Raw genomic sequence first — 285055 nt, 5'->3', positions numbered from 1 at the left:
TAAAAATTAGTTTTTATATTCGTAGTATATAAATTATAATATTTAGTATTAGAAAGAAGATAAAAGAGGATTAGGCACCAGATTAATCAAATTCTCTCTAATAAATTTATTAGCACACATGTTTATATATTTCAATTTAAAAATATTTGAATCTCTTTGAATATTTGTTATCGCTAAAGCCAAAAACATTTTGAATAAACATATATAGACTTTGCTTATGTAATATATGGAAAGCGTATATTTAAAAATGTAAATTATACTTTTAGATAAAAATTTATTTGTAATTTATTTTATTATTATTTATCACCTACTTTTTTATATATACACCTTCTAAAAGTAATGTGAATTTTCAACTGTTGAAAATAGTGAATGTTTTCAAATTATCGAAAATAGCGAGGGTTTTTAAACCGTCTGGAATGCGGGGGTTTTTAAACCGCCGAAAATAGTGGGAGTTTTAAACTGTCGGGAATGTTTTCAAACTACCGGAGATAGTGGGGGTTTTCAAAACCGTCGGGAATAGCAGGGGTTTTCAGAACTGCCGGGAATAGCAACGTTGATCTTCCAGGGAAAAAACAAATAGCGGGTAACGCACTTAACAAGGGTTAAAATCGCCGGTAACGTCAAATATAACCCCTGTTAAATTTTATTTTTTTTTAGTGGACGACCCATGTTTCTAGGGATGGTAGTGCGGATATAAAATCTATGGCTGTAAATAGTAACTATTGGGCTATTGGTGTTCATATTGAAACAAGGGGAGGAAATAACATAAGTTCTGGGCCAGCCGAATGTGCCCAGGCCTTTTATCCAATTTGGTGCGTATATAAAATCGTTCATAATTCAAACTAAATAATAAATATATATTTTTATTTTTATTTATAATTTATTATATATAATATGATTAATTATGTTATTTATAATTATTATTTTTTATAATTTTGATTATAATTTTATATTTAAATTTTAATTATTCTATTTTAAATAAAAATAAAAATATTTTGACAGGGTCACTGAAATTTATATTAAAATTATTTTATAAAATATTTTCTTTAGTTTTGTATACACTCATGAACTAAGAAATAAAATTTGAACCAAATTTAATTACATAATATATTTTTTTTTTATTTTAAAAAGAAGTTTAAAATATTTCCTATTCAATTAACTTCCGAAGAAAAATAAAAAAATGTGTATTAACCAAATAATAACTATCTAATAAAAAATTGTTATTATTTTTTCTAGTTTATACCTTCTGCTTTCTACACTTTCTTGGTATCAATAAGAAAAAGTAAGTTAACGGCTTTTATTCTCATCTTACCTAACTTCTAACTTTATAATTATTTAAAAAAATAATTGTATATAATATAATAGCATTTTGAGTTTTGATTATTATTTTATAATTATTATTTTTTATAATTTTGATTATATTTTTATATTTAAATTGTAATTATTCTATTTTAAATTAAAATTAAAATATTTTGAGTTTTAAATAAAAAAATAATAAGTAAATTACAAATAATTAATTACATTTTTATATAGATCCTATTAGCCTTATTTTTTCCACTTAACAATATCATTATATATTGAATTTTATAAAATTATTATAAACAAAGAATATATTAACTATATAATTAAAAAAAATTAAGTTATTATGCTTTATTTTAATTAATTATTAACTCTCTAATAACTAATTTATATAATATTATAATTATGTTATGAATATATTGAACCTTATTAAAGTTGTGACCTTGTGGGATATTTACCTACAAAGTCCTAACCAATTAGTATAAAAGTCTAATAGGATTAGGGTTCACTAACAAAAAAAAAAAGAGTGAAGAAGCAATTCTTCTCTCTTCGACTTTCTTTTCAATCACATAGACTTGTTCGGTTGCATTTAATGTATTAAAAAAATAATATTTTTTTTAACCATCTAGATTTTTATCAACAAGAAAAAATAAATAAATAAGAACCACTATCCTTGTATACACTATGTTATTGTCATCTATGACACTTTGTTTCTTATAGTACTTTTCAACCTCTTCAACTTATCAAATGTGTAATTTATAAATGTCCTTGCATCTTCTTCATTTCTTCCTTCCGTCGTTCCCATATTCTGTGATCTCCCTGCATTAAATCACTTAATGATTTCATTTTCAATGTGGGTTTAAACATCAATCCGCATTCTCGCATAATATGCAGCATGCACAAGCCAACAACGGATGCATGGATGTGTGTACATGTTCTATATAAATATGTGTGTGCATATTCGTGCGTGCAGGTAAATAATAATAATAAAATATTAATTTATTATAACGAGAAATGTGTTTTTCAGTGTCCAATATCTTTCAACTTCTCCTCAGGACACTTATAAATATTTAATAAAAAATTACTTTTATATTAAATAAAATTATTATCTTTATCTTTATTTTTTTATAATTAATATAATTATTATATAATTTATTTCTTTATTATTAAAAAATATATTTATTGTTATTTATTTATATTTATAATTTATTATATATATAATATGATTAATTATGTTATTTTATAATTTTGATTATATTTTTATATTTAAATTGTAGTTATTCTATTTTAAATAAAAAATATATATATTTTTGAGTTTTAAATAAAAAGAATAACAAGTAATTTACAAATAATTAATTACATTTTTATATTTCTGAAAAGGAAAAAAATTGACTTGCTTAAGTATGAGGTGATTCAATATCAAGGGTATATTGACCTAACTTTTCAAAATTATAAACCTTCATAAAATTTCTAAAAACTATGTACTAATTGTGCCAAAATTTGAATTATTTCATCAAAGTATTGTTTCGAAACTATTGCTTTCAAAAACAATTACAATGTGTAATTTGTTTAATTTAATTTGTGCTATAATAATGAACACAAAACAATACAGGTAATGAATGTAAATATAATTAGATTAAGATATAGGTACAAATTAAGAAAAATTTGTGTAAATGTATAATTAAAAAATATTTAAATGTGAGTATTCTTCCTATTATAGAGATATTTTTTTATATGTTTTATTAGCCTTAATTTTTTTCACTTAACAATATCATTATATTGAATTTTATAAAATTATTATAAACAAAGAATATATTAACTATATAATTAAAAAAAATAAGTTATTATGCTTTATTTTAAATAATTATTAACTCTCTAATAACTAATTTGTATAATATTATATCTATCTTATGAATATATTGAAGAGTGAAGAAGCAATTCTTATCTGCCTCAGGCTTTCTTTTCAATCACATAGACTTGTTCGGTTGCATTTAATGTATTAAAAAAATAATGTTTTTTTTAACCAGGTAAGGGAGTTAGATTTTTATAAAAAAATAAAATAAGAAGCACTGTAGAGGTGATCTAACTCATGTATAAAATCGCACAAAAACGAAGCACTCTCCTTATAGACACTATGTCATTGTCATCTATGACACTTTGTTTCTTATAGTACTTTTCAACATTTTCAACTCATCTAATGTGTAATTTATAAGTGTCCTCACATCTTCTTCATTTCTTCCTTTCGTCGTCGTTCCCTTCTTCTGTGATCTCCCTGCATTAAATCACTTAATGCTTTCATTTTCAATGTGGATTTAAACACCAATCCGCATTCTCGCATAATATGGAGCATGCACAGGCCAACAACAGATGCATGAATGCGTGTACATGTTCTATATAAATATGTGTGCATATTCGTGCGTGCAAGTAAATAATAATAATAAAATATTAATTTATTATAACGAGAAGGGTGTGTTTTGAGTGCTAATATATCCAATACCTTTCAACTTCTCCTTAGAGCCATAATAAATATTTAATAAACAAATATTTTTATATTAAATAACATTATTATCTTTATCTTTATTTTTTATAATTAATATAATTATTATATAATTTATTTATTTATTATTAAAATATATATTTATTGTTATTTATTTATATTTATAATTTATTATATATATAATATGATTAATTATTTTTTTTATAATTATTATTTTTTATAATTTTGATTATATTTTTATATTTAAATTGTAATTATTCTATTTTTAAAAAAAATAAAAATATTTTGAGTTTTAAATAAAAAGAATAACAAGTAAATTACAAATAATTAATTACATTTTTATATTCCTGAAAAGGAAAAACATTGACTTGCTTAAGAATGGGGTGATTCAATATCAAGGGTATATGGACCTAACTTTTCAAAATCATAAACCTTCATAAATTTTTTACAAGAACTACGTACTAATTGTGTCAAAATTTGAATTATTTGATCAAAGTATTGTTGTGAAACTATTGTTTTCAAAAACAATTACAATGTGTAATTTGTTTGATTTAATTTGTGCTATAATAATGAACCTAAACCAATAAGTAATGAATGTACATATAATTTGTGTAAATATATAATTAAAAAATATTTAAATGTGAGTATTCTTCCTATTATAGAGATATTTTTTTATATGTTTTATTAGCCTTAATTTTTTTCACTTAACAATATCATTATATTGAATTTTATAAAATTATTATAAACAAAGAATATATTAACTATATAATTAAAAAAATAAGTTATTATGCTTTATTTTAAGTAATTATTAACTCTCAAATAACTAATTTATATAATATTATATCTATGTTATGAATATATTGAACCTTATTAAAGTTGTGACTTGTGGGCTATTTACCTACAAAGCCCTAACCAAATAGTATAAAAGTCTAGTAGGATTAGGGTTAACTAACCAAAAACAAGAAAGAGAGAAGAAGCAATTCTTCTTTGTCTCAAGCTTTCTTTTCAATCACATAGACTTGTTCGGTTGTATTTAATATATTAAAAAAATAATGTTTTTTTTATCTAGATTTTTATCAACAAGAAAAAATAAACAAATAAAAACCACTGTAGAGGTTATCTAACCCATGTACAAAATTGCACAAAAACAAACCACCCTCCTTATAGACATTATGTCATTGTGTTCTATGACACTTTGTTTCTTATAGTACTTTTCAACCTTTTCAACTCATCCAATGTGTAATTTATAAGTCTCCTCATATCTTCTTCATTTCTTCCTTCTGTCGTCGTTCCCTTCTTTTGTGATCTCCCTGCATTAAATCACTTATTGCCTTCAATTCCATTGTGGGTTTAAAAATCAATCCGCATTCTCGTATAATATGGAGCATGCACAAGCCAACAACGGATGCATGAATGCGTGTACGTGTTCTATATAAATATGTGTGCATATTCGTGCATGTAAGTAAATAATAATAATAAAATATTAATTTATTATAACGAGAAGTGTGTGTTTTGAGTGTTAATATATCCAATACCTTTCAACTTCTCCCGAGATTCATGATAAATATTTAATAAAAAATTATTTTTTATTAAATAACATTGCAAGAATTGGTCTATGTGTAATAACCAGGACTCAAAATCCGGATGTGTATATTTTCTTCTACAAGTGTGGGTGTCAAGAATCAAGAACCATATATAAAACTAAGGGCTCACTATTTTATTCACACATGCTAATCAGTGTTTAATATTTAAGAAAACATTAATATTCAATTTTTTCTAAAAAAATTCATTCTGTCATTAATCTACTGTAATTCATAATACGTAAAAAAAAATCTATTATTAATAGAATTAAATATGTTCTTCGTCTTTATATTTTTATATAAAATTGATTTTTTTTTAATTTAAACTTTAGAACTCCTACAGTGATTTATTACGTAAAAAAATACTTATAAAAAACAATTATATATATATATATATATTGTTTTAATGAACGTTGATTTCAATAGTGATATTTATAATATTTGGATGCAGAGTGAAGGGGAATATTTGGGGAAACTCTCTCATCCAAACCTAGTTAAACTAATTGGCTACTACTGGGAGGATAATCAATTCCTGCTGGTATACGAATACATGCAAAAGTAAGAAATAAGTCTAAAATATAAACTGTTTGTTTAAATTACTTACCGATTATGATGATGTTGTTGCAATGTTGCACTTGCAGGAGGTCCAAATCCACTTTCATGGGATATAAGGCATGAGGTATGTATCTCTCTCCTTATTCAATCAATAATCACACCTTTTTCCCTCTTTGTCACATCTAATTACTATTTATATTTTTTTATTCTCTTCTACACCAATGAGTTAGTTATAAGTGCATTATGTCATTTTTGGATGACAAAAAGAGACTGAAAAGGATAATGAAAAAGAGACTGAAAATGATATAATACTTTCAGCATGAAAGGTCCCATTATAAACTGAAGAGAAGATAAAATTAAGAGAAGATAAGAATTATAATATGAAGGTTTGTTGTTGATTTTAAGAAAACTTCAAGATTATTTATAGAGTGGGCTTTGTGTTTTCTCACCACCAAAAATTCCTTACACTTTTTTGGTGGCTCACTTCACTGAAATTTCCTACACGCATTCAACAAATCTTTTCTCATTCAACAACATCTTTTCTCATTCAAACACATACATACTACTATTTTTATTTTCTAATATTTTTACAATAAATATTAATTATAATTATAACTATAATTATATTTAAATTTATTTTGACAATTTAAATTAATAATGAGATTGTTATTATATTTAAATTGTTTATTTTTCATGGTGTGTCATACAATTTGAGTATCTTATTTTTTTTAAAAAAATCTATTATAAATTTATATTTATATTAAAATTATTTTATAAAATATTTTCTTTAGTTTTGTATACACTGATGAAAAAAGAAATAAAATTTGAACCAAATTTAATTACATAATATATTTTTTTATTTTAAGAAAAAGTTCAAAAAATTTCCTATTCAATTAACTTTAGAAGAAAAATAGAAAATGTTTATTAACCAAATAATAACTATCTAATAAAAAACACATTGTTATTATTTTTTCTACTTTATACCTTGTGCTTTCTACACTCTCTTGGTATCAATAAAAAAAAATTAACGGCTTTTATTCTCATCTTGCCTAACTTCTAACTTTATAATTATTTTAAAAAATAATTGTATATAGTATAATAACATAACTATTGGCTATTGTATATAATATAATATAATAATTTTATTTAGGGCTATAAATAGTAATTATTGGGCTATTGGTGTTGATATTGAAACAAGGGTGGGAAATAGCATAACTTTTGGGCCAGTTAGGCTAGGCGGACGACCCATGTTTCTAGGGATAGCAGTGCGGATATAAAATCTATGGCTGTAAACAGTGACTATTGGGCTATGGGTGTTCATATTAAAACAAGGGTGGGAAATAGCATAATTTCTGGGCCAGCCGAATGTGCCCAGGCTTTTTATCCAATTTGTTGCGTATATAAAATCGTTCATAATTCAAACTAAATAATAAATATATATTTTTATTGATATTTTTAATATTATATTAATATTATGTTAATATTTTTTAAAAATACGGATTTGGATTTAAGATATTTTTCTAAAAGAATTATGAATTTAAATTTAAAATCTAATCTAAATATTTATATTTATATTATACAACTATTTTCTATTTGTGGGCGAGTATATTTGTGATGAGTAATTAGTTTTTTGGGAACGGTTGCATCTTACGTGTTCATTAGGTGTGTATTAGTTGAGCAACGGCAGCATCTCCACCTCGTATACATTCCTTTTTTTTCATCTGTTTTTTGCTTCCTCTCACTTTCACAACCACAATTCAATTTCAGCTGCAAATTCAAGTTTTATTCAAACGTTTTTTGACTAAACATCAACCACTAATAAAATAACAAATGCTACCTTGTTCTTTTTTTTTACCTTAATCTTTACGTGTATATGGTTATGTACTGCATTCTTAATTGTCAAGACAAAAATTTAAGTTCTTACCTTCTTTGCTTCTTTATTAAGCAACATTGTACCCACAATGCTCCCTAGTAAACTTCCCTGATTAAACGTTCCAACCAAATTTAGAAAAAACCTTCAAATTCCTTCTTATAATCATTCAACCACACAAATTTAAGCATAATAATCAATGCTCACGTATACAATTTATGCTTAAAAAGTGTGTTGGTAGGTACTGATAGTTATACACTGTTCATGACAGTAAGATTATGCTGCAATTTTATTTATAGCTGTTGAGACTTGAGAGGAATCATCTTGGTTTTTGTTTCAAATTACATAACAAAATATAAATAACTATACTTACGCCAAACCAATTTCCTTGCTGGTTGAATTGCTTGAGTGTGTGTCCAAATGTGGAAGTTTGCCAAGTGTTGACACATAAAGCATGAAGAAGATCAAGTTTTTCGCACAAATCAGTGGACCCACATAAAACTAGATTAATATTCAATTCAATACAATATAAGATAAAATCAAACAACTAGGTAGTTATTGATAAAGTTCCTAATCAGAAAGTAACGTGTGACATTAAAAATGTGCTAACAGTTCTCACTTAGGTAATCAGCTACATCCACTTCCCATCCTCCTAGTCATAACACAAAAAGGTATTTTGACACTCAAACTTTCAGTGTTCAAACATTCTTCAATTCCTATAACAATTTCAACCAAGCAAGTATCCCAAAAGCCAACACAATTGCAAACATTTCAGCTCACCAAATCAAACTGATTATGCAAAACTAAGCACGCCAAGAAACACGAGGCATGCAGTGCAGCACTTCATATAACATACATGACCAACACCACCCCGCAATATTACACTTCAAAACATACCAATACCATGCATTCCCACACTCATTTTCACTCCAACACCATGACCAAACCAAGAGCCCTCAACCTCACCTTCCTCATGCAAGACATCCAAATTTTGGAGATTTTCCTTGCGGTTCTTGTCTTCATACTCATTCATTGTCTTAGACAAAAGAAGCATCATGGCCTGGTCGTTTGGCCTTTCCTTGGAATGGTTCCATCTTTGGTCACGGGACTCAGAACCAACTTGTATGAATGGATCACAGAAGTGCTCAAAAGGCAAAATGGGACATTCAGATTCAAAGGGCCTTGGTTTAGCAACCTCAACTGCATTGTCACATCTGATCCTCGCAACCTGGAGCACCTACTCAAAACCAAGTTCCCTCTCTACCCTAAGGGAGGATACTTCAGGAACACAGTTAGAGACCTACTGGGAGATGGTATATTCAATGCAGACGATGAGACCTGGCAGAAGCAAAGGAAAACAGCAAGCATTGAATTTCATTCAGCCAAGTTCAGACAATTAACAACAGAGTCCCTGTTTGAGCTTGTCCACTATCGGCTCTTGCCTGTGTTAGAGGCATCGGTTAAGAAATCGGTTGCAGTAGACCTACAAGACATTCTCTTAAGGCTAACTTTTGACAATGTTTGCATGATAGCCTTTGGTGTTGATCCAGGTTGTTTGCGCTTGGGTTTACCTGAGATACCATTTGCCAAAGCCTTTGAGGATGCAACAGAAGCCACAGTGTTTCGTTTTGTTACCCCAACGTGCGTTTGGAAGGCCATGAGGCTTCTCAACCTGGGGGTGGAAAGGAAGCTGAAGAAGTCCATAAAAGGGGTTGATGAGTTTGCTGAGACTGTCATTCGGACTAGAAAGAAGGAACTCTCTTTGCAATGTGAAGACACGAAGCATAGATCAGATTTATTAACTGTGTTCATGAGGCTGAAGGATGAGAATGGAAGACCCTATTCGGATAAGTTTTTAAGGGATATATGTGTGAACTTTATATTGGCAGGGAGGGACACCTCTTCGGTTGCTTTGAGTTGGTTTTTCTGGTTGCTTGAACAGAATCCTGAAGTGGAGGAGAATATTCTAGCAGAGATATGCAGGATAGTGAGACAAAGGAACGACATAAAGAGGGAAGAGTTTGATAATTCTTTAAGATTTAGACCGGAGGAGATCAAGAAGATGGATTATTTGCATGCTGCTTTATCAGAAGCTCTCAGGTTATACCCTTCTGTGCCAGTGGATCACAAGGAGGTATTTATTCAATTTTTTCATACTCATTCATTTCCATTCTAATTGCTATTAGAGTTACGAATAATTCCATTTTGGTTATTAATGTATAGCATATACATCACACAGAATATCTCTCAGCCTTTTGAGATGTAAAATTCATCTTAGCACTGCATGTTCATTGCCTAGTAAAGTCAGGACAGTTTATTTTTAGAGTTGCTGTTCAATTAGAATTGAAACTTAAATTTAAATAATACAATTTTTACATCAAAAGTCAACATAGATTATAAGAGATAATTTTCAATACAAAAAACAGTACCACAAACACATAAGAAATAGTATTGTTCTGATACATATATGTTGAATCTGTTCCTTCAAGCGACCATGAATTTTTATTAAATTTCACGAGCTGATCGAGAGCTCTGCCCCCTAAAAAAATTAGGCACGGGTCACAGCAATGACAAAATACTCATAAAAAGGTGGGAAATCCTAGAATAATTCAATGTCTTGTGAGTCAAATTTGTTTTAAGAGTCGGTCAAATTTTACTGGCAAAGCATGAACCTGACAAGTCAGTCAAAAACCCGCATGCGTAGTAAATACTGTAGTAAGAAAAATCACACAATTCAAAGTGATATTGAATGCACTGGGAGTGATGCTAGTGTGCAATTATGAAAATTTCAGGTTGTTAAAGATGACACATTCCCAGATGGAACGGTACTAAAGAAAGGGACAAAAATGATCTATGCAATCTATGCAATGGGAAGAATGGAAAGCATATGGGGGAAGGACTGGAAAGAGTTCAAGCCAGAAAGGTGGCTAAGAGATGGGAGGTTCATGAGTGAGTCTGCCTACAAATTCACTGCATTCAATGGTGGTCCTCGTTTGTGCTTAGGCAAAGATTTTGCATACTATCAGATGAAATATGCTGCGGCCAGCATCATATTCCGGTACCGTGTGAAGGTGGTGGAGAACCACCCTGTAGAGCCCAAGCTTGCCTTAACTATGTACATGAAGCATGGCTTAAAAGTTAACCTATACCAGAGGGATGTTGCACAGATTCACAGACACTTGGATGAAGGGTTCCAATAAACTAACGACAGTCGTGCATTAGTAACATAGTTTTCAGTTTGTTTCTTGTTTGGAATATCATTATTCAACATGTTTGTAAGCACAAAATGACAAAGAAACTGGATTGGATAGATATAATTCTAGAAAAAGGCTAAATAATGGAGTTCATGTTCTGTTGATTGGTTATTCCAGAACTGTATTTCCTAATGAATATATTTCTGGTCCGTGTGAACTAAATAGACAGTACTTTCATAAACATTTGCCTTTATGGTTTGTTATCTTTTGATGAATAAATGGCTCACAACCCCGCCACTTTTTGTTGCCGATACTTATTCATTTAGAGCTAATTCAATCTAGTTTGTGTAGCCTTATATTATCCATTTTTGCAGGCACGATTCATAACATATCCTAAAAATTTTAAACATGTTAATATCATCAGTCTAGAATATTCACCATATAAACCGGAACCGCAATCTTTTCTTTAACGAATTGGTTTAAGCTACAATCACATCAAGGTCAGTTGGTCTTTTGAATTACGTCCAAAAAGGATTCGTAGTTCATAAATTTTATTCTCTTCTCTCTATTCTTAATTCTTAATTCTTACTTCTTACAAGAGAAGTATTCTTGCTCTAGTATCAAACACCTCATTACTGGGGCTCCACAATAAACAAGTTTCTGTTTCTAAACATGAAATCCATCATCACCACTAGTGTACTTCAAGTGCAACCCAAAAAATACCATTGCACAATCACACAACAATTTTCATGAGTAGAAAGGATGTTGGACTGTCACTACTGATCCTATGGATTGTAATTTATCAGCAGACTGGTGTGCTTAAGCAGATGGTTCTGGGAAGAATTGTGCAACCAGTCACTATATGTAGCCTGTACTAATGATGAGGAAAAGAAATAACAGATAAGTTCACAATGTTTGTAACCAACAAACAAACTCGCAACATAGTCTAACATCCATAACCAACTAGGACATGGGGATCCGGAGAAGAAAACCATGCTGATAGATGAAACGCATATGTCATGGACTGTTAATAACAAGATTTGAACATTTCCCAGCATCTCGCTTGAGCTCCATTTGAAAGAAGAAGCTCTGAACCTATACTTGAAGGGAAGAAGCTATGAAAAATGTTTATCAGTTTAAGCCATTCCATTCATCATAGAACTCTTTCACAAACTCCTCCATGAACTTGTGCCTTCTTTCAGCCCTCCTTTTCCCAGCCTGAAATAAGTAGTTGATAGATATTCAATTTCCTCAACAAATTTAATACATATGCATGTATTTCTTTACAGACTTAATGCATTAGCATTTTCTTGACATACTTTACAAAAGAATGCACACTTTGACGCCTTTGACAAAATTTGGTGTTCAGCAAAATAGTTATATAGCCAATACCTTGGTTTTCATCATATCTTTGAGCTTGAGAAGCTTCTCATGAAAATGATTAATAGTAGTCTGTTCCTCTTTGTTCATGTATTGCTCCTTGGACAAATCAGAACGAGGCAGAATAGCGGGATCATGCAGCAACCTCTTCTTACTCCCGCCAAAGGTGAAACAACGTGCAATTCCTGATATTGAGGTAACAACAGACTCAGAGTAAGAGATTTCCCATTTATACTTTTCATAACTCGTTTTTAACACCCACTTTAAATCCCTCTCCTTCTCTCACTACTTCTCTCATTACATCGCTTATATCAGCTATCACTTTTTCCCCATATTCCTGTGTCTCTCTCTAAGGGTGTAGACAACCCAGTAGGGTTTCAAAAAAACATTTCGCTATGCTTTATTATCCTCTACTCCAGCTTTGGAATTTGAGGCTTTGAGCACTAATATTTAATTTAAGTACCTTTAGAGCACCCCATACCTGAAAGCTGAAAAACAGCTAATTTAACAAAATACCTATAGCACCAATGGCATCAAGTCGATCAGCATCTTGCACAACTCCAAATTCTGGAAACCAATCACTACTTCCATTTCCAGTCACCTCTTCTTTGAAACCTGAATATTGGAAGCAGCATCTTAATTGAGTATTTTAAAGTAATAGAGACGTAATTCGAAAAGTGGTAAAAACAAGATATTGTTAAGAGCACACATACAAGTGTAGAAATTTACCAACTCTTGTTAGAAATACACAAGAGATACAGAGAAGTGTAGGAAGTAGGAACAGTTATCCTAGGGAAAAATGCACATTTTCTTCTTAACATCTAGAACCCGTGAAAGATAGTTATAAATGTCCAAAAGCCTCGAAGCAGAGTTTCTTACTTTTTGGGATATAGATAATCAACAGAAACTATATATCTTTATGTGTCCTATATATTTCCCTATCCCAGTACCCATCAGAAAGCACCAACTAAAAAGAATTTCCGAGAAAGCGGTCATAATAAGCACATCAGAGCATTAAAAAAGAAAAAGAAGATACAAAAAAATTAAAAGATAACATCAAGAATAAAGAAGATGTCCGATTGATCACTCATGAGCTAAAACGTTTTCCACATTACAGCTTGAAACAACATCAATTTCAATCAAACAAAAACAAAAGGTAATAAATAACAATGTTGTGGAGACAAAACGATTTTATAATTTCCCTCAAAACTCACCCATTCCTCTGATGATCTTCAAAATTTTAAATTTCTTGTCCTCCTCAACTCCCTCTTGGTCAAGAAAATTCTCAACGATTTTTTCCTCAGATGGGTCCCTGGATGACAAAGCAGTTTCTCAAAAAACGAAAGAAAAGGAGTAAAAACGAGCAACAAGCAGATCCTTTTGCCACGAGGTGGAATTAATTGATGACAATAATGCATGGAAACTACAGCACTTTGTTGTATTGCAAGAAAGGAACAGAATAAAAGCATCGTGCTTGAACTGAAATGATCATACATTACAAACAGAAGAAACATAATCTACAAAATGGGAAAATTTTCTAACCTTAGGTATTTGTAGTCAGCTATGTCATGGAGCAGTGCAGCAAGCTCAACCTGGGAATAAGAATATGATGAAAAGCTGAAAAATAGGAGAAAAGAAAGAAGAGAAAAAGGGTATGAATGGAGAAAGGGGTGATGAGAAAAGGCACGATTTGCATGGAGTGAGGATCGGAAGAGAGGCCTTCCTCTTGAGCAAGAGAGAGAGCAAGATCGCGAACTCTCCAAACATGAGCTGCGTCATGGGAAGCATCGTTCCCTTTCATCGTCTTCTCCACCAGAGCCTCTGCATTTCTTCTTACACTCTCCATTTTCTTCATCTCCCTTCAATCCATGGTTAGGGTTTTATCCAAACCAGTTTAACTTCACACTTACTTTTTTACTTTCATCACATTTCAATGAAAAGTTATTAAAAACAAATATTATTTTTAATATATATATATATATATATATATATATATATATATATAATTAAAGATATCGTTGTCCTCACTTACCAATAAGAATAATTTATTTTTAATAAAATTTCATGATAAAGTTTGATAATGCGTTAGAGATCTTCTCAGTAAATTAACGTAGATAGTTTTTTTAACACAATTTCGATTTCGAATTAATTAAACATTATCAGTTTAATTATAAATTTAAATTAAAAAATATGTAATTTCAGTAATTTTAACTAAAAAGGCATTTAAGAACGCTTATAAAAAAAACTAATGAATGTGCTAGTAGAATTTTTAAGAGTTTAATTTTCATCCAAGCAAGTTAGATATCGTTTTAGCTCGAAATTTTCTTAAAATTTTATATGCTAATGTAAGAATAAAATGTATTTTATTTAACATTTTTGCGATTTGGCCTGTATTAAAAAAAATCTAAAATTATCTCTTTTAATATACTTTTTTTAAATTGTTTATTTTAAAATAATTCATGTAAATTATTTGTTTTGATCTTACGGTACAACTGTTAAGTTATGACATAAAATCTCACATGGTATGTTAACACATGGTTTATATAAAAATAGTAATATGTATGTGTTTGAATAAGAAAAGATTTGTTGAATGGTGTAGAAAATTTGAGTAATCCATAGTGAAATGAGCCACCGAAAAACGTGTAAGAATGGCAAAGCCCACTCTATAAATAATCTTGAAGTTTTCTTAAAATCAACAACAAAACTTCATATTATAATTCTTATCTTCTCTTAATTTTATCTTCTCTTCAGTTTATAATGAGACCTTTCATGCTGAAAGTATATATCATTTTCAGTCTCTTTTTCATTATCCTTTTCAGTCTCTTTTTGTCATCCAAAAATGACATAATGCACTTATAACTAACTCATTGGTGTAGAAGAGAATAAAAAAATATAAATAGTAATTAGATGTGACAAAGAGGGAAAAAGGTGTGATTATTGATTGAATAAGGAGAGAGATACATACCTCATGCCTTATATCCCATGAAAGTGGATTTGGACCTCCTGCAAGTGCAACATTGCAACAACATCATCATAATCGGTAAGTAATTTAAACAAACAGTTTATATTTTAGACTTATTTCTTACTTTTGCATGTATTCGTATACCAGCAGGAATTGATTATCCTCCCAGTAGTAGCCAATTAGTTTAACTAGGTTTGGAGGAGAGAGTTTCCCCAAATATTCCCCTTCACTCTGCATCCAAATATTATAAATATCACTATTGAAATCAACGTTCATTAAAACAATATATATATATATATATATATATATAATTGTTTTTTATAAGTATTTATAAGTACGTTTTTACGTAATAAATCACTGTAGGAGTTCTAAAGTTTAAATTAAAAAAAAATCAATTTTATTTTATATGCTTTCAATTCAAAACGTAAATTTCAACACCATTCCACTATAATAATCCTATATTTCACATATATGATACTGAAAACAAAAACTATATGACTTGCATATTTTATTTTATGCAAGGGATACACAAACCCACACAATTGTATATATTGGATCATGATCATATGTATGTGTACCTTCGGAAAGCTTATTGATGTTGGGAATCTTGTACTCAGTTTTGTTACGCAGTTTTCCATGAGTAAGACAAAGGGTTGATGCTAGAACTATGAGCAACCGAACAAGTTTATGTGATTGAAAAGAAAGCCGGAGGCAGAGAATAATTGTTTCTTCACTTTGTTTTTGTTAGTGAACCATCATCCTATTAGACTTTTATACTAATTGGTTGTAGGTAAATATCTCACAAGGTCACAACTTTAAGGTTCAATATATTCATAACATAATTATAATATTATATAAATTGGTTATTAAACCCTTAATAATAATTTAAAATAAAGTATAATAACTTAATTTTTTAATTATATGTTAATATATTATTTGTTTATAATAATTTTATAAAATTCAATATAATGATATTGTTAGTGAAAACAATAAGGCTAATAAAACATATATAAAAAGATTACTCACATTTAAATATTTTTTAATTATATATTTACACAAATTTTTCTTAATTTGTACATATATCTTAATCTAATTATATGTACATTCATTACTTGTATTGGTTTGGGTTCATTATTATAGCACAAATTAAATCAAACAAATTGCACATTCTAATTGTTTTTTACGGCAAATGTTTCCCAACAATACTTTTACCAAATAATTCAAATTTTGGCACAATTGGTACCTAGGACTTGTATAAATTTTATGAAGGTTTATGCTTTTGAAAAGTTAGGTAAATATACCCTTAATATTGAATCACTTCATCCTTAAGCAAGTTAATGTTTTTCCTTTTTAGGAATATAAAAATGTAATTAATTATTTGTAATTTACTTGTTATTCTTTTTATTTAAAATAGAATAACTACAATTTAAATATAAAAATATAATCAAAATTATAAAAAATAATAAATATAAAATAACATAATTAATCATATTATATATATAATAAATTATAAATATAAATAAATAACAATAAATATATTTTTTAATAATAAATAAATAAATTATATAATAATTATATTAATTATAAAAAAATAAAGATAAAGATAATAATATTATTTAATATAAAAGTAATTTTTTATTAAATATTTCTCATGACTCTAAGGAGAAATTGAAAGGTGTTAGATATATTAACACTGAAAATACACACTTCTCGTTATAATAAATTAATATTTTATTATTATTTTTTATTTAAAATTTGTTATTATATTATTATAGATCGTGTTAAGTATATATTTTTAGTATTGGTGTGAACAAAACTATTTGCGAACTTCTTCCTTCTTGACTTGACTTTTTATTTGTACTATTGTTGTCTGTAATATAATTTAATGGTTGATGAAGTTTGGAAGAAAAAGGTGAACAAGGTCAAATGAAAATGTTTGACCATGAGCCATGATGAAAGCTGAATGAAGATGATGAAACAAGGGAGAGTCACTTTCCCTATTATGAATGAGAAACTGTTTCTACGTTTTAAATCATAAACTGGATCAAAAAAGGCTCCAAAAACATATGCTTACTTGCTCCGACCGTTTCAAGCTTTGTCTGGTACTATGTGTTAATTGATCTTTTGTTTCAAACAAATTTAGCACCAATAATATTTACTATTTTATCTTTCATTTTTTTTCTTTACCATTACAAAACATCATTTTTTTAATGATTACATTATTCTTAAAACCATGTTTTGAGTTGTGAAAGATCATATTTTGGGATGAAAAACCAGATTTGATTAGGGCAGGAATAGGGCACCCCAGGTTTTGATTACCCAGAAAAGTAGGCAATAAAGAAAAAGTGTGGCCTACAAAGGCACATTCATCACAAGAACATAAATGATCCAACACTCCTCCACCACAACCCTACATACTCATTTCTTTTCCCTTACTAACTTCACTTTATTTTTTCCTTTTACCTTTTACCTCACATTCTCATGCTTTCTCTCTCCCTCCCAAACCATTTTAGTTAACCTCAGATTAGAATTCCATAATATCTTTTTTTTTTTTATCAGCATATATATCTTGATTTGTTTGAATCTGTGTGAAGAAAATCAAACTCTAGGTATAAAATTAGCATTTTTAATAAAATTAATTTTTATTTAATTGAAAATAGAAAAAATAATTTCAAATTGTGAAACTTAATTGCAAATTCTGAAACTCGGAAAAAATTAATTTTGAGTCTAAATATATTTTCATATACACTATACTATATAATTAATTAAAATAGTATAATTTAAAATATAAATTACAAATATTAATTACAGATTATATAAATTATAAATATTAATTACAGATTATTGTGGAAAATTAGACCTGTCCTAGAACTCTCTTTCTGGAAAAATACCAGTGGGAAGACATTTACAGACCTCTGAAGCCTCTAGTTTTGAAGGAAATATTGATCTTTGTGGTGAACAACTCAACAAAAGTTGTCCTGGAGACCATACAACTGCAAAGGAAGAAGAAGAAGCAGGAGGGGAGGAAGATGATTTTGTTTTCTATCAGGCATTATATATGAGCATGGGTGTAGATTCTTTGTTGGATTTCTAAATAATTATTACTTAAAATATGTTTTAAAATAATATATTGTCTAAATTATTATATTCTATACAATTATTTTTTTAAATAATTATAAAGTTAGAAGTTAGGCAAGATGAGAATAAAAGTCGTTAACTTTTTTTATTGATACCAAGTGCAGAAAACACAAGGTATAAAGTAGAAAAAATAATAACAATGTGTTTTTATTAGATAGTTATTATTTGGTTAATACATATTTTCTATTTTTCTACGAAAGTTAATAGAATAGGAAATTTTTTGAACTTTTTCTTAAAATAATAAAAAAATATTATGTAATTAAATTTGGTTGAAATTTTATTTTTTAGTTCATCCGTGTATACAAAACTAAAAAAATATTTTATAAAATAATTGTAATATAAATATAAATTTATAATAGATTTCTTAAAAAAAATAAGATACTCAAGTTGTATGACGCATCATACAAAATAAACAATTTAAATATAATAACAATTTCATTATTAATTTAAATTGTCAAAATAAATATAACTATAATTATAATTAATATTTATTGTAAAAATATTAGAAAATAAAAATAGTAATATGTATGTGTTTGAATGAGAAAAGATGTTGTTGAATGAGAAAATATGTTGTTGAATGCGTGTAGGAAATTTCAGTGACCCTGTGAAAACGTGTAGGAAATTTCAGTGAAGTGAGCCACCAAAAAACATGTAAGAATCGACAAAGAAAATACAAATAGTAATATGTATGTGTTTGAATGAGAAAAGATGTTGTTGAATGCGTGTAAGAAATTTCAGTGACCCTGTGAAAATGTGTAGAAATTTCAGTGAAGTGAGCCACCAAAAAACATGTAAGAATCGACAAAGAAAATAAAAATAGTAATATGTATGTGTTTGAATGAGAAAAGATGTTGTTGAATGAAAAAAGATGTTGAATGCATGTAGGAAATTTCAGTGACCTTGTGAAAATGTGTAGAAATTTCAGTGAAGTGAGCCACCAAAAAACTTGTAAGGAAATTTTGGTGGTGAGAAAACACAAAGCCCACTCTATAAATAATTTTGAAGTTTTCTTAAAATCAATAACAAAACTTCAGATTATAATTCTTATCTTCTCTTAATCTTATCTTCTCTTCAGTTTATAATGGACCTTTTACTGCATGCCTCGAGATTTGGTCTCAGATTCAAAAGCTCAATGAGAAATGCTGATGGAAAGTGCAGAGAGGAGGAGAGAAAAGTACTCCTCAACTTCAAACAAAGCGTCATAGATAGCTATGGCATGCTGTTTACGTAGAGTGACCATCCAAATAATACAGATTGCTGCAATTGGAATGACGTTCAATGCAACCATCAAACTGGTTGTGTACATGTACTTGATCTTCAAGCTCATGGTCCACAATATTTGAGAGTAGTGCAATCAATCTCACTTCCTCATTCCTCATTGGTGATATCCTTTTGAGTCTCTTTTTGTCATCCAAACATGACATACTGCACTTCTTGATCTCCTCCGGTCTAAATCTTAAAGAATTATCAAACTCTTCCCTCTTTATGTCGTTCCTTTGTCTCACTATCCTGCATATCTCTGCTAGAATATTCTCCTCCACTTCAGGATTCTGTTCAAGCAACCAGAAAAACCAACTCAAAGCAACCGAAGAGGTGTCCATCCCTGCCAATATAAAGTTCACACATATATCCCTTAAAAACTTATCCGAATAGGGTCTTCCATTCTCATCCTTCAGCCTCATGAACACAGTTAACAAATCTGACCTATGCTTCGTGTCTTCACATTGCAAAGAGAGTTCCAACATAATATGACATAAAGGCCTCAAGTTTAATTGGATGTTAAACAAAAAAATAAATAAATAAATTAAATAAATAAATAAATTAAATAAATATATATATATATATAACAAGAATTAGTGTTTAATGTAAAAAAAAATTCTTTTCTTTTTCTAGAATCCAAAGAAATGCAAGCATTTCTAACTGTAGCAAAAAATTGTGGCATAAGAACAACAGTCAAATTTGGTGAATATGATGATAATAAAACAAGTTGGAATATACTAAGGATGCATCTAGTTTTAATTGGGAAATGTTGAAATAATACAGTACTACACTTATATATGTTTCAAGTTTTTTTTAGTATAATTCCTAAAAGTTTGTTATATAATATATAATAACCTTAAACGAATGAAAAGAACATTCGAATAGACAATAGTTTTGTAAAAAAGATATTTGAACACCTAACAATACAAAAAAAATAAAAAAAATCCAATTAACTAGCCATCAAGATTTCAGTTGGCAATTCAACACTAACAAAATCACGAGTCTTTCTTCCTGCAACTCCATACCTTCTTCTCTCACCTCCATAAACTTTCAAATTTCCAAAAATGCCCCAATATAATATTTCGGATTACATAATCCGGAAATCTTATTTAGCTTCTAGATTATGTAATCCGAAAGTATTTTCGTATTACAAGAAGGATAAAAATGTATTTTCGTATTGTGAATGAAGATGGCAGAAGAAGATATGAAGGTGCAGGAAAGAAACAGTCCAAAATCACTCGTAATACTGAATGCATTAGTATTGGGCATGGTGCAATTGATGGTGTGGAAGTAGGAAGTATGGGTGAGAAAAGCCCAATAACATTATATGGCATAGTGATCTAACATAACAATATTATATCATTGTTTACAACAAAGTCTTCTCATAATTCAACACAAGTATAAAGAAATCGTAATGTATTTATCAGTTGTTCTATTAGTTTAGCATTTCACAAGTATAATAAATATGAAACTTCTTCACACCAAATTCTCTTTAATAGTAAGAATCATGTGATTATTTTTTTTGATATAAATAGAAATATAAAAGATAAGGATAATTTGTGTTGGGTAAACTTTTTAAAATTCAATCTATCATTGACACAAACTCAGTATTTTTCAAAAATCATCTTTGACCTTTATAATTATTTATTTTGTGAAAAACAGAAATATGTCGTGCTTCTTCCATTATCCCTACAGATACTATTTACCACCTATGAGTTTATATTCGCACTACCAACCCTTAAAAGGTTGTGCTACTCTGCCTAGCCCAGCATTTTTGCTATTCGTCACCCCGCTATATAATATCCCCACCACCTTTTCTAGAAAACTTTGTGCCAGTTCTATTGTAATCTGGTTGTGCATCTCCCTCGATAACCCTAACTCGTGGCCAATTTTAGTAAGTGAGAAAAAAACAAAACTTTATTAAAGTAATGGCTAAAACATGTTATGATGGAACAAAAATTCATTAAAAAAAAAGTGATAGTATGAGAAAATTAGCCAAAATGTTGATTAATGAGCACCTAAGAATAATGAAACTTAAATAAAGTTTCTACATGTAATAAAAGACGGTTATGGAAAAGTTTTCATTGTTATGAAAATTGTAACATATAATGTATGATAGAATAAAAATGCATTAAAGAAAAATGATAGTGTCAAAAAATCAACCATGTCATTGATTAATGACCACCTAAAAATAATAAAACCTAAATAAAGTTTCTACTATAATAAAAGACGGTTATGGGTAAGTTTAAAGGTATGTAATTTGATTATCTCATTATTTAATACTCTAATAGTCCACCTTACAATATTTATTTTTTAAGGATAATATTTTAAATATCTGTATCTTAATATTTTTATCCCTTAATTAAAAAAACTTGTTAGACCAGAAAATACACATGTGGAGAAAGAAGTTGGGTGAAAATATATAAATATTTTAAGGTTATTGTTAGACAAGAAAAATGCCCACTCAAAAAAAAAGGCCGTGCGACCAAAATAAATTATTATCGCCAAAATAAATTAATATCGTTCCGTGCGACTAAAATAAATTATTATCGTCCCGTGTGACCAAAATAAATTATTCAAAATAAATTATTATCGTTTCATACGACCAAAATAAATTATTATTGTCCCTTATGACCAAAATAAATTATTATTGTCCCTTACGACCAAAATAAATTATTATTGTCTCGTGCGACCAAAATAAATTATTATCGCTCTGTACGATTAGAATCAATTATTATCGTCTTGCTCAAAATTGTTATAGCTCGTGCGATCAAAATTGTTATTATTGCACCGTGCGATCAGAATCGTTATCTATCTGTGCGATCAAAAAATAAATTATTGTTGTCTCGTACCTCAGAACTTTTATTGTCCCGTACAATCATAATTATTATGATCGTCATGTGCGATCAGAAATGTTTTAGAAATATTATGTACATTTCAAAAATATTTCTTTAATGGATTCGTTACAAAATTTAGAACTTCTTATGAAAATATTTACATATAATATTTAATTTTAACACTTATTAAATATAAAAAATTACATAATCTCATTTTTTTTTATTTTAGCATAAAAAATTAATTATTTTTTTAAAGAGCATCCCATATTCTATCACCAAATCTTATTCTCTCCTTAAGCCCTTCCACAATTGCCTTTCACAAGTGCCGGTTGCTGTTACTTCTCTCCCTGACGTTCTTTCACAGTCCCGTACCAAAATAAATTATTATCGTGCGATCAAAATAAATTATTATCGCTCCGTGCGATCAAAATATTTTTTGTTCGGTTAACTAATTAAATTAACTAATCCAGTAATAATATTTCTGAAGCACTGTAATAAAAAAATGGAATGATCCAAGAAAGACAGTTTTGCCAATGATTCAGAAGCTCTTAGGTGCCTCTTTACGCATTTGGATGTATAGGTATATTAACTTACATAATTAAAGTATAGTACTTGAAAAAGTTTGAGAAAATTTTGTTTTGAATGTATTTTAATTGTAATATTTGTGCTTGCAGTGGAGACACTGATGGCAAAGTTCCACTATTATCAACAAGATACGGCTTAAGTGGAGAGCTTGGTTTGAAGGAAGACAAATAGGCGGGTGGGTGGAGGAGTATGAAGGTGGTCTTACTTTTGCCACCATTAGAGGTGCTCGCCACCAAGTTACTAATTTTGCACCACAACAAACTCTTTCTATCGTTTTCCATTTCCTCTCTTCTCAATCCCTTCCATCTTTTCCCTTCTAATTTACCCCATCTATAGGTAAACTTTATCATTTTAATTACACAATATTTATATTTATATGGTATGGTTGTAAGAAAAAATATATGAGTTTCTTATATAATATAGTAATTGAACTTTTGTGAACATTTATGTTTAAGAAATATTTTAAATTGAAAAATGATTTATTACTCGTTAGTATTTCAAAAATAATTAAAACTTATAATTATATATAACATATTTTCACAAATTTTTGGTAAAATAGTCATTTTAGACTTGATAGTCAAAAGTCTTTATCATCATTTAAATTTGTTGAATTTTATTCTGAAAACAACAAACATTGGACCAGAATTGTTATCGCTTGGGCGACCAAAATAAATTATTATGGTCGTCGTGCGACCAAAATAAATTATTATGGTCCCGTGCGACCAAAATAAATTATTATGGTCCCGTGCGACCAAAATAAATTATTATGGTCCCGTGCGACCAAAATAAATTATTATGGTCCGTGCGACCAAAATAAATTATTATTGTCCCATACGACCAAAATAAATTATTATTGTCCCCTACGACCAAAATAAATTATTATCGCCTTCTGAATTTTATTTTTTTCTGTGCTCATAAATATCATTGTAACTATCATAGTGGGAATTACGGGAATAAAATATTCCCATCAACAACCCGCAAATGATAGAGTGACAAACTTGTCGGGACAACCACCGGTTAATTTTAATCACTACCGATTATATTAAACTAAGAGCTGAAGAAGAAAAAAATAATCTTTTACTGATTTTTTTAAGCTGAAAATGCTTCATGGGATAAACCTCTCCTATTGTGACTCAATTGAGATATACATGGATCCATTGTAAATCACTTTTATTTCTTCATTTTAATTCATTTTCATATATTTGTAAAAAAATTGTTAGATATATTAATTTGTTGATATACTTGTATATTGTTTATTTGGTAGGACCTGGTTGTTCCTCTATTGTTTTTGGAGCAGTACGCTTGGTCCATTTCTTGTAGATGGCCATTAGCGTCTTAAGTTTAACCAATTTTCTTGGAATCAAGGTGTATAATTTTATTATTTTATTTTTAATTTTAAATATTATTTATTTAATTATTTGTATATAATTTTGACTGTGTTGTTTCAATTTTGCAGTTGCAAATATCATATTCTTGGAATTATCGGCTTTTCTTACACCAATAATTCCAAAGACTTAAGTAATGTTAATGATGAAGTTTTCTAAAAAAGGTGGTGTAGATATTATTTTATCACCACAGAGCTCTGTGTGATCAAAATAAAGTATTATCGCTTCGTGCGATCAAAATAAAGTATTATCGCTTCGTGCGATCAAAATAAATTATTATCGCTCCGTGGTATCAAAATAAATTATTATCACTCCGTGCGATCAAAATATTTTTTGTTCTGTATTTTAGGAACTTTGGAGTAAGCTGCCGTTATCGGATACGATCCATGTGGAGTTATTCACGTGGAAAAGTATTTCAATAATAAGGATGTGCAGAGGGTTATTCATGCCAATATAAGTAGTCAGACTTATCTTACACCCAGGTACTTATTCACTGCTATTTAACTAATTAAATTAACTAATCCAGTAATAATATTTTGGTGATGAAGTACTGTAATAAAAAAATGGAATGATCCAAGAAGCACAGTTTTGCGAGTGATTCAGAAGCTCTTAAGTGCCTATTTACGCATTTGGATGTATAGGTATATTAACTTACATAATTAAAGTATAGTACTTGAAAAAGTTTGAAATTTTTTTGTTTTGAATGTATTTTAATTGTAATATTTGTGCTTGCAGTACGGATGGCAAAGTTTCACTATTATCCACAAGATACGGCTTACAAGAGATAAAATTGAATGTAACGAAAGAGTGGAGAGCTTGGTTTGAAGGAAGACAAGTAGGAGGGTGGGTGGAGGAGTATGAAGGTGGTCTTACTTTTGCCACCATTAGGGGTGCTGGCTACCAAGTTCCTATTTTTACACCACAACAAGCTCTTTCTATCTATTCCCATTTCCTCTCCTCTAAATCTCTTCCTTCTTCTTCCTACTAATTTATCCTATTTATAGGTAAACTTTATCATTTTAATTAGACAATATTTATATTTATATGGTATGGTTTTAAGGAAAAATATATGAGTTTCTTATATAATATAATATTTGAATTTTTGTGAACATTTATGTTTAAGAAATATTTTAAATTGAAAAATGATTTATTACACGTTAGTATTTCAAAAATAATTAAAACTTATTTATAACATATTTTCACAAATTTTTGGTAAAATAGTCATTTTAGACAAAAGTCTTGATCATCATTTAAATTTGTTGAATTTTATTCTGAAAACAACAAACATTGGACCAGAATTGTTATCGCTCGGGCGACCAAAATAAATTATTATGGTCGTCGTACGACCAAAATAAATTATTATGGTCCCGTGCGACCAAAATAAATTATTATTGTCCCATACAACCAAAATAAATTATTATTGTCCCCTACTACCAAAATAAATTATTATCCCCTTCTGAATTTTATTTTTTTCTGTGCTCATAAACATCATTGTAACTGTCATAGTAGTGGGAATTACGGTAATAAAATATTCCCATCAACAACCGCAAATGATAGGGTGACAAACTTGTCGGGACAACCACTGGTTAATTTTAATCACTACTCCGACTATATTAAACTAAGAGCTGAAGAAGAAAAAAATAATCTTTTACTGGTTTTTTTAAGCTGAAAATGCTTCATGGGATAAACCTCTCGTATTGTGACTGAGATATTCATGGATCCACTGTAAATCACTTTTATTTTTTCATTTTAATTCATTTTCATATATTTGTAAAAAAATTGTTAGATATATTAATTTGTTGATATACTTGTATATTGTTTATTTGGTGGACCTGGTTGTTCCACTATTGTTTTTGGAGCAGTAGAAGAGCTTGGTCCATTTCTTGTAGATGGCCATCAGCGTCTTAAGTTTAACAAATTTTCTTGGAATCAAGGTGTATAATTTTATTATTTCATTTTTAATTTTAAATATTATTTATTTAATTATTTGTATATAATTTTGACTGTGTTGTTTCAATTTTGCAGTTGCAAATATCATATTCTTGGAATCACCTATTGGTATCGGCTTTTCTTACACCAATAATTCCAAAGACTTAAGTAATGTTAATGATGAAGTTTTCAAAAACCGGTGGTGTAGATATTATTCTATCACCAAAGCTTATTCTCTCCCTTAGGCCCTTCCACAATTGTCTTTCAAGTACCTGTTGCTTTACTTCTCTCTGACGATTGTCTTTCAAGTACCTGTTGCTTTACTTCTCTCTGACGCTCTTTCACAAGTCGTGTACCAAAATAAATTATTATCGCTCCGTGTGATCAAAATAAAGTATTATCGCTTCGTGCGATCAAAATAAAGTATTATCGCTTCGTGGGATCAAAATAAATTATTATATATCAAAATATTTTTTGTTTTGTATTTTAGGAACTTTGGAGTAAGCTGCCATTATCGGATACGATCCATGTGGAGTTATTCACGTGGAAAAGTATTTCAATAATAAGGATGTGCAGAGGGTTATTCATGCCAATATAAGTAGTCAGACTTATCTTAAACCCTTTGCAGGTACTTATTCTCATATATATATATATATATATATATATATATATATATATATATATATATATTCACTGCTATTTAACTAATTAAATTAACTAATCCAGTAATAATATTTTTGTGATGAAGTACTGTAATAAAAAAAATTTCAGAAGCTCTTAAGTGCATGTTTACGCATTTGGATGGATAGGTATATTAACTTACATAATTAAAGTATAGTACTTGAAAAAGTTTGAAATTTTTTTGTTTTTAATGTATTTTAATTGTAATATTTGTGCTTGCAGTGGAGACACTGATGGCAAAGTTTCACTATTATCAACAAGATACGGCTTACCAGAGATATAATTGAATGTAACGAAAGAGTGGAGAGCTTGGTTTGAAGGAAGACAAGGAGGAGGGTGGGTGGAGGAGTATGAAGGTGGTCTTACTTTTGCCGCTGGCTACCAAGTTCCTATTTTTGCACCACAACAAGCTCTTTCTATCTTTTCCCATTTCCTCTCTTCTAAATCCCTTCCATCTTCTCCCTTCTAATTTACCCTATCTATAGGTAAACTTTATCATTTTAATTAGACAATATTTATATTTATATGGTATGGTTTTAAGAAAAAATATATGAGTTTCTTATATAATATAGTAATTGAATTTTTGTGAACATTTATGTTTAAGAAATATTTTAAATTGAAAAATAATTTATTACTCGTTAGTATTTCAAAAATAATTAAAATTTATTTATAACATATTTTCACAAATTTTTGGTAAAATAGTCATTTTAGACTTGATAGTCAAAAGTCTGGATCATCATTCAAATTTGTTGAATTTTATTCTGAAAACAACAAACATTGGACCAGAATTGTTATCGCTCGGGCGATCAAAATAAATTATTATGGTCGTCGTGCGACCAAAATAAATTATTATGGTCGTCGTGCGACCAAAATAAATTATTATGGTCCTGTGCGACCAAAATAAATTATTATTGTCCCATACAACCAAAATAAATTATTATTGTCCCCTACGATCAAAATAAATTATTACCGCCTTCTGAATTTTATTTTTTTCTGTGCTCATAAACATCATTGTAACTATCATAGTGGGAATTTCGGCAATAAAATATTTCCATCAACAACCGCAAATGATAGGGTGACAAACCTGTCGGGACAAGCACCGGTTAATTGTAATCACTACTCCGACTATATTAAACTAAGAACTGAAGAAGAAAAAAATAATCTTTTACTGCTTTTTTAAAGCTGAAAATGCTTCATGGGATAAACCCCTCGTATTGTGACTCAATTGAGATATTCATGGATCCACTGTAAATCACTTATATTTCTCCATTTTAATTCATTTTCATATATTTGTAAAAAAATTGTTAGATATATTAATTTGTTGATATACTTGTATATTGTTTATTTGGTAGGACCTGGTTGTTCCACTATTGTTTTTAGAGCAGTATAAGAGTTTGGTCTTGTAGATGGCCATTAGCGTCTTAAGTTTAACAAAATTTCTTGGAATCAAGGTGTATAATTTTATTATTTCATTTTTAATTTTAAATATTATTTATTTAATTATTTGTATATAATTTTGACTGTGTTGTTTCAATTTTGCAGTTGCAAATATCATATTCTTGGAATCACCTATTGGTATCGGCTTTTCTTACACCAATAATTCCAAAGACTTACGTAATGTTAATGATGAAGTTTTCTAAAAAAGGTGGTGTAGATATTATTCTATCACCAAAGCTTATTCTCTCCCTTAGGCCCTTCCACAATTGTGCCTGTAGCATTACTACTCTCTGACGCTCTTTCACAAGTCGTGTACCAAAATAAATTATTATCGCTCCGTGTGATCAAAATAAAGTATTATCGCTTCGTGCGATCAAAATAAATTATTATCGTTCCGTGGGATCAAAATAAATTATTATCACTCCGTGCGATCAAAATATTTCTTTTTCTGTATCTTAGGAACTTTGGAGTAAGCTGCCATTATCGGGATACGGGATACGATCCATGTAGAGTTATTCACGTCGAAAAGTATTTCAATAATAAGGATGTGCAAAGGGTTATTCATGCCAATATAAGTTGTCAGACTTATCTTACACCCTTTGCAGATACTTATTCATATATATATATATATATATATATATATATATATATATATATATATATATTTCACTGCTATTTAACTAATTAAATTAACTAATAATATTTTGGTGATGAAGTACTGTAATAAAAAATGGAATGATCCAAGAAGCACAGTTTTGCCAGTGATTTAGAAGCTCTTAGGTGCCTGTTTACGCATTTGGATGTATAGGTATATTAACTTACATAATTAAAGTATAGTACTTGAAAAAGTTTGAAAAAATTTTGTTTTGAATGTATTTTAATTGTAATATTTGTGCTTGCAGTGGAGACACTTATGGCAAAGTTTCACTATTATCAACAAGATACGGCTTACAAGAGATAAAATTGAATATAACGAAAGAGTTGAGAGCTTGGTTTGAAGGAAGACAAGTAGGAGGGTGGGTGGAGGAGTATGAAGGTGGTCTTACTTTTGCCACCATTAGCGGTGCTGGCCACCAAGTTCCTATTTTTGCACCACAACAAGCTCTTTCTATCTATTCCCATTTCCTCTCTTCTAAATCCCTTCCATCTTCTCCCTTCTAATTTACCCTATCTATAGGTAAACTTTATCATTTTAATTAGACAATATTTATATTTATATGGTATGGTTTTAAGGAAAAATATATGAGTTTCTTATATAATATAGTAATTGAATTTTTGTGAACATTTATGTTTAAGAAATATTTTAAATTGAAAAATGATTTATTACTAGTTAGTATTTCAAAAATAATTAAAACTTGTTTATAACATATTTTCACAAATTTTTGGTAAAATAGTCATTTTAGACAAAAGTCTTGATCATCATTTAAATTTGTTGAATTTTATTCTGAAAACAACAAACATTGGACCAGAATTGTTATCGCTCGGGCGACCAAAATAAATTATTATGGTCGTCGTGCGACCAAAATAAATTATTATGGTCCCGTGCTACCAAAATAAATTATTATGGTCCCGTGCGACCAAAATAAATTATTATTGTCCCCTACGACCAAAATAAACTATTATCGCCTCCTGAATTTTATTTTTTTCTGTGCTCATAAACATCATTGTAACTATCATAGTGGGAATTACGGGAATAAAATATTCCCATCAACAACCGCAAATGATAGGGTGACAAACTTGTCGGGACAACCACCGGTTAATTTTAATCACTACTCCGACTATATTAAACTAAGAGCTGAAGAAGAAAAAAATAATCTTTTACTGGTTTTTTTAAGCTGAAAATGCTTCCTGGAATAAACCTCTCGTATTGTGACTCAATTGAGATATTCATGGATCCACGGTAAATCACTTATATTTTTTCATTTTAATTCATTTTCATATATTTGTAAAAAAATTGTTAGATATATTAATTTGTTGATATACTTGTATATTGTTTATTTGGTTTTGGAGCAGTAGAAGAGCTTGGTCCATTTCTTGTAGATGGCCATCAGCGTCTTAAGTTTAACAAATTTTCTTGGAATCAAGGTGTATAATTTTATTATTTCATTTTTAATTTTAAATATTATTTATTTAATTATTTGTATATAATTTTGACTGTGTTTCAATTTTGCAGTTGCAAATATCATATTCTTGGAATCACCTATTGGTATCGGCTTTTCTTACACCAATAATTCCAAAGACTTAAGTAAGGTTAATGATGAAGTTTTCTAAAAAAAGGTGGTGTAGATATTATTCTATCACCAAAGCTTATTCTCTCCCTTAGGCCCTTCCACAATTGTCTTTCAAGTGCCTGTTGCTTTACTTCTCTCTGACGCTCTTTATCAAGTCCTGTACCAAAATAAATTATTATGGCTCCGTGTGATCAAAATAAAGTATTATCGCTTCGTGCGATCAAAATAAAGTATTATCGCTTCGTGCGATCAAAATAAATTATTATCGCTCCGTGGGATCAAAATAAATTATTATCACTCCGTGCGATCAAAATATTTTTTTTTTTGTATTTTAGGAACTTTGGAGTAAGCTGCCATTATCGGGATACGATCCATGTGGAGTTATTCACGTGGAAAAATATTTCAATAATAAGGATGTGGAGAGGGTTATTCATGCCAATATAAGTAATCAGACTTATCTTACACCCTTTGCAGCTACTTATTCTCATATATATATATATATATATATATATATATATATATATATATATATATATATATTCACTGCTATTTAACTAATTAAATTAACTAATCCAGTAATAATATTTTTGTGATGAAGTACTGTATTAAAAAAATGGAATGATCCAAGAAGCACAGTTTTGCCAGTGATTCAGAAGCTCTTAGGTGCCTGTTTACGCATTTGGATGTATAGGTATATTAACTTACATAATTAAAGTATAGTACTTGAAAAAGTTTGAAATTTTTTTGTTTTTAATGTATTTTAATTGTAATATTTGTGCTTGCAGTGGAGACACTGATGGCAAAGTTTCACTATTATCCACAAGATACGGCTTACAAGAGATAAAATTGAATGTAACGAAAGAGTGGAGAGCTTGGTTTGAAGGAAGACAAGTATGAAGGTGGTCTTACTTTTGCCACCATTAGAGGTGCTCGCCACCAAGCTCCTATTTTTGCACCACAACAAGCTCTTTCTATCTTTTCCCATTTCTTCTCTTCTAAATCCCTTTCATCTTCTCCCTTCTTATGGTAAACTTTATCATTTTAATTAGACAATATTTATATTTATATGGTATGGTTTTAAGGAAAAATATATGAGTTTCTTATATAATATAGTAATTGAATTTTTGTGAACATTTATGTTTAAGAAATATTTTAAATTGAAAAATGATTTATTACTATATTTATAACCTATTTTCACAAGTTTTTGGTAAAATAGTCATTTTAGACTTGATAGTCAAAAGTCTTGATCATCATTTAAATTTGTTGAATTTTATTATGAAAACAACAAACATTCGACCAGAATTGTTATCGCCGGTGTGATAAAAATTGTTATCGCTCGGGTGACCAAAATAAATTATTATGGTCGTCGTGCGACCAAAATAAATGATTATGGTCCGTGCAACCAAAATAAATCATTATGATCTCGTGCGACCAAAATAAATTATTATGGTCCCGTGCGACCAAAATATATTATTATCGTCCCGTGCGACCAAAATAAATTATTATTGTCCCTTACGACCAAAATAAATTATTACCGCTTTGGTTAAAATTGTAAATATTTTTACCTTTTTTTAAAATTTCTATAATTGATTACTATAATTATTTTTTTGCTTTAAATTCTAAATTAATTTCAAGACAATAACAGGTTTGAGAGAATATGCAGTGCAATGCTGGGATACAGTGGGGGCGATAATTTATTTTGATCGCACGGAGCGATAATAATTTATTTTGATCGCACGGACAATGTTTGTTGTTTTTCAACAGATTTAAATGATAATCAAGGGTTTTGACTATCGAGTCTAAAATGGCTATTTTTATCATATGATTGTATAATAAAATTGTTGGCATTTCTTATTAAAAAAATGTAAAAATATTTACAATTTTAAGCAAAATGATAATAATTTATTTTGGTCGTATGGGACAATAATAATTTATTTTGGTCGTATGGAACGATAATAATTTATTTTGGTTGCACGACGACCATAATAATTTATTTTGGTCGCTCAAGCGGTCAAATATTTGTTGTTTTCAGAATAAAATTCAACAAATTTAAATGATGATCAAGACTTTTGACTATCAAGTCTAAAATGACTATTTTTATCTAGTCTTCAATTTTCGGTTTTCATATTCTGCTATGTTTTTTTAGATTCTAAAAATTCATAGAAATTCAAGGTAAGTAGGCTTTTTTTTGGCTTTGGTATTTTAGGTAGTCGGCCTTACAATGGTGAGATGTTGTTGGATTTTAGCCCCATGGATTCATCTTCTAAACACATTATTCTGTAAATTTCCTTGTCTTTTGCTTCTTCTCACTTTTCTATGTCTTTTCTCGTGCATGATTATTTTTTATGTATGCATTAATAAAAATGTAAATCAATATCATATTGTAACCCAAAAAGTATGATGCAAACAGAAAATGATAATAATATTATTAAATAAATAAATAATATATATATTTTTTAAAATTGTCATTATCTTTGTTTTTGAACGACCACATTTCGTTTCTAAAAAGAGAAAAAACATGGTAAGAGGTGAATTAGGAAGTTGTTAATATTTTAGTGAAAGAAAATAGATAATTGAAAATTATGGTTGAGTGGGAAAATGATCTGAAAAAATAAATAAATTAACATGTTCGAAAGAATGAGGTTGAATTTGAATTTGGAAACTTAGTCACACCAAATAGTTAGTTACCAAAATAATTAAGTAGTCTACAGATACGAGAAGCACTACAAATCTTATGCCTTGTACAAAATAAATAATTATAAACGTCCAAGATGATTTTTGTAAAAAGATAAATTTGTCCCAATGAAAAATGCACTAATCCAATGTTTTTATGTTATTTTTTATATTAGATTACATACGCGTATTCTCATACAAGTTTCTAAAATTTATTTAGGTATAATGTCAAAATGGGTGCTAAATACCAAAACCAATGAGTGAATTGAAAAGGCACACACGTTTGGACAAAAGGAAAGCTAGTGGTGTATAAATAAAATCTAGGGCTACAAATAGGAAAATCTTGCCCAGCCAAAAAAACCCAGGTTTTCTAGAAAAGATTGTGGAATAGTATAAAACGGGTGTGGAATAGCAAAAGAGTTGGGCTAGGCCGAGGAGCCCATGCCTTTTGGGAATTGTAGTGCCGACATAAAGTCAAAGGCTGTAAATAGTAACCATTGCGCTAGCCTATTGGCCCACGTATTCTATTGGCCCACGTATTTTTATCCGTAAGCAACGATCAGTTCCGGATATTTTTATCCGTAAGCAATGAGCAATTCCAGATATTTTTATCCGTAAATAAAGAAGACAAGGGCATTTTAGGATTTTTAAAAGTGTGTCGGGTGCCAGTCACAATTGATCGGGTGCAGGAAGCAATTGCCAATGGCATAACTGCTGGGAGCCGAATGTGCCTTTTTTAGCCAATTTGGTGCGGATATAAAACGTAATGTTAGCAAATAGAAAAACTGATATTTCAGTCCAATGGGCCCAACATTTTTTAGAACCGAGGGTATGGAAAAATGAAAAAAGGGGTTTCAAAAGTAAAATATTACATAAAAGTAATATTAATAAATTACTTAGCAATAAGAAAAATATTAATAAACCAAATTTACTTAGCAATAAGCAAATAAAAATAAACCAAATTTAAAGACTTAAAAAGTATAAATAAATCAATTATTTTTTTTTATTAGATTCGCAAATAATCAATTCTTATGTCAAGAGATAATAAATTATGAGGCTCAAAATTTTCAAGTTCTAAACTTATGGGAAGTTATTGAATATTTTGTCTAAATTTAATCTTATTATATGGTCAGGTTTATGAAGTTATAATACTCATATTATTGTTTATGCACAAGATATTTTTATTTTTATATTAGTTGAGTCTAGTTCTACTTGAGTTGCATCCTAATTGAGTTTTTGTTATGTAAATTTGTTTTAGAATTTGTTTAGCAAAAATAATTCATTGAACGAAACTAATTCATTGAACATTTCAAAATATAATTCCCATATTTATGATATTAAAATATATAAATAGGCATTTTAAAAATAAAAAACCATTTAAAAAAAAAGGAAATCGTGTGAAAAAATAAATGTTACGATTTATTAAATTAAAATTATGAATAATACACATACATTTCAGGAAAATAATCAATTTACAAGTATCTTAATTAGTTTTAATTATTTTACTACATAAAAGATAATGCTAAAAATTTAATAAAAAAAAGCAGATAAAACACATATATATATATATATATATTAATGAAATTATATATAATATAACACTAGATATTTCAAAATTAATGAACGATATATACACCTATGAATCACTTTTTCTGAGAGTCACACTTCATTTGTTAGTGTTACTGCTACGTGAATCACTTTTCCTGATAATCACACTTCATTTGTTATTGTTACTTCTACACCCGTGAATCACTTTTTTTTTAGAGTCACACTTCATTTGTTAGTGTTACTGCTACGTGAATCACTTTTCTTGGAAATCATACTTCATTTGCTAGTGCTACTGCTACATCCGTGAATCATTTTTCCTAAGAAGCACACTTAAATAATAATCTTATTATAACTATTTAATAAATAAATTACATCCTTATATTGATACTTAATTTATTTTTATAATTTATAATTTATTACATGTAAAATAAATATATTATATTACATATTAAATATTTAAATTGAACAATAATTTGTTATTTGGTGGTATTTACAAAATAATTATAATTATAAATAACATATGTTCTCATAAATTTTAGGAAATTGATATAATTTTGTATATACTAAATTATAAAATAATAATAATAAAAAAATAAGTATCAATATAATAACCACAAAATCATCAATAAAACAAAATGTTCTGAAGAAGATTTTTTGTACAAGTAATTACTTTTTTGTTTTATTCATTGTGTCATTCTAATGTCACAACTGTTATTTAAGTAATTGGATAAAATATTTATTTAAAAATTATTATATTAGTTTGTTTTAATAAAGCATTATTTTAACTAATTAACTTTTATATATAGAAATTTCCTCTAATGTAATCTGGTTTTTTATAATGTTAGAGAAAATTTATGGTTCTTCATTTACGGTAAAGATAAGGATTTTAGTTCTTTATAAAGTAAAAGTTAGGGTTTAACAGGCTTGCTTCAGCTGGTCCATCATATTTCTATTTGTCCTCCAATTTTTCATATCTGCACACCCCTTTTCGAAAAGTCAGGACCTATTCGATTGGCCCAGTTTTTCTTTTATTTCTATTTATACACCCACAATTTTTTATTTTTGAAAAAGTTTAGTCATATATTTCTGCTACTTCTCACCTATTCCTTTATATATACCATCACAAACCTCTTTTCGGTGAAAAAAAATAAAAATTGGCTCTAAATTTAGATATCCATGTGATTGCTACCTTATTGTGATTTATTAAAAATAATAATGGCTTGAATAGTTTTATGCATCACCTTCTAATCAATTTTTTTTAAAGTTCAAAAAATTATTTTTTTTCTGAATCTTATTTTTCTTAAACTACTTTTTTATAATATATTTATTTCAAATCATAGTCAATTTTAATTTATATATATAAACTATAGAAATAGCAACTGCAAATTTCATTTTATGAAGACGAAAATACTCCTCTCTTATAGGCATGTTGGGATTAAGAGGGTGAATATTAGATATTATAATTTTTTCAAAAAAATTCGAAAACAATTTCTGAAATATCTTCTAAAAATAAAATAAAAATTAATTAAAATAATGCTCAAATAAAATAAACAAATATGGGAAATTTTAAATAAACATTTACATAAACTATTTACCCAATTACTTAAATAAAATTTGTAACACTAAAGTGGCATGACAGAACCAATGAAAATAAGAACAAAATAAAATAGATCACCACCATGAAAAAAAATAAAAATTAAACAACAGAGAATCACTTGTAACAAATATCATATTTAGAAAATAATTATTGTTAAAATAATAGTTTAAGGTTGATTACTGCTTATCATATTTAGAAAACAATTATTGTAAAATAATAGTTTAAGGTTGATTAGTGCTTAAAATCATGAAGACTTTAACTAATCGCCACTCAACATCGCTTTAACTACATCGCCACTCAATATCGCTAAGTCTTTTTTCACGATTTTATACAATTTTAATATAATTGCTACTACGGAAATTTTGTTAATGATTGCTTATAGTTCAAACTTCTATCATTTTCTTCAATAAAATTCTTAATCAAATCATACATTTTGTTTTTCGTTGGCTTACAAAACATAGTAAAACAAATTATGCCAACACGTAGAAAATTGTAAACAAATTATGATGTTAATTTTTTCATTGTCACTCATAATAAAACAGAACACTCATGCATTAAAGTTCTTACAAAAGTATTAATATGGATCGGGATAATGGAATATGGTAGAATTAATTTGAAAAAAAAACAAAATTGAAAATATTGAAAAATAACAAGAGATATAAATTTTAAAAAAAATAGCATATATGAAAATATATTTTGAACTCAAAATTAATATTTGAGTTTCAGAAGAATTTGCAATTAAGTTTCACAATTTGAAATTAATTTTTCTGTTTTCAATTAAATAAAAAAATAATATTATTAAAAATGCTAATTTTATACTTAGAGTTTGATTTTCTTCAAAGGTCTCAAGCAAATCAAGATATATGAATATGCTGATAAAAAAATATATATAAATATAATAAATATAATAGTAGTAATGTGTCCGCATAAAAATTATGGGATTATAATGTGACGTTCATATTGGATCCATTGAACTAAAATGGTTGTTGGCTAACAAACAAATTTAATATTGTACTAACATGATGAAAGTAAAATATGAAAAATACTATTTATTCTAAATCGATGTATAAGTTTGAATTACATACATAAAACAATTGTTGCATGAATTTATTTAATTCTTATCAAAGCTTCATGGTTGACCGTGAGAACGAGTTTTTTTACCAAAAAACCTGTGAGAACGCTTACCAGAAGACCTGTGAGAACGCTTAACTTGACTGCAATAAGAAAATTTCGATGAGAAAACACAAACCAGTTGAATCCACATCTATAAATAATCTTGAAATGAAGTTTTCTTAAAATCACAACAAGAAAACTCCAGATTATAATTCTTTTGCATTGACATTATCTTCTCTTCAATTAAGATTTTTTCTTTCATCCAGTTATAATGGGACCTTACATGCTGAAAGTATTATATGTTCTTCTGCTTTTACTGCATGACTCGGGATTTGGTCTCGGATTCAAAAGCTCAATGAGAAATGCTTGATCAAAAGTTCTTTGGCATGCATATGCTTTCCTATTAGGAAACACTTATCGATCCATCAAATAAGTCATGGGATGAGGAAACCTGTAGAGCCCTCCGCTTAAAGGCTAACAAGTTGCCTTCCAATCCACGTCAGTCGTCACCGTTCCACTGGTCACACCATCTTAAAATCTTGACTTGACTACAAATGTTAATAAAAATTGTGACTTTACCACAAATTTCTATAAAAATCGTAACTTTAGCATAAATGTTGATAAAAAATTTAACTTGACTAAATTTTAATAAAAATCTTAATTTTACCACAAATTATATTTTTACATGAGTGTTGTTATATTGACAATTATCCACAAGATTATATATGGAAATAGAAACAACTTTTCTTTTACATGAAATAATTTAAGCAAATCGGTCATAACAATTTGTGTTCTTCCTTAACATATTTCTCTCAAATGGCATGTTTTGGAATAAAGTAACGTTAATCCACACTAATAATCCTATATTTCACATATTGAAAACAGAAAGTATATGACTTGTTTATGCGATAAATACACACAAATCCATAGAATTTGTGATGAGTTTTGTTACATCATCATCTGGCTTTCCAGAACAGTTTCCCATGAGTGAGACAAAGTGATAATGCTAAAACTGTGACAACAACGGAAGTCTATGTGATGTGATTGAAAAATGACATTGCTGAATAAGACTACTCCACAATACTTTATAATAATATTACTATAATATTTTAAATTAAAAATAAAAAGAATAAAAATATTAATTTAATTGTTTTTTAAGTATTTGTTTGTACTGTATGCACTCTTAACGTATCATGGGTCTGAGGAGAAGTTGAAAGGGTGTTGATATCAACACTGTGAAAACACACACTTCACGTTATAATAAACCGTGTTAAATATATGTTTTTAGTATTGGTGTCAACAAAACTTTTTCAAATTGGAAAGAAAGGACTTGAAGCAGAGAAATTTAATTAGCGAAAGAGAAAAAAAATGAATTGTAAAGTGAATATTGTCAAGTTTTTAAAAAGAATATAATTTCAGTCAAAACATCTGACACGAAACTACGTTTCAACCAAAGTTTTAATATAAATTGATGTTTGATGAAGTTTGGAAGAAAAAGGTGAATGAAGAGAAATGAAAGTGTTAGACCAGGAGCCATGATGAAAGCTGAATGAAGACAATGAAACAAGGGAGAGTCACTTTTCCAATTATGGATGAGAAATTGCTTGTACGTGTTAAATCAGAAACTGGGTCCAAAAAGGCTCCAAAAATATGCTTACTTGATGCGACCGTTTCAAGTTTTTTCACATTAGCCAATTCCCTTGTTTCAAATTGAAAAAGCAAAGTGTTGAGAAGAGTTGAACGATTAGTTATAGCAAAGGCATGGATGTGAGAAATTGTTGGCATTGATGCAAGAGAAACATCATCCAATCACGGATGGAGCTTGATACAATGTTCCCTGCTCCTACCGCATATTATTGAATAATTTTAATTCATTATTATTATTATTATTATTATATATAATTATGTTATGTTAAAACGTAACATAATTATCTTATACAAGGTAACATAATAGGTCAAAAAAATAACCAACTATACCATATTCATAATCGATCATATTTTTTTAATATTTTAATTTTTAAAATCGTTACACATATGTATTAACAGGACAAGAGTAGGGTCATTTTAGTTTATTCTCCCTAATTCTTAAATTTGATCATTGTTTTCAATTTTAAAATTAGCAGACAACTTTCACATGCTCCAGATTTGTGTACCATGCTTTTACTCTAGTCAAGTCACCATCATAGTTTCTTCATAACATTTTTTTGTCTTGTTATATCAACTTTTATAAGTAGAAATGGATACATAGGAATACATTTTGCTACACATACCTATAACTTTCTCATCGATCGATGCATTCGTTAATTATTCTTTAATATACCATTCTTTTAATGCATAATTTATTATTAGATGAATTTGACTGAAAGTTATAAATCGTACAAGTCTCAATATAATATATTTAATTATATGAGAAAATCTTATGTGAAAAAAATTACAATCTTATAAATCTTCATAATCAATTGTTAGTGTAAGCTTAAACTTTTTTTTACCTTACCTTGTATAAGATAATTATGTTACACTTTAAATAGGTTAAGTTTGAATTCTCATAATAGCATATGATGGCAACACTTATATTCTGTGTTAAGCAACAAGTCACATTTTGACAATGAAGGTGGTTAAAGTAGTGGAATTAGAAAAACAAAACATGTGAAAAAAAAGAGAGACATTTCATAAAGTTGTCCAACTAGAAGCTTACTATATATGCAAAAGGGATCCACATACTATTCGAATCTTTCAGAAGAAACATGCAACTAAAACTAAAAAAATTATCAGAACGCACCTTTCACCTTTCCCGAACGAAGTACTGTAAATGAAACTCAAATAATAGTGCAATATAATTTATGAAACATCCACCTTATCTTATTCTAATTATTCCACTTTTATTTTACTTAAAGTAGATAGTTAGTGTGTGGTCTATACAAAAGAGACGGAAAATGATCAAACAAGCTTTTTCTTCTCTCTGTGAAAATTTCACCACAGGAAGCTTGAATTAAAAACTTGAAAGGAAGAGAAATGAAGGTGCATGCATGTCCAATCACAAATATTTGTTTATTTCTTCACCATCCCTTTCCAATTTTGATGATTATAGAATACTCTTATTACTAACCAGTAACATTTACCTAACAATAAACTTTAACAATCAAATTAAAAAGATAAAAATAAAACTCAACTAACAAACCAAATTTTACCATCACATTAAAAAGATAAAAACATAAATATAGGTGAGGTTTACACCCACTTATATACAATGAAAGGTTATAATGGATGTGAGATCTCCAACAATATGTACTAGGATATATTATTTAAAAATTATAACTAAATAATATATTTATTTATTATTTCACATGTTAAAATATTTAATAAGGATATATTAATTATTAAACATTAATTAAAATTCAAAAGATTTAACGGGTGGGCCCCATTTGCAGAAACTCATGAGTAAAGAAAGCAATGGACCCCACCACCATGCTTGGTACGTGAATGCATGCTTACCTTTTTGCAAAAAGATTGGCACATAAAAAACATGTAAAATGAGCACACAATACAATGTGAGATAATTGTATTAAACTAAACCTGTTAATATCACCATCTTTTCTTTTCTGCCTCTGTCAAAATTATATCCGTTATCAAAATAAAAAGCTTTATTTATCAAAAATAAAATATTTACGGTGCTTTCAAAAAATACTGAAAGTATGCAAAGTTAATACATAAAAAAATCCTACATAAAAATTACTGATAGATAACCAATATAACAATTTTCTTTCTTTTCAAACAAAGTCAAGCTCTATTTGAAAGATAAACATGCCTATCAGTTTAACCTTGTTTGGTTGTTCTATATTATATTAGGCATTAGGGAGTATGATACCAACATTTATAGATACAGTTTCAAATTTATTTATTATTTAACATATTAAATATTTTATAGTTATAATAAATTTAAAGTAAAATTAATTAAATTAAATTATTTAGTATTTAAAGATTGACTCTATAATTTTATTTTATTTTTAATTTAAAACCAAATTTAGAATGAATCCTAAGAAGTACCATAACTAAACATAAAAATGATAATTATAAAATTCAGAAATTATTTTTAAAATATTCACGATTTTATTTTAATACTTTCTAAACATAAAAAAACTATATAATCTTAAACTTTTCTTTTAGCGGATTAGGCTTGCTTTGTTTTCATTGAGTTGGGGATAGAGAAAGTTTATCAATGTATTAAAGAATTATTTCCTAAGTACTTTTCATGTTTGTGCTTTCCATTTTCATTTGTTTTGATTCCTTTTTCTTGATTCCAGATAATAATAATTTGATTTTCATTTCCATGTCTACCATTCTTTTCATTGTCCTTTTGCATAGTGAGAATTATTCTTTCCATTTGAATGCATGGGTTCTTAATTAAAGAGAAAGATATGTGGATGCTCTTGTGAAAGATATTTGGTTAACATTTTATTTCATTTTACTCTTTTACCCAGAGTATACCCAACAGCTTTTGAAACAAAATATTAACGTTTTAGCAATGATGAAATTTAAGTAATAAGATATGAGTACACAACATGTGATATAGATCTTAAACACTGTGATTCAGTCAAGAAGGAAGCTGAAACTGTGTACATATTATGACTACGTACACTGGTGGCCAAGTTTCTGTTTCACATAAAAGAAGAACGGGAAAAAAAATTATTCACGGAAATACTAGCCTATTTATATAGACTTGTAAAAAAAACACAAAAACAGAAAGCAGAACAAACAATAGATAACAAAAATAATTGGTCAGTAATATAGTGCTGCCATGCAAACCAATGGAAAAGGTGGGGTGTAGGTGGTATTTCAATTGGGAATGTAATGTTTATGGACAGAAGCAGGGGAGTTTTTTTTGTGATGAAAAAATTGAAATCTGTAGTGGATTGTTCTAGGAATTGAGCTCAACTAATGTAGGAGTTATGTGATTATGAAGAATATATAAATTATAATATTTATATATAATATTTATACAGTTTCAAATTTATTTATTATTTAAGATAGTAAATATTTTATAGTTATAATAAATTTAAACTAAAATTAATTAAATTATGCTATCTAGTATTTAAAGATTGAAACTATAATTTTAATTTTAATTTTAAAAAGAAAAAGCAGGAAATCTAGAAATAGTAATAATAATAAGAATTATAATGATAAAAATGAATGGTAGTTTATGTGATGGTGAGAGGCACATAGAGGTATGATGGCATGGACTTAAGTGGAATGAGGGGTGGGTAATTATTATTTATAGATGAATAGCTGCATCTATATTTAGGGGTATGAGGAGGAACAGCACAGAGTGTTCCGGGAGCGGGACCGCCGCCGTCGCTGCCGCCAGCACCTGCTGTTCTGTATCCATCATATGGGTGAGTTGAGTTAGCTTTGTTCATTCAGTGGAGACACTAATAAATCATAATTAGATAGCACATTCATAGTCAAAAGGAACTGGTCCATGATGTTAATGGTGAAGTGCATGTGGACGCACTACATCTTACTGTCTGCATATGTTGCTCACTGCTCCTCACCAGTTATAGTAGGCATCAGTGTCAGCCTAAAAATCATATCGTAAATAAAGTACAAATGGCAAAAGGTTGCTCTGCCATCCACATAACGTTAATTATTTCTCCTTCTATTTTCCATAATCTCATCTCACTTCCTTAATGCTTAATCAACTGCATTTTCTTACCTCATTAATCATATGCTTTTATTATTTTTGGCCTCATCTTTCTGTAGTAAATCTGTGTATGTATAGTATCTCTGTTTGTAATAATTTTAAATTTGTAAATGCGAATTAAGCGTATGGAGACTTAATTACATACGTAGCATCATTGATATAGATAGTTACATACAACTACGTAATAGTAAAAGTGCTAGTGATAACAGCTAAGTATATATGTGACCCCTGACAGTGCGTATACGTGTATATATGTCTCTGTGGTCCTTCAACAATTAATTTAATTTATGATCTTGTACAAGATAAATCCCACAGTTTCGGTACTTTTGCATGTTCTCGATCATTGAGTCATTTTCACACCACCATGTACACTTCAGGGCTCTGAAATACTATAAATGTAAAAATTTAGCTTCAAGTTCAAAACTAGGCATGGAAAATTTTATAAAAGGTATAGAGATGCAGACTTTTTCTAGCTGGTACCTTTGACTAGAAAATGCTAATATTAACTTTAGATGCTTTACACTAAAGGAAAAGCTATTATACTCAACTATTGTGATTCTGAATGGGTTATTCAATTTGATGAGTTGCATATATACAGTGACAAATGATTACAGTTTCATTTCTTCAAAAAGAGTGAGTCATCAGCTTAACCTTAGCTTAGCTTATGAATTTTACTTGCTCCTATATTCATGCATGTATGCGAATATATTAATTACTGTACCACCTTTGTCATTCTCATTGACATACTTGAGATATTGACATTAAAGCTATTCCTTCTTTCTTACTTCTCTTTATATACTCCTTCCATGCAAGGACATTGCTATTTACGTCCAAGACTTGGCATAAAGCAACAACGTGATTGATGACTCAGAGCACATTGATTGAGATTTGAGAGGTGAGGCATAGAATTCAACACTACAATTCATGCTTGTAGGACCATATGACCTCTACCCGTGATTCTACCCGTGATTCAAGGAGAATGATTTAAACTTTCAATCTTGTGTTGTTCTGGAAGATATTTTCTCTCTATCTCTCTTCCCTCATATATGTCCCAACCCATCGACTTCCCGGGGTCCTTCGGCTCCTTCCGAAGCATTTCACGGTGCTGACACTCTCCCGCAACCGTCTCACCGGCAATATTCCGGCGACGCTGGCTAAGTTGGAACTGGCGATCGTGGACTTGTCTCAGAACATGCTGGAAGGAGATGCATCGGTACTGTTTGGGGCTAATAAGGTAAATTTGCAGAAGATAAACCTGGCGAAGAACTTACTGGCTTTTGATTTGGGTAAAATATTTTTTGGGTTAAGATCTTCAACTATCCATGTTGCAGATGATGTGTTCTCTTAAAAAGATCTTGTTGTTCCACCATATGTGGGTCTTCTCGGTTTAGTGGATCATCAGGTATGTTCTCTTTTGTTTCTTGTTTTATATCTCATTATTTTTTAATCTGTTATGAATTCTGTTAGTTTTACTAATATATATATTGATTTGCTATTTTTCCATCATTCCGAAGCATCTCAATACTTCTGGAAGAAGTTTAATGCATGAGTATTTTGTTTTATTATGATTGACAATATAAAAATTAACATCATAATTTCTTTTTGTTTTATTATGACTGACAAAGTTATAAATTGTTAACTTATAATGTAATGTTGTGAATTCCAGATTGTCTCGCCAAGCATAGAATGATGAAGCTGTAAATCATGCCCTCAGGAAACTATATTGCATTATTTAGAAGGTACAAAATAATTCCTAACTTAAATTATTTTTTTATTTTAAGGAAATTATTAGTTTGCTCTTAGAGAATTTGTTTTACTTTTTAATTTCTTAATTTATGTTTTTTAGTATTTAAAGATTGAAACTATAATTTTTATTTTTGTTTTAAATTTATAAATCAAAACTAGAATGAATCTTAATAGGAATATTATTACTAAACATATTATATGTTAAATAATAAATAAATTTAAAATCGTATAAATATTATAATATAATAATATAATTTTAAGTGTTAAATTTCTAAATTTAAAATAAAATAAAAAATTATAGTTTCAATCCTTAAATACTAAAGTTTAATTTAGTTAATTTTATTTAAAATTTATTAAAACTATAAGATATTTAATATGTTAAATAATAAATAAATAAATTGAAACTGTATGAATATTATAATTTTTAAGTGATAGATTTTGGGTAATTTTGTTTTTTATCCCATAAAATTAGGTAGTTTTGATTTTTGTCCATTACAATGTAGTATAGCATAAACGTCAAGTTAGGTAGTTTTTTTTCTTTTTCTTTTTCAGTTGCTAATATATATATATTTTTTAAGAAAAAACATTATTGCTTTAGGGGATTCATTGTTGTCATTATCTTTGTTTTTTAATGCTCATATTTTGTTTTAGGACTAATGTTTTAGTGACAGTGTTATACCTTTTGTCATGTTTTTCTTCATTTTATAAACATAAAGCGGACATGGAAAGATAAATATAATACCACCTAGCAATAAAGTAATAATGTTTTTTCTTAAAATAAAATATTAGTGAAGGAAAAAACAAAACTACCTAATTTTGTGTTTGACTAGAGAAAAAACAAAATTAACTAATTTTATATTTGATTGCATTGTAATGGAGAAAAAAATAAAACTAACTAATTTTATGTTTCACTACATTGTAACAAAAAAAAAACTAATTTTATATTTGATATGTTACTGAAATGACAAATTTAACACTTAAAACTATAATATTCATACGTTTCAAATTTATTTAGTATTTAACATATTAAATATTTTATAATTTTAATAAATTTAAAATAAAATTAATTAAATTATGTTCTTCAGTATTTAAAGATTGAAACTATAATTTTTATTTTTATTTTTAATTTAGAAATCAAACCTACGAATGAATCTTTGCTACCATTACCAAACATAAAATTGATACTTATATTAATAATAATTATAATTATATTATAAAAATATTAATAAAAAATATAAAAATAATTAATTTAACACTAAAAATTATTTTCAATATAAAGTATATTACCTAACACTAAAGAATCAAGTGATAGGAATACCGAATAAATAATATATATCATTTATTAGTAAATATTTTAATTTATATTAAAAAATTGTTTGACATGTAAAAATTTTAACAAATATCTATTTAATATTTTTCTTATAAATTAGAATAGGAGATGAAAATAAATTTAACTGAAATTAATAGGGAGAATAAAAATACTTAACCCTTTATAAAGATACTTAACTGAAAATAAAAATTATAGTTTCAATCTTCTTTAAAATACTGAAGAACATAAATTAATTAATTTTATTTTAAATTTATTAAAAATATAAAATATTTAATATGTTAAATAATAAATAAATTTGAAACGTATGAATATGATAAAATATTTATTAAAATTATATATTAGTTATTCAATATAGATGGACACTAGGAAGAGAAATAGAAGAAAAAAATTACTTTGTTTTATATCGATTTAATCGACACTAATTTTTGTGTGTGTTAGATTTGTGTCATATTAAATGATGCTAGTAGCGTTACTTTGTAATGTAACTTTAATATAGTAACGTTTTAATGTTCATTTATAATGAGACACTAAATTAACATTTTTAATCATTTAGTGTTTTTTTTTTTTTGGTGTGTTTTCGTTGAAACTATTGATGTTAATAGTGTTACAGTCATTGTAACTCTCCTGATAATGATTTTTTATATTACGTATAAGTAGTAGAAAAAAAAAATATTGACATGTTATTATTTTACAAAACTAGTAAAGTTGAAAGTTTGAAGGATATATTATTTGCCTAAGAACTGGCTATTTAACTTGTTTTCACGTTAATATACTTAGTTAGCTTAAAAACTATTGTTATTAATTTTACAATATTATTCTATAGACAATAAAACATATTATTTATAGAGTAGAAACTATTATTATTATTATTATTATTATTATATTATAATTATTGTTATTTTAATAAATGCCATGATTACATATTTGAAATGGAACGTAATTAAAATGTATTACAAGTTTATATATAATTGAAATTAGCATAAAGAGGTGCATAATAAAGTTATTTCAGAGAGATATTGAAGTGTTATGTATGGTTATGTCTACACCTTGTTTATGTATTTCCATTTCTTTGTCACTTCTATTCAGATTGGTGTTTCCATGGATCCCATGCAAGTAAGGCAAAAATTGAAGTTCAAGTTCAACAAAATTTGCATGCCATTATTGGTATTGAACCAATTACGGTAACAAACTTTATTTTTATCTCTTTCATATTGCATTATTGGTATTGAATCAGTTACGGTAACAAACCTTATTTTTATCTTTTCATATTGCATTATTAGTCTCCCAAAGATCTTTCTAAGCAAATGAACTTTTTTCTGTCTTTTTTTTTTTCTTTTTCAGTTACTAATATATTTTTTTTCTAAGAAAAAGCATTATTGCTTTAGGCGATTCATTGTTGTCATTATCTTTATTTTTTAATGCTCATATTTTATTTTTAAAATGGGAAAAACATGATAAGGGTGGAACTAAGACTAATGTTTCAACTTTTGTCATGTTTTTCTTCATTTTACAAACATAAAGATAAAGAGAATACCACCTAGCAATAAAGTAATAATGTTTTTTCTTAAAATAAAATATTAGTAAAGGAAAAAACAAAACAAAAAAACTACCTAATTTTGTGCTTGACTACATACTAAGAGAAAAAACAAAATTAACTAATTTTATATTTAACTGTGTTGTAATGGAGAAAAAATAAAACTAATTAATTTTATGATTCACTATACGTTGTAACAAAAAAAAACTAATATTATGTTTGATATGTTACTGAAAGGACAAATTTAACACTTAAAAGTATAATATTCATACGTTTCAAATTTATTTTGGTTGTGGACTTAAAAGAATATTGACAAATTTAATTCTTAATTTTATTGTCTTATTAAACAGTTATATATATGTGTTAAATTTTTTTGGTATTGTTAGGTAATCAAATATCTTTTTTATAAAGCTATTGTTTATTCATATTAAAGTTACAAATCTGATAAAAAAAATAAAAACATCCATAATTCTACTGTATTATTTCAATATTTATCAATTAAACCTACATGCATCTTTAATATATTTTGTATGTAATATACATGTGAGCTTTCCATTCTCATTTTCATACATAACTTTATTATTTATTATTCTAATTTTTTATTTTCATCTCTAGTCTTTTATCACACTATCTTTATTATTTCTATTTTTATTTTATTGCTTTTCAAAACTTTATTTATATAATAAAATGAAAGATGTATTAAAGTTGATTAGTGGTTTAGTTTTAAATAATTGATGTAGGTTATAAATTCAAACTTATTTATTATTATTGAGACACCTTCTAGTTCAATTCTAATTTTCATTCAACTAATTTAGAGTTATGTGACTATCATTTGTCTTTTTACTACGTCAATTTCTTTTCTTTAGAGTTTATTTGAAACATTGACATAGGTTTAGTTCATTATAAAATTAAGAAGTTATTTTTAAAATATTTACACTTGAGATTTAATAATAATACTTACTAAATATTAAAAAGAAAATCTTAAATTTTTATTTTAGCAAATTACATTAATATTTTGTAAAATTAATTTAAATTTAAAATATATTTTTTAATAATTAATAATGTAATTAAATAATATTAAATTAATTTTCATGTTTGTACTAAATGTTTGTTTTGTTTTCTTAGACAACAATTTAGTTTTTCTTGAACTTAAATATCTCCCTCTGCTTTCATTTTTGTGTCCAACATTCTTTTTATTGTTCTTTTTTATAGTAATAATTATTCTTTCTATTCTGATAACCGAAGGAAAAATATATGAAAATGGAAAATAAGAATCTTTGTTTTAATGTTGGGTACACAAAAGAAGAAGAGAGAATAATACATTCAATGAAAAGTGACTTTTTTATTCACCGAAATACTAAAAAAGAAAAAGCCTATTTATATAGACTTGTGAAAAAACACAAAAAGGGAAAGGACAACAAATAGTAGATAACAAAAAATATTGGAACAAGAATCTAAAAAATATCAGATGTTATATATTATGTGTCGTCCCATGTCATGTGTTTGGACATGCATGAACCTTCTTAATTAAGACCTTCTTCAAATAAAGGGGTGAGTTAGGTTTTGGGACAACCAAAAAAGCATGTCACTGTATTGCATGACATTATCTCCTTTTTATTTAAAGAGCCTAATTCCTCACTTACCAGCTCTATCCCCATTCCTCACTCACAAGCTCTCATTTTCAGCTTTGCCTCCATTGTTGCGGTTTTTATATTCATTGTTGTTGGCACAAGGTCTTTTTTATTATTCTTATCATTTCTATTCCTTTAAGAAACAAACTTTTGCTTTTTCTCTATTCAAGCTTAGCTTCTTTCTTTTTTTTTCATTCATATTTGCATTGCCTGTGTCTCTTCCTGTGGTTACCTCTTCTTTTCTGGTTCTTGTTTATCTAGATTAGTTTTTTTTTTTCTCTTTCAAGTTTTTTTTGTTGGTTTTAGTGAGCAGAAACAATCGAAAACATTAGAAGATGGTTACAATACTTAGTGAATATGATATTACAGTCCTAAATCATGCACGATATAGATTTCATATCTACATTTAAACGATTGGGCTTCTCCACTACACTTATAACAAACACCTATTTTCCTTTTCTCTTACACTTGTTTTGATTTGGAGAATAAATGAAGATGCGTAAGGTTGAAAAAGAAAAAAATAATTTTAAAAAATATACTATTTTTCATATATGTTTAAACTATTTTTCTATCTCTTTTCTCATTCTTTATTTCTCATTTTTTTTCATTTTTCTAATCTTCATCTTATTTCGAAACCGCTATCACTATCCTCGCCTTCTGGATTCTATTTTTTTCTATGCTCATAAGCATTATTATAACTATTATAACTATTATAGTGAAAGTTACGGAAATAAAATATTTTCATCAACAACTCGCAAATGATAGGATGAAAAACTTGCCGGGACAACCACCGGTTATTTTCATTCATTATTCTGACTATATTAAATTAAGAGAAGAACAAGATAAAACATTTTTCTACTGTTTTTTTGAAACTGAAAATGCTTAATGGGATAATACATCTTTATAGTAATACTTAATTTATTATTATTTTAGCATTTACTACATACAAAATTAAATAAATTATGATAAAGATTAGTTTTAAAAAAGAACATTAAAAGAACATCGGCAGTTAAATAAAATTAATATTAAAATTTGAATGATTGACGTTTAAAGGATTGTATTGATATATTTTTTTTGTCTATACTGGTTAAGTAACATGGTTTGCAATTTGCCTCATTTTAAACTTTGGGTCATCCTCCATTTTTCCATTTTGCTTGGGTATATTGGTTTACATTGGAAATAGTTTAGGCCGAGTGTGGCTTTAACTAAGATAAATATAGTAATTTCTGACACCTTCATCAATTTTGGATCTTATTTACCTAAGATGAAATATTGCAATCATATCATTAATTTAAATTCATCAATAATATCAATAGAAAATATATTATATGTTTATAATAAAGTAAACAATCATTTAAAATCTGTTTTTTTTTTCAAGAAAATTTTAGAAAGTGAATTATAATTTATAATTTATAAATTTAGTTATAGTTCAATAACAAATAACTGATATAAAAAGTATTTATAAATAAGGATATTTTTAAATTATGTTTCACATTTTGTAAATTTATTACAATAATATCAAAATTAATGTAAAAAGATATTTTATTTTTAATTTATATAATTAATTTAAATCCTATAAAAGCTGTGATATAAAAAAAAAGTTATGAAGTATATAATTCTAATAACCATAAATTCTTTCACATTTTTTTAGTATTTTTTGTTTTCTTAACCTATCAGATATCAATTATTCATTTATATTTAATTCATCAAAATTATTTGACATATATTTAGTACCATAAAATGGCTATTCTTTACTCTAATTGTTTGTAATTTTATCATTTATAAAATTAATTATTGTTAACTTTTGATCTAACATTTTTAACAAATGTTACAATTTTTTTTTATTATTTACCTTAAATTTGTGAAAATATGTTATTTATAATTATAAATTTTAATTTTTTTAAAATATTAACGAGTAATAAATCACTTTTTAATTTAAAAATTGTTTTAACATAACTGTTTACAAAAGTTCAATTACTATATTATATTATATAAGAAACTTATATATATTTTTATGGAACAAATAAGAAATACATGTAAGAAATTTATATATAGATTTTGGTTAATATATATATTTTTCGTTGATTTACGTGTTCTTATATTAAATTTTTTTCCGTTAAACTAATATGTGTTAGTCATTTTTATCTCAAATCATAGTAAGTTTTAATTTATATTCAAAAAATTATATCTTTAATTATTTTTATAACAATAAAATTAAATAAATGAGTAGATATTCTTTTATGAGAATTAAATATTGTCTAATATATCATTTTATTTTAAATTCATATCATATTAATAATGCCTAATTAAAATGATATTTACATATAAATGGAGTCAATTAGAGATATGAGAGAGTTTAGTTGATTATACTTACATGATATGAGAGAACGGGCCCAACAATATGTTTCCTTCATATTGTTAATTCAGTGGTTAAGACAAAATGAGCATAGATATTGAATATATCAATATCAGATTAGGCTTTTAAAAACTTGGTCACACTCCAACTACCATCTTTTGTTTGTTTTTTTCTCTTAAAATCACAATTTTCCATTATTTCATTGTATATTTCATTTGAGATGATGCCATGACTTAATGCATAATCAAATATGCCTTTATATTTGTGTTATCATTAATAACAGCAATTTCCATATGAAAATTTATTGTTAATCACTATAATATTAAAATTAATACATACAAAAATTATAGTTATAGTGATTAATATTAATATTTTTGTATAAATTTTAATATTATACTTATAGTGATTAACAATGAATTTTTAGATGGGAAATGTTGTTATTAATGATAACACGGATATAAAGGACATATTTGATTATGCTTTGAGTCATTGCATTATCTCAAATGAAATATACAATGAAATAAGGGATAATTGTGATTTTAAGAGAAAAAAACAAACAAAAGATTGTAGTTAGAGTGTGACCAAATTTTTAAAGATATTGATATATTCCATATTTATGTTTCATCGTGTCTTAGCGATGGAATTAACAATCTCAAGGAAACATATTGTTAGGCACATTCTCTCATACCATGCAAGTGTAATGAATTAAACTCTTCCATATTTATAATTCACTCCATCTATATGTAAATATAATTTTAATTAAACAATATTAATATGATATAAATTAAAATTAAAATGATATATTAGACAATATTTAATTCTCATAAAAGAATATTTAATCATTTATTTAATTTTATTCTTATAAAATTAATTAAAGATATAACTTTTTGTATATAAATTAAAACTCACTATGATTTGAGAGATAAAAGATGACTAACACGTATTAATTTAAGAAAAAAAAAATAATATAAGAGCACATATTTTAATGAAAAATATATATTAGCCAAAATCTACATATAAAATTGTTACATATATTTTTTATTTATTTATAAAAATATATATGATTTTTTTATATAAGATAGTAATTAAACTTTTGTAAACAAATTATGTTAAAGAAATATTTTAAATTAAAAAATAATTTATTCCTTGTTAATATTTCAAAAATATTTAAAGCTTATAATTATAAATAACATATTTTCACAAATTTTAAGTAAATAACAATAAAATAATATTTTTTAACACTGTTCAAAAGTTAAAAATAATTAATTTTATAAATGATAAAAATACAAACAACTAGAATAAAGAGTTGACATTTTACTAAATATATATATGTCAAATAACTAAATATAAATGAAACTATTTGATATATGATCCAAGTTAAGAAAACAAAAACATCCTAGAAAATTTGTGAAAAGAGTTTATGGTAACTAGATTTATATACTTCATAACTTTTTTTTTCCTTTTTTTGTTATATCAAATTTTTTATAGAATTTAAATTAATTATATAATTTAAAAATGAAATAACTTTATACATTAATTTTGATATTATTATAATAATATAGTCGGAGTAATGATTGAAATTATCCGATGGTTGTTTCGACAACTTTTTCACCCTATCATTTGCGGGTTATTAATGAGAATATTTTATTCCCATAACTCCCACTATAATAGTTACAATGATGCTTATGAGCACAGAAACAAATTGAATCCAGAAGGCGATCGTCATTGGAAGGAAAATGATAGCTGTTTCAAGATGAGATGAAGATTAGAAAAATGAAAAAAAAAATGAGAAATAAAGAATGAGGAAAGAGATATAAAATTGAGTTTAAACATATATGAAAAATAGTATATTTTTAAAATTATTTCTTTTCTTTTTCATCCTCACGCATCTTCATTTATTCTCAAATCAAACTAGTGTAAGAGAAAAGGAAAACAGGTCTTTATTATAAGTGTAGTGGAGAAGCCCAGTCGTTTAAATGTAGATATAAAATTTATATGGCGCATGATTTAGGATTGTAATATCATATTCACTAGGTATTGTATTTTAAATGTTTTCTCTATTTTGTTATTCTTCACCGTCTGCTAATGTTTTCAATTGCTGCTACTTACTAAAACCATTAGAAAAATTGAAAGAAAAAAAAATAATCTTGATAAACATGAAGAAAAAAGAAGAGGCAACCACAATAAGAGACAATGCACATATGAATTATGAATGAGAAAAAAAGAAAGAGCGAAGCTTGAAAAGAGAACAAGCAAAAGCTTCTTCCTTAAAGGAAGAGAAAAGAAGGTTTTAACTAAGAAGGTGCATGCATGTCCAAAGAAGGTGCATGCATGTCCAAACACATGACATGGGGCAACACATATGATATATAACATCTAATATTTATGTACCACCCAACATTAAAGCAAAGATTCCCATTTTCTATTTTCATATATTTTTTCTTCTTTGATTATCACTAATAGAAAGAATAACTATCACTATGAAAAAAGACAATAAAAAAAAATGGTGGACACAAAAATGAAAGCAGAGAGATATTATTATGTGAGATCAAGAAAATATAAATTGTTGTCTAAGAATACAAAATAAACAAAAATGGAAAGTACAAATATTAAAATTAATTTAATATTATTTAATTACATTTATTAAGTATTAAGAAATACATTTTAAATTTAAATAATTTTATAAAATATTAATGTAATCTCCTAAAATAGAAATTTAAGATTATATAATTTTTTTAATATTTAATAAGTATTATTATTAAATCTCCGGTGGAAATATTTTAAAAATAACTTCTGAGTTTTATAATGAACTAAACCTATGCAAGTGTTTTAAATAAATTTTAAAGAAAAAAAATTGATCTAGTAAAAAGACAAATGATAGTTACATAATTAACTTTAAATTAATTAAATGAATGAAAATTAGAATTGAACTGGTGTGCCAATAATAATAAATAATTTTGAATTTATGACCCTACATCAATTATTTAAAGGTAAACCGCTAGATGAACTTTAATAGGTGTGATGAGAATGTTGATATATTGTTGGCAATTGGAAATACCAAAAAAGATAGAAATACAAATGGTTTATACTTGTCATCTTAAAATTAAAAATTGTAAATGTAAATTTTATTTCCTCTATCTAAATATTTTTTTTTAAAACTTCAAACTATAAAAAAAGTAAAATTTAAAGTTGAAAGAAGTAAAACTTCCAAAAAAATTATATTTATTTTTTAATCCGATATATTTTTTTTTCAAAATGGAATCAAGATAGAAGAAACAAATAAAGATGAAATACTAGTTATACAACGTTATACAAATAAAAACTGTTTTAATTATAATATATCTTCTGTGTAAGAGTGACTGTATCGCAAAAAGGAATTTATCACATAAAAGAAGTGTATCTTTATTCTCCCTATTAATTTCTAGTCAAAATTATAAAGCGTTAAGTATATTTATTCTCCCTATTAATTTCAGTTAACTTTGTTTTAATCTATTATCCCAATTTATAAGAAAAGTATTAAAATTGTTTTTTTTTTAATTTTTTTACATGTCAAACAATTTTTTAATATAAATTAAAATATTTACTAATAAATAATATATATTATTTTAAAATATAAATATTTAAAATTATAAAAAGTTATTTTATTAATGATTTAAAAACTATAGACAAATATTAATACAAAAAAAAAATATATACTCTCATGTTGTTGACTCATCTAGCCTCCTTGTTAGTGGCAATTTAATATAAGAACCCTTGCATACTCCAATTCATTTATTCATTTATTTTTAGCGTTGCTTCATCCACCTCAATTATCTTTAACGTTCCACTCCACCTTTGAAATGTCATTTCTACTATATTTAGGTATGTTCACCCGTACCATAACTTCTTCTCAACTCAAATTGGTATGCATTCACCACACCACACCTTGAAACTTCACAAACCCAAATATTTGGTTATTGACATTCACCTAATATAAAACACATTGTTATTATCTCTTCTGCTTTATTTCTTGTGCTTTCTATAATGTGCTCGTATCAATAATAAAAAAAGTTAACCCCTTTTATTTTCATAATAGTTTTGCCTAACTTTTAAATTTATAATTATTTAGAAAAATATGTAAATAAGAAAAAATTATTAAAAAAATAACATTTATAAAATTTAAAATATAAATATTTAAGTAATATTTAAAAATATAAAAACTGAATAAAAAATTATTTTATTAATGATTTGAAAATTGTGAACGAAAGTCGTTGGAATTTGAGATGGTTGTGAGAAATACAAAATTCAAATGATTGTTAGGTTAGGTATGATGTTGGAAGGAAGTGTGATAAGAGAGAATAATGATAGAGAGTGGGGAGTGACAATGAAAAAAAAATGCACGTAATAGAGTAGTAGAAATTGAATAAGATAAGCGAGTGACAAAGAAAAAGAAAGGACAAGAGTACATTTACTTTTTACTTTTATAATGAATAGTATTATTATATACAACACTCTCAAACTCTAATTCACCATTCCATGTATCCTCATTTTTAATACTTGAATTAAGATATTATATTAGACTTTTATATTATATGCTACACAACAACATGGATAATAGATGTTATATGACGAACATAGCAACAAATAAATAAAAATGAGAGACACAGAAAAAGAATAACAGAGAGTGACATGTAAGATTGTATCAACATTGATGTAGTTGGAAAAATAAAAGAAAAAGAAAAAGAATGACAAGAGTCACATGTAAGACTGTATCGAAATGGATGTAGTTGGAAGAATAAATTTCTATCTACTCTATTTGACTTTTCTTTTCATAATCATTATTCTATATTATCACACTTTCTTCGAACATCATACCTAACCTAACAATCATTAAAATGTTATATTTCTTAGTATCTCAAATTTCAAGCACTTTTGTTCACAATTTTGAAATCATTAATAAAATATTTTTTTATATTTTTAAATATTACTTAAATATTTATATTTTAAAGTTTTTAAATGATATTTTTTTTAACAATTTTTTCTTATTTACATATTTTCTAAACAATAGATGAGAAACTGCTTTGATGAGTGTGTTGTGACTGCTTCGTGTTGAATCAGAAAATGGACTCCAAAACATGTTATTATACTATGGAAGAGTCCCATGTTTACTCATGAAAAGAAAAAAAAAAGAATATAATTTCAGCCAAAACATCTGAACCTATGCTATACTACATTGAAACTGTATGAATGTTTAGTTTTAAATGTTAAATTTGTTCTTTGTGACATGTCAAGCATAAAATTAGTTTTTTTGTTACAATATAGTAAAACATAAAATTAGTTAATTTTATTTGTTCTCCGTTACAATGTAGCCAAAAATAAAATTAATTAATTTTGTATTTTTTTATGTTAGAATGTAGTCAAGCATAGAATTAGATAGGTTTTTTTTCAGTTGTTAATATTTTACTTTAAAGAAAATGACAATAATGAACCACCTAAAACAATAATTTTTTCTTAAAAAATATATATATCAGCAACTGAAAAAAAAATACGTAACTCAATTTCACAAAATTAATTTAATATTATTTATTTACATTTATTAAGTATTACGAAATATATTGTAAATTTAAATTAATTTTACAAAATAATTTTAACAAGACAAGGTGTATAATCATTTCTACATTATAATTTATAATGTCATCTACGAGAATACACTATAATTTTGTACTTACTTTATCTTTTCTTCTTAGTACAAGACTAAGACAGCATATCATCACGATAAAATATGTTATTCACTTATTATGTGATTATTATAACTTTTAGCTTTTCTTCTATAATATAACAGATGTCTCACTTACAACATGTTTATATGAAGTAAATATGTTATGCCAATAATAATTTATGGGGTTAATAATAGTTATCCTTATAATCTTTAGTAGATGCTAAAGTTTGAGTACGGTCTGTCATGAATCGGCTAAATCGTCCACATTATATGGCTGAAAGTTATTAAATTTTACATATTGGTCAAACAAATACAAAACTATTTAATAATATATTAAAAAAACTGGGGAAAAAAATTCTTTACATTTTTTTATAGTTATCCATCATCCATTATTATTAACAAAAATAAGTAAGATTGACAGGTCATATTATGTTAAATATATATGGTGCAAAAATAAGTAAGATTGACATTCTTTATTTTTTTAGTCTCGACCGATTATATTCAATTAAGAACTGTAAATGAAACTGAAATAATAGTGCAAGACTATATTTACTATAATTTATGAAACATCAACCTTATCTTATTCTAATTATTCCACTTTTATTTTACTTAAAGTAGATAGTTAGTGTGTGGTCTATATAAAAGAGACGCAAAATCATCAAACAAGCTTTTTCTTCTTTCTGTCAAAATTTCACCAAAGAAAGAGAAATGAAGGTGCATGCATGTCCAATGACAGATATTTGTTTATTTCTTCACCATCCCTTTCCAATTTTGATGATTATAGAATACTCTTATTACTAACAAGTAAAATTTACCTAACAATAAACTTTAACAATTAAATTAAAAAGATAAAAATAAAACTCAACTATCAATCAAAATTTTACAATTACATTATATATAGAAATTTCCTCTAATGTAATCTGGTTTTTTAAAATGTTAGAGAAAATTTATGGTTCTTCATTTACGGTAAAGATAAGGATTTTAGTTCTTTATAAAGTAAAAGTTAGGGTTTCACAGGCTTGCTTCAGCTGGTCCATCATATTTCTATTTGCACTGCAATTTTTCATATCTGCCACCCCTTTTCGAAAAGTCGGGACCTATTCGATTGACCCAGTTTTTCTTTTATTTCTATTTATACACCCACAATTTTTTATTTTTTAAAAAGTTTAGTCACATATTTCTGCTACTTCTCACCTATTCCTTTATATGTACCATCACAAACCTCTTTTCGGTGAAAAATAAAATAAAATTGGCTCTAAATTTAGATATCCATGTGATTGCTACCTTATTGTGATTTATTAAAAATAATAATTGCTTGAATAGTTTTATGCATCACCTTCTACTCAATATTTTTTTTTAAATGTTCAAAAAAATTATTTTTTTCTTCTGAATCTTATTTTTCTTACACTACTTTTTTATAATCATATTTATTTCAAATCATAGTCAATTTTAATTTATATATATATAAACTATAGAAATAGCAACCGCAAATTTCATTTTATGGAGACGAAAATACTCCTCTCTTAAAGGCATGTTGGGATTAAGAAGGTGAATATTAGATATTATAATTTTTTCAAAATTTTCGAAAACAATTTCTGAAACATCTTCTAAAAATAAAAATAAAAAATTAATTAAAATAATGCTCAAATAAAATAAACAAATATGGGAAATTTTAAATAAACATTTACATAAACTATTTACCCAATTACTTAAATAAAATTTGTAACACTAAAGTGGCATGACAACCAATGAAAATAAAAACAAAATAAACTAGATTACCACCATGGAAAAAAAAAATAATTAAGCAACAAAGGCAATCCCTTATAACAAATATCATATTTAGAAAATAATTATTATTAAAATAATAGTTTAAGGTTGATTACTGCTTAAAATCACGAAGACTTTAACTAATCGCCACTCAACATCGCTTTAACTACATTGCCACTCAATATCGCTAGGTTTGTTTTCACACTTTTATACAATTTTAATATAATTGCTACTACGTTAATTTTGTTAATATAATTATCTTCCTGCATCCCTACATTTTTCTTCCTGCACCCCCACAATTTTTTAAATTCCGAAACTGACCTTGACCTTTTATTTGAAAAAGGACACTGTGATTACTGAAAATCGGGATCTGGGAGTGTGCTACGGATCCATCAATTCAGAACTGAATCCTTTTTTTTTCGGATGATGGAGTGTTCCAGAAACAAATTTTGCATGAATTATTGATTTCCAGATTGCTGAATCTAGAAGCCTAATTCTGTTACGGATTGGTGGATTCAGAACGCTTTTTTTTTTAGTTATGGATTTTTAAATCCAGAATGCATATTTCTGTATGGATTGGTGGATTCATAATGTTTTTTTTGAATGATGGATTTTTTAATGTGAAATGTGTATTTTAAATTATGGATTGGTGGATCCAAAATTTTATCGGAAGTGGCAATTCAAAAAATTTCGGATTCCATAATCCAGAATGCAGAAAAATAAATACAGTTCAAGTGCATTTTAAGGTTTTAAAAAAATAATAGGGACAATTTGATCTTTGCATAACATCGTGGGGTGTAGGAAGAAAAGTGTAGGGTGATTTCGTACCCCCTTTTCTTTTCGTATTATTTTTTTACTATACTTGTTGTTGTAGCATTAAGTCAAGTTAAATCTAACCCCTAACCTGGATCCCGCCTAAATATAGGGGTGCAGGAAGAAACTGCCTTTTCTATTTGCTAATCTTACGACTTTATATCCGCACAAAATTGGAAAAAAGCCTGGGTACATTAGGCTGGCCCAGCATTTATGCTATTTTCCACACTTGTTTCAATATGTACACCACTATCACTAGAATACCTGGACCATTCAGCTAACCCAATAATTACTATTTACAGTCTTAGATTTTATGTCCGTACTACAATTCATGTTTGTCCTTTTTATTTTTACTTTTATTTTTAAAAATAATTATATCTTTAACTCCATACTTTTACAATAACATAGAGTAAGTAAGAATTATGCGTTGATCGCTTTTATTTTTTACATCAAATAAAATAATATAAATGTAAACTCTCTCTAATAATAATAATAATAATAATAATAATAATAATAATAATAATAATAATAATATTTCTATATTTTAATATCATAAATGTTACAAAACAAAACATGACACTAGTAGAAGCAGATGGCCAAAAAGATAGTCACCTCTTGGTGGTCTTGATGATGGTAGTGCATGTGTGTGTTTAGTTGTAAGAAAATGGCAAAATCTTTTTCATAGTTCTATATTGTGCCAGAAAAGCATCTTTTCAAATTTTGCATCATTCTACCTTTTTCACCCCACACAAAACCCTAATTTTTGCATGCTACTACTCTTTTTAGGCCACACAAAACCCTAACGCATGCTATATATTTTACCTTTAATACTTTTAATTACTTTCAAATATATGAATAATTAAAATGAGAACTTATGATAATTTTTTGTATTAAATATCTACTCATTTTTAAATATAAAATAATTAACCATTATAATGGATTAAATTAGATATTATTTATAAAATATTTTCTAGAATTAGTAATACTTTATAACATAATTAAATATTATATTTTTAGTAATTAATAATTATAAAATTATTTTCTTAGTTTTTTAAAATTTATTTTAGAGATTAACTTTTGAAATGACATTTTGTAGTGTGTTAATATGTAAAAGAGATATATTAATTGGTAATATGTGAATGCACATGTAGTTGCCGAAAGAAGAGGTGTGCAGTAAATAAATGTGCATGCAGTTGCCCAGCCCAAATTGTGAAAAATAAAAAAGTTTTTGCAGAAAGTATTGACGGGTACAGTGTAATGTTTCTTCTTGTTGACTACGTTTCAACAATTAAAAAATATGACTTCTCATATTCCTTATCCCAAAACATTTGCTCAGTCTTAAAACCCTAACTTTTCATAAACTCTTTCATCCTCCACTTATGGCTTCATCTCCTTCCGACTCTGCTCTTTTTCTACGTTTCGGTTGCTGTTTCTGTTTCTGACTCCACTAGAACCATTTTTAGCTATTGTTATAAATTATTATCGCTCTGTGTGATCAAAATAAATTATTATCGTTTTGTGCGATCAAAACATTCCAGCAGTGGTGCACTGCATATTCTATGCATATTCTATCAAACCTGTTATTATTTTGAAATTAATTTAGAATTTAAAGCAAATAAATAATTATAGTGTAAATATTTATTTTTTAATAATTTATTATTGTTTTGAATGAGCATAATTTTCTTCCCATGACCCTCATGGGATTATATTTCTTTTCTCCTAGTTAGGCAAAGTAATAATAACTCTGTTTCAAATTTATCAAAATAAATTATTATCGTCCTGTGCGATTAAAATAAATTATTATTTTTTCATATGATCAAAATAAATTATTATTATTTCGTGCGACCATAATAAATTAATATCGCTCTGTGCGATTAAAATAAATTATTATCGTTCCATCGATCAAAATAAATTATTATCTCTCTATACAATCAAAATAAATTATTATCGCCTTACTTAAAATTATAAATATTTTTATATTATTTTTAGTGACACTATATCATATAGTGTCACTCTGCCAAAATTATGCTATTGACATAATTGAAAAGTTGAACCAAAACTAGTAGAGCTCATAGGTCAGGCCCATTCTCGAACTGCAATTAAAAATAGATACATCTTACACCAGTAATATATTTTGCTACTCAAACCTTCTAAATTTTTTCCACCAATGCATTTCCTAAATACCATTTTTTTAATACATTATCTATTTTTGGATCAATTTGAGTGAAAGTTATAAACCGCTCAAGTCTCATAATAATATATTTAATTACATGAGAAATCTTACGTGAAAAAAGGTAAAATCTTATAAAATCAAAACCAATTCCAATGGGTAAATTATCATTATCTCGTGAGATCAAAATAAATTATTATCGCTTCGATCAAAATAAATTATTATCGTTTTGTGCGATTAAAATAAATTATTATCACTATGTGCGATCAAAATAAATTATTATCGCCTTACTCAAAATTGTAAATATTTTTACATTTTAATAAGAAAGACCAACAATTTCATTATACAATTATAAGATAAAAGTAGTCATTTTAGACTCGATAGTCTAAAGCTTGATAAAAATAGATTGACATAATTTCTACGTAAACTTCCCTGTAAAGAGTTCTCTCTCTCATTCTAAACAAGGCTTTACTTACGCAGTCATAGCCATATCAATCCAACATCTTGGCATGCAAGATTTTTGTTTCCACTACTACCATAATAATTCAACTAATCCACGAAGCACACTTATTCTCTCTATTTTATTATAACCAAGAAGACTGTGAAACTCCTAGAGCTTAGAGAAACATTATACATTTCAAGCAACCAAAATAGGAATGTTACTCAGACTTTACCACACAAACCAAATTAAAATTTGTTACAGCTCTCTGCCGTTCCTCTTCCTCATTTTCTGCCTTTCGAAAACAAATGTACACACAGTTTCTCCCTCTTCCTTCACCCAAAAATAAGGTGTATGTTAAACATTTTTCCATTTCAATTCGAGCATAGAAGAAAGGGAATTAAGTACCTTGCTGAAGAACAGAGGATTTAGGCTATGTTTGGATCCGCAAATCTACTGTTGCTGAAGAAGGAATTGCGGGATGAAGCAAGTTTGGTTCTACAAATGTGTGAGGAAATGCGAGCGGAGATATGTGTGATCTGTGAGCTGCGAAGAAAGCAAGAAGAGAGGAAGGAAGTGAAGTTCAGAGTGTTTAGTGAACGCTCCGCTCCCTCCCACACATTCTTTAAAAAATATATTGCTCCTCCAAATCCAATTTTTGTCCAAAAAAAACAAATGGGCAGCAAGCCCAATTAAAAAAACAGACTTCATTCTACAGCAGCCCAATAAAAAAACACACAACCTTAATCCCTTCCCTACCCTAATTTCACACCACCCCTCTCTAACCTTAAATGATAAGCAGCAACCTAAGACCACTGCGACGCCACCACCCGCAACCCGCGACGCGACCACCTGCAACTCGCAACCACTGAACGCTCCGCTCAATCTACCACCGCACTCCGCAGAAGAATACGAAGAAGACGCAGTTCATACGCAAACACAAACGACACCGTTTTGGGCTTAAAAAAAACCAGTTGGAGTCGCCAACTCGGACCAGAGTCGCGAGTCCACTGCGATTTCACCGAGTCTGCGCCGAGTCCACCGAGTTTACCCAAAAAACGAGTTTACCGACTTAACAAGTCAACGAGTTGACTCGCGAATTTGATAACCATGATTATAAGTTTTAATTATTTTTGAAATACTAACGAGTAATAAATCATTTTTTCAATTTAAAATATTTCTTAAACATAAATGTTCACAAAAGTTCAATTACTATATTATATAAGAAACTCATATATTTTTCCTTAAAACCATACCATATAAATATAAATATTGTCTAATTAAAATGATAAAGTTTACATGGGGTAAATTAGAAGGGAGAAGATGGAAGGGATTGAGAAGGGAGGAAATGGGAAAAGATAGAAAGAGCTTGTTGTGGTGCAAAAATAGGAACTTGGTGGCAGAACCTCTAATGGTGACAAAAGTAAGACCACCTTCATACTCCTCCACCCAACCTCCTACTTGTCTTCCTCTTCCACCCTTTCGTGACAAAATATTATTTCGCACGAGACCATAATAATTTATTTTGGTCATATGGGACGATAATAATTTATTTTGGTCGCGCCCGAAAGATAACAATTTTAATCACACAGGCAATAACAATGGTTTTTTTTTTTATCAGCAATGAATAAATTGAATTAAAAGAGATACTTCAGGAGTATTCCAACCCATATACAAGAAACAAATCCAAAAAAATACATAATTCCATGAGCACCATCATAACCTTCACCCCATCTGCAAAACAACCTAGAGCAGGAAAAAACATATAGCTAGAACTACATAGATCAGCATCCAAAAAATCCAAAAATCAGCTTCGCATAATTGATATGTATATGGCAGCAAGCATACCAAGCCATAACATCCGCAAATTATGCAGCAGAAATCAGAATTAATTTGCAAACATAGACTGATAACCCTTCTATTATGCAGCAAACCAATTGAACCACCTGCAGGATCATTTATCTAAAGCAAATGGTCGTGCCAGACATTGTTGCAACAATGGTGATCCACAATGTTCGTTGTTTTTCAACCTATTTAAATGATAATCAAGGTTTTTGACTATTGAGTCTAAAATGACTATTTTTATCATATGATTGTATAATAAAATTGTTGGTCTTTCTTATTAAAAAAATTTAAAGATATTTATAATTTTAAGTAAGGCGATAATAATTTATTTTGATCACACGAAGTGATAATAATTTATTTTGATCGCACGGAGTGATAATAATTTATTTGATCGCACAAAGCGATAATAATTTATTTTGATTGCACATAGATAATAATTAATTTTGGTACAGGAATTGTGAAAAAAGGTCAGGGAGAACACTTGTGAAAGGCAATTGTGTGGAAATTGTATGGAAGGGACTAATGGAGAGAATAAGCTTTGGAGAAAGAATATGAAATTCTCTTAAAAAAAATAATTAATTTTCTATGCTAAAATAAAAAAAATGAAATTATGTAATTTTTTTATATTTAATAAGTGTTAAAATTAAATATTATATGTAAATATTTTCATAAGAAATTTTAAATTTTCTAACGAATTAATTAAAGAAATATTTTTGAAATGTACATAATATTTCTAAAATATTTCTGATCGCACATGACGATAACAATTTTGATCAGAACGATAATAATTATGATCGGGACAATAAATGTCTAATTGTACAGGACGACAATAATAACGATTTTGATCGCACGGTGCCATAATAATCGCACGAGCGATAATAATTTTGAGTAAGGCCTTAATAATTGATTCTGATCGCACTGAACGATAATAATTTATTTTAATCGCACGAGACAATAATAATTTATTTTGGTCGTATGGAACAATAATAATTTATTTTGGTCGCACGGGACCATAATAATTTATTTTGGTCGCACGACGACCATAATAATTTATTTTGGTCGCTCTAGCGATAGCAATTTTGATCGCACTGGCGATAACAATTCTGGTCCAATGTTTGTTGTTTTCAGAATAAAATTCAACAAATTTAAATGATGATCATGACGTTTGACTATCAAGTCTAAAATGACTATTTTACCGAAAATTTGTAAAAAATATGTTATATATAATTATAAGTTTTAATTATTTTTAAAATACTAACGAGTAATAAATCATTGTTCAATTTAAAATATTTCTTAAACATAAATGTTCACAAAAGTTCAATTACTATATTATATAAGAAACTCATATATTTTTCCTTAAAACCATACCAAATAAATATAAATATTGTTTAAGAAAAATAATAAATTTTACCTATAGACGGGGTAAATTAGAAGGGAGAAGATGGAAGGAATTGAGAAGAGAGGAAATAAGAAAAGATAGAAAGAGCTTGTGGTGCAAAAATAGGAACTTGGTGGCCAGCACCTCTAATGGTGGCAAAAGTAAGACCACCTTCGTACTCCTCCACCCACCCTCCTACTTGTCTTCCTTCAAACCGAGCTCTCCACTCTTTCCTTACATTCAATTTTATCTCTTGTAAGCCGTATCTTGTTGATAACGGTGGAATTTTCAGTGTCTCCACTGCAAGCACAAATATTATAATTAAAATACATTTAAAACAAAATTTTCTCAAACTTTTTAAAGTACTATACTTTAATTATGTAAGTAAATATACCTATACATCCAAACAGGCTCCTAAGAGCTTTTGAATCACTGGCAAAACTGTGTTTCTTGGATCATTCCATTTTTTAATTACAGTGCTTCATCACACAAATATTATTATTACTGGATTAGTTAATTTAATTAGTTAAATAGTAGTGATATATATATATATATATATATATATATATATATATATATATATATATATGAGAATAAGTACCTGCAAAGGTGTAAGGATAAGTATGACTACTCATATTGGCATGAATAGCCCTCTGCACATCCTTATTATTGAAATACTTTACACGTGAATAACTCCACATGGATCGTATCCCGATAATGCCAGCTTACTTCAAAGTTCCTAAAATACAGAAGAAAAAAATATTTTGATCGCAAGGAGTGATAATAATTTATTTTGATCGCACGAAGCAATAATAATTTATTTTGATCGCACGGAGCGATAATAATTTATTTTGATCGTACGAAGCAATAATAATTTATTTTGGTACAAGACTTGTGAAAGGCAATTGTGGAATGGCATAAGGGAGAGAATAAGCTTTGGTGATAGAATATGAAATTTTCTTAAAAAATAATTAATTTTCTATGCTAAAATAAAAAAAAATGAGATTATGTAATTTTTTATATTTAATAAGTGTTAAAATTAAATATTATATGTAAATATTTTCATAAAAACTCCTAAATTTTGTAACGAATCAATTAAAGAATTATTTTTGAAATGTACATCATATTTCTAAAACATTTCTGATCGCACATGACGATAACAATTTTTATCGGAACGATAATAATTATGATCGTACGGGACAATAAAAGTTCTGATGGTATAGGACAACAATAATTTATTTTTTGATCGCAGAGAGATAAGATTCTGATCGCGCACTGTGCCATAATAACAATTTTGATCGCACGGTGCCATAATAACAATTTTGATCGCATGAGCGAGAAAAATTTTGAGCAAGGCGATAATAAGCGATAATAATTTATTTTGGTCGCACGGTACCATAATAATTTATTTCGGTCGCACGACGAGCATAATAAGTTATTTTGGTCGCTCGAGTGATACCAATTTTGATCGCACTGACGATAACAATTTTGGTCCAATGTTTGTTGTTTTCAGAATAAAATTCAACAAATTTAAATGATGAGAAGACTTTTGACTATCAAGTCTAAAATGACTATTTTACCGAAAATTTGTGAAAATATGTTATATATAATTATAAGTTTAATTATTTTTGAAATACTAACGAGTAATAAATCATTTTTCAATTTAAAATATTTTTAAAACAGGGTAAATTAGAAGGGAGAAGATGGAAGGGATTGAGAAGAGAGAAAATGGGAAAAGATAGAAAGAGCTTCTTGTGGTGCAAAGATAGGAACTTGGTGGCCAGCATCTCTAATGGTGTCAAAAGTAAGACCACCTTCATACTCCTGCGCCCACCCTCCTACTTGTCTTCCTTCAAACCAAGCTCTCCATTCTTTCGTTACATTCAATTTTATCTCTTGTAAGCCGTATCTTGTTGATAACAGTGGAACCTTACTCGGTGTCTCCACTGTAAGCATAAATATTATAATTAAAATACATTCAAAACAAAATTTTCTCAAACTTTTTCAAGTACTATACTTTAATTATGTAATTAAATACACTTATACATCCAAATGTTGTGCACCTAAGAGCTTCTGAATCACTTGCAAAATTGTGCTTCTTGTATCATTCCATTTTTTAATTACAGTGCTTCATCACACAAATATTATTACTGGATTAGTTAATTTAACTAGTTAAATAGTAGTGAAATATATATATATATATATATATAAAAGAATAAATACCTGCAAAGGGTGTAAGGATAAGTATGACTACTGATATTGGCATGAATAGCCCTCTGCACATTCTTATTATTGAAATACTTCTCCACCTGAATAACTCCACATGGATCGTATCCCGATAATGACAGCTTACTCCAAAGTTTCTAAAATACATAACAACAAAATATTTTGATCGCACAGAGAGTGATAATAATTTATTTTTATTGCACGCAACGCTAATAATTTATTTTGATCGCACGAACGATAATAATTTATTTTGGTACGAGACTTGTGAAAGAATGTCAGGAAGAGAAGTAACAGCAACAATCACCTTTGAAAGGCAATTGTGGAAGGGCAAGCAATTGTGGAAGGCCTTAGGGAGAGAATAAGCTTTGGTGATAGAATATGAAATTCTCTTAAAAAAATAATTAAAATTAAATATAAGAACTTCTAAATTTTGTAACTAATCAATTAAATAAATATTTTTGAAATGTACATAATATTCCTATAATACTAAAACATTTCTTATCGTACATGACGATAACAATTTTTATCGGAACGATAATAATTATGATCGTACGGAGTACAGGTAATAATTATGATCGTACGGAGTACAGGACAACAATAATTTATTCTTTGATCGCACAGAGAGATAACGATTCTGATCGCACGGTACCATAATAACAATTTTGATCGCACGAGCGATAACAATTTTGAACAAGGTGATAATAATTGATTTTGGTCGATAATAATTTATTTTGGTCGCACAGGACCATAATAATTATTTTGGTCGCACGACGACCATAATAATTTATTTTGGTCGCCCGAGCTATAACAATTTTGATCGCATTGACGATAACAATTTTAGTCAAATGTTTGTTGTTTTCAGAATAAAATTCCACAAATTTAAATGATGATCATGACTTTTGACTATCAAGTCTAAAATGACTATTTTTATCTAGTCTTCAATTTTTGATTTTCATATTCTGTAAGTTTTTTTAGATTCTAAAAAATTCATATAAATTCAAGTTAAGCCTACCCTAAGACAGAGATTGGGATTGGTGGCAGAGAAATGGCGTAACCAGTGCAAAGACACAGTCAAGTGGCGGGCAAAATCTTATATAAAACTTTAGTATGGGAGTTGGCCTTTTTCTTTCCTTGATATTTTAGGTAAGTAGGCTTTTTTTTTGCTTTGGTATTTTAGGTAGTCGGCCTTACGATGGTGAGATGTTGTTGGATTTTAGCCTCGTGGATTCATCTTCTAAACACATTATTCTGTAAATTTCCTTGTCTTTTGCTTCTTCTCACTTTTCTATGTCTTTTCTCATGTGCATGATTATTTTTTAGTGTATGCATTATTAATAAAAATGTAAATCAATATCATATTGTAACACAAAAAGTATGATGCAAACAAAAAATATAATAATATTATTAAATAAATAAATAAAAAATATATATATTTTTTAAAATGTCATGGTGAATTAGGGAGTTGTTAATATTTTAGTGAAAGAAAATAGATAATTGAAAATTAAGGTTGAGTGAGAAAATGATCTGAAAAATAAAATAAATTAACGTGTTCCAAAGAATGAGGTTGAATTTGAATTTGGGAACTTAGTCACACCAAATAGTTAGTTACCAAAATAATTAAGTAATCTACAAATACGAGAAGCACTACAAATCTTATGCCTTGCACAAAATAAATAATTATAAACGTCAAAGATGATTTTTGTAAAACGATAAATTTGTCCCAATGAAAGATGCACTTATCCAATGTTTTTATGTTATTTTTTATATTAGATTACATACGCGTATTCTCATACAAGTTTCTAAAATTTATTCAGGTATAATGTCAAAATGGGTGCTAAATACCAAAACCAATGGGTGAATTGAAAAGGCACACACGTTAAGAGAAAAGGAAAGCTAGTGGTGTATAAATAAAATCGAGGGCTAGAAATAGGAAACTCTTGCCCAGCCAAAAAACCCAGGTTTTCTATAAAAGATTGTGGGATAGTATAAAACGGGTGTGAAATAGCAAAATAGTTGGGCTAGGCCGAGGAGCCCATGCCTTTTAGGGTTTATAGTGCCGACATAAAGTCAAAGGCTGTAAATAGTAACCATTGGGCTAGCATAATTGCCCACGTATTCTAGTGAAAGTGGTGTGCATATTAAAACAGGGTGGAAAATAGCATAACTGTTGGGAGCCGAATATGCCTAAGCTTTTTAGCCAATTTGGTGCCAATTTAGCCAATTATTCTGTAAATTTCCTTGTCTTTTGCTTCTTCTCACTTTTCTATGTCTTTTCTCATGTGCATGTTATTGACATAATAGAGATTACATGGAGTAGTGTCACTATGCCAAAATTATGCTATTGACATAATTGAAAAGTTGAACCAAAACTAGTAGAGCTCATAATTTATAAATTCTTTTACAAAATATCAAAATTTAAATAAATTTATAAATATTACTACATAGATAGATAATAAAACACTAACATTATAGTCCAACATATATTTATATTATAAGAATGTTTACCAACATTTTATTTTGAGAATGTTAATTGTTATTTAGATTTTACTTTCAGCTAATCAATCTCTAGAACAATTTCACTCATCTCATTTAGTTTGCTTATAAAATATATATTCAATAAAAAAATATTTCTTTTGCATGATTATTTTTTAGTGTATGCATGTAAATCAATATCATATTCTAACACAAAAAGTGTGATGCAAACAGAAAATGATAATAATATTATTAAATAAATAAATAAAATATTTTAAAAAAAATTGTCATTATCTTTGTTTTTGAACGACCATATTTTGTTTCTAAAAAGAGAAAAACTTGGTAAGAGATGAATTAGGAAGTTGTTAATATAATAGATAATTGAAAATTATGGTTGAGTGGGAAAATGATCTGAAAAATATCTACACCACCTTTTCTAAAAAACTTTGGGCCAGTTCGACTGTAATCTGATTGTGCATAATCTAACCCCTAAATTCTTCACCAGTCATCTTTACGTCCAATTTTAACAAGTGAGAAAAAAACAAAAGTAATGACTAAAACATGTTATGATGGAATAAAAAAAAGTGATAGTGTAAAAAAATCAAAACATTGATTAATGAGCACCTAACAATAATGAAACCTAAATAAAATTACTGCATGTAATAAAAAAACGGTTATGTGAAAGGATGAGAAAGTTTCCAGTGCAATGAAAATTGTAAATTATTACATGTGAATGTGTGTTAGAATAAAAATTTATTAAAGAAAAGTGATTATTGTCAGTCACCATCCGTTTTCATAAAATCTTTTCTTCTCATATTTGGATTCTGGAAAAACTTGATTGAATTTTTTCTCATTTTTTGAGTCTGCAAAAAGTTCACTCATCCCATGCTCAAAAAGCATAATAGAATAATTTAACCAATAAGAATTTTTTAAATAAGTTTGTTTCTCTTTTAATTATTTATGAAGGATGTGGACATAATAGGTTAGGTAAAGTAAAAGTTAGGTTTAGGTCATTCTCTCACTAAAGTACGTTTACTTTGATCATATTGCATTGCCAAACTCTATTTCACAATTCTACATATTTCCATTTTTAGTATTTATGAGTGTCATGTGTCTAACAAATAACTTCTCACGGGTTCCCACACTATGCACTATTTATTGTTCCAATCCAACTACATCCATACATTTATATTGTTGTCTTTGCCATTCAATATAAATATGTAGTACGTCACACTTCACAATCAAAGCAAAAAGCAAACTCACTACTTTAATAAGTTTTTTTTTTTTCAATTCCTAGATTAAAAAGATGGAAAGAAATATTAGCGACACTACTAAAATTATGTTATGTTAGAACGTAACATAATTATCTTATACAAGTTAACATAATAGGTAAAAAAATTAAACAATTATACCATATTCATAATCCATCATATATTTTTAATATTGTGTTTTTTTATAATTTATATAAAAATATTGTCTTTTTTCAAATGTTAAAATTAGAGGTAGATTCAACAACGTGAATGCTTTACATAAAAAAAAATACAATGATGAAGATGAAAAAGAAATAAAGAATGAAGGGGAGAGAAGAATAAATGATAAAAGGGGAAATAAGAAATTTTGTACATTTTACTTAAGTTTAAAGAAGGTAGGGGAAGAAGAAAATAAGTGTATTTTACTAAAATTTGAAAAGGGATAAAAATTACAATTTTTTTTTAAGAAGAACATTAAGAAGATGAATAAGTAAGAAGAAAGTAAAAAAAAAAAAAAAGTAGAAGATTTGGGGTAGCTAACTTAAATATAAAAAAGAGCAACAATGGAGCAAAGCTGAAAATGAGAACTATGAAAATTAGAATTGAAGTAGAAGGTGTGCCAATAATAATAAAGAAGTTTGAATTTATAATTCTACATCAACTATTTAAAGGTAAACAACTAGATCAACTTTAATAGGTGTGATATTGGTATGTTGTTGACAATTGGAAATGCTTTTAAAAACTTCAAATTATAAAAAAAAAGTAAAAATTTAAAGTTGAAAGAAGTAAAACTTCTAAAAAAAATTCTTAATGATTTAAAAATTGTGAACGAAAGTGCTTCGAATTTGAGGAGTGTTAATGTTTTATTATCTATCTATATTTATAATTTATTTAAATTTTGATATTTTGTAAATTAGTTTATAAAGTTAAAAGTTAGGAAGGTAGAAGAACAATGGTTAGGTAAAGAAAGACATAGAGAAAATATTTGAAATATGAAGATGGAGTCTTTGATTGATTAGTTTCATGTATGTTGCAAAGATGTACATGGGTCCACAAAATTGATATCTATTGTTTTCTTATATATTCAGTGATAAGGTGGAAAAAAGTTATCATGACATTTTTTTAGTTTCATGTTTCTTCTGAAAGATTCCAATTATTCTTCCAAATTTAATACCAACATTTCATTGGAAATCTTTAACACCCCTACCCCAATTTCTTTGCCATTTGAAAATGATAATTTTTCTCATTTTTCTTACCAAAAAACAGAGAGATACGGAAGAATAGAAGGAAAAGAAAAGATCCAAAAATGAATAATGCAATGAAATGGGAGGTTAATGCTTGTTCACAGAAGACAGTAAGATACTAAGTGTGAGACTTTCTTTTTATTCTCATAAACTTTGTCTAACCTTAATCTTATAATTATTTAGAAAAATAACTTTATAGGATGTAATAATTTAGAAAAATGAGTATTTACAAAAACATATTTTAAGTAATAGTTGTTTAAAAAATATGCAAATATTTTTTTTTAACAAAATGAACATTTATAAATTTTTAAATATAAATATTTGAATAATATTTGAAATATAAAAATTTGCCTTGATAAATAAAAATATATATTAATAATTTAAAATTTGTGAATGAAAGGGCTTGGAAATTTAGATATTCTTTTCACATGTTTCTTTGTCTAACAAGTTTTTTCATTGGAAGATCAAAATATTAAAATTAAAATTTTCTAATGAATGATGACAACACTTATACTCTTTTTGACTCACATGAGAAGCTAGTAGCAACACTTAACATGACTACATTTGTTTACTATAATTGATCAAACATTAACATCAACCTTAGAATTATTGTGCACAATGTCTAACCATTGTAACAATGTGTGCGCTGTCAACCAATATGTTGAAAACCAGCTTCATGTGATATATGAGAAAAGTAGATGCTTTTGTTTTTACGGTCAAAGCAAAACAAAAATGAGATAATTACTTTACTAAATATTTATTTTTTACTCACTTGCTAAAATTAAAAGATGAGTTCTAGATTTCTTTATTAAAGATTTTTTTTTGTGTGAAGAACTTTCATATTTATTATTATTTTTATTTTATTATTTATATTAAATGAGATGACGTCGTTCCATCATACAAATGTTTAAAATTTATTTAGGCATAATGTCAAAATGGGTGCCAAATAGCAAAAACAACGGATCAATCGAAAGGTCTCATAATTGTTAAAGAAAATAAAAGTTGGTGGTGTATAAATAAAATGGGGAGTGGCAAGTAGAAAATTCAATGTTCGGCAGGCCTAACTAGCTCAGGACTTAATAGGTTGTGGAGATGTTATAAAGACGAATAACAAAACTTCTGGGCTAGGCGGAGACGCACATGCTTTTAACGGTTGGTAGTGCGGTTATAAATCTCTATAAATTTTATCTGGTTCATTTCAGAAAAAAGAGAATATTTGTTAACACTTGAAAAAAGGACAAAATATTTATCTAACTTAATAAAACATTTACCTAACTAAAAACACATTTACCTAACAAAATATATGTAATTTTTGGAAGAACTATAACAAAATACGAATATAATTAATGGAGAATAAAAAGACAATTGTAGAAGAAAATGTTATTGAGAAACAAAAAAATTAAAATTGATGAAGAAGAATCTAGACAAGAACAACCATTACACATGGCCCTCATTTCTCTGACTAAGCTTCCAAATTTAAACAAACAACCATTAGGCCTACTTGGAAAACAACAAAGCCTATAAACATCCCTATTCTTTAATTATTTCAATTATTATTATATGCATCCTTCTTTCTTTCATCAATCAATATCTATGCCTATATATAATCCCTTCATCTCATCTCCAAACACATTCATCTCATCTCAAAACTCAATTTTGTGAATTTCTTGTTTCCGTTCTCCGTTCAAGTTTTAAATCTTCATCCCATCTCCAAACAGATGCATCTCCTCTCAAGTGAATTTCTTCCTTCCAATGACTAACCTTTTTTTTCTATTCCTCCTGAGCATTATTGTGAGAGTTACTAGAACCGAATATTTCATCTGACAACCGAAAAAGGATAGAGTGAAAAATTTACCAGGACAACCACCAATTAGTTTTACACACTACTCTAGATATATTAAATTAGGATTAGAGGAGGAGAAATCATTATTTTACTGGTTTTTATGCTTCATGGATATATTAAATAGAGTAGGTTTATTCCATGAAACATAAAAACCAGTAAAATAATGATTTCTCCTCCTCTAATCCTAATTTAATATATCCAGAGTAGTGTGTAAAACTAATTGACGGTTGTCCTAGTAAATTTTTCACTCTATCCTTTTCAGGTTGCCGGATGGAATATTCGGTTCCAACAACTCCCACAATAATGCTCAGGAGGAATAGAAAAAAAAAAGGTTAGTCATTGGAATGAAGAAATTCACTTGAGAGGAGATGAATCTGTTTAGAGATGAACTGGAGATTTAAAACTTGAACAGAGAATGGAAGCAATAAATTCACAAAATTGAGTTTTGAATTGAGATGAATGTGTTTGGAGATGGGATGAAGATTATATATAAGCATAAATATTGATTGATGAAGGAAAGAATGATGCATATAATAATAATTGAAATAATTAGAGAATAGAGATGTTTATAGGATTTGTTGTTTTCCAAATAGACTTAATGGTTGTCGGTTTAAATTTGGAAGCTTAGTCACAAATATGAGGGTCATGTGTAATGGTTGTTCTTTTATAGATTCTTCTTCATCAATTTTAAATTTTTTGTTTCTCAATGACATTTTTTTTCTATAATTGTCTTTTTATTCTCCATTAATTTTATTCGTATTTTGTTATAATTCTCCCAAAAATTACATATATTTTGTTAGGTAAATGTGTTTTTTAGTTAGGTAAATGTTTTGTTGAGTTAGATAAATATTTTGTCTTTTTTTCAAGTGTTAACAGATATTCTCTTTTTTTCAAGACCATACCAATAGGTGATTCCAAGAATATGATATTTGCAACTGCAAAATTGAAACAACACAATCCAAATTATATACAAATAATTAAATAAATAATATTTAAAATTAAAAATGAAATAATAAAATTATACACCTTGATTCCAAGAAAATTTGTTAAACTTAAGACGTTGATGGTCATCTACAAGAAATGAACCAAGCTCTTGTGCTGCTCCAAAAGCAATAGAGAAACAACCAGGTCCTACAAATTAATATATTTAACAATTTTTTTAATAAAGAAATAAAAGTGATTTACAGTGCATTCATGCATATCTCCATTGAGTCACAATACGAGAGGTTTATCCCATGAAGCATTTTCAGCTTAAAAAAACAAAAAAAAAAAAAAGTAAAAGATTGTTTTTTCTTCTTCCGCTCTTAGTTTAATATAGTCGAAGTAGTGATTAAAATTAACCGGTGGTTGTCCGACAAGTTTGTTACCCTATCATTTGAGATGAGATGAAGATTAGATTCATGTATTTATTTATTTATTCTTATTTAATAACACATGAAGGAAGCAAATTTATTAGCGGAAGAAATGAATGTTTGCTCTGATGATGCAAAGAAACTAATATCCTGTAAGTAAAATATATTGCAAGAGAACAATGCTTCAAACAATGATTGGTATAACTTGTAAACCAGCATTGTTACAGATATTAAAACTTATCTTAAATTCAGATATATAGACAACTCCCCTATTCTAATTTTCGACAATAGAAGTAAAGCATTCCAAGAAGGAACTATTATTTTGACACAGCCAACATACTCTCTCTTCAGTTATTCTCACTCTGTACACACAATTTTTCTCTCTTCCTTCACTCAAAAATAAGGTGTATGTTAAACATTTTTCCATTTCAATTCGACATAGAAGAAAGGGAATTAAGTACCTTCAAGAAACGCCCCCTCCGATTCTCACCAATGTCGAAGTAGAAAACCTGAAAAAGAAAATTAAAAATGTAAAGAAAAAGTGAGGAAAAGAGTCAAGTAAGGAGGTCTTGGTGTCGAGCTGCAATTCCTTGCTGAAGAACAGAGGATTTCGTGAAGTTCAGAGTAGTGCTATAAGGGTGAAAGAGAACTCTAGGAAGTGGCGGTATTTAAAGAAAAGTTTTTCCTGGAGTTTAATTTTATTAGACTAAGATATTTGTGAGAGAACATGTGCTTCTTTAAAGGACAATATTGCATTTTAATATTAATCAAATGTAGATCTCTTAAAACAAATATGTGTATAAAACTAAAAATAAACATTAAAAATATTTCAAGAAAAATAAATACCGTAATTTTCAATTATGACAGATGTTGAGACAAAGATTTTGATAACTCTAGCAAGAGTTACCTCATTGTGCTATTCATCAAGTTAAAAAAAAAATTACAGGACAAATTTACAAACTTATAACTCTAACAAGAGTTACCTTAAAACACTTTTTTAGCACCCACCCAACAGAAATGTCATTCGGCACTTTCCATACAAAGGATGGCATTCCAGGAGGACCACCACCTTAACTATAATCCACACTAGAACAAACCAGAACATCAAAAGACCAATTTTTATTCCATCATACATAACAAGTAACAATTTTAATATCACTGACAACTTTCTCATACCACTCTTTTATCACATGTATAACTTTATTTACGTTTCACTATTTTTATCTGCATTCTTTTTATTAAACATTATCAGATATTAAACATATACATCATTCTACTCCAATTTCAGTATTTAAAAAATAAAAAATAAAACTACTTAACTTAAGCCAAATTATTATTAATCTTCTGCTATACTTTTTCTATATTATGCTTCTATCAATAAAAAAAATTAACAGATTCTATTTTATAACATTATCTTAATTTATTTTTTTTTATCTAGAGTTTTAGTGATAGAATATCAAATCTTGTTAAGAAATAATTAATGCGATCCGCTCAAATAAAAATTTGATATTATATAACTTCTTTTATATTTAGTAAATATTAAAATTAAATCACATGGTAAATATTTTAAAAATAACTTCTGAATTTGACAATGAATTAAAGTGAGACTTATGTTCTTGAGTACAAAAGAACAAAAATTGTCAACAACATATTTTTTTTTTAAAAATCACACATAATATTCTATTTTATTATTACTGATCATAAAAAGAAATTAACACTCCCATTTTTTTACCATACTAACTGTATTTACAATTCTTTTATAAAAAAATACAATTAATAAAATAAAAAATGAAAATATAGCTGTATTTTATAATTAAAAATGGTAAATCTTTTAAATTATTCTACTATATTATTTCAATATTCAATTAAACACACATGCATCCTTAACAACTTTGTAATTAACATATATCCGTCAACATTCCATTTTCATACATGCTTCTTTGTGTAACTTTATTATTCTAATCTTCTATTTTCATTTCCAGTCTTCTATCAAATTATATACAACAAAAAGTGACAACATAACAAATTTTCAATAAGTTCTTACCATCTAAAAGGGATCTAAATTCTTAGAAACTCCTCATATCATATTCTCCATGTATCAACAACAAAATTGGTGACAGTTAATGGTGGCGAGACTAGGAAGAAAAGAAAGAAGAAAAAGGTGTTGACTAAGACTCTGATTGCTAAAGGTAGTGCCTATTGCAAAGACTCCGTGCCTCTTACAATTTGGTATTTTTAAAGAAAAATAAATAATTTATTTATTTCACCTAAACCATCTTTTCAATATAACTTTATCAATTCCAAAATCCTTTCAACCATATATCTTATATGTTGGGCACGTGCTAGAAAAAAAAAAAAAGCATCTACTTTTCTCGTGTATCACATGAAGCTGGTTTTCAAAATATTGGTTGAAAGCACACATTGTTACAATGGTTAGACATTGTGCACAATAATTCTAAGGTTGATGTTAATGTTTGATCAATTATAATAAACAAATGTAATCATGTTAAGTGTTGCTAGTAGCTTCTCATGTGAGTCAAAGAGAGTATAAGTGTTGTCGTCATTCATTAGTAAATTTTAGTTTTAATATTTTGACCTTACAAAAAAAAACTTGTTAGACAAAAAAACATGTGAAAAGAGATGGTTGCGGGAGAGTGTCAGCACCGTGAAATGCTTCGGGAAGGAGACGAAGGATCCCGGGATGGTGCCGGAGATGCGGTTGCCGTCGAGGGAGATTCCGAGGAGGTTGGGGAGAGAAGAGAAAACGGAGTTTGGTGAGTTAAAATTGAGGTAGGGGAGGTTGGCGACGGAGGAAGGGATAGGGTAGGGTTTGGAGTGTGTGTGCTTATGCCAAGTTAAGAAAATGGTATATTTATTGATTGCAGGTGTTGTGGTGATGCATTGCAGGTGAGGCTCAATAAATAGCACTCTCACTCTCTCTCAAATTAAGACCATGTGGTTGCTTATGCCAAGTTTCCTTTCACCTATGTAAGCTACTGCACAGCTGCCAATCATGTATGGCTTTTTCAGGAAAATGGTCTATTTATTGAGCCTCACCTACAACACTACAGTTGCAGTTGCACCTCACACATCGTCTCTCTTCTTTATCTCACTACATTTTAACATGCTATGGGAAAACTGGAACAGGCTAATGGGCCTACATTTTTTAGAACTGAGCGTTTAGATAAATGAAAACAAGGGCTGAAAAATAGCAAAAGTAATAATAAAAAATAGAGGCTTAAGAACTTGTTCACCTAAAAACATTTCAAATATAATTTTATTTATTTGTTAGTATTTCCAATTTCATTAGCTTTTTATATTTTTTCAAATTAATTCTACTGTATTATTTTAATATTTCTCAATTAAACTTAGATGCATCTTAGTATACTTTGTAAAAAATATATATATGAGCTTCCCATTTTTATACATGCACATATATATAACTTTATTATTTTAAAATAAATTTTCTATTCATTTATCCTTTGTAAGAGACTTTTTATTGTTTTATAAAACTTTATTCATATAATACAATGAAGGACGATTATTACCAATTTTTCCATTATCATTATACTTGCCAAATTTAACTGTTGTTCTTATGTCACAATTTTTTTTATAAGAAAGTTTTGACATCAAATATTAATTCTCGTTATATATATATATAATTAAGCTATACAAATATTAAAATACAAGTATGTTGCCTAACATACTTTTGATAGAAAATCCACACTTAATATTCTGTTTTATTATTGCTAACGATAAAAAAAAAAATTACACTCCCATTTTCTTTACCAAGTATATATACAGTTTTTTTATAAAAAAATTCAATTAATATAGGTTGATGTTAATGGTTTTAAAGGTTTTATGTGTATACCTTTTCACAATAAAAAACATTCTTTATATCAATATTTGGCCCGTTTAAACCAATAAATAAATATTAACATCAACTTCTTGCTATATCCACACATACTCTAGCAGCAATGCCTCGGGAGGAGCTAGAGCTTGCGGTGCTTCTTATCATCTTCAACCAACTATATATGAATTCTATGTCAATTTGTTAATGAAAGCAAGATTTAGAATTTTTGTCAATTAAGACAATTTTGAAAACTCAAAAGTGGACTAGATACTCATAAAAAATTGTTTTTTACTCACTTGTTACTATATTTCTTTATTATTTTATAATAATAAACATTATTATTTTCAACTTCCACTTCTACTAACCTTTTTATATTTATTTTTTAACATTTCTAAGAGTAACTCTTACTCATAATTTTATTTTGTTTCTTACTGACTAAAACTTGTTAGTTTTAAAATATTTTAAATTATTTATTTCTCATAATTTTTTCAAATAGTTCCACCATTTTCAAAATTTTGTTTGCCCAATAACATTTTCTTCTATAAGTGTCTAGTTCTTTCAGAAATTTGCTACTTAGCATAAAATTCACTTTAAATATATAGTGTATGTAAATTTATATATGCGCACATAAATAATAATAAAAAATCAATTTTTATGGTGAAAAAATATAAAACTCTTTATATGTGATTGATAAAAAAAAATCATTCAACACATGTAATGTTAATGGAATGTGATCCAAATGTAATTCTACAATTATAAAATAAAAAATTTAATAATTACATATATTTTGTTAGGTAAATGTATTTTGAGTTAGGTAAATGTTTTGTTGAGTTAGACAAAAATATTTTATCTTTTTTTTTCAAGTGTTAGCATATATTCTGTTTTTTACAAAGATTTGTAACCACCCAATGTCACCACTCATAAAATTTATTCTTTGTCTAAATACAACATTCTTCCACCTAACCTTTTCCAAATATGTATGCTCTTAAAAGGTTTATCATAAGGGACAAGACAATATACTATTTAGTATTTAAAGATTGAAACTATGATTTTTATAAATTTTTTAAATTTAGAAACCAAAGAATGAATCATAATAGAACTACCATTAATAAACATAAAAATGATAATTACATGATACTAATAATGATAACAATTTTGATCGCACGGAACAATAACTCTAATCACATGTAACGATAATAATAAATAATTAAATATTAAATTTAATTAAAATTATATTTCATAAAATTTGACTGAGTACTTTATTAGTATCATATTTCACTATATTTTTTATTTTTATTTAAAATTATATTTATTAATTATTTGCCACTCTTACGCTCTATGATAATGCATACATAGACTAACATATAAGATTTCATTCAACTATATAGGGATGTTTTTGGTCTATACATTCTCCATTCAAGTTTTATAATCTTCATCTCATCTCAAAACACAGTTTTGTCACTTACTTCCTCTCCATTACTGTCATTTTTTTTGGTATAAATCTCATCTTTATATTAAATCTCATCTCAAAACACAGTTTTATATTTTTTTAATCAAAATATTAAATAATAAAGAAATATAAATCTCATCTTTATATTTTAACAAGTGAGTAAAAAACAAATATTTTGTGTATCTATTCCACTTTTGAAATTAAAACTCTAAAATTAAAAAATATATTCTAGAAAAGAAAATCTATAATATTTTTTTTTGTTCTGGAAAAACAATTTCAGAATAAAACAAATTATCTAAAAAATAAAAATCCATAAATGTATTAAAAAAGGAATTCCTAAAAAGTATTTCTCAAATTTCATTAAAATTTGAATTAATAATTATCATTAATTAAAGTGTTATTGACTCATTCTAGTTAATGTTTTTTTACTATCAATATATAAATATATAAATCTTGATATAATAAAATAACCTTATTATCAAAATGAAGAGTCTGAACATTGAGTTGCTTAAGGATGAGGTCATAACCCCTGTTCTGTGGAATCTTTTTAGCTAGATTTACTATAAAGAAACACAAGTAAACTTTTTCTGGTCAATGACATCCCAGAAAAGACAGAATATCTATTAACACTTACTTGAAAAAAGATAAAATATTTTTCTAACTCAACAAAACATCTATCTAACTCAAAATACATTTACCTAACAAAATATGTAATTATTAAATTTTTTATTTTATAATTGTAGAATTAGATTTGGATCACATTCCACTGATATACGACACGTGTTGAATGAAAAACTTTTTTTTATCAATCACATATAAAGAGTTTTATATTTTGTCACCATAAAAATTGATTTTTTTATTATTCATGTGCGCATATATAAATTTACACACACTATACATGGAAAGTGAATTTTGTGTTAAGTAACTAATTTTTTAGAGAATTATAACAAAATATGAATAAAATTAATGGAGTATAAAAAGAAATTTATTGAAGAAAATGTTGTTGGACAAACAAAATTTTGAAAATGGTGTAACTATTTGAAAAAGTTATGACAAATATTTTAAAATTAACAACAATTTTTAGTTGGTAAGAAATAAAATAAAATTATAAGTAAGAGTTACACTTAGAAATGTTAAAAAATAAATATAAAAAGGTTAGTAGAAATGAAAGTTGGAAAAATAATATTGTTTATTATTATAAAAAATAATAAAGTATAGACCTCATCTTTATATTTTAGCAAGTGAGTAAAAAATAATTTTTTTTTATGAGTATCTACTTCACTTTTGAATTTTCAAAATTGTCTCTATTTTGAAATTAAAACTCTAAAATTAAAAAATATATATTTTAGAAAAGAAAATCTATAATAGATATTTTGTGTTCTGGAAAAAACAATTTCAGAATAAAACAAATTATCACGCAAGTTAATGGAATCTTTGCATAATACAAAATGTTCAAACAATATAAAGATAATCCAATGAGTTCAGTCCAAAAGCAAGTATATGGAGAAAGATTTTCCATGAAAGACCAAATATTTTTCTGCAACCAATTAAATGAGTCCAGTCCAAGCAAGTATATGGACATAGACACTCGTATTCTCTAATTATTTCAATTATTATTATATGCATCCTTCTTTCCTTCATCCATCAATATCTATGCCTATACATAATATTCATCTCATCTCAAAAACATAGTTTTGTGTTTAATTTTATTAATTGACATGTTCAATTTTTTAACATGAAAGAACTTTATTTTAATGAATTTTTGCATACAACTGTGATGAACACACAAGTACAGAAGTTTCGTTTCAAAATTGATGAAGAAATTGTTATAATTTACCTCATTTGCTATATAACTTTTTTATACCACTTTGTTATTAAAAAATCTTTGGAATGGCTTTTTAATTAATAACATATATCCATATATCCATACTTAAATTTATTATTATTTTTAATTTAATACATATAAAATGAAATAAATTATATTAGATATTTGTCATATATATAAATTAAAATTGATTTGAGATAAAAAAAAATATTACCAAATAATAATAATAGTAGTATAATGAATTTTTATATTTATATTCCATTTTTTGATATTTTAATTATTCATGAATAAACTTTGATTCAACTATATATATATATATATATATATATATATATTAAAATTTTTGAACTATATATATATTAAAATTTTTGAAACTTGAAGTTGTTGACCTCACCTACAAAGCTATAACTCAAAGTCACAACAAAAAGGAGTGGTCTAAATTAAATTGTATTTAAAAGGTGAAACATTCTTAGTGTGGTGCATGGGAGATAAGGAACTATGTAATGGTGATATTGATACAAAGATTCTTCACCTTTTTGTTAAAGTTTGTCCTATGTGACAACAAAATATAATGGTCCAGACTACATATGAAAAATGTACAAAAACTATATGTGGAACTTGTTCTTCTCCAATGTGGCCAACACAGCAAAAATATGAGAGACACAGAAAAAAGAAGAAAAAGAAAGGATTGTAGTAAAAGTGAGCACTAAAGGAAAGTATTATGCAGTTTGACAAGGTATCAGAAGCTATGCCTTATTACCTTCTTCTGCCAAAGCGTAAATAATGCATTCTCTCTTAAGTGGCTACTGCATAATTAGGCAGTGTGGTCTAACAGGTCTGTTATACAATGCAGCAGTACCCCCTGGTGTTTATAACAAGGCAGCTTTTATGTGGGGTGTGCTCTGTTTGTGTTAGGAATCATGTCATGGTCACCACTTTAACAAAATTTTGTTTTTTTTTTCATTTTCTAAAGTGAAAATATGAAAAGAAACATTAGAGTGAAAAGATGAAAAGAAACATTAGGGAGAGTACTAAAATTTAAATCAAGAAAGAGAATCATTCAAAGCATTATGTCTTGTATAAAGATAAAGGGGAAGACTTTTTAGTTTCCAAATTAGGAATGAGAAGCTGCTTTGATGAGTGTGTTATGTTGGTACGTGTTGAATCAGAAAATGGGCTCCAAAAACACATTATACTATGGAATTCTCCCATGTTTACTTGCTGAAAAGCGCACAAAAAAAAAAAAAAAAATCAGCCAAAAACATCTTTGTGGTGCATGGTGAAGTTTGGAAGAAAAAGGTGACAAATCAAAGTGGAAGCACTTAAAAAACATTTTACAATATTCCACAGCTTTTCAGAAACGGAACAACTTGTACCACAAAGTTGACAATCAGCTGTGCAGCACCGCGTTCTCTTAACATCTAAAGAACATTACGAGAGACATGTGGGGGCAGACATAGTAAGGGGCATTCCCGTCATTTACTTGTTTCCACAATACCACACTAACCTTTTTCCATAATACTGTTACTAACATATCACACCAATAGTATAGCCACTTCCATCATTTTTTTTAAAATTATTTCTCTTCTTTTTCATCCTCACGCATTTTTATTCATTTATTCTTCAAATCAATCTAAATCAGAAATACAACTAGTGATAATTCAAACTAAATAATAAATACTTTTTTAATTTATAATATAAAATTCTAATATAATATTTTAATGGTGGATTAGAGTTTGAGAGTGTAGTCTATATTAATACTATTCATAATAAAATTAAAAAATAAATGTACTTATGTCCTTTATTTTTATTTTCTTACTCAATTTCTACCTACTCTTACGTGCTTTTTTTTTTTCACTGTCACTCCTCATCCATTATCATTATTTTCTCTTATCACACTTCCTTCCAACATTTACCTAACCTAACAATCATTAAAATTTTGTATTTCTCACAAGCATCTCAAATTCCAACCTTATTCACAATTTTTAAACCATTAATAAAATAATTTTTTATTCCAGTTTATATTTTTAAATATTACTTATATATTTATAATTTATAAATGTTATTTTTTTAACTAATTTTTTCTTATTTACATATTTTTCTAAAAAGTTATTATTTAAAATATGTTTTAAAATAATATTTTTTCTAAATTATTATATTCTATACAATTATTTTCTAAATAATTATAAAGTTATAAGTTAGGCAAAACTATTATTATAAGAACAAAAATCGTTAACTTTTTTTATTGATACAAGCACAATGTAGAAAACACAAGGTATAAAGCAGAACAAATAATAACAATGTGTATTTACAGAGCAATTCCGTCTTCATCATATGCTTTGCGTAAAACCCTACGTAACTTTATTCAAATTTTACAATTCTTAGGTCAAAATTTTTTCCATAAACGTCTTTTATCATCATCACATGCTTTGCGTAAAATCCTACCTAACTTTATTCAAATTTTACAATTCTTAGGTTAAAATTTTTTCCATAAACGTCTTTTATCATATGTACTAACTTTATTTAAGTTTCACTATTCTTATGTATGTGCATCTCTTTATTAAAGATTATCATATATTAAACATATACTATTCTTATGTATGTGCATCTCTTTATTAAAGATTATCAGATATTAAACATATACATTATTCTTCTACAAGTTTAGTAATTTAGAAAATAAAATATAAAACTACTTAACTTAAACCACATTTTTATTATTCTAATAATCTTTTGCTATAATATTAAATCACATAAAATCAATTAAATTATGATATTTAGTATTTAAAGATTGAAACTATAAATTTGTAATTCTTTTAAAATTTAGAAACGAAAACTAGAATCCTATACTAAACATAAAAATAATACTTAATTAATGTAAATAAATAATATTAAATTAATTTGTATGTAGCTTGCTTTGCTTGCTTTCATTGAGTTGGGGGACAGAGAAGCTTTATGAGTGTATTCAATAATTATTTTCTAAGCACTCTCATGTCTGTACTTTCAATTTTCGTTTGTTTTTTTTCCTTAGATAACAATATAACTTTCCTTGATCCCACATAATAATAACTCTCTTCTCTGCTTTCATTTCCATGTCCACCATTCTTTCATTGTCGTTTTACATGGTGAGAATTATTATTTCCATTTGAATGAATGAGTTCTTAATCAAATAAAGAAAAAGATATGAATACTCTTATAAAAGATATCTTATTAACATTTTATTTCATTTTTCTCTAACACAAATTGAAATTTTAGATAATTCCAAACATCACATTGTATTAATTATGCGTTGATCACTGTTATTTTTTACATCAAATAAAAGAATGTAGATGTAAACTCTCATACAGTACTTTTCGAATATAGAATACTCTTATTACTAATAAGTAAAATTTACCTAACAATAAACTTTAACAATCAAATTAAAAAGATAAAAATAAAACTCAACTAACAAACAAAATCTTACAATCACATTAGAAAGATAAAAACATAAATATATGTACTAGGATATATTATTTAAAAGTTATAATTAAATAATTTATTTATTTATTATACCACATGTTAAGATATTTAATAAGGATATATTAATTATTAAATATTAATTAAAATATTTCAAAATATGATGATAAATATAGTTTAGTAGTTACTAGTTAAATATTATACCTGAAGAAGATACTAGTTAAATTATATATCTTTTATAACCATTTCGTTAAAATAACTTTTTTAATACCTTACGGTAATATATTATTTTTTTAATATTTCATATACGGATACATTTTTTTATTAGGGATTTTGAATTTTCTTCCACAAATTTAAAGATTACTGGATTCATCAATTTGGAATATTTACGATGCATCAATCTGAGAGTTTTGCAGGATTTAATATTTTGGAAAATTCAAAAACAAAATGTAGATTCTCTATTTTGTAAAACTAACAAATTGCACTGTTTTGAATCACAACATATGTATTCTAGAAACAAAAATTCACAATAAAAATTGAACTATAAATCTGAAAAAAAAATTACTTACCTTCTTCTCTGAACAGAAAATCGTCAAGAAAAAACTCTGCACAAAGAAAAATGTTTTCCTGTGTTAATAGATAGAGTAACACCACAGTTGAGAGAACAATGTAGTCTATCTATCTGCAGTTTATGTGCAGAGGAAGAAGAAAGAGCAGAGTGAGTATTGCGCATTTTAGGGTTTTCAAAAACTATGAGGGATAGATTTGTCTTTACATAACATTTGGGGTGCAGGAAGAAAAAATGGGAGTGCAGGAAGAAACTGCCCATTTTCACTAGCTAAAATCCAAAATCTTTAGCGGGTGGGCCCCATTTGCTCCAGTCATAAAAACTAATGAGTAAAGAAAGCAATGGACCCCACCACCATGCTTGGTACGTGAATGCATGCTTACTTTTTTGCAAAAATATTGGCACATAAAAAAACATGAAAAATGAGCACACAAAACAATGTGAGATAATTGTATTAAACTAAATCTGTTAATATCACCATCTTTTCTTTTCTGTCTCTGTCAAAATTATATCCGTTATCAAAATAAAAAGCTTTATTTATCAAAAATAAAATATTTACGGTGCTTTCAAAATAAATAAAAAATATTAAAAAAATTATAAATTTTAAGAGAAATAAAAATATAAAAAAATTGTTTAAATGTAATAATAACATTTCCACGTCAGTGGAACAATTCTTATTTTTTTTAGCACTAGATTGATTGATGACCAAACACATGGTCTGTTCTTTATGGAAAATTAATAATATTAAAATTTAGATTGAAAAGATATAAATTAAATAGAAAATAATAAATTCAAAATCAAAGCACTGTTTGTCAGTTAATGTTGGTGACTGTGGATTGCAAGTTTGAAGCCCGGCACAATGGATGCGTGTTTAATAAACTATGCTTCTTTTTCAATTACAAAACAAGTACTGCTACCCACCTCGCCATCATTTCTCCTTTGTCCTTCCCGTAATTCCCACCATGATAATTACAGTAATGTTTATGAGTACAGAAAAAAAATAAATTCAGAAGGTGATAATAATAATTTATTTTAGTCGTATGAGATAATAATAATTTATTTTAATCGCACGGGACCACAATAATTTATTTTAGTCGCACGGACCATAATAAATTATTTTTGTCGCCCGAGCGATAATAATTTTTATCGCATTGGCGATAACAATTCTGATCCAATGTTTGTTGTTTTCAAAATAAAATTCAACAAATTTGAACGATGATCAAGACTTTTGAATATTAGGTCTAAAATATTATTTTACCGAAAATTTGTGAAAATTTGTTATATATAATTATAAGTTTTAATTATTTTTGAAATACTAACGAGTAATAAATCATTTTTCAATTTAAAATATTTCTTAAACATTCACAAAAGTTCAATTACTATATTATATAAGAAACTCATATATTTTTCCTTAAAACCATACCATATAAATATAAATATTTTCTAATTAAAATGATAAAGTTTACCTATAGATGGGGTAAACTAGAAGGGAGAAGATGGAAGGGATTGAGAAGAGAGGAAATGGGAAAAGATAGAAAGAGCTTGTTGTGGTGCAAAAATAGGAACTTGGTGGCCAACACCTCTAATGGTGGCAAAAGTAAGACAACCTCATACTCCCCACCCACCCTCCTACTTGTCTTCCTTCAAACCAAGCTCTCCACTCTTTCGTTACATTCAAAATTTTATCTCTTGTAAGCCCTATCTGTTGATAAAAGTGGAACGTTGTCATCAGTGTCTCCACTGCAAGCACAAATATTACAATTAAAATACATTCAAAAAAAAAATTCTCAAACTTTTTCAAGTACTATACTTTAATTATGTAAGTTAATATACCTATACATCCAAATGCGTAAACAGGCACCTAAGAGCTTCTGAATCACTGGCAAAACTGTGATCATTCCATTTTTTAATTACAATGCTTCATAAAAAAATATTATTACTGGATTAATTAATTTAATTAGTTAAATAGCAGTGAAATATATATATATATATATATATATATATATATATTAAAAGTAACTCAAAAGTTCCTAAAATACAGAACAAAAAAATATTTTGATCGCACGAAGCAATAATAATTTATTTTGATCCCAAGGAGCGATAATAATTTATTTTGATCGCACGGAGCAATAATAATTTATTTTGATCCCAAGAGCGATAATAATTTATTTTGATCGCACGAAGCGATAATAATTTATTTTGATCGCACGAAGCGATAATAATTTATTTTGATAGCACGGAGCGATAGTAATTTATTTTGGTCGCACGAGACTATAATAATTTTTTTTGGTCGTATGGGACCACAATAATTTATTTTGATCGTATGGGACGATAATAATTTATTTTGGTCGCACGGGACCATAATAATTTATTGTGGTCGCACATAATAATTTATTTTGGTCGCCCGAGCAATAACAGTTTTTATCACACTGGCGATAACAATTCTGGTCCAATGTTTGTTGTTTTCATAATTAAAATTCAACAAATTTAAATGATGATCAAGATTTTTTACTATGAGTTTAAAATGACTATTTTACCGAAAATTTGTGAAAATATGTTATTGATCCGGTCGGTCATCGGTAGTTAATGACGTCAGCAGAAGATAATCACGTGGGCCACTCGTAGGGTGACACGTGGACCGGGTGACAGAGAGATCAGGGAGCAGATCACCTAGAACGGTGATCGGAGGTCATCCAAAGAGGTGATCGGTGGTCAGTAGCCAAGTGGCCACCGACAGATCAGTCAGCAGAGAAGTCAGGGGACAGATCACCCAGAACGGTGATCGGTGGTCAGTAACCAAGCGGTCACCGACAGATCAGTTCCTAGATGCTTGGTGAAGGGGAAATCGTTTGCGCAGAGAGCAATGCTTGGTGAGTGTGCCTAGACCAGCCACACCTGGCGTTCTCCTGAAAGTATGCGATTTACCCAGATAAAAGGAATGCGCTAAGTTACTCCGCAAGGGAATAACTTAGACACACGCTAGAGCCCTTCAAGTAGTGACACGTGTGTGGTTAGTTGCATGACTCTACGTGTCATCATCTGAGAGGGGCGCGGTCCAGACAAAGGTGCACTCCGTGCCGTTAAAGGTACAGACAAGCGCAGACACGCGCAGACACTCACGTTTTACTGATTCTGGAGGTACGTTGCCACAGAAAAGCGCAACAGGGTTCTGACACATGCCAGAGAGGCATAACAGAATTCTGTTAGGCGCATATACAGAAGGAGGCATAAAAGAGAATCAGAGTGAGATTCAACGGGAGTTTTTTTTACACACATTACTACACATTTTTTTCTATTTGGTGGTTTTGTGATCTAACTTGATCGTCGGAGTGCAAACGGCCGCTAGAGGCGCCGTATGTGTGTTTTGCAGGTCGCGTTTGGAGATCCTAAAGAAGGTTCTGAGGGTGATTTTGCAGATAACACAGTCGCGTAGACGGGTAGGGAGAGAGCTACGAAACGATTCCTCCACGCTCGAGTTGTCGGCAGGATCAGTTATATATACTTATAAGTTTTAATTATTTTTGAAATACTAATGAGTAATAAATCATTTTTCAATTTAAAATATTTCTTAAACATAAATGTTCACAAAAGGTCCATTACTATATTATATAAGAAACTCATATATTTTTCCTTAAAACCATACCATATAAATATAAATATTGTCTAATTAAAATGATAAAGTTGACCTATAGATGGGGTAAATTAGAAGGGAGAAAATGGAAGGGATTGAGAAGAGAGGAAATGAGAAAAGATAGAAAGAGCTTGTTGTGGTGCAAAAATAGGAACTTGGTGGCCAGCACCTCTAATGGTGGCAAAAGTAAGACCACTTTATACTCCTCCACCCACCCTCCTACTTGTCTTCCTTCAAATCAAACTCTCCTCTCTTTCGTTACATTCAATTTTATCTCTTGTAAGCAGTATCTTGTTGATAACAGTGGAACTTTGCCATCAGTGTCTCCACTGCAAGCACAAATATTACAATTAAAATATATTCAAAACAAAATTTTCTCAAACTTTTTCAAGTACTACACTTTAATTATGTAAGTAAATATACCTATACCTCCAAATGCGTAAACAGCACCTAAGAGCTTCTTAATCACTAGCAAAACTGTGCTAATGATTAGTTACTAGATTAGTTAAATAACAGTGAAATATATATATATATATATATATATATATATATATATATATATATGAGAATAAGTACCTGCAAAGGATGTAAGGATAAGTGTGACTACTGATATTGCCATGAATAACACTCTGCGCATCCTTATTTTTGAAATACTTTTCCACGTGAATGTATCCCGATAATGGCAGCTTATTCCAAAGTTCCTAAAATACACAACTAAAAAATATTTTGATCGCACGCAGCGATAATAATTTATTTTAATCACACGCAGTGATAATAATTTATTTTGATCGCACGCAGCGATAATAATTTATTTTGGTACGGACTTGTAAAAGAACGTCAGAGAGAGAAGTAACGGCAACAACAACAGACACTTGTGAAAGTCAATTGTGGAAGGACCTCCGGGAGAGAATAAGTTTGGGTGATAGGATATGAAATTCTCTTAAAAAAATAATTAATTTTATATGCTAAAATAAAAAAATGAGATTATGTAATTTTTTATATTTAATAAGTGTTAAAATTAAATATTATAGGTAAATATTTTCATAAGAACTTCTAAATTTTGTAACTAATCCATTAAAGAAATATTTTTGAAATGTACATAATATTTCTAAAACATTTCTTATCGCACGTGACGATAATAATTTTTATCAGGACCATAATAATTATGATTGTAAGGGACAATAAAAGTACTGATGTACAGGACAGCAATAATTTATTTTTTGATCGCACATATAGATAACGTTTATGATCGCACGATGCCATAATAACAATTTTGATCGCACAAGCGATAACAATTTTGAATAAGACGGTAATAATTTATTTTGGTCGCACGAGACAATAATAATTTATTTTGGTCGTAAGGGACAATAATAATTTATTTTGGTAGTATAGGACGATAATAATTTATTTTCGTAGCACGGAACGATAATAATTTATTTTGGTGGCACGGGACGATAATAATTTATTTTGGTGGCACCGATAATAATTTATTTTAGTCGCACGGAACGATAATAATTTATTTTGGTCGCACGAGACGATAATAATTTATTTTGGTCGCACGGAACGATAATAATTTATTTTGGTCCTACGAGATCATAATAATTTATTTTAGTGGCATGATGACCATAATAATAATATGGGAATGAGCTTTTTCTTTTTAGGTGAGTGGGGCTTTTTCTTGTCTAACAAGTAAACATAGCCTTAAAATATTTATATATTTTCACCCAACTTCTTTCTCCACATGTATATTTTCTTGTCTAACGTTTTTTTAATTAAGGGATAAAAATATTAAGATACAGATATTTAAAATATTATCCTTAAAAAATAAATATTGTAAGGTGGACGATTAGAGTAATCAAATTACATACCTTTATTTCAAAAGAATTTGTTAAAATTAAGGTGATATTGTTTGTCTTAAAAAAAAAAAGACTAACCTCCTCTGTTTGTGCTGCTCCAAAAACAACAGCGAAACAACCTTGTAGTAAACAAATAATATAGATATTAAAAAATTAATATATCACATATTACCAATTAATATATCTTTTTTACATATTAACAGGGAGAAGCACTACAAAATGTCATTTCAAAAGTTAATCTCTAAAATAAATTTTAAAAAACTAAACAAATAATTTTAAAAGTATTAATTACTAAAAAGATAATATTTAATTATGTTATAAAGTATTACTAATTCTAAAAAATAATTTATAAATAATATTTAATTTAATCCAAAATAATGGTTAATTATTTTATATTTATGAACGAGTTGATATTTAATACAAAAATTTATCATATACTACATAACACTATAAGGAGAAGAATGGTGTTTACTTAATTATTAGGGACACTACTCAAACAAAGACCTAAAACCTTATATAACAACAATTTATACAATTTGACATTTTCATAATTTATGCATTTCATCTAAACTATCCTTTCAGTATATTTTATCAATTCTAAAATTCTTTCAACCATCCTATGTTATTTATCATCCTATTTTAAATAAACAATTATAATATTATGTTCATATATACTCTCTACTTTTTCTTTAAAAGTCAATTGAATAGAAACTTTTTAGCTTTTGTTTAAAATAAAAATAAAAAAAACAAACTTATTTGTCTATATAAATTTGGTTCAAACTTTATTCTTTAGTTACCCTTTTTAGGCCACACAAAACCCTAACGCATGCCATATACTTTACATTTAATACTTTTAAGTACTTTCAAATACATATCTGTTTCAATAAAAAAAACAACTTTTTTTTCTTTTTTATTTATAAATTTTACTAATAAATAAATTTTTATGTAAATAACAGAGTGCATTCTTTAGTATTAGGTAAGATGTTCTATGTTAACAATGATTTTTAGTGTTAAGAATAATTATGCTTATATTTTTTATAATATAAATATTATTAGTATCATGTAATTATCATTTTTATGTTTATTAATGGTAGTTCTATTAGGATTCATTCTTGTTTAGTTTCTAAATTTAAAAAAATTATAAAAATCATAGTTTCAATCTTTAAATACTAAATAGTGTATTGACTTGTCCTTTTGGTTTGTAAACCTTTTAAGAAAAGGTTGGGTGGAAGAATGTTGTATTTAGACAAAGAATAAATTTTATGAGTGGTGACATTGGGTGGTTACAAATTTTTGTAAAAAACAGAATATATGCTAACACTTGAAAAAAAAAGATAAAATATTTTTGTCTAACTCAACAAAACATTTACCTAACTCAAAACACATTTACCTAACAAAATATATGTAATTATTAAATTTTTTATTTTATAATTGTAGAATTAAATTTGGATCACATTCCATTAACATTACTTGTGTTGAATGATTTTTTTTTTTATCAATCACATATAAAGAGTTTTATGTTTTGTCACCATAAAAATTGATTTTTTTTATTATTTATGTGCGCATATATAAATTTACACACACTATATATTTAAAGTGAATTTTATACTAAGTAGCTAATTTATGGAAGAACTATAACAAAATATGAATAAAATTAATGGATAATTTATTTTAGTCTTATGGGACTATGATAATTTATCAATTCTGATCCAATGTTTGTTGTTTCAAAATAACATTTCAACAGATTTAAATGATGATCAAGGCTTTAGATTATCGATAATAATTTATTTTGATCACACGGAGCAATAATAATTTATTTTGGTCGCACGAGATAATAATAATTTGTTTTGATTATATGGAACGATAATAATTTATTTTAATCGCACGAGACAATAATAATTGACTTTCACAAGTGTTTGTTGTTGCTGTTACTTCTCTCCCTGACGCGACATTCTTTTACAAGTCCGTACCAAAATAAATTATTATCGCTGCGTGCGATCAAAATAAATTATTATCGTGCTATCAAAATAAATTATTATTCCTGCATGCGATCACAATAAATGATTATCGCTGATCAAAATAAATTATTATCGCTGCGTGCGATCAAAATAAATTATTATCGCTCCGTGCGATCAAAATATTTTTTAGTTCTACATTTAAGGAACTTTGGAATAAGCTGTCATTATCGGATACATCCTGTGGAGTTATTTACGTGGAAAAGTATTTCAAAAATAAGGATGTGCAGAGGATTATTCATGCCAATATAATAGTCACACTTATCCTTACATCCTTTGCAGGTACTTATTCTCATATATATATATATATATATATATATATATATATATATATATCACTGCTATTTAACTAATTAAATTAACTAATCCAGTAATAATATTTTTTTGATGAAGCACTGTAATTAAAAAATGGAATGATTCAAGAAGCACAGTTTTGCCAGTGAGTCAGAAGCTCTTAGGTGCCTGTTTACGCATTTGGATGTATAGATATATTAACTTGTTTGGTTGTTTTAGGAGTATTAGGAATTATGAGTTGAACTTGTTATAGCAATAGTAGAAAATGGTTCCGTTGGAACCAGGTTGATGGTAATGGTGAGAGGTTGAAGAATTATTTTATAAGCTATGTTAGAGGCAGAAAAGAAAAAGTAGAGACAGAAAATGCAGTTCCAAAAGAATGGAGAAGAAAGAGAGAAATTGTTCTAAAAACACACACTTGGAGTAAAAAAAAAACATGCTAGTCACATTTTGTCAATAGATTCAAGTGGTAGAATCTACATAAGAAAAACATTTGATCAAGGTTTGAGAGAATATGCATACAGAGGGATAATTTATTTTGATTGCACGGAGCGATAATAATTTATTTTGATCGCACAGAGCGATAATAATTTATTTTGGTCGCACGAGACAATAATAATTTATTTTGGTCGTCCGAACGATAACAATTTTGATCACAGGGGCGATAACAATTGTGATCCACAATGTTTGTTGTTTTCCAACATATTTAAATGATAATAAGGCTTTTGACTATCCAGTCTAAAATGACTATTTTTATCATATGATTGTATAATAAAATTGTTGCCTTTCTTACTAAAAAATGTAAAAATATTTACAATTTTAAGCAATGCAATAATAATTTATTTTGATCGCACAGAGCAATAATAATTTATTTTGATCGCTCTTGGTCGCACGAGACAATAATAATTTATTTTGGTTATATGGGACGATAATAATTTATTTTGGTCGTCCGAACGATAACAATTTTGATCACAGGGGCGATAACAATTGTGATCCACAATGTTTGTTGTTTTCCAACAGATTTAAATGATAATAAGGCTTTTGACTATCGAGTATAAAATGACTATTTTTATCATATGATTGTATAATAAAATTGTTGGCCTTTCTTATTAAAAAAAATATAAAAATATTTACAATTTTAAGCAAGGCGATAATAAATTTATTTTGAGAGAGAAGTAACACCAATAGGCAATTGTAGAAGGGCCTAAGGGAGAGAATAGGTTTGGTGATAGAATATGGAATTCTCTTAACAAAATAATTAATTTTCTATGCTTAAATAAAAAAAACAAGATTATGTAATTTTTTATATTTAATAAGTGTTAAAATTAAATATTATATGTTATGATTTTCATAAGAACTTCTAAATTTTGTAACGAATCAATTAAAGAAATATTTTTGAAATGTACATAATATTTCTAAAACATTTATGTGTTCTGATCACACATGACGATAACAATTTTTATCAGAACGATAATAATTATGATCGTACGGGACAATAAAAGTTCTGATTGTACAGGACGACAATAATTTATTTTTTGATAGCATAGAGAGATAAAATTCTGATCGCACGGTGCCATAATAACAATTTTGATCGCACAAGCGATAACAATTTTGAGCAAGGCGATAATAATTGATTCTGATCGCACGGAGCGATAGTAATTTATTTTGGTTGCACGAGACAATAATAATTTATTTTGGTCGTATGGAACTATAATAATTTATTTTGGTCGTATGGAACAATAATAATTTATTTTGATCGGGACAATAATAATTTATTTTGGTCGTACGGGACGATAATAATTTATTTCGGTCGTATGGAACCATAATAATTTAGTTTGGTCGCACGAGACCATAATAATTTATTTTGGTTGCACGACGATCATAAAAATATTATTACTATTAATATCTTATTATTATTTTAATATTGTCAGATCACGTATTTTTACTGTCTTGTCATCAACTTTGATCAGAAATAGATACATCTTACACCACTAGTAAAATAGATACATCTTACACCATAATAATTTATTTTGGTTGTACAGGACCATAATAATTTATTTTGGTCCCACAAGCGATATTCACTCATCCCATGCTCAAAAGGCATAATAAAATAATTTAACCAATAAGAATTTTTTAAACAAGTTTGTTTCTCTTTTAATTATTTATGAAGGATGTGGACATAATAGGTTAGGTAAAGTAAAAGTTAGGTTTAGGTTATTCTCCCACTAAAGTAAGTTTACTTTGATCATATTGCATTGTCAAACTCTATTTCACAATTCTACATATTTCCATTTTTACTACATATATATGGTTGTCTTTGCCATTCAATATAAATATGTAGTACCTCACACTTCACAATCAAAGCAAAAAAGCAAAGTCACTACTAAAAGTGAGGATACATGGAATGGTGATTAGAGTTTGATCGTGTAGTATATAGTAATACTATTCATAATAAAAGTAAAAAGTAAATGTATTCATGAACTTTCTTTTTCTTTGTGACTCATTTATTTTACTCAATTTCTATCTCCTATACTATATGCCTCTTCTTTTCATTATCACTTCCCACTCACTATCATTGTTCTTTCTTATCACGGTTACTTCCAATAACCTAACAATCATTCAAATTTTGTATTTCTCAGAAGCATCTCAAATTCCAACCACTTTCATTTACAATTTTTAAATCATTAATAAAATACTTTTTTATTCAGTTTCTATATTTTTAAATATTACTCAAATATTTATATTTTAAAATTTATAAACATTAATTTTTTTAACAAATTTTTCTTATTTACATATTTTTTCTAAATAATTATTACTTAAGATATGTTTAAAATAATTAGTTTTCTAAATTATTATATTCTATACAATTATTTTTCTAAATAACCATAAAGTTAGAAGTTAGGCAAAAAGATATTATGAGAATAAAAGCCATTTTTATTGATACCAGTACAGTATAGAAAAGCACAATGTGTTTTAGATTAGGTAGTTATTACTTTGTTATGTGTAAAATTGTTCAATAATATGAGTATTTCAACAATTATGTTTAAGAAATATTTTAAATTGAAAAATGATTTATTATTCATTAGTATTTCAAAAATAATTAAAACTTATAATTATATATAACATATTTTCACAAATTTTTGGTAAAATGGTCATTTTAAACTTGATAGTCAAAATTCATGATCATCATTTAAATTTGTTGAATTTTATTCTGAAAACAACAAACATTGGACTAGAATTGTTATCGTCAGTGTGATAAAAAAATGTTATCGCTCGGGCGACCAAAATAAATTATTATGGTTCGTGCGACCAAAATAAATTATTATCGTCCCGTGCGACCAAAATAAATTATTATCGTCCCGTGCGACCAAAATAAATTATTATTATCGTCTTCTGGATTTTATTTTTTTCTGTGCTCATAAACATTACTGTAACTATCATAGTGGGAATTACGGAAATAAAATATTCCCATCAACAAGCCGCAAATGATAGGGTGACAAACTTGCCCGGACAACCACCGGTTAATTTTAATCACTACTCCGACTATATTAAACTAATAGCTGAAGAAGAAAAAATAATCTTTTACTGGTTGTTTGAAGCTGAAAATGCTTCATGGGATAAACCTCTCGTATTGTGACTCAATGGAGATATGCATGGATCCACGGTAAATCACTTTTATTTCTTCATTTTAATTTATTTTCATATATTTGTAAAAAAATTGTTAGATATATTAATTTGTTGATATACTTGTATATTGTTTATTTGGTAGGACCTGGTTGTTTCTCTATTGCTTTTGGAGCAGTACAAGAGCTTGGTCCATTTCTTGTAGATGATCTTCAGCGGCTTAAGTTTAACAAATCTTCTTGGAATCAAGGTGTATAATTTTATTATTTCATTTTTAATTTTAAATATTATTTATTTAATTATTTATATATAATTTGGATTGTGTTGTTTCAATTTTGCAGTTACAAATATCATATTCTTGGAATCACCTATTTCTTACACCAATAATTCCAAAGACTTAAGTAATGTTAATGATAAAGTTTTCTTAAAAAGATGGTGTAGATATTATAAAGCAGGGGTGACAAATTTTGGATTTTTGTTTTCTAGATATATTTTTTTTATTATGAAATATGTTTTTAGACACAGAAAATATATTATAGATTTCATTTTCTAGAGTGTATTTTTTTAATTCTAAAATTTTAATTTAAGAATAAAGTCAATTTTAAAAATTCAAAAATGGAATGCTTACTGTCAAAGCAAAACAAAAATGAGATAATTACTTTACTAAATTTTTGTTTTTTATTCACTTGCTAAAATTAAAAGATGAGTTCTAGATTTCTTTATTAATTTTTTTTTTTGTGAAGAACTTTCATATTTATTATTATTTTTATTTTATTATTTATATTAAATGAGATGACGTCGTTCCATCATACAAATGTTTAAAATTTATTTAGGCATAATGCCAAAATGGGTGTCAAATAGCAAAAACAATGGATCAATCAAAAGGTCCCACAATTGTTAAAGAAAATGAAAGCCAGTGGTGTATAAATAAAATGAGAAGTGGCAAGTAGAAAATTCAATGTTCGGCCAGCCTAACTAGCTCAGGACTTGAATAGGTTGTGGAGATGTTATAAAGTGGGAGAGGAATAACAAAATTTCTGGGCTAGATGGAGATGCACATGCTTTTAACAGTTGGTAGTGCGGTTATAAATCTCTATGCATTTCAGAAAAAAGATAATATTTGTTAACACTTGAAAAAAAGACAAAATATTTATCTAACTCAACAAAACATTTACCAAACTAAAAACACATTTACCTAAGAAAATATATGTAAATTTTGGGAGAACTATAACAAAATACGAATAAAATTAATGGAAAATAAAAAGACAATTATAGAAGAAAATATTATTGAGAAACAAAAATTTTAAAATTGATGAAGAAGAATCTAGACAAGAACCACCATTACACATGACCCTCATTTCCCTGACTAAGCTTCCAAATTTAAACAGACAACCATTAGGCCTACTTGAAAAACAACAAAGCCTATAAACATCCTTATTCTCTAATTATTTCAATTATTATTATATGCATCATTCTTTTCTTCATCAATCAATATCTATGCCTATATATAATCTTCATCCCATCTCCAAACACATTCATCTCATCTCAAAACTCAATTTTGTAAATTTCTTGCTTTCATTCTCCGTTCAAGTTTTAAATCTTCATCCCATCTCCAAACAGATTCATCTCCTCTCAAGTGAATTTCTTCTTTCCAATGACTAACTTTTTTTTCTATTCCTCCTGAGCATTGTTGTGGGAGTTGCTGGAACCGAATATTCCATTAGGCAACCTGAAAAGGATAGAGTGAAAAATTTACCAGTACAAATATTAATTTATTTTGGTTGCACGAGACGATAATAATTTATTTTGGTTGTACGGAACAATAATAATTTATTTTGGTCGCACGGAACGATGATAATTTATCAATTCTAATCCAATGTTTGTTGTTCCAGAATAACATTTCAGCAGATTTAAATGATGATCAAGGCTTTAGACTATCGAATCTAAAATGACTATTTTTATCATATGATTGTATAATGAAATTGTTGGCCTTTCTTATTAAAAAAATGTAAAAATATTTACAATTTTGAGTAAGACGATAATAATTTATTTTGATCGCACGGAGCAATAATAATTTATTTTGGTCGCACGAGATAATAATAATTTATTTTGATCATATTGAACGATAATAATTTATTTTGATCGTCCGATATATAATAAATTTGAATCAGAGTTATTATTACTTTGCCTAACTAAGAGAACAGAAATATAATCCCAGATATGATATATGAGTGTCACGGGACGAAAATTCTCCTCATTCAAAACAATAATAAATTATTAAAAAAATAAATATTTGCACTGTAATTATTTATTTGCTTTAAATTCTAAATTAATTTCAAGACAATAACAGGTTTAAGAGAATATGCACGGCTGGGATACAGAGAGAGGGATAATTTATTTTGATTGCACTAAGCGATAATAATTTATTTTGATCGCACAACGATAATAATTTATTTTGATCGCACCGAGCGATAATAATTTATTTTGATCGCACAGAACGATAATAATTTATTTTGGTCGCACGAGACAATAATAATTTATTTTGGTGATATGGGACGATAATAATTTATTTTGGTCGTCCGAACGATAACAATTTTGATCACAGGGGCGATAACAATTGTGATCCACAATGTTTGTTGTTTTCCAACCTATTTAAATGATAATAAGGCTTTTGACTATCGAATATAAAATGACTATTTTTATCATATGATTGTATAATAAAATTGTTGGCCTTTCTTATTAAAAAAATGTAAAAATATTTACAATTTTAAGCAAGGCGATAATAATTTATTTTGATCAAGCGATAATAAATTTATTTTGGGAGAGAAGTAACACCAATAGGCAATTGTGGAAGGGCATAAGGGAGAGAATAAGTTTTGGTGATAGAATATGGAATTCTCTTAACAAAATAATTAATTTTCTATGTAATTTTTTATATTTAATAAGTGTTAAAATTAAATATTATATGTTAATATTTTCATAAGAACTTCTAAATTTTGTAACGAATCAATTAAAGAAATATTTTTGAAATGTACATAATATTTCTAAAACATTTATGTGTTCTGATCACACATGACGATAACAATTTTTATCAGAACGATAATAATTATGATCGTACGGGACAATAAAAGTTCTGATTATACAGGACGACAATAATTAATTTATTTTGGTTGCACGAGACAATAATAATTTATTTTGGTCGTATGGAACAATAATAATTTATTTTGGTTGGAACAATAATAATTTATTTTGATCGGGACAATAATAATTTATTTTGGTCGTACGGAACAATAATAATTTATTTCGATCGCATGGAACCATAATAATTTAGTTTGGTCACACGGGACCATAATAATTTATTTTGGTTGCACGACGATCATAGAAATATTATTACTATTAATATCTTATTATTATTTTAATATTGTCAGAATACGTATTTTTATTGTCTTGTCATCAACTTTGATCAGAAATAGATACATCTTACACCACTATTAAAATAGATACATCTTACACCATAATAATTTATTTTGATAGCGATAATAATTTATTTTGATTGCACGGAATGATAGTAATTTATTTTGGTCGCACGAGACAATAATAATTTTTTTTGGTCGTATGGGACCATAATAATTTATTTTGATCGCCCGAGCAATATTCACTCATCCCATGTTCAAAAGACATAATAAAATAATTTAATCAATAAGAATTTTTTAAAAGTTTGTTTCTCTTTTAATTATTTATGAAGGATGTGGACATAATAGGTTAGGTAAAGTAAAAGTTAGGTTGAGGTCATTCTCAAGTAAATTTACTTTGATCATATTGCATTGTCAAACTCTATTTCACAATTTTACATATTTCCATTTTTACTACATGTATATTGTTGTCTTTGCCATTCAATATAAATATGTAGTACCTCACACTTCACAATCAAAGCAAAAAAGCAAAGTCACTACTAAAAGTGAGGATACATGAAATGGTGATTAGAGTTTGATTGTGTAGTATATAGTAATACTATTCATACTAAAAGTAAAAAGTAAATGTACTCATGAACTTTTTTTTCTTTGTGACTCATTTATTTTACTCAATTTCTACCTCCTCTACTATATGCCTCTTCCTTTCATTATCACTTCCCACTCACTATCATTGTTCTTTCTTATCACGGTTACTTCCAATAACCTAACAATCATTCAAATTTTGTATTTCTCATAAGCATCTCAAATTCCAACCACCTTCATTCACAATTTTTAAATCATTAATAAAATACTTTTTTATTCAGTTTCTATATTTTTAAATATTACTCAAATATTTATATTTTAAAATTTATAAACATTAATTTTTTTAACAAATTTTTCTTATTTACATATTTTTTCTAAATAATTATTACTTAAGGTATGTTTAAAATAATTAGTTTTCTAAATTATTATATTCTATACAATTATTTTTCTAAATAACCATAAAGTTAGAAGTTAGGCAAAAAGATATTATGAGAATAAAAGCCATTTTGATTGATACCAGTACAGTATAGAAAAGCACAATGTGTTTTAGATTAGGTAGTTATTACTTTGTTAATACATATTTTCTACTCTGTTTTTATCCATCAACCTAATAAAGGTCAAAACTGTTTAATATAATAATTAAGAGTAATAATTCAGATTAATTGTCTTAAGCAATCTATTAATTATTCCACATGATTTATGCAGATTAATAGTCTGCTCAACCATAAAAGTAGGATATGTCCGAGGGAAAGTGTTGAGAACTTAAGTTTCCATTCTAAGATGCTGAAACGATTTATTTAGTTTTGCGAAAGTTGTCCTACATGACTAGAGCTATTGTTCTTCATAGATATTATATATTGTACAAACAAGATTAAAACTTCAATTAATTTTGTAAATAGTTTTTTACAAAAAATAATTCTAAAAAAAATACATAGATATCTTTTCGAAAAATATTTCACAATAAAAATTACAAGAAAAAGTTATCATGACATTTTTTTAGTTTCATGTTTCTTCTGAAATATTCCAATTATTCTTCCAAATTTAATACCAACATTTCATTGGAAATCTTGTTATCTTTGAGAAAAAGTTCTAACTATACACGAGTACGTGGGTCCTTTCTGTATATATTAGGCTTTAGTTGGGGAACTTCATTTCTCTCTTTTCTCACATGTTTTGTTTTTTTAATTTCACCAGTTTCACCACTTTCATTGTCAAAATGCAACTTGTTGTCTAACTTCTCGTCTTGTTACACTAACAATTGATTATATAAAATAATAATAATAATGAATTAAAATTATTCAATAATAAAATTGAGATTATATATATTTTTATATTTAAAAAGTATTAAAATTAAATGTTATGTGTAAATATCTTAAAAAATAATTTTTGAATTTTATAATGAATGAATTAAGGAGATGTTTATGTTATTGGTACGAGAGGAGAAAAATAGTTAACAATTATACTTTTGAAACGCACATAAGATTCTGAACATTTGAAATTTGAAAAGGAAATTAACAGAGATTAAAGGAAATTAACACCCCTACCCCAATTTCTTTACCATTTGAAAATGATAATTTTTCTCATTTTTCTTACCAAAAAACAGAGAGATATGGAAGAATAGAAGGAAAAGAAAAGATAAAAAATAATAATGCTCGAATGGGAGAAAAGTAACAAGACTATTTTGAGATTATATGAAATGAAATGAGAGGTTAATGCTTGTTCATAAAAGGCATTAAGAGGCTAAGCGTGAGACTTTCCTTTTATTCTCATAAACTTTGTCTAACTTTAATCTTATAATTATTTAGAAAAATAATTTTATATGATGTAATAATTTAGAAAAATGATTATTTACAAAAACATATTTTAAGTAATAGTTGTTTAAAAAATATGCAAATAATTTTTTTTAACAAAATTAACATTTATAAAATTTAAAATATAAATATTTAAATAATATTTGAAATATAAAAATTTGCCTTGATAAATAAAAATATATATTAATAATTTAAAATTTGTGAATGAAAGGGCTTGGAAATTTAGATATTGTGAGAAATACAGCAACACTAATGCATTCTTACACCCATCTCTTTTCACATGTTTCTTTGTCTAACAAGTTTTTTAATTGGAAGATCAAAATATTAAAATTAAAATTTACTAATGAATGATAACAACACTTATACTCTTTTTGACTCACATGAGAAGCTACTAGCAACACTTTAACATGACTACATTTGTTTACTATAATTGATCAAACATTAACATCAACCTTAGAATTATTGTGCACAATGTCTAACCATTGTAACAAGGTGTGCGCTGTCAACCAATATGTTGAAAACCAGCTTCATGTGATACCAAATTGTAAGAGGCACTGAGTCTTTGCAACAGGCATTACCTTTAGCAATCAGAGTCTCACTCAACACCTTTTTCTTCCTAGATGGTAAGAATTTAGGTCACTTTTAGATGGTAAGAACTCATTGAAAATTAACTTGTTAATTTTTTTAAGATAATGTCTTTAGAATTATAAAGAGGATTTCACTATAATATTATCTCTTCTTTTATTTTACGCCTCTTTTCCAGCATCTAAATTTTGATATGCATAAAAGTTTTATTTATTAGGTTATGAACGCTTGCATCTTCCTCATCTTCCACTTAAAGGTATTGTTCTGAATTTCAAAACTTCAATCATTGTATTTAAAGAAGGATCATCAATGCTACTTCTGATATAAATTATAGACAATCAACTGGCTTTGCTCGGATGAAAACTTTAAACATGGTAACCTGAATTTATAATATTATAATATATTATTTATTAGTAAATATTTTAATTTATATTAAAAATTTGTTTCACATGTAAAAAAATTAACAAGTATCTATTTTAATATTTTTCTTATAAATTGGGATAGGAGATGAAAACAAATTTAACTGAAAATAATAGGGAGAACAAAACACTTGTTAGATACACACTTGTTAGTATTTAGCTTTGTTAGGTTAGGTTCCAATGCTTTATTGAAGGGGTTATGGTGTTTGTACTAAGACTAAAGGAGAGTTTTATTAACTTCCCATAAGTTTAGAACTTGAAAAACATTTTGAGCCTCATAATTTATTATCTCTTGACATAAGAATTGATTATTTACGAATCTAATAAAAAAATAATAATTGATTTATTTATACTTTTAGGTTTATTTATATTTGCTTATTGCTAAGTAAATTTGGTTTATTAATATTTTTCTTATTGCTAAGTAATTTATTAATATTACTTTTATTTAATATTTTACTTTTGGAACCCCTTTTTTCATTTTTCCATACCCTCCGTTCTAAAAGATGTTGGGCCCATTGGACTGAAATATCAGTTTTTCTATTTGCTAACATTACGTTTTATATCCGCACCAAATTGGCTAAAAAGCTTTGGCACATTCGGCTCCCGGCAGTTATGCTATTTTCCACCCTGTTTTAATATGCACACCACTTTCAGTAGAATACGTGGGCAATTAGGCTAGCCCAATGGTTACTATTTACAGCCTTTCACTGACTGTTTATTCCTGCACCTCCATACCTTCTTCTCACACCTCCATAAATTTCTAAATTTCCAAAAATGCCCCTCTATAATATTCTGGATTACGTGAACTGGAAGTTATTTTTCAAATTTGTAATTAGCTTCCGGATTATAGAATTCGGAAGCCATTTTTCAGATCCATGATTACTCTCTGGATTACATAATCCGGAAGTCTTATTTAACATCCAAATTATGTAATCCAAAAGTCTTTTTTCAAATGAGTTTTCGGATTACATAATCCAAAAACTACTCTATGAGGGGTGACACAAGAAGGATAAAAATGTATTTTCAAGTTGTGTATGGAGGTGGCAAAAGAAGATATGGAGGTGCAGAAAGGAACAGTCCCTTTGACTTTATGTCGGCACTATAATTCCTAAAAGGCATGGGCTCCTCGGCCTAGCCCAACTGTTTTGCTATTCCACACCCGTTTTATACTATCCCACAATCTTTTCTAGAAAACCTGGGTCTTTTCGGCTGGGCAAGAGTTTCCTATTTCTAGCCCTCGATTTTATTTATACACCACAAGCTTTCCTTTTCTCTAAACGTGTGTGCCTTTTCAATTCACCCATTGGTTTTGGTATTTAGTACTCATTTTGACATTATACCTAAATAAATTTTAGAAACTTGTATGAGAATACGCGTATGTAATATAATATAAAAAATAACATCAAAACATTGGATAAGTGCATCTTTCATTGGGACAAATTTATCTTTTTACAAAAATCATCTTTGACGTTTATAATTAATTATTTTGTGAAAGGCATAAGATTTGTATTGCTTCTCGTATTTGTATTCTACTTAATTATTTTGGTAACTAACTATTTGGTGTGACTAAGTTCCCAAATTCAAATCCAACCTCATTCTTTGGAGCACGTTAATTATTTTTTTTTCAGATCATTTTCCCACTCAACCATAATTTTCAATTATCTATTTTCTTTCACTAAAATATTAACATCTCCCTAATTCACCTCTTACCATGTTTTTCTCTTTTTAGAAACAAAATGTGGTCGTTCAAAAACAAAGATAATGACAATTTAAAAAAAAAAACTTATTTATTTATTTAATAATATTATTATCATTTTCTGTTTGCATCATACTTTTTGTGTTACAATATGATATTGATTTACATTTTTATTAATGCATACACTAAAAAATAATCATACACATGAGAAAAGACATAGAAAAGTGAAAAGAAGCAAAAGACAAGGAAATATACAGAATAATGTGTTTAGAAGATGAATCCATGAGGCTAAAATCCAACAACATCTCACCATTGTAAGGCCGACTACCTAAAATACCAAAGAAAAAAAAAAAGCCTACATACCTAAAATATCAAGGAAAGAAAAAGGCCCACTCACCTAACAGAAAAAGGCCCATTCCCATGCCCGCCACTTCACTGTGTCTTTGCACTGGTTACGCAATTTCTCTGCCACCAATCCCAATCTCTGTCTTACGCGTAAGGTTAACTTGAATTTATATGAATTTTTTAGAATTAAAAAAACTTATCAGAATATGAAAACCGAAAATTGAAGACTAGATAAAAATAGTCATTTTAGACTTAATAGTCAAAAGTCTTGATCATCATAATTTTATTCTGAAAATAATAGACATTGGACTAAAATTGTTATCGTTCAAGCGATCAAAATAAATTATTATGGTTTCATATGATCAAAATAAATTATTCTTATCTCGTGAGACCAAAATAAATTATTATCGCTCCGTGCGATCAGAATCAATTATTATTGTCTTGCTTAAAATTGTTATCGCTCGTGCGATCAAAAAAGACAATATTTTTATATAAATTATAAAAAAACACAATATTAAAAATATATGATGGATTATGAATATGGCATAATTGTTTAATTTTTTTACCTATTATGTTAACTTGTATAAGATAATTATGTTACGTTCTAACATAACATAATTTTAGTAGTGTCGTTTCTTTCCATCTTTTTAATCTAGGAATTGAAAAAAAAAAACTTATTAAAGTAGTGACTTTGCTTTTTGCTTTGATTGTAAAGTGTGAGGTACTACATATTTATATTGAATGACAAAGACAACAATATAAATGTACGTGAGGAATAAATGTTATTCACGTGATTTTGTACCATCATTTTGTCAAGGCAAACTTGCATTGTTATATTTGTCAGCTTGGTGCTTCTTAAAGCGGTTGATTTTGCTGCATAAGTTTGTTTATGACATCGTTTATTAAACAAGAGTAGTTTAATTTTACAAGGTTATGGATATTATTAAAGTGTTTTTTATTATATGCTACACAACAATCTATTTATGTTTTAAATTAAATTTCTGATAAATTTATTAACATAAATTTAAATGGATATAAATTTAAATAATTATAAATTAAATTAAATACTAAAACTGGAAGATACAATTATGATTAACAGTGACTAATGGATCAGGACAATACTAAAAAGAAATTAAATGTCATGGTACACTTTTTGGAATGCAATTAAACTGTATTACAAGTTTATAAATAATTGAAATTAGCATAAACAGGTGCATAATAAAGTTATTTAAGAGAGGAAAGAAATGATATGGTATTCTTTAATATATATACCTGATAAATTTTTTATTTTTTTATTTTTTATTTTTATTTCTATTTTTATAAAAGTTTTCATGTTAGGCATCACTATGCAACTTGACATCTCAGCGAGGCTGACACCTCAAGTAACAACAATCATCCGCCATCACATGAAAAAAGTATTATTATTTAAAAAAAATACAAAAATATGGGGGGACTAGACCAAAACCCACATGTTAACAAAAACGATACATAGGTAGACTATACATATTCATAAATAATTCTAAGAACAGACTAGATGGAAGTCTATTATACCAATGAAATGATTATCTATGAATGAACCCTAAATTAGCCAACTTATCAGCACATGCATTCCCCTCACGAAAAATATGAGTAACCCTAAACCTGATTGTCCCACAGTAATTAAGACAAGTATTCCATTGATTACGAAGCATCCACGGAACATTAGTCCTATCAGTAAACGCAGCACAAACCAAGACAGAATCACATTCAAGCCAAACATTAGTAAGTCCCATCTTTTGAGTTTCCTCCATATAATGTATAACTCCATAAAACTCAGCAATCAAAACAGTCTGAACTTCAAGAAACCCTGAAAAAGCACCAATAAATTCTCCCATACTCCCACGAAAAATACCTCCACAAGTAGCAAGACCAGGATACCCCTAGCAGCCCCATCCGTGTTAATTTTAACCCAACCTAGTGAAGGAAATTCCCATCTAACAGGAAGAGCACGAAGAACTTTTCCACTACGAGTCTTAATACCAAAAAACTTAATCACATTGAAATCCAACATATCATTCTTCATTGAAGCTTTAGACGAATTTCCCACTAGACAAGTTAAATCTTTAATTACCGAAATAGCCTTAGAAACCTCAATCTTATGCTGAAATCTAGCATAATTCCTCATACGCCATATCATTCATATAGAAAGGGTTGTCACAACAAGCTTAATCAATTTAACCAAAGGACTACCATCACTCTTAATAAAAGAAAGAAGATCATCCTTATTAGAGAAATGAGAAGTAAGAAAAATCTGTCAAACCCAACTCCAAATATGTAATGCATTAGAACATTCAAAAAATAGATGTTGAATAGATTCTTCATGCTTTTCACAAAGCGTACACATAGAACATATATGCAAACCCTTATTATGAATATGTTGATCTGTAGGAAGTCGCCCATGAAAATTTTTCCAGAGTACTAAAGTTTTGGAAGGCAGAATAGATGAAGACCAAATGAACTTACCCCAATCACATGGAACTCCGGGTTCCTAGAAAAAAGTCCTAGCCGGTTTAAGAGTGAAACGACCAGACTCATCTAGAGTCCAATTAGGAATATCTTGTTCCTCTCTAACCATGATATGATTAAAAAACTGCGGCATCTGCTGTAAAGATAAGGGAATATTCCAATCATAACCTGACCAAAATTGAGAGACTGTATCCGGAATGCTAGCCCTATCAGATAACCCTGCAATATTGCTAAAGAAGTAGTAGAGCACCATTTATCATTCCAGAAATTAATAAAAGAACTTGTACCAACAGTCCAAGAAGTATAATCAAGTATGATAGAATAAAATATTAACAACTCCCTAATTCACCTTTTGGACTGGCGATAACAATTCTGGTCCAATGTTTATTGTTTTCAGAATAAAATTCAAAAAATTTAAATGATGATCAAGACTTTTGACTATCTAAGTCTAAAATTACTATTTTACCGAAAATTTGTGAAAATATGTTATATATAATTATAAGCAAGGTTGTCAAACTCATGAGTCTATGTAGACTCGTGGGAGCTCCGTAGACTCGACTCGTAGACTAGACTCGTAAGAGTCTACTTTCATATTAAAAAAAAAAAAATAGTTTCCTAGAGCATTTTTACTTTTATTAGAAAATGCAGTTCTATTAACCTCACTTGAATTTGATCCACTCCCTCCCACACATTCTTTAAAAAATATACTGCTCCTCCAAATCCAATTTTTGTCCAAAAAACAAAATGTGCAGCAAGCCCAATTAAAAAAACAGACTTCATTCTACAGCAGCCCAATAAAAAAATACACAACCCTAATCCCTTCCCTACCCTAATTTCACACCACCCTCTTTAACCTTAAATGATAAGCAGCAACCTAAGACCACTGCGACAGCACCACCTGCAACCCGCGAAATCTACCACCGCACTCCGCAGAAGAATACGAAGAAGACGCAGTTCATACGAAAACACAAACAACACCGTTTTGGGGCTTAAAAAAAACCAGTTGGACTCGCCAACTCGGACCAGAGTCGCGAGTCCACTGCGATTTCACCGAGTCCACCGAGTTTACCCAAAAAACGAGTTAACTCACTATCGAGTTAACTCGGTAAGGCAAAGTGAGAACGTAAACTCGGACGAGTCAACGAGTTGACTCGCGAATTTGATAACCATGATTATAAATTTTAATTATTTTTGAAATACTAACGAGTAATAAATCATTTTTCAATTTAAAATATTTCTTAAACATAAATGTTCACAAAAGTTCAATTACTATATTTTATAAGAAACTCATATTTTTCCTTAAAACCATACCATATAAATATAAATATTGTCTAATTAAAATGATAAAGTTTACCTATAGATGGGGTAAATTAGAAGGCAGAAGATGGAAGGGATTGAGAAGGGGTAAATTAGAAGGGAGAAGATGGAAGGGATTGAGAAGAAAGGAAATGGGAAAAGATAGAAGGAGCTTGTTGTGGTGCAAAGATAGGAACTTGGTGGCCAGCACCTCTAATGGTGACAAAAGTAAGACCGCCTTCATACTCCCCCACCCACCCTCTTACTTGTCTTCCTTCAAACCAAGCTCTCCACCCTTTCGTGACATTCAATTTTATCTCTTGTAAGCTGGATCTTGTTGATAACAGTGGAACTTTGCCATCAGTGTCTCCACTGTAAGCACAAATATTATAATTAAAACATTCAAAACAAAATTTTCTCAAACTTTTTCAAGTACTATACTTTAATTATGTAAGTAAATATACTATACATCCAAATGCGTAAACAGGCACCTAAGAGCCTGTGCTTCTTGGATCATTCCATTTTTTAATTACAGTGCTTCATCACAAAACAAAAAATATTTTGATCGCACGGAGCGATAATAATTTATTTTGATCGCACGCAGCGATAATAATTTATTTTGATTGCTATTTTGGTACGGGACTTACTTGTGGAAGAACGTCAGGAGAGAAGTAACAGCAACAAGTCACTTGTGAAAGGCAACTGTGGAAGGGCCTAAGGGAGAGAATAAGCTTTGGTGATAGTATATGAAATTCTCTTAAAAAAATAATTAATTTTCTATGCTAAAATAAAAAAAATGAGATTATGTAATTTTTTTATATTTAATAAGTGTTAAAATTAAATATTATATGTAAATATTTTGATAAGAACTTCTAAATTTTGTAACTAATCAATTAAAGAAATATTTTTGAAATGTACATAATATTTCTAAAATATTTCTAATCGCACATGACGATAACAATTTTTATCAGAACGATAATAATTATGATCGTACCGGACAATAAAAGTTCTGATTGTACCGGACAACAATAATTTATTTGTGTTTGCACATAGAGATAACGATTCAGATCGCACAGTACCATAATAACAATTTTGATCGCACAAGCGATAACAATTTTGAGCAAGACACTAATAATTGATTTTGATCGCACGGGACCATAATAATTTATTTTGGTCGCACGGGACCATAATAATTTATTTTGGTCGCACGACGACCATAATAATTTATTTTGGTTGCCCGAACGGTAACAATTTTGATCGCACGGGTGATAACAATTCTAATCCATAGTTTATTGTTTTCAAAATAAAATTCAACAAATTTAAATGATGATAACAACTTTTGACTATCATAAATCTTATAATGTGATATAAAACTTTAGTATGGGAGTGGGCCTTTTTCTGTTAGGTGAGTGGGCCTTTTTCTTTCCTTGGTATTTTAGGTAAGTAGGGTTTAGGGAGTTGTTAATATTTTAGTGAAAGAAAATAGATAATTGAAAATTATGGTTGAGTGGGGAAATGATCTGAAAAATATCTACACCACCTTTTAATAATTTTAAAATTATTATTATTATTATTGAATAACTTTATCTATTTTATTACTAAATAATTTTAATTTATTATTATTATAAATATTATTATTTTTAAAATTTTATTATTATTATCTTTTATTAATATCTTATTATTATTTTAATATTGTCAGAACACGTATTTTTACTGTCTTGTCATCAACTTTGATCAGAAAAATAGATACATCTTACACCACCACAGTAATATATTTTGCTACTCAAACCTTCTAAAAATTTTCCACCAATGCATTTCCTAAATACCATTTTTTGAATATATTCTCATACAAGTTTCTAAAATTTATTTAGGTATAATTTCAAAATGGGTGCTAAATACCAAAACCAATGGGTGAATGGAAAAGGCACACACGTTTAGAGAAAAGGAAAGCTAGTGGTGTATAAATAAAATCGAGGGCTACAAATAGGAAACTCTTGCCCAGCCAAAAAGACCCAGGTTTTCTAGAAAAGATTGTGGGATAGTATAAAACGGGTGTGGTATAGCAAAACGGTTGGGCTGGGCCGAGGAGCTCATGCCTTTTAGGAATTGTAGTGCCGACATAAAGTGAAAGGCTGTAAATAGTAACGATTGGCCCACGTATTCTAGTGAAAGTGGTGTGCATATTAAAACAGGGTGGAAAATGTCATAACTGCTGGGAGCCGAATGTGCCCAAGCTTTTTAGCCAATTTGGTGCGGATATAAAACGTAATGTTAGCAAATAGAAAAACTGATATTTCAGTCCAATGGGCTCAACATTTTTTAGAACCGAGGGTATGGAAAAATGAAAAAAGGGGTTTCAAAAGTAAAATATTAAATAAAAGTAATATTAATAAATTACTTAGCAATAAGAAAAATATTAATAAACCAAATTTACTTAGCAATAAGCAAATATAAATAAACCAAATTTCAAGACTTAAAAAGTATAAATAAATCAATTATTATTTTTTATTTGATTCGTAAATAACCAATTTTTATGTCAAGAGATAATAAATTATGAGGCTCAAAATTTTCAAGTTCTAAACTTATGGGAAGTTATTGAATATTTTGTCTAAATTTAATCTTATTATATGGTCAGGTTTATGAAGTTGTAATACTCATATTATTGTTTATGCACAAGATATTTTTATTTTTATATTAGTTGAGTCTAGTTCTACTTGAGTTGCATCCTATGAGTTTTTGTTATGTAAATTTGTTTAGCAAAAATAATTCATTGAACGAAACTAATTCATTGAACATTTCAAAATATAGTTCCCATATTTATGATATTAAAATATATAAATAGGCATTTTAAAAATAAAAAACCATTTTGAAAAAAAGGAAATCGTGTGAAAAAAAAAATGTTACGATTTATTAAATTAAAATTATGAATAATACACATACATTTCAGGAAAATAATAAACTTTACAAGTATCTTAATTAATTTTAATTATTTTACTACATAAAAGATAATGCTAAAAATTTAATAAAAATAAACAGATAAAACATATATATATATATATATATATATATTAATGAAATTATATATAATATAATGCTAGATATTTCAAAATTAATGAACGATACATACACCTATGAATCACTTTTCCTGAGAGTCTCACTTCATTTGTTAGTGTTACTGCTACGTGAATCACTTTTCCTGAGAATCACACTTCATTTGTTATTGTTACTTCTACACCCGTGAATCACTTCTTTTGAGAGTCACACTTCATTTGTTAGTGCTACTGCTACGTGAATCACTTTTCCTGAAAATCATACTACATTTGCTAGTGCTACTGCTACATTCGTGAATCATTTTTCCTAAGAAGCACACTTCATTTGCTAGTGTTACCTTCTACACCCATGAATAATTTTTCCTAAGAGTCAAACTTCGTTTCTTAGTGCTACTTCTACACCTGTGAATCACTTTTCCTAAGAGTGTAGTATATAGTAATATTATTCATAATAAAAATAAAAAGTAAATGTACTCATGTCCTTTTTTTTTTCTTTGTCACTCATACCTACTCTACGTGTCTTTTTTTTTTCATTGTCACTCCTCACTCATTACCATTATTCTCTCTTATCACACTTCCTTCCATTATAAAACCCAACCTAAAAGACATTACAATTTTGTATTTCTCACAAGCATATCAAATTTCAAGTACTTTGGTTCACACATTTTAAGTCATTAACTTTTTATTCAATTTTTATATTTTTTAATATTACTTAAATAATTATAAATTATTATATTTTATTCAATTATTTTTCTAAATAATTATAAAGTTAGAAGTTAGGCAAAACTATTATGAGAATAAAAGTCGTTAACCTTTTATGTTGATATCAGCACAATGTAGAAAACACAAGGTATAAAGCACAAGAAATAATAACAATGTATACTTACGTACCATGCGTTCTTCTCATCCACTTTCTAATCTTATTTCATTGACTTATTTATATCTAGCTACATAATGACACTTCTCTAAACTAATCCTCACTCGACAACAAAACGAATTATATTATTCAAAATAAGTAGGTAAATTTGTTTTTGCTTTTCACAGCAAAAACTTAATACAATAAATATAACCCCATCTTTGTTACCACTTGGTTAAAGATTTCATTGATAATATATTTTCTTTAGAATTTGGCAGAGAGGGTGTTTAATGTTACTATAGAAAGTAGGAAAACCAAAAGATAAAAATACAGGGTTCAGAAACTTTCTTCCATAAATTTTTTGTCCAATGTTTAGGTATATAAAAACAAATTGTCGATAGTCATACAACAATTATAATGTCATTTAAGTTTTCATACATTCATTAGTTCTATATTAAAATGATGTTGTAAATGTTTAAATTTCTTCTTATTTAAATATACACTTATATTAGTATAGGATATTTAAATGATTTGATGTATATAAGTGTTTGTATGAAATTTTTTATGATTTTTATGAATGAAAATTATTATATTGATATTGTGAAAGTGAATATTTAATACATATCTTGATTTAGATGACATTCCTTTTCACTTGCAACCTATGTAATAAACTATTTTATCAAGTATCAAACATTAGGTTCAATAATAATTCTTTTTAGAATTTATTATTTTGTGATATTTGTTTTTTTTAAAGAAATTAATATTAAAAATCATAACATTTAATAAATATTTTGGATGTCACACATTGTATTACATTCTCATAATAACTATCATCTCACGCCAAACATACATTAAACACATTACATTTTAGAATGAATGTTACTTCATCACATGTCAAACTATTTGATAAATAATATAATAACATAATATAAATAAATTCAATGTTCATGTTCGAAATATGAAATATAACATTAACTATGGCTATACTACATTTTGAAGTATTGAAATACAATCAAAATGGTCTCTCATTTCTTCCAAGCTTGTTGATTTTGGGAATGTTATCTGTTACTTTGGTTCTACCTTCAATTAATTAATATATAGAACAATTTCACTTTTCTCATCTAGCTTGCTTAAGACATATCACTAAGATGAAAACAAATATTTATTTTGTATTATTTTTCTAGTGTATGCATTAATTAAAAATGTAAATCACTATGATAGTAGTTCAGCGTATTCATTCACTGTCAAAATTATAAAAAAAATATTTGTCTAAAAGTTGTGATCTTTTTTCTTTTCAAAAGATAAATAAATGTAGAATCACTTACTGCATAACTAATAAGAGTGCAAAGCGAGCACTAGAAAAAATATACTTTTGTCCACCACCACACTAAAACCACCTCCTCTGCAACTCAAACCACCACCAAAGAGGAAAAGCAAGTTTCTCTGCACCCTACACTGTTTTTCAAAATAATGAAGACAAGGGTATAATGAGATTTTAAAAAGTTCGTCGGGTGCAGGAAGTAATTGTCTTTACTTTTTCATACCCTCGGGTCTAAAAAATGTTGGACCCATTGAGCTGAAGTATCAGTTTTTCTGTTGGCTTCTTCTTCCTGCACCCCTACATTTTTCTTCCTGCACCCCCACAATTTTCTAAATCCCGAAACTGACCTTGACCTTTTATTTGAAAAAGGACACCGTGATTACCAAAAATCGGGATCTGGGAGTGTGCTACGGATTCATCAATCCAGAACTGAATCCTTTTTTTTTTCAGATGATGGAGTGTTCCAGATTGTTGAATCCAGAAGCCTAATTCTGTTATGGATTGGTGGATTCGAACGCTTTTTTTTTAGTTATGGATTTTTAAATCCAGAATGCATATTTCTGTAATGGATTGGTGGATTCGGAATTTTTTTTTGAATGATGGATTTTTTAATGTGAAATGTGTATTTTAAATTATGGATTGGTGGATCCGAAATTTTATCGGAAGTGTCAATTTAAAATTTTCCGAATTCCATAATCCAGAATGCAGAAAAATAAATACAGTTCAAGTGCATTTTAAGGTTTTTAAAAAATAATAGGGACAATTTGATCTTTGCATAACATCGTGGGGTGTAGGAAGAAAAGTGTAGGGTGATTTCGTACCCCCTTTTCTTTTCGTATTATTTTTTTACTATACTTGTTGTAGCATTATAAACATTAGGTCAAGATAAATCTAACCCCTAACCTGGATCCGCCTAAATGTAGGGGTGCAGGAAGAAACTGCCTTTTCTATTTGCTAATCTTAAGATTTTATATCCACACCAAATTGGAAAAAAGCATGGGCACATTAGACTGCCCAGCATTTATGCTATTTTCCACACTTGTTTCAATATGTACACCACTATCACTAGAATACCTGGACCATTCAGCTAACCCAATAATTACTATTTACAGCCTTAGATTTTATGTCCGTACTACAATTCATGTTTGTCCTTTTTATTTTTACTTTTATTTTTAAAAATAATTATATTTCTCTAACTCCATACTTTTACAATAACATAGGGTAAGTAAGAATTATGCGTTGACCGCTTTTATTTTTTACATCAAATAAAATAATGTAAATGTAAACTCTCTCTATTTTTCAAATATAGAATATTGTTATTACTGACAAGTAAAATTTACCTAAAAATAAACTTTAACAATCAAATTAAAAAGATAATCAACTAACAAACAAAATTTTACAATCACATTAAAAAGATAAAAACTTAAAAATATGTACTAGGATATATTATTTAAAAGTTATAATTAAATAATATATTTCTATCTTCTTCGCATGTGGATTAATAGATAAAAATAATCTTATTATAATTACTAGTAAAAGTAGAGAAATTTGACCCATCCATGTGACCCAACCTCTTTTTTTTCACTACCGTTGTACAAATATTTGCAAAATTCACTGCAGATTTCTTTATCACTGTTCATAATAAGTTATAGTTACAATAATTTTCTAAAATATTTGCAATAATTATTAGAGACACTGGTACACCATATTTAGAATACTTTCAATATTAGTGTGGTTTATTATTCATGTAAAAGATGACACACACTTGTTGTTGGGAAGCATTAAGTATAAATTAATAGGAGAAGAAAGAGATTGTAGAACAAAATACATACTGGATAAAATAAATATTGAAAACAGTGAAAATTAGGAAAAATTATCACAAGTAAATAATTTATAATTTTAAAATCAACAACAATTTTTAGTTGTTAAGAAAAAAAATTATAATTATAAGTTACAGTTACTCTCAGAAATGTTAGAAAAAATATAAAAATAATTAGTAGATAGAAATAGAAGCTAGAAAATTAATAATAATTTAAAATAAATAATTATTTTACCATGTATTACGAAACATGACCATGCATTATGGAATATATATAATAATTTAAAATAAAATAATTATTTTAAAAGTAATTAATATCGATCTCATGATAAATAAAAAAGTTATTATTATTAATTATATTGTACATATCAGTTTAATAAACTCACTAAAAATTTTCATCACTGCACTTTTGGTTTATTCATCACTGCTCTTGTTTTGTTATTGAACACGTCTTTCTTTTTTTTACACATGGTTTTAAATTTAAAAAAGGTACCAGGTACCTGCTTGCCTAACCCTGCCAATTGAATTTGAGAGTGGGATCACTGACCTGATTTATTAGTGTAGCAGTAGCACTATCCAGAAAAAGTGATTCACGGACTAGTGATTCCTTTTTTTCTAAATGTTTTTTTATTTTCAAAATGCCTATTTATATATTTTAATATCATAAATGAGTATTGATTATTTCACACTAGTCAATGCACCAAATCACATCATCTGCCTTATATGCATAGAAAGAGAAAATGTGCAGAATTCCAAAACAATTAAGCATAAACCTACTCCAACTCCTACTTTCTAATAAAAGCTTATACAAAAGAATTGTCACTTACCTCAGATGTACTGTGGTTTCAAGAAATTTAAATTAAAGCATTGAAAGCAAAGTTATAAATTTCAATTCAGGAAATAGATTACTTTCTGTGTTGGGTTTGGGTTATTAACCTGGTTGCCTTAAAAAATAATTCAAAGATTAAAGCAAATAAATGTGTTTTTAAATCTAATTGTTAAATGAAGTTCTTCAAGTGAAGGATTGAAAATTAATTGAAGCTTGAAATGATAAACAAAGAATAAGAGTAAAAGAGTGAGTGACAATCAATGTATTAAATAATTATTTCCTAAGTACTTTTCATGTTTGTACTTTCCATTTTCATTTGTTTTGGTTCCTTTTTCTTGATCCCACATAATAATAATTCGGTTTTCATTTCCATGCTTACCATTCTTTTCATTGTCCTTTTGTATAGTGAGAATTATTCTTTCCATTTGAATACATGAGTTTTTAATTAAAAAAAAAGATATGTGGATGCTCTTGGGAAAGATATTTGGTTAACATTTTATTTCATTTTACTCTTTTAGCCAGAGTACACCCAACAGCTTTTGAAACATAATATTAACGTTTTAGCAATGATGAAATTTAAGTAATAAGATATGAGTACACAACATGTGATATAGATCTTAAACACTGTGATTCAGTCAAGAAGGAAGCTGAAACTGTGTACATATTATGACTACGTACACTGGTGGCCAAGTTTCTGTTTCACAAAAAAGAAGAACGGGAACAAAATTTATTCACGGAAATACTAGCCTATTTATATAGACTTGTAAAGAAAAAACACAAAAACAGAAAGTAGAACAAACAAAATTTGACAAGAATCTCAAAGTTGTCTCCAAATCCATATTATTTAAAATAGTATTTTATTTTTTGTACCGGTACGGGGGAGAGATCGGGACCCACCCGGCTGCCCGATGCCGTGTCAGCCTGATCGAGACCATGAGAACCTGGCCAACCGGCCGGGGCCGAAACCTTTGAAGACTTGGCCGAACGGCCGGAGCAGAAACCTTTGAAGACTTGGCCGAACGGCCGGAGCAGAAACCTTTGAAGACTTGGCCAACCGGCCGGGTCCGAGTCCTTTGAAGACTTGGCCGAACGGCCGTAGCAGAAACCTTTGAAGACTTGTGCCGAGAGGCCGAAGCCTTTGAAAACTTGCGCCGAGAGGCCGAAGCCTTTGAAGACTTATGCTGAGAGGCCGAGGCCTTAGAAGGCTTGGCCGAAACCGCCAACGACTACAGGGATTTGGCCGATGGCTGACCCGCACCGTGGGAATCTGGCCGATGGCCGAACCCCATTACAATTAACGCTCAGACCGAGATCAGTGAAGCTAATCCATCATCAAGAATTAGGTAATGCAACCCTAAGCGGTATCCACCTCGATAAACGGGCCCAACAAGGTAGGCCCACTACAATAATATAAATAGCACGCATTTCAAGGAGTAAGGTATGTCATTATTACTGTTCACCTACCTGAGAGCTAACCACCCGCTTTACTGACTTGAGCGTCGGAGTGCCTTCGCAGGTACCCCCACCATCCGGTGTTCACCCGACGACCGAGTGCCGAGTGCCGAAAGATAAGCAGGAGGAAGAGAAGGATCCCAGTTCATCCCTCAACCACCTGCCCGACCGAAGGAAGGAGAAGAAGACTTCAACAGTTCTCTAGGTCCCATCTCCCTAGCAGGAACATTTTTTAATATAATAATTAATTTTTTTCTTAAAAATTAGTTTTTATTTAATGATTTTTTTAGTGATTGTCAAAATTTATTTTGATGTTTACCATTTTTTATCATCACAATTATTCTTTCTAATCTAGTGTACGAGTTCTTAATCAAAGAAAAAGATTTATAATATTAAATTTATCTTATTTTTTATGTTTTTTATTTTATTTTTCACACTTTTAAATTGTATTTATTCGATATCTTTATAAACAAACACCACATTATTGAAATTATTATAAACTCAGTATGTACATTTCTTGTTTCAAAAGTTATTGTACATCTTTTCACATACAATTTTTTCATCTAATTATAAAATTTTCTCATATATCACATGTCATGTCTTTGTATTTGTATTGTTATGTCTCATATATTATTTAATTATTAATTTAAATAATATATTCTAGTACATATTAATAAAAGAGCTCGGCTAAGAGGGTCGAGGACTACCTAATTGAGTGTATTATTGAGAGACCAAACCCTAGACCCTACGCTTTGTTTCTCCAGCAGACATTATTATGTATAAATATTTTATTTTTGATAAATAAAGCTGAGAAATTAAAGGCCTGAATATAGTGAGTTTAGCATTTGGTTATTAATTATTTATACATAATAATGTGATTGTGTTTGGAATAATGGTACGTAATAATTGGGAAGAGTAGAAGAATGAAAAGTTTTGCCTTGTGGTAAAAGGTTTTCTATACCTGCAGTCCATTATTAATTTCCCATAGCATGCTAAAATGTAGTGAGATAAAGAAGAGAGACGATGTGTGAGGTGCAACTGCAACTGTAGTGTTGTAGGTGAGTTCAATAAATAGACCATTTTCCTGAAAAAGCCATACATGATTGGCAACTGTGCAGTACCTTAAATACGTGAAAGGAAACTTGGCATAAGCAACCACATGGTCTTAATTTGAGAGAGAGAGTGAGAGTGCTATTTATTGAGCCTCACCTGCAATGCATCACCACAAAACCTGCAATTAATGCATCACCACTACGGCATTTGTTCTTGTCTTGCCTGCATGCATCCGTCATAAACAAAATAGGGTGCTCTTTCATGCACAGGATTAGATCCCACCCTCAAATTTTACTTTTCTGCCTTCTCTTTCCACTACCAGTTTATATAAAGCAGTGCTATGACATCCCCTCAAACACTCTGCAGTGCAACTCAAACCCCCTCTCCTTCATACCAACACTCACCTCTTCGCCTCTTCTATTTTCATTTCTTCATTTTAATTCATTCTCAATCATCTATGCTCACTTTAACTCTAACTCTTTAACCCTTTTCCCTCATCTCATCACTATCCGCTTTCATCGCTGAACCACAAACCACTTTTTCTTATTCTACTTCTGGTGCTGATATTTTTTGGGTTAAGATCTTCAACGATCCATGTTGCAGAAGATGTGTTCTGGTAAAAAAAAAGTGCAATTGTGAAACTTACTGTGATACTCAACTTGAAACTTGATTTATTTGGATAGGTAGTGATATTTATAGTACCGAAAGTTTTCTTTAGTGCCCTTTATTCCATGGTATATGACCTTGTAGTAAAAAAAATAAAGGGAAGGCATAGAACAGAAAGAACATGATCTTTCATGCACAGGATTGGATCCCACTCTCAAATTCAATTCGCCGGATCAGGGAACCAGGTACCTGCTACCTTTTTTAAATTTAATAATTCTTATATAGAGCTTGTGAGTGAGCGATGGGCTCGTAAGTGAAGAATGAGACTCTTTAAATAAGAAGGAGAAAGCATGTGTAATTTTAGAAACCTAGTTTGATTGGTCTTTGATCCTTTGGAGTGTATTACAGCCTGATGCAAGAAGTTCAAGTCAATGTTTAAAGCTACTATAGGCTTTCTCACTAGGAGGTGTTTGAGGAAATGTCACTCTGCAGCAGTGCAGGTATAATAATCTGCTTATTTTCTTTGCATTATTTAAGTTTATTTTCTCCTTTCAGATCTTCCTTCATTTACTTGTATATAATATGGGTTGTGTTGTTTTAATTTTGCAGTGCAAATATCATATTCTTGTAATCACCTGTGGGCTACATGTAACTATATTTAATTTTATTAAGATAATAAGTTTACTTTATAAATAGTATTTAACTATAATTAAATATTATAAAAATATTTCTTTTAAGAACTCAAGTTTTTGAGGATAATATATACTTTAATATAATTTAATTATTATGTAAATTTTATATATTGATGTATTTTTTTAATGTATTTTAAATGATAGAATATTATGTTCTACAACTTACTGGAGTTATATACGAAAGAAATAAAAAAAGTCTTTACATAAATCTTAATGAAATTATGATAACTATGATTTCATATTTTATAACCTTTTCATTTTTTTTTTTGTTATATCACAATTTTTGCAAGATTTAAACTAATTAGATAGATTACAAAATATATAATTTGTTTTGCATTAATTTTAACAATATGGTAATAGTTATTAATAATAAATTTTCAGATGAAAAATGTTGTCATTAACGATGTCGTAGATTTAAAAGTCATATTTGATTATGTTTTGAGTCATAAACATCATTTCAAATCAAGTATATGATGGAATATGAGAGAATTGTGATCTTAGGAAAAAGAAGCAAATTAAGAATTGTAGTTGGATTGTGGTCAAATTTTTAAAAGTCTATTTTAATATTGATATATTTAATATCTATACTTCATTGTGACTTAATGATACTGAAATACCTAATTCAAGTAAACATGTTGCACTTCTCTCAGATCAAGTGAAAATAACATGTTTCCTTGAAATTGGTCTTTCAGTGTCGTTAAGACACAATGGAGCATAAATATTGAATATATCAATATCAGAATAGGTTTTTAAAAACTTGCCCATACTCAAACCACAGTATCTTGTTTGAGTCTTTTTCTTAAAATCACAATTATCTTTTATTCCATTGTATATTTGTTTTTGAAATTAAGAAAAATCACAATTATCTTTTATTCCATTGTATATTTGTTTTTGAAATTATGCCATAACTTAAAGCATAATCAAATATGCCCTTTAAACATGTGTCATTGCTGATCACAAGATTTTCCTTCTGAAAATTAATTGTTAATCATTATTACTATAGCGTTAAAATTAATGCGGAAAAAAATTCTATATTTTTAGTTTATCTAATTATTTAAACCTTGGAAAAGTTGTGATATAATAGAAAGAGGAATGAAAATGTTATAAAACATGTAATATAGTTACCATAATTCCCTTAAGATTTATGTAAGGGTCTCTTTTATTTCTTTTGTTTATAATTTCAAGCAATTGTGAAACATAATGTCCTATCATTTCAAACACATAAAAAAGTGCATCACAACATGTAATATTGTCATAATAATTAAATAATGTTAAAGTATACCATGCTGGTATCCTCAAACTTGAATTCTTAAAAGATAAATTCTTATAATTTTTAATTATAGTTAAATACTATTTATAATTTGCAGACTTATTATCTTAATAATTTTACTCTTAAGAATGAAGTACAAAAGAGACATGCCAAGTTGTTGGAATATTTTTATCTTTTTTACACACTTGAGAAGACAGAGCAATACCTTTTTTCCAGACTATGCTTATGGCTAGAGCTCTGAGGGAGAGGACACTAATATGGTACTCCAAAAGTGTAATTGTTTCTCTTTATATCATTTAGTTTCAGTATCTCTATGTTTTCCATTGAAATATGTCGAATTGTGATATAAAAAAATCAAGAAAGAAATTGTTGTTAGTTGGAATAAAAAAAGCATGCTGGTCACAATTTTGGCAATAAAGGTTGGTTAAAGTAGTGGAATCTACAAAAGAAAAATATCTAACAAAAGGAGATCTAAGTGTTTATCTTTTTTATTATGTGATTTGAAGAAGGTGCATATCTCTTAGTTATTTTTTTGTTTTGTTTCAGTTAATCATCTATAAAGTTGTGCAAGTAGAAGTTTAAGATATCTATAAAGTTGTGCAAGTAGAAGTTTAAGATATGTAGAAGGGATTCACATGTATTTGGAACACTAAGTCAAAATCTTACTTTTTATTCAAATATATTGATGATTATAATGTGTATGTTAATTATCTTATAATCCTGAAAAAATGAATCCACATGAATAGATATTCTAACAAGAGCACAATCTGATAAGAAAAAACATATATTTTTAGATAAAGTAATCAAAATCAAACTTACTTCTAAAAAATCCATTTATATGTATCAGAAAAAGACATTTATTTTCATTATAGTGTTATTACTACATATTACTGCTAAACTCTGATCCACCATTCTATATATATCTCCTCCATTTCTAGTACTTTGAGTAAAAAATAAAACATTACATTAGACTATTTTATTACATTATGTGTTACTTTGCGTAACTCTTAATCAACTTCTTTCATTATCATCATATTTCAAAACTTGTAGAAAGTCTCTGACAAAAAAATTTGAATGAATACTTGTCATATATAGTAGAACAACGGAGGACAGTAACATGCATGCCAAGTTAATGGTCCTTTTACGTAGTGAAAACAATTATTACTTTATTATTTCTAAATTAATTAACTTCTTTTTATGATAATGTATTTAATATTATAATAAGGATTTGACTATTACCTACTATACTCTACTATATTAATTGTTTTTAAGCATTTAATTATCAGGTATATTAAAGTAGACCTATTCCTTTTTATTCTCTCTTAATTAACTTTATTATGAACATTTTAATTACATTCCATTTCAAATATGTAATCATGATATTTATTAAAATTATTATTAATACCTAACGTCATGCTTGACTACATTGTAACGGAAAAAAAAACAAAATTACTTCATGCTTCACTACATTGTAACGGAGAAAAAACATAACTACCAATTTTAAAACTATAATATTTATACGGTTTCAAATTTATTTATTATTTAACATACTAACTATTTTATAGCTAGTTATAACAAATTTAAAGTGAAAATAATTAAATTTTACTATTTAGTATTTGGAGATTGAAACTATAATTTTATTTTTATTTTAAATTTAAAAACCAAAACTAGAATGAATTCTAATAGAACTACGATATTAAACATAAAAATATTAATAAAAAATATAAATTATTATTAACACTGAAAATTATTATTAATATTACCTAACATTAAAGGATGACATGGGTGAGACATGTTTTACCGAATTTTTTTTTAATGAAATGAATTTTCTTCCCATTCAGTGGCACTCATTATTAGGTTCATATTCTTTTCTCCTAATCATTCACTGTTGTCAAAGTTAATAGCAATATTGCAGAATTATTATATTCCAAATTATTTCCAGAAGAGCTTTGAACTCAATATTTTTATGATCATTTGATACAAAATTAATATTAGTTAAAATTTTAAAAATAATTAAAATAACAAAAAGAGTGTTATTACTTTAATAAAATTTTGTATTTTTTTGCTAAAACTGGATAATTGACACTGCCTAATGGATCAGGACAATACTAAAAGAAATTAAATGTCATGATACACTTTTTGAAATGGAATGCAATTAAAATGTATTACAAGTTTATAAATAATTGAAATTAGCATAAACAGTTGCATAATAAAGTTATTTAAGAGAGAAAAGAAATGATCTGGTATTCTTTAATTAATATATATACCTGACAATTAAATGCTTAAAAATAATTAATATCTGACTTATTAACAATTCTATGTAAAAGTTTTCTATCACGTACACTTATATCTAACTTTATTATTTTAATTTTACATTTTCATTTCTAGTTTTCTATCACACTATGCATATAAAGGTGAGTGTTAGAGTTGCAGGCTAAGATGCACTACAAAATGTATTGATCACACTCATTGGATTGGAACAATAAATAGTGTGAGAAATGACCGGTTTGGCACATCACACTCATTAAGTACTCAAAATGGAGAATCACCTAAACCTAACTTTTACTTTACCTAACCTATTATGTCCGTATCACTCATAAATAATTGAAAGAGAAACAAACTTATTTAAAAAATTATTATTGGTTAAAATTTTAAATTCCGATTCTTCTATTATGCTTTTTGAGCATGGGATGATTGAAGTTTTTGCAGACTCTAAAGATGAAGAGAAAAAAATTCTATGAAGTTTTTGCAGAGTTCAAATATGAGAAGAAATATTCTATGAATGGGTGGTGACTAACACTAGTCACTTTTCTTTGATCACTTTTCTTTAATAAATTTCTATTCTATTATATCTTATGGGTTACAATTTTTATAGCACTGAAAACTTTCCCATAACCGTCTTTTATTACATGTAGGAACTTTATTTAGGTTTCACTATTTTTAGGTGGTCATTAATCAATGACATGGTTGATTTTCTTATACTATCACTTTTCTTTAATGCATTTTTATTGTACCATACATCACATGTTACAATTTTCATAGTCATGAAAACTTTTCCATTACCGTCTTTTATTACATGTAGAAACTTTATTTAGGTTTCATTATTCTTGGTGGTCATTAATCAAGGTGGTGGAGATATTATAAAGCGGGGTGACGAATAGCAAAACTGCTGGGCTAGGCGGAGTAGCACAAGCTTTTAAGGGTTGATAGTGCGAAATAAACTCATAGGTGGTAAATAGTATCTGTAGGGATAGTCAAATGGAAGAAGCACGACAAATTTCTGCCTTTCACAAAATAAATAATTATAAAGGTCAAAGATGATTTTTGAAAAATGCTGAGTTTGTGTCAATGAGAGATTAAATTTTAAAAAAATGTACCAACAAAGATTATCCTTATCTTATATATTTTCGTTTAGGGTATTTTTTTTTTCCGCTGTTGATTGGGTTTCTAATCAAAGTTCTCAACTTTGATCTTTTCCGAAGAACATGGTCATTATTTTAGCATTTTTTTTAATCACTTGGTGCATCCATATTATACCTCTTCGTATTTCTTCTCAACAGAAGTCCCAAAAACGCAAATAAAAATTCCCCAATGAAACACAAATATATGACGGAGAAAGGTGGCTACAGCGACGAGGAAGACACAACAGAAAGCAAACAAAAACCTTCCCAAGCATGACATTAACAAGACCATAACATAAGAGAAACACAAAACATACAAAAATTAATGGTGAAGAAGAAGAGAGGAAGACAATGCTTACCAATGGCACGAAGACAATGCAGAGAAGAGAGGAAGAAAAGAGGAAGCATAGTTAATGGAAGAAGCACATAAGAGAAACAAAACGCTAGAGAAAGGAGAGTATCTAAATGTAAGTGGCGCTTTTCTGAATTAGGGTTAAAAAGGTTTTAAAAAGGCGACTATTTGTAAAGCCGCATTCGTAAATCAAACGTTTTGATTTACAAGGGCGTCTGTACAAATAGTCGCTCTTGTAAATCCAAACGCTTGATTTACAAGTGCGGCTTTACTAATAGGCGCACTTGTAAATGAACTTAATTATAAAAATGTCACCACGTTTTTTACGAAAGCGTTTAAGCGCAAAGCCGCATTAAATAAATCGCACTTGTTTATACATTTTGCACTAGTGTGTATTAACTTTGCATACTTTAAGTATTTTTTTAGAGAACCCTAAATATTTTATTTTTGATAAATAAAACTATTTATTTTGATAGCGGATATAATTTTGACAGAGGCAGAAAAAAAAAGACGGTGATATTAACAAATTTAGTTTGATACAATTATCTTATGTTTTCATTGTGTGCTCATTTTACATGTTTTTTATGTGCCAATCTTTATGCAAAAAAGTAAGGAATAATGTTTTGTTAACACCTTTTGTCAAGTTACACACTCTTGATGCAACAAACGTGGAAATGGTGGGTGATGTGGTAAAAGCATTGTTGTAAATGCCATGAAGGTGATGTGGCTTTGGGAGAAAGAAAGGGGGGAAAACATAGGGTTTGAAACCGTTGTGAGAACTAGAACTTTCTCAACGCGGAGGAAGAATCGGGCGATTGTTAGTGGCGGCGGTGTTGGAGGTTGGTGGTGACACTGAGGTCAGTGGTGACGCCCTCCTCTCCATATCGTGGTTTCGCTGCTTCCTCGACGAGTTTCTCTGCTGCAATACCTAGTTGAAAGTTGTCATTCTCATGGACCGTGATCCCTCCCAGATCGCCAACGTTGTCTTTCTCGACCTTGATGTCGTCAAGAACCTCCAGCGCCTCACCGAGATCGTTGTTGCCACGCTCGATGTGACGGTGCACCGAGAACAACTCTGACACTAACAGCAAGGATCGCATGCGGTCACTGTCGTGGATGATGGTGCGAAACTGGTCGATGTCGAACAGATCCACACGACTCTCAGAACGTTGTTAGAAATGCCAGTGTAAGGCCCTTCGCCACGAGGATCGAAGGCGAAACACTCCAATCCAACACCACCGTCAATCAAAAGAACCTTCCACTTCTTCTGAATATGGGTCATATATTACATTGGTTATATGGTTTAACCGATGTAATATGTGTTATTCTGAGTAAAAAAATATATTACACCGTTGTTACTAAGAACCGACGTAATATAGTTCACACTTCTTATTGGCACACAATCTCACTCCGCTAAGTCATTACCACATCTGCAGCGTCAAATGTGTGTTACTGTAAGATGGTGTCAATATATCAGTACTCAAAAGTAAGCATGCATTCACGTACCAAATTTAGAAACTAAACAATTGGTAGTTAAAACTTTGGTTGCTAATTAGATACCAATTTAGAAACCATTTAACAATAATAGAAATTAATTTAGAAACCATTTTTATTTAGTTTCTAAAATAGTCTTTAATTTAGTTACTATAGCAACTAATTATTTTTTGTCTCTAAAATTGGTTTCTATTTCATGTTTTTCTCGTAGTGAATTTTTAAATTAATTTTTTATATTATTAAATAATTTTTAAATTGGTATCTAATTAGTTAACAAAGTTTTTTTATTAAATTTAGAATTTAAATAGTTTATGTTAAGAATCATGCCATGATCATCACTTTAGTAGATTTTTTTTTTCTTACTTTCTATATCGGAAAGATGGAAAGAAAGATTAAGGAGTGTGTTCTGTTGGTACGTGTTGAATGAGAAAATGGAGTTCAAAACACGTTATTATAATATGGAAGGGTTTCATGTTTATTTGGTAGAAAACACGAAAATATAATTTCAGTCACGCTCCAACCCTAATTTTAATATAATGTGGTGCATGGTGAAGTTTGGAAAAAAAAGAGTGAATGAAGACAAATGAAAGTATTGGCCATGGGGCAAAGATTCTCTTTCTCAATGATTCTCGATCACGTGACTTCACTTTCCCCCGATTTAGTTAATTATTAATCAACATTGTTAATCCCAATCTCGCGTTACTCCTATCACAATCCAAGTATTACTACACCTAACCTCGTAAAGTGTAAAGTGACTTTTAGCATAAACCCAGGTTTGGGAAATAAGACGTGAAAGTGGAAGCATGTAAAAGAAACATTTTAGAATAAACTCTGTTGTGCTGCACTGCGTTCTCTTAACGTGTAAATGAACATTACGGGAGACATGTGGGGGAGACAGAGTAAGGTGCCTTTCCTTTTCACTTTTCTTTCTTTTCTGTCACTCTCCACTCATTACCATTATTCTCTCTTATCACACTTCCTTCCAACATCTGCCTAATCTAACAATCATTGAAATTTTGTATTTCTCACAAGCATCTCAAATTCCAACAACTTTCGTTCCCAATTTTTAAATCATTACTAAAATAATTTTTTATTCAGTTTTATATTTTTAAATATTACTTAAATATTTATATTTTAAAATTTATAAATGTTAATTTTTTAAACAATTTTTTTTATTTAGATATTTTTCTAAATCACTATTATTTAAAATATATTTTAAAATAATAATTTTTCTAAATTATTATATTCTATACAATTATTTTTCTAAATAATTATAAAGTTATAAGTTAAGAAAAGCTATTATTACGAGAATAAAAGTCGTTAATTTTTTTTTATTGATAACAGCCAATGTAAAAAACACAAGTATAAAACAGAAGAAATAATAACAATGTGTATTTTATTACAGAACAATTCAGCGTTCATCACATGTTTTGCGTAAAACTCTGCATATAGTAACTTTATTCAGGTTTTACTATTCTTAAATGAGTGTCCATCTCTTTATTAAAAATTATCAGATATTAAAATTCTTTTCCAAGTTTAATAATTTAGAAAATAAAAAATAAAACTAATTAACTTAAACAACATTATTATTATTCTAATAATCTTTTGCTATAATATTAAACCACATAAAATCAATTAAATTAAGATATTTAGTATTTAAAGATTGAAACTATAAATTTATAAATCTTTTAAAATTTAGAAACGAAAACTAGAATCCTAGGACCAAAATCATTACTAAACATAAAAATAATACTTAATTAATGTAATTAAATCATATTAAATTTATTTGTATGTAGCTTGCTTTGCTTTCATTGAGGTGGGAGACAGAGAGCTTTATCAGTGTATTCAAAATTATTTTCTAAGCACTCTCATGTTTCTACTTTTCATTTTCGTTTGTTTTTGTTCCTTACATAACAATCTAGCTTTCATTTCCATGTTCACCATTATTTTCATTGTCATTTTGCATTGTGAGAATTATTCTTTCCATTTCAATGAATCGGTTCTTAATCAAATAAAAAAAATACGAGGATCCTCTTGTAAGAGATATAGTGAACATTTTATTTCATTTTACTCTTAACACAAATTGAAATTTCAGATAATTCCAACACTACATCATAGTTTCTTGTTGCCTAACTCCTCGCCATGATTATTACAAATTCTATTTTTCCCAATATTAGTGAAGTACTTATGGAACAAAGATATTATGAATATAGCACCCATTAAAAAGCAGAAATATATTAATTATTATAAATTTAATTCTAATTTTTACATTTACAAACAGAGTAAATTCCGGACTCTACACAAATTCCAGATTTATATCCCTCCCCATTACAACATATTACACAAAAACTAACCCCTAAACTACATCTCAACCCATTACACTCAGGTGGTGGATCTTGGCTTTCAACATTCTTCACCATCCTTGAAGAATAACAAACAGACAAAACATCAGTACCACCACATCAGTAAAAATTAATATATGAAGAATATTACTTTTAGATAAAACAGAATATTACCTAACAGGTTCGTCTCTGCCGGATTCTAATGCAGAGGTGCTCAAGAATAAAAAAGCTACAATCCAAATCATGAGTGCCATCTGGAGAAAAATGAAATGAGATGAGAGTTTGCTTTAATTTTGTTCACATCAACACATCAACACATGTATATGTATACGGTTAAGATACACATGGATACTGTTAAGATTGATGATTAGAAAACATGCACCAAGGTCATAATTATATAAGTCAGCAATCACACAGAAAATTACTTAAAAAGACGAACAGTGGAAATTGTGATGAGAAGGCACCTTTGACGAAGGAAGTGTGGTTTGCACAGGAGAAGTGGTTCGGTTGTGTAGCAGCAGAAGAGTAGCAACAGCAGCAACAAGGACTTGTGAAAGAGCGTAAGGGAGAAGAAGTAGCAGCACAGCAACAGCAGCAGGCACACTTCTGAAAGAGCGTAAGGCACTTAACAATGTTATGCAGCGTTTGTTTTTTGATTTGGTGTGTGGCTGTTTTATACTGCTGAGGCATTTGATGCAGCATAGTCTTCTAAGAAGGAGAGAAGAGCACGCAAGTCCTTTTGTTTTGTTTACTTTGTTACAAAAGGGTTATGGTGGGAATAAGTATAGTACTCTTTTGCCATGATTTACAAAGTGGTGGGGTAAGCTCCAGAATAGCCTGTCACTGTTTGGAAGTAGTAAGCATGTGAACCATTTCATTGATGCAACCTCTTTTCTCTCTCTAAAAAATCTAATATGTTAGATTTTTTAGAAAATATGGATTTTGATTTAAAATTCAATTTATTTATTTTTTAAATTATAGATTTGGATTTGTATATAATAAATATTTAAATTATTTTTTTAAAATAATATGAATTTGAATTTAAAAATCTGATATAAATATATTTAGATTTAGATTGGATTTGGATTGAAAATTCAACCACCCTAAATTAACTAAGAGTAAAAATACATAAAATAAATTATTTATAACATAATATTAAATTATTTATTATTTATAGGAAATTTAATAATATATCGTTTTATTTTCCTTGTGTTTAAAATTCAAGTTTATCTTTCATAGAATTTTTTTAACAAATTCCATCTTCTTGTCTCTGATAAACATTACAAATATAGTTTTTATTAATATTTCTGGAAAGGCTAACCAAATATTGAAAAACCTACCTTAAAACTTGTCGAAATTTTATTTACAATTTCATTACATTGTAGAGATAAGGTTAAAACCATTATGTCACTACCTTTTCTTTTCTTTATGCCTTTAACATAGCTCACAAAAGCATTATCTTTAGCCGACTCCACTAGAACCATTTTCAGCTATTAATATAAATGTTGATATTACTACTCTAAGTGATATTGGAAACAAAGTGCAGCAAAACCCAATAACCTTCAAACCACAACCACTGTGCCAAACAAACAAATTCTTGGATCATATTACTATTTTTATTATATTTATTATTATTAATATAATTTATACATATTATTATTAATATAATTTATACTTATTATTATTAATATAATTTATATAATTTATAATAATAATATAAATTATATTAATAATAATAATATAAATTATATTCATATTATTAATATTATATTTAATATTCATATTTTTAATATTATATTCATATTATTAACACTATTCATATTATTAATAATATTTTTAATGTTATTAATAATATTATTAATATTATATTCATATTATTAATATTATATTCATATTATTAATATTATATTTCATATTATTATTATATTCATATTATTAATATTATATTAATTTTATTAATATTATTAGTATTATTACTATTATTAATATTATTAGTATTATAAAATATTATTAATATTATTAGTATTATAAGTATTATTAGTATTATAAAATATTATTAGTATTATTAATATTATTAGTACTATTAATATTATTAGTATTATTAATATTATTAGTATTATTAGAGTAATTTGTAACACGTTATTTTATGAAAAATGTTAATTTTATATTTATATTTCATCTCTTTGAGATTTTAATTATTCTTTATATATATATATATATATTAAAATTAATTTTGTGTTAAAACTTAAATTTCTTGAGAGTCTAGTTGAAAACCACAACAAAAAGGAGTGATCTAAATTGTATTTAAAAGGTGAAGCACTCTTACTATAGTGCATGAGAGATAAAGAAGTATGTAAGAGTAATATTGGTACAAAGATTGTTTACCCTTTTGCTAAGGTTTGTCCTATGTCACAACAAAATATAATGATCCAGACTATATATAAAAAATGTAGAAAGAGTTGTTCTTCTCTAATATGGCAAACAGGACAAAAAAGATGAGAGACAGATGAAAAAGAATGATACGGATTCAAAAAGGAAAAGAAGAAATTCAACAAAGTCTTGTTTCCCGAACTTGTAAAAGAGAATCTCTGCCTCATAGCCAAACACTTAACTCTCCCAGTTACACTTCATTTGTCTTCATATTATTATAAGATATTAATAAAAGTTAATATTAATATAAAAATTTAAATAATAATATTAATAATAAAATGATATAATTATAATAATAAATTAAAATTATTCAATAATAAATAAAGAAAATTCAAAATAATAATAATATTAAAATTATTAAGAGTTTTTTTTCCTTTCGGTTCATATTAATAATAATGTTTCTTTTCATCTTTCCAATTTATAGGAAGTGAGAAAGAAAAAAGATGAGTTTGCTTTTGCTTTAATTGGAAAGTGTGGTACTAAATATATTTAAATATATTTAGTGGTGGAAAATTGATGGCACGTGAAGGGAAGCCGTAGGATTAGTGGTGGAAGCAACTTTTCACAACTCATAATTCATCCACTTTAATGTTATTTCACAACAAAAAAATAGGACACGTGAAAGGGAACTTCGCCACCATCTCTACTTTTATGTCAAACATATTTTTTTTTTAATTTATTACAAATAATAACATTTATTAATATTTATTTATATTTTTTTAATAGTAAATAACAATAAAATTAAATAGATCTAATATTATAAGTGTCTACAGCTATTCAGACAAGTTAACAGGTGAAATAAAATGTTAACCAAATCCACATATCTTTTTCTTTAATTAAGAACCCATGCATTCAAATGGAAAGAATAATTCTCACCATGCAAAAGGACAATGAAAATGGTTCCAGTGGGATCTCTTAAGATTGATGGTAATGGTTTTGTGAGGTATGTTAGAGGCAGAAAAGATAAGAAAGAAAGGTAGTGACATAATGCTATCTCTTTACAATACCAAATATCAGCAAGTGGGACAAAATAACTACCTAACCTTTATGCTTGACAACATTGTACCGGAGAAAAAACAAAACTACCTAATTTTATTCTTGACTACAGTGTTCTTGTCTCACTGAGGCTGTGTTTGTTTCGAAGGAGGGAGGGAGATGATGTTTTTTGTGTTTGTTTCAAGGGTTTTGAGTGTGGGGGAGTGGATGGGGGAGAGGGTGAATGATTTTTTTCACTCTTCACAAAATGAAGAGATTTGGAGGGATTGATGTGGATTATTATATTTTTACCAAAATATCATTCTGCATTCATTTTATTACAATATATAAAATTCAATATTATATAAATTTATTTATTATTTATAATTTCAAAAATATTTAATTATACTATTAATAACAACATATAATTATAAATAATAAAAATAAAAAAAATAAAAAAATAAAATTATAATATCAACAATATATATAGTTATATAAAGTAACAAATGAATATAATAATAAATATTATTTTCATAAATTTTATTGTATTTAATAAATTTATTTCAATTTAACACAAAAATATTTTCATTATATTTTTTAATTTTTTTATTAAAAAATATAAATAATTATGAATATTATATATTAAAAATATTTAATTAATTCAAACCTAAAAAAATCATAATTCATTATTCAAATATTTTTTAATATCAAGGATAAATTTGTAAATTTACAATAAACTATCCTCACAAATCCACCCTATCATCCCTCAATCCAAACAACCTCACACATCCTCTCCAATCCTCACAAATCCACTCCCTCCCATCCTCACAAATCCCCTCCTCAATTCAAACAAAGCCTGAAAGAAAAAAATGCAGTGAGATATTTTTACCGAACTTTTTCTGAAACATGTTTATGTTCTTCACTAATAAGTTTTTTAATTATATTGTAAACCATACAAATATTAAGATATAAATATGTAAAATATTATCTTTAAAAAATATTGTAAGATGGAACACGAAACAAAAGGTTTGTATAATTTCAATTCTTATAATTTGAGTTGAGATAATCTTAATACCGGAAATTTATGTTTTATAACATGTGGAAATTTATATACTCTATATTTTTATTTTATTTTAATGAAATTATATATAATGTAACTCTAGATATTTTAAAATTAACAAATAATATATACTTAATTTTAAATATATTAAAATATGAAAAGTTTAATTTAAATCAATAAGTGGATAGTGCTAATGCTACACCCGTAAATCACTTTCTGAAAATCACACTTCATTTCCTAAATTCCTAAAGGTGTGGTTCTGATTATAAATTCTGTGATACGTGATTTTAAGTAATTTCTTTTGATATTTTTTGTGTTTACATGTTATTTTTTTATAAAATGTCATCAATCAAATCCTTGCTTCAATTCGTAATGATCAAACTTTATCTATGATCAGTGTTACTCCTCAAAAGCATAACACTAGCATACAATATCTGATAGAAGTAAATATTATAAGTTATTTAAGCACTAAATACAGAGATATGAAACTGTGCATGAAAATGCATGTTGAACCTGCAAAGCCATTTATTTAAGTCGTATAAGAATACACTGGGTAAATATCATATGATGTACCTTCAGATATTAGTGTGATGAGGTGTAGAATGTAGAGTAATTCAGCAAAAGTAAGAGTAAGTGGTAACCTTAAAAAGGAAGTTGTTGAGTGCAACAAATTCTGAGAGAAATAAATTGTTTGAGTGTTAGAGACAGTGGAATGTTGGAATTAAAAGATAAAATAAAGAAAGGCAGGAGAGAGTATGAAATATGAAGATGGAGTCTTAGTGTGATTCCTTGATTGATCAGTTTAATGTATATGACAAAGATGACATATACATTGAACAAAGGATATGTACTTATCTATGTACGTAACTGAAGAAAAAAATTAAACGACATAAAAATAAATAAATAAATAAATAAATAAAACTAACATTATTAGATATAAATGTCATTGTGTTTTAATAAACAATGTTTAATAGTAAAAACGCCATGTCATAAATGGACTTTTTTTTTTACTAATATCTACATATATCAACAACAAATGTGAACAATTTATAATGCTGAAGAGGTGGTCAGGACTCAAGTTAATATACTTATACTTAATTTATGACCATCTGATGAATTAATTGATTTAACTTATATATTTAAATACCATAAACTATAACTTGCACAAGATCATTATACTGATACAAATAAACACTTGTACTGTTGTAAATAAATAGTGATGAAAAAATTATGTGGCTAGTTTGTTGTTCTGTCCATCTACCATTCCACCTTTCCCAAGTTTTTTTTTTCATCTTCATAGTTGTATTTTTTATATTTTCTTGAAATGTGATAGATTTTGTTTCTCGTCATTCTAACGTAATCCTAAAAATTAGTGTAATCTAATCTCTGTGAAAATTAAAAATAATTAAAATAAATTTCTAGGAGAGTAAGACGTCAAATAAGTTTCTAAACTTAAACTACTTCGTATCAATGTATTTTAAACGTATATTAATATTGTCATTTAAATTACACAACTTTTGAAATTTTGAACTATTATAACAATATGTTAAAAAAATGTCTACTTTAAGAACTAATACAACAGATCTATATATTCTGGAGAATAAATGATACTTTACTTTTTTTTTAAGTAAAAGTTAAAATAAACTTGAACTAAAACAAAATATAATTTTGATTATTTGACATATTTGAAGACTTTATAGCATGGAACACTACAAGACATAGAGGTTACGTACTCACTCTTTCTGTCTCCTCCGACCAAGGTAACATCTACCGTGACTGTACCAACAATATCTTTCTCTCCAGTACACACTTTCCTCTCTCTCCTCAAATCATGTCTATCTAATTAACCTCAACGACAATCATTTTTCTAAAATATTCTATATTTTATCAAGTTTAACACCTCTTTTTATTTCATTTCTATACAAAGTTTAACAGTTCAAATTCATATAAAACCAGAAACATTCACTACTTGTGGTATGATGATCGTGCAATGGCATGGTCACTTAGGAGAATTGGGAAACTAATTGAGTTAAAAGCATTTTACCTAATACTAAAGAATGCAGCAATGGCATGGCTAAAGTATTTTGAAGATATATAAATTAAATACATAATATTTAAAATAATTAAACATATAATGAAGTTATTGTTAGTTCAGAACGTTAATGGCTTAATTTATGTTTTCCCCCTAATTTTCAGTAGACAATTACGACCAAAAGTGACTGTTATGCCAATTACTTTATAAATAAATGATAGTTTCACTATAAAAGATTTTAAAAAAATAATTAATTGTTATATTGATTAAATTATATATTATTTTAAATATTAAATAAATTATTTTTATTTAAATTATTTTTATTATTGGTAAATATTTTTTAAATTTTTATTTAATTAATTATTTAAGGTTTGAGCTACATCATCTTTCAAGTGTTTTGGTTGTAATTGTATGTGATATTGATGATGAAAGTGTTTTAGGGTTAATTGTTTGTGAAATTGATCTTCAAAATGGTTATAGAAAGTTAGAAATAAGTAGTAATGAGAGGTGATGTACAACTACATATGTTGTCGTTGTCGGTGTCGGTGTTGGCGCCCAGATTTGAATAAAAGTGATCCTTGGTTTACGTGCATGGCTGCATGGTCCCTCCATTACTCTGCTTCTTTAATATTCAAGGTAATTTCTACCACTTTCCTCACTCCACACTTAAATGCTATCAACTATAACTAATAACAAAACAATATACAGGGAAACTTTCAAAATATTTATTACTATTTTACTCATCTATTTTTTTTATAATTTCAATGCCCATTTTTCTAAAATTATTACTATAGCCAGATCTTTATTTTATTAGTTTTTTTTTTTCATTTATATTCATTCTACCACTTTCCATGCGAAAACAACTTGTTCATTTATCTTCTTTACATATGTAAATTTGTATAGTTTTGTTGTCTTCTCACTTCTTTCCTCTGTATTCCTATAAGTTCTTTTGTGTTATTTTTTTCTTTTTTTTGACGCCAATATTGTGTATGGAATAAACTGATGATATAATCTTAAATTATAGTGCTCGAGTTAGGTTAATGTGTTTAATGTATTTCAAGTGTCTGAATTTATTTTTTTTACGAATTTTGTGTCCATTTTCTATGTATGTTAAGTTTGTACTTCTCTTTTTAGAAATATTTTCATTAAAGTTGAAGAAAATGTGAGATTTTATGGTTTATTTTTTTATTAATTAATGTCTTTGGTTGTAAGAAATTTGGCTTTTGAATTGTGTTTTTTTGAATTTGTTTATTCTGATATAAGTATTATATTTTCATTTTATAAAAAAAAAAAACAAAAGCAAGTATTCTTCATAGTTGCAAGTTGACAAATACAACAATCTTTCTTAACCAAATACTAGTTCACAAAATGAAGGGATAAAAAAAAGAGAATTGTGTTCTCATTAAATTTTGTTTGTGACAAAAAATTTATGAACCAATTATATTTGATGAAATAACAATATGCAATTTGTCGATTTTTCAGATTTGTTTGTAACTTTTACTTGCAACCTAAATGACCAGAAATTAACATATTTTTAAATGATTTATACATAACATGATAGATATAGTTTCTTTCTAAAACATTCAAAATTAAATTCGAACAATTATTAGAAGATTTAACTAGAAAGCAAGTGTTGGGTGAAAAAAAGATAACAAAAGGCTGTACCTACCATTTATTAATTTTTATATTGAAATTTTGTTGACTATATCATTTGAAAATGTTATGGATTTATACTACTGAGATGAAATGTATAATCCATTAATATACCAAATCTTAAAATATTTTCAACCAATATTAATTACAATAAGTGATAGTTTATACATGAATAAATAGTCCTTTTGTGATTATGTAACTATAACTACTATCAAATATAAAATCTATTTTTTTTACAAATTACAATATTCTTCATATAACAACAAAAATTATTGTTACACATTTTTTTCAATAACATGCATGTATTTTATTAAAATTTTCAAATTTTTTAAAAAATTATTATATAAAAAAATAGCTATTAAATTTGAATGATAAAAACTATTTCAAGTTCCTATTCAAATTCTGGTTTGTGAGAGCCATAATATCTGAAGTTAACTTATTTACCGTCATAACTTTTTAAGGTTCCCTCTTGATCATTGTTGTGTATTTAGACAATCGTTTTCATAATTAAGATCATGTTAATTTGGTAATTTGATTATGTTAGTTTGTTTTTGATAATACCTAATTTATGTTTTAATGTTTTATTTTAAAAGAAAAAATAGTAATTAAAACTCAAGAATAAAATCTTCAAGACAAAACTTATTAGAAATTGCATTGACATAAAATCAATTCTAGACCTATAATTACTTACATATAGTTCTTTTTAATAGAAAAATGATATATTTACATACCTTGAAAAATATATTCTTAACAATTCAATATATTAATATATTAATATTTTAATTATTTATATTTTATATTTTAATATAATTATTAATATATATAGATATATATATATATATATAATTATAAAAAGTTTAATTTGATAACTGTAAATTAAAATACACCAGTTTATACTTCAAGTGTAATTTAGACCATATAATTTTTAAATTGTTTCATTTTAGTAAAAAAAATATTTTTCTTTCTTACTGCTAAAAACTCAGAATCACTAAAAACTTATTTCCTCCACTACAAGAAAATTATTAAATAGTAACCAAATTTAGAAAAAAAAATAATTAGTCACTATATTAACTAAATTAAATGTTAATTTAGAGACTAAACAATTATTGATATCTAATGTGATTTCTATTATTAGTAAAATATTATAAATGATTTTTAAATTGGTATATAAATTAACTAATAAAGTTTTAACTACTAAAATTTTAGATTCTAAATTAGTCTCTAATAGAAACTAATTTAGAATATAAGTAGTTAATAGATAAAATTTTGGTAGCTAATAGTCAGATACTAATTTAAAAATTATTTTATAAATTTTTATTAATAATAAAATTTATTTTAAATATAAAAAAATTTTAATTTATAAAATGGTTTTTAATTTTATTATTAATTATTTTAGTATTTAAAATTAATTTTTATTTAATAATTTTCTCGTAATAATATATTGTAGATAAGTAAGTAATTATATTGTTGGAATAGATTATAAAGTGAATGTGTCTGTTATGCAAGTAAGTATTTTTCTAGAGTTATGAATATATGATCTTGCTTAGGGTGGCAAAAATGAGCATCCTGATGAATGAGAAATGCAGTTTGAGCAACATACAATGTTCTTGCCTGGTTCTACAGGCTCTGTCATTTGCCAGAGTTCAGTAGCTTTGGTTGGAGGGCAGGAGTTGTTGAAGAAAGAAACAATCATGTGCCACTTTCTTTTGCAAGTGCAATTGAGGACAGAGGTGGGTGGAGGACTTAAACTCTTGCATGTGCTTGATGTGACCTCGCACTACGCAAACCAAATGCTTCTCATCTTATCTTTACATCAAATTTATTAGTTTTCACTTTTCATTTCTCAGTGCCAACCTGACTTTAGAGAGGGGACCATGCATCTCTTTCTTACAAATAAACAACCTTTTCTCCTTCACAAGCCCTAGCTAGGGACGTATGAGCAAGAGTACCACTAACTCTTCTCACTGACCCATACTCAACTTTTTTGTCCCTGATTGCATATTAAGTAATTGCTGTTAGTTAGTGCACTTCCTAAAACCAATTTCCATTCATCAGACTCAACACACTAATATACATTTCAAAAAATAAGGTACGTCATTTATTATTGTGTATTTATCAAGTGTCGATCACCTGTTTTACTGATTTAAGCATCGAAATATCTGTTACAGGTACTTCCTCCATTTCGCATTTATTTAAAACTGAAAAACAAAAGAGAAACACGAAAAGGCGAAAAGGATTCCAGTAAAACTCTAACAACCTGCTAGAAAGAAGACGAAAACTTCCATATTTATTTAAATTCATCTCCTTATCAGGATCAACTTTAAATTTTAGTACAAATTAAAAATAATAAATGAGGATTCCCCGACATGTTTGAAGAGATTTCTTTGTGGCACACAGACACAGGTAGAAAGTAATAAAAGGTTGTCTGTCTATTTTTGGTTGGTATCGTACACATATGAGAATAAAAAAGAGAAGAGTAGTGGTGGAAGCACGGATTTGGTAGGGACATTTTATGACTTGATTCCAGTAACATCTGAAATTATTCCAAATGTTTCTATCGAAATTATTTAATTGACTATTCTGGAAATTTTACTATCTACGTATTAGATTTTATTTTATTTTAATGATAAATAATAAACTACACTAAAAGAAAAACACACTTAGATTTAGCATTCCAAGGAATTCAATATTTTGAAAGTTTTCTAATAGAAAAACACAAATCAATCAATATAATAATACACACTAAAATAAGAGAAACACTGGTGAAAATTTTTAATTAACGTGCGTTTGAATCTCTGGAGTATTGTATGTGAATGTGGACCTATTTGTATCAGTTGATCAATAAGGATCAATTTCATTATATTTTTCATTAATCTCACATTGTATTAAATTTTTACTTTCCAAACATAAAAATTCATATATTAACATAATTTTAATTTAATATAATAAATTTTATGACTCTTTATCAACTGACATATTCTTTTGATACTTTCAAAAATTACATAATAGGATAACTATTAAAATACTTAATTATTTATATTATCAATAATCTATACGTATCATTCAAATAAATATAAAAAACAAATATATTTGTTTACTCATCATTAATAATAATAAAAATAAATACTAAATTATGTTTATAGATTAAATTTTTATGTTGTTGTACAATTTAATTTTTTTTTTATTTTTTTTATTCTTAAAAGAATAATTTTTAAACTAAAAATTTTAAATTTTTTATTTTTATTTTATAAAAAAAAAGAGGCTTAAATTATTGAGGTGAAACTCCTAACAAAAACTAATTTATGTGTCATCAGACTAAAAAAAAAGACAAAAGGGAAGTTGATTGTCACCTATCATAGACCCGAAAGAAGAAGGGGCTAAGGGAAGACGTATAGATATTTTGTTTTGTTAAATGTGGATGGGAAAAGCACTCGTGTACTAGGTGCCTTCACATGGAAAACATTCATTTTCACTCACACACGGTCCCTTTCTATTCCAATTTAATATTATTACTTTTAAACTAAATGTAAATATGATTTATTATATAATTATATAATATCATGTATATTTTTATAATTTAAGTATGCGCTAGTCGAATGGGTCTTTTTTTTCTAAGATTCACCATGTTTTAAATTTAATACATACAAAATGAAATAAATTATATTATATATTTATTATATATAAATTAAAATTTACTATGATTTGAGATAAAAATATTATCTAATATTAGTTAAAAAAATAGTAAGAGAACATAAATAAATGAAATATATATTAGTCAAAACCTGTAATAATAATTATACAAACTTATAAGTAACATATATTCTCACAATCTTTACAAAAATAATAATATAAAAAAAAACAAATTTGTAACATTTCATTGGACTCCCAAATAATTAATAATGTCAACAGTTAATAAATTATGTGATTCAACATATAAGTTTTGAAGTTAATGTGAAGTTATAATTTATTATTTTTGTCTAAATATTGTTTTCACATATTTATGATAGAATCAATTATCTTAAAGTATAATTGACAACATTTTTTAAAAACTCAACTTTCATAAATAATCCCTTATAATTAAACATAACTAATTATATTATTTAAAATTAATTTCTAAGCTACTTAACAAGTAACACAATAAATATAAATCATTAAAAAAATGAATATAGTGGTAAGTAACTTCAATAACTTTCATTCCAGCTATGTCTAAACTTTTATCCTTTTACTTGTAGTCAAATAAAAACGAAATTCATTATCAGGATTAAATTTACAAATTATCTTTAATCAATCTATATATGATGTCTTTGTTTATATAATTAAAATAAACAATTATTAAACACTAAAAAAATCATGAAATAGAAACCAACTTTTAGATATAAAAAATAATTAGTTGTTATAGTTACTCGTTAGAGATGTTTTAAAAAAAAAATTAATTTTTAAATTAGTTTTTATTATTGTTAAATGATTTTTAAATTAATGTTTAATTAGAACCAATTTTTTTTTACCAAATTTAAATTTAAATAATTAGTAAAAAACAAACAAACTAGACACTAGATATTATTTACTTTTTATTAGAAATGTTAAAAAGTAAATATAAAAAGGTTAGTAGAAATGGAAGTTAGAAAAATAATAATGTTTTTTATTATAAATAATAAAGAAAAATAGACCTCGTCTTTATATTTTAGTAAATAAAAAATAAAGATTTTTTATGAATACCTTTCTTTTCAACTTCTTCTCCCTTTCATGGGGCCATGATATGTTAAGACTGCATAGATTTTGAAGACCTGAATTTGTCTCTGTGAAGGACCAAAGTCCACTTCAACAATAATTCAAAACCTAAATGTCTGCAAGTTTGCAACAATGGACACACGTGGAAAACAAACCTAGAGACAACAATAGTATAGACAAAGAAAAAGGTGAGGAAACAATAATTCTTCTTCCTTTGTCTCAGCCCTTTCTTTTCAAACTTCTCATTAACCATAGTCCTTACTTTTTATCATGATTCCACAACTTTGTTTTGTCAACTTTAAATCGTGCAAAGCCATTTATTTAAGTCGTGTAAGAACACACTGGGTAAATATCATAGGATGTACCTGCAGATATTAGTGTGATGAGGTGTAGAATGTAGAGTAATTCAGCAAAAGTAAGAGTAAGTGGTAACCTTAAAAAGGAAGTTGTTGAGTGCAACAAATTATGAGAGAAATAAATTGTTTGAGTGTTAGAGACAGTGGAATGTTGGAATTAAAAGATAAAATAAAGAAAGGCAGGAGAGAGTAAGAAAAAAGTGGAAAGTGGATAATAGGGTAGTGGAATACCATTTCTGTCGAAATTGTACATCCTATGAAACGGCATAGAATGGCACCAATAATGTCTTAGATTCTTTCTCTAAGTACTAATATCAAGAGTAATAAGAGTATTCTATATTCCAAAAGTACTGTATGAGAGTTTACATGATGACGGTGACTTAAAACACATAGAAGGTAAAAACGTAAGAAAAAAAACTGAGAAATTAAAGGCTTGAATATACTGACTAAAGAAAAAGGGGAGAATGCATGCATATATTGATTAGTGAATTTAGCATTTGGTTATTAATTATTTATACATGTACCGGTATGGCCGAGAGGCCGAGGGGCCGAGACCTTAGAAGGCTTGGCCGAGAGGCCGAGACCTTGGAAGGCTTGGCCGGGACGGCCGAGTGGCCGAGACCTGGGAAGACTTGGCCGAGAGGCCGAGACCTGGGAAGACTTGGCCGAGAGGCCGAGACCTGGGAAGACTTGGCCGAGAGGCCGAGACCTGAGAAGACTTGGCCGAGAGGCCGAGACCTTAGAAGACTTGGCCGAGACGGCCGAGACCACTGGAACATGGCCGATGGCCGACCCATGCCATGATGATTTGGCCGATGGCCGACCCCTATTACAGTTAACGCTCAAACCAAGATCAGTGAAGTTAATCTATCATTAAGAATTAGGTAATGCAAACCTAAGAGGTGTCCACCTCGATAAATGGGCCCAACAAGGTAGGCCCATTAGAATAATATAAATAGTACGCATCCCAAGGAGTAAGGTATGTCATTTATCACTCTGAGAGCTGACCACCCGCTTTACTGACTTGAGCGTCGGAGTGCCTTCGCAGGTACCCCCACCATCCGGTGTTCAGCCGAGGCCGAGGGCCGAAGGAGAAGCAGGAGGACGAAGAGAACCTCAGTTCACTACCCAGTCACCTGACCGACCGAAGGAAGGAGAAGAAGACTTCAACAGTTCTCTAGGTCCCATCTCCCTAGCAGAACAATACATAATAATGTGATTGTGTTTGGAATAATTGTAGTTAATAATTAAAGCGTAATAGTGGTTATTAATTATTTATACATAATAATGTGATTGTGTTTGCAAGAATGTATATGATAGCATTCTGAGTGATGAATGACGTTGTTGCTTTATGGCAAGTCTTGGACGTAAATAGCAATGTCCTTGCATGGCTGTCCAAGTCATTCTCCAATGGAAGCTTAGAGACAAAATGTGTAAAATGATACCCCTAAACCCTAAATATAAATGCAGCTATTCATCTATAAATAATAATTACTCACCCCTCATTCCACTTAAGTCTATGCTATCGTACCTCTCTCTCTGCCTCTCACCATCACATAAACTACCATTCATTTTTATCATTATAGATTTCCTGCGTTTTCTTTTTCCTATCCACCACTTTCCATATCATCATCATCAAAGCAGTCATCTATAAATAATAATTACCCACCCACCCCTCATTCCACTTAAGTTCATGCTATCAAACCTCTCTCTGCCTCTCACCATTCCGTTACATAAACTACCATTCATTCCATTACATAAACTTCCGCCACTTCACTTAGTTGCACCGATCCCCTCCTCCTTCTTCCGCCACTTCACTTAGTTGCACCGATCCCCTCCTCCTCCTTCTTCCGCCTTCACTTAGTGACTTTGTGACTTTGTGCACCGATCCCCACCTACTCCTTCTTCCTCTTCTTTCAAAACCCCAAAAAACTCTCCCACACAATATGAACTTCTCATCAATGGCATTTACCTTCTGTACCTTATTCATTTCCCTTATGGCAAACATGGTTGTCCAAGAGGAGACATGGCAAGAGAGAGATAGAGTAAAAAATTTGCCAGGACAACCACCAGTCAATTTCAATCACTATGCTGGTTATATTAAATTAAGACCAAACCAAGAAAAAGCCTTATTTTACTGGTTTTTTGAAGCTCAAGATGGTCCTTCACGTAAACCTGTTGTACTTTGGCTTAATGGAGGTTAGCATGGATCACACTTTTTTCTCATTTTAATTCATTATATTTGTAAAAAGAAATTGTATGCTCACCTCACTCTACCTCTCAAACCCTTTTTCCATTCAAAATTGTTTTTCGGGTGGTGTTGTTGTCTTTGTCCTATACCTTGGTTTTGTTCTTTTTGTTCATGTTACCAAGTTACTCTTTGTTGAGTAGGACCTGGTTGCTCCTCAATTGCCTTTGGAGCAGCACAAGAGATTGGTCCATTTTTGGTAGACCAGGAAGAGAATCTAAAATTTAACAAATTTTCTTGGAATAAAGGTATGTAATCTCATTGCTATTACTTTAAAGTACTTATTTATTTAATTAGTTGGAAGCATAATTTCGTTATTTTATCTTAATTTTCCAGTTGCAAACATCATATTTCTGGATTCACCAATTACTGTTGGTTTTTCTTATACAAACAATTCCAAGGACTTAAGTGAGCTTGGTGATCAAGTTTCCGCTTCTGATAACTATAACTTTTTGGTTGGTTGGTTCAAAAGATTTCCAAATTTTAGATCCAACGAATTTTATATTGTAGGAGAGAGTTATGGAGGTAAGATTCTCTAATTTTTTTTTTTTTAAATATTTAATTATGAATAACTTGTATTTTAATGAACATTTTATTTAAATCACAGGACATTATGCTCCACAACTTGCTGACCTTATATATAAAAGAAATAAAAGAGGTCCATACATCAATTTGAAGGGACTCATGGTAATTACCTATTATCTTTATAACTCTCTTTTTGCGACTTTATAAATTTTCTAAGTTATAAATTAAAAATGTTGGTATAAGTTTTTCATTAAATTGACATTATTTTGATCAAAATTCAGATGGGAAATGCTGTGATAAATACGGTCACAGATGCAAAAGGGATATATGATTATGCTTGGAGCCATGGAATAATCTCAACACAAGTCTTGGATGGAATAAAAAGGCACTGTAATTTCAGTGAAAAGGAACACACCAAAGAATGCAAAGCTTTTAGGATGAAGTTTTTAGAATGTTATTCGGATATTGACATTTTGAATATTTACTCACCGGTGTGTCTCAAAGACAAAGATTATAAAATACCAAATTCAACAAGACTTCCACATGTAAGTATTATATTATAGTTGGGTAGCCTGTAGGTATTATAAATTCCTTTCACCATGCATATAGATAAGTGTTTCTGTTCTGTTGCATTTCAGGCTCTTTGGAATACATTACCATCATCAGGATACGATTATTGTCCAAATGATCATGTAACAAAGTATTTCAACAAGAAGAATGTTCAGAGGGCAATCCATGCAAATATAACTAATTTGCCTTATCCATTTACAGTTTGCAGGTATTTATTCCCACATACTAATATTTTATTATTTTTTATATAACTAATTTGATAAACTATAGTAATATGATTTGTTTTATGATGAAGCAGTATAATTGAGAAATGGAATGACTCCCCAGAGACAATGCTACCACTAATTCAGAAACTATTAAGGGTTGGTTTACGTATTTGGATGTACAGGTATGCAATTAAATAAGTTTGGATTGTTTTCAATATATAGTTATGGTTATAATATTTTGACATGTAATTTTATGTGTATACAGTGGAGACACTGATGGTAGAGTTCCCATATTATCAACCAAATATAGCTTGGAAGAGTTGAAACTGAATATAACGAAAGAGTTGAGAACTTGGTTTGCAGGTGTAGAAGTGGGAGGGTGGGTGGAGGAGTATGAGGGTGGTCTTACTTTTGCCTCCGTTAGAGGTGCTGGCCACCAGGTTCCAGTTTCTGCACCACAACCAGCACTTACTCTCTTTTCCCATTTTCTATCTTCTCAACCTCTTCCATCTTCTCGCTTCTAGTTCATTCTACTTGTATGTATATTATTGTGTATGTTCTTTTGGCTTGTGCCTAGATCAATGAAAAACAATTATTAGTTTGGAAAAACCGTAGCTTAAGAATCTCTTAATTCTATGTGATTGATGACTTTTTTCCTAGGAGTAAATTTTTTTTTCTTTTGCATAATTAATTTTTTCTTAAGGTAAAATGTTTTAACACTTAATTTTTACATATTCCTCTTTTATTTAACGTCTGCAAATTATGATCATTAATAAGTGAATTTATATTAAGAAGAAAATAAATTATGAATGACAAAAAAAAAATATTCGTAACTTACAGAAGGAATCTATATCTAAATGTGTCTTTGTAAATAATTTTATAATGTACAATCATTATAAGTATAGTTTAAAGCTTAAAGAAACTGAAAAACAAAAATTCTAAATCTTGCTTTCATTAACAAATTGACATAGAATTCATATATAGTTGGTTGAAGATGATAAGAAGCACCGCAAGCTCTAGCTCCTCCCGAGGCATTGCTGCTAGAGTATGTGTGGATATAGCAAGAAGTTGATGTTAATATTTATTTATTGGTTTAGACGGGCCAAATATTGATATAAAGAATGTTTTTATTGTGAAAAGGTATACACATAAAACCTTTAAAACCATTAACATCAACCTATATTAATTGTATTTTTTTATAAAAAAACTGTATATATACTTGGTAAAGAAAATGGGAGTGTAATTTTTTTTTTATCGTTAGCAATAATAAAACAGAATATTAAGTGTGGATTTTCTATCAAAAGTATGTTAGGCAACATACTTGTATTATAACGAGAATATCTGATGTCAAAACTTTCTTATAAAAAAAATTAACGAGAATTAATATTTGATGTCAAAACTTTCTTATAAAAAAAATTGTGAGATAAGAACAACAGTTAAATTTGGCAAGTATAATGATAATGGAAAAATTGGTAATCATCGTCCTTCATTGTATTATATGAATAAAGTTTTATAAAACAATAAAAAGTCTCTTACAAACATTGTTGGATAAATGAATAGAAAATTATTTAAAATAATAAAGTTATATATATGTGCATGTATAAAAATGGGAAGCTCATATATATATTTTTTACAAAGTATACTAAGATGCATCTAAGTTTAATTGAGAAATATTAAAATAATACAGTAGAATTAATTTGAAAAAATATAAAAAGCTAACGAAATTGGAAATACTAACAAATAAATAAAATAGATATAAACAGTACTGGTAGGCTAAAATCGAGAGGTTCAGGCCGAGAACTACATATTGTGTTGGGAAAAACGGGTAATTTTCCCACTAAAACAAAACCCTAACAGAGCTACCCGACAAATAATATTGAATAAATAAAGCGGAATAATAAAAGAGATAAAGAGGAAAAAAACACACCCGAAAATTGTTAACGGAGTTCGGCCTGTTTAGCCTAATCTCCGAGCACAGCAAAAACAACTCACTTTTATTATTATGAGAGAAGATATTACAAATTGGGATATCTAACAGTGAAGGAGGAAAGTTTAATTTATAACCCTCAAACCTCTTTCCCAAACAATGAACCCACCGATGTGGGACTTGGGATTAAGCCAAAATCAACAAATCTCCACCTTGGCTTAATTTCAAGTCTCACCTAAAACAAATCTTCTCAAAACATAACAAAAAACAAACTTTACAGTGCTTCAAATTTGCGCCTCCGGACGCCAACTTCAAATGTGCAAGATATTAACCAAGTCTAAACAGTGTTCAAACTTGGTCCTTGTAACCACCTTGGTGAGCATATCTGCAGGATTCTCCGTAGTGTGAATCTTCTGGAGAACAATCTCATCTTCTTCGAGAATCTCACGCACAAAGTGATAGCGAACATCAATGTGCTTCGTCCGTGCATGAAAGACTTGATTCTTTGCTAAATGAATAGCACTCAGACTGTCAGAATATAACTCAAGTTGTTTCTGACCAACTCCCAAGTCTTTAAGCAACCCATGAAGCCAAATTGCTTCCTTCACAGCCTCTGTAATCGCCATATACTTTGCCTCTGTCGTAGACAAAGCCACCGTAGACTGCAAGGTAGACTTCCAACTGACTGGCGCTTTTGCTAAAGTGAACAAATAGCCAGTTGTTGACCGTCGCTTATCCAAATCACCTGCATAATCAGAATCACAATATCCAACTATGCATTGACCAAGTGATTCATCTTGCTCAAATGCCAATCCAACATCTAAGGTACTTTGGAGGTACCGTAGAATCCATCTCACAGCTTGCCAATGACCCTTGCCCGGATTATGCATGTACCTGCTAACAACACTCACAGCCTGTGAAATATCCGGTCTTGTACACACCATTGCATACATCAAGCTTCCAACTGCATTTGCATATGGGACTTTCGCCATGTATTCTCGTTCTTCATCAGTCGTCGGAGATAAACGGCTACTCAATTTCAAATGAGGAGCAAGTGGGGTACTTACAGGTTTTGTATCTTCGTGTATACCAAAACGTTGTAGTACCTTCTGCAAATACTGCTTCTGTGACAGCCAAAGTTTTCCCCTCTCTCTGTCCCTGTTTATCTCCATGCCGAGAATCTTCTTGGCTTCCCCCAAATCCTTCATCTCGAACTCTTTACTCAACTGAGCCTTTAGCCTATCAATCTCAACTTGGCTCTTTGCTACAATCAGCATATCATCAACATATAAGAGTAAGTAAATGTAGGAACCATCTTCAAGTTTGCGCAAATACACACAGTGATCATATTTGCTTCTCTTGTACTTCTGATCCTTCATGAACTTATCAAATCGTTTGTACCACTGTCTCGGAGATTGTTTCAGTCCGTACAACGATTTGCTAAGTTTACAAACCCAATCTTCTTTACCATCAACCTTGTATCCTTCTGGTTGAGTCATATAGATTTCCTCCTCCAAATCATCGTGTAGGAACGCGGTCTTTACATCAAGTTGAGCAAGCTCCAAATTCAACTGTGCTACCAAGGCCAACAAAATTCGAATGGAGGAATGTTTTACAACTGGAGAAAATACCTCATTATAATCAATTCCCTCCCTCTGAGCAAAGCCTTTAGCAACCAACCTTGCCTTGTAGCGAACATCTTCTTTATTAGGAAATCCTTCTTTCTTTGCAAATACCCATTTGCACCCAATTGCCTTTTTACCTTTTGGTAATTGTGCCAGCTTCCACGTCTTGTTCTTATTCAAAGATTGCATCTCCTCTTCCATCGCACCTGCCCAATTACCACTCTCTGAACTCAAAATGGCTTCTGGGTAAGTGGATGGAATGTCATCAACAACTGGAAGTGCATAGGCAACCATATCCATGAAACGAGCAGGCTTCTGAATATCTCGTCTCTGTCTTCTAACTGCAATTGGCGCTGATTGCTGTTGAGATTCTTGGGTAGGAACCTCTTCCTCATCTGACTCTTCTTCTGCCATAGGAGAGTCACTTGTGGTATTTCGTGTTGGGATCACCACTGTCGGCTCAAACTCCACCTGCTTCTGGGCACACTCCACCTGTTGCGGAGTACTATCAGCTCCTTCTGGATTTACCTTCTTTAACATGGCAGATTCATCAAAGGTAACATCCCTGCTGATAATCGTGTTCTTTGCCTCTAGACACCACAAACGGTATCCCTTCACTCCAGGACTAAAGCCCATGAAAAGAGCTTTCTTTGCCCGTGGATCCAACTTTGATTCAATCACATGATAATATGCAATAGAACCAAAAACATGCAAAGAATCATAATCAGTTGCAGGTTTTCCAGACCATACCTCTAACGGGGTTTTGCCATCTATAGCAGATGATGGCAAACGATTGACAAGATGTTAAGCGTATGTCACAGTCTCAGTCCAAAACTCTCTGCCTAACTCAGCATTAGACAACATACAACGAACTTTCTCCATAAGTGTCTTGTTCATACGCTCCGAAACCCCATTCTGTTGTGGTGTTTTTCTAACAGTGAAGTGCCGAACTATGCCACAATCTTGGCATACCTTCAGGAACGGATCACTCTTGTATTCTCCTCCATTGTCTGTTCGGAGAACCTTAATCTTCCTTCCTGTCTGGTTTTCAACTTGAGCTTTCCACTTAAGGAAAATTTCAAGCACATCATTTTTGTTCTTCATAGTAAACACCCAAACTCTCCTGGAAAAATCATCAACAAAAGTGACAAAATAATGCCTACCTCCGATTGATGGAGTCTTGGCAGGTCCCCACACATCTGAATGCACATAATCTAGAATACCCTTGGTATTGTGAATTGCAGTGCCAAACTTCACTCTTCGTTGTTTTCCCAGAACACAATGCTCACAAAATTCAAGTTTGCAAGCCTTCGTACCTTTCAACAGTCCCTGCTTGGTAAGAATTTGCAAGGATTTCTCTCCAGCATGTCCCAACCTCATATGCCACAACTTCGTTGCCTCAGCATCCTTCTTAGTGCTAGAAGTTGTTGCTGCTACTGTCCCCACCACTGTACTACCTTGGTAGTAATACAAATTGTTCTTCCTCACACCTTTCATCATCACCAGTGCTCCTGAAGTTGCTTTAAGAATTCCATCTCGCATCGTCACAACTAGGCCTTTAGATTCTAAAGCCCCCAATGAGATGAGATTTTTCTTCAACTTTGGCACGTACCGTACATCCCGCAAAATTCTGGTGGATCCATCATGATTCCGCAACTTGATTGAACCTATCCCGATTGTCTTACATGGATTATCATTACCCATGTAAACAACTCCGCCATCGAGTTCTTGAAAATCAAAGAACCATTCCCGAATGGGACACATATGATAGGTTCAACCTGAATCGAATATCCACTCATCTGGATGCAATGATGCTGAAAGCGAGACAATCAACACATCACTTTTGCTTTCTGCAACATTTGCATCTTGCAGAGCCTTCCCTTCTTGATCCGAATTTGCCATTACAGACTCACAATATAATATTCAATATTACAAATAATTTCAAACAACCCAAGGCGAACCTTCGGCTCTTGATACCACTTGTTGGGAAAAACGGGTAATTTTTCCACTAAAACAAAACCCTAACAGAGCTACCCGACAAATAATATTGAATAAATAAAGCGGAATAATAAAAGAGATAAAGAGGAAAAAAACACACCCGAAAATTGTTAACGGAGTTCGGCCTGTTTAGCCTAATCTCCGAGCACAGCAAAAACAACTCACTTTTATTATTATGAGAGAAGATATTACAAATTGGGATATCTAACAGTGAATGAGGAGAGTTTAATTTATAACCCTCAAACCTCCTTCCCAAACAATGAACCCACCGATGTGGGACTTGGGATTAAGCCAAAATCAACATATTGAACAACCAAGAGGTGTTAGGCTAAAACCGAGAGGTTTAGACCGACAGCGGAAAAGATGTACATAAAAGAATAAAACAAAATATAAATATTATTATAAAAATAAAGCTCAATTAAGATAAAAACTAGCATGAGGGGTGTGTAAATAATAAAAAGGTATAGAAAGAAAGTCCAAAAGTAAGGGGGAAAGCCCATTAAAGAAACCCTATAAATAGGAGTTCAAAGTAAGAAAAAGGTAAGAGTGATTTTATCTGATGAACACTGAACTATTTCTGACTTTGGCATTGGAGCGACTTGCAGGTCCCCCCCCCCATCTGTGAGGAGAAGCTGAGAACACCTGTTGTGAGGAGAAGTTGAGAACACCTGCTGTGTGGAGAAGCCGGGAACACCAACCGAGAAGAGAAGCCGAGAACACCAACCGAGAGGAGAAGCCGAGAACACCAGCCGAGAGGAGAAACCGAGAGTCCAGCCCAAGAGGAAACCGAGAGTCCAACCCGAGACCGGAAGATTTGTATAAGAGGTCATCTTGTCAACCTGGTTTCAGTGTTCTTGGTCCCTGTTGTAAGAACATTTTGGCGCCCACCGTGGAGCCGAGAAGTAGTTGAAAAGGGTTAAAGACAAGATGGATCAAAGAGGAGAACAAGGTGGAGAACAGGAAGACAATGTTAACATGCCAATGACAATGTTGGTACAACTAAAATGTTTGAACAAGACATTCCAATAGATGTTTTAAAAAAAACTCCTAAAATGTTTTTATTTAATGTATAAATTTAAATGAATGAAAAAGACATTCCAATAGACAATACTTAATAAAAAAAATATTTGAACACCTATCAAATTAAGGAGTCTACAATCAAAATTTAATAAATAATTACCAGTTTAAGTTTATTGCTCATTAAAATTATATCTAATAAATTACATCTATATTATGAAAATCATATACCACCATACTCCTTTAATAGTTTAATGATTATTCTATTAATACTTAATTTTTTTATTTATTTTATAATTTACTATATACAAAAATATATAAATTATATTTTAGGATTTTTTTTTAGAGTAAACACTTCAATATTATTTATGTGTTTCCTACTAATTAATATTAATTGACTTCAATATTAGTTTTTGGAAGCATAATTTCGTGTTATCTTTTCTTAATTTTTCAGTTGCAAACATCATATTTCTGGACTCACCCATTGGTGTTGGTTTTTCCTATACTAACAATTCCAAAGACTTAAGTGAGCTTGGTGATAAAGTGTTTGCTTCTGATAATATGAATTTTTGGTTGGATGATTTAAAAGATTTTCAAACTTCAGATCCAATGAATTTTATATTGTAGGAGAGAGTTATGGAGGTAAGAAATCTCTAATTAATTTTCATTAATATAATGCTTTTACAACTTATATCCAATGTTTTAATAATTAAAGTACAAGTTACTAATTAATCAATTACTGATATAATTAATCAATTAAATGACAAAATTCAACCATTTAATTCCTCCAACAACTTTTTTCGGTTTTTGGATATTTTTAGTTTGTTTTGGTTAAACTTACTATAATATTTTAAATACAATTATCCTTATCATTTAATGCTTTTAATACAGCTAACTCAAAATTAATAATTTTCAATTTGATAATAACATTTTACCAAAATAAGCAGTTACATCATTGTTAAGATTTTAGGAAAGTTTGGTTATAATTATATAAAATCATAAAATTGCAACTAAATTTAGAAATAAAAAATAATTATTTATTATATTGATTAAGTTAAATTTTTGTTTAAAGACTAAAATGCTTCATATTATTAATAAAAACTTATAAAGTAGTTTGTAAATTGGTATCTAATTAGATACCAACGTTTTAAATATCAACCTTAAAATCTAAATAATTGGTAGCTAAAACTTATGTGTGGTTAATTAGATACCAATTTAAAATCTATTTATCAATAATAAATAATAATTTAGATACCAATAATTTTTTAGCCTCTAAAATAATATCTAATTTTATCATTATAACAACTAATTATTTTTTATCTCTAAAATTGGTTTTTCTAGTGATTGATTATAAAAAAAAATATTGTTTTCTTAAGATCAATAGTCTTATTACCCTCGGCATGTTACACATACTCCAAAAACATGTTTTTTTATTTATTTATAAAATTTGGTCTTAAATTTAATATCCATGCTAAGATCACATACGAATTCTTACTACTAAATAATACAAAATTATTTTAGTTATATTGTCCTTTTTGATCTTTATAGTTACAAATAATACATATAATTTAAATTGGGAAAATATGTTTTTTTTTATAACATATATCATTTTTTTTTAATAGAAACAAATTGTGGATAGTCATGTAACAATTATAATGTCATTTAAGTTTTTGTACATCCATTAGTTCTATCTTAAAATGATGTTCTAAATGTTTAAATTTCTTCTTATTTAAAGATACACTTTTATTAGTATAGGATATTTCATTTTTGGATTGTATATTTAACACAAATGATTTGATGTACATAAGTGTTTGTATGAACTCTTTTAAGTTACTTCATCACATGTCAAACTATTTGATAAATAACATAATAACATAACAATATAAATGAATTCAATATTCATGTTCGAAACATGGAATATAACATTAAGTACTATGACCATACAATCAAAGTCAAAGTAAAATGCATTATAAAAATACGAGAATATAACTTGTGTTAGAACCCTCACTTAAATGATATTATTTAATTAAAAAAAACTTAGATGTCCCTTTCTTCAAGCAATAAAAAATCATTTAAGTGATAATTTATAGAGAAAAAAATCACTATTTTAAAAATATTACTCACTCTAAAACGAGATTGACTTGTTTAAATAACAAATTCATATACCTTTTTTTTTTAAGTAATTTCTTGAAGATAATAGTAACAAATTCTCTGGATTTTTTTAGATTACATTATATTTTCTATCTCATATTATCTATGAAATTGTAATTCTTTTTCTAATAATTCCTTACCTTGCAAATTTATTTATTTTTTACTAATTTTTCACATAAATGCTACCTAAACTTTTATTGTTATTGGAATAAGATAATAATTAAAAAAATATCAATTTTATTAAAATTTGATCATAAAACATGAACGAATACATTATAAGTTTAGTCCTGACATTGACAAAAATAATAATAGCCTTTTTTGGCACATGATCCACTCTTGTGGTTTTGTAAGGTGCAACAATCATCACAATCTTCTGGACCTATACTGCATTTTATTGTACTACAATCCCCTGGTGCATCACTTTGTGTTGTTAGTGGTGCTCAAAAACAAGTTCGCATATTTTCTAAATAAATTTATTTCATTTATTATCTTAGTTTTCAACATATAAAACAGATATAAAATCATTAACTACTTTATTTCATCTAAAACTTTAATAATAGAATATGTGAAATTAAAACTTTATAATAAAAATGTATAATTATATGGTGTAAATCCACTCATGAAAAATCGAGGTTAGGATTATAATATTTCTGGACCACATTTATTGTATGATATACTAATACTACAAATACAAATGACCTTCTAGAGATAGGTTTGTTTTTTATTAGTTAATAAAAAAATATATGTTCTTTTACTTATCATCAACCTTTATTAAAGGAAATGATATCATCTACCTAACCATAACAAATTTAAAAAAATATATTAATTATTTTTATAGTTAATATTTCTAAATTTAAAAATGTCACATTCTTCTAATATTGAGTCGATATTTTATTTTAATATTAAGCTATCTAATAATTTTATAACAAATATGACCGGATTTTCCTGTTTAGAGTATATTTCTTTTGTTCAAAATTATTTTTAAATATAACTTTTTTTTTCTATGTAATGGGATCTAATTAGTCCTTTAACTGTTTTTGTAATAATTTTGTTTAGTTTTTCAGTCTTATACATAATGCTCACTTTTTTTATCTCATGGAATAAATAAATAATATATATTAAATTAGGATATTATATTACATTTTTATATTATATGCTTAATCAACAACGTATTTATGTTTTTTTTATAATAAATTAAATTAAAATAAATAAATTAAATTTCTGATAAATTTAAAAGGATATAAATTTAAATAATTATAAATTAAATTTAAATATTTGTTTTTTTTTATTTAAACCGTTCACGCTGTTGAATGCTACCTCTAATTTTAACATTTGAAAAAAAGCCAATATTTTCAGATAAATTATAAAAATAACACAATATTTTCCTACCTCCACCTTCAGGTCTTGTTTTCCAAATAAGTTCATCTCAGATGTTTTAACTGAAATTATATTCCTTATTTTTTAATTTCAGAACCCTTTCATAGTATAAGTGTTTTATACAGTTAAGTTAGTTCCAACTCCTAATCTTATTTTTTACTGCCATGGATGAAATATTAGTTAAGTACTTTGTATAGAACAAAGATATTATGAAAATAGCACTTGACATTAAAAAGCATAAATATATTAATTATTACAAATTTAATTCTAATTTTTACATTTACAAACATAAGAAACTCCGGACTCTACACAAATTCCAGATTTATATCCCTCCCCATTACAACATATTACACAAAAACTAACTCCTAAACTGCACCTCAACCCATTACACTCAGGTGGTGGATCTTGGCTATCAACATTCTTCAACATCCTTGAAATCACAAACAGAAAACACATCAGTATCACCACAACAAACACCAATATTAGTTAACCAACCGTAAAGATTAATATATAAACCAGAATATTACCTAACAGTTTCATCTCTACCGGATTGTAGGCGAGCAGTGGCGCTCTTGGCAATCAAGAGGAATAGATAAAATAAAACCCAAATCATGCGTGCCATCTGAAAGAAATTAACGAGTCTGAAACTAAAAAGATACAACATTAATGTCTTCTCTCATTGTTTGTGTTTAATAAGGAAACACCTAACAGATTGCAATTATATAGAAAGGAATAAAGCAGAAGACTAACAAAAGTGTTGTGGTTTAGAATCAATGTTGTCAAGATCGCGAGTTAGATCGGAAATCTCGCGATCTTACGATCTTTTTAAGCAAAAACGAGCTGGATCAGAGGTGGGATCGGAGTGATCCGGCGATCGAAGGGCTGGATCGGACGATCCATGGGCCTCCGCAATCCATGACGCGGCCCAAAAACAAAAACAAAACCCTAAACGCAATAAAATCCTAATTTGAAAGCCAGAAACCTAACCTATACTTATGTCGCGCCGCTTGAGCTCGCCGTTTCGCCGCCGCTGCCCTTGCTAAGTATCGTCTCCGCTAGCGCTGCGTTTCGCCGCCGTCACTTGCGTAATTCGCTGCCTCCGTCACTGCGCACCACCGAACACGCTGCTCGCACTGCCTCCGCTTTCGCGCTACCTCTGTCACTGCACCCAGCTGCGGGAAATGAAGAAGGGACGGCGCATCAAAATATATGAAGATCCTACACCTAATTTTTGAAAAAACCTAATAAGTTTGGGCCTTTGGCCCAATAAAACCCTAAACCTCTAAAGCTTTTTATTCCTGCAGGGCACCGTGGTTACCGAAAATCCAAATTTCTATTTGCAGTAGAAAACAATGTCCATCATATTTCTATTTGCAGTCCCGTTTTTCAGATCTGCACACTCCTTTTCGAAAAGTCAGGGCCCATTCGACTGACCCAGTGTTTCTTGTATTTGTCTCACCTTTTCTATTTAGGCAATTTCTTCCTGCACCCAATCAATTGCTTCCTGCATTCGACGAACTTTTTAAAACTCAATTCTGCCATTGTCTTTTTTATTTTGAAAAAGGTATAAGATGCACACAAAAAACTTAGTTTTCCTCTTCTCTTTGCTTGGTGCTGCAGTGGATGTGCCGTTTTCAGTGTAATTCCGGATGTGGAACAAAAACCAAAAAAACCAATTCCAGATAAAATTATCTGCAACGCATAAAGGCATTCCGTTATATCGGGAAGGCAATGTCAATGAGAAAACTCACTCTTTTGCGTGTCGTCTCTCCCGATAGCTTCGTTCTCTCTTGTCGTCCAACTCCGTCACATTCGATGCCGCCTCACTGACCACCACCACCACAATTGACGTCGCCGTTCAGTTGGTCTTCGACACAAGTAAACGCTGCTACTGAACGGAAACGGCACAGAGAAGAAAGCGGGAGAAAGATTGAAAACGAAGAGGTTGCAATGTATTTGGTGCAGAGAAAACTAAGAGACTAAAAAAAATCATAATTTTCATTTCATTAAGGGTAGTTTAGTCTTTTCACAAAAGTATTTTTTATCGGGTTTAGGGAGAATCCGCCTTCTATTTAACACCCACCAGTTTTTACTTTTGAAAAAGTTTAGGCACACATTTCTGCTATTTCTCACCTATTCTTTTATATATACCATCACAAACCTCTTTTCGGTGAAAAGTAAAAATAAAATAAAATTGGCACTAAATATAAATATCCATATGACTAATAGCTTTCCACAATACTCTTTCACATATTTTCAAATTAAAAGTCAATGTAATGACCAAAATATCTTTCGCCACATGTATGTTTCTAGTAGTGTCAACCAAACGTTTCTCATATAAAATTTGTTATATAGTGGTTTTTATAGCACTGAAAGTTTTCTCTAATAGTATTTTCATAGCAAAAACAATGGATCAGTCGAAAGGCCCCACATTTTGTTCCAGAAAATGAAAGCTGGTGTTGTATAAATAAAATCGGGAGTAACAAATAGCAAAATGCTGGACAAGCCTAACTAGCCCAGGATTTCCTGACAAGGTGACAAATAACAAAACTTATGGGCTAGGCGGAGCAGCGCATGTTTTTAAGATTTAGTAGTGTAGATATAAATTCATAGGTGGTAAATAGTCACTGAACGACTAGTCAAATGGGAGAGGCACTACATATTTCTGCCTTTGCCAAAATAAATAATCAAAAAGGTCAAGATGATTTTTTAAAAATTCTGATTTTGGATCAATGAGATATTGAATTTTGAAAAAATATACCCAACAAAGATTATCCTATCTTATATATTTAGTTTATAACAAAAAATCATGATGATTCTTACTGTTAAATAGAATTTTGTGTGAAGTTCCATATTTATTATAATTTTTAATTTATTTTTTATATTAAATTACATGACGCGTGTCTAAAATTTAGTTAGACATAATGCCAAAATGGGTGCTAAATAGAAAAAACATTGCGTGAATGGAAAAGGCCCAGACCTTTTAAAGAAAATGAAAGCTAGTGGTATATAAATAAAATCCGGGACTACAAATAGAAAATTCTTGCCCAGCGAAAAGATCCAGGTTTTCTAGAAAAGGTGGTGGAGATAGTATAAAGCGGGTGAGGAATAACAAAAGAGTTAGGCTAGGCCGAGGAGCCCATGCTTTTTAGGGATGGTAGTGCGGATACAAAACCAATGGCTGTAAGTAGTAACTATCGGGATAGTCGAATGGCCCAGGTATTATAGTGAAACGGTTTATTCGAAAACGACATATTCGCTAACCAAAACCTAAAAGATTTAGTCGGTGGGCCCCACTCGCCTAAAAGATTTAACTGGTGGGCCCCACTCGCACCAAATAAATAAATAAAAATTGATAGATACTTTTTCTCTAATCTAATATAACATATTTCTTTTCGCCTCAGTCTTCAACACAAAGTCACTTCCGTGCTCTATTTGAAAGATAATTTTGTAACAGTATTGAAGAATGAGAAGAGAGCTAAATATCATGTAGAAAACAAAAGATTATTGGTTAACAATTCAAACTAAATAATAAATATATTTTTTTATTGATTTTATATTTTTTAATTTATATCTCTTGTTATTTTTTAATATTTTCAATTTTTTAGATTTTTTTTCAAATTAGTTCTACTATATTCCATTATCCCGATCCATATTTTGTAACAACTTTTAATGCATGAGTGTTCTGTTTTATTATGAGTGATAAAAAAAATTAACATTATAATTGTTTTTACCATTTTCTATGTGTTGGCATTATTCTACACAATTTCATATGAGTGATTTTAAGTGCTTGAATGCAATAGTGAATAATGAATTGTGGTTGTGACATTTACTCTTTGGGCACTTAAATTTGCAGAGTTTAGAAAATCTCTCAAAACGAAATTTAGTAAATGGTTTACCTCATATTCATCACTCTGGTCAATTGTGTGAGACTTGCATTTTTTGAAAGAATCACAAGATATCATTTATTAAGGAGCCTTGACATGCAAAATTTCCTTTGGAGTTTGTTTATACAAATGTTTGTGGCCCGACGAACATATCATCAGGTAATAAGTATTTTTTTAACCTTTATTGATGATTTTCCAAGGAAAACCTGGATTTATCTATTGAAAAGTAAGGATGAGGTATTCCACTGCTTTAAAATATTTAAATCATTTGTTGAAAGACAGAAAGACAGAGTGACAGACAAATTAAGATGGTGCGTAGTAATGGAGGAGGTGAGTACAAGTCTAATGAGTTCAAGAGGCATTGTGAAGAACTTGGTTGCAACATAACATAACTTGTCCTTACACGCCTCAACACAACGAAATTGTCGAGAAAAAGAATAGAACAATCATGGACATGGCGAGGAGCATGCTTAAAGTGAAAGGTATGCCAAATTATTTTTGGGTTGAGGCCTTAACATGTGCGGTATATTTGATAAACAAATCACCCACTCGGAGTGTTGCTAACACAACTCCGATTGAGGCATGAAGCGAATTCAAACTCAATGTGCAACACTTGAAGGTATTTGGGTCAATTACTTATGCTAATGTCCCCAAGGCAGCAAGATCAAAGTTGGATGATAAGGCAGTGAAGACCATTTTCATTGGATATAAGCATGGAGGATACAAACTTTACAATCCAATGACAAAAAAGGTGTTTGTGAGTCGTGATGTTACATTTGTTGAAGATGAGGAATGGTAATGGAATGCAGCAGTTGAAATGGATTAAAAAAAACAATATATTTATGTTTTGAACGATGATGTGGAAGATGGAGTCACTCTTGAAGCACCTGCAGTTCAACCTGAAGCTGTAATTCAGCCTGAAGTTGCAGCTCCAATTGCAACTATGATGGAGCAACCAAGAAGGCAGCAAATACAACCTGTACACCTTCAAGATTGCGCGAAGTAAATCTTGACGATGAAGTTGATGATAATGGAGATTTAGTTCACTTTGCTTTTCTTGTAGAATTAGAACCTGTGAGACTTGCAAAATCAGAACCCGTGAGACTTGCAGATGCCATTCAACACCCTAAATGGCAAAAGGCTATGAATGAAGAATTGATGACGATTGAGAAAAGCAATATCATGACTCACATTGGTTTTAATCTAGATGTTCCAATTAAGATTTATGTTGACAATGTCTGTGCAATTAATCTTGCAAAGAATTCAATTTTTCATCAAAGAAGTAAACACATTGATATTCCAAGTTGGGAAGAACATAATCAAATTGGGATGAGATCAGCTCAACAGTTTTGCAATCTTGTGCAATTACCTTCAATCAGTTTCTACAACCGTTTGTCTCCTCTTATTTTCTTTAATTAGTTCCTACAAAACGTACAACCAATTCTTTTATCACATTATTGCATTTTCTCTCTTGAGTAAAAGTTCGGTGTGTAAAATGAAAACAAGGAATTTCAAAGGTAAAATATAAAATAAAAGTAATAAATTAAATTCAACTTTATATAGCAATGAGTTAAAATATAACAATTTATGCCACTTCATCAATTTGGGTCCCTTTCTGCTTTTTGGGCTATTCATTTTGTTATAAGAGTGAGAGGTGAAGTGAGATGAGAGGTTATAAGAAGTAAGAGGAAAATAAAACTATATGCTAATCAGAGAAATTCTAACCCTCGGCTAAAAGCCTGATTAAACATGAGGAGACTTTGGAATATTGATAAAAAAGGGAACCACGAAAAAAATACAATGGGTACAAATTTAAAAATATTTATAAATTGTTTTTATAGTTAATATTACTAAATTATATTTATCATCATATTGTTGAATATTTTAATTAATGTTTGATAGTTAATATCCATATTAAATATCTTAACATGTGGTATAATATATTAATATATTATTCAATTATAACTTTTAAATAATATATCCTAGTACATATTTTTATGTTTTCATCTTTTTAATGTGATTGTAAAATTTTGTTTCTTAGTTAGGTTTTGTTTTTATCTTTTTAATTTGATTGTTAAATTTTATTGTTAGGTAAATTTTACTTTTTAATAATAACAGTATTTTATATTCCAAAAAGTATTGTATGAGGGAGTTTACATTTATATTCTTTTATTTGATATATAAAGCCAGGTTTTCTAGAAAAGGTGGTGGGGATAGTATAAAATCGGTGACGAATAACAAAATGGTTAGGCTAGAAGGAGGAACCCATACTTTTTAGGAACTGTAGTACGAATCTAAAATCAAAGGTTCTAAATAGTAACTATTGGACTAGTGGAATGGCCCAAGTATTCTACTGAAAGTGGTGTGCATATTGAAATAAGAGTGGAAAATAGTTGTTGGGCCTGCCGAATGTGCTCGGTCTTTTTAGCCAATTTGGTGCGGATATAAAACATTGGCAAATTCCCCCTGCAGCATATCAATTCTAACATCCAACAATCTGCTATTAAATTGACAAAAATATTCCTCTACAATGACGAAAATAACTTTAAACAAAAGGAGGGTGTGGATAAAAATTACTTATGGAACCCTTTTTCTAGAAATATTTGGGATTTAGATTTCTGGAACACATTTTTAAATTCCAAAAAAGAATTGGAAGTTTCAAAAAATATAGGGTGCATGTTAGAATTGATATGGTGCATGAAGAAATTGGCTAAAACATAAGGTTAGCAAATAGAAAAACTAAAACATAAGGTTAGCAAATAGAAAAACTGATGGATCAGCGTAATGGGCCCAACGTTTTTAGAACAAAAGGTATGAAAAAATGAAAACAAGGGGTTTCAAATGTAAAATGTAAAATATAAAATAAAAGTAATAATAAAGCTAGATGTCTTATTTCAAATTATTTATACTGTAATATTTCACTATTTCTTAGTTAAACCTAGATGCATCTTTGATATACTTTGTAAGAAATATACATATGGGTTTTCCATTTTCATACATGCAAGTATATTTAACTTTATTATTCTAATTTTCCACTTTCATCTTTAGTCTTTTATCACACATGCTTGTTAGAGACTTTGTATTTCTTTACAAAAATTTATTAATATATTAAAATGAAGGACGTATTATTACTCAACTTTTTTCATTATCATCATACTCACTAAATTTGACTATTGTTCTTATGCTAAAAATTTTTTTGCCATGAGAAATGCTTGCACTTTTTTTTTTGACTAAAAACTAAAATAAAAGACAAAATTTTGACATTAAACATTAATTCTTGTTATATATATATATTAACGTCCAATTAAAGTTGAGGCTTTTATATCATACTATAGTGAATTATTTAATCAATAATCTCATTGATGATCAAGTCTTTGGACTATCGAATCTAAAATGATTATTCTTTTACAATACAAAGAGATTAATTTTTATCATATGATTGTAAAATATGATAAATAATGACTACTGATGTGGAGACTGGATCTACAATTACCCGTATTGATAATGCTCATGAGGTAAGGTAGTAGATTTACTGCAATTACACATTTATAGTCATTTGGATGAGATAGTTGCAATATTGATCTTTTAGAGTACTGGGAAGGTCAGACTATTAGTATTTTCTCGATTACTTTCATTTAGATCTTCCTTGTTGTAGGTTTGGAATACCACAAAACGCTCTTGTTGCAATTCTTTTGACAACAAGGTAGCAAATTCAAGTAGTTCAACTGCCCCAAAATATCAATGGATATAGTCTAAATTCTTATTTTCCATAAATTTCCTTTTTGTTAGTGGAGATGGGACTCTGTCGGTTTGCAATCTTCAAAGAAATACAGTAAGTTGAATACATGTTTTCTGGTTCCTTTTAAAGCATAAATTATCTTTATTTATTTCATGAATTTTAACCACCCTTTCCTGATTTATTGAAAGGTGCAAACTCGATCTGAATTTTCTAAAGATGACTTGTTGTCTGTTGTTTTAATGAAGGTATCAAAGTCATGACCCATGAATTTACAGTGAATTTTTATGTTTTTATAGGACTTTTTTTAAATATTTCTGTCTTTCTTTGTACTGGAAGGTGTATTGTGTTTGACACTAACCTCTTAAATGATCACATGACCAATGTTTACATTTCAAAAATCATTCTATTGTATTCATGGGATGCTTCAAGAATTGTAGGTATATGACGTAGAATGTATCTGAATTAAATAAATGATCAAAATGTTGTTTCTGGAGGAGAGGCTGAGAGGCCTTAACTGAATGTTTTTCTTAGCATGTATGTATTTCTTGTTGTACTGATGTTCTAACTAATTGGTTTCAAATTCAGTGGTCGGTTTATTGATTTCTCTTCCAAATGTTGAAGGTGAATAAACAACATAACACATATTTTTCAGCCTTAGTAGATTTTTTATCATTCTTAGATGTTGTAATAAACTTTCTTTGTTGTTATTCTTAGGTTGATTAAGATAGAATTATTACCGGATCAGAGAATGGAATTATCAATCAAGTGAGTCTTTTCTTGTTGGAGAGCATTGTACCTCTTTTATGAATTGTACTTCAATCTTTTATTTCTTATATTCTCTGTTTCAATTATAATGGTGTTATTTTTTTCCAGCTTGGTCGGGATATTATCCAACAGAGTCATCCAGCCAATAGCTGAAGATTAGATTGTCCTATCCTATTGAGTGTCTTGGTAACATATTGTCTTTTCCACCCTTCCACTCTTATATTCTCTGTTTCAGTTATATTGGTAGCTTCACTTATAATTTCTTTGGTCTTGTAACATTCGTTCATGATAAGAAGTTTCTTGGAAGCATCACATGATAAAATGTTAAATGTACGTACTTCTCTGTTCTAATTCCTTAAGATCTAATGGAATTTTTCCTCTGTCACATTTATACTAGGCAGTCATTATTGTGATTGACATAAACCTGTCCTTTCTGATTTTACTCTGACTTCTTAACATTTGTATGAAGAAATGTTGTCTCAAATATAAAGGTCTAAGGTGTTTAGGATTTTTTAGTAAAATCAGTTTGCAAGCTTTTTCGAATAGTAGATTTTAGCAATATCTCTAGCAGTCTAGATTAATTGGGATTGTCACTAACAATTGAAAAGGGGACAATTCATGGTATGTGCGATCTAGTTGGAGGGCTTATAATGATGTTTTATACCATATGTTGATTATTTGTATTTGTATAATGGGTCTGTGAAAGTTATAGTTTATGGCATTTAAATATATAAGTTAAATCAGTTAATTCATCATATTGTCAGAGTATTAAAAAGAATACAGAACATATATGTATGTTAACATACTGGTTCCATGAGTTTGCAATGATTTGGCTTAAAATATAGTCTCCCAATCTGATGTATCTTTGTTAATAATAATATAAGGTGGGTAATTATAAAAAATGTAAACAATTGATTGTATGTGTGTCTTTATTTTACTGTAATTTTATAGCTTGTACTAAAGAAATTGTCGTTTGAACATCCTCGATTGTTCTTTTGTGGAGCTATAGGATTTGGATATCATACTACAAGATACATACAGGAAAAACACAAACAAATGAAAGTGCAGTGGTTGATAGTGATGAAGATGAAATGGAAGTAGATAAGAGATGATTTACGATGGATGTGAATGTTATAGATGTCCATCACTAAAGAGTAAAGTCACATTATGGTTTTGGAAGGGAATGTATATGTTGTGCTTCAATTTGTGTAGAAAACTTTGTTACAGGGAACAAGAGAAAGAATGCAAATAATGAGCAAGCCTTTGTTCGAACAACTTCTTTGCTGATAAGAGATTTGAATGGAATTTTGTTTAATGTGATGAGACGACCCACAAGAAGAAGAAGTACCAGAAGTCTCGCAAACACAGGAAATGGACTCTGCTGTGGTTTCAAGAAATTTAAATTAAAGCATTAAAAGTAAAGTTATAAATTTCAATTCAGGAAACTTTCTGCGTTGGGTTTGAGTTATTAACGATGTCACCTTACGAAAAGTTTAAAGATTAAAGCAAAGAAATGTGTTTTTAAGTGTGATTGACAAATGAAGTTCTTCAAGCGAAGGATTGTAAACTAATTAAAGCTTGAAATGATAAAATAAAGAATCAAAGAAAAAGTATAAATAAAAGATTTAAATTGTGAGATCTACAATAGAAAAAAATAATAATTAAAAACTAATTTTTATAAACCAAAATAATTAGTTAGAATATTGTCTAAGTCATTATTAGTAAAAAATTATAAAGTAGTCTTTATTATAATTTTTAAATTGATCTCTATTATTCTTTTTAAAGACTATTTTAGAATCTAAAATAGTAGTACATAAAATCTTGATGGTTAACTTAAATACCAATTTACAAACTATTTTATAAGTTTTTATTAATAATATGAAGCATTTTAGATACCAATAGTTTTTTAGTCTTTAAACAATAATTTAACTTAATCAATATAATAAATAATTATATTTTATTTTTAAATTTAGTTGCAATTTTATGATTTTATATAATTATAACCAAACTAGCATAAAATCTGAACAATGATGTAACATGCTTATTTTGGTAAAATGTTGTTATCAAGTTGAAAATTATTAATTTTGAGTTAGCTGTATTAAAAGCATTAAATGCTAAGGATAATTGTATTTAAAATATTATAGTAAGTTTAACCAAAACAAACTAAGAAATATCCAAAAAAGGAAAAAAGATGTTGTAGGAATTAAATGGTTGAATTTTGTCATTTATTTAATTTGTAACATAATACATTAACAAATTAAAACAACATTAAGTATATTAAGTAACGCAATTATGAAATTAAAATTTCATTGAAACTACAATCATCTAGAAATAACTATAAGAATTACTCTTTGCACTAAGATTTAGACACTCACACTAGTACATTTGAGAACTGTGATCAAGTATTTCTAAATCACACAGAGAAACACCTTTATTTCAAGAACACTCTTGCAATGGCTTTCCATTTCAATCAAACAATTTTCTTGGGAATTGTGATCGTTGCTATGGTTCTACCTCAAGGTAATTAGTAAAATGATTTCATATTTTAGTTTGATTATGGCATATAACTTTCATGATTTTTTTTAAAGGTACTTTCTAGTCAACATTAAAGGATAAGGCAAAATAAAGTAGTTAATGATTTTGTATCCATTTTATATGTTGAAAACTAAGATAATAAATGGAATAAATTTATTTACAAAACATGTGAACTTGTTTTTTTTTTTTTCTTTTTTGTGAAAGAAGTGATCGTTGCAGAGCCGGTTACTGGAGCACTACTAACAACACAAAGTGATGCACCACTAGATTGTAGTACAATAAAATGTGTTATAGGTCCAGAAGATTGTGATGATTGTTGCACCTTACAAAACCACAAGAGTGGATCATGTGCCAAAAAAGGCTATTATTATTTTTGTCAATGTCAGGACTAAACTTATATTGTATTCGTTCATGTTTTATGATCAAAGTTTAATAAAATTGATATTTTTTTAATTATTATCTTATTCCAATAACAATAAAGGTTTAGGCTAGCATTTATGTGAAAAATTAGTAAAAAATAAATAAATTTGCAAGGTAAGGAATTATTAGAAAAATAATTACAATTTCATATAAAATATGAGATAGAAAATATAATATAATCTAAAAAAGATCCAAGAGAATTTGTTACTTTTGTCTTCAAGAAATTACATTAAAAAAAAAGGTATATGAATTTGTTATTTAAACAAGTCAATCTCGTTTTAGAGTGAGTAATATTTTTAAAATAGTGATTTTTTTCTCTATAAATTATCACTTAAATGATTTTTTATTGCTTGAAGAAAGGGACATCTAAGTTTTTTTTTTTAATTAAATAAATTTAAGTGAGGGTTCTAACACAAGTTATATTCTCGTATTTTTACAATGCATTTTACTTTGACTTTGATTGTATGGTCATAGTACTTAATGTTATATTCCATGTTTCGAACATGAATATGGAATTCATTTATATTGTTATGTTATTATGTTATTTATCAAATAGTTTGACATGTGATGAAGTAACTTAAAAGAGTTCATACAAACACTTATGTACATCAAATCATTTGTGTTAAATATACAATCCAAAAATGAAATATCCTATACTAATAAAAGTGTATCTTTAAATAAGAAGAAATTTAAATATTTAGAACATCATCTTAAGGTAGAACTAAGGGATGTACAAAAACTTAAATGACATTATAATTGTTACATGACTATCCACAATTTGTTTCTATTAAAAAAAATGATATATGTTATAAAAAAACATATTTTCCCAATTTAAATTATATGTATTATTTGTAGCTATAAAGATAAAAAAGGACAATATAACTAAAATAATATTGTATCATTTAGTAGTAAGAATTTGTATGTGATCTTAGCAAGGATATTAAATTTAAGACCAAATTTTATAAATAAATAAAAAACATGTTTTTGGAGTATGTGTAACATGTCGAGGGTAATTAGACAATTGATCTTAAGAAAACAATATTTTTTTTTTATAATCAATCACTAAACAAAACCAATTTTAGAGATAAAAAATAATTAGTTGTTATAATGACAAAATTAGATATTATTTTAGAGGCTAAAAAATATTGGTATCTAAATTATTATTTATTATTGATAAATAGATTTTAAATTAGTATCTAATTAACCACACATAAGTTTTAGCTACCAATTATTTAGATTTTAAGGTTGATATCTAAAACGTTGGTATCTAATTAGATACCAATTTACAAACTACTTTATAAGTTTTTATTAATAATATGAAGCATTTTAGATACCAATAGTTTTTTAGTCTTTAAACAAAAATTTATCTTAATCAATATAATAAATAATTATTTTTTATTTCTAAATTTAGTTGCAATTTTATGATTTTAAATAATTATAACCAAACTTGCATAAAATCTTAACAATGATGTAACTACTTATTTTGGTAAAATGTTATTATCAAGTTGAAAATTATTAATTTTGAGTTAGCTGTATTAAAAGCATTAAATGATAAGGATAATTGCATTTAAAATATTATAGTAAGTTTAACCAAAACAAACCAAATATATCCAGAAACCGAAAACAGATGTTGTAGAAATTAAATGGTTGAATTTTGTCATTTATTTAATTTGTAACATAATAAATTAACAAATTAAAACACCATTAAGTATATTAAGTAACACAAATTTGAAATTAAAATTCCATTAAGTATAGTTTTTAAGTCTTTAAAAAATAATTTAACTTAATCAATATAATAAATAATTATTTTTTATTCTAAATTTAGTTGCAATTGTATGATTTTATATAATTATAACCAAACTTGCATAAAATCTTAACAATGATGTAACATGCTTATTTTGGTAAAATGTTGTTATCAAGTTGAAAATTATTAATTTTGAGTTAGATGTATTAAAATTATTAAATGCTGATGATAATTGTATTTAAAATATTATAGTAAGTTTAACCAAAACAAACTAAAAATATCCAAAAACCGAAAAAAGATGTTGTAGGAATTAAATGGTTGAATTTTGTCATTTATTTAATTTGTAACATAATACATTAACAAATTAAAACACCATTAAGTATATTAAGTAACGCAATTATGAAATTAAAATTCCATTAAGTTTAGTTTTTTAGTCCTTAAATAATAATTTAACTTAATCAATATAATAAATAACTATTTTTTTATTTCTAAATTTAGTTCCAATTTTATGATTTTATATAATTATAACCAAACTTGCATAAAATCTTAACAATGATGTAACGTGGTTACTTTGGTAAAATGTTGTTATCAAGTTGAAAATTATTAATTTTGAGTTAGCTGTATTAAAAGCATTAAATGCTAAGGATAAATGTATTTAAAATATTATAGTAAGTTTAACCAAAACAAACAAAAATATCCAAAAATGGAAAAAAGATGTTGTAGGAATTAAATGGTTGAATTTTGTCATTTATTTAATTTGTAACATAATACATTAACAAATTAAAACACCATTAAGTATATTAAGTAACACAATTATGAAATTAAAATTCCATTGAAACTACAATCATCTAAAAATAACTATAAGAATTACTCTTTGCACTAAGATTTAGACACTCACACTAGTACATTTGAGAACTGTGATCAAGTATTTCTAAATCACGCAGAGAAACATCTTTATTTCAAGAACATTCTTGCAATGGCTTTCCATTTCAATCAAACAATTTTCTTGGGAATTGTGATCGTTGCTATGGTTCTACCTCAAGGTAATTAGTAAAATGATTTCATATTTTAGTTTGATTATGGCATATAACTTTCATATTTTTTTTAAAGGTACTTTCTAGTCAACATTAAAGGATAAGGCAAAATAAAGTAGTTAATGATTTTGTATCAATTTTATATGTTGAAAACTAAATAATAAATGGAATAAATTTATTTACAAAACATGTGAACTTGTTTTTTTTTTTTCTTTTTTTGTGAAAGAAGTGATCGTTGCAGAGCCTGTTACTGGAGCACCACTAACAACACAAAGTGATGCACCAGTAGATTGTAGTACAATAAAATGCGTTATAGGTCCAGAAGATTGTCATGATTGTTGCACCTTACAACACCACAAGACTGGATCATGTGCCAAAAAAGGCTATTATTATTTTTGTCAATGTCAGGACTAAACTTATAATGTATTCATACATGTTTTATGATCAAAGTTTAATAAAATTGATAGTTTTTTAATTATTATCTTATTCCAATAACAATAAAAGTTTAGGCTAGTATTTATGTGAAAAATTAGTTAAAAGTAAATAAATTTGCAAGGTAAGGAATTATTAGAAAAAGAATTACAATTTCATAGATAATATGAGATAGAAAATATAATGTAATCTAAAAAAAATCCAGAGAATTTGTTACTATTATCTTCAAGAAATTACTTTAAAAAAAAGTATATGAATTTGTTATTTAAACAAGTCAATCTCGTTTTAGAGTGAGTAATATTTTTAAAATAGTGATTTTTTTCTCTATAAATTATCACTTAAATGATTTTTTATTGCTTGAAGAAAGGGACATCTAAGTTTTTTTTTAATTAAATAATATCATTTAAGTGAGGGTTCTAACACAAGTTATATTCTCGTATTTTTATAATGCATTTTACTTTGACTTTGATTGTATGGTCATAGTACTTAATGTTATATTCCATGTTTCGAACATGAATATTGAATTCATTTATATTGTTATGTTATTATGTTATATATCAAATAGTTTGACATGTGATGAAGTAACTTAAAAGAGTTCATACAAACACTTATGTACATCAAATCATTTGTGTTAAATATACAATCCAAAAATGAAATATCCTATAATAATAAAAGTGTATCTTTAAATAAGGAGAAATTTAAACATTTAGAACATCATTTTAAGGTAGAATTAATGGATGTACAAAAACTTAAATGACATTATAATTGTTACATGACTATCCACAATTTGTTTCTATTAAAAATAAAAATAAAAATATGATATATGTTATAAAAAAAAAACATATTTTCCCAATTTAAATTATATGTATTATTTGTAACTATAAAGATAAAAAAGAACAATATAACTAAAATAATTTTGTATCATTTTGTAGTAAGAATTTGTATGTGATATTAGCATGGATATTAAATTTAAGATCAAATTTTATAAATAAATAAAAAAAACATGTTTTTGGAGTATGTGTAACATGCCGAGGGTAATAAGACTATTGATCTTAAGAAAACAATATTTTTTTTTATAATCAATCACTAAAAAAACCAATTTTAGAGATAAAAAATAATTAGTTGTTATAATGACAAAATTAGATATTATTTTAGAGGCTAAAAAATTATTGGTATCTAAATTATTATTTATTATTGATAAATAGATTTTAAATTGGTATCTAATTAACCACACATAAGTTTTAGCTACTAATTATTTAGATTTTAAGGTTGATATCTAAAACGTTGTTATCTAATTAGATACCAATTTACAAACTACTTTATAAGTTTTTATTTATAATATGAAGCATTTTAGATACCAATAGTTTTTTAGTCTTTAAACTAAAATTTAACTTAATCAATATAATAAATAATTATTTTTTATTTCTAAATTTAGTTGCAATTTTATGATTTTATATAATTATAACCAAACTTGCATAAAATCTTAACAATGATGTAACTACTTATTTTGGTAAAATGTTATTATCAAGTTGAAAAATATTAATTTTGAGTTAGCTGTATTAAAAGCATTAAATGATAAGGATAATTGTATTTAAAATATTATAGTAAGTTTAACCAAAACAAACTAAAAATATCCAAAAACCGAAAAAAGATGTTGTAGAAATTAAATGGTTGAATTTTGTCATTTATTTAATTTGTAACATAATACATTACCAAATTAAAACACCATTAAGTATATTAAGTAACACAATTTTGAAATTAAAATTCCATTAAGTATAGCTTTTTAGTCTTTAAACAATAATTTAACTTAATCAATATAGTAAATAATTATTTTTTATTTCTAAATTTAGTTGCAATTTTATGATTTTATATAATTATAACCAAACTTGCATAAAATCTTAACAATGATGTAACATGCTTATTTTGGTAAAATGTTGTTATCAAGTTGAAAATTATTAATTTTGAGTTAGCTGTATTAAAATTATTAAATGCTGAGGATAATTGTATTTAAAATATTATAGTAAGTTTAACCAAAACAAACTAAAAATATCCAAAAATCGAAAAAAGATGTTGTAGGAATTAAATGGTTGAATTTTGTCATTTATTTAATTTGTAACATAATACATTAACAAATTAAAACACCATTAAGTATATTAAGTAACGCAATTATGAAATTAAAATTCCATTGAAACTACAATTATCTAGAAATAACTATAAGAATTACTCTTTGCACTAAGATTTAGACACTCACACTAGTACATTTGAGAACTGTGATCAAGTATTTCTAAATCACACAGAGAAACACCTTTATTTCAAGAACACTCTTGCAATGGCTTTCCATTTCAATCAAACAATTTTCTTGGGAATTGTGATCGTTGCTATGGTTCTACCTCAAGGTAATTAGTAAAATGATTTCATATTTTAGTTTGATTATGGCATATAACTTTCATGATTTTTTTTTAAAGGTACTTTCTAGTCAACATTAAAGGATAAGGCAAAATAAAGTAGTTAATGATTTTGTATCCATTTTATATGTTGAAAACTAAGATAATAAATGGAATAAATTTATTTACAAAACATGTGAACTTGTTTTTTTTTTCTTTTTTTGTGAAAGAAGTGATCGTTGCAGAGCCTGTTACTGGAGCACCACTAACAACACAAAGTGATGCACCAGTAGATTGTAGTACAATAAAATGCGTTATAGGTCCAGAAGATTGTCATGATTGTTGCACCTTACAACACCACAAGACTGGATCATGTGCCAAAAAAGGCTATTATTATTTTTGTCAATGTCAGGACTAAACTTATAATGTATTCGTTCATGTTTTATGATCAAAGTTTAATAAAATTGATAGTTTTTTAATTATTATCTTATTCCAATAACAATAAAAGTTTAGGCTAGCATTTATGTGAAAAATTAGTAAAAAATAAATAAATTTGCAAGGTAACGAATTATTAGAATAAAAATTACAATTTCATAGATAATGAGATAGAAAATATAATGTAATCTAAAAAAAATCCAGAGAATTTGTTACTATTATCTTCAAGAAATTACTTTAAAAAAAAGGTATATGAATTTTTTATTTAAACAAGTCAATCTCGTTTTAGAGTGTGTAATATTTTTAAAATAGTGATTTTTTTCTCTATAAATTATCAATTAAATGATTTTTTATTGCTTGAAGAAAGGGACATGTAAGTTTTTTTTTAATTAAATAATATCATTTAAGTGAGGGTTCTAACACAAGTTATATTCTCGTATTTTTATAATGCATTTTACTTTGACTTTGATTGTATGGTCATAGTACTTAATGTTATATTCCATGTTTCGAACATGAATATTGAAATCATTTATATTGTTATGTTATTATGTTATATATAAAATAGTTTGACATGTGATGAAGTAACTTAAAAGAGTTCATACAAACACTTATGTATATCAAATCATTTGTGTTAAATATACAATCCAAAAATGAAATATCCTATAATAATAAAAATGTATCTTTAAATAAGAAGAAATTTAAATATTTAGAACATCATTTTAAGGTAGAACTAATGGATGTACAAAAACTTAAATGACATTATAATTGTTAGATGACTATCCACAATTTGTTTCTATTAAAAATAAAAATAAAAATATGATATATGTTATAAAAAAAAACATATTTTCCCAATTTAAATTATATGTATTATTTGCAGCTATAAAGATAACAAAAAGGACAATATAACTAAAGTAATATTGTATCATTTAGTAGTAAGAATTCGTATGTGATCTTAGCATGGATATTAAATTTAAGACCAAATTTTATAAATAAATAAAAAAACATGTTTTTGGAGTATGTGTAACATGCCAGGGTAATAAGACAATTGATCTTAAGAAAACAATATTTTTTTTTATCAATCACTAAAAAAACCAATTTTAGAGATAAAAAATAATTAGTTGTTATAATGACAAAAATAGATATTATTTTAGAGGCTAAACAATTATTGGTATCTAAATTATTATTTATTATTGATAAATAGATTTTAAATTGGTATCTAATTAACCACACATAAGTTTTAGCTACTAATTATTTAGATTTTAAGGTTGATATCTAAAAAGTTGGTATCTAATTAGATACCAATTTACAAACTAATTTATAAGTTTTTATTAATAATATGAAGCATTTTAGATACCAATAGTTTTTTAGTCTTTAAACAAAAATTTAACTTAATCAATATAATAAATAATTATTTTTTATTTCTAAATTTAGTTGCAATTTTATGATTTTATATAATTATAACCAAACTTGCATAAAATCTTAACAATGATGTAACTACTTATTTTGGTAAAATGTTGTTATCAAGTTGAAAATTATTAATTTTGAGTTAGCTGTATTAAAAGCATTAAATGATAAGGATAGTTGTATTTAAAATATTATAGTAAGTTTAACCAAAACAAACCAAAATTATCCAAAAACAGAAAAAAGATGTTGTAGAAATTAAATGGTTGAATTTTGTCATTTATTTAATTTGTAACATAATAAATTAACAAATTAAAACACCATTAAGTATATTAAGTAACACAAATTTGAAATTAAAATTCCATTAAGTATAGTTTTTAAGTCTTTAAACAATATTTTAACTTAATCAATATAATAAATAACTATTTTTTATTTCTAAATTTAGTTCCAATTTTATGATTTTATATAATTATAACCAAACTTGCATAAAATCTTAACAATGATGTAACTGCTTATTTTGGTAAAATGTTATTATCAAGTTGAAAATTATTAATTTTGAGTTAACTGTATTAAAAACATTAAATGATAAGGATAATTGCATTTAAAATATTATAGTAAGTTTAACCAAAGCAAACCAAATATATCCAGAAGCCGAAAAAAGATATTGTAGAAATTAAATGGTTGAATTTTGTCATTTATTTAATTTGTAACATAATAAATTAACAAATTAAAACACCATTAAGTATATTAAGTAACACAAATTTGAAATTAAAATTCCATTAAGTATAGTTTTTAAGTCTTTAAACAATAATTTAACTTAATCAATATAATAAATAATTATTTTTTATTTCTAAATTTAGTTGCAATTTTATGATTTTATATAATTATAACCAAACTTGCATAAAATCTTAACAATGATGTAACATGCTTATTTTGGTAAAATGTTGTTATCAAGTTGAAAATTATTAATTTTGAGTTAGATGTATTAAAATTATTAAATGCTGAGGATAATTGTATTTAAAATATTATAGTAAGTTTATCCAAAACAAACTAAAAATATCCAAAAACCGAAAAAAGATGTTGTAGGAATTAAATGGTTGAATTTTGTTATTTATTTAATTTGTAACATAATACATTAACAAATTAAAACACCATTAAGTATATTAAGTAACGCAATTATAAAATTAAAATTCCATTAAGTATAGTTTTTTAGTCTTTAAATAATAATTTAACTTAATTAATATAATAAATAACTATTTTTTATTTCTAAATTTAGTTCCAATTTTATGATTTTATATAATTATAACCAAACTTGCATAAAATCTTAACAATGATGTAACGTGCTTACTTTGGTAAAATGTTGTTATCAAGTTGAAAATTATTAATTTTGAGTTAGCTGTATTAAAAGCATTAAATGCTAAGGATAATTGTATTTAAAATATTATAGTAAGTTTAACCAAAATAAACTAAAAATATCCAAAAATGGAAAAAAAGATGTTGTAGGAATTAAATGGTTGAATTTTGTCATTTATTTAATTTGTAACATAATACATTAACAAATTAAAACAACATTAAGTATATTAAGTAACGCAATTATGAAATTAAAATTCCATTGAAACTACAATCATCTAGAAATAACTATAAGAATTACACTTTGCACTAAGATTTAGACACTCACACTAGTACATTTGAGAACTGTGATCAAGTATTTCTAAATCACGCAGAGAAACACCTTTATTTCAAGAACACTCTTGCAATGGCTTTCCATTTCAATCAAACAATTTTCTTGGGAATTGTGATCGTTGCTATGGTTCTACCTCAAGGTAATTAGTAAAATGATTTCATATTAAAGTTTGATTATGGCATATAACTTTAATGATTTTTTTTAAAGGTACTTTCTAGTCAACATTAAAGGATAAGGCAAAATAAAGTAGTTAATGATTTTGTATCCATTTTATATGTTGAAAACTAAGATAATAAATGGAATAAACTTATTTACAAAACATGTGAACTTGTTTTTTTTTTCTTTTTTGTGAAAGAAGTGATCGTTGCAGAGCCTGTTACTGGAGCACCACTAACGACACAAAGTGATGCACCTGTAGATTGTAGTACAATAAAATGCGTTATAGGTCCAGAAGATTGTCATGATTGTTGCACCTTACAACACCACAAGACTGGATCATGTGCCAAAAAAGGCTATTATTATTTTTGTCAATGTCAGGACTAAACTTATAATGTATTCGTTCATGTTTTATGATCAAAGTTTAATAAAATTGATAGTTTTTTAATTATTATCTTATTCCAATAACAATAAAAGTTTAGGCTAGCATTTATGTGAAAAATTAGTAAAAAATAAATAAATTTGCAAGGTAAGGAATTATTAGAAAAAGAATTACAATTTCATAGAAAATATGAGATAGAAAATATAATGTAATCTAAAAAAAAATCCAGAGAATTTGTTACTATTATCTTCAAGAAATTACTTTAAAAAAAAGGTATATGAATTTGTTATTTAAACAAGTCAATCTCGTTTTAGAGTGAGTAATATTTTTAAAATAGTGATTTTTTTCTCTATAAATTATCACTTAAATGATTTTTGATTGCTTGAAGAAAGGGACATCTAAGTTTTTTTTAATTAAATAATATCATTTAAGTGAGGTTTCTAACACAAGTTATATTCTCGTATTTTTACAATGCATTTTACTTTGACTTTGATTGTATGGTGATAGTACTTAATGTTATATTTCATTTTTCGAACATGAATATTGAATTCATTTATATTGTTATGTTATTATGTTATTTATCAAATAGTTTGACATGTGATGAAGTAACTTAAAAGAGTTCATACAAACACTTATGTACATCAAATCATTTGTGTTAAATATACAATCCAAAAATGAAATATCCTATACTAATAAGAAGAAATTTAAATATTTAGAACATCATTTTAAGGTAGAACTAATGGATGTACAAAAATTTAAATGACATTATAATAATATGAAGCATTTTAGATACCAATAGTTTTTTAGTCTTTAAACAAAAATTTAACTTAATCAATGTAATAAATAATTATTTTTTATTTTTAAATTTAGTTGCAATTTTATGATTTTATATAATTATAACCAAACTTGCATAAAATCTTAACAATGATGTAAGTGCTTATTTTGGTAAAATGTTATTATCAAGTTGAAAATTATTAATTTTGAGTTAGCTGTATTAAAAGCATTAAATGATAAGGATAATTGTATTTAAAATATTATAGTAAGTTTAACCAAAACAAACTAAAAATATCCAAAAACCGAAAAAAGATGTTGTAGGAATTAAATGGTTGAATTTTGTCATTTAATTGATTAATTATATCAGTAATTGATTAATTAGTAACTTGTACCTTAATTATTAAAACATTGGAAATAAGTTGTAAAAGCATTATATGAATGAAAATTAATTAGAGATTTCTTACCTCCATAACTCTCTCCTACAATATAAAATTCATTGGATCTGAAGTTTGAAAATCTTTTAAACCATCCAACCAAAAATTCATAGTTGTCAGAAGCAGACACTTTATCACCAAGCTCACTTAAGTCTTTGGAATTGTTAGTATAGGAAAAACCAACACCAATGGGTGAGTCCAGAAATATGATGTTTGCAACTGAAAAATTAAGAAAAGATAACACGAAATTATGCTTCCAAAAACTAATATTGAAGTCAATTAATATTAATTAGTAGGAAACACGTAAATAATATTGAAGTGTTTACTCTAAAAAAAATCCTAAAATATAATTTATATAATTTTATATGTAGTAAATTATAAAATAAACAAAATAATTAAGTATTAATAGAATAATCATTAAACTATTAAAGGAGTATGGTGGTATATGATTTTCATAATATAGATGTAATTTATTAGATATAATTTTAATGAGCAATAAACTTAAACTGGTAATTATTTATTAAATTTTGATTGTAGACTCCTTAATTTGATAGGTGTTCAAATATTTTTTTTATTAAGTATTGTCTATTGGAATGTCTTTTTCATTCATTTAAATTTATACATTAAATAAAAACATTTTAGGAGTTTTTTTAAAAAATAAAAACATTTATAATTCACTTATGATGATAAATATAATGTAAACTATAAAAATAATTTATAAATATTTTTAAAATTGTGATGATTATGTCACTAGTATCATTCCTTTTGCTGTTGAATGCGAGAAATTGGTGGGTATAGTATAAAGCGGGTGAGGAATAGCAAAACGGTTGGGCTAGGCAGAAGAACCCATCATTTTTAGGGATAGTACTGGGGATATAAAATCTGAAGTTGTAAATAGTAACTATTGGGCCAGCTGAACGTGCCCAGGCTTTTTAGCCAATTTGGTGCGGATATAAAATCGTAATGTTAGCAGATAGAAAAACTGGAACAGGCTAATGGGCCTACATTTTTTAGAACTGAGCGTTTAGATAAATGAAAACAAGGGCTTCCAAAAGTAAAAGTAATAATAAAAAATAGAGGCTTAAGAACTTGTTCACCTAAAAACATTTCAAATATAATTTTTATTAATATTTATGGAAATGCTAATCAAATATTAAGAAACTTCAGAGTGATGAGTATACTAAAATTTTATTTTATGGTTCATAATTTCAAAATTCAGATTTAATTATTTTTTAAATTGTTATTTTGTTTAAAATATTAATATGCAAAAATAATTCTGGGTAGATGAATCAAACTAAATAATATTTTTTAGTGTATATCTATTTTATTTATTTGTTAGTATTTCCAATTTCGTTAGCTTTTTATATTTTTTTCAAATTAATTCTACTGTATTATTTTAATATTTCTCAATTAAACTTAGATGCATCTTAGTATACTTTGTAAAAAATATATATATGAGCTTCCCATTTTTATACATGCACATATATATAACTTTATTATTTTAAAATAAATTTTCTATTCATTTATCCAACAATGTTTGTAAGAGACTTTTTATTGTTTTATAAAATTTTATTCATATAATACAATGAAGGACGATTATTACCAATTTTTCCATTATCGTTATACTTACCAAATTTAACTGTTGTTCTTATGTCACAATATTTTTTATAAGAAAGTTTTGACATCAAATATTAATTATCGTTATATATATATATATATATATAATTAAGCTATACAAATATTAAAATACAAGTATGTTGCCTAACATACTTTTGATAGAAAATCCACACTTAATATTCTGTTTTATTATTGCTAACGATAAAAAAAATTACACTCCCATTTTCTTTACCAAGTATATTTACAGTTTTTTTATAAAAAAGATACAATTAATATAGGTTGATGTTAATGGTTTTAAAGGTTTTATGTGTATACCTTTTCACAATAAAAACATTATTTATATCAATATTTGACCCGTCTAAACCAATAAATAAATATTAACATCAACTTCTTGCTATATCCACACAGACTCTAGCAGCAATGCCTCGGGAGGAGTTAGAGCTTGCGGTGCTTCTTATCATCTTCAACCAACTATATATGAATTCTATGTCAATTTGTTAATGAAAGCAAGATTTAGAATTTTTGTTTTTCAGTTTCTTCTTTAAGCTTTAAACTATACTTATAATGATTGTACATTATCAAATTATTTACAAAGACACATTTAGATATAGATAGATTCCTTCTGTAAGTTACGAATATTTTTTTTTGTCATTCATAATTTATTTTCCTCTTAATATAAATTCACTTATTAATGATCATAATTTGCAGACGTTAAATAAAAGAGGAATATGTAAAAATTAAGTGTTAAAACATTTTACCTTAAGAAAAAATTAATTATGTAAAAGAAAAACAAAACTTACTCTAGGAAAAGAGTCATCAATCACATAGAATTAAAAGGTTCTTAAGCTACGGTTTTTCCAAACTAATAATTGTTTTTCATTGATCTAGGCACAAGCCAAAAGAACATACACAATAATATACATACAAGTAGAATGAACTAGAAGCGAGAGGATGGAAGAGATTGAGAAGATAGGAAATGGGAAAAGAGAGTAAGTGCTGGTTGTGGCGCAGAAACTGGAACTTGGTGGCCAGCACCTCTAACGGAGGCAAAAGTAAGACCACCCTCATACTCCTCCACCCACCCTCCCACTTCTACACCTGCAAACCAAGTTCTCCACTGTTTCGTTATATTCAGTTTCAACTCTTCCAAGCTATATTTGGTTGATAATATGGGAACTCTACCATCAGTGTCTCCACTGTATATACATAAAATTACATGTCAAAATATTATAACCATAACTATATATTGAAAACAATCCAAACTTATTTAATTGCATACCTGTAAAAGAAATAAAATAAAATTATGAGTAAGAGTTACTCTTAGAAATGTTAAAAAATAAATATAAAAAGGTTAGTAGAAGTGGAAGTTGAAAATAATAATGTTTATTATTATAAAATAATAAAGAAATATAGTAACAAGTGAGTAAAAAACAATTTTTTATGAGTATCTAGTCCACTTTTGAGTTTTCAAAATTGTCTTAATTGACAAAAATTCTAAATCTTGCTTTCATTAACAAATTGACATAGAATTCATATATAGTTGGTTGAAGATGATAAGAAGCACCGCAAGCTCTAGCTCCTCCCGAGGCATTGCTGCTAGAGTATGTGTGGATATAGCAAGAAGTTGATGTTAATATTTATTTAAAGAATGTTTTTATTGTGAAAAGGTATACACATAAAACCTTTAAAACCATTAACATCAACCTATATTAATTGTATTTTTTTATAAAAAAACTGTAAATATACTTGGTAAAGAAAATGGGAGTGTAATTTTTTTTATCGTTAGCAATAATAAAACAGAATATTAAGTGTGGATTTTCTATCAAAAGTATGTTAGGCAACATACTTGTATTTTAATATTTGTATAGCTTAATTATATATATATATATATATATATATATATATATATATATATATATATATATATATATATATATATATATATATATAACGAGAATTAATATTTGATGTCAAAACTTTCTTATAAAAAATATTGTGACATATGAACAACAGTTAAATTTGGCAAGTATAATGATAATGGAAAAATTGGTAATAATCGTCCTTCATTGTATTATATGAATAAAGTTTTATAAAACAATAAAAAGTCTCTTACAAAGGATAAATGAATAGAAAATTTATTTTAAAATAATAAATTTATATATATGTGCATGTATAAAAATGGGAAGCTCATATATATATATTTTTTACAAAGTATACTAAGATGCATCTAAGTTTAATTGAGAAATATTAAAATAATACAGTAGAATTAATTTGAAAAAATATAAAAAGCTAACGAAATTGGAAATACTAACAAATAAATAAAATAGATATAAACTAAAAAATATTATTTAGTTTGATTCATCTACCCACAATTATTTTTGCATATTAATATTTTAAACAAAATAACAATTTAAAAAATAATTAAATCTGAATTTTGAAATTATGAACCATAAAATAAAATTTTATACAAGAAATCCATGTCCGAGAATTTTTTAAAATAAAATCAAATTTATACAATAATATTTTTATCTTATTTTTTAATTATAATTAAAAAAAATCAACTGAAGATAAGGGATGGTGACTTTAGTATACTCATCACTCTGAAGTTTCTTAATATTTGATTAGCATTTCCATAAATATTAATAAAAATTATATTTGAAATGTTTTTAGGTGAGCAAGTTCTTAAGCCTCTATTTTTTATTATTACTTTTACTTTTGGAAGCCCTTGTTTTCATTTATCTAAACGCTCAGTTCTAAAAAATGTAGGCCCATTAGCCTGTTCCAGTTTTTCTATCTGCTAACGTCACGATTTTGACTGTTTCTTCCTGCACCTCCATATCTTCTTCTGACACCTCCATACACAAAATGAAAATACATTTTTGTCCTTCTTGTGCCACCCCCATAGAGTAACTTCCGGATTATGTAATCCGAAAACGCATTTGAAAAAATACTTCCGGATTACATAATCCGGAAGTTAAAAAAGACTTCCGGATTATGTAATCCGGAAAGTAATAATGCATCTGAAAAAAGACTTCTGGATTATATAATCTGGAAGCTAATTACAAATTTGAAAAATGACTTCCGGATTATGTAATCTAGAATATTATAGAGGGACATTTTTGGAAATACGAAAATCTATGGAGGTGAGAGAAGAAGGTATGGAGGTGCAGGAAGAAGCAGCCTACGATTTTATATCCGCACTAAATTGGCTAAAAAGCCTGGGCACATTCAGCTGGCCCAATAGTTACTATTTACAACTTCAGATTTTATATCCCCAGTACTATTCCTAAAAATGATGGGTTCTTCTGCCTAGTCCAACTGTTTTGCTATTCCTCACCCGCTTTATACTATACCCACCTATTTCTCGCATTCAACTGCCCTACAGTTACTAAAAGGAATGATACTAGTGACATAATCATCACAATTTTAAAAATATTTATAAATTATTTTTATAGTTTAAATTATATTTATCATCATAAGTGAATTATAAATGTTTTTATTTTTTAAAAAAACTCCTAAAATGTTTTTATTTAATGTATAAATTTAAATGAATGAAAAAGACATTCCAATAGACAATACTTAATAAAAAAATATATTTGAACACCTATCAAATTAAGGAATCTACAATCAAAATTTAATAAATAATTACCAGTTTAAGTTTATTGCTCATTAAAATTATATCTAATAAATTACATCTATATTATGAAAATCATATACCACCATACTCCTTTAATAGTTTAATGATTATTCTATTAATACTTAATTTTTTTTAGGAATCTACAATCAATTTTTTTTTAGGAATCTACAATCAAATTAAGGAATCTACAATCAATTTTTTTTTTTTTTATAATTTACTACATACAAGATTTTATAAATTATATTTTAGGATTTTTTTTTAGAGTAAACACTTTAATATTATTTATGTGTTTCCTACTAATTAATATTAATTGACTTCAATATTAGTTTTTGGAAGCATAATTTCGTGTTATCTTTTCTTAATTTTTCAGTTGCAAACATCATATTTCTGGACTCACCCATTGGTGTTGGTTTTTCCTATACTAACAATTCCAAAGACTTAAGTGAGCTTGGTGATAAAGTGTCTGCTTCTGATAACTATGAATTTTTGGTTGGATGGTTTAAAAGATTTTCAAACTTCAGATCCAATGAATTTTATATTGTAGGAGAGAGTTATGGAGGTAAGAAATCTCTAATTAATTTTTATTAATATAATGCTTTTACAACTTATATCCAATGTTTTAATAATTAAGGTACAAGTTACTAATTAATCAATTACTGATATAATTAATCAATTAAATGACAAAATTCAACCATTTAATTCCTACAACATCTTTTTTCTAATCATCTGCAAGTGATGATTCACTAAGCATTGTCCTTGCAAGCTCTTCAAGAGACCTGTTCTTCCTCTCTACAACTCCATTTTGCTGTGGTGTTCTTGGAGCAGAGAAATTGTGTAGAATCCCCAGCTTCTCACAAAACTTGACAAACTTCTCATTTTGAAATTCTCCTCCGTGGTCACTCCTTATGGAACCTATGTTGTTGTTCTTTGTGTTTTGAAGTCTTCTTGCTAGCTTTTTGAATGCAGCAAAGGCATCACTCTTTGATTCCAAGAACAAGGTCCAAGTGTACCTAGAGAAATCATCAACAATAACAAGAGCATAATAATTTCCACCAAGACTCATAGTTCTAGAGGGTCCAAAGAGATCCATGTGAAGGAGTTCAAGAGGTCTCAATGAAGAGACAACATTTTTGGTTTTAAAAGAACTTTTCACTTGTTTCCCTTATTGGCAAGCTTCACAAATGTGATCCCTCTCAAACTTGAGTTTTGGCAGCCCAATCACAAGATCTTTTGATATTAGCTTGTTCAAATGATTCATGTGAATATGAACAATTCTTCTATGCCAAAGCCAAGATTCATCTTGCTTGGATAGAAGACATCCAATTGAACATGGTGAAGAGATATCTAGAAGATACACATTATTAACTCTCTTACCTACCAACATTACCTCTTTGGTGTTGGGTAGACAGATTTCACATGTGTTTGTCTTGAACATCACTTGATACCCCTTGTCACATAGTTGGCTAATGCTCAGAAGATTATGCTTTAGGCCTTCAACAAAGAGCACATCATGAATCACCAAGATGCTCTCATCTCCTATGGATCCTCTCCCAAGAATTCTTCCTTTGTTGTTGTCTCCATAGGTGACGTGACCCTCTTGCTTGAAGGATATTCTCAGGAACTTTGATTTGTCCCCTGTCATATGCTTGGAGCATCCACTGTCCAAGTACCAAAGTTGCTTGTTCTCCTACAAGGTTTCCTATAAAAAAGATTTTCAAGTACATAGGTTTGGTCCCCTTATGAATGTGGGTCCATCTGGTTTATACTCATCAATACAAGCTTTATTTTTCTTGCGAATCCACTTCATAAGCCCTTTAGGAACAACATGTTTTCTGATTTTACAGAATCGCACAGAATGACCTCTTTTCATGCAATAGAAGCATGTAACAATCGGTTGTTTCGATGGTCCAATCGATTGTTTTTCTGGCATTTTCGAAAATGATTTTGAAAATCTATCTTGCTTGTTTTGTGGATTAAAACCCAATCCAAATTTTTCAAAAACACAATTTTGAGATGCTAGCACACTCTCAAAGTTTGATTGGCCTTTAGAAAACTTATCCACTGTTTTAACAAGATAGTAGACCTTCTTTTCAAGATTTTCACAATTTTCACAAACTAGAGTATCACACTTGCAAAAGGAATTTTTGTAAATGATTTCCAGATTTTCAAAATCCATTTTTGAATGTTCTAAATCCTCTTCCAGTGTCTTTACTCTATTTTCTAGCCACCAATAATTTTTTAGCCTCTAAAATAATATCTAATTTTGTCATTATAACAACTAATTATTTTTTATCTCTAAAATTGGTTTTTTTTAGTGATTGATTATAAAAAAAAAAAATTGTTTTCTTAAGATCAATTGTCTTATTACCCTCGGCATGTTACACATGCTCCAAAAACATGTTTTTTATTTATTTATAAAATTTGGTCTTAAATTTAATATCCATGCTAAGATCACATACGAATTCTTACTACTAAATGATACAATATTATTTTAGTTATATTGTCCTTTTTTATCTTTAAAGCTACAAATAATACATATAATTTAAATTGGGAAAATATGTTTTTTTTATAACATATATCATTTTTTATTTAATAGAAACAAATTTTGGATAGTCATGTAGCAATTATAATGTCATTTAAGTTTTTGTACATCCATTATTTCTACCTTAAAATGATGTTCTAAATATTTAAATTTCTTCTTATTTAAAGATACACTTTTATTAGTATAGGATATTTCATTTTTGGATTGTATATTTAACACAGATGATTTGATGTACATAAGTGTTTGTATGAACTCTTTTAAGTTACTTCATCACATGTCAAACTATTTGATAAATAACATAATAACATAACAATATAAATGAATTCAATATTCATGTTCGAAACATGGAATATAACATTAAGTACTATGACCATACAATCAAAGTCAAAGTAAAATGCATTGTAAAAATACGAGAATATAACTTGTGTTAGAACCCTCACTTAAATGATATTATTTAATTAAAAAAAAACTTAGATGTCCCTTTCTTCAAGCAATAAAAAATCATTTAGGTGATAATTTATAGAGAAAAAAATCACTATTTAAAAATATTACTCACTCTAACACGAGATTGACTTGTTTAAATAACAAACTCATATACCTTTTTTTTAAAGTAATTTCTTGAAGATAATAGTAACAAATTCTCTGGATTTTTTTTAGATTACATTATATTTTCTATCTCATATTATCTATGAAATTGTAATTCTTTTTCTAATAATTCCTTACCTTGCAAATTTATTTATTTTTTACTAATTTTTCACATAAATGCTAGCCTAAACTTTTATTGTTATTGGAATAAGATAATAATTAAAAAACTATAAATTTGATTAAACTTTGATCATAAAACATGAACGAATACATTATAAGTTTAGTCCTGACATTGACAAAAATAATAATAGCCTTTTTTTGCCACATGATCCACTCTTGTGGTGTTGTAAGGTGCAACAATCATGACAATCTTCTGGACCTACAACGCATTTTATTGTACTACAATCTACTGGTGCATCACTTTGTGTTGTTAGCGGTGCTCCAGTAACACAGGTTCGGCAACGATCACTTCTTTCACAAAAAAGAAAAAAAAAACAAGTTCACATGTTTTGTAAATAAATTTATTCCATTTATTATCTTAGTTTTCAACATATAAAATGGATACAAAATCATTAACTACTTTATTTTGCCTTATCCTTTAATGTTGACTAGAAAGTACCTTTAAAAAAAATCATGAAAGTTATATGCCATAATCAAACTATAATATGAAATCATTTTACTAATTACCTTGAGGTAGAACCATAGCAAAGATCACAATTCCCAAGAAAATTGTTTGATTGAAATGGAAAGCCATTGCAAGAGTGTTCTTGAAATAAAGGTGTTTCTCTGCGTGATTTAGAAATACTTGATCACAGTTCTCAAATGTACTAGTGTAAGTGTCTAAATCTTAGTGCAAAGTGTAATTCTTATAGTTATTTCTAGATGATTGTAGTTTCAATGGAATTTTAATTTCATAATTGCGTTACTTAATATACTTAATGTTGTTTTAATTTGTTAATGTATTATGTTACAAATTAAATAAATGACAAAATTCAACCATTTAATTCCTACAACATCTTTTTTCGGTTTTTGGATATTTTTAGTTTGTTTTGGTGAAATACAATTATCCTTAGCATTTAATGCTTTTAATACCGCTAACTCAAAATTAATAATTTTCAACTTGATAACATCATCTTACCAAAGTAAGCATGTTACATCATTGTTAAGATTTTATGCAAGTTTGGTTATAATTATATAAAATCATAAAATTGGAACTAAATTTAGAAATAAAAAATAGTTATTTATTATATTGATCAAGGTAAATTATTATTTAAAGACTAAAAAACTATACTTAATGGAATTTAAATTTCATAATTGCGTTACTTAATATACTTAATGGTGTTTTAATTTGTTAATGTATTATGTTACAAATTAAATAAATGACAAAATTCAACCATTTAATTTGTACAACATCTTTTTTCGGTTTTTCGATATTTTTAGTTTGTTTTAGGTAAACTTACTATAATATTTTAAATACAATTATCCTCAACATTTAATAATTTTAATACAGCTAACTCAAAATTAATAATTTTCAACTTGATAACAACATTTTACCAAAATAAGCATGTTACATCATTGTTAAGATTTTATGCAAGTTTGGTTATAATTATATAAAATCATAAAATTGCAACTAAATTTAGAAATAAAAAATAATTATTTATTATATTGATTAAGTTAAATTATTGTTTAAAGACTTAAAAACTATACTTAATGGAATTTTAATTTCAAATTTGTGTTACTTAATATACTTAATGGTTTTTTAATTTGTTAATTTATTATGTTACAAATTAAATAAATGACAAAATTCAACCATTTAATTTCTACAACATCTTTTTTCGGTTTTTGGATATTTTTTGTTTGTTTTGGTTAAACTTACTATAATATTTTAAATACAATTATCCTTATCATTTAATGCTTTTAATACAGCTAACTCAAAATTAATAATTTTCAACTTTATAATAACATTTTACCAAAATAAACAGTTACAACATTGTTAAGATTTTATGCAAGTTTGGTTATAATTATATAAAATCATAAAATTGCAACTAAATTTAGAAATAAAAATTAATTATTTATTATATTGATTAAGTTAAATTTTTGTTTAAAGACTAAAAATCTATTGGTATCTAAAATGCTTCATATTATTAATAAAAACTTATAAAGTAGTTTGTAAATTGGTATCTAATTACATACCAACGTTTTAGATATCAACCTTAAAATCTAAATAATTTGTAGCTAAAACTTATGTGTGGTTAATTAGATACGAATTTAAAATCTATTTACCAATTTAATACCTTTTTTTAAAGTAATTTCTTGAAGATAATAGTAGCAAATTCTCTGGATTTTTTTTAGATTACATTATATTTTCTATCTCATATTATCTATGAAATTATAATTCTTTTTCTAATGATTGCTTACCTTGCAAATTTATTTATATTTTACTAATTTTTCACATAAATGCTAGCCTAAACTTTTATTGTTATTGGAATAAGATAATAATTAAAAAACTATCAATTTTATTAAACTTTGATCATAAAACATGAACGAATACATTATAAGTTTAGTCCTGACATTGGCAAAAATAATAATAGCCTTTTTTGGCACATGATCCACTCTTGTGGTGTTGTAAGGTGCAACAATCATGACAATCTTCTGGACCTATAACGCATTTTATTGTACTACAATCTACTGGTGCATCACTTTGTGTTGTTAGTGGTGCTCCAACAGGTTCTGCAACGATCACTTCTTTCACAAAAAAAGAAAAAAAAACAATTTAATAAATTTATTCCATTTATTATCTTAGTTTTCAACATATAAAATGGATACAAAATCATTAACTACTTTATTTTGCCTTATCCTTTAATGTTGACTAGAAAGTACCTTTAAAAAAAATCATGAAAGTTATATGCCATAATCAAACTAAAATATGAAATCATTTTACTAATTACCTTGAGGTAGAACCATAGCAACGATCACAATTCCCAAGAAAATTGTTTGATTGAAATGGAAAGCCATTGCAAGAGTGTTCTTGAAATAAAGGTGTTTCTTTGCGTGATTTAGAAATACTTGATCACAGTTCTCAAATGTACTAGTGTGAATGTCTAAATCTTAGTGCAAAGAGTAATTCTTATAGTTATTTCTAGATGATTGTAGTTTCAATGGAATTTTAATTTCATAATTGCGTTACTTAATATACTTAATGGTGTTTTAATTTGTTAATGTATTATGTTACAAATTAAATAAATGACAAAATTCAACCATTTAATTCCTACAACATCTTTTTTCCATTTTTGGATATTTTTAGTTTGTTTTGGTTAAACTTACTATAATATTTTAAATACAATTATCCTCAGCATTTAATAATTTTAATACATCTAACTCAAAATTAATAATTTTCAACTTGATAACAACATTTTACCAAAATAAGCATGTTACATCATTGTTAAGATTTTATGCAAGTTTGGTTATAATGATATAAAATCATAAAATTGGAACTAAACTTAGAAATAAAAAATAATTATTTATGATATTGATTAAGTTAAATTATTGTTTAAAGACTTAAAAACTATACTTAATGGAATTTTAATTTTAAATTTGTGTTACTTAATATACTTAATGGTGTTTTAATTTGTTAATTTATTATGTTACAAATTAAATAAATGACAAAATTCAACCATTTAATTTCTACAATATCTTTTTTCGGTTTCTGGATATATTTGGTTTGTTTTGGTTAAACTTACTATAATATTTTAAATGCAATTATCCTTATCATTTAATGATTTTAATACAGCTAACTCAAAATTAATAATTTTCAACTTGATAATAACATTTTACCAAAATAAGCAGTTACATCATTGTTAAGATTTTATGCAAGTTTGGTTATAATTATATAAAATCATAAAATTGGAACTAAATTTAGAAATAAAAAATAGTTATTTATTATATTGATTAAGTTAAATTATTATTTAAAGACTTAAAAACTATACTTAATGGAATTTTAATTTCATAATTGCGTTACTTAATATACTTAATGGTGTTTTAATTTGTTAATGTATTATGTTACAAATTAAATAAATGACAAAATTCAACCATTTAATTTCTACAACATCTTTTTTCGGTTTCTGGATATATTTGGTTTGTTTTGGTTAAACTTACTATAATATTTTAAATGCAATTATCATTATCATTTAATGCTTTTAATACGGCTAACTCAAAATTAATAATTTTCAACTTGATAATAACATTTTACCAAAATAAGCAGTTACATCATTGTTAAGATTTTATGCAAGTTTGGTTATAATTATTTAAAATCATAAAATTGCAACTAAACTTAGAAATAAAAAATAATTATTTATTATATTGATTAAGATAAATTTTTGCTTAAAGACTAAAAAACTATTGGTATCTAAAATGCTTCATATTATTAATATAAACTTATAAAGTAGTTTGTAAATTGGTATCTAATTAGATACCAACGTTTTAGATATCAACCTTAAAATCTAAATATTTGGTAGCTAAAACTTATGTGTGGTTAATTAGATACCAATTTAAAATCTATTTATCAATAATAAATAATAATTTAGATACCAATAATTTTTTAGCCTCTAAAATAATATCTAATTTTGTCATTATAACAACTAATTATTTTTTGTCTCTAAAATTGGTTTTTTTAGTGATTGATTATAAAAAAAAAATATTGTTTTCTTAAGATCAATTGTCTTATTACCCTCGGCATGTTACACATACTCCAAAAACATGTTTTTTTATTTATTTATAAAATTTGGTCTTAAATTTAATATCCATGCTAAGATCACATACGAATTCTTACTACTAAATGATACAATATTATTTTAGTTATATTGTCCTCTTTTATCTTTATAGCTACAAATAATACATATAATTTAAATTGGGAAAATATGTTTTTTTTATAAGATATATCATTTTTTTTAATAGAAACAAATTGTGGATAGTCATGTAACAATTATAATGTCATTTAAGTTTTTGTACATCCATTAGTTCTACCTTAAAATGATGTTCTAAATATTTAAATTTCTTCTTACTTAAAGATACACTTTTATTAGTATAGGATATTTCATTTTTGGATTGTATATTTAACACAGATGATTTGATGTACATAAGTGTTTGTAGGAACTCTTTTAAGTTACTTCATCACATGTCAAACTATTTGATAAATAACATAATAACATAACAATATAAATGAATTCAATATTCATGTTCGAAACATGGAATATAACATTAAGTACTATGACCATACAATCAAAGTCAAAGTAAAATGCATTGTAAAAATACGAGAATATAACTTGTGTTAGAACCCTCACTTAAATTTATTTAATTAAAAGAAAAACTTAGATGTCCCTTTCTTCAAGCAATAAAAAATCATTTAAGTGATAATTTATAGAGAAAAAAATCATTATTTTTAAAATATTACTCACTCTAAAACGAGATTGACTTGTTTAAATAACAAATTCATATACCTTTTTTTTTTAAAGTAATTTCTTGAAGACAAAAGTAACAAATTCTCTTGGATCTTCTTTAGATTATATTATATTTTCTATCTCATATTATCTATGAAATTGTAATTCTTTTTCTAATAATTCCTTACCTTGCAAATTTACTTATATTTTACTAATTTTTCACATAAATGCTAGCCTAAACTTTTATTGTTATTGGAATAAGATAATAATTAAAAAAATATCAATTTTATTAAACTTTGATCATAAAACATGAACGAATACAATATAAGTTTAGTCCTGACATTGACAAAAATAATAATAGCCTTTTTTGGCACATGATCCACTCTTGTGGTTTTGTAAGGTGCAACAATCATCACAATCTTCTGGACCTATAACGCATTTTATTGTACTACAGTCTACTGGTGCATCACTTTGTGTTGTTAGTGGTGCTCCAGTAACAGGTTCTGCAACGATCACTTCTTTCACAAAAAAAAGAAAAAAAAAACAAGTTCACATGTTTTGTAAATAAATTTATTCCATTTATTATCTTAGTTTTCAACATATAAAATGGATACAAAATCATTAACTACTTTATTTTGCCTTATCCTTTACTGTTGACTAGAAAGTACCTTTAAAAAAAATCATGAAAGTTATATGCCATAATCAAACTATAATATGAAATCATTTTACTAATTACCTTGAGGTAGAACCATAGCAAAGATCACAATTCCCAAGAAAATTGTTTGATTGAAATGGAAAGCCATTGCAAGAGTGTTCTTGAAATAAAGGTGTTTCTCTGCGTGATTTAGAAATACTTGATCACAGTTCTCAAATGTACTAGTGTAAGTGTCTAAATCTTAGTGCAAAGTGTAATTCTTATAGTTATTTCTAGATGATTGTAGTTTCAATGGAATTTTAATTTCATAATTGCGTTACTTAATATACTTAATGTTGTTTTAATTTGTTAATGTATTATGTTACAAATTAAATAAATGACAAAATTCAACCATTTAATTCCTACAACATCTTTTTTCCATTTTTGGATATTTTTAGTTTGTTTTGGTTAAACTTACTATAATATTTTAAATACAATTATCCTTAGCATTTAATGCTTTTAATACAGCTAACTCAAAATTAATAATTTTCAACTTGATAACAACATTTTACCAAAGTAAGCACGTTACATCATTGTTAAGATTTTATGCAAGTTTGGTTATAATTATATAAAATCATAAAATTGGAACTAAATTTAGAAATAAAAAATAGTTATTTATTATATTAATTAAGTTAAATTATTATTTAAAGACTAAAAAACTATACTTAATGGAATTTTAATTTCATAATTGCGTTACTTAATATACTTAATGGTGTTTTAATTTGTTAATGTATTATGTTACAAATTAAATAAATAACAAAATTCAACCATTTAATTCCTACAACATCTTTTTTCGGTTTTTGGATATTTTTAGTTTGTTTTGGATAAACTTACTATAATATTTTAAATACAATTATCCTCAGCATTTAATAATTTTAATACATCTAACTCAAAATTAATAATTTTCAACTTGATAACAACATTTTACCAAAATAAGCATGTTACATCATTGTTAAGATTTTATGCAAGTTTGGTTATAATTATATAAAATCATAAAATTGCAACTAAATTTAGAAATAAAAAATAATTATTTATTATATTGATTAAGTTAAATTATTGTTTAAAGACTTAAAAGCTATACTTAATGGAATTTTAATTTCAAATTTGTGTTACTTAATATACTTAATGGTGTTTTAATTTGTTAATTTATTATGTTACAAATTAAATAAATGACAAAATTCAACCATTTAATTTCTACAATATCTTTTTTCGGTTTCTGGATATATTTGGTTTGTTTTGGTTAAACTTACTATAATATTTTAAATGCAATTATCCTTATCATTTAATGTTTTTAATACAGCTAACTCAAAATTAATAATTTTCAACTTGATAATAACATTTTACCAAAATAAGCAGTTACATCATTGTTAAGATTTTATGCAAGTTTGGTTATAATTATATAAAATCATAAAATTGGAACTAAATTTAGAAATAAAAAATAGTTATTTATTATATTGATTAAGTTAAATTATTATTTAAAGACTTAAAAACTATACTTAATGGAATTTTAATTTCATAATTGCGTTACTTAATATACTTAATGGTGTTTTAATTTGTTAATGTATTATGTTACAAATTAAATAAATGACAAAATTCAACCATTTAATTCCTACAACATATTTTTTCCATTTTTGGATATTTTTAGTTTGTTTTGGTTAAACTTACTATAATATTTTAAATACAATTATCCTTAGCATTTAATGCTTTTAATACAGCTAACTCAAAATTAATAATTTTCAACTTGATGACAACATTTTACCAAAGTAACCACGTTACATCATTGTTAAGATTTTATGCAAGTTTGGTTATAATTATATAAAATCATAAAATTGGAACTAAATTTAGAAATAAAAAATAGTTATTTATTATATTGATTAAGTTAAATTATTGTTTAAAGACTAAAAAACTATTGGTATCTAAAATGCTTCATATTATTAATAAAAACTTATAAAATAGTTTGTAAATTGGTATTTAAGTTAACCATCAAGATTTTATGTACTACTATTTTAGATTCTAAAATAGTCTTTAAAAAGAATAATAGAGATCAATTTAAAAATTGTAATAAAGACTACTTTATAATTTTTTACTAATAATGACTTAGACAATATTCTAACTAATTATTTTGGTTTATAAAAATTAGTTTTTAATTAGTAATTTTTTCTATTGTAGATCTCACAATTTAAATCTTTTATTTATACTTTTTCTTTGATTCTTTATTTTATCATTTCAAGCTTTAATTAGTTTACAATCCTTCGCTTGAAGAAATTCATTTGTCAATCACACTTAAAAACACATTTCTTTGCTTTAATCTTTAAACTTTTCGTAAGGTGACATCGTTAATAACTCAAACCCAACGCAGAAAGTTTCCTGAATTGAAATTTATAACTTTACTTTTAATGCTTTAATTTAAATTTCTTGAAACCACAGCAGAGTCCATTTCCTGTGTTTGCGAGACTTCTGGTACTTCTTCTTCTTGTGGGTCGTCTCATCACATTAAACAAAATTGCATTCAAATCTCTACTATTCGAAAAAGCTTGCAGACTGATTTTACTAAAAAATCCTAAACACCTTAGATACCTTTATATTTGAGACAACATTTCTTCATACAAATGTTAAGAAGTCAGAGTAAAATCAGAAAGGACAGGTTTATGTCAATCACAATAATGACTGCCTAGTATAAATGTGACAGAGGAAAAATTCCATTAGATCTTAAGGAATTAGAAAAGAGAAGTACGTACATTTAACATTTTATCATGTGATGCTTCCAAGAAACTTCTTATCATGAGCGAATGTTACAAGACCAAAGAAATTATAAGTGAAGCTACCAATATAACTGAAACAGAGAATATAAGAGTGGAAGGGTGGAAAAGACAATATGTTACCAAGACACTCAATAGGACAATCTGATGTTCAGCTATTGGCTTGATGACTCTGTTGGATAATATCCCGACCAAGCTAGAAAAAAATAACACCAATATAATTGAAACAGAGAATATAAGAAATAAAAGATTGAAGTACAGTTCATAAAAGAGGTACAATGCTCTCCAACAACAAAAGACTCACTTGATTGATAATTCCATTCTTTGTTCCGGTAATAATTCTATCTTAATCAACCTAAGAATAACAACAAAGAAAGTTTATTACAACATCTAAGAATGATAAAAAAAATCTACTAAACACAGAGATATGGACGAATAGAAGGAAAAGAAAATATCCAAAAATGAATAATGCTTGAATGGGAGGAAAGTAACAAGACTGTTTTGAGATTATATGAAATGAAATGTAAGGTTAATGCTTGTTCATAGAATACAATAAGAGGCTAAGTGTGATACTTTGTTTTTATTTTCATAAACTTTGCCTAACCTTCACCTTGTAATTATTTAGAAAAATAATTTTATAGGATGTAATAATTTGGAAAAATAATTATTTAAAAAAAAACATATTTTAAGTGATATTTATTTAGAAAAATATGTAAATAAAAAATTGTTAACAAAATTAACATTCATAAATTTTAAAATATAAATATTTAAAATATAAAACTTTGCCTTGATAAATAACAAATATTTTATTAATAATTTAAAAATTGTGAATGAAAGTGTTTGGAAATTTAGATACTTGTGAGAAATACAACAACATTAATGCATTCTTGCACCCATCTTTTTTCACATGTTTCTTTGTCTAACAAGTTTTTTCATCGTGAGAGATCAAAATATTAAAATTTACTAATGAATGATGGCAACACTTATACTCTTTTTGACTCACATGAGAAGGTACTAGCAACACTTGTACTATTATGTAACATTACTACATTTATTTACTATAATGTATCAAACATCAACATCAATCTTAGAATTATTGTGCACAATGTCTAACCCACTATAACAATGTGTGTGCAGTCAACCAATATGTTGAAAACCTTCATGTGATACACGAGCATTGATTGATTGTAATAAAAAAAAATTCACCATAAATATTGAGTTGAGCTCTCGCATAATCTTAACTCCTTTCGTAAGTGACTAGAAACTATCTTTGAGCTTATTTCAAACTTAATAGAGTTGAGGCTTTTGTTGTTCTCTTTCAAATACTCATATCAAAATTTTGTTCCATGCTCGTTCCAACTTTCAACTTCTTTTACTTTCCAACTTACTAAAACTTAATGAGATATATAATTTAACTAGTATCTTCTTCATGTATAATATTTAACTAGTAACTACCAAACTATATTTATCATCATATTTTTGAATATTTTAATTAATGTTCAATAATTAATATATCCTTATTAAATATTTTAACATGTGGTATAATAAATAAATATATTATTTAATTATAACTTTTAAATAATATATCCTAGTACATATATTTATGTTTTTATCTTTTTAATGTGATTGTAAAATTTGGTTTGTTAGTTGAGTTTTATTTTTATCTTTTTAATTTGATTGTTAAAGTTTATTGTTAGGTAAATTTTACTTGTTAGTAATAAGTGAATTCTATAATAATCAAAATTGGAAAGGGATGGTGAAGAAATAAACAAATCTCTGTCATTGGACATGCATGCACCTTCATTTCACTTCCTTTGGTGAGATTTTGACAGAGAGAAGAAAAAGCTTGTTTGATGATTTTCCGTCTCTTTTATATAGACCACACACTAACTATATGCTTTAAGTAAAATAAAAGTGGAATAATAGGAATAAGATAAGGTTGATGTTAGATAAATTATAGTAAATATAGTCTTGCACTATTATTTGAGTTTCATTTACAGTTCTTAATTGAATATAAAGCTTATTCACTTCGTTCGTGAAAGGTGAAAGGTGCGTTCTGATCACAATTTTCACTATTCCTGTTTTCAAGTAATTTTTCGCATTTTCACTATTCCTGTTCTGATCATTTTTTTAGTTTTAGTTGCATGTTTCTTCTGAAAGATTCGAATAGTATGTGGATCTTTTTGCATATATAGTAAGCTTCTAGTTGGACAACTTTATGAAATGTTCTATTTTTTTCTCACATGTTTTGTTTTCCTAATTCCACCACTTTAACTACTTCATTGTCAAAATGTGACTTGTTTCTTAACACAGAATATAAGTGTTGCCATCCTATGCTATTATGTAACATAATTATCTTATACTAGGTAAAATAAATAAATAGCTAATTTAGATATCAATTTATAAATTATTTTATAATTATTTATTAAATAATAAAAACAACTTTAGATACAAATAATTTTTTAATCTCTAAATTAATATTTAATTTAGTTAATATAGTGGTTAATTATTTTTTATCTCTAAGTTTAGTTTTTATTTAATGATTTTTTTTAGTGAAATAATTTTTTTAAGTTAAATATAATTGATTATATTGTTGTTTAAAACTGGGTTACTTAACAAAGAACATGATATTAGAATTTATTAAGAAAAAATAGTTATTTTGGTAAGTAATTTCAAATATCTTCATTTTATCTATATGTAAATTCTTATCCTTTTACTTGTAATCAAATAAAGGCAAACTTTATCATCGGGATTAAATTTAGAGATTATCTATATGATGTCTTTGTCTACTTCATAATATTTATTATATAATTAAAATAAACAATTATTTCATATTAAACTACTAAATATATATCTTACCGCAATTGTTAAAAGAATGTAATATAATTTTTTTGTTGTCTTTTAATTCTTAAATTTAATCATTTTAGTTTTAGTTTTATATATATATATATATATATATATATATATAAAAGAAAACTATTTGATAATGTAAGAATATATGAATGAAATTAAAAGATGTCCATAAATATCTAAAGAATTTATGCCAATTACAATTAAATAGTGAAATTGTTTTTTTATATCACAACTTTTCTATGATTTAAATTAGCTAGATCAATTAAAAAAGATTATTTTTTTTACATTAATTTTGATAGCATAGTAATATATTAGAAAAACATGAAACATGAAACGTATTGATTTAAAGATGTATATATAGGATTACTATGTAAGTGTTTATTATTGAATTATGATAATTTAAAGTATAGTTAACCTTCTAATAATTTATTTTCAATATATCAAAGAAAGAAAAAGATATGGGGATTCACTGGTGTGCAAAATGTTAAAAGATGATGACTATTTTTAATTTAAAACGATAACACACGTAATCGTAAATACAAGAGATAAGAAGGCGACTATTTAGCCGCATTCTTAAATGTCATTTATAAATGCGGATATGGTAAATAGCCGCATTTTTATTTTAAAAAAAATAAAAATTAAAACTCTAAACCCTAAACCCTAAACCCTGATAAGGCAACGGCGACAGAGCAGTGGTGACCTTTGCTAATACAAAAAAACAAACAAATAAGAGAAACGAAAAAAATATATAAACCAATGATAAAAAAGAAAGAGAGCTCGAAATGAACTTACAATGGCACGAAGAAGACAATGAAGGCTCGTAGAAGACGGGATGAAGCATGAGAGCAAAAACATAAGAGAAAACGAAGCGACAGAGAACCCTTCGCCAATGCAAGAAAACAAACAAATAAATGAAACTAGAAAAATTTATAAATCATGTGTGAAGAAGAAAGAGAGTTGATCGAAACAAACTTACAATGGCACGAGAACACAATGAAGCTCGCAAAAGAAGAGATGAAGACCAGAGCATAAACAGAGAGAAAACGTGAAGCGCCTAGAAGAAAGAAACTATGAAAGCGTTAGTGACGCACTTTAGAATTAGGGTAAAAAAAGATTTAAGAAGGCGACTATTTGTAATAGCCGCATTCTTAAATCAAGTTAATTTAAAAAATATCACCGTGTGTTGAAAGACAGCGTTTTACCCTAAAATCGCATTAAATAATGGGTCGTTGTTTTAAACTTTTGTACTAGTGATCCTCTTGTAAAAGATATATGGTTAACATTTTATTTCATTTTACTCATTGACACAAATTGAAATTTTAGATAATTGGAAGGTTTTTTTGACCATGATGGGGTTATTTTTTTTTGTTTTTACCAAAATGGGGTCCGTTTAAAAAAAATTACCAATTTAGGCAAGTCGTGCCAATTCGGTACGACTTCATATGCAGAAATCGTTCCAATTAGGCACGACTTCTGCCATGTCATACTAAAGTCGTGCCAATTTGGCACGACTTCTGCCCTGTCATATTGAAGTCGTGCCAACTTGGACAACTTCTGCCCCGTCATATTGAAGTCGTGTCAACTTGGCACGACTTCTGCCACGTCATATATATATATATATATATATATATATATATATATTATTTTAATTTTATTGTTTATATATTGGATAGTAAGTTATGTAATGTTAAAAATTAATTTGATACATAATTTTCTAAGAGTGTTAGTTTTAAGGAACAAAAAATTGGATAATCGTGTATGAATCATGTTTGACGGTAATGTAATACAATAACTTGATTATTTGATTAATTAAAAAATGAAGAAAATTGTTATTGAATTTGGAAATAAATAGATAAATGAAAAATTATTATATTTGGAAAATAAATAGAGAATTATTGTTGTGAATTTGCAAAATAAATAGCTTGAGAAGTAATGATTTTACAGAACACGTAATGATGAGAAGAAATTAATTTTTAACATTACATAACTTACTATCCAATATATAAACAATAAAATTAAAAATAAAACAAAAAATTATAACGTGGCAGAAGTCGTGCCAAGTTGGCACGACTTCAGTATGACAGGGCAGAAGTCGTACCAAGTTGGCACGACTTTAGTATGACATGGCAGAAGTCGTGCCTAATATGGACGACTTCTGCATATGAAGTCGTCCCAATTAGGCACGACTTGCCTAAATTTATAAATTTTTTTAAACGGACCCCATTTTGATAAAAACAAAATAAATCCCATCATGGTCAAAAAACCTAATTCCAAACACCACATCTTAGTTCCATGTCTATTCTGAAACTTAACTCCTCGCCCTCCCACTTCTACCTCTTCAAAACAAGCTTTCCATTCTTTGGTTACATTGAGTTTTAACTCTTTCAAACTATATCTGGTTGATAATATTGGAACTTTACCATCAGTGTCTCTATGTATACACATAAAATTACATGTCAAACTATTATTACCATAAATATATATTGAAAACAAAATTCTTCAACCTTATTTAAATGCATACCTGTACATCCAAATACGTAAACCAACACTTAAGAGCCTCTGAATTAGTGGCAACACTGTGTATGAGGAGTCATTCCATTTCTGAATTATATCGCTTCATCAAAAAACAAATGATATTACTATAATAGTTTATCAAACTAGTTATAAAAGGAATGATAAAATATTAATACGTAGAAATAAGTACCCGCAAAGGGTATATGATATGGCAAGTTAGTAATATTTGCATGAATGTCCTTCTGAATATTCTTGTTAAAATATTTTCTTACATGATCATCTAGACAAAAATAGTATCCTGATGATGACAGTGTATTCCAAAGATCCTGAAATGCAACAAAAGAGAAACACGTGCATTTCGATCTCATTTATGTTCCCTCACCACCTTTTTCATTGAAGCGTATTTATATGCATGGTAAAAGGAATTAATAATACCCACAAGTTACCCAAATATAATACTTACATGTTGGTTGAGATCATGAGGAGCTACAATAGGTTTTGTTGCATCTAGTCTTTCGAAATTTTTGAGACAAACCGGTGAGTAGATATTGAAAATGTTAATATCTGAATAAGATTTTAAAAATTTAGCGATATTGACTTTGAAATCTCTGGTTTGTCCCTCTTCACTCTCAGTGCCTTATTATTCCATTGAACACTTGTTTTGAGATTATTCCATGACTCAAAACATAATCCAATATCCCTTTTAAATCTGTAATATCATTTGTCACAACAATTTCATCTGAATATTGATTAAAATAGTACTTGTCAATGTTAATGAAGAACTTATACCAACTTGTTTAATGTATAACTTAGAATAATTTACATTAAATGAGATATAATTGGGTAACAAATATTTATTTTTCTCTAGGGATATCCATAATGCTCATGAGAAACAAACGAAATAATAAGAAAAAAAAGGTAACATTATAATATTAATCCTTTTAAAAAATATTATTTAATAATGAAAAAAAAATGTTGGATATAAAATAAAGAAAGAAATTAAAAAATTATAAAGTGGGCAAAAAGAGAGTTGTAAAGAAGATATAAATGGTAATTAACATGAATCTTTTCAAATTGATATAATGACCTTTTTCATTTCTTTCATATATAAGATCAGCAAGTTGTGGAGCAAAATGTCCTCTAATTTGGAAAAAATATTCATTAAAATAGAGGTTATTCATAATTACATGTTTAAAAACAAAAATAAATTATATCAGTAATTAACTAATTAGTAACTTGCACCTTAATTATTTAAACACTGGATATAGGTTGTAAAAACATTATACTAATAAAAAATAATTAAAAATTTCTTAATTAATTATAGAGATCAAAGTGATATCGCCATAACTCTCTCTTAGAATATAAAATTCGTTGGATATGAAGTTTGGAAATCTTTTAAACCAACTAACTAAAAAATTATAGTTATCAGAAGCAGAACTTGATTACCAAACTCACTTTAGTCCTTGGAATTGTTAGTATAAGAAAAGTCAACACCAATGGGTGAGTCCAGAAATATGATGTTTGCAACTGAAAATTTAAGATAAAATAAAGAAAATATGTATTCAACTAATTAAATAAGTAAATACTTTAAATTAATAATAATGAGATTACGTACCTCTATTCTAACAATTTTTTTTAAATTTAAGGTGTTATTCTTTGTCTAAAAAAATGGACTAATCTCTTGTGATGACAAGAATTTAACAAATTTTATTGGAATAAAGATAGGTAATCTCATTGTCGTTATTTTAAAGTATTTACTTATTTAATTAGTTACATACATTATTTCGTTATGTTATCTTAATTTTTCAGTTGCAAACATCAAATTTTTAGACTTACTAATTGGTGTTGACTTTTCTTATACTAACAATTGTAAGGACTTAGTGCTTGGTAGTCAAGTTTATGCTTATGATAACTATGATTTTTTTTGTTGGTTGGTTTAAAAGATTTCCAAACTTCAAATCCAATGAATTTTATATTTTAGGAGAGAGTTATGAAGATATCACATTGATCTCTATAATTAATTAAGAAATTTTTAATTAATTTTTATTAGTATAATGCTTTTACAACCTATATACAATATTTGAATAATTAAGGTGCAAGTTACTAATTAGTCAATTATTGATATAATTTGTTTTTATTTTTAAATGCTTAATTATGAATAACCTGTATTTTAATGAACATTTTGTTCAAATTACAATACATTATGCTCTACAACTTGTTTATCTTATATATAAAAGAAATGAAAGAAGTTCTTACATCAATTTGAAGGGATTCAGAGTAATTACCATTAAAATTTTCTTTATCACTCCCTTTTTGCCCACTTTATAATTTCTTTCTTTTATATCCAACTTGTTATTTTCATTATTAAATAATATTCTTTAACAAGATTTATATTACAATGTTATCCTTTTTTTTATTTCTCATGTGCATTATGGATATACAATTAAATGTGTTATCCAACTATATCTCATTTAATAAATAAATTATTCTAATATATAAATTAAAAAAGTTGGTATAAATTTTTCATTAACATTGACAAGTACTATTTTGATCAAAATTCATATAAGAAATGTTGAAATAAACGATATTAGAGATCTAAATGAGATATTTGATTATTCACTGAGTCACGCAATACTATTAAAATAAGTATTCGATGAAATAATAAAACATAGTGATTTCAATTAAGAGAGACAAATCAGAGATTGCAAAGTCAATATCGCCAAGTTTTTAAAATCTTATTCAGATATTAACATTTTGAACATACTCACCGATTTGTTTCGAAGATTCTAAAAGACTAGATTTAACAAAACCTATTGTTGCTTCCCATGCTCTCAGCCAACATCCAAGTATTATATTTGGATAACTTGTTAGTATTATTAATTCCTTTCATCATGCATATAGATACACTTCAATAAAAAAAAGGTGGTGGAGAATATAAATGTGATCGAAATTTATGTGTTTTTCTTCTGTTGTATTTCAGGATCTTTGGGATACACTGCTATTATTAAGATATCATTCTTGTTCAGATGATCATGTAAGAAAATATTTCAATAACAAGAATGTTCAGAGGGTCATCTATGCAAATATCATTAACTTGTCTTATCCATATATCTTTTGCAATACCTTATTCTCACATATTAATATTTTATTATTCATTATATAACTAATTTGATAAACTATTCTACTAATATAATTTGTTTTATGATGAAGCGGTATAATTAAAAAATAGAATGACTCTCTAACCACAGTGCTGCCACTAATTCAGAAGCTCTTAAATGTTGGTTTACGTATTTGGATGTACAGGTATGTATTTGAATAAGTTTGGAGAATTTTGTTTTCAATATATAGTTATGGTTATAATATTTTGACATGTAATTTTATCTGTATACATTGGATATATTGATGATAGAGTTTCAATATTATCAACAAGATATAGCTTGAAAGAGTTAAAACTGAATGTAACCTAAGAGTGAAGAGTTTGGTTTGAAGGGGTAGAAGTTGGAGGGTGGTATTACTTTTGCCTCTCTTAAAGGTGATGTCAACCTTTACCGATGGAGGAGAAATCATTGCTTCATCAAGAGGCATTAGACACTATGACACATGTTGATAAAAATCATTTTGTGCATTTTTTTAACCATGAGGATGAAATTGTGCTTGAGTTTCTAGGAGATTTTAACTTTTTCAATCCAATTGAATGTACAGAGGTTGAGATAGATGAATGCACTAACCTTTGTGATGCAGATATTGGTACAGAAGTTGTTAATGTTGCTATACTTTTAGAATCTATTGAAAAAGATTGCACACTAATAGATGGCGTTGACATGGTTTTGGAGGTAATACAAGAAGAGGATGAAGAGATGTTACCCATATTTCAGGTAGACGTTGCTAGTGGAGAAGAAGATGATATTATTCTTCCATCCCTTGAAGCTTCAAAGAGTACAACCTCCTCTATTTAAGGTGAAACCCATATCACTCATTCCATCATCTCCACTGGCTACACCCATGCCTTGGCCAGACCTTCCAACAATCATGATCTATCTGCTACACTATTCGAAGACCCTTGGCTTATATTGTGAAGGAGTTGGTTGAGGAGATTTGCTGCAGTTGCCACTTCCCTCAAGCTGAATGAGGGAGTATTTCTTCTCTCACTTTTATCATACACATTTATTTGTTGATTTTACATTGAGGACAATGTATGATTTAAGTGCGAGGGAGGAGAATTATAGTTTAGGATTTATTTTTGTCTTTCATTTTTGTTTGATTTGTTTGAGTTTATTTTTTTGTTCAAATAAAATAAATAAGCTTTTTAGGATCGTCTAATGGTTGACATGTTTCATAATTCTTGCAAATCTTGGTTTCTTGATATTTGTTGTTTGAATTTTCTTAAAAATTGATAAATAAGTTGGTTATGAGAAATTTTGGGTTGAATCTTTTGATAGATTGTCCCTAGTGAGTTTTTGAGCCTCAATTGATATACCATTTAATATTCTTTTTAGTGTGTTTTCGCTCATGTTTGCTTATACTCCATAACTTAGCTTGATTCTTTATTTTACAATTGTGATTTACATGCATAAATTGATATGATTGAGGCATTCTTTGTTTAAATCTACCCATTATCCATATTAGTCTACCTTCATGATAATTCATTTGTTAGCCGCTTGAGCTTATAGCCTTTTTTCTTAATTTTAACCCTCATTACAAGCCTTAAAACAGAAAAACCATGTTTGTCCCTACTTACCTTCGAAGATAAAGGAGTTTTTAAATTATTTGGGAATAGGTTCTTGAATAAGTGTGGGAGCGTACCTCATTTTCATAGTTTACCTCTTCAAATACAAAAAAAAAAGATAGAAAAAAAGGAATATAACAAGAAAAAGAAAAGCAAATAAAGAAAATAAGAGTGAATCCTCTAATACATTGGATTGACGGTCTACTATATGAAAAAAATGATGTCTTGAAATAAAAAGAGGAGTTAAATTGTTATAATACTTACACTTGTTTTTATACCTATCCTCCATTTCTCCTTTGTTTTTCTATGGTTTTTAAGCTTAATTTCCCACTTTTACCCACCTTTACCTATACCCCATTACATCCCTTATAAAGTCCTCTTGATCTTTGATTGCATGTTTTTCGATTGTTGCAAATATTAGAATCTTGCTAAGCATATGGTAGTGTTTGTCCGCATGAATGCTGAGTGTAAATACAAACCTTAAACACTTGAGAGTTGAAGAGTGTAGTGAATTCTGTCAATTTTGATTCAACCTTTGATTTCAATTATCTCCTTGTATATTAAAATATAAGAATTTTCATTCACATTTTTCTTGATTCCTTGATTTCTTGAAATTATATCATGTTTGTCATTATGCGTTCTTAGAATTTGCTATTTGTTATTTGCAAAATGATAAGTGTGGGGTATTTGATGAGGATAAATGTTATGATAAACTTTCTGTGATGTTATTCTTAAGTTAATGAAGATATAATTATTACTCGATTAGAGAATGTATTTATCAAGTGAGTCTTTTGCTCTTGGAGAGCATTTTACCTCTTTTATGAATTATACTATTTTATTTCTTGTGTTCTCTGTTTCAACTATATTGGTATTTTTTTTTTCCAGCTTGATCAGGATATAACCCAACAAAGTCATCCAGCCAATAGGTGAACAACAAAGTCATCCAACCAATAGGTGAACACTCATATTGTCCTATATAGTGTCTTGGTAACATACTGTCTCTTTCACTCTTACCATTTAATATGACTAGTTCAGCTTGCATGTGAAAACTATTGTTTTAAACTTCAATTTCTTGAGTAGTTTTTTTGTCCTTAGCATGAATTTGTAGTTTTCATTGTGTTGTGATTTTGGAACTTCATCCATGATTTTCGTGCTTTTAGTCTCATTATTAGGTTCTTGAACACACTAGTACAAAATTTGAAAACAACGACTATTTATTTAGTGCGGCTTTGCGTTTAAACGCATTTGTAAAAAACGCGGTGGCATTTTTGTAATTAAATTGATTTACAAATGCGGTCTTACCCTAGAACCGCATTTGTAAATCAATTTTACCCTAAAAATAGAAGCGCGCCACTGGTTTTCACTTTCACTTTCGTCTTCTCCGCTCTTCGTTTCAACGTTCTCAGCTGTCTCCGCTTTGCATTGTAAGTTTCAGCTCTCTCTGCTTCAACGTTTGTTTTCGTTTTCGTTTTTGTCATTGTCATTATTCACTTCCTTGGCATTGTCATTTCGTTTCCTTACTCGTTTTCTGCATATAGGTGGTTACTGTTTTATTGGTTCTCTGGTTTTTTCTGCTCCGCCACCGCCACTGCTTCCGTCACCGCCACTGCTTCCGCCACCGCCTTCGCCTACGTCTCCGATCACCATCAACCTAAAGGTTGGTGTTGTATTTATTTAATATTTTGAATTTATATTTAAAATTTTGAATTCATATTTAATATTTTGAATTTTTATTTTTCTGTATTATAATATATATTTAATTAATAACTAATATAACTTGGAATGTATATAACTAATAACTAATAATTTATATATTTGTGTGTATTTTGAATTTTTGTATTATATAATTTCTATTTTCTTAAATTTATATTATATATAAATTCTATTTTTGTAATTATTTTTATTTTTTGCACTTTCTCTTTGCATATCTTTCTTTTTTTCCCTGGCATCATTTATTTTTTATAATTGTCACTTTAAACTACTTTTACTTAAATAAAAATGAATATGATATTAATCTTTATGGAATTATAATTCTATAGTGTATTAAACTTTGTTCTAGAATTTTAATTTTAGAAGTGAAATATTTAGTTAGTTGTTAATTACATTTTAATAAAAGTTTTATGTTATGTTAGTTATTGTTACTTTTAGAATAGAAATATCGTGTTTGGATTGAGTCCGGGGGTGTTCGACCCTCGGCAAATGTGTGAGATTGAAGAGAATACTAATTATTAGAAAATCCTAACTATATTCCAGAATATATAATGGATCGAAGTTGGATTAATGTTGTTCGTATAAGTGATGAGTACGAAAGGGGAGTAGAGGAATTTATACAATTTGCACAGCGTAACGCGATTATTAGTGGTCATGATGGAGCAAAGATCAGGTGTCCGTGCGTTAACTGTTTGAATGGAAGGATACTGGATGTGAATATCATGAGGGAACACCTGCTATGTGATGGGTTTCTTCGATCTTATACAACTTGGACATGGCATGGTGAATTATTAAATTTACCACGTGTTTCCGTAACTGAAGAATATGTGGGTTCTACCATGGATGAAGCAGTACACGATGATGGAGATGATGATCGATTGGAGGACATGATTCGTGATGTGGGAGCTGAGTGTTTTGCAAAAGCGCATGGATATGAAAGTATGTCAAAAGATGCAGAGACTCCTTTGTATCCTGGATCAACTAACTTCACACGGTTGTCGGCGGTGTTAAGATTGATGAATTTGAAGGCAATAAACGGATGGACTGATAAAAGCTTCACGGAATTGCTCCAGCTGTTGAAGGATATGCTTCCAGAGGGAAATAGTCTACCTAATCGTAATTACGAGGCCAAAAAGATTCTTTGTCCAATGGGTATGGAGTACAAAAAGATACATGCATGTCCTAATGATTGTATATTATACCGGAAAGATTTTGAATTGTTGAAAAGTTGTCCGAGGTGTGGGTTATCACGTTATAAGTTGAAACAAAAAGATGATGATTCTATTGATGACATGGAAAAGCATGGACCCCCAATGAAGGTTATGTGGTATCTTCCCATCATTCCAAGGATGAAGCGTTTGTTTGCAAACCCAGACGATGCTAAGAATCTTAGATGGCATGCAGATGAGAGGAAATGCGATGGCATGTACCGACATCCAGCTGATTCTATTCAATGGAAGAAATTTGATGATGACTTTCCAGAATTTGGTAAAGAATCAAGAAATATCCGACTTGGTTTAGCTACAGACGGAATGAATCCGTTTGGTAATATGAGTACAAATCACAGTTCATGGCCTGTATTACTAGTTATTTACAACTTACCTCCTGGATTGTGCATGAAGCGAAAATACATGATGTTGTCTATGATGATATCCGGTCCGAAACAACCAGGGAATGATATTGATGTTTATCTAAGTCCCCTAATTGAAGATTTGAAGTTAATGTGGGACCAGGGTGTCGAAGTATTTGACGGATTTGCTAATGAAACTTTCAAGCTTCATGCCATGTTATTTTGCACCATCAATGACTTTCCGGCATATGGTAACTTATCAGGTTATAGTGTTAAGGGTCACAAAGCGTGTCCAATATGCGAAGAAGACACTGCTTCTCAACAATTGAAACATGGAAGGAAAACAGTATATCTTCGGCATCGGAGGTTTCTTAGAAGTCATCATCCTTACCGGAGGTTGAAAAAAGCCTTTAATGGACACCAAGAGGGTAGTGGTCCACCAACTCCATTAACCGGTGTTGAGGTTTACGAAAAGGTAAATAACATAGACCACACCTTCGGCAAGTCCAAAAAAAAGTCATCTGTGACAAATATTTGGAAGAAGAAATCAATCTTCTTTGATCTTCCGTACTGGTCGAGGTTAGAAGTCAGACATTGTATAGATGTAATGCATGTTGAGAAGAATGTGTGTGATAGCTTAATTGGTACACTTCTTAACATTAACGGGAAGACGAAGGATGGTCTAAATGCTCGTTTAGATTTGATTGAGATGAACATACGCGGCGAGTTGGCACCCATACAAATGGGTAAGCGTACATATTTGCCCCCAGCCTGTTACACAATGTCAAAAGATGAAAAAATTAGTTTTTGTCAATGTCTAAAGGGTGTGAAAGTGCCACAAGGACATTCCTCAAATGTGAAGAGTCTAGTGTCAATGCAAGATTTGAAGTTAATTGGGTTGAAGTCTCATGATTGTCACATCTTGATACAACAATTGTTGCCGGTAGCTATCCGTGGGATCTTACCAAAAAATGTTAGACACACCATAACCCGTTTGTGCTCATTCTTCTCTTCCATCTGCTGTAAAGTCATTGATCCCTCAAAACTAGATGAACTTCAAAATGAAATTGTTGTTATCTTGTGTGAATTGGAAATGTTTTTTCCTCCGTCTTTTTTTGACATCATGGTTCATCTAGTGGTGCATCTGGTAAGAGAGGTTAGATTGTGTGGACCAGTGTACTTAAGATGGATGTATCCTGTTGAGCGGTATATGAAAATTTTGAAAGGTTATGTGAAAAATCATTATCGTCCAGAGGCTTCAATGATTGAAAGGTACATAGCTGAAGAAAGTATTGAATTTTGTTCAGAGTACATGACAAAAGCAAATCCAATAGGTGTTCCAGCTAATTCATGGCACCACAGGCGTTCTACAAGTAAATGTTTACGTGGTGTGAATATTGTAAGCAAATCTCGATCAGAAGTCTTGCAAGCACATTTGTACATATTGAATAACACAGATGAAGTTGTACCTTACATAGAAGCTCATAAAGCCATTGTGAAGGCAAATAACCCAAGACAAGTAGAGAAATGGGTCTTGATGGAACATAATAGAACTTTCATGCCTTGGTTTAAAGATGAGGTGTTCAAGGATTCAACGGCATCAGAGACCTTGACTTGGTTGGCTGCTGGATTGAAGTTTGATGTCATTTCATGTACAGCGTACGAAGTGAATAATTGTATATTTTACACGAAGTCCCTGGATGAAAAGAGTACAATTCAAAATTCTGGTGTTACTCTTGAAGCCGAGTCAATGCAGTTTTCGACTTCGAAAGATACAAATCCAGTACTTGGATCAATGGCATACTATGGGTTTATAGAAGAGATATGGGAGATTGACTACACTAAGTTTTCCGTTCCAGTTTTCAAGTGTAAATGGGTTGATAATAAAAGTGGGGTTAAAATTGATGAATCAGGATTCACACTAGTGGACTTTCGAAAGATAGGGTATCGAGATGAGCCATTTATAATGGTTCAACAAGCATCTCAGGTTTTCTATGTGAAAGATCCTACGTCAGAACATTGGTATGTCGTTTTACACGGGAAAAAACAAGGGGAAGCCATAGATGATATTGAATATGGCGAAACTCGTTCATTCACACCAATGATAACTAATAAAGATGACGATGTACTTGATGATGTACATGCAACCCGTAAAGACCACAGTGAAGGAATTTACATATAAACATTCAACCCACATGCAACATGTAAATAAACATTTATAATTTTATGTATTATTTTTATATGATTTTAATTCGATGCACATTAACTAATGTTTGTTACCTAATTTTTTTAACAGAGACATGGATGACGACCAGACTCCAGTCAGACCTCGATCTGGGCGAGGTAGTAGAGGACCTACTAGATTGAAGCGTCTTGCATTGAGACGTGCTGCTGGTGAGAAGACACATGTTGACATTGACGTCAACACTGGAGTGGCTTTTGGTCCTAAGGCAGATGAGTTTATGAGCTATCTTGGAGTTGTTTCTCGTGAGAGGCTCTCCATTTTGATTAATTCATGGGATGAGGTTTCAGAGGTTGATCGGAACATGCTATGGGAGGATGTTCTGGTAAGCTTTACATTATTATTGTTATCATATAATGCTTTTTAATATTGATTAATTAATTTTAATTTGATGATGTTATTTTCCAGGCAAACTTTGACATTCCTGATGTGGAACCGCTTCGATCAAAGATATTATCCAATATCGCACTTAAATTTCGTACCTTTAAGTCAAGACTGACATCGAGATACATTTTTGGCGACCTTAAAGACGAAAATCCATGTTTAAAGTACCAACATATTGATGAAGAGACATGGCGTCTTTTTAGAGAAAGCCGTGAAAATGAGGCTTGGATGGTAAGTGAAGTAACTTTTTTGTTTATATAACATTAATAAGTTTATCTTATTTACTTCAGTTTGTTTATTTCAATTATGACAGGATCGTCGGAAGAAAGCTCAAGAGATAGCTTTGAAGAATCTTACCCCGCACGTTATGTCTCGTTCGGGGTATAGAAAACTTGAGCAAACACTGATGGTGGAAAAGGAGAAATCTCAACAGGGGACGTATTCTGATAATGTGGAAACAGGGGTCACTTCTCCTCCACCACCTTTTCGCCATGAAAAATGGAAGAGGGCCCGAATTAAAAAGTCCGGTGCACCAAGTTCTGAGCAATCCGGGGTTATAATCGAAAAAATTGTAAGTTATTTTTGTTATTTTCAATTTTTTTAAAGCATTAATTATATTAATGATTGAAAATATGATTTTTGTGTACTCTTGCAGGATTCCTTGGAATCCGACGGTACATTTGTTGCTGAAGGTCGTCACGATATCCTGGTTGAAGCAATTGGACGACCTGAACACTCTGGTCGTGTTCGTGCCGCTGGACAAGGGGTCGGAATTAAACTTTTTTTTGGAGTTTCAGAACGACAGCCATCCTCCTCCTCCAAGAAGGAAACTCAAATGAAGACTAAGTTACGTGAAGAAATAATGGAGGAGATGAGAAAGGAGACTGATTTGATGTGGCTGGAGATGAAAAAGGAGAATGATCGAATGCGACAAGAGTTTCTATCGCAACAAGTTTGTGCTGAGCCGATTGAACCCCTTGTTAGTCCCACTCCCAAGAGCACAAAGGGGAGTTGTGCGGCTCCTCCAACATCAGGGGATGATATCAATGGGCAGACAGAGGATTGTGAGCTACTGGTAGTGGGCGGCAAACTTCCTCGGGTGGTGGCACTTGGAAAAGTCTATAAAAACGCCACCACCTTACATAGCGTTCCTCTCTCCCCTGATGTGGCGAAGGTAACTGTTGAAAAAGTACGATTTCCTGATGCTCGTGTTCCACTACCTTCAGATGAGGTAACCACTGTGGCCGATGCATTTCAGACATTCGTTGCCTGGCCCAGAGAGCTCATTCGATCTATGCCCGAACCTCATGTAATAATTTCGTTTCATTATATTATTTTTTATTTATATTTATATATTACATATAATTTAATACAAATGTTGTTTATCTTGTAGGAACCTTTTCAGCCACCAACTCCGAAAAAGAAGCGTGAGGTTCCAGTTGACGATCCTATGGCTTCCCTACGTCTCATTGCTAGTCAGATTGGCAATGATCCTTTTCCAGTTCCGTGGGATAATACATTTTTTCAAATCAACACTGAACTGCCACTGATGATTTACAACACAGATTTATCAGAATTTATATCTGGGAACCAGGAGCTCAATATAAGTATAATTCAATTTTTTATGATGTAAGTATCTTTACCTATTATTCAATTTACTTTATGTTAAATTATTATTGATTATGCTTTAACTAAAAACTTGTAGGTTTTTGCATAGAGTCTGTATCACTGAGGGGAAGGAAAATATGTATGGGTTCGTAGATCCTGCATATACTAATCCCGTTGGACCAAACTCAACTGAGACTCAAGCATACATCACTAACATCCTGGAAAAAGAGGGAAAACAAATTTATTTATGCCCTTACATTAATGAGTAAGTTTAATTATATGTCATCAATTATTATTATTTCATGTTTTAAATATTTACTAACTCTTTTCAATGATCATATAGGCATCATTGGCAGTTACTTGTCTTATCAATGGTTGATAAGACTGCTGTGTGGTTCTGTTCCCTACACAAGAAGATGCCCACAAAATTTAAGGATATCATTGATACGTAAGTATAGTATAAACTTAACTTTGTATATGTTACTAATTAACCATCTACTAACGAGGTTTTTTGTATTAACCAGTTCATGGCGTGGATATAACATCCTAAAAGGTCGATCCAGTTCAAATAATTTGAACTACATAAGAGTAAAGGTTTGTAATTTTTTTCTTTCTCTATTATCATTGTTTATCAATATACTAACATATTACTTTTTATTGAATTATATAGTGTAATAAACAACCAGGAAGCTATGAGTGTGGCTATTACATTATGCAATGGATGATTACCATTATAAGACTAGGTGTTAAAACTGGTTGGAAGGAGGTATATGTTAAATCATTTTTATAATTCTTGAACATATATATATATATATCTAGAAACTAATTTATGTCAACTTTGCAATGCAGTTATTCACAGAAGAAACACCAATGAGTGAGGAAGGCATTTCATATGTTAGAGATTCTTGGTCCACATACTTCATTAATTTTTATAAGTCTAGCATAAGTAAACAACATTAGTGGTTTTATTATATGTAATTTGATCACTTGTAAATGTACATTTTGATGATTTCAATTGGTTACTACATTTTTGTATTTGTCTGGCTGGGTTTAATCATTATGCAGGTTATTTAAATATATGGTTTCTGCACAAAACAGGATGTACCAAAAAAAAAAAAACACTATTTACAAATGCGGTCATTTACCAAGACCGCATTTGTAAATAGTGAATTCGCATTTACAAATGCGGTCTTAGTAAATGACCGCATTTGTAAATAGTGATTTATGAATGCGGTTTTTACCAAGACCGCATTCATAAATCCTAAACCCCAAACCCACTCCCTAATTCAGAATAATATACAAATGCGGTTATCTAAAATGACCGCATTTGTAAATGTGATTTATGAATGCGGTCATAGGACCGCATTTGTAAATTCCAGATTTACAAATGCGTGTTGATCAAATGCGGTTCTATGACCGCATTTGTAAATTTAAAATAGCCGCATTTGTTTAACTTATCTGCACTAGTGAAGGTACTTCTCTCTGTTCTAATTCCTTTAAGATTTAACGAAATTTTTCATCTTTTACATTTACACTAGATACTCATTATCGTGATTGAGATAAAACCGTCCTTTAAAGAACATATATGTATTCATACTTGTTGGATGAGTTTGCAACGATTTCGCTTAAAACATGGCCTCCCAATTTGAGGCATCTTTGTTAATAATAATAGAAGGTGGATAATTATAAAAAAATGTAAACAATTGATTGTATGTGTGTCTGTAATTGACTATAATTTTATAGCTTATACTAAAGAAATTGTCGTTTAAACATCTTCGATTGTCTTTTTATATAGTTATGGGATTTGGATAGCATACTACAATATACCATAAACACACAAACAAATGAAATGGAATTTTGTTTAATGTGATGAGACGAACCACAAGAAGATGAAGTACGAGAAGTCTCGCAAACATAGGAAGCGATGGACTCCAATGTTGCGCCTGCTATCAAATGTGCTGTGGTTTCAAGAAATTTAAATTAAAGCATTAAAAGCTCTAAGTTATAAATTTCAATTCAGGAAATAGATTACTTTCTGTGTTGGGTTTGAGTTATTAATTGAAGCTTGAAATGATAAACAAAGAATCAAAGAAAAAGAGTAAGTGACAATTATAGTTGTGTTTTATTACTCAAAAACTAAGTTGTAATAGTATTTAGGATTTTCAACAGCATTCTATGTCAGAAAATTCACGATCTTTAAGCTTAAGGGGTAATTAATTACTCTTAGGTCTTTTATGAAAACTTCAGTAGTAGCAAATGAAGATATTTTAGTAGGATGCATTGTGTGTAAGATTTTTTTATAGTTTTGAAAATATGATAAAACATGTCTTTCGATTGTTATTCATTAGTGTGTATTATTTGTTCATGATGAAAAGTATTTAGTTAGCACTGGAAATCTCCAGCTCTGTTAATACCTTTTGTATCCAAATAATAAAAAAAAAGCAGCTAACACTGATATACTTTTTATTATTATTTAATGTGCATAAAATCTAAAAAGGAAAGGAAAAAGCGAGATACAAAAATGGGCGTCTAAGTTTAAATAAAATAAATTAATAGACATGGCATCAGATTTTAATTATATAGAGCAGTGGAAATAAAGGATCTAGTATTATGACGATAAAAAAAAGTTAATTTAATAAAAAATTAATAATAGTGCTGAATGTCCATATTTTTTATGGCAATAAAAAACTGAATATAATTTAAAAAATTGGTATAACGATTATTGTAGTGAAAAATAATTACCTAAATCTAAAAAGTAAAGTATAATAAAATATGTAAATAATAGTTATGAAAATAATTTATTTCTCTATTAACTGTTATAATTATATAATAAAAGTACTTTTCCATTTTTCATTACTGTTGATTATTAATTTTTCATTACTGTTTATTATAAATAGTTTAATATGGATTATAAAGATACAAAGTTGGTTAATTATGAAAGTTAAAATGGTAAAAGAAATATGTAAAATCACATTACCATCAACATATTAGTTTCCAGTTGGTGGACTAGAGAAAACTCTCAACATGAAAAAAAAAAAAAAAAAAAAAAAACATATTAGGTAAGATGTTTTAGGTAGAAACTCTTGTTCTGAATTAAGGTGATTGGTGCTTAACAAGTTATATATAATTTTGTTGGATTTGATTTGATTTGATATATAATTAAGGTGATTGGTGCTTAACAAGTTATTTATAATTTCCCTTCTTTTCTTTGTTTCTTTTTGTCTGCAAATTTATCAGCGGAAACAAATACATCCTAAAAAAATGAATGAATTTCAGGGGAAAGTATCCTAAGAAAAATGAATGAAATTTAATGAAAAGTATCCTAAGAAAAATAAATGAATTTTAGTGAAAAGTGTGGATAATATACCATTTTTTTACATTTTACATCTGCATTTGCCAACTTATTCTTTAATATACCATTTTTTTAATGCATTATCTATTATTATATCAATTTCAGTAAAAGTTATAACCAGTGCAATCTCAATATAATATATTTAATTAGACGAAAAAATTGTATGTGAAAAAATGTACAATAATATTTAAGATAATAAATTATATTTCATAATAATTTCAGTAATGTGGTGTTTATTTATAAAGATATACTATTCAGGTGAATTAATGTAATTTAAAAATGTAAAAAAAAAAACACAAAAAAAATTAAGATAAAATTAATATTAAAAATCTTTTTTTTCTTTTATTAAGATGCATTAGAAACGTGGTCATTCAGAAATAAAGATTCCTTTCCATCATTTTTTCTTGCTTTGATTTTACATTTTTTTTAGTACAGTTTGAATGAACCATTTATCATTAAAGTACAGTTTTGAAATATTAGTGTCCTCCGCCATATGCGTAGACTGAAAAACGTGTTGCAGGCATCTTCTTCACGTGGGTTAAGAGATAAAAATAATCTTAGAATTGTAATACCTCTTGTACTCCATTGATGAATGATGAATTTAGTTACAACTTTTGAAGTGTTTCAATTTGGTTTATTGAATGAGAAGATTCTACAATTTTATTACAAAAATAGTTCAATTTCTTTTATTTTATTACATACAGGTAGAATGAACTAGAAGGGAGAAGATGGAAGAGGTTGAGATAAGAGGAAATTGGAGAAGAGAGAAAGTGCTTGTTGTGGTGCAAAAACTGGAACTTGGTGGCCAGCACCTCTGACGGAGGCAAAAGTAAGACCACCCTCATACTCCTCCACCCACCCTCCCACTTCTACCCTTCAAACCAAGCTCTCCACTCTTTGGTTACATTCAGTTTTAACTCTTCCAAGCTATATCTCGTTGATAATATTGGAACTCTACCATCGGTGTCTCCACTGTATACACATCAAGTTACATGTCAAAATATTATAACCATAATTATATATTGAAAACAAAATTCTCCAAACTTATTCAGATGCATACCTATACATCCAAATACGTAAACCAACACTTAAGAGCTTCTGAATTAGTGGCAGCACTGTGGTTGGGGAGTCATTCCATTTCTGAATTATATCGCTTTATCATAAAACAAAATGATATTACTATAATAGTTTATCAAACTAGTTATAAAAGGAATTATAAGATATTGAGAATAAGTACCTGCAAAGAGTATATGGATAAGGCAAGTTTGTGATATTTGCATGGATGGTCCTCTGAACATTCTTGTCGCTGAAATATTTTCTAACATGATCATCTGAACAAGGATCGTATCCTGATGATGGCAGTGTACTCCAAAGATCCTGAAATGCAACAAAAGATAAACACATACATTTCGATCACATTTATTTATGTTCCCTCACCACCTTTTTCATTGGAGCGTATCTATATGCAGTTGAAAGAAATTGATAATACCTACAAGTTACCTAAATATACTTACATGTTGGGTGAGAGCATGAAGAGTTGAATTTGGTCTTTCAGAATCTTCGAGACAAACCGGTGAGTAGATATTGAAAATGTTAATATCTGAATACGATTTTAAAAAGTTGGCAATATTGACTTTGCAATCTTTGGTTTGTCTCTCTTTACTAAAATCACAGTTCCTTATTATTCCATCGAACACTTGTTTTGAGATTATTCCATGACTCAGAGCATAATCAAATACTCCTTTTAGATCTATAATATCATTTATCACGGCATTTCCCATCTGAATTTTGATCAAAATAGTACATGTCAAACATTTATTTCTCTCTATGGATATCCATAATGCTCCTAAGAAATAAACTAAATAAGAAAAAAGATAAAATCCTAATATTAATCCTTTTAAAATACTACTTAATAATGAAAATGAAAAAGTTGTATATAAAAGTAAATAAGAAATTATAAAATTATAAAGTGTCCAAAAACAAAGTTGTAAAGATAATATTAGTGGTAATTACCATGAATCCCTTCAAATTGATGTAAGAACTTTTCTCATTTCTTTCATGTATAAGATCATTTCTTTCATGTATAAGATCAGCAAGTTGTGGAGCATAATGTCCTGAACAAAATATTCATTGAAATGCAGGTTATTCATAATTAAATATTTAAAAACAAAAACAAATTTAACAAACTAATTAGAAACTTGCACCTTAATTATTCAAATGGGATATAGGTTATAAAAAAATTATATTAATGAAAATTAATTAGAGATTTATTAATTAATTATAGAGATCAAGGTGATACCTCCATAGCTCTCTGCTACAATATAGAATTCGTTGGACTTGAAATTTGGAAACCTTTTGAACCAACCAACCAAAAAAGCATAGTTATCAGAAGCAGAAACTTGATCACCAAGCTCACTTAAGTCCTTGAAATTGTTAGTATAAGAAAAGCCAACACCAATTGGTGAGTCCAAAAATATGATATTTGCAACTGAAAAATTAAGATAACATAATGAGATTATGCATCCAACTAATTAAATAAGTAAATACTTTAAGAATCATCAATAAAATTACATACCTTTATTCCAAGAAAATTTATTAAATTTAAGGTGTTCTTCCTTATCTACCAGAAATGGACCAATCTCTTGTGCTGCTCCAAAGGCAATAGAGGAACAACCAGGTCCTACTCAACAAACAACAACTAGGTAACAGGGAACAGAAAAAACAAAGCTAGGGCATATAGAACAAAAACAACAACAACACCCACAAGAACTACAACAACAAAAGGTGCTTTGTTGTTCACCGATCAAAACAGATTTAAATAAAAACAGTGATGATGGAAAAAGGATTTGAGGGGTAGAGTGATGTGAGCATACTAATTTTTTTTTAAATATATTGAAGATGAATTAAAATGAAGAAAGGGTAGTGATCAAGGGTGTGATCAATGTATACCTCCATTAAGCCAAAGTACAAGAGGTTTATGTGATGGATCATGTTGAGCTTCAAAAAACCAGTAAAATAATGCTTTCTCTTGTTCTGTTCTTAACTTAATATAACCTGCATAGTGATTGAAATTCACTGGTGGCTGACCCGGCAAACTTTTCACCCTGTCATTCTCCTGCTGCCATCTCTCGTCTCCGACAACCATGCTTATGAGGAAGGAAATGAATAGCATTTTGAGTGCCATTGATGAGAGGTTAATCTGGTTGATGAGATGTAAGAGTGAGAGATGAAGTGAGATAAGAAATTATGGGTATTTATAGAGGTGGTAGGAGTTTGGATACAACTTTAAAAATATTTATAAATTATTTTTATAGTTAATATTACTAAATTATATTTATCATCACATGTTTAAATATTTTAATTAAATCCACCAAAAGCAAACTGAGCCGGTTACGACAAATGAGCATGCATAACGTGAGAAAGGAAAAAAATTAGAAGAAAAAAAACGCAAACACATAGGCTAGCTCAAATCGCACACGGCACATGTTGAATTAAAAGAGAAAAAAAAAGTAAATGAGATAAACTGAAACAAGAAATCACCTCTTGGGATCGGTGGAGGTGTTAGAATTGGGATTGGATTCGGGGCAGAGAAACGACAGTGATCAGTGCGCAAAGACACTAAGTGAAGTGGCGGAAGAAGAAAACTGAAAATTCAAGTTTTTACTTGGTGAAGAAAAATTAGGGCTCGGAGTTGACGAATGGGTTAACTATAACGTCCCTTTTATATATATATATATATATATATATATATATATATATATATATATATATATATATATATATATATATATATATATATATATATATATATATATAAAGAAAATTGTAATTTTTAAGAATAATTTTAAAAAATATAGTTTGATAATTCTTAGAATTGAATACAACTCTTTATGTTTAATTTATAAATAAATATACATAATAAAAAGGAAATTTGTAATAAATAATATAAAAAAATATTAAAATAATAATATTACAAGTTGTAATATGGTTGTATAAAAAATAAAAAATTGAAGTTATCAATATATCATTACTCCATTTTTAATGCATGAGTTCTTAATTAAAAAAATATATATATTTATATTATTTTTTATATCTATATATAAAGAAATTTCTCACTATAACATAATTATTAAAATTATATAAAATTATAAAAAAAAATATTTTTATCTAATTTTTTCTTAATGATATTTTATATTTAAAAAATATAAATACACATACAATAATATACATATAATTTTAAATGACACATATAAAAATCATAAACTGTCATTCATTAACAATTATTTCGCGTCTATATTATTTATATTTTTTATTTTTATCATGTAATAAAATAAAATATTAATAAAAATAAAATATTAATAAATTTATGTACAAGAAATTTTATAAAGAGAAATCTCTTTATATATAAGTATACAAAATATAAATGTTATGAAATTATATACTTAAAAGAAATTAATATTATGTGTGCAAATAAACTTTACAAAGTTGAAGTAATAAATAAAACATAATTGTTTTAATAAGATAACATAGATAGACATATAGCAACAGATAGCACACAGTTATTATCTTAAATTTCATAAAACAACTTATACTTTTTAAAAAAAAATTAAAGAATAAAATAAAAGAATTAGGATGTACTATAATTAAAGTTATAATAAATTATTTTTTAAATTCAGTCAGACTTTATAAATTTTTCACATAAAATATTCAAAGGTTACTAAAAATGAAAATGTAATTTAAATTTTTTCTAAATTCGTAATCATCATTTATATTTATGATGTTTGTCAATAATCTGATTAAAAGATAAATTATATGTAAACTAATATTTTAAAATCAAATAAAATATTATTATTTGCATATATATGTTAAGAGTATAAATTTATAATTTATTTTAATGAATACGAATATATTATATCTATATCTATATATAATGGGAATTTTTTATTATAATTTAATTATTAAAATTGTACGTTGAAATTCATAGTTGATGAGAGAAAATATTTCAATCTTATTATTTTTTTAGTGATATTTGATATTTAAAAAATATGAATACGCACATATAATAATATACATATAATTTTAAACGAAGAATATAAAAAACATACATAATTAAGAGAAGTCACTACTAGGACTAATGTTTCGTTGATGTTTCGTTTTCGATGAAATACTTGTCTGAATTATTGTGTGAAAATCAGGTTTAGGGTTACTCATATGTTTTCGTAAATGGAATGTGTGTGTTGATAAATTGGCTAATTTAAATTTATTCATAGAGAATCATTTCATTTGTATAATATAGGCTTCCATCTATTTTGTTCTTAAATTTTTTTATGAATAAGTATAGTTTACCTATGTATCGTTTCTGTTAACGTATGAGTTTTGGTCTAGTCCCCCATATTTTTGTACTTTTTTTATAATACTTTTTTCGTGTGATGTCTAACATGAAAATTTTTATAAAAAAAAACTTACTAGCGGAAACACAGCGCTCTCGCGCATATGCGTATCTAGCCAAATTATGTCTTGTATTATTTTACTTGAAATTAACATGATTACATCATCAAAATAAATACTAATTTTTGTTTATGGATTCAACTTTTATGTTGTTGTAAGGTTTATATTTTTATTTTATTTTCTATCGTTTCCGTAATTCGTATCTAGTATTTCGAATAATGCAATTCGATAATTTTATGGAATTGAGAATTCACATTTATTTTTTTGCATTCTGGATTGAGAAATTCATAAATCTTCCAAAATGGGAAATCCTTAAATCTTCTAAATTGGGGAATCCATAAATCTTTCGGATTGGTGAGTCTGGTAAGCTTTCATATCCATCAATTCGTAACAAAAATTGAGCTTCCAGATTCAGCAATCCAGAAATTAACAATTTGCTTCTAGAACACTCCCTTCATATGGAAAACAACATGATTCACTTATGGATGCATGAATCCGTAGTACATTCCTAGATCCCAATTTTCGCTAACTCCAAAAACTCCATAACCACCAATGCTCATAAAAAAAAATTCTTACCTCTATAAGCCAAACAATACTTCGACAACGTAACTCACTCCTCCACCAGTGCCTAAGATGAATGAAGAAGATGAACAATGTCAAACAAACTCCACCAGGGTGTCCATTTTCAAATACATGGTCAAGGTCAATTTCGGGATTTTTTAAATTGTGGGGTTCAGGAGAAAAATCGTAGGGGTGCTGGAAGAAGAAGCCTTTTTATCATTACTTTTATTTTATATTTTACTTTTGGAACCCCATGTTTTCATTTTCCCATACCCTCAGTTCTAAAAATGTCGGTCCCATTAGGTTGATCCATCATGTTTTTCTATTTGTTAGTCTTACTATTTTATATCCGCACCAAATTGGCTAAAAAGCCTGGGCACATTCTGCTGGCCCAACAGTTACGTTTGTTTCAATATGCACACCAATTTCACTAGAATACCTGGGTCATTTGACTAGTCCAAATGTTACTATCTACAACCTCAGATTTTATATACGCCTAGCCCAACCGTGTTGCTATTCCTCACCCGCTTTATACTATACCCACCACTTTCTCCCATTCGACTAGGCCAACGGTTACTAAAAGAAATGATATTAGTGACCTAACCATCACATTTTTAAAAAATTTACAAATTATTTTTATAATTAATATTACTAAATCATATTTATCATCATAAGTGAATTATAAATGTTTTCAGTTTTTTTTTTTAAATTCCTAATAGTGTTTTTATTTGATGTATAATTTTAAACAGATGAAAAAGGCATTCGGTAGACAATACTTTTATACAAAAAAAAAGTATTTGAACACCTAACAATAAAAAAAAAAAAACAAATTAAAGAGACTACAATCAAAATTTTATAAATGATTAACAATCTAATTTATTGTTCATTAAAATTATATCCAATAAATTACATCTACATTATTCTATTAATACTTAAATTTATATTATTATTTTATAATTTACTACACACAAAATTATATAAATTATATTAGTAAATTCTTACAATTTTTCATTATAATAAAAAGTTCATTCAAATATTTATTTTATTCTAATTTTTGCAATAAATATTACACAATATAATTCTATATATAATTCTCATTTTAGAAACAAAATGTAGAGATTGAAAGACAAAGATAATGAGAGGAATGGAGCACCTAGCATTAAAGCAATAATGCTTTAACTATGTACAAAACCATTAATATTAGTGAGGATATTGCCGAAAGGATCCAATTCAAATTGTGCAGACACTACCTAAAAAGTATTCCCACTCCATATTGATCACACGCACCCATATCTACACCAGTATAATTAAATTTAAAACAACAAAAGAAAATAGAAAAAATGTAATATTTCAAAATTGTATTTTAATGCTAGGTGGTTCATTCAAACTGTACTAAAGAAATCTAAAATCAAAGGAAGAGAAAATGATGGAAAGACGTGGCTGGAGGTTACTTTTTTAAAAGTTTCCTGTCATTATCTATATTTCAATGCACCACAGCAAAATTGTTTCACCACAGTGGAAAGACGTGACAAGAAGGTTTTAGTGACAATAATCACGATAATTTTCATTGTCCAAACTTCATTTCGATGTCCACCATTGTTAAGTCATCACAATTATTCTTTCCACTCTAATGCATGAGTTCTTAATCAAAGAAAGAAAAATATTTCTAATAATAAATTTATCTTATTTTTTAAGTTTTTTTATTTTATTTTACACTTTTAAATTGCATTCTACTACACATGCTTTCTCCTTCTTATTTAAAGAGCCCCATCCCTCACTCACAAGCTCTCATTGTTGTTGCAGTGATACCCCTTCCTTTTCCATCTTCTTCCTTCAAACTTGTTGTGACTACATCATCCGGTACGTGTAATACTGGTTTCAGTGGTAAAACCCCACATAGATTCTGTTATGATTCAGCACTGCTATATGACGTGAAAATGATTTTGTTGCAGTGATAGCACACTATTTGAGAGGGATGGAGAGAACTAAGAGTTAAGAGTGCATGTGTTAATTATGTTCTAATGGTTACAGATAAGATACATGGCATGCACTTTCTTCTACATACACACGCTTGCATCTGCTCTGTGATGAACTTGCACTGTGCCTTTGGTATTGTTTGTGCATGTTTTCACATCACTACACCATTTTCTATCTATGGTAACATTTTTCTAGTAACATTTATTTAAAATGTTACAGTATATTAATTTTAATTATTATAGTAACACTTTTTTACATAAATGTTACTATAAATAAAATAAATATAAATTTTAATTATTTAGTAACAATTTTGATATAAATGTCATTATACACTAAACAAACAGTAACATTTTATAAATAAATATTATAATTTGTAAATTTAAACTACTATTATCTCTTAAATTTTTTAATTTAGTAAAGTTTTTAAATATTACACTTAATTAAATTTATACAAAATATACTTTCAATTTTTCACTTTCCTCTTCGTCACTCTCGCAGTCTCGTTCGTCACTCTCGCCGTTCCTCTTCACTCTCGTCGTTCCTCTTCGTCACTCTCCCAGTCTCGCCGTTCCTCTTCCTCAGGTTTCACTCGGTTCTCCGTGCTTCATCTTTTTCCTTCTCGTTCTTTTGGAGGTAAAGATTTTCTCGATTGTTCAAACGCTTCAATTTGTTATTGGTTTCATTACAGTTTTTATTTCTCACATTTCAACCTTGGATTAGTGTTTCTTTAGTAGGTGATTATTGCGGTTTCATTTTCGAATGATTAATTTGTGTTTAATTTCAGTATTAAAACGCTAATAATTAGTGATTCTCTCATTGATTTGGTACAAGACGTGTTGATTCTGATTTGGCAGTGTTATGATAATATTAATTATTTGATAGATCTTTTCTTCTAGTGGTAATTGGAGATTTTGTTGATTTGCTTTTTATTTATTTCTCGATGCAATTAACTCTGCTCCATTTCCAGCTTGTGCTCAAGTGATAATTGTGGATTTCTATTTAGGACTACAGCTGAAGGTATGTCTCGGAACATCACTGTTCCAGTTGCTATGTATAACCTCTTTTTCCATGTTTTCCCTGCCTTTTCAATGATTTTCACTATTAGGATGTCTTTGTGGGAAAACTGGAAATAATGTTGTTAATGAAAGGGAATATGTAACATGTTGGATTTAAGGATTGCATAGCAAATAAGAGAGTTATACATGTGAAATAATGAGCCTAGCTAGCTGGTATACATCAGGACTCAATTAATTTCTCGTTGCAGTGCCTATAATCAGTGTTGTGTTTAGCAAATTAAAGTCTACCCTAGATAGCTAGTACCGAAACCAGTGGCATGTCCAGTACTTATAGAAATAGTTTCTGAAACATTGGCAAAAACCACTCCATGGAATTCTAAGTAACATGCTTATTTAGATTCGGTGGATGGTGTAATCAAGAGAGGGGAACCTTTATTGTTGTGTGTACAATTTTGATAACATGGAACTGAATTTTAACTTTGTCAGAGAGCTCAACCAAACCACTATATTGGATACATATAATTCAGAATAGAAGCCACGAGACAAAAGATATAAAGAAGAGTGTAGGACCCTGCCACCCAAAATCTCCCTGGAGCTCATGGGTCCTAACCTTGTGCCTTTTGCCAGACTAGAATGACCAACTAATCAATTTTCAAAAGATTCCAATGTTTTTCCTCACATATCATCAACAACCCTTCCTTTTATTAATCTTATCCTTACAAGTCACTCACACTAATCAACCCACTAAACTAATGCATATTAGCTACCTAATACATATAAATAACAACGCTCCAACCATATTCAAATTCTTTATTTTTCCTTTCCTTAACCACCTTTCTATATCTCTACGTATTACCAGAGGAAAACCTGCAATTATTATTATTATCCAACAAAACAAATTGAAAGCCACAGTTACAAGACATGGCCTATTAACATATCTAATGTAAAACGCCTTTCATGAATCTCAAAACTTTACTTAATTCTCAAAAATAGATTGAATGGTTTAATTGGATTGAGTAAAACAGAGGCTAATTTTTATCTTCCTTATCCTCTACCGAGGCTACCATTTTGCCTACCTTCAATGCTTCATTGTTATTTCACATCATGTTGATTGTATCTTGTATTCTAGTTTTGATCTTTTTTTATTCTTAGAATTTAAATTGTTGAATAGTTACTCTCCTTTAATTTCTCAAGTTCATGGATAATTTTGTTATTAATAGATAATTTTTCATTTTTTATCAGGTATTTCATTTTTAGCTTCAAGACAACATAAGCATGGACAAGAATTGGGTGGTAGCACCTAGAACATCTACTAGGTATTTAAATGGTTTGGAATTTTTTCTAAATTTTGCATTTGAAAATGCTGCACAAGGAGATGAGATTTTATGTCCCTGCAAAAAGTGTAATAATTGTACTTGGGGTAACCGAAAGTATGTGCATGAGCATTTATTGTGTGACGGATTTGATAGAAATTATACTAGATGGGTTTTTCATGGAGAGGGTGGATCTTCAAAGAAGATATATGGTGCTGATAGAGAGAAATATTGTATGTCTAAGGTTTTGGATGGTTTGTTGGAGGAAACTTTTATGATGCCCACAGATCTTGAAGAAAATGAATTCAATGATATTATAGATGAAGATAATGAAGAGCTTGATACTGAAACAACTAGATTTACCAAATTGATACGTGATGCTCATCAAGAAGTATACCCAGGTTGTAAAAATTTCTCTAAGTTATCAGTCATTGTTCGATTGCTACATATTAAGAATCTCCATGGATGGAGTAATGTTTCATTTGATATGTTGCTGAAATTTTTAGAAGAGTTACTTCCTGAAAACTCTTGTTTGCCATCATCATGCCAGGATTGCAAGTTCATCATTAAGGACTTGGGTTTTAATTATGAAAAGATTGATGCATGTCCTAATGACTGTGTTTTATTTCGGAAGGAGTATGAGAATGAAGTTAGGTGTCCTAAATGTGGTTCTTCTAGATATAAAGAAAAGAAGCATAAAAATTCTAGAAGAAAAGTTTCCTGTAAGGTTGCTTCACGTCCAATTCCAGCCAAGGTTTTGAGGTACTTTCCTTTAAAACAAAGGATAAAAAGGTTATTTATGTCATCAAAAACTGCTATGTCAATGAAATGGCATGATGAAGGTCGTACTAAAGATGGAAAGCTAAGACATCCAGCTGATTCACTTGCTTGGAAAACCTTTGATTCTCTACATCCTAACTTTGCATCAGATCCTCGAAATGTGAGGCTTGGGTTAGCAAGTGATGGATTTACTCCATTTAAGATGATGGGCAAAGGACATAGTATTTGGCCCGTGGTTTTAATGACTTATAATTTAGCTCCATGGGATTGTATGAAACAACCTTACTTAATGTTGTCATCAGTAATTCCTGGTCCTTCTTCCCCTAAAAGTAGTATTGATATTTATTTAGAACCTCTTATTGATGAGTTGAAGGAGTTGTGGGAGAAAGGGTTTGAAACTTATGATGCTTCTAGCAAACAGTTTTTTCAGGCACATGTTGCATTACTTTGGACTATTAGTGACTTGCCTGCTTATACTATGTTATCAGGTTGGAGTACAAGTGGAAAATTGGCATGCCCGGTATGTAACTACCACACATGCTCTAGGTACTTAAACAATAGTAAAAAGATGTGTTATATGTGTCATCGAAGATGGTTAGACTCAAAACATAAGTGGCGAAAAGATAAGAAGTGTTTTGATGGTAACCAAGAATTGAGAGGAATACCTACTCCATTAACAGGGTCTAACATATTGGATATATTAGGTGATAGAAAAAATGTATTTGGAAATGCTCAGAAAAAGAAAAGAAAGAAACATGATCCATGGACCAAAAAGAGTATATTCTTTAACTTGCCATATTGGGAGACTAATTTGCTTCGTCACAATCTTGATGTCATGCATATTGAAAAGAATATATGTGAAAATGTAATAAGAACATTATTGAATATAGAGAGGAAACCAAAGGAGCATCTGAGAACCCGTCTTGACTTGGTAGAGATGGGTATAAGGAAAGACCTTCATCCCATAAATATAGGACCAAACAAGGTGTTCCTTCCACATGCAAGATTTTCACTTTCGGTAAAAGAAAAAGACATCTTTTGTCGTGTTCTAAAAGGAGTGAAAGTTCCAGAAAGTTATGGTTCCAATGTTTCTAGATGTGTTAATCTTGAACAACAAAATTTTCTTGGACTAAAAAGTCATGATTTCCATATATTGATGCAAGATTTGCTAAAAGTAGCAATTCGAAAAGTGTTGCCAAAAGAAGTTGCAAGAGTTTTAATGAAGTTAAGTTCTTTCTTCAAAATTTTATGCTCTAAAGTCATCATAATTGAGGAGTTTGATTCATTGGATGCAGAAATTGCCTTAATTCTATGTGAATTGGAGAGGATTTTTCCTCCATCTTTTTTTGTCATAATGGTTCATCTATCCATACATTTAGCGTATGAGGCTAAAATTGCTGGGCCTGTACATTACCGTTGGATGTATCCAATTGAAAGGTAATTCTTTTACTAACTCACTATTTTTTTTTTGTAGTTATGTTCTCCTCTTTTATTCCTAATCATAGTTTTATATTCTTATAGATTTCTCCATAGGTTAAAGGTCTACGTGCGTAATAGAAATTATCCGGAAGGTTCAATTGTAGAAGGGTATTTGGCGGATGAGTGTTTGACATTTTGCTCAAGATATTTGAATGATAATGTCCAAACAAAGTTCAACAAGCTGCCAAGGAATGTAGATGGTCCAATAGGGAATGGAGTGATGACTAGTTTGGAACCTCTAGAGTGGGAACAAGCTCACCGTTATGTGTTGTTTAATTGTGAGCTCATCAAGTCATTTGTCACGTAAGTATCCATATTTTTATCTTTTTGTATGAGATTTTAACTTTTGTGAGCTTATTAAAAAAAAATTATATTTTTGCAGAGAACATGAGGAATTTCTTTCTAGTAATGCTTGTGAAGATTCAACAAGAAATTGGAATACGACGAGATATCAATATCTTACATTTCACACATGGTTTGAAAATCATGTTAAAAATGTTGTTGTTAGTGAAGAGGTTAAATGGTTGGCTAAAGGGCCTAATAGTGTTGCTAGAAGATTTTTAGCTTATGTGATAAATGGGTACAAGTTTATTATTGAGGGTTGTGAGAGGCAGACACAAAACTTTGGAGTAATGGTTACTTCGTCTACTGTTAGGTTTAAAAATAAAGAAAATGAAAATCCTGAAGTAGAAAATGTTACCTACTATGGAGTTTTGAAAGATATAATAGAGTTAGATTATTATGGACACTCTAAGTTTGTGTTGTTTAGATGTGATTGGTTTGAGAGTAAGCAAGATCATTTTGGGTTAACACTAGTAAATTTTGGAAAGTTGATTTACAAAAGTGACCCTTTTGTATTTGCAACTCAAGTAAAGCAAGTATATTACACAGAAGATCCAACTGATAATTGGCACGTTGTCACTAAAACCACCCCTAGAGATTTGTTTGATGTAAATGGAGATTTAGAGAATGATGATATGGAAAACTACCTGGGAGATAAATTAGAAAGTCCTTTTTTTCATCAACCTATGATTGATGAAGATGAAGGTGAGCATGTTAGTTGGTTTAGGGATGATGTACCTGGAACAACAGTTGATACAAGTATAATGGATAATCATTGAACATGATATTAAATGATTCCAATATTTTCTAAATCAAATGCTATGTCACACTCAATCAAATGCTAAAACTATTTGTTCGAGGTGTTTGATTCCAATAAAGCAATTGTAAAGAAGAAATCAAATTGAAAGAAGAAACTATGAGAACAAATAGATGGAACCATCATCAACTATAATAAAGAATATAAAAAAAAATATGATTACCTAATCATGAACTTTAATTCGTCCCATCAAAATGAAGCTTTGGTTTCCGTTCTCTTTTTCCAATCTGTTTCTTTTGAACACCACTGATTTCAATACTTGTGTTAGATGGAGTTCATTAACAAAACAATAATGAAACAAAATAAACATATACAACTATGATCTTATAATAAATTACACTAATAACCTTTCTTCTACTGTACTGAAATGTAGTTTTCCTCTTAGTCTGGCTGCTCTATTGAAATAAATTTCTTTTTCCTGATTCAAATATCATAATTAAGTCAATCAATATTAAATTACTTAAAATAAAACAAAAAGACTTAGACTTACTTCATTTGTCATACACTTCCATGCTTTAAAAGCCTTTTTATGAACCTATTTTTTCAAAAGAAATGTTAATTACCAGTGACTTCAAATAATTAAAATATCAATTTTTTTAATTTCACTTACTCTTTCAACATTCTCTGAATCAACATTTATTTCTTTATAATTATTTTCAAATTCCTCCCTGTAATAATGATTGTTAGTAACCAATAAATCAAAGTACAAAATTAGAAACATATTTTAGATGACTATATTTACATGAAGAGTTCAATGGCAGTGGATGGATGTTGGAGTGTCTTAAGATCTTTTTCAAGTGTGACAACTCCAACTGTAAGGTCTTCTGATTTCCTGGATAATAAAATAGTAGAATGTATTCCAAAACAAGATTAACAAAATTAATTAATAATTAATATAAAAATAAAATAAAGAAAAAATGTTATACGAGTTCACCCCTTAGCTAATTTCGTGTTAGTTTTCTCTGTTTTTCTCTTTTTGCTTCTAGGAGTGGCCTGACTTTGTTTCTACATTAAAGTAAACAAAATGTAATGTGTAATATCTAATTCAATAATAAGTTTAATGCAAAATTTAAATTATATACCTCAACAACAATTTCTTCTTGTAGATCTTGGGTCATTACTCCTGGAATACAACTTTGCAATTGAGTGAAAGCAGATTTGATGTTGTTTAAAAGATCAATTTTCATTGCTTCTACTTGCTGTTTTAGCTTGGCTTCCATCTCCTCTTGCATTTTTTCTTGCATTTTTTCTTTTATCCTTTGAAGCTCAACTTGGGCATTTTTTTGAACTTCATCAACTAATTTTTGTATCTCAATTTGAGATTTTGATCCCCACAAGTCTGAAGGCACAACCCCTTTTCCATAGGTCCGTACATATCCATGTCGCTCTTTTCCAAAGACTTGGGAAAATACATCATCGGAAGTTTTATCTCGTTCTTCTGAACTAGAAGCAACTGCATCCTCAAGCTTTGACTGAATAATTATGAATAAAAGAGGTATAATTATGAATAAAAGTAGGGAAATGAAGTTACAAATTTTTCTGATATGCGTTAAAAAGAGAAGCAGAATTGAATTCACAAGACCAAAACACACAAAAACTGTAGAAAACACCATGACATTGCCTAAAAATAACCTCCCTATGTACCAATCAATATGGCCAATGAATTGAAACGTGAAAAAGGGGTTTTCAGACACTGGATCAACCTCTATCACTACTGCACCAGCAGCAAACAAGAGTTTTCAGAAGAAGCAGAATTGAAACGTGATACTCATAATGATTCAGATTACATACAATAATTTTTTTGGTTTCCTCACTCCTAGGCTTATGTGTCATGATAAACATTTCTGCACGAGATGGCTCTCTTCCATCAGTATTTTTCAGTGCCTATCACAGAAGAAAAAAAAATATTAGCACAAGAGAAATAAAATCATTAATACACTAATTATGCAATTGGCCTAACCTCTTCATATCGTATCTCAGCAAAAGTTTTAGTTCTCGTGGTATGAACAGTAATAAATTTTGCTCTACTTGCTTTGTTTTTCTCACTACAAACCTTTATAATAAAATCATGAGAAGAGTAAAGATAAAAATCAATCAAAGTATATAAGTACCTTGGCTATGTCAGATTTCCAAAATTTAACAAGAACTTTCCACTGGTCAACTGGAATACTCAAGGGACAATTCTTTAAGTGGTAATCCTCTGTCATATTGGGAAAAAAATATTTTGTCTTCAATCGACATTTGTGGTTCCTCCAACTTCAGGATATGCTTCCTAGAACCCACTTTCTAGCACGTTCTTCAATGTCAAATTTTGACTGCATCACATCAATTAATAAATATCAGAATTTAAGTATTATATATAATTAAAGATAAAAAGTTAGTGAAGTACCAAGACTATTTTCCACATGTCATCCCAGTGATCTTTTAGTCCTTTCCAAGTAGTGAAAGTCAGAGGAGCAAGATGTGCATTCCTAGCTAGTGTTCCCAGATAATTACTCAATGCAGCTCGATAAGTACCAACAGGTTGGCCAAGAGCATTGAGTTTAACTGGTAAACGCTCTTCATCTTTCAAGCCATGAGTCTTGAGACATCTGGTAGGGCCTCTTTTTCTTTTACTAGACCCTGTTAATAATGTATAAAATTAAAAAATCAGTACATTGCCAACTAGACATATACAATAACAAATTACTTATTTAAATAAGCATATATAAATAACTAACCAATGTGGTGGACTGGAGTTTGACTAAGTCTTGATGCGGTTTCTTCCAACCCGTCAAGTATTTCAATCATAGAACCACTTGGAAATTTCTTCGCCAGCAAAGGTGGTTTTTCTTTCTCACCACTAGCCATAAAATTATAAAAGTAATTCCACAAAAAGTTGTACACAGAAAAACACACAAAAACTACATTAAAAAAACATTAATATCATGTTCAATGATTATCCATTATACTTGTATCAACTGTTGTTCCAGGTACATCATCCCTAAACCAACTAACATGCTCACCTTCATCTTCATCAATCATAGGTTGATGAAAAAAAGGACTTTCTAATTTATCTCCCAGGTAGTTTTCCATATCATCATTCTCTAAATCTCCATTTACATCAAACAAATCTCTAGGGGTGGTTTTAGTGACAACGTGCCAATTATCAGTTGGATCTTCTGTGTAATATACTTTCTTTACTTGAGTTGCAAATACAAAAGGGTCACTTTTGTAAATCAACTTTCCAAAATTTACTAGTGTTAACCCAAAATGATCTTGCTTACTCTTAAACCAATCACATCTAAACAACACAAACTTAGAGTGTCCATAATAATCTAACTCTATTATATCTTTCAAAACTCCATAGTAGGTAACATTTTCTACTTCAGGATTTTCATCTTCTTTATTTTTAAACCTAACAGTAGACGAAGTAACCATTACTCCAAAGTTTTGTGTCTGCCTCTCACAACCCTCAATAATAAACTTGTACCCATTTATCACATAAGCTAAAAATCTTCTAGCAACACTATTAGGCCCTTTAGCCAACCATTTAACCTCTTCACTAACAACAACATTTTTAACATGATTTTCAAACCATGTGTGAAATGTAAGATATTGATATCTCGTCGTATTCCAATTTCTTGTTGAATCTTCACAAGCATTACTAGAAAGAAATTCCTCATGTTCTCTGCAAAAATATAATTTTTTTTTAATAAGCTCACAAAAGTTAAAATCTCATACAAAAAGATAAAAATATGGATACTTACGTGACAAATGACTTGATGAGCTCACAATTAAACAACACATAACGGTGAGCTTGTTCCCACTCTAGAGGTTCCAAACTAGTCATCACTCCATTCCCTATTGGACCATCTACATTCCTTGGCAGCTTGTTGAACTTTGTTTGGACATTATCATTCAAATATCTTGAGCAAAATGTCAAACACTCATCCGCCAAATACCCTTCTACAATTGAACCTTCCGGATAATTTCTATTACGCACGTAGACCTTTAACCTATGGAGAAATCTATAAGAATATAAAACTATGATTAGGAATAAAAGAGGAGAACATAACTACAAAAAAAAAATAGTGAGTTAGTAAAAGAATTACCTTTCAATTGGATACATCCAACGGTAATGTACAGGCCCAACAATTTTAGCCTCATACGCTAAATGTATGGATAGATGAACCATTATGACAAAAAAAGGTGGAGGAAAAATCCTCTCCAATTCACATAGAATTAAGGCAATTTCTGCATCCAATGAATCAAACTCCTCAATTATGATGACTTTAGAGCATAAAATTTTGAAGAAAGAACTTAACTTCATTAAAACTCTTGCAACTTCTTTTGGCAACACTTTTCGAATTGCTACTTTTAGCAAATCTTGCATCAATATATGGAAATCATGACTTTTTAGTCCAAGAAAATTTTGTTGTTCAAGATTAACACATCTAGAAACATTGGAACCATAACTTTCTGGAACTTTCACTCCTTTTAGAACACGACAAAAGATGTCTTTTTCTTTTACCGAAAGTGAAAATCTTGCATGTGGAAGGAACACCTTGTTTGGTCCTATATTTATGGGATGAAGGTCTTTCCTTATACCCATCTCTACCAAGTCAAGACGGGTTCTCAGATGCTCCTTTGGTTTCCTCTCTATATTCAATAATGTTCTTATTACATTTTCACATATATTCTTTTCAATATGCATGACATCAAGATTGTGACGAAGCAAATTAGTCTCCCAATATGGCAAGTTAAAGAATATACTCTTTTTGGTCCATGGATCATGTTTCTTTCTTTTCTTTTTCTGAGCATTTCCAAATACATTTTTTCTATCACCTAATATATCCAATATGTTAGACCCTGTTAATGGAGTAGGTATTCCTCTCAATTCTTGGTTACCATCAAAACACTTCTTATCTTTTCGCCACTTATGTTTTGAGTCTAACCATCTTCGATGACACATATAACACATCTTTTTACTATTGTTTAAGTACCTAGAGCATGTGTGGTAGTTACATACCGGGCATGCCAATTTTCCACTTGTACTCCAACCTGATAACATAGTATAAGCAGGCAAGTCACTAATAGTCCAAAGTAATGCAACATGTGCCTGAAAAAACTGTTTGCTAGAAGCATCATAAGTTTCAAACCCTTTCTCCCACAACTCCTTCAACTCATCAATAAGAGGTTCTAAATAAATATCAATACTACTTTTAGGGGAAGAAGGACCAGGAATTACTGATGACAACATTAAGTAAGGTTGTTTCATACAATCCCATGGAGCTAAATTATAAGTCATTAAAACCACGGGCCAAATACTATGTCCTTTGCCCATCATCTTAAATGGAGTAAATCCATCACTTGCTAACCCAAGCCTCACATTTCGAGGATCTGATGCAAAGTTAGGATGTAGAGAATCAAAGGTTTTCCAAGCAAGTGAATCAGCTGGATGTCTTAGCTTTCCATCTTTAGTACGACCTTCATCATGCCATTTCATTGACATAGCAGTTTTTGATGACATAAATAACCTTTTTATCCTTTGTTTTAAAGGAAAGTACCTCAAAACCTTGGCTGGAATTGGACGTGAAGCAACCTTACAGGAAACTTTTCTTCTAGAATTTTTATGCTTCTTTTCTTTATATCTAGAAGAACCACATTTAGGACACCTAACTTCATTCTCATACTCCTTCCGAAATAAAACACAGTCATTAGGACATGCATCAATCTTTTCATAATTAAAACCCAAGTCCTTAATGATGAACTTGCAATCCTGGCATGATGATGGCAAACAAGAGTTTTCAGGAAGTAACTCTTCTAAAAATTTCAGCAACATATCAAATGAAACATTACTCCATCCATGGAGATTCTTAATATGTAGCAATCGAACAATGACTGATAACTTAGAGAAATTTTTACAACCTGGGTATACTTCTTGATGAGCATCACGTATCAATTTGGTAAATCTAGTTGTTTCAGTATCAAGCTCTTCATTATCTTCATCTATAATATCATTGAATTCATTTTCTTCAAGATCTGTGGGCATCATAAAAGTTTCCTCCAACAAACCATCCAAAACCTTAGACATACAATATTTCTCTCTATCAGCACCATATATCTTCTTTGAAGATCCACCCTCTCCATGAAAAACCCATCTAGTATAATTTCTATCAAATCCGTCACACAATAAATGCTCATGCACATACTTTCGGTTACCCCAAGTACAATTATTACACTTTTTGCAGGGACATAAAATCTCATCTCCTTGTGCAGCATTTTCAAATGCAAAATTTAGAAAAAATTCCAAACCATTTAAATACCTAGTAGATGTTCTAGGTGCTACCACCCAATTCTTGTCCATGCTTATGTTGTCTTGAAGCTAAAAATGAAATACCTGATAAAAAATGAAAAATTATCTATTAATAACAAAATTATCCATGAACTTGAGAAATTAAAGGAGAGTAACTATTCAACAATTTAAATTCTAAGAATAAAAAAAGATCAAAACTAGAATACAAGATACAATCAACATGATGTGAAATAACAATGAAGCATTGAAGGTAGGCAAAATGGTAGCCTCGGTAGAGGATAAGGAAGATAAAAATTAGCCTCTGTTTTACTCAATCCAATTAAACCATTCAATCTATTTTTGAGAATTAAGTAAAGTTTTGAGATTCATGAAAGGCGTTTTACATTAGATATGTTAATAGGCCATGTCTTGTAACTGTGGCTTTCAATTTGTTTTGTTGGATAATAATAATAATTGCAGGTTTTCCTCTGGTAATACGTAGAGATATAGAAAGGTGGTTAAGGAAAGGAAAAATAAAGAATTTGAATATGGTTGGAGTGTTGTTATTTATATGTATTAGGTAGCTAATATGCATTAGTTTAGTGGGTTGATTAGTGTGAGTGACTTGTAAGGATAAGATTAATAAAAGGAAGGGTTGTTGATGATATGTGAGGAAAAATATTGGAATCTTTTGAAAATTGATTAGTTGGTCATTCTAGTCTGGCAAAAGGCACAAGGTTAGGACCCATGAGCTCCAGGGAGATTTTGGGTGGCAGGGTCCTACACTCTTCTTTATATCTTTTGTCTCGTGGCTTCTATTCTGAATTATATGTATCCAATATAGTGGTTTGGTTGAGCTCTCTGACAAAGTTAAAATTCAGTTCCATGTTATCAAAATTGTACACACAACAATAAAGGTTCCCCTCTCTTGATTACACCATCCACCGAATCTAAATAAGCATGTTACTTAGAATTCCATGGAGTGGTTTTTGCCAATGTTTCAGAAACTATTTCTATAAGTACTGGACATGCCACTGGTTTCGGTACTAGCTATCTAGGGTAGACTTTAATTTGCTAAACACAACACTGATTATAGGCACTGCAACGAGAAATTAATTGAGTCCTGATGTATACCAGCTAGCTAGGCTCATTATTTCACATGTATAACTCTCTTATTTGCTATGCAATCCTTAAATCCAACATGTTACATATTCCCTTTCATTAACAACATTATTTCCAGTTTTCCCACAAAGACATCCTAATAGTGAAAATCATTGAAAAGGCAGGGAAAACATGGAAAAAGAGGTTATACATAGCAACTGGAACAGTGATGTTCCGAGACATACCTTCAGCTGTAGTCCTAAATAGAAATCCACAATTATCACTTGAGCACAAGCTGGAAATGGAGCAGAGTTAATTGCATCGAGAAATAAATAAAAAGCAAATCAACAAAATCTCCAATTACCACTAGAAGAAAAGATCTATCAAATAATTAATATTATCATAACACTGCCAAATCAGAATCAACACGTCTTGTACCAAATCAATGAGAGAATCACTAATTATTAGCGTTTTAATACTGAAATTAAACACAAATTAATCATTCGAAAATGAAACCGCAATAATCACCTACTAAAGAAACACTAATCCAAGGTTGAAATGTGAGAAATAAAAACTGTAATGAAACCAATAACAAATTGAAGCGTTTGAACAATCGAGAAAATCTTTACCTCCAAAAGAACGAGAAGGAAAAAGATGAAGCACGGAGAACCGAGTGAAACCTGAGGAAGAGGAACGGCGAGACTGGGAGAGTGACGAAGAGGAACGACGAGAGTGAAGAGGAACGGCGAGAGTGACGAACGAGACTGCGAGAGTGACGAAGAGGAACGACGAGAGTGAAGAGGAACGGCGAGAGTGACGAACGAGACTGCGAGAGTGACGAAGAGGAAAGTGAAAAATTGAAAGTATATTTTGTATAAATTTAATTAAGTGTAATATTTAAAAACTTTACTAAATTAAAAAATTTAAGAGATAATAGTAGTTTAAATTTATAAATTATAATATTTATTTATAAAATGTTACTGTTTGTTTAGTGTATAGTGACATTTATATCAAAATTGTTACTAAATAATTGAAATTTATATTTATTTTATTTATAGTAACATTTATGTAAAAAAGTGTTACTATAATAATTAAAATTAATATACTGTAACATTTTAAATAAATGTTACTAGAAAAATGTTACCATAGATAGAAAATGGTGTAGTGAATCAAAGTTTATTAATGAATAATTAAAATCTCAAAAGATGAAATATAAATATTTTGTACAACGGAATGAATTAAAGACTAGATATTTGGTGCATATAGAAGAAGTTGTGTCACATGGATGTGTCAGATTTCCTAGTTTTACTAGTAATAACAAAAAGTGTATCATGAGCATAGTGTGATAGAAAAATGAAAAATTAAAATAATAGAGTTAGATATAAGTGTATCTATCAAAATGGAAAGTTCGTATAGGATGATTATTAAAATGATGAGTGTTTGAAAGTGGTGATAGAGTTATTGGAAATGGAGAGAAAAAAGTGTTGATGTTTGTTGTGGTAACACTTATGTTTTGTTTTGTTTGTGATTCTTCAGGTTGCTGAAAAATGTTGAAAACTAAGATGTTGTTGGCAATGGTGTTGGTAGCACTCCTCCAATCGGGTATCACATTTATCATTTATCTGTATATAAGAAATAAACCATTCATGAACATGAAATTAATAAATTTTTAAAATTTTAATTATAAATAGCATTTATTATTAAAATTTAATATAAGAAATAAAACTCATTCTAAAATTTCGTCTGCTATTGATGTGCAACATCCTATTTTTATAAATTATTATGAAACAATAAAACAAGTAGAGAAATGCAATTTGCTTTGACCAATCTAGGAATATTTTCCTATTAATGAATCAAAATGCCACCTTTTTCATATTAATTCAAAACAATAAGTTTTATTCTTAATTTAGATATAATTATTAGGACATTAATACAATATATACATTTTATTTTTAAAATAGAGAGTTATATTTTTTCGTATATAAATTACATCACAACTTCTGTTTTTATAGTATTTTTCATCAACATTTGTTTCAATATATAACAATCCAAAACATATATATATATATATATATATATATATTAATAATAATAATAATAACTCTGTTTCACCATATTCTTTCTATGTTGAATTTTTTTTTTTTTAAATATTTGTCTAAAAGTTCTCAACTTTTTTCTTTCATAGGATCATTAATCGTGGAAACGGTCACTGCACAACCAATAAAAGTGCAAAGCGAGTCTCTCCGAGATTGTAATAAATTGAAATGTAGCTTCGATCCCAAGTATTGTAGTATATGTTGCAATCTAGAAGGATATAAGGATGCTATATGTGTGAAAAAAGGTTATTATTATTTTTGTAAATGTCAAAAATAGAATTATATTGTGTAATATTTATTGCAAAAATTAGAATAAAATAAATATTTGAATGAACTTTTTATTACGATGAAAAATTGTAAAAATTTACTAATATAATTTTGTATTAGTAAATTATAAAATAATAATATAAATTTAAGTATTAATAGAATAACAACTAAACTATTAAAGAGTGCGGTGGTATATGATTTTAATAATATAGATGTAATTTATTAGATATAATTTTAATGAACAATAAACTTAGATTGATAATCATTTATTAAATTTTAAATTTAGTAATATTAACTATAAAAATAATTTATATATATGTTTAAAGTTGTGATGGTTAGATAGGTGATATCATTTCCTTTAATAAAGGTTGATAATATATATATATATATATATATATATATATATATATAGATTAACTAAAAAAACACACTTTCATTATGAGTATTCTAAGAGAAGAGGAAGAGAAAATATTATTTAATTGATGTTCTGAAGCTCAACATGCTTCATGGGATAAACCTCTCGGACTGTGGCTCAAAACATGTTTAAGAAAGATGGTGAGGGAAACATAAAGATGATGAGAGTGTAAAATGAACTTGGAGTAGAAGTTGGTGTTTTTTGTTTTCTTCTTATAATCACTGCAAAAATGTAATACCCATTGAAATGTGGCAAAGATTGTTATATCCTTACATATACTCCATTCATTGCTTCTACTTTAAATTTATATAGTTACAATAAATATTTTAATTATTTAATTATAACAAATAAAATTGAAAATAAATTATTTAATTATAACTTTTAAATATTATATTCTAATACATGTTTTTACTTTTTTTTTAATATGATTTTGTGTTACAAAACAAAACATGACACTAGTACAAGCACATGGCCAAACAGATAGTCACCTCTTGATGGTCTTGATGATGGTAGTGCATGTGTGTGTTTAGTTGTAAGAAAATGGCAAAATCTTTTTCATAGTTCTATATTATGCCAGCAAAAGTTAAGGAATTGTGAAGAATGATGCCAACACATAGAAAATGACAAACAAATTATGGTGTTAATTTTTTTATTGTGAGTCATAATAAAATAAAATATTCATGCATTAAAGTTCTTACAAAAATATTAAGATGTATCGGAATAATGGAAAAATAACGAATCAATATAGTAGTAAAACTAACCAAAGTTAACATATTAAAAAATAACGAGATATAAATTAAAAAATAGAAAATAAAGAAAAAATATTTATTATTTAGTTTGAATTATTACTTAGTTCCATTTCTCTTATATTTAGTTTGATTTGGAGAATAAATGAATAAAAATGCATGTGAGGATGAAAAAGAAGAGAAATAATTTTAAAAAATGGTGGAACTGGGAATACTATTTCTAACGTATGCTTTAAGGTATATTGGTGTGATATTGGAACTTTGCGGTACAAGTTGTTCGGTTTCTGATTCGGTTGGAGTTGAGTGAAAAACCATGTGGAATATTGTAAAATGTGTGAATGGAGAACATCCTTATATACTTTCTTGTGTTAAAGTCTTACTTTGCCTACTTCACTATTGTAATGGAGAAAAAACAAAATTACCTAAGATGCACGAAAGAAGAGATAGAGACATAAGAACCAAAATTTAGAATTTTAAATAAATATTTAATCTTTTAATAATTTATTATTGTTTTGAATAACCATAATTTTTGTTAACCTAATTTTTTATTTTATTTTTTTATATATTAAAAATATTTTTTTCATATAAAGATTGTTATTTGAGAATTCAATATAATAATAAAATTGTATAACAATATGTAACATGTGAATTTTTTTCTTCGCACTCATGGGACAATATACTTTTCTCCTTAACCACTCACTGTTGTCGGAGTTATCGGATAGGGAAAGTAGCAATATTATTGACGAAGCAGAATTATTATATTCTATTATTTCCTATATTGTAAAAACTAATAATATTAATAATACAATATTATTTTTTCACTTATATTCTATAATTATTAGTTTTTCATTTATATTCCTAACAAATGTTACTGATTTTTTATTTATTTTCTAATTTTTTTACAAAAAATATTACTTATTGTTCTTACAACAAGGACCAAGAACACTAAAATTAGGTTGACAAGATTAACTCTTATACAAATCTTCCGAACTTTGGGCTGGACTCTCTCGGTCTCTTCTCACATTGGGTGCTCTAGACTTCTCCTCAAGGTAGATGCTCTCGGCTTCTCTTTCGGCTAAGTGCTCTCGGCTTCTCCTTCGGCTAAGAGCTCTCGGCTTCTCCTTCAGCTAGGTGCTCTCGGCTTCTCCTTCACCTAGGTGCTCTCGGCTTTTCCTTCAGCTAGGTGATCTCGGCTTCTTCTCGGGTTGGGCTCTCGGCTTCTTCTCCTCACAGGTGGGTGTGTGTACCTGCAAGGCGCTCCGATGTCAAAGTCAGATATAGTTTTTTGCTTATCAGATCAATTGAAATTCTCCTTACCTTTTGAGTTGAACCTCTATTTATAAGGCTCTCTTATTGGGCTTAAGAGTTACTTAGGTCTTTTCTTTTTGCACCTAACATTTTGAAAACACACACCTGTATATTTGGGCCCATCTTATGGGCTTTGCTATAATCACTAATTTAATTTTACGCACAACCTTTCGGCGTCAGAGCCTCCCGGTCGGTCGAGACTTTCAGTTGACCTTTCGGCCTAGACAGTACACTTATAATTATACTTTTTTTTGAAATTTTTAATTAATAAAAAAAAATCTTTGAATTTAATTTTTTTATTTTCTTTGATGCTTCATACATAATTTGAGTATCTTAGTTTTTAATAAATCTATTATAAATTTATATTTATATTAAAATTGTTTTATAAAATATTTTCTTTAGTTTTGCAAATGCTGATAAACCAAGAATAATATTTGAACCAAATTTAAATACGGAAACAAGTTTTTTATTTCAAAAAAAATCGAAATTTGTGTTATTCAATTAACTTTTTGAAGTGGAGAATATGTATTCCCAGAGTAGTAACTACCTGATCTAAAAACATAATAATAATAATAATTATTATTATTATTATTATTATTTATTCTGCTTTATACTCGTGCTTGTGCTTTTTATATTGTGCTTGCATCAATAAGAAAAAGTTAGTTAACATATTCTATTATATGTTTGTATCGATTCGGTAAGCAAGTATAATCATAATATTTATATAGTTTCAAATAATACTAATATTTATCACATGGTAATAAAAATGAGAAAGACATTTTATAAGCTAATTAAGTATATCAATATAAAAACAAAGTTTTTGAATAATATGAACAAAGAAAAAAATTCTTAATAATTTTAATATTATTACTATTATTGACTAATTTTATTTATTTATTATTAAATAATTTTAATTTATTATTATCCAATTTTATTATTAGTATTATTTTGAAAATTTTATTAATATCAGACCTTCATCGTGTATGATTAGTTTGATGTAGCCATTAGGTTTAATAATTAAATATCTGCTTTAAAAAAACTACAAAAACTCCTACCACCTCTATAAATACCCATACCTTCTCATCTCACTTCACATAACCTCTCATCTCAATTCACCTCTCACTCTTACATCTCATCCTCACATTAAACTCTCATCAATGGCACTCATTTTCCAGATCCTATTCATTTCCTTCCTTATGATCACTGTCGGAGACAAGAAATGGCAGCAATTGACTTGTGTTGATGGTATAAAACACTTTTTTCTTGTTGTAGTTCTTGTGGGTGTTGTTATTGTTTTTAGTGTATGCATTAATTAAAAATGTAAATTAATATGACTCTAGTTTCCCATATTTCTTCTATGTTGAATTTTTTTTTTTAAATATTTGTCTAAAAATTCTCAATTTTTTTCTTTCACAGGATCAAGAATCGTGGAAACGGTCACTGTACAACCAATAAAAGTGCAAAACGAGTCTCTACCTGATTGTAATAAATTGAAATGTAGCTTCGATCCTGATCTTGAGTTTTGTAGTATATGTTGCAGTCTAGAAGGATATAAGGATGCTATATGTGTAAAAAAAGGTTATTATTATTTTTGTAAATGTCGAAAATAGAATTATATTGTGTAATATTTATTGCAAAAATTAGAATAAAATAAATATTTGAATGAAATTTTTATTACAATGAAAAATTGTAAGAATTTACTAATATAATTTATATAACTTTGTATTCAGTAAATTATAAAATAATAATATAAATTTAAGTATTAATAGAATAACCACTAAATTATTAAAGAGTATGGTGGTATATGATTTCCACAATATAGATGTAATTTATTAGATATAATTTTAATGAACAATAAACTTAGATTGATAATCATTTATTAAATTTTAATTGTAGTCTCTTTTATTGTTAGGCGTTCAAATACTTTTTTTTTTATAAAAGTATTGTCTATCGAATGCCTGTTTAAAGTTATACATCAAATAAAAACATTATTAGGAATTTTAAAAAAAAAACTGAAAACATCTATAATTCACTTATGATGATAAATATGATTTAGTAATATTAATTATAAAAATAATTCGTAATTTTTTAAAAAAATGTGATGGTTAGGTCACTTTTGTGTAATTTGTTGTAATGGTGAGGGATTCCAGATTGGGATGTGTGTAAAGTCTGGAGTTTCTGATGTTTGTAAATGCAAAAATTAGAATATATTTTTTAACATATATATTTAGTAATATAAATTAGAATATCCATTACTATCTCTTTTTTTTTCCTAAACTAATATTTAGTAATTATCTTTATCTCAAATGATAGTCAGTTTATATATATATATATATATATATATATATATATATATATATATATATAATATCTAATATAATTTATATAATTTTGTATGTAGTAAATTATAAAATAATAATAATAAATTTAAGTATTAATAGAATAACCACTAAACTATTAAACGGTGGTATATGATTTATATAAATAGATGTAATTTATTGGATACAATTTTAATGAACAATAAATTTAGATTGATAATCTTTTATTAAATTTTAATTTGTTAGGTGTTCAAATATTTTTTTTAAAGAATCCTTTTTCATTCGTTTAAATTTATACATTAAATAAAAGCACTTTTAGGAGTTTTTTTAAAAAATGAATCGCACTACCTTGCTTGGCACCTGAATGCATGCTTAGTTTTTTACATAAAGATTGGCACATAAAAAACATGTAAAATGGGCACACAATATTATTTTGATATTATGTTTTTTTTAATATGGATTTGAATTTAAGATAATTTTTTTAAAAAAATTATGAATTTGGATTTAACCTCTAATCCAAATATTTGGATTTATAAAAATAAAAATTAATTTTATAAAAAATAAAAAATTTAAATTTAAAATCTGATATAAGTACTTAGATATAGATTGTATTTGAATTGAAAATTCAATCAATTGACCACCCTTAATTAGCTAAAAGTAAAAATATATAAATAAATTAATGCATAGACTACGAAAATACAAAATAAATATTTGAATATATATATACATATATATATATATATTATTTAATAAGATAAAAGAATTAAGAATTAAATTTGTCAATATTCTTTTTAGTTCACAATCAAGTTTAATAAACAGTTACCAATCTAAATTAATTGTTCATTAAAATCATAACTTATAAATTATCACCATACCTGTTTATATATTATAATAATAATTAAAAATAAAATTTAATTAATACAAGATACATTCTGTTTTAATAAAACGGTATAGATATTACTACTACTTTGATAGATAATAATAAGACACTTGTAATATTATACTTTTAAATTATTATAGTCCAACATATTTTTACTATAGTAGTGATTACATGGCTTCTCATTTCTTCTAAGCTGGTTGATTTTGGGAAGGTAATTAATATATATAACAATTTCACTTTTCTCATCTAGCTTTGCTTATAACATATCACTTAAATGAGAACAAATATTTATTTTGCATTACTTTTTTGTGTATAGATTAATTAAAAATGTAAATATTATGATAGTAGTTCATCGTATTCATTTGTAGAAATTAAAAAAAAAAATTGTCTATTGCAGAATTAATAAGAGTGCAAAGCGAGTCTTCATGAGATTTTGTAATGGATTAAAATGTAACTTAAGCTCTAAGTTTAGTAATTTTTGTTGTCGTGGACAAGTATGTGTGAAATCAGGTTATTTTTAGTGCAAATGGGGTCCATCGGGTAAATCTTTTAGATTTTGGCTAGGGAATATGTCGTTTTTTAATATTAATATTATAAAAATAATATTAAAATAAGAAGATTTTATTATCATTCTGCGATCAAAATAATTATTAGTGTAATTAAAATAAAAAAAATTATTATCGTCCCGTGCGATCAAAATAAATTATTATCGCCCGTATAATTATTTTATGTAAAAATATTAATATATTACAAGTTTATATATAGTTGAAATTAGTTTAAACAGACACATAATAAAGTTAGTTAAGAGAGGATAAAGAGAAATTGGTTTACTTTAATATATACTTGAGAATTAAATGCTTCAAATTAACATAAAAAATATAAACATTAATTCACATTAAGAAAAAAATCACCTCAATGAGAAGCAATGCAATGGAAGCAAGTAAAGAGAGGAATCATGGAGCTCTTTAAATAAAAGGTAGATACTCTTTCATTATTTTTGCTTTTGTTTTTTTATGTTTTAGAAAATAAGAATTCATCAACTTTTAACATTGTTTCTGGCATAAAAAAAGACAAACATGTATGAAGGTCAAATATTTAGTTTTTTTTGGTTGTTTCACACAACTTTCTTTTCTGTTTGAGCTAGGTTTTAGTTTTTTTTCTTATATATACACTATTTATTTTATTTTCTAATACACATGTGAATAAGAATTTATTTTGTATTTTTTTCCCTTCTTTTCTCTCGTTTACGCTTGAGTTATTGTCTCTTTTTCATTTGCAATTAAGGTTCATCAGAACCTTACTTTCTCTATTATGATTACGTGTCATTGCATGTGTTGTACTGAAACACCACATCAGACAAAAAATATTTAGTTTTGTCTGTTTTAAGTTATTGGACTTTGCTTGTCTGACCCAACTTTCATTTCTGTTTTTTGTTAGGTCTTAGTCTTTTTCTTATATATACACTATGTATTTTACTCTTTAATACACATGCGAATAAGAATTTCCTTTGTATTTAATTTTTCTCTTTTACGCTTGAGTTATTGTCTATTTTTCATTTGCAATAAGGGTTCATCAGAACCTCCATTTTTTCATTACGATCACGTGCGCTCCATTAAAACACCACATCAAACAAGAAATTTTAAAAGAATGAATTCCTTAAATGCTAAATCTAAGTGTGTGTTTTTTTCTTCTAATGTACTTTATTCTTTATCATTAAAAATAAAAATCTAATACATAGATAGTAAATTTTTTAAAATAATCAATTAAATAATTTCGATAGAAACATTTAGAATAATTTCATATGTTACTGGAATCGAGTCATAAAATGTGTCTTCCAAAAGAGTGCATAAATAAAAAGGTATAATGACATACACTACAAAAAAAACACGAATTATATACGGATTATTACATACGGATTTATCCGTATGTAAAATCAACATTATATACGGATATTTACATACGGATTCTATTCCGTATGTAACTTTGCCACCACCATAAAACAAAAATCTGCAACGGATGGGATTCAAACACAAGTTCCCCCAATGACTAGGGAAAACTTGACCACTACAACAGTCAACTTCTTATGTATTATTACGATTTTTATTATACTTATTATTAACAATAATACTAATAATATTAATAATACTAATAATATTAATAATATTAATAATACTAATAATATTAATAATACTAATAATATTAGTAATACTAATAATACTAATAATATTAATAATACTAATAATACTAATAATATTAATAATACTAATAATATGAATATAATATTAATAATATTAATAAAATGAATATAATATTAATAATATGAATATAATAATAATATGAAATATAATATTAATAATATGAATATAATATTAACAATATTATTAATAACATTAAAAATATTATTAATATTATTAATAATATGAATAATGTTAATAATATGAATATAATATTAAGAATATGAATATTGAATATAATATTAATAATATGAATATAATTTATATTTTATTATTATTATAAATGGTATAAATTATATTAATAATAATATGTATAAATTATATTAGTAATAATAAGTTTAAATTATATTAATAATAATATGTATAAGTTATATTAATAATAATAAGTATAAATTATATTAATAATAATATGTATAAATTGTAATAATAATAATATGTATAAATTGTAATAATAATAATATGTATAATAAAAATGGTAATATGACCTAAGAACTTGTCAAGTCTAGTGGTTGATGCTTCCTTGATCTCTGGGTTTGATTCCTGCTTGTTGCAGTTTGCTTCCAATATTAATTTGGCATTTTTTCGTATGTACAAATATTTGCAAAACTCAATGCACATTTTTTTTTTCGCCGTTCATAATATAGTTATAGTTACAATAATTTTCTAGAATATTTGCAATAATTATAAGAGACAGTGGTACACCATATAACCTCATTACAAGAAAAGTATGAAATAAAAACCAATTTTTAGAGACTAAAATAATTACTTGCAATAATAACTAAATTAGAAATCATTTTAGAAACTAAAAAAAAATTAATTTCTAAATTAGTTTCTATTATTGTTAAATAGTTTCTAAATTGATAGAATACTTTCAATATTAACTTGGTTTATCCTTATTGATTCATGTAAAAGATGACACACTTGTTGTTGGAACCATTAAAGTGTGAATTAATGGGAGAAGAAAGAGATACCTGTGGAACAAAGTATATACTGGACAAAATAAATATTGAAAACAGTGAAACTATTAGGGAAGATTATCACAAGTAAATAATCTATAATTTTAAAATCAACAACAATTTTTAGTTGTTAAGAAATAAATTATAAATAGGTAACAGTTACTCTATGAAATGTTAGAAAAAATATAAAATAAATTAGTAGAAATAGAAACTAGAAAACTAATACTATTTACTATTATAAACAATAAAAAAAAAATTAAAATAAAAAATTATTTTACCATGCATTACGAAACATATGTGTTACTATGAATTGCGAAATATATAAAATAAGTTAAAATAAAATAATTATTTTAAAAGTAATATCTGTCTCATGATAAATAAAAGAGTTGTTATTAATTATATTGTACATACCGTTTAATAAACTCACTAAGCATTTAGATCCGGAATATAAGTGTCATTGATGAGGTTGATGTGGGATTAATTTTTTTGATGAGATGTAAGAGTGCATGGTGAATTGAGATGAAAAACTATGGGCATTTATAGAGGTGATAGGAGTTTTTTTTTTTTTTTTTTTAAAGCTTGAATGATGGAGGGAAACAAGTAAATTGAAATTTTTATGTTTGTATGTTTTTAATGTGATTGTAAAATTTTATTTGTTAGTTTTATTTTTATCTTTTTAATTTGATTGTTACTGTTAGGTAAATTTTACTTCTTAGTAATAACAGTATTTTATATTCCAAAATGACTGCATTAGAGAGTTTACATTTACATTCTTTTATTTGATATAAAAATAACAACGATCAACACATAACATTCTTTTATAAAGTTAAAAGTTAAGAAGTTAGATAAATATGGTTAGGTGAATGAAGGCACAGAAAATGTTTGAAATATGAAGATGGAATCTTGATTCATTGATCGATCAGTTTCATGTATATGGCAAAGATAGGAGAAAATTGATATCACTAATAAATCATACTCTTATAGCATTTTTTTATAGTAAAATTTGGAGACACAAAAATAATTATTTATAGATGGTGTGGTTGACCATTCTAAAATTTTTTCTCTAGATTGTTTCAAAGATATCGTGAATGAACTGATGACTGGTGTCTAAAACTCTTGATATGTATGTATTTGATTTACTGAACACATACCATGAATTGTCCTCTTTTCAATTGTTAATGACAATCCCAACTAACCAGATATAAATTAAAAAAAAAATTATTATTTAATTTGAATGATCACTTTTTTTTTTTTTATGGGCAGTTTGAATTATGACTAGTTCCATTTCTCATGTTAAAATTCTGATTCTGATTGTACAAAGGAAAATATCTGCCTCATGGCCCAACACTTAACTTCAGCATGCACCACATTATATTAAAACTAGGGTTGAAGCGTAGGTCCATGATGTTTTTGGCAGAAACATGACAGTATAATTGGAAACCTGACTCTTCCATTTATCTTTATACAAGACATAATGCTTTGAATTATTGTCTTTCTTTTTCTATTTTAATTTTAGTACTTTTCCTAATGTTTCTTTCCATATCTTTCCAATTTTGAGCACTGCTTAACTAATAAGCCATTCTTTTTTTTGTTCTGGCTTTCAACTAACTCTGTAGTAGGTAAGGTCAAGAATTTATTTACTGTTATATTATATATAATGTCATCAAAATAAAATAATGTCTTATCTCTTTTTTTATTAAATACTTAGCATTATCTTTATGCAATAAATTAGTTAAAATAAAATAATTAAAATTAATTAAGATACTTGTAAAGTTGATTATTTTCAAAATGAATGTGCATTATTTATAATAATGTTAAATTAATAAATCGTAACATTTATTTTGAAATGTAACTTAATCACCCTTATTCATAAATTTTTAGTTATATATATTATTTTATTAACTAATATAATTAATTATTGACAATAATAACCTCTAAATTCTCTCCTTAAATATAAATTCATCTACTATGAATTCACATATTTTGACCATTTCACTAAATACATTAGTTTCATTCAGTCAATTGTTTTTGCTAAACAAATTCTATAACAGAAAATTTAGTGTTTAAACTGCATTTTAATCCATTACAATCTCAAAGACTCATTTTACACTTTTATTGGTTATGTGGTGACTACTTCTATTTTATTGATCCTAAAAAAAAAGTTCACAACCTTTACATAGATTTTTTTTTTTTAATTTCAACATAGAATGAATATGGTGAACTAGTGTCATATCTAGCACCATTTCAAAAGTAATAAAATAATTAAATTAATAAATAAATAAAAAACTTATAATTTTAATTTTAAATGCATTAATATAATAAATATTTTTAATGTTTAAAATAGTTAGAAATATAATTAATGAATAAAAAAATAAATTTTTATAAAATAAAAATAAAAAATTAATAAATTAAATATGTTTAGTTTGAATTTTTTTAAGAATAAAGAAAATAAAAAATTAAACCTTACAACAATTTGAATCCATAAACAAAAATTAGTATTTATTTTGATGATGTAATCATGTTAATTTCAAGTAAAATAATACAAAACATAATTATTAAAAAATCTAAGTCAATTAATATTAATTAGTAGGAAACACATAAATAATATTGAAGTGTTTACTCTAAAAAAAATCCTAAAATATAATTTATATAATTTTGTATGTAGTAAATTATAAAATAAAAAAAATGAAGTATTAATAGAATAATCATTAAACTATTAAAGGAGTATGGTGGTATATGATTTTCATAATATAGATGTAATTTATTAGATATAATTTTAATGAGCAATAAACTTAAACTGGTAATTATTTATTAAATTTTGATTGTAGAGTCCTTAATTTGATAGGTGTTCAAATATTTTTTTTTATTAAGTATAGTCTATTGGAATGTCTTTTTCATTCATTTAAATTTATATATTAAATAAAAACATTTTAGGAGTTTTTTTAAAAAATAAAAACATTTATAATTCACTTATGATGATAAATATAATTTAAACTATAAAAATAATTTATAAATATTTTTAAAATTGTGATCATTATGTCACTAGTATCATTCCTTTTAGTAACTGTAGGGGCAGTTGAATGCGAGAAATTGGTGGGTATAGTATAAAGCGGGTGAGGAATAGCAAAACGATTGGGCTAGGCAGAAGAACCCATCATTTTTAGGGATAGTACTGGGGATATAAAATCTGAAGCTGTAAATAGTAACTATTGGGCCAGCTGAATGTGCCCAGGCTTTTTAGCCAATTTGGTGCGGATATAAAATCGTAACGTTAGCAGATAAAAAAACTGGAACAGGCTAATGGGCCCTACATTTTTTAGAACTGAGCGTTTAGATAAATGAAAACAAAGGCTTCCAAAAGTAAAAGTAATAATAAAAAATAGAGGCTTAAGAACTTGGTCACCTAAAAACATTTCAAATATAATTTTTATTAATATTTATGGAAATGCTAATCAAATATTAAGAAACTTCAGAGTGATGAGTATACTAAAGTCACCCTCCCTTATCTTCAGTTGATTTTTTTTAATTATAATTAAAAAATAAGATAAAAATATTATTGTATAAATTTGATTTTATTTTAAAAAATTCTCGGACATGGATTTCTTGTATAAAATTTTATTTTATGGTTCATAATTTCAAAATTCAGATTTAATTATTTTTTAAATTGTTATTTTGTTTAAAATATTAATATGCAAAAATAATTGCGGGTAGATGAATCAAACTAAATAATATTTTTTAGTTTATATCTATTTTATTTATTTGTTAGTATTTCCAATTTCGTTAGCTTTTTGTATTTTTTTCAAATTAATTCTACTGTATTATTTTAATATTTCTCAATTAAACTTAGATGCATCTTAGTATACTTTGTAATAAATATATATATATGAGCTTCCCATTTTTATACATGCACATATATATAACTTTATTATTTTAAAATAAATTTTCTATTCATTTATCCAACAATGTTTGTAAGAGACTTTTTATTGTTTTATAAAACTTTATTCATATAATACAATGAAGGACGATTATTACCAATTTTTCCATTATCATTATACTTGCCAAATTTAACTGTTGTTCTTATGTCACAATTTTTTTTATAAGAAAGTTTTGACATCAAATATTAATTCTCGTTATATATATATATATATATATATATATATATATAATTAAGCTATACAAATATTAAAATACAAGTATGTTGCCTAACATACTTTTGATAGAAAATCCACACTTAATATTCTGTTTTATTATTGCTAACGATAAAAAAAATTACACTCCCATTTTCTTTACCAAGTATATTTACAGTTTTTTTATAAAAAAATACAATTAATATAGGTTGATGTTAATGGTTTTATGTGTATACCTTTTCACAATAAAAACATTCTTTATATCAATATTTGACCCGTCTAAACCAATAAATAAATATTAACATCAACTTCTTGCTATATCCACACAGACTCTACAGCAATGTCTCGGGAGGAGCTAGAGCTTGCGGTGCTTCTTATCATCTTCAACCAACTATATATGAATTCTATGTAATTTACGAATGTTTACGAATATTTTTTTTTTGTCATTCATAATTTATTTTCTTCTTAATATAAATTCACTTATTAATGATCATAATTTGCAGACGTTAAATAAAAGAGGAATATGTAAAAATTAAGTGTTAAAACATTTTATCTTAAGAAAAAATTAATTATGTAAAATAAAAAAAAAAACTTACTCCTAGGAAAAGAGTCATCAATCACATAGAATTAAGAGGTTCTTAAGCTACGGTTTTTTCAAACTAATAATTGTTTTTCATTGATCTAGGCACAAGCCAAAAGAACATACACAATAATATACATACAAGTAGAATGAACTAGAAGCGAGAAGATGGAAGAGGTTGAGAAGATAGGAAATGGGAAAAGAGAGTAAGTGCTGGTTGTGGTGCAGAAACTGGAACTTGGTGGCCAGCACCTCTAACGGAGGCAAAAGTAAGACCACCCTCATACTCCTCCACCCACCCTCCCACTTCTACACCTGCAAACCAAGGTCTCCACTCTTTCGTTATATTCAATTTCAACTCTTCCAAGCTATATTTGGTTGATAATATGGGAACTCTACCATCAGTGTCTCCACTGTATACACATAAAATTACATGTCAAAATATTATAACCATAACTATATATTGAAAACAATCCAAACTTATTTAATTGCATACCTGTACATCCAAATACGTAAACCAACCCTTAATAGTTTCTGAATTAGTGGTAGCATTGTCTCTGGGGAGTCATTCCATTTCTCAATTATACTGCTTCATCATAAAACAAATCATATTACTATAGTTTATCAAATTAGTTATATAAAAAATAATAAAATATTAGTATGTGGGAATAAATACCTGCAAACTGTAAATGGATAAGGCAAATTAGTTATATTTGCATGGATTGCCCTCTGAACATTCTTCTTGTTGAAATACTTTGTTACATGATCATTTGGACAATAATCGTATCCTGATGATGGTAATGTATTCCAAAGAGCCTGAAATGCAACAGAACAGAAACACTTATCTATATGCATGGTGAAAGGAATTTATAATACCTACAGGCTACCCAACTATAATATAATACTTACATGTGGAAGTCTTGTTGAATTTGGTATTTTATAATCTTTGTCTTTGAGACACACCGGTGAGTAAATATTCAAAATGTCAATATCCGAATAACATTCTAAAAACTTCATCCTAAAAGCTTTGCATTCTTTGGTGTGTTCCTTTTCACTGAAATTACAGTGCCTTTTTATTCCATCCAAGACTTGTGTTGAGATTATTCCATGGCTCCAAGCATAATCATATATCCCTTTTGCATCTGTGACCGTATTTATCACAGCATTTCCCATCTGAATTTTGATCAAAATAATGTCAATTTAATGAAAAACTTATACCAACATTTTTAATTTATAACTTAGAAAATTTATAAAGTCGCAAAAAGAGAGTTATAAAGATAATAGGTAATTACCATGAGTCCCTTCAAATTGATGTATGGACCTCTTTTATTTCTTTTATATATAAGGTCAGCAAGTTGTGGAGCATAATGTCCTGTGATTTAAATAAAATGTTCATTAAAATACAAGTTATTCATAATTAAATATTTAAAAAAAAAAAAATTAGAGAATCTTACCTCCATAACTCTCTCCTACAATATAAAATTCGTTGGATCTAAAATTTGGAAATCTTTTGAACCAACCAACCAAAAAGTTATAGTTATCAGAAGCGGAAACTTGATCACCAAGCTCACTTAAGTCCTTGGAATTGTTTGTATAAGAAAAACCAACAGTAATTGGTGAATCCAGAAATATGATGTTTGCAACTGGAAAATTAAGATAAAATAACGAAATTATGCTTCCAACTAATTAAATAAATAAGTACTTTAAAGTAATAGCAATGAGATTACATACCTTTATTCCAAGAAAATTTGTTAAATTTTAGATTCTCTTCCTGGTCTACCAAAAATGGACCAATCTCTTGTGCTGCTCCAAAGGCAATTGAGGAGCAACCAGGTCCTACTCAACAAAGAGTAACTTGGTAACATGAACAAAAAGAACAAAACCAAGGTATAGGACAAAGACAACAACACCACCCGAAAAACAATTTTGAATGGAAAAAGGGTTTGAGAGGTAGAGTGAGGTGAGCATACAATTTCTTTTTACAAATATAATGAATTAAAATGAGAAAAAAGTGTGATCCATGCTAACCTCCATTAAGCCAAAGTACAACAGGTTTACGTGAAGGACCATCTTGAGCTTCAAAAAACCAGTAAAATAAGGCTTTTTCTTGGTTTGGTCTTAATTTAATATAACCAGCATAGTGATTGAAATTGACTGGTGGTTGTCCTGGCAAATTTTTTACTCTATCTCTCTCTTGCCATGTCTCCTCTTGGACAACCATGTTTGCCATAAGGGAAATGAATAAGGTACAGAAGGTAAATGCCATTGATGAGAAGTTCATATTGTGTGGGAGAGTTTTTTGGGGTTTTGAAAGAAGAGGAAGAAGGAGTAGGTGGGGATCGGTGCACAAAGTCACAAAGTCACTAAGTGAAGGCGGAAGAAGGAGGAGGAGGGGATCGGTGCAACTAAGTGAAGTGGCGGAAGAAGGAGGAGGGGATCGGTGCAACTAAGTGAAGTGGCGGAAGTTTATGTAATGGAATGAATGGTAGTTTATGTAACGGAATGGTGAGAGGCAGAGAGAGGTTTGATAGCATGAACTTAAGTGGAATGAGGGGTGGGTGGGTAATTATTATTTATAGATGACTGCTTTGATGATGATGATATGGAAAGTGGTGGATAGGAAAAAGAAAACGCAGGAAATCTATAATGATAAAAATGAATGGTAGTTTATGTGATGGTGAGAGGCAGAGAGAGAGGTACGATAGCATAGACTTAAGTGGAATGAGGGGTGAGTAATTATTATTTATAGATGAATAGCTGCATTTATATTTAGGGTTTAGGGGTATCATTTTACACATTTTGTCTCTAAGCTTCCATTGGAGAATGACTTGGACAGCCATGCAAGGACATTGCTATTTACGTCCAAGACTTGCCATAAAGCAACAACGTCATTCATCACTCAGAATGCTATCATATACATTCTTGCAAACACAATCACATTATTATGTATAAATAATTAATAACCACTATTACGCTTTAATTATTAACTACAATTATTCCAAACACAATCACATTATTATGTATTGTTCTGCTAGGGAGATGGGACCTAGAGAACTGTTGAAGTCTTCTTCTCCTTCCTTCGGTCGGTCAGGTGACTGGGTAGTGAACTGAGGTTCTCTTCGTCCTCCTGCTTCTCCTTCGGCCCTCGGCCTCGGCTGAACACCGGATGGTGGGGGTACCTGCGAAGGCACTCCGACGCTCAAGTCAGTAAAGCGGGTGGTCAGCTCTCAGAGTGATAAATGACATACCTTACTCCTTGGGATGCGTACTATTTATATTATTCTAATGGGCCTACCTTGTTGGGCCCATTTATCGAGGTGGACACCTCTTAGGTTTGCATTACCTAATTCTTAATGATAGATTAACTTCACTGATCTTGGTTTGAGCGTTAACTGTAATAGGGGTCGGCCATCGGCCAAATCATCATGGCATGGGTCGGCCATCGGCCATGTTCCAGTGGTCTCGGCCGTCTCGGCCAAGTCTTCTAAGGTCTCGGCCTCTCGGCCAAGTCTTCTCAGGTCTCGGCCTCTCGGCCAAGTCTTCCCAGGTCTCGGCCTCTCGGCCAAGTCTTCCCAGGTCTCGGCCTCTCGGCCAAGTCTTCCCAGGTCTCGGCCACTCGGCCGTCCCGGCCAAGCCTTCCAAGGTCTCGGCCTCTCGGCCAAGCCTTCTAAGGTCTCGGCCCCTCGGCCTCTCGGCCATACCGGTACATGTATAAATAATTAATAACCAAATGCTAAATTCACTAATCAATATATGCATGCATTCTCCCCTTTTTCTTTAGTCAGTATATTCAAGCCTTTAATTTCTCAGTTTTTTTTCTTACGTTTTTACCTTCTATGTGTTTTAAGTCACCGTCATCATGTAAACTCTCATACAGTACTTTTGGAATATAGAATACTCTTATTACTCTTGATATTAGTACTTAGAGAAAGAATCTAAGACATTATTGGTGCCATTCTATGCCGTTTCATAGGATGTACAATTTCGACAGAAATGGTATTCCACTACCCTATTATCCACTTTCCACTTTTTTCTTACTCTCTCCTGCCTTTCTTTATTTTATCTTTTAATTCCAACATTCCACTGTCTCTAACACTCAAACAATTTATTTCTCTCATAATTTGTTGCACTCAACAACTTCCTTTTTAAGGTTACCACTTACTCTTACTTTTGCTGAATTACTCTACATTCTACACCTCATCACACTAATATCTGCAGGTACATCCTATGATATTTACCCAGTGTGTTCTTACACGACTTAAATAAATGGCTTTGCACGATTTAAAGTTGACAAAACAAAGTTGTGGAATCATGATAAAAAGTAAGGACTATGGTTAATGAGAAGTTTGAAAAGAAAGGGCTGAGACAAAGGAAGAAGAATTATTGTTTCCTCACCTTTTTCTTTGTCTATACTATTGTTGTCTCTAGGTTTGTTTTCCACGTGTGTCCATTGTTGCAAACTTGCAGACATTTAGGTTTTGAATTATTGTTGAAGTGGACTTTGGTCCTTCACAGAGACAAATTCAGGTCTTCAAAATCTATGCAGTCTTAACATATCATGGCCCCATGAAAGGGAGAAGAAGTTGAAAAGAAAGGTATTCATAAAAAATCTTTATTTTTTATTTACTAAAATATAAAGACGAGGTCTATTTTTCTTTATTATTTATAATAAAAAACATTATTATTTTTCTAACTTCCATTTCTACTAACCTTTTTATATTTACTTTTTAACATTTCTAATAAAAAGTAAATAATATCTAGTGTCTAGTTTGTTTGTTTTTTACTAATTATTTAAATTTAAATTTGGTAAAAAAAAATTGGTTCTAATTAAACATTAATTTAAAAATCATTTAACAATAATAAAAACTAATTTAAAAATTAATTTTTTTTTTAAAACATCTCTAACGAGTAACTATAACAACTAATTATTTTTTATATCTAAAAGTTGGTTTCTATTTCATGATTTTTTTAGTGTTTAATAATTGTTTATTTTAATTATATAAACAAAGACATCATATATAGATTGATTAAAGATAATTTGTAAATTTAATCCTGATAATGAATTTCGTTTTTATTTGACTACAAGTAAAAGGATAAAAGTTTAGACATAGCTGGAATGAAAGTTATTGAAGTTACTTACCACTATATTCATTTTTTTAATGATTTATATTTATTGTGTTACTTGTTAAGTAGCTTAGAAATTAATTTTAAATAATATAATTAGTTATGTTTAATTATAAGGGATTATTTATGAAAGTTGAGTTTTTAAAAAATGTTGTCAATTATACTTTAAGATAATTGATTCTATCATAAATATGTGAAAACAATATTTAGACAAAAATAATAAATTATAACTTCACATTAACTTCAAAACTTATATGTTGAATCACATAATTTATTAACTGTTGACATTATTAATTATTTGGGAGTCCAATGAAATGTTACAAATTTGTTTTTTTTTATATTATTATTTTTGTAAAGATTGTGAGAATATATGTTACTTATAAGTTTGTATAATTATTATTACAGGTTTTGACTAATATATATTTCATTTATTTATGTTCTCTTACTATTTTTTTAACTAATATTAGATAATATTTTTATCTCAAATCATAGTAAATTTTAATTTATATATAATAAATATATAATATAATTTATTTCATTTTGTATGTATTAAATTTAAAACATGGTGAATCTTAGAAAAAAAAGACCCATTCGACTAGCGCATACTTAAATTATAAAAATATACATGATATTATATAATTATATAATAAATCATATTTACATTTAGTTTAAAAGTAATAATATTAAATTGGAATAGAAAGGGACCGTGTGTGAGTGAAAATGAATGTTTTCCATGTGAAGGCACCTAGTACACGAGTGCTTTTCCCATCCACATTTAACAAAACAAAATATCTATACGTCTTCCCTTAGCCCCTTCTTCTTTCGGGTCTATGATAGGTGACAATCAACTTCCCTTTTGTCTTTTTTTTTAGTCTGATGACACATAAATTAGTTTTTGTTAGGAGTTTCACCTCAATAATTTAAGCCTCTTTTTTTTTATAAAATAAAAATAAAAAATTTAAAATTTTTAGTTTAAAAATTATTCTTTTAAGAATAAAAAAAATAAAAAAAAAATTAAATTGTACAACAACATAAAAATTTAATCTATAAACATAATTTAGTATTTATTTTTATTATTATTAATGATGAGTAAACAAATATATTTGTTTTTTATATTTATTTGAATGATACGTATAGATTATTGATAATATAAATAATTAAGTATTTTAATAGTTATCCTATTATGTAATTTTTGAAAGTATCAAAAGAATATGTCAGTTGATAAAGAGTCATAAAATTTATTATATTAAATTAAAATTATGTTAATATATGAATTTTTATGTTTGGAAAGTAAAAATTTAATACAATGTGAGATTAATGAAAAATATAATGAAATTGATCCTTATTGATCAACTGATACAAATAGGTCCACATTCACATACAATACTCCAGAGATTCAAACGCACGTTAATTAAAAATTTTCACCAGTGTTTCTCTTATTTTAGTGTGTATTATTATATTGATTGATTTGTGTTTTTCTATTAGAAAACTTTCAAAATATTGAATTCCTTGGAATGCTAAATCTAAGTGTGTTTTTCTTTTAGTGTAGTTTATTATTTATCATTAAAATAAAATAAAATCTAATACGTAGATAGTAAAATTTCCAGAATAGTCAATTAAATAATTTCGATAGAAACATTTGGAATAATTTCAGATGTTACTGGAATCAAGTCATAAAATGTCCCTACCAAATCCGTGCTTCCACCACTACTCTTCTCTTTTTTATTCTCATATGTGTACGATACCAACCAAAAATAGACAGACAACCTTTTATTACTTTCTACCTGTGTCTGTGTGCCACAAAGAAATCTCTTCAAACATGTCGGGGAATCCTCATTTATTATTTTTAATTTGTACTAAAATTTAAAGTTGATCCTGATAAGGAGATGAATTTAAATAAATATGGAAGTTTTCGTCTTCTTTCTAGCAGGTTGTTAGAGTTTTACTGGAATCCTTTTCGCCTTTTCGTGTTTCTCTTTTGTTTTTCAGTTTTAAATAAATGCGAAATGGAGGAAGTACCTGTAACAGATATTTCGATGCTTAAATCAGTAAAACAGGTGATCGACACTTGATAAATACACAATAATAAATGACGTACCTTATTTTTTGAAATGTATATTAGTGTGTTGAGTCTGATGAATGGAAATTGGTTTTAGGAAGTGCACTAACTAACAGCAATTACTTAATATGCAATCAGGGACAAAAAAGTTGAGTATGGGTCAGTGAGAAGAGTTAGTGGTACTCTTGCTCATACGTCCCTAGCTAGGGCTTGTGAAGGAGAAAAGGTTGTTTATTTGTAAGAAAGAGATGCATGGTCCCCTCTCTAAAGTCAGGTTGGCACTGAGAAATGAAAAGTGAAAACTAATAAATTTGATGTAAAGATAAGATGAGAAGCATTTGGTTTGCGTAGTGCGAGGTCACATCAAGCACATGCAAGAGTTTAAGTCCTCCACCCACCTCTGTCCTCAATTGCACTTGCAAAAGAAAGTGGCACATGATTGTTTCTTTCTTCAACAACTCCTGCCCTCCAACCAAAGCTACTGAACTCTGGCAAATGACAGAGCCTGTAGAACCAGGCAAGAACATTGTATGTTGCTCAAACTGCATTTCTCATTCATCAGGATGCTCATTTTTGCCACCCTAAGCAAGATCATATATTCATAACTCTAGAAAAATACTTACTTGCATAACAGACACATTCACTTTATAATCTATTCCAACAATATAATTACTTACTTATCTACAATATATTATTACGAGAAAATTATTAAATAAAAATTAATTTTAAATACTAAAATAATTAATAATAAAATTAAAAACCATTTTATAAATTAAAATTTTTTTATATTTAAAATAAATTTTATTATTAATAAAAATTTATAAAATAATTTTTAAATTAGTATCTGACTATTAGCTACCAAAATTTTATCTATTAACTACTTATATTCTAAATTAGTTTCTATTAGAGACTAATTTAGAATCTAAAATTTTAGTAGTTAAAACTTTATTAGTTAATTTATATACCAATTTAAAAATCATTTATAATATTTTACTAATAATAGAAATCACATTAGATATCAATAATTGTTTAGTCTCTAAATTAACATTTAATTTAGTTAATATAGTGACTAATTATTTTTTTTTCTAAATTTGGTTACTATTTAATAATTTTCTTGTAGTGGAGGAAATAAGTTTTTAGTGATTCTGAGTTTTTAGCAGTAAGAAAGAAAAATATTTTTTTTACTAAAATGAAACAATTTAAAAATTATATGGTCTAAATTACACTTGAAGTATAAACTGGTGTATTTTAATTTACAGTTATCAAATTAAACTTTTTATAATTATATATATATATATATATATATATCTATATATATTAATAATTATATTAAAATATAAAATATAAATAATTAAAATATTAATATATTAATATATTGAATTGTTAAGAATATATTTTTCAAGGTATGTAAATATATCATTTTTCTATTAAAAAGAACTATATGTAAGTAATTATAGGTCTAGAATTGATTTTATGTCAATGCAATTTCTAATAAGTTTTGTCTTGAAGATTTTATTCTTGAGTTTTAATTACTATTTTTTCTTTTAAAATAAAACATTAAAACATAAATTAGGTATTATCAAAAACAAACTAACATAATCAAATTACCAAATTAACATGATCTTAATTATGAAAACGATTGTCTAAATACACAACAATGATCAAGAGGGAACCTTAAAAAGTTATGACGGTAAATAAGTTAACTTCAGATATTATGGCTCTCACAAACCAGAATTTGAATAGGAACTTGAAATAGTTTTTATCATTCAAATTTAATAGCTATTTTTTTATATAATAATTTTTTAAAAAATTTGAAAATTTTAATAAAATACATGCATGTTATTGAAAAAAATGTGTAACAATAATTTTTGTTGTTATATGAAGAATATTGTAATTTGTAAAAAAAATAGATTTTATATTTGATAGTAGTTATAGTTACATAATCACAAAAGGACTATTTATTCATGTATAAACTATCACTTATTGTAATTAATATTGGTTGAAAATATTTTAAGATTTGGTATATTAATGGATTATACATTTCATCTCAGTAGTATAAATCCATAACATTTTCAAATGATATAGTCAACAAAATTTCAATATAAAAATTAATAAATGGTAGGTACAGCCTTTTGTTATCTTTTTTTCACCCAACACTTGCTTTCTAGTTAAATCTTCTAATAATTGTTCGAATTTAATTTTGAATGTTTTAGAAAGAAACTATATCTATCATGTTATGTATAAATCATTTAAAAATATGTTAATTTCTGGTCATTTAGGTTGCAAGTAAAAGTTACAAACAAATCTGAAAAATCGACAAATTGCATATTGTTATTTCATCAAATATAATTGGTTCATAAATTTTTTGTCACAAACAAAATTTAATGAGAACACAATTCTCTTTTTTTTATCCCTTCATTTTGTGAACTAGTATTTGGTTAAGAAAGATTGTTGTATTTGTCAACTTGCAACTATGAAGAATACTTGCTTTTGTTTTTTTTTTTTATAAAATGAAAATATAATACTTATATCAGAATAAACAAATTCAAAAAAACACAATTCAAAAGCCAAATTTCTTACAACCAAAGACATTAATTAATAAAAAAATAAACCATAAAATCTCACATTTTCTTCAACTTTAATGAAAATATTTCTAAAAAGAGAAGTACAAACTTAACATACATAGAAAATGGACACAAAATTCGTAAAAAAAATAAATTCAGACACTTGAAATACATTAAACACATTAACCTAACTCGAGCACTATAATTTAAGATTATATCATCAGTTTATTCCATACACAATATTGGCGTCAAAAAAAAGAAAAAAATAACACAAAAGAACTTATAGGAATACAGAGGAAAGAAGTGAGAAGACAACAAAACTATACAAATTTACATATGTAAAGAAGATAAATGAACAAGTTGTTTTCGCATGGAAAGTGGTAGAATGAATATAAATGAAAAAAAAAAACTAATAAAATAAAGATCTGGCTATAGTAATAATTTTAGAAAAATGGGCATTGAAATTATAAAAAAAATAGATGAGTAAAATAGTAATAAATATTTTGAAAGTTTCCCTGTATATTGTTTTGTTATTAGTTATAGTTGATAGCATTTAAGTGTGGAGTGAGGAAAGTGGTAGAAATTACCTTGAATATTAAAGAAGCAGAGTAATGGAGGGACCATGCAGCCATGCACGTAAACCAAGGATCACTTTTATTCAAATCTGGGCGCCAACACCGACACCGACAACGACAACATATGTAGTTGTACATCACCTCTCATTACTACTTATTTCTAACTTTCTATAACCATTTTGAAGATCAATTTCACAAACAATTAACCCTAAAACACTTTCATCATCAATATCACATACAATTACAACCAAAACACTTGAAAGATGATGTAGCTCAAACCTTAAATAATTAATTAAATAAAAATTTAAAAAATATTTACCAATAATAAAAATAATTTAAATAAAAATAATTTATTTAATATTTAAAATAATATATAATTTAATCAATATAACAATTAATTATTTTTTTAAAATCTTTTATAGTGAAACTATCATTTATTTATAAAGTAATTGGCATAACAGTCACTTTTGGTCGTAATTGTCTACTGAAAATTAGGGGGAAAACATAAATTAAGCCATTAACGTTCTGAACTAACAATAACTTCATTATATGTTTAATTATTTTAAATATTATGTATTTAATTTATATATCTTCAAAATACTTTAGCCATGCCATTGCTGCATTCTTTAGTATTAGGTAAAATGCTTTTAACTCAATTAGTTTCCCAATTCTCCTAAGTGACCATGCCATTGCACGATCATCATACCACAAGTAGTGAATGTTTCTGGTTTTATATGAATTTGAACTGTTAAACTTTGTATAGAAATGAAATAAAAAGAGGTGTTAAACTTGATAAAATATAGAATATTTTAGAAAAATGATTGTCGTTGAGGTTAATTAGATAGACATGATTTGAGGAGAGAGAGGAAAGTGTGTACTGGAGAGAAAGATATTGTTGGTACAGTCACGGTAGATGTTACCTTGGTCGGAGGAGACAGAAAGAGTGAGTACGTAACCTCTATGTCTTGTAGTGTTCCATGCTATAAAGTCTTCAAATATGTCAAATAATCAAAATTATATTTTGTTTTAGTTCAAGTTTATTTTAACTTTTACTTAAAAAAAAAGTAAAGTATCATTTATTCTCCAGAATATATAGATCTGTTGTATTAGTTCTTAAAGTAGACATTTTTTTAACATATTGTTATAATAGTTCAAAATTTTAAAAGTTGTGTAATTTAAATGACAATATTAATATACGTTTAAAATACATTGATACGAAGTAGTTTAAGTTTAGAAACTTATTTGACGTCTTACTCTCCTAGAAATTTATTTTAATTATTTTTAATTTTCACAGAGATTAGATTACACTAATTTTTAGGATTACGTTAGAACGACGAGAAACAAAATCTATCACATTTCAAGAAAATATAAAAAATACAACTATGAAGATGAAAAAAAAATAAACTTGGGAAAGGTGGAATGCTACATGGACAGAACAACAAACTAGCCACATAATTTTTTCATCACTATTTATTTACAACAGTACAAGTGTACACTCTACTTAGGATTTTTGACCTAGTTGTAGGGGTTATAATGATGGTGGTATACCATGTGTTGATTATTTGTATCAGTATAATGGTCTTGTGCAAGTTATAGTTTATGGTATTTAAATATATAAGTTAAATCAATTAATTCATCAGATGGTCATAAATTAAGTATAAGTATATTAACTTGAGTCCTGACCACCTCTTCAGCATTATAAATTGTTCACATTTGTTGTTGATATATGTAGATATTAGTAAAAAAAAAAGTCCATTTATGACATGGGGTTTTTACTATTAAACATTGTTTATTAAAACACAATGACATTTATATCTAATAATGTTAGTTTTATTTATTTATTTATTTATTTTTATGTCGTTTAATTTTTTTCTTCAGTTACGTACATAGATAAGTACATATCCTTTGTTCAATGTATATGTCATCTTTGCCATATACATTAAACTGATCAATCAAGGAATCACACTAAGACTCCATCTTCATATTTCAAACATTTTTTCTATGCCTTAATTCACCTAACCACTGTTTATCTAACTTCCTAACTTTTAACTTTATAAATTCTTTTACAAAATATCAAAAATTTAAATAAATTTATAAATATTACTACCCAGATAGATTATTTTTTATTTTTTCATTTATACCAACATTTTATTTTGAGAATGTTAATTGTTATTTATATTTTACTTTCAGGTAATCAATCTCTAAAACAATTTCACTCATCTTATTTAGTTTGCTTATAAAATATATATTTAATAAAAAATATTTATTTTGCATTATTTCTTTTAGTGCATGCATTAATAAAAATGTAAATCAATATATGATCATATTGTAGCACAAAAAGTATGATGCAAACATAATAATATTAAATAAATAAAATATATATTTTTTATGTCATTATCTTTGTATTTGAATGACCACATTTTGTTTCTAAAAACAGAAAAACATGGTAAGGAGTTGACTAGGGAGTTGTTAATATTTTAGTGAAAGAAAATAGATAATTGAAAACTATGGTCTCGTGGCCATCTAACGCAACTTCCACTGTCCAAAATAATACACTCTCTTTTCGTTCTAATGCATGAAGAAAAAGATACGTGGATCCTCACTTTTAAAAGATATTATTTTAATTATTTTTTAAATTTTAACCAATAATATTTGTTTATTAAATTTAAACTATTTATTTATTATATTGAATATATTATTTCATAATCAATGTATTACAAGTTTATATATAATTGAAATTAGTTTAATCAGACACATAATAAAGTTAGTTAAAGAAGATGAAGAAAAATTGGTTTACTTTAATATATACTTGAGAATTAAATCCTTAAAAACAATTAACATGAAAAATATAAACTAGAGGTATATATATATTTTGTTGTTTAACATCCACTTAAACTAGAGGTATTTATGTTATATTATGTTGGATCTTTTTATCATTAATCTCGTTAATCATCAAGACTTTGGCCTATTGAATCTAAAATTACTATTCTTTTACAATTATAGACAAATGAGGTTACTTTTTATCATATGATTGATAAATAATGAAATTATTGGTTTTTCTTATTAAAAAAAATATAAATATTTACTTAATAATAAGTAAATTTTTACTACTTTTCATTGTAATAAAAAAGTAATTCAAATATCTATTTTTTTCTAATTTTTGCAATAAATATTACACAACATAATTTTACTTTTGACATTGACACATGTAATAATAGCTTGATTTCATACATATACCATTCTGATATCATTGTCAGAAAATTTAGTATTTAAACTGCATTTTAATCCATTACAATCTGAGAGACTCATTTTACACTCTTATTGGTTATGTGGTGACTACTTTTACGATTATTGATCTTATAAAAGAAAAAAGGTTCACAACCTTTATATTGATTTTTTTTTTTAATTTTAACATAGAATGAATATGGTGAACTAGTGTCATGTCTAGCATCATTTCAAAAGTAATAAAATAAATAAATTAAAAAATTAAAAAAAAACTGATAATTTTAATTTTAAATGCATTAAAAAAATAAATATTTTTAATGTTTAAAATAATTAAAAATATAATTAATGAGTAAAGAAATAAATTTTTACAAAATAAAAATATAAAAAGTAATAAATTAAAAATGTTTAGTTTGATTTTTTTTTTAAAATAAAGAAAATAAAAAATTAAACGACAACATAAAAGTTGAATTTATAAACAAAAATTAGTATTTATTTTTATTATTTTTTATGATGTAATTATGTTAATTTCAAAAAAAATACAAGACATAATTATAAAAAAAATCTAATTCAACTAATATTAATTAGTAGTGGACACACAAATAATATTGAAGTGTTTATCCTAAAAAAAATTCTAAAATATAATTTATATAATTATAAAATAATAATAAAAAATTAAGTATTAATAGAATAACCACTAAACTATTAAAGGAGTAAAACTTAAATTGGTAATCATTTAATAAATTTTGATTGTAACTCCTTAATTTGACAGGTACTCAAACATATTTTTTTATAAAGTATTGTCTATTCGAATGTCTTTTTCATTCATTTAAATTTACACATTAAATAAAAACACTTTTAGGAGTTTTTTTTAAAAATGAAAACATTTATAATTCACTTATGATGATAAATATAATTTAGTAATATTAACTATAAAAGTAATTTATAAATATTTTTAAAATTGTGATGATTAGGTCACTAGTATCATTTCTTTCAGTAACTCTTGGGCTAGTTGAATGTGAGAAATTGGTGGGTATAGTATAAAGCGGGTGAAGAATAGCAAAACGGTAGGATAGGCGAGGAACCCATCATTTTTAGCGATAGTACTGAGAATATAAAATCTGAGATTGTAAATAGTAACTATTGGACCAGCCGAATGTGCCCAGGCTTTTCAGCCAATTTGGAGCGGATATAAAATCGTAAGGTTAGCAGATAGAAAAACTGATGAAACAGGCTAATGGCCCTACATTTTATAGAACTGAGCGTTTGGATAAATGAAAACAAGGGGTTCCAAAAGTAAAATATAAAGTAAAAATAATAATAAAAAATAGAGGCTTAAAGAACTTGCTCACCTAAAACATTTCAAATATAATTTTTATTAATATTTATGGAAATCCTAATCAAATATTAAGAAACTTCAGAGTCACGAGTATACTAAATTCGCCATCCCTTATCTTGAGTTGATTTTTTTAAAAATTATAATTAAAAAATAAAATAAAAATATTATTTAATAAATTTGAAATTATTTTAAAAAAATCTTGGACATGAATTTCTTGTATAAAATTTTATTTTATGGTACATAATTTCAAAATTCATATTTAATTATTTTTGAAATTGTTATTTTGTTTAAAATATTAATGTGCAAAAATAATTGTGGGTCGATGAATCAAACTAAATAATATTTTTTTAGTTTATATCTATTTTATTTATTTGTTACTATTTCCAATTTCGTTAGCTTTTTATATTTTTTTCAAATTAATTCTACTGTATTATTTTAATATTTTTCAATTAAACTTAGATGCATCCTTAGTATACTTTGTAATATATATATATATATAAAAGCTTAGTATAACTCCAAAAATCCATAATCCTAAACAAAACTTAATTCTTACCTTCGACAAAGTAATTCACTCCTCCACCAAGGCCTGAGATGAATGTAGAAGATTAACAGTGTCAAACAAACTCCACCAGGGTGCCCTTTTTCAAATACATGGTCAGGGCAGTTTCTGGATTTTTTAAATTATGGGGTGCAGGAGAAAAAACATAGGGGTGTAGGAAGAAGAAGCCTTATTATTATTATTTTTTATTTTATATTTTACTCTTGGAATCCCTGGTTTTCATTTTCTCACACCCTAAGTTCTGGAAAAAGTCGGGCCCATTAGGCTGATCCATCAGCTTTTCTATTTGCTAACCTTACGATTTTATATCCGCACCAAATTGTCTAAAAAGCCTGGGCACATTCGGCTGGCCCAGCAGTTATGTTATTTTCCACCCTTGTTTCAATATGCACACCAATTTCACTAGAATACCTGGGTCATTCACCAATTTTTATCCGGCACATTCTCCCTGCACCCAACACATTCTAACTAGCACCCAATCACTTAATAGTAAAAGACGAATATACCCTTAATGAAATTTTGAAAAATATAATTGTAATATGCACCCAATCACCTGCACCAACCCTATTCTTCTCTTCTTCCATTCCATTGTGCCTGCCGCAGCCACCGTAAGCCACCGTGTTGTGCAGCCACCGTGAGCAAGCTTGTTGTCCAACCACCGTGAGCGACGTTCTTCTCCATTCTTCTGCACCCACCGTGACCTCCATTATCGCAGGCAGAGCACCAGATTCGAAGGTACGTCATGCTTCTGGATATTTTTATCCATAAGTGAGTGAGAGTTGCGGATATTTTTATCCGCAAGTGACTTTTGAGAGGTGCGGATATTTTTATCCATAAGGGAGTTTGGGGTCCGGATATTTTTATCCGTAAGTTTGTTTTGACTTACGGATATTTTTATTCGGAATATAGTTGGGTCCGGATATTTTTATCCGTAGGCATAACTGTGGCTTCTGGATATTTTTATCCGTAAGCAACGATCAGTTCCGGATATTTTTATCCGTAAGCAACTAGCAATTCCGGATATTTTTATCCGTAAATGAAGAAGACAAGGGCATTTTAGGATTTTTAAAAGTGTGTCGGGTGCCAGTCACAATTGATCGGGTGCAGGAAGCAATTGCCTTTTTATCCGCAGTATCATCCCTAAAAAGCATGGGTCGTTCGCCTAGCTCAACTGTTTTGCTTTTCCTCACCCGCTTTATACTATCCCTACCAGTTTCTCCCATTCGACTAGGCCAACAGTTACTAAAAGGAATGATACTAGTGACCTAACCATCACATTTTTAAAAAAATTTACGAATTATTTTTGTAATTAATATTACTAAATTATATTATCATCATAAGTGAATTATAGATGTTTTCAGTTTTTTTTTTTTTTTAAATTCCTAAGAGTGTCTTTATTTGATGTATAATTTTAAACAAATGAAAAAGGCATTCGATAGACAATACTTTTATTAAAAAAAAGTATTTGAACACCTAACAATAAAAAGAAAACAAATTAAGGAGTCCACAATCAAAATTTAATAAATGATTCTCAATCTAAGTTTATTGTTCATTAAAATTATATCCAATAAATTACATCTATATTATGGAAATCATATATCACCATACTCTTTAATAGTTTAGTGATTATTCTATTAATACTTAAATTTATATTATTATTTTATAATTTACTACATACAAAATAATATAAATTATATTAGTAAATTCTTACAATTTTTCATTGTAATAAAAAGTTCATTCAAATATTTATTTTATTCTAATTTTTCAATAGATATTACACAATATAATTCTATTTTCGATATTTACAAAAATAATAATAGCCTAATTTTACACATATACCATTTTTATATACTTCTCCATGCAACATAAACTACAAAATAAATTACAAAGCCTAAACTACATTTCAATTTATTACAATATGATAGAGACTCGTTTTTCACTTTATTGGTTCTACAGTGATAGTTTCTACGATTATTGATCCTGTAAAAGAAAAAAGTTGAGAACTTTTAGACAAATATATTTTTTTTTAAATTTCAACATAGAACGAATATGGGAAACCACTTAAAACAACAACACCCATAAGAACTACAACAAGAAAAAGTGCTTTATACCAACAACACAAGTCAATTGCTATCATTTATTGTCTCAGACAACAGTAGTGAGAAAAAAATAAAACTTTATTAAAGTAATGACTTGTTTTGTTTTGCTTTATTAGAATATAAAGTACAAAACATTTACATTTTACATTTGCATTTGCCAACTCATCCTTTAATATACCATTTTTTATGCATTATCTATTATTATATCAATTTGAGTGTAAGTTAAAAACAGTGCAATCTCAATATAATATATTTAATTAGACGAGAAAATTGTATGTGAAAAAATGTACAATGACATTTAAGAAAAGAAATTACAGTGAAAAATAAATAAAAAACATACAAAATAAGATAAATTTAATATTAGAATTTTTTTAATTTCTTTGGTTAAGAACTAATGCATCAGATTGGAAAGAATAATTCTAATGATGAAAAAAAGAATGAAAAGAATGGAAGTTGTCCAACCCTTACTTGCCCAACCCATACAATGTATCTGAATGTGACACAAACCCGATAAGTGTACATATTATTAAGATATATATTGAGTGTTTACCTTACTTCTTGTTTCATAACTATAAGACTCCAACAGATTCTTCTTGTCCTTGGTCATTGCACCAAAAATGTTTTCACACTCACTGCTACATGAAGCCTTTTGTTACCTTTATCTTTTCCTGTACCATCAGCATGTAACAAGACATGAAAGTAACAGTTTTATTTTCTCAAAACAATCTCAACCAGATAAAAATGTTGGAGATCCCACATCGACTAGAGATAAAGACATTTTATAATATATAAATGGGTGCAGACCTCATCCCATTGAGCCGATTTTATGGGGTTGAGTTAGACTTAAAGTCCACTTTGTAATAAAAAATGCACAAATACAACATATGGTGTTCAAATAATAAAAAAGGTATATCAGTAGGTGAGTGCTGTTTTATTGTTAACATAGAACAATTTCACCCAACTTCTTTCTCCACATGTGTATGTTCTTGCCTAACAAGTTCTAAAGATATTTTTACTGTGAAACACTATCCATCAAAACATGATGGTAATGTTTATATTTGATTATGTTAGTAATTTTTATTTATTTATTGATTTTTATGTTAGTTCTCTTTATTTATTTATTTTTATGTGGTTTAATTTTTATCTTCAATTACTTACATGACTTCGGTTGAATTATGGTGGACTATGAAAATGAAAATAGGTTGCATTTGCATTCTCATTCAAAGCTCAATTCGTTCCCTGCATATCAATGTCTCTTTTGTTATACCACTTTAGTTGCTAAATTGTGGACACTCCTTATCACTTGTAAAATGGCAAGAAATTTTACCATATATTTTGAACCGTTAAAGGGAGAAGTATCTTTAGAACAAAACTTCTTTGTATCAATAAATTTCTTATTTTATACATTATCAGTAAAAAAATATTAAAATACAAATAATATTTAGAATATTATCTATAAATAAATTGCAAGATCAATTATTAGAAAAACACCAAGGCATAGGATGAAAAAAAACTTATATAATTGCAATCCGTATAGCTTATAAACTGACATAACGTCACTATCAATGAATTTAAGTTTGATGTGATGATCGAAAGAGAGAGGGTCCAATTTTTTCCCAACATTTCCCACAACAGTCTAGCATTTCAATATCTTGATCTTTCACAATAGGCAAAGAAACACGTGAAAAAAAAATGTGTATTAATTAGTGCTTAGAGAAAGAATCTTTGTTTGGTGCACGACATTATTGGTGGTCCTTCTAGGTGAGGGTAGTATTGTAGATTAGTTTGAGACTTCATTAGATTCAGCTTGCAAACTGAGTGAGTAATTTTGCATAGTGACACTGATGTTTTTTATGTTTGTGATTTTTTAAGGATGCTGAAAGGCAAGATACTCTATCAATGAGATATCACATTTAGCTTTTGTGTAATATGACACCACTACTTTGATAGATAATAAGACACTAATACTCTTATTCTTTTAAGTTATTATAACCCAACATATTTTTACTATAATAGTGATTAAATGGTTTCTCATTTTTTCTGATTTTGAAAATGTTATTTGCTACTTTAACTCTACCTTCGGATAATCAAAATATATATATATATATATATATATATTTCACTTTTATGATCTAGCATGCTTATAAAATATCTCTAACATAAAAACAAATATTTATTTTGCATTATTTTTTTAAGTATATGCACTAATTAAAAATCTAAATCAATATAATAGTAGTTCAACATATTCATTTACTGTTAAATTAAAAAAAAATGTTTGTCTAAAAGTTGTAATCTTTTACCTTTTATGTATAATCACTCAGTGCAAAACTAATAAGAATACAAAGTGAGCCTCCACCACCAGTGGATTAAAATGTAACTTAGTAATCCGGATTATGTAATCCAGAAATTAATAAAAAAACTTCCAGATTACATAATCTGGAAGCTAATTCTGGATCTAGAAAAAGACTTCCGGATTATGTAATCTGGAATATTAAAAAGGATATTTTTGGATGTGGGATCTCCAACAATATTGTAACACAAAAAGTATGATGCAAACATAATAATATTAAATAAATAAAAAAATATATTTTTTATGTAATTATCTTTGTATTTGAATGACAACATTTTGTTTCCGAAAAGAGAAAAACATGGCAAGAAGTTGACTAGGGAGTTATTAATATTTTAGTGAAAGAAAATAGATAATTGAAAACTATGGTCTCGTGACCACCTAACGCAATTTCCATTGTCCAAAATAATACACTCTCTTGCTGTCATTTTGATGCCCACCATTCTTTTCATTATTCTTTTGCATTGTCACAATCACTCTTTCCGTTCTAATGCATGAGTTATTGATCAAAGAAATAAAAAGATAGGTGGATCCTCACTTTTAAAAGATATTATTTTAATTATTTTTCAAATTTTAACCAATAATATTTTTTTATTAAATTTAAACTATTTATTTATTATATTAAATATATTATTTTATAATCAGTGTATTACAAGTTTATATATAATTGAAATCAGTTTAAACAGACACATAATAAAGTTAGTTAAGAGAGGATAAAGAGAAATTGGTTTACTTTAATATATATTTAGAATTAAATGCTTAAAAACAATTAACATGAAAAATATAAACATTAATATATATATATATATATATATATATATATATATATATATATATATATATATATATATATATCAACATTTATAGCAATAGCTGAAAATGGTTCTAGTTGAGTCTGCTAAAGTTGATGGTAATGGTTTTGTGAGCTATGTTAAAGGCATAAAGAAAATAAAAGAAAAGAAAAGGTAGTGACATAATGCTTTCGCTTTAGAAAACCAAATATCACCAACTGCAAAAAAAATGCTATATTCATGTACATTGATTATAATAAAAGATTATATTTAAAATATATGTATTTTAATATTTTTAACCTTATCTCTACAATGTAATGAAACTGTAAATAAAATTTCGACAAGTTTTAAGGTAGGTTTTTCAATATTTGGTTAGCCTTTCCAGAAATATTAATAAAAACTATATTTGTAATGTTTATCAGAGACAAGAAGATGGAAATTTCAAAAGAATTCTATGAAAGATAAACTTGAATTATAAACACAAGGAAAATAAAACAATATATTATTAAATTTCCTATAAATAATAAATAATTTAATATTATGTTATAAATAGTTTATTTTATATATTTTTACTCTTAGTTAATTTAGGGTGGTTGAATTTTCAATCCAAATCCAATCTAAATCTAAATATTTATATCATATTTTTAAATTCAAATTTTTATTTTTTTATAAAAAATAATTTAAATATTTATTAAATACAAATACAAATCCAAATCCATAATTTAAAAAATAAATAAATTAAATTTTAAATCAAAATCCATATTTTCTAAAAAATCTAACATTATTATTTAATATGTAAAAAAGTTCAATATTATATAAATATTAAGAAAATATAATAAAGTTATAATTTAATAATACCACAAATTAAAGTTAATATAATACATAAATTATTAACATTCAATATACAACATTCAAAATACACTTATGTCTGAATGGATTGAAAATTTACATAATTAATTTTTATGCAAATTTTATTTGGTCATGCTGTAACTAGCTATAGTAAGATATAAACATATATTTATTCTAGGATTAAAAGATACGCTATAATTTAGACATACTATCCATGTTGAAACATACTCTCACAAGTTTAAACATATTGGATGCAATTACAAATATAATTTTGAATTATCATCACACCATACCTATTCATCATCTTAGTCTCTATTTAAAGAAATATAATTTTCAAAAATTAAAATATTTAACTATTGAGTTATTTATCCCAATTAATTGGTCATTAAAATCATATCCTATATTAAAATACATATATTTTAAGTGTATTCTTTTATTATAGTCAATGTACAATGTATCCATGAAGTTGATGTTAACATTTATTTATTAGTTTGGACGGGTCAAATAGATCAATTATTAAATTATTATTGTAATAAAGATGTGCATGCTAGGTTTTTAGTGATGTAGTATTATATCACTACAAGAAAATCATAAAATAGAAATCAATTTTAGAGAAAAAAACAATTAGTTGCTATAGTAACTAAATTATAAACTATTTTAGAGACTAAAAAAAATTGTGGTTTTTAAATTAGTTTATATTATTGTTAAATAGTTTCTAAATTGATATCTAATTAGCAACTAAGGTTTTTGCTACCAAATTTATAATATAAATAATTGGTAATTAAACTAATTAGATACCAATTTAGAAACCATTTAACAATAATAGAAACTAATTTAGAAATTAAAAGTTTTGTTAGTCTCTAAAATGATTTTTAATTTAGTTACTATAGCAACTAATTATTTTTTTTCTCTAAAATTAGTTTTTATTTCATAATTTTTTTTAGTGTATAAAGAATGATTTTATTGTGAAAAAGTATACACATGAAACCTGTAAAATATATTTTTTTTTCTGTGTATGGTAAACTATATTAAGGAATAAAATTACAGACTATAATTTGACAAGAAAAAATTACATAAATATTTTAATTTAAAAATTAGTGAAGTCGTATAATAGTTGACGACTTTTTTATTTAAGAAACTTCAATATGTTATGAGTATACTGAATATACCTTGACAACCTCCAGATTATAATTAATTAAAATGCAGCATTAAGTTTTTTAAGTTTATGTTGTAGTGAACAAGAATATTAGGATAGTATACGTGTAAAATCAAGTTATTATTAATAAAATAAATATTTGAATTACTTTTTTATTACAGTGAGAAGTCGTAAGAATTTGCTTATTGATAAGTAAATCTTTATATTTTTTCTGTGTGAATAAGAAGAACCAACAATTTCATTATTTATATTTTTTAGAATCATATGATAAAATGTAACCTATGATAAAATGTAACCTTCTTTTCTTTGTGTATGATTGTAGAAGAAGAATCATTTTAGACTCATTATGCAAAGCCTTGCCTTGATCATCAATGAGTAATGATGAAATTATCTACCATAGTATGACATAAAGGCCTCTAGTTTAATTGGATGTTAATATATATCTATCTATATATATATATATATATATAACAAAAATTAATGTTTAAAGTCAAGATATTCTCTTTTTATTTTATTTTGTAAGATAAAAAAAAATAAAAGCATTTCTCACGGTAAAAATATTTTTTAGCATAAGAACAACACTCAAATTTGGTGAGTATGATGATAATGAAAAAAGCTGGATAATAATATGTCCTTCATTTTATTACATGAATAAAGTTTTGTAAAGAAATTAAAAAAAAAAAAGTCTCTCATGAGCATAGTGTAATAAAATACTAGAGATGGAAATGAAAAATTAGAATAATAAAGTTACATATATGTGCATGTATGAAAATGGAAAGCTCATATGTATATTTCTTACAAATTATATTAAGGATGCATCTAGGTTTAATTGAGAAATATTGAAATACTACACTATAAATTTTTTGAAATAATACACCTAGGTTTATTATTACTTTTATTTAATATTTTACTTTTGGAACCCTTGTTCTCATTTTTCCATACCCTCGGTTCTAAAAATGTTGGGCCCATTGGGCTGATTTATCAGGTTTTCTAATTTGCTAACCTTACGTTTTGTATCTGCACCAAATTGGCTAAAAAGCCTAGGCACATTCAGCTGGCCCAGTGACATGCTATTTTCCACCCTTGTTTCAATATGCACACCACTTTCACTAGAATACCTGGGCCATTTGACTAGCCAAATAGTTAGTATTTACAACCTAACTGCTTCTTCCTGCACCTCCATTTCTTCTTGTGCCACCCCATACTAAACATGAAAATATCATTTTATCCTTTTTGTGCCACTTCCATACATAATTCGGAAGATGTTTTTGGATCCGGAAGTGCTCTTTAAATTTATAAAATTCAGAAGTGTTTTTAGATTGGAGATAAGCCTATGGATTATGTAATCCGAGAGCTAATAACACATTTGAAAAAAGACTTTCAGATTACATAATCTGAAAGCTAATCCCATATCCAAAAAAGACTTTCAGATTATGTAATCCGAAAGCTAATATCATGTATCGAAAGACTGTGAATTATGTAATCAGAAAGCTAATCACAAAAGATTTCTGGATTACGTAATCTGAAAGCCAATTATGAATATAGAAAAAATTTATGGATTATGTAATCCGAAAGCTAATTACAAAAGACTTTTTGGAAGTCAATTACGAATTTAGAAAAAAAACATCCAAATGTAATATTATTAACATATAAAAAAATTTAAAAAAATAAAAAATTATAAAAGGACTAAACCAAAATTATAGGTTAACAAAAATTATGTTCATTCAAAACAATAATAAATTATTAAAAGATTAAATATTTATTTTAAATTCTAAATTTTGGTTCTCATGTCTCTATCTCTTCTTTCGTGCATCTCATAAAAGGTTAGATTTTTATCAAACAGGTAGTTTTGTTTTTTCTCCATTACAATAGAGTAGGCAAAGTAAGACTTACGTAACACAAGAGAGTATATAAGGATGTTCTCCGTTCAAGTTTTCCAATATCCATCTCCATTCACGATTTCTAATCTTCATCTCAAAATCACTCTGACTTTCCTTCCAGTGACTATCATCTTTTGGATTCTATTCTTTTCCATACTCCCAAACTTTATTGTGAGTACTACAATTGTTGTCGGAACAGAATATTTTGACCGGCAACTGAAGACGATATAGAGTAAAAAGTCTGCAGAACAACCATAGGTAGTTTTAAACATTATTATGGATATATTAAGTTAAGAGCTGAGGAAGAAAAAACATTGTTTTACTGGTTTTTTGAAGCTCAACCTGCTTTACGGGATAAACGTTATCCTTCCATGAAGCAGATTGAATTTTTAAAAAAAATACAGTAAAATAATTTTTTTTTCCTGCTCTTAATATATTTAAAACTAATCGGTAATTATCCCACAAGATTTTCACTTTATCATCTTCAGACTTCAGACTGCCGACCGGAACATTCTGACAATTCCCATAATAATGCCCACAATAATGGTCAGTAACACGGAAAAATAGAATCCAAAAAATGATAATCATTGGAAAGAAAGTCACAATTGTTTGGAGATGAAATGAAAATTAGAAAATGATAAGATGAATATTAGAAAATAAATTAAATTCACAAATCTTAAACACGTATATTAACCATAACAAAAAACAAAATTTGAAACTATGAAAGGGGATCCAGAAAAGTAGAATTGGCACCGAGAGTGCTGCAGTGGCCTTTATGCAATTGCTGCAAATCCAATTCTGGAAAGGAGAAAAAAAAAATCCAAGTAAATCCAAATTCATATTTTTGGATTTTAAATTCAATTCATTTAATTAGATATGGATTAGATATAGATTTGATACATTTTTGGATTATCCAAATTGCATTTTGAGTTGGATTTTGACTTGGCCCGATCCAGGTTAAGCCAAGACAATCCAATCGATGTCAAGCCGAGCGCGCCCGGACCATTGTTGAGCTGAGCAATCCCGAGTCGATGTCAAACCGAGCTGGCCCAGGCTGATGTCGAGCCGAACGGGCCTGGGCCAATGTCGAGTCTCCTAGGCCTGGGCCAATGTCGAGTCTTCCGGGCTCGGACCAATGTCGAGTGGAGCGAACCCGGATCGATGTCGAGTCGATTGGGCCCGGCCAATGTCGAGCCAAGTGAGCATGAGCCAATGTTGAGTGGAGCGGGCCCAGGCCGATGACAAGTCGAGCGGGCTCGGACCCAAGTCGATGTCGAGTTGCCGGGCCTAGGCCCGTACCAATGTCAAGTTGTGGGGCTTGGGCCCGGACTGATGACAAGTCGTCGGGCTCGGGCTGATGTCAAGTTGTCCGAACTCGGGTCGATGTCGAGTTGTCCAGGCTCGAGCTGATGTCGAGTTGTCCGGACCAGACCAATGTCGAACCAAGTTGGTCTGTGTTCAGGTTGAGTCGGCTTAGACCTAGTTCGAACCAAGTTAATCTCTGTCCATATCAAAATGGATTTAATGTAATTAAGACAAAAATCAAAATGAATTTAATATAATTAAAACAAAATGAATTTAATTTAATTAACAAAATGGATTTAATCTAATTAACAAAATGGATTAATCTAGATTTAATTCACTTTAAATAGATTAAAAAATCATTTAAATTTAATTTAGTTAAAATGGATATGGATTTTAAATTTAATCCATTTATTTATTTAAATTTGAATTGGATCTAGATTGAATTTTATCTTAATATGCAGGAAAAGATGGTGATAGCAGCCAAAACATCTACGCTCCAGCTCTAGTTTTTCAACTCCTCTCTTTTCTGCGCTTCCATCCATTTCACACTTCTCAACTTCATTCAATAAGAACCTTTTTAATATAATGCGGTGCACGGTGAAGTTTAGAAGAAAAAGGTGAATGAAGACAAATCAAAGGGAAAGCACGTAAAAAAACATTTTACAATTGCACACAGCTTTTCACTCAATTTCAAGTAAAGTTGGCACTCTACTGTGGGAGGCAGTGGGGACAGACAGAGTAAGGTGCATTCTCGTCATTTACTTATTTCCAAAAGACCATACTAACCTTTTTTCACAATGCTGTTACTAACATATCACACCAATAGTATAAGCCACTTCCACCATTTTTTAAAATTATTTTTCTTCTTTTTCATCCTCACGTATATTTATTCGTTTATTCTCCATATCAAACCAAATGTAGGAGAAATGTAACTAAATGATAATTCCAACTAAATAATAAATATTTTTTCTTTTATTTTTATTTTTTAATTTATATCTCGTTATTTTTTAATATGTTAAATTTTTTTAGTTTTACTACTATATTGATTCGGTATTTTTCCATTATCCCGATACATCTTAATATTTTTGTAAGAACTTTAATGCATGAATATTTTGTTTTATTATGACTCACAATAAAAAAATTAACACCATAATTTGTTTGTCATTTTCTATGTGTTGGCATCATTCTTCACAATTCCTTACCTTTTTCTGGCACAATATAAAACTATGAAAAAGATTAATATCTTATTATTATTTTAATATTGTCTTGTCATCATAATGTCTTTTTCCTTTCTAAGTCTCAATATAATATATTTAATTGCATGAGAAAATCCTATGTAAAAAAAGGTACAATCTTGTAAATTCTCAGAATTGTTATTCTAAGCTTAAATTTATTTTGACCTGTTATCTTACTTTGTATAAGATAATTATGACGTTTTAAATATATTATATTAAAACTTTCATCAGTTTGAGTTCCATTGAGTTTTAAATATATTGTATAAGATAATGGAGTGTTGGCAACAAATTTGGAAGAATAATTTGAATTTTTCAGAAGAAATATGGAACTAAAAAGAAAAAAAAATGAGATGATTACTTAAGTAACGTTTTGCCTTTTCTTTCACGTGCGCACTGAATATATAATTAGGAAACAATAGGACTTATTATTGATATCAATTTTGTCATATCTTTGCCATATACTTGAAACTGATCAATCAAGGAATCACACTAAGGCTCCATCTTCATATTTCTAACATTTTCTCTATCCCTTCATTCACTTAACCACTGTTTATCTAACTTCTTAACCCGTATAAGATGTCTTAGTTTACTTAATAATATTTACTATATAATTCAAATAAATATTATTTTATCACAATTCTAAATATATATTAACACAGTTGAAATATACCAAATATTCATTTACATAATAAAATAATATAATTTAACATGTCATAATATAATATAATATAATCTTCATCAAAATTGTACTTATATTATTATAAAATGAAAATAAAAAAGCCAAACATATATACATACATTCACAAATAACAAAATCAACATCCTTTTCACATTATTTACTTTTAACAAAATCGAGTTTTAGTACAATGTTTGAAAAAGATATGCAGCTTCTTCAAATCACATAATAAAAAAAATAACACTTAGATCTCCTTTTGTCAGATGTTTTTCTTTCGTAGATTCCACCACTTCAACCTACCTTTATTGCCAAAATGTGACTAGTATGCTTTTTTTTACTCCAAATGTGTGTTATTTTAGAACAAGTTTTCTCTCTCTTCTCCATTCTTTTGGAACTGCGTTTTCTGTCTCTACTTTTTCTTTTCTGTCTCTAACATAGGTCATAAAATAATTCTTCAACCTCTCACCATTACCATCAACCTGGCTCCAATGGAACCATTTTCTACTATTGCTATAACAAGTTCAACTCATACTCCCTAATACCCGTAGAACAACCAAACAAGTTCAACTAATGTGCATTGATTATAATAAATCCAACTGCACTAGAAGTTAAAGACTTTTATAG

The 285055-nt window shown here is 27.9% G+C and overlaps 8 protein-coding genes, 13 long non-coding RNA genes, 1 other non-coding gene and 5 pseudogenes across 31 annotated transcripts; 14 read left to right on the top strand and 13 right to left on the bottom strand.

The window, feature by feature from the left end:
• The first annotated feature begins 8537 nt into the window (after nt 1–8537).
• On the top strand, nt 8538–11236 carry CYP86B1 (cytochrome P450, family 86, subfamily B, polypeptide 1). Its single transcript, XM_068612300.2, has 2 exons — nt 8538–9935; nt 10594–11236. The coding sequence occupies exons 1-2, from the start codon at nt 8658–8660 to the stop codon at nt 10999–11001; spliced, it is 1686 nt and encodes a 561-aa protein (XP_068468401.2). The 5' UTR covers nt 8538–8657; the 3' UTR covers nt 11002–11236.
• Nucleotides 11237–11652: 416 nt separating this feature from the next.
• On the bottom strand, nt 11653–14327 carry LOC137810841 (Metal-dependent phosphohydrolase). The gene is made up of 6 exons (XM_068612311.2): nt 14063–14327; nt 13918–13967; nt 13590–13687; nt 12892–12990; nt 12388–12560; nt 11653–12213 (listed from the first exon to the last, which is right to left on the bottom strand). Exons 1-6 carry the CDS (start codon nt 14228–14230, stop codon nt 12127–12129), a joined length of 675 nt encoding a protein of 224 aa, XP_068468412.2. The 5' UTR covers nt 14231–14327; the 3' UTR covers nt 11653–12126.
• A 6572-nt stretch (nt 14328–20899) lies between these two features.
• Nucleotides 20900–29750, top strand: LOC150022973 (serine carboxypeptidase-like 35; annotated as a pseudogene).
• A 680-nt stretch (nt 29751–30430) lies between these two features.
• LOC150022972 (serine carboxypeptidase-like 35) lies at nt 30431–31850 on the top strand (annotated as a pseudogene).
• An 11803-nt stretch (nt 31851–43653) lies between these two features.
• Nucleotides 43654–60214, top strand: LOC137822239 (uncharacterized). Of its 3 annotated transcripts, none has more exons than XR_016517728.1 (5): nt 43654–44344; nt 44465–44683; nt 44781–44851; nt 45116–45188; nt 47612–49852. It is a non-coding gene; the product is annotated as an uncharacterized LOC137822239 (long non-coding RNA). The 3 variants fall into 3 exon arrangements; XR_016517727.1 differs by adding an exon at nt 59855–60214 and having other exon boundaries at nt 43656–44683; nt 47612–47706; XR_016517726.1 differs by having other exon boundaries at nt 44265–44683.
• A 2771-nt stretch (nt 60215–62985) lies between these two features.
• On the bottom strand, nt 62986–63771 carry LOC137826765 (uncharacterized). The gene is made up of 2 exons (XR_011083583.2): nt 63342–63771; nt 62986–63266 (listed from the first exon to the last, which is right to left on the bottom strand). It is a non-coding gene; the product is annotated as an uncharacterized LOC137826765 (long non-coding RNA).
• A 4074-nt stretch (nt 63772–67845) lies between these two features.
• LOC150022964 (serine carboxypeptidase-like 35) lies at nt 67846–182235 on the bottom strand (annotated as a pseudogene).
• LOC150022971 (uncharacterized) lies at nt 74244–79581 on the bottom strand. Of its 3 annotated transcripts, none has more exons than XR_016517190.1 (5): nt 79208–79581; nt 77527–77629; nt 77005–77052; nt 76218–76322; nt 74244–76126 (listed from the first exon to the last, which is right to left on the bottom strand). It is a non-coding gene; the product is annotated as an uncharacterized LOC150022971 (long non-coding RNA). The 3 variants fall into 3 exon arrangements; XR_016517191.1 differs by having other exon boundaries at nt 77527–77617; XR_016517189.1 differs by lacking the exon at nt 77527–77629 and having other exon boundaries at nt 79208–79569.
• LOC150022970 (uncharacterized) lies at nt 132179–133056 on the bottom strand. The gene is made up of 3 exons (XR_016517796.1): nt 132766–133056; nt 132476–132555; nt 132179–132380 (listed from the first exon to the last, which is right to left on the bottom strand). It is a non-coding gene; the product is annotated as an uncharacterized LOC150022970 (long non-coding RNA).
• Nucleotides 147469–149698, top strand: LOC150022969 (serine carboxypeptidase-like 35). 2 transcript variants are annotated; one of them, XM_090297029.1, is made up of 8 exons: nt 147469–147734; nt 147927–148031; nt 148120–148308; nt 148391–148470; nt 148590–148853; nt 148947–149086; nt 149177–149266; nt 149350–149698. In XM_090297029.1, exons 1-8 carry the CDS (start codon nt 147482–147484, stop codon nt 149606–149608), a joined length of 1380 nt encoding a protein of 459 aa, XP_090153155.1. In that variant the 5' UTR covers nt 147469–147481; the 3' UTR covers nt 149609–149698. The 2 variants fall into 2 exon arrangements, with proteins under 2 accessions (XP_090153155.1, XP_090153154.1); XM_090297028.1 differs by having other exon boundaries at nt 149174–149266.
• On the bottom strand, nt 159402–160357 carry LOC150022968 (uncharacterized). Of its 3 annotated transcripts, none has more exons than XR_016517517.1 (3): nt 160167–160357; nt 159707–159801; nt 159402–159609 (listed from the first exon to the last, which is right to left on the bottom strand). It is a non-coding gene; the product is annotated as an uncharacterized LOC150022968 (long non-coding RNA). The 3 variants fall into 3 exon arrangements; XR_016517516.1 differs by having other exon boundaries at nt 159707–159826; nt 160167–160355; XR_016517514.1 differs by having other exon boundaries at nt 159707–159820; nt 160167–160308.
• Nucleotides 169946–170558, top strand: LOC150022967 (uncharacterized). Its single transcript, XR_016517153.1, has 2 exons — nt 169946–170090; nt 170313–170558. It is a non-coding gene; the product is annotated as an uncharacterized LOC150022967 (long non-coding RNA).
• Nucleotides 173162–173781, top strand: LOC150022966 (uncharacterized). Its single transcript, XR_016517794.1, has 2 exons — nt 173162–173312; nt 173533–173781. It is a non-coding gene; the product is annotated as an uncharacterized LOC150022966 (long non-coding RNA).
• Nucleotides 175961–176601, top strand: LOC150022965 (uncharacterized). The gene is made up of 2 exons (XR_016517783.1): nt 175961–176131; nt 176353–176601. It is a non-coding gene; the product is annotated as an uncharacterized LOC150022965 (long non-coding RNA).
• LOC137832956 (uncharacterized) lies at nt 179623–180243 on the top strand. The gene is made up of 2 exons (XR_016517134.1): nt 179623–179778; nt 179998–180243. It is a non-coding gene; the product is annotated as an uncharacterized LOC137832956 (long non-coding RNA).
• A 1619-nt stretch (nt 182236–183854) lies between the features above and the next one.
• On the bottom strand, nt 183855–206223 carry LOC150022961 (serine carboxypeptidase-like 35; annotated as a pseudogene).
• LOC150022963 (uncharacterized) lies at nt 192263–192896 on the bottom strand. Its single transcript, XR_016517129.1, has 2 exons — nt 192715–192896; nt 192263–192508 (listed from the first exon to the last, which is right to left on the bottom strand). It is a non-coding gene; the product is annotated as an uncharacterized LOC150022963 (long non-coding RNA).
• Nucleotides 195471–196072, bottom strand: LOC150022962 (uncharacterized). The gene is made up of 2 exons (XR_016517164.1): nt 195938–196072; nt 195471–195716 (listed from the first exon to the last, which is right to left on the bottom strand). It is a non-coding gene; the product is annotated as an uncharacterized LOC150022962 (long non-coding RNA).
• Nucleotides 206224–213735: 7512 nt separating the features above from the next.
• Nucleotides 213736–215083, top strand: LOC150022960 (uncharacterized). Its single transcript, XM_090297618.1, has 2 exons — nt 213736–214594; nt 214678–215083. The coding sequence occupies exons 1-2, from the start codon at nt 214328–214330 to the stop codon at nt 214912–214914; spliced, it is 504 nt and encodes a 167-aa protein (XP_090153744.1). The 5' UTR covers nt 213736–214327; the 3' UTR covers nt 214915–215083.
• Nucleotides 215084–215298: 215 nt separating this feature from the next.
• LOC150022959 (uncharacterized) lies at nt 215299–220326 on the top strand. The gene is made up of 4 exons (XM_090297253.1): nt 215299–215962; nt 216047–216282; nt 216359–216434; nt 220318–220326. The coding sequence occupies exons 1-4, from the start codon at nt 215489–215491 to the stop codon at nt 220324–220326; spliced, it is 795 nt and encodes a 264-aa protein (XP_090153379.1). The 5' UTR covers nt 215299–215488.
• Nucleotides 220261–222835, bottom strand: LOC137829264 (serine carboxypeptidase-like 35; annotated as a pseudogene). The gene is made up of 8 exons (XR_016517522.1): nt 222563–222835; nt 222189–222293; nt 221913–222101; nt 221627–221727; nt 221128–221394; nt 220851–220990; nt 220674–220766; nt 220261–220585 (listed from the first exon to the last, which is right to left on the bottom strand). The product of XR_016517522.1 is annotated as a serine carboxypeptidase-like 35 (transcript).
• A 4582-nt stretch (nt 222836–227417) lies between these two features.
• LOC150022956 (uncharacterized) lies at nt 227418–243125 on the top strand. Its single transcript, XR_016517135.1, has 3 exons — nt 227418–227482; nt 242261–242326; nt 242910–243125. It is a non-coding gene; the product is annotated as an uncharacterized LOC150022956 (long non-coding RNA).
• LOC150022958 (uncharacterized) lies at nt 228552–232149 on the top strand. Its single transcript, XM_090297524.1, has 2 exons — nt 228552–228616; nt 229858–232149. The coding sequence occupies exon 2, from the start codon at nt 229891–229893 to the stop codon at nt 232147–232149; it is 2259 nt and encodes a 752-aa protein (XP_090153650.1). The 5' UTR covers nt 228552–228616; nt 229858–229890.
• LOC137839004 (uncharacterized) lies at nt 233476–236507 on the bottom strand. Its single transcript, XR_016517610.1, has 11 exons — nt 236067–236507; nt 235458–235968; nt 235307–235399; nt 235138–235230; nt 234429–234818; nt 234281–234351; nt 234089–234178; nt 233957–234014; nt 233837–233881; nt 233694–233764; nt 233476–233592 (listed from the first exon to the last, which is right to left on the bottom strand). It is a non-coding gene; the product is annotated as an uncharacterized LOC137839004 (transcript).
• On the bottom strand, nt 237437–241034 carry LOC150022957 (uncharacterized). The gene is made up of 2 exons (XM_090297526.1): nt 240970–241034; nt 237437–239728 (listed from the first exon to the last, which is right to left on the bottom strand). The coding sequence occupies exon 2, from the start codon at nt 239693–239695 to the stop codon at nt 237437–237439; it is 2259 nt and encodes a 752-aa protein (XP_090153652.1). The 5' UTR covers nt 239696–239728; nt 240970–241034.
• Nucleotides 243126–246648: 3523 nt separating the features above from the next.
• Nucleotides 246649–247224, top strand: LOC150022955 (uncharacterized). Its single transcript, XR_016517729.1, has 2 exons — nt 246649–246801; nt 246973–247224. It is a non-coding gene; the product is annotated as an uncharacterized LOC150022955 (long non-coding RNA).
• Nucleotides 247225–256670: 9446 nt separating this feature from the next.
• On the bottom strand, nt 256671–258945 carry LOC150022954 (serine carboxypeptidase-like 35). 2 transcript variants are annotated; one of them, XM_090297860.1, is made up of 8 exons: nt 258680–258945; nt 258383–258487; nt 258106–258294; nt 257944–258023; nt 257561–257824; nt 257328–257467; nt 257148–257240; nt 256671–257064 (listed from the first exon to the last, which is right to left on the bottom strand). In XM_090297860.1, exons 1-8 carry the CDS (start codon nt 258930–258932, stop codon nt 256806–256808), a joined length of 1383 nt encoding a protein of 460 aa, XP_090153986.1. In that variant the 5' UTR covers nt 258933–258945; the 3' UTR covers nt 256671–256805. The 2 variants fall into 2 exon arrangements, with proteins under 2 accessions (XP_090153986.1, XP_090153985.1); XM_090297859.1 differs by having other exon boundaries at nt 257148–257237.
• Nucleotides 258946–285055: the final 26110 nt, after the last annotated feature.

Source organism: Phaseolus vulgaris, chromosome 11 (genome assembly GCF_051622355.1).
Source record: "Phaseolus vulgaris cultivar YP4 chromosome 11, ASM5162235v1, whole genome shotgun sequence".
Taxonomy (NCBI): Eukaryota; Viridiplantae; Streptophyta; class Magnoliopsida; order Fabales; family Fabaceae; genus Phaseolus; species Phaseolus vulgaris.
The sequence above is the reverse complement of the archived record's forward strand: the minus strand, read 5'-3'. Positions and strand labels throughout refer to the sequence as shown.

What these genes read in the sequence shown, in the direction of transcription:
- CYP86B1 (XM_068612300.2), top strand. Translation starts at nt 8,658, where the DNA reads ATGACCAACACCACCCCGCAATATTACACTTCAAAACATACCAATACC. An exon ending in TGCCAGTGGATCACAAGGAG is followed by an intron (nt 9,936 to 10,593) that starts GTATTTATTCAA and finishes TGAAAATTTCAG; the next exon opens with GTTGTTAAAGATGACACATT.
- LOC137810841 (XM_068612311.2), bottom strand. Translation starts at nt 14,230, where the DNA reads ATGAAGAAAATGGAGAGTGTAAGAAGAAATGCAGAGGCTCTGGTGGAG. An exon ending in ATCCTCACTCCATGCAAATC is followed by an intron (nt 13,968 to 14,062) that starts GTGCCTTTTCTC and finishes TCTTATTCCCAG; the next exon opens with GTTGAGCTTGCTGCACTGCT. An exon ending in GCTGACTACAAATACCTAAG is followed by an intron (nt 13,688 to 13,917) that starts GTTAGAAAATTT and finishes TTTGTCATCCAG; the next exon opens with GGACCCATCTGAGGAAAAAA.
- LOC150022969 (XM_090297028.1), top strand. Translation starts at nt 147,482, where the DNA reads ATGAACTTCTCATCAATGGCATTTACCTTCTGTACCTTATTCATTTCC. An exon ending in TCAATTTGAAGGGACTCATG is followed by an intron (nt 148,471 to 148,589) that starts GTAATTACCTAT and finishes ATCAAAATTCAG; the next exon opens with ATGGGAAATGCTGTGATAAA. An exon ending in ATTCAACAAGACTTCCACAT is followed by an intron (nt 148,854 to 148,946) that starts GTAAGTATTATA and finishes GTTGCATTTCAG; the next exon opens with GCTCTTTGGAATACATTACC.
- LOC150022960 (XM_090297618.1), top strand. Translation starts at nt 214,328, where the DNA reads ATGGATGACGACCAGACTCCAGTCAGACCTCGATCTGGGCGAGGTAGT. An exon ending in TGCTATGGGAGGATGTTCTG is followed by an intron (nt 214,595 to 214,677) that starts GTAAGCTTTACA and finishes GTTATTTTCCAG; the next exon opens with GCAAACTTTGACATTCCTGA.
- LOC150022959 (XM_090297253.1), top strand. Translation starts at nt 215,489, where the DNA reads ATGAAGACTAAGTTACGTGAAGAAATAATGGAGGAGATGAGAAAGGAG. An exon ending in GATCTATGCCCGAACCTCAT is followed by an intron (nt 215,963 to 216,046) that starts GTAATAATTTCG and finishes TTTATCTTGTAG; the next exon opens with GAACCTTTTCAGCCACCAAC. An exon ending in ATAATTCAATTTTTTATGAT is followed by an intron (nt 216,283 to 216,358) that starts GTAAGTATCTTT and finishes AAAAACTTGTAG; the next exon opens with GTTTTTGCATAGAGTCTGTA.
- LOC150022958 (XM_090297524.1), top strand. Translation starts at nt 229,891, where the DNA reads ATGGACAAGAATTGGGTGGTAGCACCTAGAACATCTACTAGGTATTTA.
- LOC150022957 (XM_090297526.1), bottom strand. Translation starts at nt 239,695, where the DNA reads ATGGACAAGAATTGGGTGGTAGCACCTAGAACATCTACTAGGTATTTA.
- LOC150022954 (XM_090297860.1), bottom strand. Translation starts at nt 258,932, where the DNA reads ATGAACTTCTCATCAATGGCATTTACCTTCTGTACCTTATTCATTTCC. An exon ending in ATTCAACAAGACTTCCACAT is followed by an intron (nt 257,468 to 257,560) that starts GTAAGTATTATA and finishes GTTGCATTTCAG; the next exon opens with GCTCTTTGGAATACATTACC. An exon ending in TATCCATTTACAGTTTGCAG is followed by an intron (nt 257,241 to 257,327) that starts GTATTTATTCCC and finishes TTTATGATGAAG; the next exon opens with CAGTATAATTGAGAAATGGA.